This window comes from Lampetra planeri, chromosome 7, assembly GCF_965212315.1.
Source record: "Lampetra planeri chromosome 7, kcLamPlan1.2.h2, whole genome shotgun sequence".
Classification (NCBI taxonomy): Eukaryota; Metazoa; Chordata; class Hyperoartia; order Petromyzontiformes; family Petromyzontidae; genus Lampetra; species Lampetra planeri.
The window spans coordinates 17,145,533-17,390,229 of NC_136113.1; the positions used below are offsets into that span (position 1 = coordinate 17,145,533).

Genomic DNA, 244,697 nt, shown 5'->3' on the forward strand with positions numbered 1-244,697 from the left:
CGAGGAGGCTTTCTCGGGAAACTCCTCGGTGTAAATGAATGCGTTCCCACCCATTCCTTGCCCGGCGAAACCAGCGTACAGGTGCATACACACCCCCTACTAAGGTGGGGGTACACCTTTTATCCACCCCCTGGAGGTGGGATGATAGGTTGAGTCGAACCCATGGCTTTTACACTATCCGGAGTACTTGAACCACCCTCGTGAATAGAAATTAAACCGGCGCGTTGCTTTGCGACGGAGGCAGCCCAACCGAGTGGCATGCCTCCGAGCGGGCAGGCGTTGTGCAGACAGTCGATGGGCACCGTCGTTGCACAGGGAGAGTGCACTCGCCTTTATTTTCACTTGGACAAAATATTTTAAAACATCGTACAAATCTCACGAGAAGTGCCGTAGAAAAGTGTTGTGTGTTCAAAATACACGCGATTGTGGAAATCGAGCAAAAGTAACACTACTCTCTAATGTAACAATTTTGTAATGATGATATTTCCCAGAATTTAACGCCCCACCTTGAAACAACTCGCATATAAATCCTCTGTGCAAATGCAGCCGTGCAACTCGCAATTAGAAGGCTGCAAATCTGGGTTTTGGGGTCACCCTGTCGCAAGCGGTGGCTGACGGAATGAGTCCCCATCAGTGGAGGTGGGGGAGGAGAGCGTGCCCCCCCCCCCCTCTCGCGGCAGTCCTCTTCACCACCGGCTCGGCTCGCCAACGGAGATTTGCGCCACCCCCACGGCACCGACGTTCTGACTCGTGAACGACTGCGGCGTGCTCACAGGAGCGTGTGTGCTGGAGGTGCCCGTCGAAGTGCTTCTGTTTGATTTTAACCGCGCGCGCCCCTGCGCCTCCCGTCCTCGCCGACGTCTCTTCGTGGCTGGGGAGGAAGCCGAGGCCCCTTGTGCCGCCCTTGGTCACTTCCTCTCCCCGTGGAGCTCCGTGGCCGTGGCGTTGGGAAATCTGCGCGAACACAGCGCAAGGGGACTTTTCGTTACCCTCGCGAAGCTGAGCGCCATGAACCCGGCCACCCGAATTCGATTCCCGGCCACAAATAACATCAGTGGCGCGTGGCATTTTTGTGAACTGGTCCTGAGTCCCGCACCAACCTGCACTGATCAGCGCGGTTAAGTTTGGTCAAACAACCCAGATTCCAGACACAGCATGGGGAGGACGTTTTCCAGTAGTCGTGTAGTTGATTTACAATTAAATATAATAATTAATTTAACTTGGTGTTCAGAAAGGACCCATTTCACAAATCGGCAAATGCCTCTCTTGATCCCGTTTTTTGACCACAACAAAAAAATCCATCCCAGCATCTCCCATCACCGACCATTCGACAATGCGATGAGTTTCGTGGCCAAGTCGCGTGAGTCGCACTCTCAATGTGTGCCCAACGAGGGCATCCCCCCGCCCCCCGCCGTGCGTGCGCCACCTGCTGCCCCGACTGAAGAAGCTGCGCAGGGATTCGCGGAGGCTGCCCTTGCGAGCCGGCCCCTCCATCGGGGCAGCCTGGGCAGCCGGTGTCCCCGGGCCCTCGCGGTCCTTGCCGCGTCGCACGCGCCGCCCGGCCGCTTGCGACCGCTTCGTCTTCGCGTCCCCGGAGGAGGCCGGAACGGCGGCGGCGGCCGCCCCGTGGCGCCTCCGTTCCGGGCGGGCGTGAGCCGGGGTGGCGGCGGCGGCGGCGCGGCCCGACGGTCGCGGGAGGCCGCCGGAAGAAGAGGAGGAACGCGGCGGGCCGTGCCACGGGGCCTCCGCGCGAGGGTGGACCTGCAGCGAGCGCCTCCACGCCGTGTGGCGACCCCCCACGCCGCCTGCACGCGCGGCACCGCTGGCGCGTCAGCACGAGCCACGGGGACTCGGGAGCGGTGCCTGGGGCTTCGGTGACCGGGCAGTGACCACCGATGCCAGATTCAAGTCGCCGCGGTATAACCGGTGCTTACCTTGAGCCGGGATTATAATGGACGGCCGCACGTTGTACTCTAGTGGTAGTGCCTTACGCCGAGAATCCCTGCTCCAAACCAGCTTTGGCAGCGTTCCAGAAAACACGGAGTGAGAAATGAATCCCTGGCGGAAGTTCTCACGATGCCCACCACACCGAGCCCTGCGCGATTACTACCCCGGGAGACCCCCTCCACACCCACCGTGCCCCCCCCCCCTCCAGACCCACCATGCCCCCCCCTCCACACCCACCGTGCCCCCCCTTCCACCGTGCCCCTCCTCCCCACCCACCATGCCCTCCCCCTCCACACCCACCGTGCCCCCCCCCTCTAGACCCACCGTGCCCCCCCTCCCACCCTGCCCCCCCTTTCCACCGTGCCCCTCCTCCCCACCCACCATGCCCTCCCCCTCCACACCCACCGTGCCCCCCCCCCTCTAGACCCACCATGCCCCCCCCTCCACACCCACCGTGCCCCCCCACCCACCGTGCCCCTCTCCCCACCCACCGTGCCCCCCCTCCCCACTCTCCCCACCTCCCCACCCACCTTGCCCCTCACCTCTTCCATCCTCCATCTCCACTCCCCCGAGCAGGGACGGGAGCGACCACTTGCGCATGGGCGGGGTGTGCGCGCCCTCCGCGGCGGTGCCCGCGAACGCCACCGGCGTCAGGACGCTGGCGTCCAGGCTGGAGCGCGAGCTGCTGCACGGGGAGGCCCCCGCGGCCTCCTCGGCGGGGCCACCGCCGCCGCCGTCCGCCTCGTCGGCGGCGCAGCGGTCGCAGGCGTGAGGAGGAGGAGGAGGGAAGGGGCGAGCGTCGCTCCCGGTCCCTGCGGGAAGACGGCCGCCACATTCTTATGCCACGACTTGAACACTATGGTGGTTCATCTTCTTGGTTCTTTCGGTAAAGTCACGTAGAATGGAAATAATAAAATAATAATAAAAATAATAAAATAGTATATTATTTTATGATACTATATTATTTTATTATGTTTTATTTTTATTATTTTGTTATTTCCATTCTACGTGACTTTACCGAAAGAACCAAGAAGATGAATCCCTGCAGTCACGAAAGCTTTAAATCGAAACTATGGTGGTTGTTGTTTTTGTTGTGAGGTTTTTGTGGTTAGTTTACCACGCGTGGCCCACTGAGCGACACTGTCTCAGCTCGCTTGCAGAGGCGACCTGGCCACAAGTGATAGGTCGACGAGACTGAAACCCATCGTCGGCGTGTGCCTTCTGTCGTGCAGCAGCCCAAATACTCTGCAAGACGCGAGTTGATCAAAACGAATCGGCCGTGGCCCCACCGTGGTCTTTGTGTGTGTTTGTGTCTTCTGTCGTTGTGCGCCGAGTCACGAAGCCATCCCCAACAGAGGGGGCCCTTCCTCTACACGTCCACACATTGACCAGCATTGGTTGGAGCAAGCCTGGCTCTTCTGATGAATGTCAAAACCCGTCCAGAGTTTGCCTGTCTTAAACCAATGCTGCTGACATTGTATTTGCAACCCCAGAAGGGCCACTGAGTTAATGGGAAGTGTAAACAACCAAACGGCACTGGGATATCGACTTGTTTAGTTAACTCCTGAGCAGCCCCTGGCTGCATCTAAAGGCCTTGGCGAGAACTGTCCTGCTTGGGACGAGCAGACGTCTCCTTCACAAGGGGTGTTGTGTGTGGCTGCACGTGAGTTTGTTTGCCGTTCTGCTCACTACGTGTGTGTGTATGATGTATGTGTATGGTGTGTGTGTGTATATGTTGTATGTATGCATGCTGTGTGGATGCATATGCTGTGTTTGTGAATCATGTGTGTATGCTGCGTGTGTGTGTATGCACTGTGTATGATGTGTGTGTGTGTGCTGTGTGTATGCTGTGTGTGTGTATGCTGTGTGCTGTGTGTGTGCTCTGTGTGTGTGTGCTGTGTACATGCTGTGTGTGTGTGCTGTGTGTGTGTGTGTATGCTGTGTGTATGCTGTGTGTGTGCTGTGTGTGTGTATGTATGCTGTGTGTGTGTGCTGTGTGTGTGTGTGTATGCTGTGTGTGTATGCTGTGTGTGTATGCTGTGTGTGTGTATGCTGTGTGTGTATGTGTGTATGCTGTGTGTGTGGTGTGTATGCTGTGTGTGCTGTGTGTGTATACTGTGTGTATGCTGTGTGTGCTGTGTGTATGCTGCGTGTATGTGTATGCTGTGTGTGTGTTGTGTATGCTGTGTGTGTGTTGTGTATGCTGTGTGTGTGCTGTGTGTATGCTGTGTGTATGCTGTGTGTGTGCTGTGTGTATGCTGTGTGTGTGTGCTGTGTGTGTGCTGTGTGTATGCTGTGTGTGTATGCTGTGTGTATGCTCTGTGTGTGTGTGTGCGCACTAACGCCGTGGCCGCGTGCGTCTCTGCTCGGCTCACAGGCGATGTACTCGGCGACGCACGGACCCAGGCGCCGCGGGGACGAGGGGCTGCCCCCCACGCTGGCCCCGCCCCCCACCCCCTGCTGACTGTGGACAAGCGACTGCGCGCAGAGGGGGCCGAGGCCCCCCCCAGCGAGGGGCGTGGGCCCCGCTGCTCCCTGGACCCACAGCGCCGACGACGGCTGCGTCGCGGGCCGCAGCCTCACCAGCCTCGCCACGGAGAGAGACACATGCGGAGAGATCAAGTTATTCGCAGAAGCTAAGCGGGGTTCAACCTGGTTGGCAAAGACCGTCAAGTGTGTGTCGATTTGGGCCGCGAGTTGGCCGTACAGCCATGGATTCTTGAATCTGTCTGTGTGGAACTTTGCTTGCTCTATCCCCCTACGTGCACCGTGGGTTGTTCAGCGGCCCCCGGGGTTTCTCGCGGAGGACACGCGCTTCTTAGAGGAATTGGAAACGCATCTCGATCCTCCTGAGAGAAAACAAACGTGAGACTCAATGAAGCTTCCCTGGCTGAATAGAGGGCATCACGATGCCATTTATACGAGCAGCACCCGCTGCCGGAGACAAAGGGAGACAGAGAGTTGGCATCAAGATGGAGAGTTGGCATTCGTTCGTTAAATTGATTCTCATACCAGACAACACACACAATTACGTGCTTAAAACTAATCAATTCATCATTTGTACAAAATTATGCCGAAACAAATTCGTCCAAGTGAGATGGACAGCGCAATGTGCGTGCACAGACTAAACGCGCGAGTTTTTATCCTTTAAGTTGATCAAAACAGCAATAAAAGCGCATTGGGCAAGAGGTCGTGAATCACCGCGAGCCCGAGAGGTGGACAGTCCGGGTTGAGCCCTGGACCGGTGCTCGGACCGACAACCGCCCAGCCGGGCCGCCGTCATCACCCCGAGGCCACGCGCGGGCAGCAGAGGGCAGCGCAGACATACTGCTGCACATCGTTGTACTCTACTCCACTATGCGCCCCCCTATAGACGCTCCACACCTCGACCGACCCGCAGTGACCAGTGCGGCAAAGCGCGGTCAGACATCCCACGTGGCCTGCGACGGCGTGGGGCGGCCCTCGTCCAGCGCAGCAGTGGCCCGACACTAGGGGGGGGCCTCTGTGCAACTGCGGCTCGTTCTAGCAGAGGGCGCCAAGTTGAATCCTCTGCAGGGGGCATTTGCAGAGCGCTCCTGGGAAGAGAGCGCTCTGGAGGACGAGGAGCGCGCACTGCAGGGCCCGCGCGGGCCCAGCGGCCCGGTGGTTGCACAGTGGAGACGTTTGGGGGTTTGGCAGGAGAGGGCGTGAAGCCGCGGGTGTTGGGAGTTGGTGCAGCTGCCGACTGGCAAGGAGGGAGGGAGAGTCGATGTCCAGGCAGCAACTGGAATTGGAGCAACTCTAGGAGAGCGAGGGGTCAGCTCTTGAGCAATCGGTTGACGCGACCGGCAGATGAAGGTGCTCGGTTTAGACCCAGAAGGTGTCCCAGCGGAGCAACAAGCGTCCGTCATCATCAGCAGGCCACGCTTTCCCACCTGATGACGGACGCTTGTGTTGCGCCCGAAACGTCGTGATTTATTTTATACCTACGTGACTTTACCGAAAGAACCAAAGAGTATGGATTCCTGCAGTCACGAAAGCTTCAAATCAGTAATATATTCCGTCCTTTGTCAATCCACTTGAATAATATGCCATTTTAATTATCCGGACGCATATTAAGCAAGAAGAAGATTTGCGTGGTCTCTCGTTCAACCCCACTTGCTGATGAGCTGCCTCCACCACTTCATTGACAGAGACCTACTTGCTGTACGTGTGTATGCCCCCACCCCCCGCACCCTTCATGAACTATACCTCCACCTGGGCCAGGGAGGGGATGAGACCCCAGCGGACCCCCGTGCGGTGGGGCCCGGGGCTCCCCCGTCCTGCAGGAGCCGCTGCTCCAGGCGGGCCTGGCGCTCCGCGAGCGCGGCGAGGCCCCGCACGACCCCCGACAGCTCGGCCTGCGGGGGGGCATCACGGGGACACCGCGCGCAAAGACAAAGGTCCCCCGTGTAGCCTCGACACACTTGGCGGGCAAAGTTGGACGTTCGTCAACACCCCTGACGATGGCGGGCACGGCTCACGTGGTTAGGGACCACGCCCGGCCGCCTTTGTCTCCCCCGTGTTGACGTTTACACGCCGCACCAGGCTGAGTCGACCTAGGGGAAGCCCGGGACTGACCAATTCAGACGTTTGTTGCTGATGTTGGCCGTGAGCGGAAATCATACTCTGGGAGCGCACTGCGATGTAAACCCATGTGTTAACATCGCAGTGCGCTAACCACTACGCCACCGTTCCCCGCACACAGCGCCACGTGCGAGCCACCGCGTCCAACCAACCCTTCCCGATGGGAGTCTCTCGTCTTGTAGCTACACGCTTCGGCGGTGTGTCCCGGGCTGTCTGACACGAGTTTGAAACTCTGTTAGGCACATTACTATGTGGGTCGGTGCGTGATGGTGACGGTGGGTATACAGCGCCTCGGACTGGTACGGATATTACTACTGACGTTAGCTCGGTGCGCTAACCAATGCGCCACCGCCCCACCCGATGATGACAATGATGATGTCTTTTTATGTTGTGTGTGGTTTTGATCAATTGCGTCAGTGATGAGTGGGCTGTGAGTGAGTGGGTGAGTTGTGAATGGGCTGTGAGTCGGTGAGCTATGAGTGAATGGGTGAGCTGTGAATGGGTGAGCTGTGAGTGAATGGGTGAGCTGTGAATGGGTGAGCTGTGAGTGAATGGGTGATCTGTGAATGGGTGAGCTGTGAATGGGTGAGCTGTGAATGGGTGAGCTGTGAATGGGTGAGCTGTGAATGGGTGAGCTGTGAATGGGTGAGCTGTGAATGGGTGAGCTGTGAATGGGTGAGCTGTGAGTGACTGGGTGAGCTGTGAGTGACTGGGTGAGCTATGAGTGAGTGGGTGAGCTGTGAATGGGTGAGCTGTGAGCTGTGCTGCACCTTGATGGAGGTCACGATGTCTCTGATCTCCGCCAACTTGAGCATGATCTCGGGTTCCCCGCTCCCTGGCTCCATCTCCATCCTCCCCGAGATGAGATGCTGGGTTCCAGGCAGGTGGATCTCACTCTCGGTGTGAGATCTCCGCTCTTAGTACACCGTGGGGGCACTCGCCTGGGGGCTGGTGGGGGATGTCTCCTTCGCCCAATCTCCCTGCGGTGGCTCCGCGGTTGTCCTCCCGGCGAAGGCCTCGAGCTGCCGAGGTGGTGCCGATGGCTGCAGCTGCCTCCAGCGTCAGACAGGACCTCTCCGTGCGTCGAGGCGGTCACGAGCCCCCCCCGCCTCCCTATCTCGCTCGCTAACAGCACGCAGGACGTACTCCACCGAGCAGAGTGCCCCAGATGAATTAAATATACATGGCCAAGTCTGTCGTGGTTGCTACTCGCTGTGCGCGCGCGCGCGCGAGAGCGCATGCGACTCGCGGCACCTGCTACCCCCCCCCTCTCCTCCAAGCTCCCACCTCGTGTCCCTCGATCATCCACCGCGTGGTTGGTGGTGGTGGTGAGAGAGGGACTTGCTCTCTCTCTATCCTCGCTCTCTCTACCCGTGCTCTCTCTCTCGCGGCTGTGTAGGGTCGTGACCGCACGCTGCAGGAATGGGACGCTGCCGGCTCAGCCCTCCCCCCCCCGTGTTTGTGTTTCGCTGTTCGGGAGCGCTCATGCGTGATGCTCCGCTTCCCTTACTCGCCATCGCATCTGAAAGGACAAAACAATCCGCCTCTTTCCCTCCCGAGTTCCACGCCGCAAACTCACACACAGACACACACGCAGCGCACTCACAAGCGCATACAGACGTACTACAAAGGCAAAGATCGCCCGTATAGACTTAACAGACTGTTGGGCCAAGTGCTGTTAGCGACAACCTATGAATGCCGGGACGGTACACAAAATGGGGTGGGTGGCCAGCACCACGCCCGACCGCCTTTGTCTCCCTAGTGGTGAGGTTTACGCACCAGATACTCATTTGAGGCTGAGTCGACCTAGGGGAGGCCCAGGACCGGGTCAAATAATCGTCACCGGTGTTGGCCGTGAGCGGGAATTGAACTCGGATCGCCGGGTTCGTAGCGCAGTGCGCTAATCACTACCCCACCGCTCCCCACATACTACACTCACACGTGCACAGACAGGTGGGCACACACTCATACACATACACTATAGAATCCTCACACCCTCGTACATGTAGACACGCGCACTCACACGCACGGACACACACGAAGACACACTACACCCACTGACACGCAGACGCGCGCACGCACACAAGACAAAGATCACCCATGTAGCCTTCAACAGACTGGAGGAGCAAGGGAGTTGGTGGCCAGACCCACGCCCGGCCCCCTTTGTCTTCCTAGTGGCGATATTTACACACCGGTACAGTACTCATTTGAGGCTGATTCAACCTAGGGGAGGCCCAGAACTGGTTTCAGATAATCACTGGTGTTGGCCGTGAGCGCACACACACCCAACACACACCGATATACACTCGCACACACACTGAAACATATACACATGCGCAATCGCACACACAACGATACACACTCGCACACACACACGCTCACGCTGTTGGAGCAAGTGCTGTTAGCTAGCACCTATTGAGGCCGAGACAGCGATCGTGTTGGCGTGGCCAGCACCACGCCCGGATGCCTTTATCCCTCCACTGCTGATATTGATACGCAGGCCCAGGTCCTCGATTAAGGCTGAGTAGACCTAGGGTAAGCACGGAATAGGCTAATGAGTTTGGCCGTGGTGGGAACTGAAACCAGGTCGCTGGATTCGTAGCGCGGTCCTCCAACCACAGCACCACTCTTTATGGACCCGTGAAATATAATTTTAAATACAATTTAAATTAGAATGTTAAGATATTATTTCAAACTTCTTGTATTGCTTCGATGTATTTGGCGTTCGTATCACGTGCCTACGTATGCTGCACTGTCTCACCCAGTCTCCCGAGAGAGAGAGACTGTCGGTTTCCTGCGGATTTTTTTTATTTAAAAGTTTCACCTAAATCCAGTAACCCCTTGAGACGGAGCATCTCGTTTCAAAGCGTGCCCAGAATCGAACTCGGATCACCGGCGTCAATAGCGCAATGCGCTAACCACTGCGTCACCGCTACCCAGATGCCGACAAAGATCCCCCGTATAGCCTGTAGCAGACTGTTGGGGCAAGTGCTGTTAGCGATCACCTATGAAAGCCGGGACGGCACGCGAGGGGGTGGGTGGCCAGCACCACGCCCGCCTTTGGGGATGTTTACACACCGCGCCAGGTGCTCTTTTGAGGCTGAGTCGACCTAGGTGAGGCCCTGGACCGGTTCAGATAATCCTCACTGGTTCTAGTCCGTGAGCAGGAATCGAACTCGGTTTGGTATGGTTCGCGGAAACCGCGAACCGCGACGCTTCCCGCTCCCCACGACGCCCAGACGCACGCACGCGGACAAGGCGCTCGTGTTTGCAGTTCCCAGGAGCCGCTCTGAATCGCCCCGTGCCTCTCGCACCGTCCCCAATCTCGCGAGTCGCGGTGGCGCAATGCGGAACATTCATTCTGCGCTGTGTGCGTCTGGCAACCACGCAGCGCCTCGCCGGGCAGGGTGCGGGGGTGGGTGTGAGACGGCGGGCTCTGGGCTCTGTGTGTGGACTAAGAGGGGGGGGGGGCTCACGTCGCTGTTGTTCGCTGGTGTTTGTCTTTCGTGGGGGGCGGTAGGTTGAGCATTTTTTTGTTTGAAATGTTTTAAACGGACAAAGGGGCCTGCAAAAATGTTGTCACCTGGGCCCCCATTTGTATCCAAGGCGCTGCTTCTGGCATTGGCAACAGCGGGGGGTGCGTGGTCGAGCATGGTGATGATATTCGTGGCTGTGTTCAATTAGCTGTGTATGATTTTCGACAATACATTTAAATATCCTTATTTAACATATCGTCAGTAATTATCGACTCGTGCCAGTGGCGCTCACAGCAGCAACTCGGCCGTGCGGTGGCGCCTGCCTCCCCCGGTAAGGGGTCAACCGGTCAGTGGTGCGGCTACGACCCGAGTTCCATTCAGGCTCACGGCCACCAACACCGCTGACGAGTCTCCAAATCGGTCCCAGGCTTCCCCTAAGTGGACTCGGCCTCAAATGAGTCCGCAGTGCGTTGTAGAAACATCGCCGCTAGGGAGACAAAGGCGGTCTGGGGTGGTTGTGGCTACCCCACACCCTTATGTGCCGAGTCGGCCTTCATAGGTGCTACTCGCTGACAGCACTTGCCCCAACAGTCAGTTAAGGCTATACGGGGGATCTTTGCCTTTGGTACGTCATTATCACGCGTTTGCATCATGACATGAATGATCCGGTAATGCTGCTGCTGAGTTGGCAGTGGTGCACAAAGCACAGTTAACAACAACACGACTCACCAATAAAAAAACTATATATAACAGGTGACCTTTCAAGCAATGACCATTCTTCACAACACATAAAACAATAATTATTTTTAAATGTATAAACTTGAATGCCACAGTATTATGGACGAATCAATGATGGGTGTGTAGCTGAAACTTGAATTAAAACCCAGGCTCTCGGCACTGCCAGCTCGGAGCTCCGACAGTCTCAGCAACCCCATCGCCTGACCACCACCTATATTCAGCCATTCACAAATGTCGTCACCCCCATGTCATTAATTGCTGTGGTTGTCTTGTCGAGAGACTGGCCCCCCCACTGGCACAGAACTTCAGGTGGGTGCTGAACCATCTGCCCCTATGAGCAGGCAGAAGACGCCGATACTTTGACCACACAGATTGGTCACATTGATTAATATTTGCCCAGTTGGTACATGGTCATCTGCACGAGACACTGACCCCGGTGGCTTGTGGGACCGAAGTTCAGACACAATGTGTCTGTTGCCCATTACGTATCCCCCACGTCCTACAGGGTTCGTGTATGTGGGCAGCATAGACAATGGCTAACAGTGCATTGCAGGCTTTTGCTGCGCTGCCCTCTGCTGAGAATGAAACCCTAAGCCAAGTCCACAGGAGCGTGCAAGCATCATTAGGGGTTAAAGCATCCGTGAAATGGTGAGGGTTTCTCACGGTCTCGAGAAAATATCCAAGGCGTTCACAAACGAGCCAAGTGTGGCGGGCTCGTCAGCCCAATGGCTATGGGTGCCGGATCCTGTGTGGTGGTCCCTGTGAGATGCGTTTCATTCACATGGAACGGTATTGGAGGAACTGGTAACAGCAGACGTCAGCCCCCCCCCTCACCCCCACCACCTCCGTGAAATTTGCATAAAAACACAGCGAACCTTCATCTAATGTCCAGGTGCAGGCAGAGTGCAGAGTCACGGCCCAGGCTTTGGAGGCAACCAAACGAAACCTTTAACACCGACGAATATGGCACAGTGTTTTTCTTTCTTTTATTGAACCCCCTCCGCTCCCCACTTCTCCATACAAAGAGTACTGTGCATCTCCTACATGACGGACACATCGTCTGCTGTATCAATGTGCTACGCGTGCGTTGAGATCGATGAGATTTGGTTACTGACCACCGATGTGAATGTCCTTTGGGATGGCAGCGTGTACTACACAACGCACTGAAGAGTTTGTTTAGGACTGCTGGACGTTTTCACTCTAGAATCACTCTAGAATCAACCACAGGGGAGAAAAACTGTTTTGTTTGGCCACAATAGTCATGTAATTGTTCACATTAAATTTTACATTAAATCAATTTAGAATTAGTTAGCACTTTGTAACCGGTTAAACAAACAGCACGTTCTAATACCATTGCAACGTTTACAATGAAAGCTTGCATTATGTTTGTATCGATGTTGAGAATGTTCCATATCCCTTTTGCGAGACCAGAAAATGAATCGTTCATTATGGACAGTTATTAATTTTTACACCGTGAAAGTAGTATTTTTTAAAAACTTGTACATCATTGCAGTGCATGGTTCAGTTTCGCACAGCACACCTGTGTATCACACATCTGTGTATCACACATCTGTGTATCACACACTTGTGCGTCGCACACTTGTGCACCCCACACTTGCGCATCATAAAGTTCCACGCACGCCATACGCTTGAAACGTCCAGCTCAGAGCCGTGCGGGCACACACGCTTGGCGCTAGGCGGGGTTGGTCTCAGTATCGCAGCCCTCGGACAGCCGGGCCTGCACCAGGCGGCGCACCCTCTCCAGGATGATCTCGTTGGCGCTGCTGCAGTCGTCGGGGCCGTACGGCGGCGCCACGCTCAGCGCGCCGCCGGCCACGAGCAGCTCATCGCCTCGCTCCTCCACCGGCACGTGGTTCCGCCGGAGCCACACGAGCAGCGCCTGCCGACGCGACGCCACCTCCTCGGCACCCAACGAGGGTAGGTGGCACGCGGCAGGCCGGAAGAGCATCGACGGGCACTCGGACGTCGCCGCCGCCGCGTCGCCCCCCGGAGCCTGAGTCTCAACCACGGAGCGCACGGCGTGGCCCATCACCGTGCACAGGGTCAGCTCGGGGCTCCCCGGCGACGGCCGGGTCACGAGCATGATGCTGCAGGGCAGGAGAGAGGTCGGTTAATCTCGTCCTTCCAGCACCCCTCAATCTGCTTGCACAGCTGAAGTCCTCCGCATTGAGCCCTGTTCACCTCGTGCGTATGGCCCTGTTCCAAGTCTCAACGACAGTCACGTTAATCTCGGCGATGGTATCGGCTGTAAAACACCGTCCAACTCCACTTTCTTGTTGTGGTTCAAGAACCTTGGTATGGAGAGTGGTGCTGTCAGGTGAAGGGTGGGGAGCGGGACTGGTTGGGGTCGAGGGAGCTTGAGCCACGGGCTTTCCCTTGGGCACAGAACTGATTAACAGTTGGTTACTAGCCTCACTTCAGTTCCAACTTAAACAAGCAATTAATCCAAATTGTAGCCACATCGCTACCCCTTAGCACTTAGCAGTACCTCTAACTGCAACATTAATCTTAGCCCGAGTCCTCATCACAATCTTAAACCGAATTAAAAACAGAAATCCAATCACTTACTTGATCTTTCAAATTTAAATCACTCTTAGCTTAACCCTTAACCCCTAATGCTTACCTTAACAAGATCGCTCAAGTCAAGGTCAAGAGTTAATCACAATCAATGCTGTTTATGCCACCACGCCTCACCATCGCTTCCTTCTCAGAGTTGTCAGAAAATCAACAACGGACCTCGATGGCCCACTCGTATGGTTCCCTGCATCTTCCTTTAGGGTTGAACGGTAGCGCACGCAGTGATACGAGTTAAAAGTCCCGGCCATGGGTGTTATTTGAACCAGTCATGGGCCTACCCTTCACCAACCTACGCCAACCAGTGTGATGAAGTATGGTCAAGTAACCCCAATCCAGCAGTGGATGGACAACGTGCACAATCCTGTATATCGTGGCGGTGCCTCACGGAGCGTGTTCACACCACGCTGCAGGGTGGTCGTCGTCCTGCAGTCCTTCGTGTGGCGGGGGGGTGTAGAGGGGTGGTGAGCGGGGCTCACCTGGCCGAGACGGGGTCCACGGTGTAGACCCAGCCCTCTCGCTGCACGCCCTCGTCCGCACACACGCGCACGTGCTTGTGCAGCAGCTCCTGCCAGCGCAGCGGGGACAGCTCGCTCCACGCCTTTGGCTCTCCCACCTCCTTCAGCCCCATCGTCGCTCCAGCCTGGTCGCCTTCTTTCACTTCCCCAACCTCATCGTCCGTCTCCGCCACCACCTCCATTGCATTCCCCTCCGTCTCCCGCACCTCGGCGTCCGTGACCTCGCAGGCATCTTTAGTCTTCGCAGCGTCTCCCATCGTCGGCATGTCTCCCGTCTCTTCAGAGTCTCTCTCCGAGACCGCTGCGCACTCAGACCGCACCGCGGAATTCAGATTGATTAAAACTCTGCTTTGTATCGAGACGGAGAACTGGTCGGATACGCGGCCTCCGCTCACAATCGTTGACGCTTCGCGACCGTGGAATCGCCGTGGCTGACGCCGTCAAGTCGGTAACAAACGTGACATTTCAGTTTCTTGTTCATTTGAGTGGTCCGTTCGTCACTTTGCAATTCAGTTTGTGGATCATTTGGAACGCGTGTTGTCTACCAGAATTTTCAACCGTTGGGACTGTCATTTGGCCAGACGATGGCAGTACACTAAGGAGTTTGCTAACCTGTGAAGCAGCAGCAGCAGCCTTTAGACTTTAGAGTGTTATACTATGACGTGTGTGGACTTTTTTTCTCCAGATTTCCTCCCATAAAAACAATCACTGGACTGTACCAATTGAGGCCATCACAACATCCCAGTTCACAGGTCCCTCCATCACAACTGCGTCTGGAGACCCAGCGATGTCGACAAATCAACCACACGTGACGGTACTGCAATTGCCTCACTGCAATAAGTTAAAACAGACGTGGGGACTTCATCATCAAACAGTGGATAGAACATGACGAACGCCGATGCGCATAACGGAGGCCCCCTATGGGAACGGGGCTTCATCACGGTCACAAGTTGCAAAACTGGGAACGCGGCACACACCACCACGTCACCGACGATCGGTAACAATGAACAATCATCAATGAGCAGCTGATCAACTTTAAACGTACCCAGCCCCCTCAAACCTTGAAGGGGGCCACACCGGAGCGAGTTGCTGGCAGAGACAGACAACGAGAGCGGGGGCAGCTGCCGCTACAGCGCCACTCCAGGGCGAGGCCACACATCCCACCCCCGATGCTGTTGCTGCTACACCTGTATGCAAAGAGCTTGGGAGCTCATCGGATTCCTCCTGCAGTATACACATTCAGATTCTGGCTCCTCTCCGCACACGGGAGGTCGCCCAAACAGACCTCGCCCCCGATATCCGCAATTGTTATCGACTGGGTTTGGGTAGCCGTGTCGCTGTTGTTTACGAGTTAACGCCGAGTTAATGAAGTGGTCTAGAACGCTGCTGGTTGTAAGAGTTTCATTTAACCACAAAACTGTACTACTTGACCACGCGTACTCACCGGCTATCGCCAGAGACGTGACGCCACATAAAGCAGCGTGCGTGACGTCATCACGCACGTCGGTGACGCGACGGAACGGTGTGACGTCACGCTCGAGACGCGTCGTCTAAAATCTATTGCGGCCCACAGGCGGAATGTGACTTGAATGAAAGCACGGGTGTGGAGCACAGGGCGTGAGCTCCGCGCGTAATTTATATATTTAGTTTGTTCCGCATAAGAGGACAGACCACAAACCGTGATGACCACGCCGCTGGCGTTATTACGAAACCACTTTTTTTTAAATGTACCATGGCCATTGTGAACGTCACTTCCGGAGTAGCGTCTTTTACCGGATTGATTTTTTTTTAATAATTGCAAATAAACCTCCCGCGACTGCAACCCCCCATGCGGCAATGATCTCGAGCCACACGCTCGCTGCGGCTCACGTTAAATGTTAAACCAGAGAGAATCGCGCGCCTTTGCCACTGCGGAGTGACGTCACCAACCGGACGGAGGTTTTTTTTGTCCATTTCGAGCTCGCTAATTACAAGTAAATGAAGCGCCAAGGGCAGCCCGCGTGGGATCAAGGCAGTGGGCAGCACCTCTCACGATCACACGCGGGTTTAATTCCACGTGAAACCGATCAAGGGGATGCAATGGGACCGCACTGGTGACGTCACGCGAGAAGTGACGTCACTACGCTTACAAAATTCTGCATCGATTTTAAAAACACAACTTAAAGCAATAATCAGCGCGTCCGCTACGATTGATCTGAGTGTATCAATATTCAAATCCCGCGTTTAAAACAGAGTCGCGAGAAAATGAGCCGATGACCGTGACGGAGGTTGACACACCCATGTGACGTCACCATTATTTTTTACTTCCCCTAGATAAAAAAAAATGTTTCCGATTAACAAAAACTCAACTCTCTCAAAAACTAAACTGCAAAACCGACGTAATCATGACACATTAAAAATATATATACGATTGATATATAATTTTGCACCGGACGTGACGTCAATCCGCGAACGCGCTTGATTCGCGTCGCCGCCCCCGCGTCTCAGGACCCCCAGCGCATGCGCAGTGGCGCGTAACGGCCGTGAAGGGGGAGGTGCCGGAGCGGAAATGGGCGGGGCTATAGCAGGAGGGGGAGGAGTAGACCCAGAAATGGGCGGAGCTAGAGCAAAAAAGGGTGTGGCCGTGGCACGAGGGGAGGGGCTTGCGGGGAAGGGGCGTGGCCGGCGAGGAGGGCGACAGCGTCGGGAGTTGCTCGTCCTTCCCGCTCTTCCCACTCCACGGAGACGGAGGCCGCGACCCCGGCACCGGGCTCAGGGAGCCGCGCTCCGCTCGCACCGCTGGTGAGGCCCACGCCGCTGTTTTGCCGCTCTCCTCCGCTCTGTGTGAGCGACGAGAAGGCGACGCGTCGTCCCCGCTCGGCGGTGCCAAGGGTGGAGGCTCCGCGGCGCTGGCCCTGGCTGTATGGAGGCGGCTGGGCAGGGCAGGGCCGGGGCCCTGTAGTCATCATCATCACCACCACTACCACCTCCATAATCATCGATATTAAGCCCTTTATAACAATGACTTTTAAACTGTTAACGGTGATTGTGAACGTGATTGGCCGGTGAAGACAAGTATTAAGCGATCGTAAAATGTTCCATAATGTTGTAATTGGACCCGATCAGGCGGCGAGGATGTTGAAACCGGCACAATCGTTTGGCAATTCTAATTGCGGCTTACGGTTGTTCAGCGTCATTAATGGGTGATAAGAGAAAGCTTCGCGTCTCAACAATGATACCTCGGTAACAGGAAAAGCATCGTCGGCGATGGGGTTCGCCACGTCTCGGCGTCTTTACGCCGAGCGTACAGAACTGTTATAAATGATGCATCTCATTAACGTCGTCAGATATCGAGGCCAGACCGAGTCATCGCGTATCGACATTAATAATTGCAATTGGACGTTATAATTCGCATCGTCAGAAGGTGAGAAAAGCGTGTGTCACGTTTCGTGGGTTGACACGTGTAATTTATGTTATTATACGTAACGTCATCGGCCCTTGTGGAGAGCCGTAATCGAACTATAATTGTAATTAACCGAGTTAACGTCATTTGTGATGTAGAGATAGAGAGGGCGCTTGCGTTTTGTCAATTAACACTCGTGATTATAAATAACATCAAGGTCATCAGACTGAGAATAGACACTGTCATGAATTTGCACTTGCAATTACACAATTATAAATATCGTGGGGTGGCAAGGGTCTTCTCGTGTCTTCTTAATGTCTTCAGACGGAAAAGACAAGGCAACACGTCTCATTCATACATTCTAAATAAAGACCCTTTATTTAGAATGTATGAATAATTGTTATCATGAAGCATGAGCAATATTAATCAACAGGGTGGTAAGGTGAGGCTCCTTGTAATCACCTCAATTAAAATGTACAATTATATGAATAACATCAGACAGTAAGAATAAGTCCCTGACTTCTCACAAAGAAATATAAAAATTAACATCAACACCGCATTGTACATTAAAAAATCGTTATTGACAATGAACAATGTTACAATGTTATCGATATACTTGTTCGCAGACGGTGACTTCGCCACCATGGGCAAGTTCCTGTCCAAGGTGTTCGGCAATAAGGAGATGCGCATCCTCATGCTGGGGCTGGACGCCGCGGGCAAGACCACGATCCTCTACAAGCTCAAGCTCGGCCAGCCCGTCACCACCATCCCCACCGTGGGCTTCAACGTGGAGACGGTCACCTACAAGAACGTGCGCTTTAACGTGTGGGACGTGGGCGGGCAGGACAAGATCCGCCCGCTCTGGCGGCACTACTACACGGGCACGCAGGGCCTCATCTTCGTGGTGGACTGCGCCGACCGGGACCGCGTCGACGAGGCTCGGCAGGAGCTGCACCGCATCATCAACGACCGCGAGATGCGCGACGCCATCATCCTGGTGTTCGCCAACAAGCAGGACCTGCCCGACGCCATGAAGCCGCACGAGGTGCAGGAGAAGCTGGGCCTCACGAGGGTGCGCGACCGCAACTGGTACGTGCAGCCGGCGTGCGCCTCCACGGGCGACGGCCTCTACGAAGGCCTCACGTGGCTCACGTCCAACTACAAGTCCTAGCCGGTGGCCCCAGTGACGGGGAGGTGGCAGTGGAGGACGGAGGTTACGGAGATGAAGGCTCCTCCCAGCTGGCCATGCCCTCGTGGGGCAAGGGGGACTGTGGTTTGGTGTTGGCACTGCCTGACACGTTCATAGTTATTGGGGGGGGGGTGCGGATGGAGGGGGGGGGGTAGGGGGGCGAAGGTGATGAGGAAGGGGGATTAATGGCACACTGAGCTAGCTAGCTTTTTTATTGGTCAGAGGTGGTTTAGTTTCTTTAAAAGGTTTATATGGTGCGTTCAAGTGAGAGAATGTTGAGTTTGTGTGCGCGTGGCGTGCCGATTGTGCGCGATTACATGTTCAAGCGCCAATTCTACCGTTCTCTGAGGCTACCGGCCATCGGTGAGGCTTCATAACGGTGGGGGACATGGTGGCGTCCAGCCACTGCATGCAGGGGTGGGTATACACTTGCCTCTGTGGTACCACCCACACTGTCGCCACAGCCTGCCGGCGTGGTACCAACCTTCAATTCCACCAGCCGGCCGGTGTGGTGCTACTCTCATCACCTGCTGGCGTGGTGCCACTCGCACTGAAATCACATTCTGCTGGTGTAGTGTCGCCCACACTGAAGCCGATGCCAGCTCATGCGGTGCCTCCCTCGCCAAAGTCACCGGCTGGCGGTGGCGGTGGAATCCAGTTCCGGCCCAGCAGCAGCTGTGCCGTACTGTCTCGATGCTCCCATGAACCAGGAGTCGAGGGAGGGCAGCATGGACTGATTGATAGATGATGACCACTGTTGAGAAGCAGCCGCCTCGAAGTATTAAAAACGCCGTCTAGCCGCATCTGGATGAAGATCAAAAATAAAGAATGGACTAAATTTGTAAAATAGGCTATTTTTCTATATATCTTCTCTGGATTTCGTGTATTTGATCATAAGATGATCGCTTTAGAATGTATTTTACCTGCCCGCCCGCGCACCCCCTCCTTCCCCCCCCAATCCGCCCCACATCATCCTCGCCCTACTTGTAATGCATTGTGAAATGTTTAACCAAAACAATGTAAACGTATTTACGCAGATGTGCTATGATCCATGACACAGGGTTTGGCGATACCGTATTTGGGCATGTCGGACATATTATCAGTTTCGATTCAATTTTATATATCGGTGATGCTCTTATTAAGACACGCGGTCTCATCTCATTCGTTTCTTTTGTTGTACATACATTAACTATGCAGCCTTTTCAGGGTACGGATGTAGTGTTAGCTTTGGGGAATTTAACGCTATTTTATTTCTTCCAGCCATTCCACGTATATAAGTGCACAAAGTATGAACCACATAATGATTTTTTCTCAAATAAATTACTCAGAGCAGTGATATTCCACGGAAACGCTAACTTCTTTGGGAGCCTGTCTTTTAATTGTAGACATTTTAATTCAATTAAATGTGTAGAGTTTATTTTGTGTTTAACATCTGCTTTTTCTTTAAACAATAAATGGAAGTTAGTGTAAAGAAGTTAGTGTTTTTGTGGAGGTTTTCATTGCACTGGAAGCATAATAGCACCTGACATGTGCTGCACCATGGCTGAAATCACACCACGTAGTTTTTTTACAGATGAAGAAGGCATGCTATAAAATTAACATGCAGTTTGCTGCCTGCTGAAAAGACCCAACAAACACCATTGCTTACTGGATAGCACTGATGTCGGTAACATTGGTGCATCAAGAGGTTTTATTATAATCTTAACAACTGAGAAAGTAAACTATTGTTGATTGTAAAATATAAAATTGCATTTTTAATTTCAAGACCAAACATCTAACAATTTATTTTTTTTCCGGCAGAAAATAGCGAGTGACGTAATTTATACTTGCTAGGTTTAATTGTGAGCTATGGGAAGTGGTGCAACCGGTGTGTTGACAACAGAAGACTCTTTGTTTACTTGAAGCTGCCTGAAGCAGCAGTCCCCAACACCAGTCTGCACAACCCGTGCTCCCGTGCCCCCCCCCCCCCGGCAGGCCCCAGGTAGTGTCGCTGACCATGGCAGTGGGCTCGAGTCCGGTCACTGGCAACGTAGGAAGCTGGGCCGTGCCGACTGTAGTTGATGATAGCTGCAGGAGAATAGCATCTTGCGCGCGTGTGGTTTGCTCGGCTCTGGTGGCTTTTTGCTTGCGCGGCACTCGGGCTTGGCGGTGTAGGTGACAGCAGCTGCTCCGGGCATCGAGCCATCTTGCTTTTGCGGTGCCGTTGACAATTTTTGTGTGTGTGTGTGGAGAATAAGTCTTCAAGCTGCACACACACAGTACATGCACTCCTGCTCGATTTGCTGGCGGCGTGGATTTCTTAATTAACTGGTAGCCGCTTTTGCGCCTGCGTTGACGCCGATGGATTATTAGGGTGCACGTGCATGTAGGTCCACCGACAATCTGTCATCGTGCATAATCCTGAAACACAGATGCTTATCGGATGTGAGGCTGAGCAAAGATGCACGCGGATTTAACAGGTAGTGGGGGCTTTGGGATAATTTATACTACTGTTCATTAAAAGCTATTTCAATGTGGTTTGTTTTATTTCAGTAAAAATTTTAACCATGGCTGACAGGTCTCGTGTCCAATATGTGAGGGTGGTGCTACGTGCAACGCGTGTTGTTAGGTGTAAACGTGGCCTCGTGCGCGAGGGGCTTTGAGATGCGTTCAACACGAGGGCCCACTGTCCATGGATGCAGAAGATGGGTGCTGCACATTTGAAAGCCTTTGTTACTGATGGGAGCCCAACTTAAATACTGCCCTTTCATGTCCTCCCTTCTGGATTCAGGGGGTCACAAACAAGACCACCTAATCCATTCTGACGTAGATTCTGGTGCATTATTTACAACAACTTAAATCATATTTTAAGGTGTGGGTCCATTTGTCTGTTAACACAGCCTTTTTTTTGCTCTTCCTAGTTGCTTACAAAAGAGTTTGTTAAGCCAGGGAAAGAATTAACTGCGGCACGCCAACCGTAAATAATTAATTGCATGAGGAAAATGCAGCTGACGTTTTGCTTATTTTGTAGAAGCTGGCTCGGTGGTACGTAACATGTGGACAAACTGGGGTGGCTTTTTAGTTACAAAATTACGGTGATGTGTGTAAATGCATTTGAACAACACTGAAGGGTGTTGGTCATAACAATTGGGAATGAGGTACTCAAACAATTTCACGCATTTGACACGAGCAGTTTAAAAAGTAGAGTCGTGAGTGAGATCCCATGCTCGGCTCAGGTAATGAATGTGAGTGACTGCCATTGATCTATTTGCTTCCAGTGTTAGGTCAGCACAGAATGTCAATGTCTAAACGGTGTTTAATTACAATGTGTACTTGGATCCACATTTCCAGAAAGAGCTCGACTTCCCAAATGCTCGTAAATGTACCACTATTGTACCTGTGTCCCGTATTTGGTCAGCTGCACGTATCATCCCCCTACACTTGTAATGTACACAATATATAAGTGGTGTGTACGTAGAACTCATTGTTTAATTCAGGAAAAGCCTCACCATACATTACACATGTAGTTTATACAGTATGCACAGTATGAATATTACACTACTGTAAAGCGCAAATAGATTTTTTTCACAAAGCAGTTAGCTGGCCAAAATGTTATTTTTTGGTTCTTTTAAATCCATTTCAAGTAACCGTTTTGACGCGATCACAGTTTCGAGTTGCGTCCGTGCTGTAGCATCGCGAAATGGATCTTTTTGCAAAATGGAAATTGCAAAATGGGGAAGACTTGTCGGTCCTGTCATTCTGCTGTGACCCGATCATCGAGTCTTCACGATGACTCTAGGACGTGAAAGTGAAGCTCAGTTAAAAATAGCATCGTGTTTCTGGTGTGCGTGTGTAGCTACGTTTATAGGCGTGCCCTGGTGTCCTGCAGCTCACGGCGACAATTAGGTCGAAAGTGCTGGCGGCAGCTCCGTGTGTGTGTTTCACATTTCAGGGGCACCGCAGTGGAACTTGCGCCACCGTGACACATTTGCATCCTGTGTTTAGTGGCTATTGCATTAACAAATAGGCGTACGTCATTAACCTGCGTCGTGGTGTTATGAGAGGACAACAAAAATAGACCGTGGAATTTTTGTGATTTAAACAAATTGTTGCAGGAGACTTTTATCTCATGATGTGAGATAAATAGGGTTATTGTTGGGTGGTCTGGTTCTTTCCAAGATGTAACATTTGAAGAAGGAATTGGCAAAATATCCAATGAAGCATACTCAAAAGTATCAAGTCGTTGAGGTTTTCTGGATACAAAAAAAGGTCAATCGTTACTGTAAGGCATATTTTCCAATTGAATGACATTTATCTGAAAAGGGACTTCAAATCTTTTTTTTTTACAATTAAACTTTAGCATGGTAAGTCTCCCATTAAATTGTTGTCCTGGTTACCCATGAACGAATGGCTCATGCTAACTAACCTCTATAGTGCACCATTTGTCTATTTGCACGTGAAGGAAAACACTTTAGACTGCATTATTTTTTCACCGCAGTGCCGTGCAGCTGAATCTGCTTGCATGCGCTCTTCAGCGCGTGCCACGTCAACCAAAGGGATGCTGGGCATTGCAAGGGAATGACGAGACAATACAACACATTTACCATGGGGGAATATAATTAAGTAGCACACCAACGGAATATTGCTTGGAAATCCATAGGATAAAATAAATACGTGGTTGGTGCACCGCCTTTTCATACAAATATTGTAACGTCAATTTATATTCCCAAATTTATCTTCAAAAAAGACACTTAGATCTCACCTGGTTATGAATAAATGTTAATGAGCCTTTTTCCACTGCCAGATGAAGGCCTCCTGTGTCACAATCCCAAGTTTTGTGCACGTGAGCTATCATCTCCGCGGTATGCGTCATCTCGGGCACGCGGTCTTCTTTGGCTCACATTCCTTGTCAGTCTCGACCACCGGCCGTCTTCCCTTGTGCGACGTTCCCACTGTTAATCGACCACATGATGCGTGCAGTTCGTGCTCTTTGATCCAAGCCTGCTTTCTGTCCCGGCCGATTGCCAAGCATGCACCTTTCAATACTTATTTGTGCATTTTCCACCTTGGCATTTTCTTTAGCAGTACCCATCTTGTGACATCTAAAGTGAAAGGGCTAAAGATTCTCACAATTGTATTCGCTGTAACAATGTCTCCAGCTGGCAGAGTTGGCGCGCTGCGCCTGCGATGGTTCCGTGTGGTTTCTGCCCACGGCGCAAAGGTGCCGATTAAAAGTCCTGGCCAGGGCGGATCATGTCGGACGCGCTGCGTCGTGATGAGACAACGCGCTGTGTCGTGATGAGACAACGCGCGCGTTCGCTCGCTCGCCAGCGATGCCACTGCGCAACCGGCGGCTGAGCTTACGACACCTCGCATCCCCCCGGGGTGGTGGCGTCGGCGTGATGGACGCGTGGCGTCACGTCGCTGCACTGCGGGGAACTCTCCATCCCGGCCATCCCAGGCAGGCTCTCGACTCGTGCCAATAACGACGGCGCCTGCCTTCTGTGGCGAGCGCAGTGCAATTTGGCTTTGCCGTGCTATGGCAGCAGCGTGTCGCAGATTACTCGGGCTTTTATGAGCGGCCGTGTATACGATGCGTCGTAAATAAAACATGTGGGTGTTTTAACTTTGTCTTAAATGCTTCAGGGTGGATCACGCGAGAGGCAACTTAAGTGACATTTGCAAAACAATGTCACGATTCTCAGACTTAAGTAAGCTGCGGCATCTGCAGCTGAAGAACATCGGTGACTGAGTACCACCGATTCTTGTTTTCTTATCGTTTAGATTGTTCTGATGAGCTCCGCACAATGCTTTCCTGTGAGATAGGCTGTGAATCACCGTGTGTATACAGTGAGTTACAGTGTATGCAGTGAGATTAGGGACATTTACTTGTGAGTCGTTGTAAGATCGCCTACTCTTCTGTTTTGAGTGCAGACAAATAATTAGTGAAGCGGTGTATTGTCCCACGTGCTTATGCTGTTCTAGACAATTCCCAGGGTGTTTGTGGAGGTCATGCAGAGGGATGACGCTAAAGGTATTGCTTGCGGAGTCACAACGGTCAAGGAGAACACATTAAAATGACACCCGTGCTGTGAAGATGACGGGTTAACGTCAATCACTAAAAGTTATTCCTTAAAAAGTGGCCCTATATCCCAAGCAGAAGCCTTCTGAAAAAAGAGACTTGACTTACGTATTTATTTTCATTCGAAGAAAATACATTTGTTGAACGCAAGTGTTCTCGTAAATACGTTTTTTTTTAAAATGTGCCATTCATTGTTTTTTTTTTGCCTGCAATGGCTCACTGGGATGTGTAATGTTTCATCATCGGTGGACCGTTCTGTTTGAACAGTGGGCAACAAATGAGGGTCATCTGGTGAAGGGCGCTTGGGCTGTGGCGAAATATGTCTCAAAGAGGCCAGCAACACCACAGGGCTGCCAGCAGCCACATCCCTGATGGGCCCAACCCAGCTGCCTGTGGTCACGTGGACCCCCCACACACACACTGGCTCAGCACCGAGTGGTGCTCAGTTCCTGGATTTCGGGGCGTTGTTCAGTGAGCTTACTATGCAGACTTATAGGGCGTTGTTCAGTGAGCTTACTACACAGGCTTGCGGGGTGTTGTTCAGTGAGCTTACTACGCAGGCTTGTAGGGTGTTGTTCAGTGAACTTACTACGCAGGCTTGTAGGGTGTTGTTCAGTGAACTTACTACACAGGCTTGCAGGGTGTTGTTCAGTGAGCTTACTACGCAGGCTTGCAGGGTGTTGTTCAGTGAGCTTACTACGCAGGCTTGTAGGGTGTTGTTCAGTGAGCTTACTACGCAGGCTTGTAGGGTGTTGTTCAGTGAACTTACTACACAGACTTGTGGGGCGTTGTTCAGTGGTGAGCTTACTACGCAGACTTGCGGGGTGTTGTTCAGTGAGCTTACTACGCAGGCTTGCAGGGTGTTGTTCAGTGAGCTTACTACACCGACTTGTGGGGCGTTGTTCAGTGGTGAGCTTACTACGCAGACTTGCGGGGTGTTGTTCAGTGAACTTACTACACAGGCTTGCAAGGGGGTTTCCCCACGAAGCTTATTTAATAAATTAGAACAAAATCCGGCACGTAACACCGCCTGAATAAAAACTATAAAAATAGGCGACGTTTCGGGCAATGACTCGTCTTCACAGTCCTCGGAGAGAGGCCGGAGAGGCAGAGTCGCCAAGTAATGAATTCTCGCAACGCTGAGTGCACGCTGGTGACCCTGTGTTGGACGCCTGGGAGACGATGTCACTCGCGCGCGTCATTTGCCTCGTTCACGGCGGGTGTTGCAGCACAAATAACTCACCGCAGAGGTGAATTAAGTATACGCAGGAATAGTTGAACAAGATGGGGGTTTTTTTGTTTGTGCGATTGTTGATTACGTTGAGTCGATCGCGTCATCACGATACTTGAGAACGTGGTTGAACAGGGGGCGCGTGTCTGAAAACTGGACTTAGACCTCCCAGGATCTTGGTGGTACTGGTTCAGTGTTCTGACAGTGCGTTAGCGAGGCATGAAGTCATTTCCCCCCCGCTTGCATCACGGGCTCACTCACGGGTTATATTCAAGCATCAATTCTATTTGTTTCAATTGTGGTGAATGTAGCACCTCCCGTGGCTGCAGGAGTCATGTGAAACTATCATACAACACAAAAACATTGTTACATGCATGAGGCAATGCATGTATCGGAAGTGTAGGAATAGATGTTTTAAAAAATGTATTCATTGTTACGTGGCTGGTATTAGCCACCTGAATCACTGACACGATTCTCAATTGTAACGCATCTCAGTTAAGTCTCTGACCTGTGCTTTCTCTCACCACTGCCTGTGATTGCCAAAGCCATGGTTGTGGAGAGAGTGCAATGGTGAGCAGTTGGCGGTGTGCGAGATAAACCTTTCGCGCGGGAGTCCCTGAAACAATAAGGGAGGGCGACGATTTTTGTTTGGGACGTGATGCGACGAGAGGGCTTGGTGATTTTGTGCATCGCTCGTAAGGTTGAGGGTAGAGACGAGGAAGTTGAATGTCTGGGCGACACAACCTAAAGTGTTTTGTTTCACGAGGACGGACAGAGTGCGGCACGTCACAGGAAGCAAGGGACGGGAAGAGGTGCACATCCAAGACTGTGGATCCCCTGCACTGGGGATGACTCGCGACGGCCGTGCCGCCCAACTTTTCAAGGGGTCGTTGCAGCTTGTGTTCATCCCACCGCGGTCGATTGCAATCGGCACCGCTGTGTGTAACGTCAGCAGTGGTTGTTTTCCTCGGGGGAGACCGCTCGCCACAGCGTGGGAATGTGGCTTTGGGGATGCCAGTGGATAGGAGTGATACCCCCGATTGCTCCTTTGAGCAGTGAGACACGGGGGTCACGGAAGTTCTCAACGCGGACTGGTGAAAGTAGGGGTGCAGAAGTACAGCATAACGGTGGCTTGTTCTCGACTACCATCTGATGTCAACAGGACCTATAGCACCTGCTTTATCCACCAGTGGTTGACCCATGCAAGCGCTATCCAGGCTCAAGCTTGCTTACCCTTCCGAGTCGATTTGATCAAACCCGCAACTGTGGCTATACAGAAGCAGGTGAGATATGTAGCCCTGCGTGCGCCAAACAAAAAATGTAATGTGTATCCCACAAGCAAACCATAACAGTGCTTGTACTTTTAATGCATTATGCATAAAACCATTATGTTTAAACAAACTATCAGTGTTGCCTCTGTGCAACTCCATTTTTAGGACACTAAAATATTAAATTTACATTATTCTGTCCGTATTATTTCCGGGATAAGGAGGCAGAGTGATATCAATCGGTGCATTGATATAGTGTCGGTGATATTCCCTTCAGATGTGTTTTTCATTGGTGTTTTTTCAATGTGGATCAAAGGGTGGAAACTCCTTTGCAGAAGTAAAATTTCTGGAGAACGCGGTGACATTCCTGTCCCGGAATGATTGATTCTAGTTTGTTTTGAATCGGCAGTTTTCATTATAATTTTTCTTTATAATCACAAATACGTGAACAAGTTCCGTGGCTCGGAGGGCTTACAGCTTGGTCGCGAAAGTAGCGTACGAACACACCCAACCTCGAGCTCATTTTTCACGCGTGCAGATAATGCAAAATCGGGCTGATTGCCACAAATTGTCAACAAATTACGTCAAACTGTAATTGCAGGAGAAATAAAACGCAGGCGTGCAGTGAATAAAACATCGGTTAATTATAGCGCAATTACCCAAAGCCAGTTAAGTAGAGAGGACTGTATGCACAGTGTGTCTTCAAGGTCACGTGCATGCGCTGCTCGCTTACAAGAGCGCTTATTTACCGAATACCAGAGCCTCTTCACTCTCTCGTCATGACATTACTATATGTTACTATATATAGTAACGTTACGACGTTACTATATAAATATGTTAACGCGCCCTACGCATTCAAACCGGGACCCGAGGTTGACTTGTCACAGCCGTATACTGTTTATGACATACCAAAGGCGTTCCTGGAATTACATTGAGATAAAGTGGAGCACTTGGGTTGGAGAAAATACGCAGGATATTGACATCGTTCTAACTGTTAGGGAAAGTGGGTACGCTTGGGTAAGAATAGTGACGGAGTGGCAGCCAAGGAGATGGAACGCGTCCGAGAGCACGTCCACAGAGGAGATGGAGCAATGGTATCAAGTGCAGCTGCTGGACGGATTGTTACATCGCAGAAAAAGATATGTAATTGCCCTTAAAAATGTATCAATTCACTCCCTGAATTTCCACAGTTCGAGGTCGCAATTTAATTGAAGACTGAAATATTGCGGCGAATGTTTCCCCTCTTTATTGCTGTTGGATTTCTATGAATCCCCAAAAATGCAGGCGATCCCTTGGGTACGACATTTGCCCGCCCAATGCATGCACGCATATACTTGCCCCGCAGCTTCATGTACGTTGCAATATATGCACGCGAACGTGCTTAAACGCCACGAAATGGCACGACCGCTTCCTTGCATTGGCAAGCGCGCGAGGGACGATGGGACTGTGGGGAGCCTCCGCGACTTCACGCCGACTGCACGCCGCGGTAACAACTCGCGCCGATCCGAGGGGGGCCTCTGGGGACGAATAATGACGCTGCTGCTGCTGCTTCACGGCACGGAGCCTCTGCTGCACACATCGGGGATCGCCACCCCGGGGTCGGTCGCGTCAGACAACCTGCAGAAATTTCGATTTAAAGCTTTCGTGACTGCAGGGATTCATCTTCTTGGTTCTTTCGTGACTTTACCGAAAGAACCAAGAAGATGAACCTGCAGAAACTTGAGCGTCGTCCTGCGGGTGTTTTACGCAAATGGTCACTGAGCTCCAAAACTGGGAATTAAAAGATGCAGGTTCTCCGAGCGAATGTGATGGACCGATGCTGGTCACCAATACCTCGCAAAAAATCCCATTGTGTACATTTGGCTACATTATGTAATACGTTCACACGAATCCCTGAGACGCTACATTCACCACAGTATTTTAAATGATGAGATGTTTTTATTAAATTGTCACCTCCATTTCGATTTAAAGCTTTCGTGACTGCAGGGATTCATCTTCTTGGTTCTTTCGGTAAAGTCACGTGACTTTACCGAAAGAACCAAGAAGTTGTCACCTCCAGTTGTGATGTGGTTATGAAGGAACACTGCCTCAGTAGAACCATCACCATTGGAGATAGAACAGTGGGAGCTGCCAAAATGAGCCTTGGTTTGCAATGTCTAAACTACACTAAAGTATTTTACGAGGTAAAACCCACTGAGCTAGTAGCTCTTTTTCAGAGGCGACCTGGTAACACGTGATGATAGCTCATCGAAGTGGCTGATTTCATGCCTGATAATTTATAGCGGCAGCCAAATAATCTAAAGACATGTTTGTAAATGTTGAGGGCAAAACCAGAGGAACCCCAGGTGGAGATCACGCAGACTCCAAACACAGGTATACAGACTCTTAGGTTTTTTCGGTAAAGTCACGTAGGTAAAAATAAATAATAAAAATAAATAATAGAAATAATAATAGAAATAAAATAACAAATCACGACGTTTCGGAGGCAACACAAGCTTCCGTCTTCAGGTGAAACCGTCACAGCACAATTGCTGTATCAAGTGAAGAGAAGTCCCAAGAGACCCGACCTTATATACTGGTTAAGGGGGGAGGAGCCAGGATGGGCCGCGGGAAAGAAGTTGTTGTGAGATGGTCAGTCCGGCTGCTGGGACTGAGCCTTTGTAATGTAGATGGCAGAAGTAGATAGGCAAGCTAGGATTAAGCCGCCTTTTGTTATGCTGCAGGTATACAGGCTTCAGCATTGGAATCAAACCCATTGTCTGGAGGGCAGTGGCTGTGACTGTGAGCCAGGCTACAAGCCAACTTCAGTGGCGAGTGAGATGCGAACCTCTCCTGGGCTTCCCCCTTCAACCCACAATACCCACGCGATGTGGGGAGGTCTTCATCCAGCAGTGGATTGAAGTAGGCCTATGCATATAAGCCGATGCGTTACCACCCGTGGACGTGTTTAGCAGCTGTTCTCATTCGACGGCCGACCCGTCCCGGCTTCCCTGCTCCGGTTCGCCGCTCGCTTGCGAGCCCTCCCCGCAGTCGCGAATGCGCAAGTAGCGCACGTCGCGCAGCACCCTCGCCCAGTCGCCCTGCTCCGGTGCCGCCTCGCCGGCCCCCTCGCCGTGCCGACCGCAGCCCCAGAGCGGCGGCAACCTCGTCCGCTCCGTGATGCGCTCCCTCCTCCGCCGGGCCCGCTCCGCCTTGCGGGCGCGCGCCGCCTCGTCGCGCCGCGCCCGCACGCCCGTGCGAGGCCCCGACGGCGCGCTGGCGCGGGCGGCGGGTGAGCGGCCGCGACGCTGGCGGCTGCGGTGGCGGCAGGGAAACGCCAACGGGAGCTCCTCTCGTCCATCGGCCGCACGAAGTTCGTCGCCACCCGTGTACGTTGGCACCATTTCCTCAAGGTCTGCTTGGGCGATGCGGCGATAGCCGTGCTGGAGCCGGGCATGGCGGCGGTTACCACAGTGGTGGACACGGTGGTGGTCGTCGCATTGGTGATCGTGTTTCGTGTCACTGTCTTTGCTCCCAGTTGACGTGTGTTTGTCCTCTAAGCAGTCAGACCTTTGAGTTTGTTCATCACCATTGTGATTAACCGTGGAGCCATTCAGGCAAGACAGGCTGGATATTTCCCCGTGAGGCGATTGCAGTGACAACTTAGTGAGTGGCTGGCTCTGGGAGGTCAAACGATGCTGTGGATAATGATGAGGATAACGGTGATTGTGTCGATGAGGAGCTCCGTGATCTGAGCCGAGTGCAGACTCGCACGAAACACCGGGTGCACAAACAGCAGAGCTATTCGTGTCACTCGCTTCTACGACTTCGCCCGGCACGAGCGAGGATCTCTCCGCTCGGCCTCGCGGCACCGGAGACCGCGTGGTGGCGGTGACAGCGGTGGCGGCAGCGGCAACAGCGGCGGCGACGGGACCGGCCAGGGTGGCGGCCGTGCAGCGGCTCTCGGCGATGGCCGCCAGCAGTCGACGTTCGGCGTCCACGCGGCGATCAAGCTCCCGGACGCAGTGGACGCGCTGCCGCTCCAGCTGCCGCAGCAGGCGGTCGCGCGCAACCCGCTGAGCCCGTTGCAGGTGCCCGGCACCCGTGGCACGCACGGTGCCCTGCATGCCAAGCCCCTCGTTTCCCCGTGCCGGGGGTACGGTGCCTGTGAATTGTGGAATGAGTACAAATAAAACACGGGGGCGGTTGTAGGGTTGCAACCTTTTCCCACTGTAGACCAAACCCGGACCTATTTCTCATTCAAGCCTAGGTCTATGAAACCTGTGCAGTATTCTGCAATCACGTTCAAAGCAATACCGGTACCAGGTCTCGGTACAAACCAAATCCTTGCCACCCGTACACAGATGCCAATTCTGGATAGGTGGAAACCCGAGAGGGCAGTTGGGAGTGTGATCGCGGATTCTCAACACTGGGACCGTGGCAGCTGGGCAAGCTCGGAGCGTGCACCACCGTCACGCCGGTTGGCCACGGAGTCGATGCTTCACTCGTTCCAGCTGCCTGATAATTATGCGGGAAATTATAAAATTATGCCGCCTGCTCAAAAATGGATTTTTAAAAATACTGCGCACGGTGACTTCATCGTTCACGACAGTCGGTCACACCGTGTACCCGGTTCATAGCCAGAAAAACAAACTGAAAAAGAAAAAGTACACGTCAGATGGGATTATAACAAATTCATACATTTGCTTACGTAATTGTCACTGCTCAGGTCTCCCGTGAAAGAGGCAGTCTCAAATCGTTGTCAGCTTGGTAAGCGATGGACGTGCCGTGGGTTGCACGAGCCCGTGTGTACATAAGCACTGCGATGCAGCGTCAGCATCAGGTTCGTGACAACACAGACCGTCGTTAATGATAGAGGCATCAGGAACACTGTAATCCGGTGCGTGACACGCAGCTTTCACGCGTTTGAGAATCCCCAAATGTGACTTTTTGGGCACCGAGCCGGACGTGTACTACGCACAGTATTTCTCAAGGTCATTTAAAACCATTCACCTCTACGTGCATTTCCACTTTCTCCTGTAGTCACGAATGTGTGTGTTTACTAGATGCACACTGTTTGCAATGCTATGCGTATAAACACAGGTCAAGCGCATAATATATCATCGATTTGATTAGCAAGGGCAATTAACCTGCAGTGGCTGCATTTACCGCTCTTGCAAGTGCGACGCGCCTGGCCGTGTTGTGTTTATGAATGAGATAGGACGCGAGGCGCAGTCCACTGACCTTGAGAGACGGGTAGATGGTGGTCACAGCACGCCGCTGTCACCACCACTGTACACGTGGAGAACACGGAGCAGTTTCCCTTGCAAGCAGAAGCCACCTTGCGCAGCTTGATTGCTCATAACATATTTATAACTACGCGATATGATGACGGCACAGCCAACACGTGCGTCATCATCATCCCCAATGTCATTTATTTCCTTATGTACATAATAAACCATTGGACACGTCGTAAATAAACAATCGTCATTCCGAACCAAGCGCAAGCCCCCAAATGTGAAGAAGGCCGACCGAGCTGCTGGCTGGAGCCCAGCCCCAGGTGAGGACGGCACCGCGTGACAGCTGCACGTGGTGGTGGTGGTGACCCCGACCCTGCCTCTCTGTGTCCCCCCCCCCATGCCCGCGGCTAGCGAATCGCAGGCTCAGCAGCAACAGCAGCAGCATCCTGCAGGACACGGTGCGCACCTTGGCAGAGGCGTCCCCCCCCGCCTCCCTCCTGTGGTGTCAGGGTCCCAGGCGGTGCGAGTGTCTGTCCGTGGCAGCCAAGTTGGGCCCCCTGCTCGCTTGGTGGCTCACGGCCACCAACAGAGCTGGGGCCACCGCCACACGCTCGTGTGGGCAGGGAGACACTTTTGAGGGTGCGTGCAATTGAAAGGACAATAGCTACGGATATGCTAAAGTGCTGTAATTGTGGCGGTGCCTTTGGCGTTCCCTTGTTACCGTGGTCCTGTCCACAGCTGGCTTCTGTTTGCCACAGCGGATGGACTATGAGTGGCGTGCAATTATTCCCAGTCTCTCTCTCTTTGCCTCGTCCAAACACGCCATGTGGCACACTCTCTGATAAACAATTGGGCCGTTCTCTCCATGTTTCCCTCTCATCAGGTCAGGACGCTCCCCACTCAAACGAGGAGCTTGCAATTATTCAATTTTATGAAGACAATGTGTCTAGCGCTTTATAGTTCGCATTATTTATATATGAGATATCCATACCAAGGCAAGACAGAGAAAGCAACTAATTTCAGATGTGTGCTGCGTGTACTACGAGAACACCTGGGTCTGCCACATTTACCTCCTCCCAGGGAGCCGTTCCGACACTTCACGTGGCCTCACGGGACACCTAGCCTGGCACAAGCGCCTTTGGCCACGTCACCGCCACTCAATGCTAAGCGGAAGTTGTTTAAGTGTAGCAGAAAAGTGGAGCGCCCGGAGAAATCCCTTGCTCTCAAACTACACACAGGACAAGTGGCCAGTTGCGTAGAAACCTTCGATTGATGTGATTCCTCTCAACCTCATCATCGGCCACGTTCTTATCCACCGCTGGATGAAGGCCGCCCCAGAATCGCCCATCTCTCATGGTTCTGCCGCATGGGCAGAGTTTTTGGGGGGGGAGCACGAGGGCAATGCCCCCTCCCCCTCAAAACTGGCCACCTTTATTAATTTATTTTCAGTAGTTTACAAATAAGATTCAAAATTAACTAATTATATGCACCCGCGATTCCTAATGTGAGGGACAAAACGAACCCTTGCCTCCCAAATACAGAAGTCAAACCCCGCATGTCGTCCCGCGATGTAACAATCCATCTCATGCCCGCGCAACAGCGGATTTGATCGCTCCATCTCTGCACGAGATCGGTGTCGTTCCCTCCTTTGACTGCCGCCACTTTAGTCTCGACCACCGGTCATCATCCCCACGAGCCGTGCCTTGTCCTGCCCAATCCTCCTTTTCCTAACAGTCAATCTGATCTCCTCCTTAACTGGCGCGTGTTCTCTTAATACACGTGTTCCTCTGTCTGCCTGGGCACGATCCAGCGATCCTGTTTGAAGTGGATGACAGGCGTACCCCACCCACCAGGTGAGTCATCCATCAGTCTGCTTGGGCCTTCTTCCAGATTCGTGGTCCCCGCCTCCATGTGTTTGATTGATTACAGCTTTCAGTTTTCTGCCAATAATTTCCAATTTTGGGGAGAGCACAGGTGCAGTGGTTATCACACAGCACGACGAACCAGGCGACCCGAGTTTGATTCCCCTCCACGACTAACGTCTGTGGTGAGTGATGACTATAGGGAACGTGGGCCTCCCTTCGCCAACCCACAATGAACATTGTGGTGAAGTATGGTCAAACACTCACCATGGCCGACACAGGGTGGAGGAGCCTGCGTCTATCAATTCATTGACAGGACTGTTATTCTACATTTCCAATTGTGCTATTGGCATAGTTTTAAGAAAGACACAGGCGCAGCCCTGCAACTCCTTGCTCAACGGCACTGCTGTCGGAAGGGCCTCCAGAGGAGTTCCAGAGATCTCCTCTCAAGAGGTATTCCGGCCTTCCTGTCGCACTGGACGGGTATCTAGGAATAAGTGGGAAGTACCCACACAGTAAACCCAGATGTAAACTAGCATAAACAATGTAACCTCGTGCCTACCGAATGCACTTCTGAACTTATACTAACTTACTGCAACAGAGTGACAGAGTAGAGTATGTCTGTGGTGCATGCACGTGGGCAGTATGAGACGTACAATGCTGTATGTGTATCAATGCATTACCTGGGCGTCTTCAGCCTACTAGTGGATGTCTCACTTGCTATGCACCTCAGATATATAACATCGTATATAGAGTAATATAGTAATACATGACTTACCACACAAGTGTAGGGTGGCGTTCTTCTCTGGCGAATGAAGAGATTCAAATGGCAAACATTCTAACAAAATGTTGTGCTTTTTCCCTAATGTTTGTAAATCACTTATCTGTTAAACACATAAAAGTTATGTATTTATAACGAATCCAGTTAATGTCTCCTACCTCTCAGATATATATGTCCATCTGTTCTGTACAAGCGTCTTGCGACGCGGTTACATTTAGAAGACTTGGAAATCCAAGAGCATTGAGCTCCTGGCTCTCATTCACGGAGTCTTGGGCGTCTGTAACATTCTCATACACGCCTCGGTAGTTTCTGAGCAATTCGGAATGCTATATATAACTACCTAGATGAGTTACACGAAGAGCCTTGGCAAACATAAAATAACCCACTCTTTAATAAACACCTCGAGTGCCTCTGGTCTCGCTCGGATGGACCCAGCACCACGTGAAGTGTGAAACCTCTCAATGCCCCTAGTCAATGTGCACCCAATGTTACAGCTGGCCAACATGCCAGACAATTTACAAAGTGTACCCATCGGCTGGGTGTCTTGATAATGCAAAATTCGTGCCAAACCTGCAGGGAATCCAGGGTCGGTTGCAGAGGACTTTTCTGGGCAGTGGAGTTTTCAGGATGGGCCCTCATATTCGTGGGCTATCTTCAGACACTCGATTCATTTCACACTTGATAGAAATCGTAAAACCACATTCACCAGTAACACTGTCACGAAATAAGGATATTGTAGAGAAAATAGGCGCTCTGATGGGCCCCCTTAAGAGCATATTAGTGGGCTGATTATTTGCCCAGAATATGATTATATATATGATAATACAAATATATATGCACGGTTAATGTTTATGATTTGTGCTTATGCACCACTGCAATGCAGTCCTGATACCCAAATATAACTTGCCAAACATTTCAAACAGGAGCATACAAAAACATTCGGTGAGGTTCTAGATTTCGGTGAGGGTTTACTGTGATTTTTTGCCAAAGTTATCCGGGTGTATAAATTCTGGATGAAGTTTTTAATCATTCTCCTTTCCATTAGTTAAATAAATTAACATTTATAAACCAAAGGGAAAACTGCAATGGAGGGTGGGAGGAATGTTTTTGGAAAGGGCATCATTAGTTGTATTGTGACACTGTAAATGGGCACACTTTGTAAATGGTTACACTGTGTGTATACAGTGTTACACATCTACAACATGGTACACGGTGCAAATAGTGACACTGTTCGTGGGCAAACTTTGTAAATGGTTACATGGTATGTGTACACGGTGTAAATGGGTACACTGTGTCGATGTGTACACAGTGTAAATGGGTACACTGTGTCGATGTGTACACGGTGTAAATGGGTACACGGTGTAAATGTGTACATGGTGTAAATGGGTACACTGTGTCGATGTGTACACTGTGTCGATGTGTACAGTGTAAATGGGTACACCGTGTAAATGTGTACACGGTGTAAATGGGTACACTGTGTCGATGTGTACACTGTGTCGATGTGTACAGTGTAAATGGGTACACCGTGTAAATGTGTACACGGTGTAAATGGGTACACTGTGTCGATGTGTACACTGTGTCGATGTGTACGCGGTGTCGATGTGTACACGGTGTCGATGTGTACACGGTGTAAATGGGTACACCGTGTAAATGTGTACACGGTGTAAATGGGTACACTGTGTCGATGTGTACACTGTGTCGATGTGTACACGGTGTCGATGTGTACACGGTGTAAATGGGTACACGGTGTAAATGTGTACACTGTGTAAATGGGTACACTGTGTCGATGTGTACACTGTGTCGATGTGTACACAGTGTAAATGGGTACACCGTGTAAATGTGTACATGGTGTAAATGGGTACACTGTGTCGATGTGTACACTGTGTCGATGTGTACATGGTGTAAATGGGTACACTGTGTCGATGTGTACACGGTGTAAATGGGTACACTGTGTCGAAGGGCGGAGGCCGTTGTCGCGGCTCCTCTTGTCATGGAGGGCCTCCCACTCACCGTGCCCGCTGCTCTGCAGACCTCTGGGGTGAGACGCTCCCCTCCTTTGAGCAAACATCACACAACACCTCCCAATCCACGCAGAGGGCCATTGAGAGCCCGGTGCAAAGTTAGTCGCTGAATTTTAAATATATAATCAACCTTTAAGCGGACATGCGCCATAGCGAACACTTTGCATCCACCGCTATTCAACATTACACAGATGGTTTTGTTATTTTTCGTGCTCACCATTGAGACACAGCGACTTAGGTAGTCATATAACCAGTGTCATTTTCTTACAGCTCATCAACGACCATAATTGATTAAATTGCCAAAGTGTTGTGTACAATACATTTCAAATGACTATGCATTGTGCAATTTATTGGATTTAAGTGTCATTACAGTTGACATGACATGTTTCATGCTCTTGAGATCCGTCAGCAAGGCACAGTCACTTCTTGAATGCTGAAGTGTTCACGCGGTTTATCATTCGTGACTTAAACTACATAAAAGTACAATGCAACCATTGTCCATGCCTTACTATAACATTACATTCAACAGCATATTTATGTTTACTGAAATTAAGTTTTATATGAGTGACATGTAAACTTTACAGAACCTGATTTTAACTATGGTATTTGTTCTGAACAAATCCTCAGTTGATCATAACATATGGTACTAATTTAAGCACTTTTTTCTAATTAATAATAGAAATACTGTACATCCAAGCATGAACATAAACATAAGGAAATCTCTTTTCAAATCCACTGCATCCTAAATGCATTCAATGTAAAATAAACATTTTATATTGTAAATGCTTAGTCTCGTCTTACGTGGGATAGTTTTCAAGGAGGTACAGTTTTGTCTAGTTGATGTTCCATACCTCTTTGCATGAAGGTAATATCAGTGACATACGCAATGTCAAGTTGATTAGGACGTTAATTGTATAACCAATTTAAATGAACACACTTTCCTTCCAAATGGAAGTCAGACACATTACTCAACTTATATGACCATTCTCTCTTACTGCATCCTAAGTGTAAATCTTTAAAAAAGAGATGTCGTTATCTTGGACTTGGGTGGGATACAATTATTTTCTCCTTGGAGATATATTTAAAACATGTAAATACAATAAAAACCTTTTGTATTTATATATACACACATGAGCACAAAATGCAACTGGAAGCTAATCGAGTGAGGTGCTCGTGTGAGTAAGAGGTCAGAGCAGTGACTTAAACCTGGGTTCAAATTCGGACAGCCACCAATGATTAAACTGGGTTCTAACATACGGTGAGTATATAATCGTGTCAGCCCAGTTCACCCATTACTGCATTAAAACATCCATAAAGTTTTGGGTATAACTTGTCTCAATTTTAGGTCTGAGATTGTTTTAAATTTCGATTTAAAGCTTTCGTGACTGCAGGGATTCATATTCTTGGTTCTTTCGATAAAGTCACGTAGAAGGGAAATAAAATAAAAAGGAAACGTCGTGATCATTTTTATGCTTATTTTTATTATTTCCCTTCTACGTGACTTTACCGAAAGAACCAAGAATATTGTTTTAAATGTTAACTGAACTTTCCCACAGTTATCTTCAGCGGTCACACAGGAAGGTCCTGTTCTCAGATATATTTGTTTGAAGGCATCACAGACATGTTTCTGTAACATCTTCTAACCCGAGGGTGATGCAGAAACAGGGCCACCGACTGCCGGGGCAAGTGTTGTTAGCGAGTAGCGCCGAGGGGGGTGGGTGGCCAGCAACACGCCTGCCCGGCCGCCTTTGTCTCCCGAGTGGCGATGTTTACACACCGCACCAGGTACTCATTTGAGGCTGAGTTGACCTAGGGGAGGCCCATGACCGGTTCAGATAATCGTCGTCGGTGTTGGCCGTGAGCTGGAATCCAAATCTGGTCGGCGGGGTAAGGAGCGCGAAGCGTAGCGCCAACCACGACACGACCGATGCTTGGGCAGGGCGGTTGCCACCCGTCCCGGGCTGGTTGCCACCAGTCCCGGGCTGATTGCCACCTGTCCCGCGCTGGTTGCCACCCGTCCCGGGCTGGTTGCCACCCGTCCCAGGCTAGTTGCCACTTATCCCGGGCTGGTTGCCACCCATCCCGGGCTGGTTGCCACCCGTCCTGGGCTGGCTGCCACCCATCCCGGGCTGATTGCCACCCGTCCCGGGCTAGTTGCCACCAGTCCCCGGCTGGTTGCCACCTGTCCCGCGCTGGTTGCCACCCGTCCCGGGCTGCTTGCCACCCGTTCCGGGCTGGTTGCCACTTATCCCGGGCTGGTTGCCACCCATCCCGGGCTGGTTGTCACTTATCCCGGGCTGGTTGCCACCCGTCCCGGGCTGGTTGCCACCAGTCCCGGGCTGGTTGCCACCCGTCCCGCGCTGGTTGCCACCCGTCCCGCGCTGGTTGCCACCCGTCCCGGGCTGGTTTCCACTTATCCCGGGCTGGTTGCCACCCGTCCCGGGCTGGTTGCCACCAGTCCTGGGCTGGTTGCCACCCGTCCAGGGCTGGTTGCCACTTATCCCGGGCTGGTTGCCACCAGTCCCGGGCTGGTTGCCACCCGTCCCGGGCTTGTTGCCACCCGTCCCGGGCTGGTTGACACTTATCCCGGGCTGGTTGCCACCCGTCCCGGGCTGGTTGCCACCAGTCCCGGGCTGGTTGCCACCCGTCCCGGGCTGGTTGCCACCAGTCCCGGGCTGGTTGCCACCCGTCCCGGACTGGTTGCCACCAGTCCCGTGCTGGTTGCCACCCGTCCCGGGCTGGTTGCCACTTATCCCGGGCTGGTTGCCACCCGTCCCAGGCTGGTTGCCACCAGTCCCGGGCTGGTTGTCACCAGTCCCGGGCTGGTTGGCACCCGTCCCGGGCTGGTTGCCACCCGTCCCGGGCTGGTTGCCACTTATCCCGGGCTGGTTGCCACCCGTCGCGGGGTGGTTGCCACCCGTCCCGGGTAGATTGCCAACTGTCCCGGGCTGGCCCGAAGAGTCTGTGCACTGGTGTGTGTTCAGTGGCCGAAATAGATTCGTACATAAGTCTGGACGTTGTTGCCTTGAACGGTGTTGCAGTTTACCGCACAGTTTTGATAAACTCAGGGTGTTATTTTATATTTGTGTGTTATTAAAAAAAAGGATGGTCGATTGAGTGGCAGGCAAAGTGTGAACCAGCCCAGGGGACCGTCCTCTGCGCAGATTATTTTTTGCGTGGCCTTCATCCAGCAGTGGATAGATCACGATTGAAGATGATGATGGTTGATGCTGATGGTCGTGGTGTTACATCTCCCCCATGACAATGGCGACTTTCGCTTACGTCACCGTCCCCTCCGCACGGCCACATCGATTTCGAATCGATGTTACGTTGGAATCGCCCCGCCCCCCGTGCGCCAACACTCGTCGATCCGCGCGCGGTTATTTAGCGGCGAGCGCGAATCGATTTCTCATTCTCCTCTGCCGCCATTTCGTCTCCTCCGCTCCTCGCTACCACCACGACGACGACGATGTCGACCACCTACTACGACGGGCACGCGTCCAAGCGCCTGAGAACCGATGCCGAAGGCAACGACATCCAGGCGGGCGTGATGGTGAGCGTTGGGATTGACGACTTGACGATGTTATAACGAGAAGCCGTTTCTTTCTTCCCCCCGCGTTGTGAGGCCTGGGCGCGAGGCTTCCCTCAGGCGAGGCGGCCATTGTGTGCACTTAGTGGCCGCCGACCTCCCCCCCCCCTCCGTCTTTATTGGTGATTTTTAACTTGATGGTTTAACTTGATGGTTTAACGTTGTTTAGCGACATCGCGGCGTTATAACTCGCAGATTCCAGTGCCGAGTTGTGTAAAAATATATTGCGAAGAGCCTGTTGGGGTTGTACCACGCGGCCATGCGTCCCTCGGCTCTTTGCGACACGTCGCCTGCTCACATTTAGTAAAACGCGTTTTGGTAAACAAAGATTAATGTTCATTAACTTTTGGCTGTTTCCAGTGTAGTTTAAGACGGCGTTTTCTCTTATAAGGGTGGGTATTCTCTGTGCACTGCACGTTAAAATACTAATTAAATTAAAATACCGAGATGTTAAATACCCCGTGTAATGGCGTCGTGGGTAGCGCGCGGCGTTTTCGCGAGAGACAAAAACCCCCCAATGATTGAAAACTTTGCGGAATAATAAAACATGTACAGGGTCTACAAAAGCGCACCTGGCCGTGGAGATGCGAGTTCCAGAGTTTATAACTCCAGGGCCGTTTAGATTTAAAGTTAAACTTGCGAACGTTCTTAGCGATTACTGAAATGATGTCACCGAGCAGTGGCCATTTTTGCCAAACGGATGCATATTTAAAAGCCCTTTAATCCAAGTATCTGCTCCGATCTCACTTGCCGCTGATGTTAGCCGTGGCCCGCAATCGCCCGGTTCATAGTGGAACGCGCGTTAAAAGCACTGCACCACTTAGCCATGTCCGTCTTCTCGGTATAGGAGAAAACAACAGCTTTGCAAAATGGACGTATTGAGTGCTTCCTTGTCGACGTGTACAGGACACGTTTGAGGACCCACACAAGCCTCCACCGTCGGCTGTGGTTCACGTACGGGGACTCTCGGACGCAGCCCTCGAGTCGGACCTCGTGGAGGCCGTGCAGCACTTCGGCCCAATCAGGTAACCAGTCGGCGGCAGTTGCCCGCATGGGGGAGGAAGCTGTATTATTATTTTTCGATTTAAAGCTTTCGTGATTGCAGGGATTAATCTTCTTGGTTCTTTCGGTAAAGTCACGTAGAAGGGAAATAATAAAAATAAAACATAATAAAATACAATTCTCACGACGTTTCGGCCACAACACAAGCAGCCGTCCTCAGGTGAAGAACAGGGCCGTTTTGTTGACGCTGTCTTTCCGACAGACCTGTTCTTCACCTGAGGACGGCTGCTTGCGTTGTGACCGAAACGTCGTGAGAATTGTATTTTATGAAAATGTTTAATTATTTTATTATTTCCCTTCTACGTGACTTTACCGAAAGAACCAAGAAGCTGTATTATTGTTTGCGGACGTGGAGTGAACGTAGACCTTGGAAATTCGAGTAATAGCGATTTTCGGTTTGATAGCTCAATAATTGCATAACACGAAAATACTCGGTGGTTCTTAAGCATGGGGTGGGAGATGCCCTTTCTGGGGGTGCAAGACGTGGCAGATTTTTTTTACAAGGTAAATCATCGAAACCCATTAAGCACGGGCACATAAGTACAACTACTTTGTTTCATCAAACCTATATATGTATTAGCATTGTACGTTTTTAAACGATTGAGAACCAAAGGGGTGCAAGGCTGCAGTTTAAGCTCAGGAACCACTTCTCTAAATAAAAGCCGTGACCACGTGGTGGTGAACGAGAGGGCGGTAGCGTTGCTGTCGTCACTGCATAATCGGCGATGCCCGTGCGTGGCTTGTTCGGGGCTTTCCAGCCTTAAGTAACCAACCAAAAAACTTTGTTTTTCAATTTCCCCAAGTCACGAATTCTCTCAGAATTAAAGTGCTACTGCTGCTTTTGTTGTGCATCTGACAAAAAGCAGCACACATTCCACTGATTAGTAACCATGTAAAAAATAATCTTTTGTATTCAAATGGTGCACACATACCTTGTTTATGTATGTTTGAAAAGGCTTCGTTTATCAGTTGATACATCGACAGAAGAGGACTACATTACCGTCAAGATGTATTTTAAATCAAATTATATTGTTACAGTACATTCAATTCTAATGCACTACACTGCCAAACTGAAATGGGATGTGACATCTACCTCATCCAACCAATCTCTACTCAGTTGTATGCGTTGAAACATTTTTCGAGATCAAATAAGGTGACTTATAGCAGACCAACCTTCACTTTCCCCATTTTTTAGGCCATAATTAAACAATGAACATGGCTAATTTGTTTAAAATTAACAATAATAGTCACGTGTTTTAAAGTCAGCCATACTTTGAATAACCCACTCTTTGAATCACCCCCTGCGTATAGTTACGTGGTGATGATGCCCAAGAAGCGGCAGGCGCTGGTGGAGTTTGAAGACCTGGAGAGCTCCCGCAGCTGCGTCAACTACTCGTCCACGGGCTCCATCTACGTGTGCGGGCAGCCGGCCTATTTTAACTTCTCCACCAGTCAGAAGATTTCGCGCCCTGGCGGCCCGGAGGATAACCGCAACAGCAACCACATCCTGCTCTTCACCATCCTCAACCCCATCTACCCCATCACCACGGTGGGCATAATTACACTTATAGCAGCTGGATATTAACGTGAATAATTTGTCGGGTGTGCCACACGTGTTAATTTATACGAGTGAAATTGTCTGTTTTGGATTACATGAATGGCTTTGCTAAGGAAATTACATTGATCCTGTTTGCTTTAAAGTCTACCAATGGCATTGAATACATTTTTTAAAAATACAATTATATTATAGACCTAATGTTGATTTTGGAAAGCATTGTCCTGTATGGCTCGATCTTAAAAATTCACTTAAAAAAGCTTTTCAAATTTACTTGCAAATATATGCAAAATCACCTCGCTGTGTTTATGGTTATCCAGTCTAAATGTGTGCTCCATGTGGTCTTTTGCAGGATGTGCTTTACACCATTTGCAACCCATGTGGGCCTGTGCAGCGCATTGTGATCTTCAGGAAGAATGGCCTGCAGGCCATGGTGGAATATCCTTTTAACGAGATGCATAACTGTAACAATGACATGTCCACTATGTATTTTACGTATTATTTTGGATATGCTAAATGTATTGTTTTTAAAATTAAATAGTTTTCCTTAATTCTTGGCCACGTTTGATTCGGTTCAAAGCGCCCAGAGAGCGAAGTCGTCTCTGAATGGAGCGGACATCTATTCTGGCTGCTGTACTCTTAAAGTGGAGTATGCAAAGGCAAGTACAACCGATACTTTGTACATTCACAAATGTGTGCACTACACCTGGGTTTTTCACCCACAGACCAAAGATGAATTTAATATTTTGAATTGACCACTTGGTGAGCAATAATGCTGAATACACATACATGCCAATTCATTGCTAGATAAGGGCTTCCGCACTCGATGCCTGCTGTGGGGTTATTTGACTTGTGTGAAGGGTAAAGGTGTGGAGCATATGTGGCAACATAGAAATACAATGCACCCAATGGATTTTACTGCATCGCTCTTTGCTGCCCACCACACAGCCCCACAACCTACAACAAACCATTATTCATGATGGTCATCCTTTCTATTGTCTAAAGTCAAACTTTTCTCAATTGATATTACCGTGAGGGTGGTTCTCATCTGAGCCAGTACCCTTAACCAGTAATGGAAATTTGCATCCAGTGGAAGAGTAGAGTTGGTTTTTAATTCAGTTTTATTTGGTGATCTGTGATTAACATTCAGAATACATAATTTTCATAACGAGGTTTTGCACTTCAACATTTGAAGGTATACGATCAAGGCTAATGCTTTACAGTACATGAGGAACACCACAAATAAATAATACTGAGTTGGGCAGAGCATGCCAAACATATTTGCAAGTAAATAAGTTTGGAATTTAAATAGGCCACTGAGGGAAGTGATTTTATCTGCAAACATGAAGGGAGCTTTTTCCAATAAAGGGGATAATCAACACATGATCTTAAAAAAACTGGTGGCAGATGATGACTGCTTAATATTTATGCTCGTATATTTTAATGGTTTTATAGTTTCTATTTTTCCGAGCATTTATGCCCTATATGTTGGTCATGAATAATGGTTTTTCCCCCTGCTGTGTCCTCTTTACAGCCGACCCGTCTGAATGTGTTTAAAAATGATTCTGAGACCTGGGACTACACCAACCCTGGCCTCAAGCAAGGTAAGACCATAGCTAGATTGATCATATCAGTGCTGCAGTCTCTCGACATCTGTGAGCCCTCGGTGTGGGGTGACGTTTTTTGAACGCAAGGGTGTGCACGGCGTGATGAAACAAGTATTGACTTTCTAGACACAGCCAGCTTTGCTGTGTTATACTTGAAGATCCGTGCCAAGTAGGGGAAGTATGGAGCGTTCTTGAGAGGATAATGTAGCGTCTGCACTTGAGATTTTGGTGCAAAAAAATGGCACACCTGCACACACTTGGCACATTGGTGTACAGTTTACAATCTACAGTACTTGGTCGCTGTCACAGGAAGTTACTTGAAGCGCCACTCCCTCTTTTGTATAAAACATGCAAACACTGCAATTGTGTGAGCTGGTCAAGGTATTTTCGTTTATACCTATGCAACATATAACTAAATCTTAGTTTTTTAGCCCATGCTAAGCTTGCATAGTTTACTCTGGGCAGATTGGTTTTAAACTCCTGCTCGTGTACTTTTTTTTTAGAGCTTTTTCTTCACAACAATTTGGCAATTTAAGTGGATCTTGTGAAAAACAGGATTCACAAGGCATATGGCTGGAGTGTTCAATAATCCATTGGATTATTTTTTTACATTTAAAGCTGGTGCCCTGGTGCTAGAATTGGTCCCCCCAGCGCATGCAATAGACATTGCCATTAAGTTGATGGCATTTTAGACTTTGATCAGCTTTGAAGATTTTCCCAGCGTAAAGTGCATATGGCCCATAAATGGCACTCGTTTGGTCTGGGTGTGGCAAGGCTGGGCATTTTTATATATACGGCGTTACCAAGGTGTCTGTTGATCAGAAGTAGATGCCAACTTTCACTGGCATATTTGAGGTGGACATTGAACGTTGCGTAGACCACGTTTTTATATTTTGTGGTTGCGAAACCTTGACTACATTTTGTGCTCGTGGTGTCTGGTACCAAGTGGAGAAGCTTAGAGGATGTCAGAAAAGCGATATTTACGATTGAAAATATCACTTATAAAAAGTAACCCTTTCAATTTGGTACACTTGAACCTGAATAGGAAAATGGTATTCTTGTCCTGAGTACATTGTGTACACACAGATATTAGTTTCTGAAAAGGTAAGTCTTGCCACTTTATCAAGGGAGCTTTAGGGACATGGTGGTTTTGTTTTATCATCAAATTTTTGTAAGTGCTTCGAAGAGTGTTTTCGTCACTCCAACATCAACACGACAAGGAGCATCTGCGAGCATTGCCGCACACAGAAGCACACGCACGGAGGCAATTTGCAAGCAACATACAAGCAATCAAGCACCCAGCAGCAACAGCATCAACATGAACAGCAACAACAAGAACAGCGACATCAGCACTTGGAGGCACACGCACCGGGGACCAAGCAACCAACACGCTGCTGTCACGCATGCCCAACCTGCGCCCACGCCTGCAGCGCCACGTCACGGAACACGCGGTGCAGCACACGACCCTGCAGCACACTGCATCCGCTGCACTGCAACCACCACGGACGCTTGGCAGAGGCCATTCGATACCTGCATCCAGCCGCAGACACCGGGGGACACACGGTGCTACAGACCAGGAAACCAGCACTGCCATGAAGAAGCCAGGAACACTTTAAGAAAAAGGACAACAAAACCCCGCATTCACCATGAATGGACTTGGAAATAAGCGGAACGGAATGTGTGCCGATGCATTTGGGGCTTAAAATTGCTTAGTTGGAGAATTTACCTTAATACTCGTATGTTTAAACTTTTGGGACGTACTCTTTGGTTCTTTAGGTAAAGTCACGTAGGTATAAAATTTTGGGACATCTTGCTCAAGTTTTGTTTGCGACAAGGCTTTTACTTTGCAGATGCCAGAAACAATGCATTTTACATTGGTTTATAAGCGGTGATCTTTTTAATTTTAAAGGTTTATAAGGCCCTGTTGCCCACGAGTGTCCAATTTTAAGCCCCAAACCAAAAGGGTCGCCGGAGAGTGAGGTATGGTGGCACGGACAACGCGGGGTGCATTTGTAACGAGTGTGGCTGCTGTGACGCAGGAAAGAAGGCACCAGCCTTTCTGTTGCATCCTCTTGCGATGGGTTATAAGCTGACGCCCAACTCTGAGCAACTTTTTGTTCCTGTCGAAGCGTAGACTGGGTAAGAACAAGCAAGCATTGCAGGTGGCAACCACGAACACTTGCTGACGCCGCATCTCGGAACAATTTGTTGTGCATCTGTACACCTCCAATAAATTATATTTTTTCTTCTTGCAATGAGCATTTTTTTATGCACTGTATTTTGTATGGTTCTTGTTATTAATGTTGTGCCATGTGAAATCTGCATTTTAATATACTTCCGATTGTTTTATCAACAGACGCAGCACCCCCCTTATGGAGTGTGCCCAGAATTTCTTAATGTATTGGTAATATGACTGTTCTGGGTGCAGAATGAATATTTGGATTATGATATTTTGTGCAGCAATGAGCGCTTATGTTTCCTCTGGGTAGATTTGGTGATCGTTTGTGCGTTTAGGTTTTGACATTTTTTTTTGTTTTCAGCGGAAAATGCAATGATGCCAGCGAAGCAAACGGCTCTCCTTGGCGACCATCCCAAAGCAAACGCTTACGGTGGTGGTGGCGAATATGGAGGTAATCCCCTTGTTGCAAATGTTATCATTTTGGTTTCTTTCAATTTGCTGTCGGATTGAAAACCTGCCTGTTGAGAACATTTCTTATTTGGAATTGGTATTAAGGTGTATCCTAAAAACCTTTTTGTGATTAACAATCGCAACATATGCTTGTGTTTTAAGAGAAGATATTGCCAACAGTTATCACATGTATTGGGTATAAAAAATATATATGCTGAATAAGAGCTCTAGCTTGGTGGGCCTCAACCTAAAATAATAAATAGTTTAGTCTATTCCCTGGGCCTTTGAGTCTTCTGGACAAATGTTTTCCGGTGTCTCCAAGAAGCAAGGAGTTAGAGTGGTTAATCCTGGGTTACTTGATCTAATTGGAAAGGGCACAAACGTGTGTAGATGATGGCTGTGGTAAATCTGGTTTTCAGACAAGTTTATAGTTTCAGCTGTTCACAACATGTTTCCCCCTCTTATGTTTGCGTGACAGGCTACCAGCAGCCGCCACCACCGGGTGTCAGCTACGGCAACGGATCTGGCGGCGGCCGTATGGGCATGGGTGGGGGAGGAATGGGTGGGGGAGGAATGGGAGGGGGAGGAATGGGCGGTGGAGGAGGAATGGGTGGTGGGGGAGGAATGGGCATGGGAGGAGGAATGGGCATGGGCAACCAGGGTGGGCCTCAGGGCCCCCAGGGCCAGCACATGCAGATGCAGGCCATGATGAACCAGCAGGCCGGCAACAAGGTCCTCATGGTGTACGGCTTCGATGCCGAGCGCATCAACTGCGACCGCGTGTTTAACATCCTCTGCCTCTTCGGCAACGTCGAGAAGGTGCGTTCGCTGGATGTTGTGCACCTGCTTTGAAATTAGTCCCGTTTTTTCCAAAGAGTGAATCGTGGTGCAGTGCTTATAAATGTGTTGCACTTATCGTGTTATATAAAGTGGGAGATTCACATGACTAAATTTGTTAACCGGTTGACAACATACACATTTGCTTTTTTTACAAAAATGGACTCTATGCTAAGTGTCTTTTGTGCATGTTTTATAATGGTTCTTCGGCCAACACTTCGCGTTTTAACAATGCATTACAACCAACTTCTAGATTTTCGTACAAGCTGCACGATGCTGAACTGTGTTACGGGTTGTATTCTTGTAGGTTAAGTTCCTGAAGAGCAAGCCGGGAGCCGCCATGGTCGAGATGGGAGATCCGTATGCTGTGGACAGGGCGGTTTCTCACCTCAACATGTCTCAGATCTTCGGAAAGAAAATCAACCTCTGGTGAGCCTTTTTGTTACGTGTTAAATTGGTAAATTTAACTCGTAATCCTGTTAATGTAATTGGATACTGCTTTCTCTTTAGAGAAGACACTTAACAAATATTTAGTGCAATCGACTAATTTTAGAATGGTGAAAAAGAGAACTGATAAATACCGTCACTAAACACTTGTCACACAGGTCATGAGGACCAATGACTTGCTGTCCCAGAGCCTTTATTCAAAGTGAAATTTGAACATGATTAAAAAAAAGTGTATTTGCCTATTCCCCTCTTCCACCCTCGTCTCGGCAGTGTGTCGAAGCAGCAGTCGATTGTGCCGGGCCAGGCGTACGAGCTGCCGGACGGCACCAACAGCTACAAGGACTTCACAGGCTCTCGCAACAACCGCTTCGCCAATGCCGAGAAGGCAGCCAAGAACCGCATCCAGCAGCCCACCACGGTGCTGCACTTCTTCAACGCGCCCATGGACATCACGGCTGAGATATTCATGCAGGTTCGTGCCACCGCCCTTCAGCCTGCCAGCAGCTCAAAAGGAGTGCATTCGGTTCTGTTAAGTTTTCCCAGATTAAGTTTATAAATATTTAAGTCCAAAGTTAGTGTGTGAAACAAGTATTGATTTTGTGGTGACTGCCATGGTCCCTATGATGGGCAAAATGTAAAATGGTGTAATGTAGTTTCCTTTCAGCAGTTGAAACATAAAATGTATAAATAATGTAGTTGATGTTCCAAAGGGACTCTTTTTTTACAGACGAGACGAACGCCTCGCATGAATTTGTCCTGTTTAATACATTACTATTCATTCGCATTCAAAAGGTTTACATTTCAGTCTTTGAACATTGTTTCTGCAAATGGTTGCATTCCCCCTGATTCTATGCTTGGTGTTAACAATAATCTGAGCACTTTGAAAGACTGCTCCAAGCTGGTGAATGTAATCTTAAAAATGGACAATGGGATTTGTGCCTGCAATTAAAATAACATCTCCCAAGTGCTTTACCAGTGCATCTTAACTGTTACCAACTATAACGTGAATGCTGCCCGTTCTGTCTTTGCAGCTGTGTGATGAACTGTCGATTGCGAGGCCCCTTTCTTTCAAAGCCTTTTCTGGAAAAAGTAAGTCCCGCAAAGTATATTTGTTTTTTATATGACATGTCATGGCACAAAATAAATCGAACGTGTACTGTATTCTCCATACAATCGTCACTTGTATTACAGCACGACACCAGATTATCTGCAATGTGTGATATGAGTCGATGCTAAAGAAACCTTGTGAGAAATTCTCTCCCAAGAGCAATCCTTGGTATTCGCTCGCGCCCAAGCTGACTGGTGCCTTCCTGCTGTGCAATTCACCCACGACTGACACCACCCTTAAACATGGCAAAAGGGTGTTGCGTTTTATGACCCAAGTGACTACATGAGTGATGGTCTATCCATGTGTCCAGGCGATAAAAGCATGTCCGGCCTGATGGAGTGGGAGAACAAAAACGATGCCATGGAGGCTCTGGCATGCATTAACCATCATTCCCTGAAGAACGCAAGTAAGTTGTGAGATGTAGACATTTGTTTGGTGTGATTAACATTTCAGTGGTGCTGCATTATCGGCAAATATTTGGCCATATGCTCTGTTGAGCACCTAATGTTAAGCTTTGGGTGTGCTTGTTACCATAGCACAATCTGTACACTGGGTGCATAGCAGCCTTGGGTGAAATTGCAGAAAGTCAAAGCAGTTTTAGATTGTTGTATTATATTAACAGGTTGTTATTTATGGTCTTTTGGAATTCGTTTTTTTTGTGCATGTACAGAATGGAATTGAAAATTGACATAGAAAGCACTTGCACTTGTCAACTAAATGTTATCTTAGCTCCCTGAACAGTTTGTCAACATTGACAAAGGCCTTCCTAAGAATCGTTTAATTGTTTTACGTTTTTGTGCTCCAGTGAAAACGTAATGTGGATGCCTTGTTTTTGTCTTCTCAGATGGACCATACCCCTACACCCTCAAACTGTGCTTCTCCACTGCCCAGCATTCATAGAAGACAACTCAACATGTTCATGCTGTATTGAACATTGGTGTCATCATTATTGTCACTTTGTATAATTTGTTAATGTCCATCACTCTTAAAAGTTAACCGTGATAGATTGAAAGTGCAAATTTACTCATTTACATTTTAGTTGTCATTTTTGGAGGATGAATGCAGATTTTTATACTGACTGCACCGAAAGGTTTAAAAGGTTGCAGTAAAACATGCATTTGCTGTCTGGAAATGAAGAATGTTGAAATAAAAATAATAAAAACGTTTTTTTATGATTTATCTCCTTAACCTGCCGAGTTTGTCTATAGTGTGCATTGCTATTTTGTCCATGAGCCCAGACCAGATTTCACTTGGCAGTACTCGGGTGCCATAACTTTAGCGGCTCCAATTGTGGCCAAAAACAGTTGTGTGATGATCATTTACAATTCGAGTGTTATCAACTTGCTCATAGCCAAAGTTTTGCTCCCACGAGTATTACTCTCTGCTGTCGCCCATGCACTAATATTGCCCATTTAATTTCATAATGGGGAGCTCTGAAATAAATGCCAAAGACCTTTTGGGGCTCGTAAAAATACGTCAACTCATTTAAAATCCCATTGAAAACATGGGTTGCCATTTTGTACAGTACATGTCTTTAGCAGGTAGTACACTTGAAAACATAAACCCCAAGAGAAAATAGAACGGTGTTTGGAAAAAAAAGCATGGAGAGAGATGCATGTTTAAAATCGAACTGAAATAGATTGAACATGAGCTTGAATACATTAAGGAAGTGGGCATAGGACACCACAATGGCCTATGTTTGAAATGGCCAAAGGAGAAGGCCTCCGTAAATGACCAAAGATCCGAGGATCGCTCGTGCGTTCGCTAGATGGATTGCGGGATATGGTGATATCCTGGGGAATGTCAAAACCTGCTTTAAAATGGGTTTGGGGCAAGATTTAGATTTGGTTACATTCTCAATTTCATTCTGATTATGTTATCCGTGTCGGGTCATGAGCCAATCGAATTCAGAACTCGCAAAACGACATTGCACTGCAAGAGGTTCATGGCAGGACAGCGGCACATTTTGAAATTTAAGTGACCTACACACCAGGTGGCAGTATTTTGCCACCTGCTTTGCTACGGATACATATTTCCCTCCTGAAGCGTTGATCTCAAAGCTGAAATATAATTGAATGCAAACCCAACTTAATGTTTGAGCAGTCATTTGTGACCAGGCTGAGATCCTCAACTCTACTTAAAATCTCCCAATATTTAAGTACATGTCAGCAATGACAGAGCACCTCCGTTGCATCTGGAGCGGTTTAACAAACTGATAAACGTGAAAGTCAATCGAATCCTCTGGTGGAAAGTGACTCCCCTTTGCTGACCTCCAGCCGGCGTCGCTTGGAAACCAGGTCTTCATTCCATCTCGCTTGAGCGTCTCACAAAGCTGCACACTGCCACAAAAAGCGCTGTGCTCTGTTGGTTTTAACTCGGGCCCCGCTTCCATTCTCCTACCCTCCCATTTTTCCAGCCACGTGTTTGTGAAGACCACCAATGTGGAACTCCGTGCGTGGGGTGGGGGGTAGTGCTTAATTGAGCGCGCCTGTACTTTGACAGATTACATTCCCTTCAATGTTTAAACCCACCTTACATTTTTCCAGGGCAAGGCTGCTCCTTAAACATTTCATACAGTATAACAAATCTCACTCAACCTGTATTAATGAACAGTGTTGTACTTTGTGGCCTTCACCGATGCCCGTGGACGGCACTCCTTCGGATCTATAAAGTGTAGACCTCGTGGTGCTCGAGAATGGATGTTGGCTTGGAGAGAGTACCTGGCTCACAAGATGGACCCAGGAGGGTTGACGTTCAGCCGCAGCCCACCGTGCTGCTGTCGCCCGCATCGCTGAGACCCCCTGGCCAGGCTCCGGCTCACGGTGCTCCACCGCACCGCACCACCTCGCTGTTGCTGCTGCTGCCACCCGCTTTGGTGCTGCTGGCTGAGCGACCGGCGTCCGGCCCGGTGGGTCGGGGTCCCACCGCTGCTGCCGCACAGGACCCTGCGACCGCCACGCCAGCTGGTAACCCACAACCCGGAGTCCTTCTCATCGGCGGCGGCGGTGGCGGTGCTGGTGGAATGAAGGCAGCCATCCCTGCCATGAGCGTGCCGCTCGCGATTCTGTGCCTGCTGCTGAACATTATCCTCCCAGGATCGGGTATTTGCATCTCCGTCAACTTCGCGTACACGGCGTGCACAGGGCGTGGGACGTGACGGCACGGCTGTATTACACCTGCAGACTTTTATACAACTTGAAGTCATGCAGGAATTTGTCAGTTGTCTATTCACATTTCAGTGAATTAAGCTAGATGTAAACATGAACATGGGTTTAGCCCTGTGCAATGTTGGACTCCCTGTATATTGTTCTTTTAGCGAGGTGGTAAAGTTTAGAGATGACATGGACGACACAGTCGTCAATTTCGTGGTAATACGATTCCCATTGCCAGAGAGTGGTCCATGTTCAATGTTTTTTAGGAACCTGAATGGCAGAAGGAATCCTCAAAAAGTAATTTCTCCAATGTTTTTTTTACTCGCTAAATTTACATTGAACTGCTTCACATATTCACGGTGATGTCGTGAACATTTATAAGATGGCTGAAGCCCTCGTGTTCCTTGCGAATATCTCACCACAACCAGGCCACGCAGGATCCAGAGAATACCAGATGATTTCGCTCAGTTCAGTAAGACTGCTGTTACATTGCAGATATCGCACCCTCCGATTTTAATCTGTTGGGTCGTTTGAAGAATTTTTTTTTATTTTACCAGGTAAGGCCCACTGAGCTATATTGCTCTTTTTTTCAAAAGCGATCTGGCCACAAATTATTATTCGCCCAATAAAGTGGCTTATCATGTGAAAATGTATAGCAGCCAAATACTGGAAACGCATGTTTCTAAATATGGAGGGAAAAACTGGAGCACCCAGATAAAGATCCGCACGACCACGGGGAGAACATTTAAACTCCAAATATTCAGGCGCCAGGCGATATGGAACCCACGACCTCCTGCATACCAGGCGAAGGAGTTGACATCTCGCCACTGCGGTGCCCCATGGCTCCTTGAGAGTTGTAACATTTTGCTGATGAAACCGATGCAATTGAAAATGCGTACGAATTAATATATTGTCTTAAAAAGCAGGTAATTGGATGTTTCCGTAAAATATATTAAATAGGCATTGCAACAATTTGATTAATTGTCATGAATCAGTCGTAATTCGATTCAAGGATCAATGGCTTTTCGTTTTGTTTGTATTTTTTCCAATGTTTTCTCATTCGTGCAGCTTTATCTCCTCCAGTAAGCCTCGATGTAATTTGTACACATTGTAAATAATAGATTCCTACACGTGATTTTATACCAGCACTAGAATCAATATTAATTGATGTATTATTAAATCACTAGTGTTCAGTACACGTACACATTTTGCATCGTCAGTAAATGAATGACGTCGGCGTTTCACTGATACTGTCAGGGGTAAACCCGCAGTGTACAAAACAAGGTGACTTACACAACGCACGCTTGTCTAACCACAATGTCCCCGTGTCGTGCTGGGTGGTGCAGGCACCGTGCTCTCAGCCATCAGCCTCTGCGGCGGTGGCAGCGACGCCGCGTCCCTCGCCTGCCTCAATCTGTGGGTGGGCGTCTCGCAGCTGCTGACCGTCACCTTCCTGCTTGTGGGCTGGCTCTGGAGTGTCACCTGGGGGGTGGCCATGGTGGTCCTGGCAGGTGACTGGAGCCTGAGTCGCACGGCAGAGGTTGTGGCCTCGTCTCTCAAAGCAGCTCATGACTTTGACAATTGGCTTCTTAGTTTCGAACTCGGGTGAGCCGTCTTGTGAATACAATGAGCAGTGGGACTGGAATGTGTCAGAGTTAACTGAATTAGCTCTTAGCCCTGGCATAATAACACGATTGCCGCCCCATTCAAAGTGGAAAGAATGAGTGTCGTTGTGTCAAGGAGTCGCTTGTTTCTCGTTGCAGCCGAGCGTCGACGCAAACGCTTGGAAAGCAAGCCGACGGCTGGGCCCAGCCTCAGTCGCCCCTCTCCACCCCGCATCGTCACCTTGGTGTGAGACGACTTCACCCCCCACGCGTGAAGACGTCGCCTCGAACCCAGGAGACATCATTCATCTCCGAGATGACAAAATCCTGGAAATAGGTCCATGGAATGAGATACACGAGATGACGTCGTGAGCTCCCCGGGGCAAGAGGACACCGCCTTCGAATGAGCTGATGAGATGATTGCGCAATGAGAATACATCAGTGGTATCACTCGTCTGTAACCAAATCACCGTGAAAGTGGCTGACATCATTAGAACTCAGAAGAAAGAGTTGAGTTTGGTTCATACTTGGATGAGAGACTACCTGGGAATACCAGGTTGGCTTGGGCTCCAAGATTGTCGGGATATGTATGGCAGACCACCATTGCCTTCTCAGATACAGTTTTTCTGTGCAGATCTTTAAGCTTTACCCACTTAGATGCCTGGGGTTTCCCTGCGTTCTCCCAGATGACAAAACACACGTACGTGGAACTGGCCAAACATCCCAATGCATGATTTTCATGAAAAAGTCTTGAGACATCGGATTTCTTGAGTCCGCCAACGAGCATTAATCGTTGTTAATTCTCATTAGCTTTGCACTGGTTTCGCTGTCAATTGGCAATATAATGCCCCCTGCTGGGCACTCTCATAGGACCCTTATTTTAACTTGAGAAGTGTGTGTGTCCTCACCATCACCACTGTATGCGACATTACTCCAATATATGTGAAGTGGTGTATTCATGAGTTCCATATGCCTTTTTAATTTGCATTCATTCGACACATATTCTTCTTTTGAAATGGTAAGATTGTACGTACAACGTTACTCGAGGTTGATTGAAGCTGATCAACTTCTGGGCAGCACTGCAATTTTTGGGGGCCCACATTTGAATATTTTGGGTATCAGATTTTTTAAAAGTTCTAAGGCTCCAATATGATTCATAATTGGTTTATTTTGGGTTAAGTCATCGCGTAAAAATGTGAGTCGTCTGTTGAGGCTCACGGCACCGGTCCGCTGAAGCAGTGACAAATGTGGCATTTTTTATTCACGTGGCAATTTTATGAATTGGCTGTGTCGAGTGGAAGATGGTTTACGACGCACATTTTTACACGATGACCTAATCCAAAATAAACCAATTATGAATCATAATATTGGTCGTGAAAGAAAGCCTCCCTATATAATTAAGCTTAACTATATTTGTGCCAATATAACAATATTTAGCCTCTCACCCTTCTAGAGCATCATTCTAATTTACTTCTGTCACTGAGGCATGATTAAACATAAATAACATGCAGCCTTTTGTCAAACCAATTATGGATGAAGGCCTCCTCATGTTGTTTTAAGTATTGGAGGTTGACCATATTTCACGTTAGACAGTGCGGGTTCGTAAAAGGGCTGCCCAGGACATGATCAGACATGACAATATAGGACCACAGAGCTTGGGAAATGTTGACGCCTTTCCCGTGCATGCTTGTGAAAAAACTGTTACAATTTCTACCACTTTTAATATGCATTAATGACGCTTTATAAAACTAAAACATTATTACAATTATCACTTACCACTGATGCTATGTTAGCCATGGATGGGAATCAAGCCCAGATAAACGGGTTAATGTAGCAGTGCACTAATCACTGTGCCGCTATTAGCCCCAGAACACGATTGTCCATGTGTATGAGATGTATCGGTCACAATACGTGCCAACTACTGTACTATAATTACAGTACTTAAAACATTACAAATAATTATCTTAAATGAGCTTCAGAATTGTGCTTGTGTGTTTGTTAAATGGAAGGTGTTTACTCTGTTATGGCATTGACATGCAAACTGCAGCATAATACTGGTTCTCTTTCATCAGAGGATGGAAAGTACATCCTGTACTATTACTCAGTAAGCACAATTTACTTTCACAGGGCTTGCATGATAGCTTCATGCTTCAGGGCTCAACTCAAAATAAACTACATATCACTCAGCGAGTTACATTCTTGATGTGCACTCCTGTACACACACCAACCCATACACCTTAAATTGCTATGTTGGTGTGGCTTGCTTTTTGTACAATTTGACTTTCGGGTTCATATTTAAGAATCATTGTAATTTACAAGATGCAGATGAAATGACTGTAGCTGATTGGCATAATTAATTAACACATTGCTGTATAAGTGATACATCTGCTGAAAAACAACAGAAGTCATTGCCTATTAGAAGCATTTACAAGCCCATCCCAGCATTGCAGAATCACATTACAATGAGCTGCACGCGAATTTTGCACTTATCATATATTGTAGCAGAGATGAATTCACTTGACATGAATTCTTAAGCCATTTTTGTCTTGGGTGTGGTGACAGTGGTATGAAACCAACATTTAGTTTTACTGCGCTGTTTGTTTTGGCCACAGGAAAACACCCAATATGTGCATGCACATTGTCGATGGCGAATTGGTTACACAACAGACAATGGTGACCCCAAGAAATGTAATCGAACAATAGAAAGACAATTGTACATGGTCAAGTACGGGATGGCAAGGTGGTGGGCAAATGTTGACGGGTGGCAGTGGCCCACGGGGTCCTGAGAGGTGAGGAACCATAGATCTAACTCTATATAGAGATATATATATAGATAGATCTAACTCTATATAGAGATATATCTATCTATATAGAGATAGATCTATCTCTATATAGATAGATTTATCTCACGCTGGTAAGTAAAGTATTTACATTCTCACAAGCTAATCTGAGTTGTGTTCCTTCTGATCTGGGTTTGACATTATGATGATGTCAGCTGCTTCCAAATGTTTCCAGTTTGCACTGAGGCGTGACATTTTGTCAAATTCATCCACAGTAATTCTAGATTTGAAGCTTTCGTGACTGCAAAGATTCATACTCTTAGGTTTTTTCGGTAAAGTCACGTAGGTAATTTGCTAAGTTGTAGTTGGCTAAGTTATTTTGGGTTTTAACTTTCATTTGAAGTTACAGTATTCAGAATGCATCGCCCTATTAAATATTTACGCATTTTCACACAAAATCATGTAATTGCACACATGACATGGCCAGCATTAATGTACCGTTACGATTATTATGGTTTAATATTCAAAGGCACCTTTTTGATGTTTCCTTAGGGTTATGATGAAGGATCTTTAGTTGTCTTAGGATTTAGTTAAATGCCCTGTGGTCAGGCAAACTCAGGTACTGTTTGCCTTAGGTACCTTAAGTAATCTTATTATATATATTCAAAGGCACCTTAATTGATTGATAATGAGTCAAACTAAGGCACGTTGATGATTCAGAGTCAAACGGTAATTCCTTTAATTCAGACGAACCAGTGTAGAAGTGTTTAGAGCAGCGTTGTGTAAATCTACATTTCCTTGGCAATCTGACCAAAAAGCTATAGATGTAGGCATGGTTATTGCTAAAGCGCGACTAAAGTTTCGTCAGTCATTGTTTAATGGGTCTTGTGGTGTTCGTAAAACCACGTCAAGTGTGACCACGTCAAGTGTGACCGTACGGACGTAACAGGAGCACGAAGCCGAACGCCTCCCGCAATTTGTTATTTTCCAAAACTCCCGCCAAAAAGCAACGGCGCGCGGTGACGTCACCCAACGTGCCGGACCCGCGGCCACGCTCGCGCGAGATGACGCAATCGCGTCGGGCCGCGCGACGTCATCGCGCACGACGCGTTGGCGTCATCGCGCACGACGCGGTGGCGTCACGCGCACTGTCGGACGAGCAGCAGCAGGAGGAGGAACAGCGGCGCGATGGCGGAGGCGCCGAGCGTGAGGCACCGTAAACACGCGTCCGAGAGCTCGGGTAAGGACGCGCGCGGAGCCGCCCGCGCTCGCTCCCTCGCACCGCCGCCCTCCCCTCGCTCGGGCGCTCGCGGACGGATTTGGGTGTTGCTGCTGGGCTTGTCGGCCCGCGCTGCGGGGGCGAGGGGGGGGAGCGTGCGGTGCCGGCCCTCGGTCTTTCGTGGAGGTGGTGGGGGGCCTAGGGTGGAGCTGGGCGCGCTGGGGTGGAGGTGGAGGCCCTAGGGTGGAGGTCGAGGCCCTGGGGTGGAGCTGGGCATCCTGAGGTGGAGGCCCTGGGATGGATGTAGAGGCCCTGGGGTTGAGGTAAGGCCCTGAGGTGGAGGTGGGGATCCTGGGTTGGACGTGAGGGCTGGGACCCTGGGGTGGAGGTGGGGGGCCCTGGGGTGGAGGTGGGGGGGGCCCTGGGGTGGAGGTGGGGGGGGCCCTGGGGTGGAGGTGGGGTACCCTGGGGTGGAGGTGGTGTGATCCTGGGGTGGAGGTGGGGGGCCTTGGGGTGGAGGTGGGGGGCCCTGGGGTGGAGGTTGGGGACCCTGGGGTGGAGGTGGGGGACCCTGGGGTGGAGGTGGTGTGACCCTGGGGTGGAGGTGGGGTGACCCTGGGGTGGAGGTGGGGGACCCTGGGGTGGAGGTGGGGTGACCCTGGGGTGGAGGTGGGGGACCCTGGGGTGGAGGTGGGGGACCCTGGGGTGGAGGTGGGGGGCGCGCTGGAGTGGAGGTGGGGGGCCCTGGGGTGGAGGTGGGGGGCGCGCTGGGGTGGAGGTGGGGGGCCCTGGGGTGGAGGTGGGGAGCCCTGGGGTGGAGGTGGGGGGCCCTGGGGTGGAGGTGGGGGGCCCTGGGGTGGAGGTGGGGGGCCCTGAGGTGGAGGTAGGGGGCCCTGGGGTGGAGGTGGGGGACCCTGGGGTGGAGGTGGGGGCCCCTGGGGTGGAGGTGGGTGACCCTGGGGTGGAGGTGGGGGACCCTGGGGTGGAGGTGGGGGGCCCTGGGGTGGAGGTGGGGGGCCCTGGGGTGGAGGTGGGGGGCCCTGGGGTGGAGGTGGGGGGCCCTGGGGTGGAGGTGGGGGGCCCTGGGGTGGAGGTGGGGGGCCCTGGGGTGGAGGTGGGGGACCCTGGGGTGGAGGTGGGGGGCGCGCTGGAGTGGAGGTGGGGGGCCCTGGGGTGGAGGTGGGGGGCGCGCTGGGGTGGAGGTGGGGGGCCCTGGGGTGGAGGTGGGGAGCCCTGGGGTGGAGGTGGGGGGCCCTGGGGTGGAGGTGGGGGGCCCTGGGGTGGAGGTGGGGGGCCCTGGGGTGGAGGTGGGGGGCCCTGAGGTGGAGGTAGGGGGCCCTGGGGTGGAGGTGGGGGACCCTGGGGTGGAGGTGGGGGCCCCTGGGGTGGAGGTGGGTGACCCTGGGGTGGAGGTGGGGGACCCTGGGGTGGAGGTGGGGGACCCTGGGGTGGAGGTGGGGGACCCTGGGGTGGAGGTGGGGGGCCCTGGGGTGGAGGTCCCCAGACTCGGGCACTGCACGGTGTTTATTGTTGTACAGTAACTGTAAACTCCGGTCGATTCGGTTCTCATTTGCCTGATCGCCATTGACACACACGCAGACGTGTATTGTCTCCCTGATTTCAGCCTCATTAATTACAGAATGCTCCTATTCATGTATACACGTTCAGAGAGCAAGTCTCTCTTCTATAATGAGCCCCGCGCTAAAAATTGTCTACATGGCTAAGGGTATATTTGAGAGATTGACAGTCAAGGCAAGTGTACCGACAGTAGGACCATTGTTGCTTGGCGAAAACCACACTCTGATCTCTTTTTGCATGTACATAATGCTTACTGTACTTTGTGGAATGTCGGTTGTCAAAGCCGTATTGTTTAGTGAAAAATGTAGATGATTTAACCATGGTCAAGTGACATGCAGTGAGTGTACTAACATGCTTAGCACCAGTCATAAAGTGCTGTTAGATGTACTGTGCTTTAATGAATTATCCCGCGTGTATATACCTGCGGCGTCCTGCACCTGGCAGAGGAACGGAATTAACCCAATGCTTCAATAAGCACATGCAGAGAGTCCGTACTCTACGGGAGCTTTGCCTTTTAACGCCGCCACCACCACCACCACCCATCCTGTAGATCCACGTCTTCGGGATTACGTCGTCGAGGTCAATGCCCCACGCATCTACCACTCATATTAGGTAAAAGAGGAGCATTTCAAGATGCAACGTGGCTTGTTTAATACCTAACATGGGAGAGAGAGAGAGGGGGGGGCAGCTTTAATAAAAAAAATCACATAATAATTCAAAGACTGGCCTTATATAGTGGCGTGCGTGGTATGCGGCCGGCACGAGCGAGCGACGTTGTGACTTGTAAGGCAATCGCCGATTGCCCGCGCTTGGCGGACTCCGTTGGTAACAACATTCTTTTGATAAACGAAGCAAGCTGCTGCAATAGCAGAGGCGAGTTGGCTGCCCATGTGTGTGTGTCCCGTCGTGTTGCTGCTGCTTAGAATGCTGTGGCTTGCGGGCAAACGAGAAGGAAGGGGGACAATCATCATCACCTCTGGACATGGCCACTTAAAATCCTGCGCTTCGGCCTTCTTTTACACGGTCCGCGTTTGCCGGCAGCACTGCTGATCGAGTTTAAATGTAATTTGTACGGTAACTGGTTACGTACATTGTAGGTACCACTTTAATAGATTAATTGCTTCTGATGCAGTGAACAACAACAACAACATCACAACAATCATTTCCGGGCGTAATGGTGTAATTGGAGAAATGAGTCCTTGGCGTGGTTACTGTACGTTACGTGGATCTCTTTGTAAAATACTTTTCGTCCGAGGGGTATATGGAGATACAATTAGACATGCCGGGACTGGTTTTAATTTTATAATGAGGAGTGTTCAGTGAAACCGCATACACCAAAGATGTTTCTACAGTGCTCCAGCCTGATTTTAGTAAATGAATGAACTTACAATGGTGCAATGTTTCCTCTTACTGGGTAGCTGCCAGTACACAACAACGGGGGGCGTCTGTTCTTTGATGACATTTGAGATGTCTTGAACAATGATTTTCATACGCGGTGATTTTTTTCACTTGTCTAAGCTAATGTTTGTGACGTAACATTAATTTCCGAATTGAATTTCAATAGCACTCAGAATGTTAGTGTTATGTTTCTCCGTTCACCCTAGTTGAGTGTTAGGTGTGGCATGTTTTAGATTTATGAAATGAGATAAACATGAGACCACAATTGACTCAGTAGTGAGTCAATTGCCAAGCGGTCAACAGTTCAGTTCCCTCACCCGCTTGGTGATTTACATGAAGTTTTACCATCGTGTGACGTCTGCCCTAGAGAGATGAACACCCTCCCCCCCACATGGGGTGCAGAGGCCTTCATCCAGCAGTGGATTGCCAAAGTGGTTTAACTCAATTGGTCAAAACTGCCAATTGGAAGTACAGTATTAAGTTGCATATGTTTATTGTCAATGTCCAGTCACCAAAGCCCTATCATTGCATTTTGTTTGTCACTTAAGGCTCTATATATTCCCACGTTGAGGATTACACATTTGAGTAAATTATTGTGCAGTGAATGTCTTGGCAGAGCATGTAACTAGGTACACCGCCTAGCGTGTATAAGAGGCTATTGGAGCGACTAATGAAGCAGTTCTGTGACGTCGTCTTCCGTGGTCGTTATCCACTGTCAGGTGGTACTCTGGACCATCAGAGAGCTCTGAATGCAGATGCATTCACCACTTAACATGATGCCAGTATATTATTATTGAAAATAATGGTGAGAAAGAAATGGAAATATTGCTGTATGAATAATTTTAAATTGATGGATAAATGTAGCCAATGTCTGCCATGTCCTGCAGATCTTGTGGTAGTGTAGTATTATCCCTCATTGGCTTATTAAATACAGCTGCTAATTTTCTGTTAGCTGCTCAAATATGCTTAATATGCGTCCGGATAATTAAAATGGCATTATTCAAGTGGATTGACAAAGGACGGAATATATTATTGATTTGAAGCTTTCGTGACTGCAGGAATCCATACTCTGTGGTTCTTTCGGTAAAGTCACGTAGGTATAAAATAAAATAGATCACGACGTTTCGGGCGCAACACAAGCGTCCGTCATGCACTCCCACCTGATGACGGACGCTTGTGTTGTGCCCGAAACGTCGTGATCTATTTTATTTTATTTTATATTGACCCCTGCCTGGGATCTGAGCTTGCAAATTTCCCACTGTGATGGACTGTCACCATCGAACATGAGAACTTTGCTCAGCAGTGAAAACAGCCATAAGTTAAATGTCTGTCTTCAAGGAGGGGACCTATATTTCCTTTTTTGGCCAATGTGGAAGAGTAGACTGTGGCCTTCAAAGGGAGCAAACACTTCATGTGATCATGTTATGGTGTAAAAACAGCAGTGCTTAACTGTTGAAGTTATGGCTGCTCAACGAGATCGTTGCTTGTTTATGTTATGATGCCATATCAGTCGAGGTGAGTCGTATATCCTTTAGTCTGTCTGCCTTAAGAAGTGTAGTCAGTGCTTGTTGGTGAGTGGCTCTTTAATGTGCAATATGGACAGCTCCCTTCTTCTTCGACCGAACCCACAAGCTGCAGTAAACAGACGAATAAACATTCACTCTGATTCTTTAAGCTTAGTTCGAAGCTCATCTTTCTGTGCTAAGAAATTCACAATTCAGTCCCATCACAATAAAGAAATATAAGATGTTTTAAGCTGTGCATACTTTGAATATGTCATTCCTAAAGACGTTATCTCTGGTTAAAATTACAGAATTCTATTGCAAGATTTTGACTGGTCAACCGTTGCTGCAACACATATTTAGTAACAGTCTATTCCAGTGGAGCGTGGTATATACTGTGTACAGGGTAAACTTGTCATTTCCTATTTAAATGTATAAGTTATGTCGGTTGTCATCAGTCTCTATTCTTATGTAAAAAGAAGCGTCTCCCAGCGCAAACAAGTGTGGGGCATATTCTTGGGTTTTTCGGTAAAGTCAAGTAGATAGGTTCAAAGAAAATAATAATAAAAAATACCAAGAAAACTACTTATAAACAGTTTCCCTTGATGCTAACCCCCCTTTTCCTGAAGAAGACCGCTTGCGATCGAAACGTCGTAGTTTTCTGTGATTTTTGATTATTTTTTTTCAACCTATCTACGTGACTTTACCTAAAGACCCAATAATATGAATTCCTGCAGTCACGAAAGCTTTAAGTCAAGATTTTACGTGTGGGGCAGTGCTTGACTTGTTTCCAAAACAAATCATTTTCTTGTTTCCAAAACAAATGAAGTCAGAAAGAAAGTGGCCTCTGCTAAAATGTGCAGTGGGTGGGTGCTCATCTCTGTCCGTGGTCCTGAGCCAGTAGTGGAATTAATGCAATGCCCTAGTGGGGTAAAGTCTCTCCATTCTAGACTACTTTTAACTTCCCACAAAGTGTTACTTGTGTTATCAGCCCAGTATGGATTATCGGCGATATTTACTGCCATACAGAATTTAATCTCAATTGCCATTCATGCTTTCTGAGCACAGCGACTACCCAGCCAAATTGTGCATGTAAATAAACACGTATTATCATCATTACCATCATAATCACCCTTTATCACGTGTTATATTTGTTTTTTTTCCCTTTAAGCATAAACGTTCACAAGCGCATATTTTATTTGTTATCCTATCGGAGCTGCAGAGGAGTTAACCACATACCGTCAAATAATGCTCTTTAATGAACAAAAACGAAGAACACATTTGCGTAGCTGCACAATACTGGCAAGAACCACGTGTCCATGCTTGTTAAAACAATTCTCTCCAAAAACTTCCTCATGGCTTAACTACCCATGCACCGTAGTCTGGCAGAATTCATTATTCCAACAAGAAGTTAGTCTTTAGGAGAGTGCGGGGTGCACATTCAAGTGAAAAACATATCACTGCTTATAGGAGAGACGTTTCGGGTTGCTCTTTCGGCTCTAGCTACTGCAATTGCATCGCATGTAAAGCATTTCCCTATTTTATAAATGTGGAGTTGGGGAAGTATTTTGCTGAGCTGTAGTGAAAATAAAAATATTAATGCTTCCCAGTGTATCTATGGAAATAAATACATTGTAAGTAGGTGTTGAATATCAGAGTGAACTACTTTGGTTATTTACGCAAACTAACTGGCTATACTCTGACAAAATCAGCGAGGACAGCAGAAGATCAATATAATAATTTATTTGTAAGCCGCCTTCCACTAATGACCGGAGAAAATTAAAAGTTAAAAACACTGGTGTTAGAAACATCCATATTTGATCTCACAACATAGGTAGTGCAGCAGTCACCATTACCGAATAAAACGTTGATGTTTCAAATGTTATGTTTGACTATCCCCTTTGTGTCTCTGGGGTGACGATCGAGGAATAGGTGACTGAGCACAGATACATCTTGCCTCTACACTTTTGGATGTGCCATGCCATGCATCATCCCCCCATTCACTGTGCTGCTGGTGATTACGGTGCTGCGGCGCTTGGCCTGGTGACAAATTGGCCCCCGTTTCTTCCCCCAATTGTTTTACATCGCTGGCTCAAAAAATATGACAGATGTCATGAATATCTAAATAAAACCTAAACTTGACGATGTATATCTTTGTGCTGTCACATGAAGAGGTTTATTTTTAAAGCTTTTAAAATATTTGTGTATTTCTGTATATTTTAACATGCTAAGTTATGGGCAGCATATTGCAGTGCAGAAACATGAATTACTGTCCTTTGCACCTACCACGTCGATATGCTCCTCACCTGTACCATTGGGCACTGACCAGCATGGTCAAATCGTGCCCACAACTCACATGGCATGGGGGAGGCCCTCATCCAGCAGTAGATTTAGCAAAGAGCTGTTACGGGTATACGTACTAATTTACATCCGAGGTTGATCAGAATCTCATTTATGCTTGATGTTAGTTTTAAGCTTTAGCTGACAATAGCAAGTGAATCATATGCTTGTTTGTTGGGGAGCCATGTGATGGTCAGATCTGGACTCCGAGCTTTTTATGATTGGAGGCGAGAATGACATTCGGGCACGTGAGGGGTGATGTGCGAGTGCACGTGGCCATTTGAAACGCAACCAGGATTGAATAGGTCTCTTGAATTGGGGCAGTGGCGTGAGAGGATACTCCTTATCACTAAACGGCAAAGTAACCGGGGCTTGTTTGTGCGTGTGTGTGTGTGTGCCTGCTACAGTGGTTTGTGAAAATCGTATTTGTAGTCTTTTTCACCTTGTGATTTCATGAAGCTCGGCACATTTGGACCATAAGTGGAATTTTGCGAATGTTTTGTGTTTAATGGATCTTAAATACATCTTTAAGAATCAGTTTTGAAATAAAACACAGTCATCGAATTACATTGTGCAATTTCTGCATAACTGACATCCTATTGGCTCAATGCACCAATTGTTCTGCAACTCTGGGAACCTGGCCTAAACCCCTCTTGCAATCTGGAGGCAAAGGTATGCGATTTTCAACTGATTTGGAATCATGACTGGTCCAAAATAATTTGTCTCTAAACCAGTTATTCAGTCCAGAATGTAAAATGCATCCTCAACAATCACTTCCCGTTGCGCTTTAATTTGGCAAGAGTTTCTGCTGCAAGGCCACAGGCTCCGCAAGGTATGCAGCGTGGTGGCGGGTCAAGTATTGTTCACCTGTGCTACAGTCGACTAATTTATTTAGCGCCAGGTGAGAGCTGTTTGGCGTGAACATCACCTGCTCTCCAAGGACGGCGTGCGTAACTGACGGAAGTCATTGGCTGCTTTGCATTTACCTAAGGGTGTAATAGTTCATTGATTTAAATAAATGTTTATTACACTTATGATAACATGCATCAAATACAATTTAAATGATTTGTATAATTTTTTTCCCCAACTATTGTGTTGAAGAAACATTTGTAATAATGTCCCAGATATCTTTAAGAAATTAAACTATTGCTACAATTGAGCATTTTTATTCTCTTGTCCCCCATTAACTAGAACTCTTTGCTCCTATCCTGCAGCTGGTGATGATTGCTGCCCTTGCCATTTAATTAATCACCATGATTCAGGATCACGATTTGATTCAAGAATCAATACCTTATTGCAGTGACGGATGGTAGCGCCTCTAGTGACTGCAAAGGACATGTCAACAGTGGCACAGCATATAAAGAAAATCTAAAGCAATTAAGCAAATTTTTACTCTTGGTTTGGTCCCATTACCGCCACCTGTCATTCACAATCATGTGGCTTCAGCTGCTGGTTGGTGACAGCAGCTCCACGTCTTGCGGGCAGTGCGGCGTTGTCAGACTTATTTTTCGGACATTTTAACTGCGCGGGTAATCATTAGTAATCATGATGAAGTGGCTTTTTACATAGGCATAGTAGGTCAGTCAATTATGACTGTAATTCATATCTAAATATTTTCCCCATCTGTATTGATAAGGGAGATATGTTCATAAAATACCAGTGTCGACGAAATGAGACTGACTTCACGTTGGGATGGTGAAGGTGCATTTATTTTTGTGTACGTGTTAAACCCATTAACTTCATAAATATTTTTTTCTCAAAACTGTAGATACCCAAATGCATTGTTGGGTTTATTTTGACATTTTGACTGGAGTTGTCTAATTTGTGTAACCACTGGCGGAGCCAGTGGGGGGTGGGGTGGCACGTGCCCCCCCAATGATCCGATCGAAATCCCTAATTTTGATCGGATCATTGAGGTTTATTAGTAATAAATCGTAATTTTGCGACCTCCACTGCCACTGTGTAGCATATTATGTGCCAGGGATTCTATGAGATGATAAGACAATAGTCTGAGTCCATAATTGGCAATAAGTAACGGCAAAGCAGTTATAAGTGACTTACAGAATTGTGCGCAGTTGCGTATACAGTACACGACTTCCCTGAAGGCATACCTTAAGCGAGCGCAATGCCGATCACACAACGCGGTTCGAATTCGACCCTCGATCGATGACTGCGCCATTGCCGCACACGCGTCGAATAAAAAGCAAGGGACAAGTCCTTACTTACTAACAACTCCTATCATTTTTCATTGCTGGAGGGGTTGCCCCCCCTACCTGAAAATCCTGGCTCCGCCATTGTGTGTAACTGCCCTTGAACTTCTCCTGTTGTGCATGGAAGATAAATGTATCCCCATTGAGTTGAGTGAAAATATTTAGCACCAATATATCTTGCTCTGAGAATAGAGGCTTGTTCAAAACACATTTAGGTGTAAACATACAAGGTTCCGCTTCCAGATATTCATCACGATAGGGAGGTAATATGAGGCACATTCAATAAATACTGTGCCTTAGCATGACCCTAAAAAGGCAATGACACAGTTGTTCAGCTTAATATGTCTGGCGATGATTCTTGTCATTGTGGTGAAGCTTAAATGTTCCGTCTCCTATCACCAGCAACGAGGAAAATTGCTATGAAGATATCTTCCAGTGATTTCATTAAGATGTGAATGTGGCTCAGCACCTTTGTGTATGGTGCTTTTATTTTTCATCATATGGCCATCTGAGCGTAACACCTTCGTTTGAATGATCAATGCATGTTCATGACCTTGGCTATTGTTGAGGACACTTAGGTCCTCTTGCTAGTGTTGTCAGAATGAGGGTCCCTGTTGGCAGTGCTGCTGAGGCACGTTGTAGATTTTATTGTTGGCACTGGGACCCTGTGAAGAAACTGGGGCCCTTGAAGGCATAAGGGCCTTTAAGGGAGCAGTGACTGGCCGGTTGTGGTCAAATGCGTGACGTTTTTCGGTTGCACACCACATGATCACTCGTGGATGCAAGCCTAAGTATGATCTTTATCCCAGTGGCGTGTTAGGCTGATGTAGTCATCCTGCACAGCATGGGGTGGTTGCTTCAAGTGCAATTGTTGTGAAAATGTGAAGCTCTTAGAATGGTTTCAGAGGTTGAAATGTTGTTCTTGGACATTTTTTGTGTGTTGGTTAATTTGGTTTTGTAGTACACTTTGCTGCATTCCAGTGGTCGTGACACGTATAATGAATGAACACTTGCGTGTTGCAGCTGATGTACAGTAACTAGAAATGCCACATACAGGCAGGACGCTGCTGCTGTTCGTGTTGACGCAGGGCGCAGAGTGGCGCGCTTGCGTGTGCTGCCACGATAGCTACGGGGTTTGGTCAGCTGATGGCTCGTTAATCTCGAGTGTTGTGCTCCACGGCTCTTGGTTTTTTATTTTGAGCGCATTCCTCTCGGAAAGTAACCGTGCTCGCTGTGAGCTGGCTTGGATTTCAAAACAAAATACGATCTGCCTTTAAACATAAACTTGCTTTGTGAGTAAAGTCTGAAGGCATATTATCTACCTGTTCTACCTGTGGCAACCAAGTAGTGTCGTTGTCATGAAGCCGTGAAGCCTCAATCGTACGTTCTGCAGGAAACCGAATCCATTAGATTCTGGAAATCTTCAGGCTAGGGAACACAGATCCTGCCATAAGCAGTATGTGTTTAATGCTGTTTGTTTCTCCTACTCTGCTGTTTGCCCTTCAAGGACATGGCCTCTCCGATACCGCGTCTCACTTCAAAGCTTCTCACTCCATATCTCACTCGTGCACGTGTTTGCTTTTCTCTCCATATAACTCGATACAGTGTCTCCGCTTCGCTTGCTTCATTTGTCTCCCATGCATGGTCTCTCTCTGCTTCTCTCACTCCAAACATCTCCATACCATGTAACGTTCAGCTATTTTCACTCCATATATCTCCACGTTCTTTCTGTCTGCTTTTGTTTGTTCATGCATCTCCACATGGCCCCGATGCTCACCAACGATGCGTGATAGTGTCCACATCATTCTTGAGTGCCTATCTATATGGAGAGAAATTTAGAAAGGCACAGCGTGGGAACGTGCGGATCAAGAGGCCTGAGATGTTTTGGCGTGCGAGGTGGAGACGGGTGCGGTGCGAGAGATGCAGACGCAGCACGGACATGTTACGTGAGAGAAGTGGCGGCGTATAATTAGTGAGCATTGGGGAGGTGGAGACAGACATGCCGGTCATCTGTCCAAGCACCTGTTTTGCTGATCTGCCTCTGCACACCTCTGACCATCTGCTCATTTGTCAATCCACAAACGTCCGCGCGTCCACCCTTTGCCTGATGCACGCGCGCACTTGCCGCTCTCCGTCCCGTTGGCAGACGATGCGTCGAGCCCCAGCACGCCGGATGGCTCGGACATGGAGGTGGTGCAGGAGGCGCGGCCCGTGCAAGTCGTGGTGGCGCAGGGCGACCACACCTTCGAGTTGGACGAGGCGGCGCTCGAGCGCATCCTGCTGCGGCCTGAGGTGCGCAACAAAGAGGTGGTGGTCGTGTCGGTGGCCGGCGCCTTCCGAAAGGGCAAGTCCTTCCTGCTCGACTTCTTGCTGCGCTACATGTACAGACAGGTGCGTTTCCAGCCTCTCCCCGCCCCCCGGTCCCCCACGAGATTTACCCGCAGCAAGATCCATCTATATGGAACGGCATCTGCGCATTTTGTGTTGTCGGCAATTTTGTGTGGATCGGTAGGTCAAAGCGAACGTTTCGTTAAAGCTGCAGTCGAGGCCCGTGGTCAAGCGTTCCATTGTGCCACCCCAGTGACTTCACCGTGATGTCACTCTCGTACAACGGCGGTGTATTTTAATATAGCGGCAATGTCGTTATAGCGCCAGCGCCGCATGGCGGTGTGCTTGATGGTAACTTAAAACATTTTTTCACCGTCACAAAGAATCAACCTCGTGTGTGTGACGGCTCGGGTCACGGCACAGGTGCGTGCATCGACAAGGTAGGAGCTGTTTGTTTTATGGGTTGCGTCTTCCCTTTAATTTGTGCTGTGGTTAACCTTGGACGGGCATCGTGCAGAGCATGGGCGGGAGCTGGCTGGGCGGGGAGGCGGAGCCCCTCACGGGGTTCAGCTGGCGCGGGGGCTCCGAGCGCGAGACGACGGGCATCCAGGTGTGGAACGAGGTGTTCCTCGTCGACAAGCCCGACGGCAGCCAGGTGCGTCCGGCACGAACGCACGTCATGGACCCGTGGGACTCCCTCTTCCGGCAGTATCAGCCAGTATTGAAGCGTGCCCACTGTGGGATCGGTTTCAACTTCAGTAAAGCTCGTCAGCAATCCGTGGCCGCAAACTGTTGTGTTCTCTTGATCTTATGGGGAGGCATAGGATATCCACGACCGATGTAGTAGGCCGCACAGGGTACTGTCTTGTAAGATTGTAGGCCTGAACTCAGGCGTGTGTGTGAATTTTTGATTGAATGCCACAATGAATAAAAAGTCTACAGACGAGGAGAGACTGTGCTACGTTACATGTAATGTAACTGTTTTCACATTAAGCTTTTGCTTCGTGATTATTAAAAGGTCAACGTTGGGACAGGTGTACCGTGTCAAATGCGATGCATTTTAAGGGGTTAATTTTTTTCTAAGAGTCAAATGCCTAAGGTTCTTTTACAAGACCAAATTGAGGTGAAATGAGGTGTTGCCAATGATTGGATTGTATTTTGAAATCGTTGAGTGCTTGGAGCGTTGATTTAACGTTTGTATGAACTGTTGACAGCCTGCTTTGAGTGGGACTGTGCATGTACACGGGGGTCTGGAAAATAGGTCACCGTGCACCTGCTAAGCCAAACGGGGCAAAAATGTACGTTCTTAATCCTGGTATCAGTTGTCAATGTTACAGTTTCCCAAGAAAGGCTTGATGCCTGTGCAGCTGTTAAACATTAGGATCAGTGAGGCTCCCACGCATGTTATTAATGCAAGCGATCATTTCCCATTTTGCGTGTAAACATGTTATTATCCCGTGTCATTGTCTCTTGAAAACCCGTTTGGAGTACACAGCGTGCTTGCGTGGCCAAGTAGCATAGTGGTCAGCGTGCGTGAGCACTCAGCCGGTTCACACGTGGCTAGCAGATTATTGCCCACAGTTTCAGGAACTTCGCTCGCCTTCTACAAAGGGCAAGTCTTACTCGTCAATAAATCTAATGGCCTCTTTACTTAGAGCCTCGTAAAGAATGAACGGCAGTTTCAGATAATGAATGAGATAATTGTAAGGATGATTATCAGCATAAGTTATAATGGGTGAACAATTTCTGCAGGCATGGACAGTGGGTTTGATAGCTATCCTGTGCAGTGCTTATCTCGTGATTGTCAGGCTGTGCGGTGACCTCGTGTTTAGTGTCGCCACAAACTTACGTCTCTGCACCTACCCACAGGGTCATTATCACCATTACTAAGGTCGCCGTGTCTTTTATCGTTGTTTTCATTCAGCTTCATAATTCCATTGATATTGTTTATAAATAGTTGTTGGTACGATCGTTATATTATTATTATTGGTTTTGCTGCCTTGGGTTTTTGGCATTCATCTTGTCATTGTGCGCGACTGTAGTGTCGGTTTATCATCGCTGCATTCACCATCATTGCCTTCGGTTGCCTGCCCCCGCCCGCCTGGCTGTGCCGTTGCAGGTGGCCGTGCTACTGATGGACACTCAGGGAACATTCGACAGCCAGTCGACCATCCGCGACTCTGCCACCGTCTTCGCCCTCAGCACCATGACGAGCTCCGTGCAGGTAGCGCACGCCTACAGGCACGCCGACACGCACGCCGACACGCACTCGCACGGCCCCCTTGTTCATCCACTCAGCAGCCCACCGGTGGCGTCTGGTCGACCCACATTGGTGATTTGTGGGTGCCGAGTGTTCCGGTTTTTTTCTGATGCTTCCATGCTTCTAATTATAATTCTTCTTTCAGAGCATGATGGGACTAAAAACTGGCTGTGAGTTTAACAAAATAGCATTAAACATATTCTCAACCTTGATTATGGCCCTACGATTTCAGGGTTTAATGTTAATGCCAAATCTTTTGTTTATATTCTTTTTTCCCTGCTCAATATATGCCCGTTTTTTTTTTACAATTGTAAAATCAAATCGTTTTGTTTTTTTGAACGTCAAAATTGGCACCCATGCTACTGGCCACAAAATAAATTATGAAGCATCTTCACCGTCATCTCCTTCGTCACCCACAAACTTCGATCGTACATGATGAACTTGCAGTAGATTCTCGATTATCCGTACTCATGACGAGGATGACGACCGTGGATAATTGAAAATCCCGGGTTAATAAAAAAATATCAATTTTCCATGGATCTCTTTGCCACAAAACACATATAGGTATACATTAAGTTTAAGTTAAGACAATGTAGTTTGTTAATTAACAAAACAACATTTTTTAGTAAAGAATCGACTGATCGATGCGAGTGCTCATTGTCTTGCTCCTACGCAGAAGTCTCGGCCTACTAAGTGGATGATAGCAGAGCCACGCCAATCAACATCAATCAAACTCCACCCACTGTTGTAAAGATATGCAACTACTGTACTGTAGTGGCGATTATGTGGATTTCAGATTAACCTGAGCAACATATTTGTTCGGTTTAAGCACGTGACTTGTAATAAACATTTCCAAGAATGACAGTGTATAACTGTTTTTTGATTATTAATGTGGGTTTAAGGGAAAATCCATGAGTTATTAATTTATGCCAAAATTTTAGGTGTGCAGTAAATCTGTTAATCGGATAAACCGCACGTGGATAATTGAGAGTCTATTCTATTTATTTGGAACGTTTGATTTGCGATGGAGCATCGCTTTGCAGAAGTTCTTCAGCAACAATCAGTGCTGCTTGAGCCTGGAGTCATGGGCGTTCTGTTTTCAGGCATTTGCTGTCAGTTACTACTCAATGAATGCCCTCCAGGGCGTATATGAGAAATATGCACGTGCTCCGTTGCTGTAACGGGAAGTATATAGACACCAAAACATACATGCCCTCTCAGTTTTGCCCTGACATGCACGCAACACAAGCCGTGCTTGTGTTGAACACGAGTGAGTAGAGCACGTGGACACGACCTCTTCTTGACTCGGGCTTCCACCGTCTGACCTTAAGTATACGGGGCATTTGCTGCTGTGATTGAAACTTTGTTGAGCACAGTCTTCGCAGGGATGCACAATCGAAACATGCCCTGCCTTTAAAATGCTTTTGCATATCAGCCTTTGTTGTTTTTCTTTGTTTCGCCGTGCGTTCTCATACGTAGGACCGATTAAAAGTAACTTTTAATAGGCAGATTAGATATAAAAGGCTGTACTTCCCTCCGTGTTATTCCGATGTTTGCCCTTTATTCGTGTTGCTGGAGCTTTCAGTGACGCTAATCATCGCAGCAAAGAGACTGCAGAATCCCACGGGTAGCTGTTGTAACACCGCCTCCCTGCAGCGGGTTTCTCACCGTACTGATGTCAGCACAGCCGGAGTCCTTTAGGTTATTTTACCAAGCGTGGCGGTAATGGTGGAAAACGTCTACAATTTGAGCTTACAAGGCTTTTTTTATTTGTTGTCGATTTTGAAAATGTGTCCGAGTGCTGTTGCACCTCCTTAAACCGTAAATGGTGAGCATGCATGACTGGTGATTATGAAGTCAAGGTGGCTGCGTGGGTAAGGGGACTGATAGCCGTGCAAGAGCGTAGATCCAGCGTTTTGCGATGACCTGGGTTCAAGCCTTTTACTGCCGTTGATGCTGAAATACTGCTCGTGTTGATGGTCTCAGCATGGATAACTGTTAACTTGCACAAAAACACTGTCATATTCACAACGGGTAGATGATGGTGCAACACCTGCAGTAAGGATATGGCAACAGTGAAAACAATTCTTTGGTAAAGAAATGCATTTTAAAATCTCTTCCACATTTCTACGGATCTTTGTGCTGCCTGCATTGGGTTCCCATTGGATGGAAGCTTCGCCCTGTAGCTATTGGTAAACTGTAAGTTTACGTTGGAGAGTAACATGACACCACCGGTCAGGGTAATGACGATGTGTCTATTTGTCTACAGGTCTATAACCTGTCCCAGAACATCCAGGAGGATGACTTGCAACACCTGCAGGTAACTTATGCTGGCGCACACAACACATGTCACACCTGGGGCCAATTACAATTTATATTTGGGTCATAGGTAATGAATTGCGATCGTCGCGTAATTATAATTGTAGCTAACAATACTGATAGAATTATAATTGACCCCAGGTCTGCCACACACACATTCGCAATGCTTCCCCCTCTATCCAGTTTCATCTGTGTTATGCAACGGAGAGCTCTCCCCGCCGTGGAGCTCATTCACATTGCTCTAACGAGTCTCTGTGGCGCGTTGGTAAATCAATGGAGTGTGGTTTATATGCGTTGCACCTGTGATTGATTGCAGTACTTAATGGAACTCAACTTACCGCAGTACACAGAGGCCACAAAAAAACAATGACAACAATTCACTTATTTCTACAAGGTTCAAGCTTGGAGATGTGAAGGGAGGCTTGAGTTTGTTTGTGCTCAAGCCAGAGCTATAGGCACCTTTAAAAGTGAGTCTGCGTTCACAAAGAAAGAAGAAAACAAAGCAAGTTGGTTGTGAATCGTTTGTGTTGCTATTGTGCTTAGATTCGCGGGAAAAAAATTAAGTAGTTTCTGATAATTTGTTTGTGTGCTCCCAGCGCTCGGCTGATTTCTCACTCCCTTTGCTCACAACAGAGCAATCTAAAGTGACATAATTCACCTTATTCAATGCAAATGTCAGGGGGGAAATTGGACGTTGGGTGGACAAGGTTTTGCAGATTTCCATTTGCTTGGCCCATGCTGTTCTAATGTCACGGCAATGTATTATTAGGAGGGCCACATTCAATGATTGAATCTGACTTACGAAGGTTCATGGGGTTTAGCTCATATTGTGAGCCCATGTGTAGCACGTCTGTTCATAATTACCCACGTGTCTGAAAATTACCTGATATTACAATTTCCCTTTTTCAATTTTTTATTAGTACAGGTTTCCTCCCAGATAAAATATCGCACAAATAATCTCACTAATGAAATTTTCATATAGTGCTATGTTTAGTGATTTTTTCTTTTAATGATCACTAAACGTCGTGTTAAAACACTTTTGGCCTGCAGGTTGCTAAAATAGGAATTCATATGGCCTGGAATAAAAAAGTTTGTCTTCATACTAAGTGCTAACCAGTTTTAGTTGACACGACCACACATACCAACATAATCTTAACGTAACCACAAAGGGTGGTTTTGCTCCACTCGTGGTTCTTGCTAATCACTTGCAAGCAAACTTTAATTCATAGAAATGTATTCATTGCTAGCAGATGATTGTTAATTTTACATTCATCGTTACACTAAAATAACGGTCTAGCATTATCTAAATTTAGTGAAAGACTTAAGTATGCTGTTCCATTTATATTTACCACAATTGGACTTTCCCAGAGTGCGTCACACTTCTATTTGGCATAACCCCTTACTCTATTGGGATGGATAATTGTGGGTACACACTGATGTCATTGGAACCGCTGAACACAATTAACACGCACGGCACAATCAGTTCAAGGAGCTGCTGCCAGACAGCAGCTCCTTGAACTGATTGTGTGAAGCCTTCTGGCCACTGGGCTGTAAAGGGACAATGGGTGAGAGGCGATTATATCGCCCAAATATAGTGAAATGGTTATTGTTGGAGCTGCCAACAATAACCATATTTCCGTTTCAGCAAAAGAAAATGTTTTGCTTGCTGGCTGACTGTGATTATTCAGTTTTTTTTTCACTACATCTTTAATGTTTGATCTATTTTTTTTAGCTCTTCACAGAATATGGAAAACTTGCCATGGAGGAAATCTTTCTGAAGCCCTTTCAGGTGAATTGCATTTCACTACTAACGACTTATGTCTTGGAATTCATTACTTTAATGGAAAGCCAGCTGACATAAAACACCTCTTGCAAGGGGAGACCCAGGAAATGTTAATTTGCAAGAAAGGAAATAAATGGAATGGTTATGTACATATGTGTAGAAATGCCTTTGTGTATAAGTATGCACACGCGCAGGCAGTCATGTAATTTTATGAATCTGATGCTGTAAAAAAGTTGCAGTGGCATCACAATGTCGGCGTTGTTTTGAATCGCCATATGTGTTAACTAAAAGGATTCTATCACACGTTGCTCAAAAGCTTATGATTTGAATGGCAACGATTTAACCCCTCCACGATGCAGTGGTTTGTCAGGATTTGAGGTCATAATTCCACTCGCAAAGCAATTACAGGCTGTTCCCAGGTTACGGAAGGGTTAGGTTCCCGAGAGGGATCCGAAACACAAATTTTCCATTTGTTGGAAACTGAACAATTTCCCCAAAATATCAAGATAAAATCCTATTGCCAGAAATAGTTGTGAATGACGAAGGGCTTAATTGTTAGATGAGGAAGGAGAGGAGACAGGCATTACATCGGGGTCAACATGGGCAGTCGTAGATTATAAAGGCATGGATGCAGCTTCCTCTGCACCCCTGCCTTTATGACTCGCTCCGCGGTATTCATCCACAATATCACCACGCTGCAATATTTACGCTTACGGAACTAACGCAAAAATATCCGCATATTGATTTTTAAAAAATGATTTATGGGAGCATTTCCGTGAAGTCGGATTTCCGTAAGTCGGGTCTTCCGTAACCCGGGGATTGCCTGTCATCATTTCCAGTGCTTGTAGCGCACATGCAGTCTGCCGTAGCTGCAGGGTCTCCATAAACCAATGGTATACTATTGCCAATGGATTGGCGATAATAGATTCTCATGGGATTGAATACATGTATTGTGAGAATAATATAATTAATGAAACATTACATCTTGACTTGTGGCTGGGCGAACTTTTTTTACTTTGAACTTTACCAAAAAATGTTTCATGGTTATGTTTTATGAGTGCTTACACTGCATTCTTAGTTATGTCATCACATTGGCATTATATTTAAGAGGTGTGGCGATGGCTTGGGGAGTAATTCATCCAGATCCTGGCTGATAATGACCCTGATGATGTCATAGGCGCGTCATCGCTTGAGTGCTCTGACAAGATGCTTTAACGTAACTTTCAAGTATTTTTTTCCCTTTATAACAAGCTTCAAATTGACATTGACAAACCTCTGGTGCAAACGGCGTAGGCATGAATCTGCAAGATTACAGCTGGTTGTGTTTTTTTGCTTTGCGTTTTTCTTGAACTTGAAAAACCTGGCGCGTTGCTGCACAGTCACTGGTGCTGCTGGTGCGAGACTGGAGCTTCCCCTACGAGTTCGAGTACGGAAGCGTGGGCGGCACCAAGCTCCTGGAGAAGCGTCTCAAGGTGACTCGTTCAGAATCAGAATTGTTATTTAGACTGGAGGAGGAATCCGATGAGCTATCAAGTTTTTTTCGCAAATGTCTAGTAGCATTGGGTCAGAAAGTTACAACAACAACAAACAATAAAAAAACACGACAGGAATACAAAGTACGTATGTGCGTATGTTGAACTTCTTTCGCGCTGTACGTAGCCAACTGTGCTAATCGGAGGTGTAGGAAAGATAAACAAATCTCTCGCCCCGCCCTCTGCTGCCGCCATCCTCGGTATCGATGACAGATCTCGGAGAAGCAGCACGAGGAGCTGCAGAGCGTGAGGAAGCACATCCACAGCTGCTTCACGCACATGGGATGCTTCCTCATGCCCCACCCCGGCCTCAACGTGGCCACCAACCCTCACTTTGATGGGCGTCTTGCCGGTGAGCCACGCGGTGCCCAGTCAGCATTCTGCACACGGCACACACACACTTGTCTGTTCATTTGTCTGTGTTCCAGTCTGTCTGCCTGTCTGTCTGCTGCCCATATGCCTGTTTACTCATCTGCCTGCCTGCCTCCGTGCCTGTCTCTGTGGGACTGCCTACAAGCCTGCCTGCCAGTCTGCCTGCCAGTCATAACGATCATCCGTGCGTTTGGTCTGCTTGACCATCTACTTAAAATATTTTCCTCAATGCACAGTTCGGCTACAAATACAACATTTTTGTTGCAGTCTCTGTGGTAGCGTAATCCCACATCTTCTTTAGTTTTTCACTTACAGCACAATTTATGTTGCAAATCCCAAGGTATAAATAAAAAAAACCACATAGATATTGTTTACCCCAGGTAAGGTACTTTTTAGCTATGGGAAGACGACCGTGAAAAGTTCCATCATTCATGAGGGTCATTTTTTAACCTCCATTCAAGAGGGGCCACTCGCCAGTTCATCGCTGTCCTTGCCAGGTCGGTGTAGGTGGGACACGCAGCATGGACTCGGTGACCCACATAATAGAGCAAAACAATTCCCAGCCAGACCCAACCGTAATAATTCTGAGGATCCAAGACACAACTGGATTGAGGGCATCTCCTCTGTGATGCAGGGCCTGCCACCAGCCCTTGCGTTTGCTTCACGCTTCCCATTCATCTCAGCATGGTGCTTTGTGCGGTCATTGCTTGCAGGAAGCGACCCACGCTGTTGCACCAGGTACGGGTTTAGTGGCGAAGGGCTCGGGGGATGTGAGAGATCACGGCATAAGCCAACGTTTCGGAATTAATTAGCCGTGCGCGCTCATTGAAGTGTGCATACCCATGGCTCGAATGTGAATAGAAACGTCGCTAAATTCACATACGTCATCGATGTTGGCTTTTTTGCGATTGTTTTGTAAGCATTGTTTGTTGTTGTTTTTTTTCTTCCTTTTAATTTCTTCTTTGTTTTGTTACATTACAGGTGGTTTATTGACGTAGTAGTCGATATTATCCCTTGGGTGGAAATGGTTAAAAAAAACGGGGTGTCTCCAGCATTGACTGCCAAGTGAGTGAGTGGCGTGTGTGGCTCAGCGACGCAACGTGTGTGACTCAGCGTGTGTGGCTTCGGGTGCGTGGCTCAGCGTGCGTGGCTCAGCGTGCGTGGCTAAGCGTGTGTGACTCAGCGTGCGTGTGTGTGACGGCTTCCCCTTGCCGGCTGTGCCGACCATTGCCGAGTGCCGATGCGTGTTGCGAGATCTGCAGCCGATATCTGAAACTTATGGCGTGTGTATTTTATTTGTGAGTTTTCTCTACCCCCTTTGTTCTTGAAAAACAAAAATCCTTTCAGTCTGTTCTCGAGCATCGGCAACAGCCTTGTTTTACACGAAAAAAAACTCAACACATCCGTCAATAACGCCGCCTTAATTTTTTTGTTTTTTGTATGTGTTGGGTTTTTTTTGCATAAAACTCCTGAGATATTAGTAATTGTAATGTTTACAAGGACACAGTCGATATCTGTGTCATGGAACAGACCACATATACCAAACATCGTGATCCTTTACTCGCCATGATGCCCGTAGCCTACGACGTATGCACGGCTGCGGTGGTTTTGTAGCCATTTGAGGGGGAGCGTGAGAGGGATGGCTCCTGGTGCTGGTGGCTCACCAGCGTTGATAACGAGGCACGTGTGGAGCCCGGAGCTGGTGCGCCGCAGCGAGAGCGCGGAATCCCTCGTGGGCCCTGGGGAGGAGGTCTGACGACGGCATCGCTGCGCCTGCAGCACGAGTTGTGAGCGCAAGCTCCGAGTGGCTTATTTATTTAGTGCATGTGTGAACGTGTGCGTGTGTTTAACATGGCGGTTCTCAACTTGAGGGTACAAGTATCCTCTGGAAATGTTATAATGATTTTTAGATACAGGCAGGAAACTTCAAGAGCCTCTCAGCCAAAGCAATATCTGTGGAAAGAGCTCTGCTGCAGTGTTATTCACATGTGCATTCTTTGTTTGCGTTTGCCAGTTAATACAATGAGATACGAGGTTGAGAACCGCCGCACTAGCACTTTTGCTGTCAAGCTTGCCTGCAGAATAATAATAAGGTTCTAAAATATCCTACAGAGAACCACAGTTCAACAGATAATAACCACAGTAAATGGGCACAATCATAATGCTGTGGTTTCTGACTCCATTTTTCTCGGAGGATGTATGGCTTTTGTGTTTTGTCTGGCTGGGAAATAGATTTTAATGCTTAAGTACGTGTTTATGTTATTTACCGTAAAATCTGCCGGTATTGAATAACTAAGAGACACAAGCCCTTTGCGGACGCAGTAAGTTAGCTTCACGTGTGAGAGCTTGTTTGGCAGGTACTTTCAGTGGAGGAGAACATGCAGATAAAATGAACGAGGAAGGGGCTGTTCTGTGGCACCAATGGAGTTTGAATTAATTGGCCAGGTATTTTAATCACATTACAGGCGCTTGGTCATCGAGGCGCCCGCGGCCGTGTTGCGCGATGCGTGTAGACCTGTGCAGTTGAACGGGCACCACGTGCTGTTGTCGTCATGCTCACGAACCCCCGCTCAAGAAAATTGCCCACTGCTTCGCGCTTACTCGGGTGACCCCGTACTGAGTTTGTATCAATGCGCATCTCCTCGGACCTCTGGAGTTTGGTGCATGCCACGTGTACCCATTGCTCTCACGGCAACGGTGCCTACTTCGCGCATTCCACGTGCGTGTCAACGGATCAGGAGGTACCACCGTACTTGTGATGCGGCGCACTCGGCGATTTCTTCTTCACTCCCCCTGCTGGCCGGTCTCATGTTGCCACGAGTCGGTCAATCTCGCGCCACCCTCGGGCCCAACTCACACATTGCTCGTCTTCCAGCTTGAGAGGTCTGCGGTTTATGAATTTCTCCTGGAAAGGCTTAGCAGTCAAACAGCGATAGAGACTCAAGAACCGGGCAATGTTAAGTCACCCTTTTAATTACAATCGGACGATACCCTTGGGTTTTATTTGGTGAAGAAATACACAGGAATCCGTGGAAGCTGTGTGGCCTTTACAGGAAAAAAATATGAAGTCGAGGTATTGTATTTAATGAACAGGTTCAGTATTAACATGCAAATTCAAATTAGATGTACTTTGTGGATATATATAAAACTGGCACACATCAGTTAATGAAGGTTTAAATCAGCTAAAATTGACCGTACTGTATTTTTTATAGTAAAGTTATACATTTAAACAGAGGAGAAATAGTTGAATATATGGGCAGCTGAGTGATAGCCACGTTCTGTCATGTGGAGATTTACTCGAGACTGAAGGGGAATTCGTAGGAGGACGGGTCAGGGGACACAAGTTGGGACTGGGAAGTGGGTGCAGGGCTGTGAAGTGCAGGGATGTGAAGCGTAGTCCAGCTTAGCAGGGGTCTGTCAGACGCTGGCGGAGGGGATGGACGCCAGTGAAGGGATTTTGATAGCTGGTGCAGCGTGGATCTGCCGACGGGTCTGAGAGTGGAGCCGATCAGCAGTGTTGCATAAAAGCTGTACGTCGCTTGTCTTTCCGAGAGGATTTCATTGGATCTAGAGATGATTTGCGCAGGGTAGTGTTTGGTAGTTCACTAATTCCTTCCTTGCAGTGTACTTATCTACATGGGAGGAAACCAGAATATTCTGAGACGTAGGTGTGGTTTATAATTATGATGATGATGACGACGATGATGAAAATCAATTCTCAAATGAATGGGTGACACCTACCTGCTGTACTATCATCTCCTGGCCACTTTGTCGCTCGGCAGACGATCGCCGCGTTTCCTTCGCTCACCACCATGCGTCGTCTGGGCGTTGTCACCGGAGGTGGTGCAGCTGTGCCGAGTCGTGTGGCCCCAAATTCCCTGCCCCCCGCCCCCCCTGTCTGTTCCTCACCACCCACGTGTCTTGCATTGAACATCAAAAGAGACATCCCATGAACGGCCCAGCATTTAACGTTATCCCTGGCGCTCCCCCGACAGTGGGGCATTGTTCGCCGGTGTTCTGGCTAAGCTTAACCAGCAATATGTATTTTAAAGAACAGCGCCTTCCTTGTTAGTGGTCTGCATGAAGGTAAATAGATCTGCCTTGTGCATTGATTTTTATTCAACATAAGTAACTTCGCAAAAACAAAGTGTGCGTGCGTGCTGTAGAGGGAGCTGCTGTTCACAGAAAGGTTCGGCGCGCGTGATCCCCGAGTGGACGGCGCTCGTGAACCCCGAGTGAACGGTGGCTGCAGGAGCCCCCGCCACATGTGGCTGGGTTCCACCCATCTCCCAGTGCGAGGGGTTCAGCTCACTAAACTTTTTTTGCTTGTGTGTCTTTCCGCTTGTTTGAAGATTTGGTTAAATAACCTAAAAAAAATCCATGTTCGCTTATTAAAAAATAACAAAGCCTGAGGTGCAGTGACCGGGTGGCTGAGAGGTCAGTGCACTGAGCTGGCACCGCTGTGATCCCGTGTTTGAATCCTGGCAGCCGCCCGTGAGTAAGCGGAGTTCTCAAGTCTAGAGAGTTGGTGACCTCAGCCCCCAGGTACCAGTGACTAATAAACCATGACTTTAGATTCGTTTTTCCACATAATTTAGCTCAATTACATTTGCTCAGAATTAAATAAATATTGGTTTCACTGTCGTGCAATGAACAATTCTCTCTGTAGCAGACATCACGGGAAACTTTGCTCCTTAATTGGTGGACAAAGAGAGTCGCTCGAGATCAATTTTTAGAAGTTAGTTTTGCGATATCTCATTCCACAGACCGTTCTCTAACACGGTGTGGGGTGCACTGCCTTGCGAGAGGTGTAAACGGATTGTTCGTCACGCGACGTTGCGCCCATTGGCATGCAATAGAGGAAAATGATGAAGAGACTTTCGAGCGAAGTGAAACCGGATGGAGGCGGCGTGGTGTAACTTGGGGGACGTGGTCGTGCTGTGGCGTCGGGGTGCAGACATTGATCCCGAGTTCAAGAAGCATCTGCAGGAGCTCGTGCCCATGCTGCTGTCACCGACCAATCTCGTCGTCAAGGAGATTAACGGCTCCAAGATCACCTGCCGAGGCCTCGTTGAGTACTTCAAGGTGAGTGAAACCCACGAACGCCACGTGTCGCCGACCGGCAGCTGTAAACTGAGAAAAGCGGTGGCCGACGCGCTGCACGATGAGTCTGGCGACCTGGGATAGATTCTTGACCGCGGCTAACGTCCGTGGCGATTGAGATTCGAACCAATCCTCGGCCCTTCCCCCCCCCGTCTTCACCAACCCGCACTCACCAACGTGGTGAAGTATGGTTAAGCAGCCCCCGTAAACTGGCACAGCGTGAGGAGGTCTTTGTCCGGCAGTGGATTAGTAAAGACTGAAAGCGATTACTTACCAAGTGAAGAAAGCTTCGCCACGTTACAAACACTTTATCAGTTGGATCCTGCATTGGAATGTTCGGCCTGTCTACTTCACGTGACAGGAAACCAGAGCAGCTGGAATAACAGCACACGTGCGACAGGATAACGGTTAAGGTCCACAACCTGCCACGTAGGTATTCGCGGTTGTGCCATGTAGCTCAAGTGTGTTTTCGGGTTGTACCATAGAAACGTTCGATGAGCTTGTGAGGAGACAGGCTGCTGAAAAACATACTCGCAAACACACTGGGGGACCTATTTTCTGTACTGAACGATGCTGGCCTGTCAGTGGCTAGCTTATCCTTCTGACAACTTTTTTTATATACACTGCAATTGTTCAACTATGATTACATATAATTATTAATCATGGTCTTGGAATATGTAATGCTGGTCTGGAAATGTATGTATGTATGTATGTTGAACGTCTTTCACACCGTTTGTAGCCAATCGTGCTAAGCGGAGGTGCGATGGCATGAACGTGTTAAAGTCCTGGAGTACATCTGTGCATCTCAGTCCTAGTAATTAAATCCTTTAAGCAAACTCTTAAACTATCAACGTGATTGTATACATTGGCCCTGGCATGCGTATTAAAAGTCTGCCAATGCTATAGTTCTGACGTAAAGCAAGCAGCGGTCAGTCACTAAGCTTACGCATTGGCGTTGTCTCCTGGCTGCATCCTGCCCTGGCTGTGTTTTGGCTGACGACGCAGGCGTACATGAAAATCTACCAGGGTGAGGAGCTGCCCCATCCCAAGTCAATGCTGCAGGTGAGGCGCGTCGCTCCCGCCCTGCCCTCCGACCGCTTCACCCGTGCATCCTGCACGCTCCGTGCTGCCGCTCGTCGGCGCCGTGCGTCCATACGTTTGCCCGCCTCGGGTCTTTTGTCGCGTTCGGTATCGCCGTAGCCCGCCGGCCGCTTGGGGCGAGCGTGCATCATGGTCGAGTCGGTCTCTCGTGTGGCGCGCGCGGTGACGTGTTGCTCGCTCGGGAGCGACACGTCATGCTGGTGTGTGCGTGCGCGCAAAACCCGATGACCCTCTGACGTGGGTCGTGTGGGTCTTCACGCACGTGCATGTTAATAACTTTTTACTCAGACGTCGTATCGTTAAATTAGCCTTCCGTAAGTAACAAATATACATAAAAACACGTGGTGGGGCCGTTTATTGTACTGTATGGCCTTTGGTGGGGGTTGGATCCCGAGACCCATCATCCACAGCGGCGCTCCGCCACTTGGCGGCTCGCACTCTGACGGCCCCCTGTCTGTATAAAACCTCGCGATAAATTACTTCTATTGAAGAAACGTGTTGGGCCTCGCACAGTGTGCGGCCCGTCTAGGATTGTGTATTGTGGTCTGCAGTCAGTGCAACAACCTTCAGGGGCAACTATTGCCCCAACACGTTCTCACGACTCGCCACTCAGCGTTCATAGTTGCTGCATATTTTATTTATTTGCTCAAATCCCATCGCGACGAGCGAGCAGCTGTGTTTTTTTCTCCGCCGCCGTGGGCCTCCGTCGCCACGGTGCGGTGCTTCGTTACTACGACATCTCCTCTTGTCGTGCTCTTTTGGCAGCCTCACTTCACGATTGCCATCGATTGCTGATCGTTGTCGTGCGCATGTTTTGTCGGTCGGTAACCGAGCTTGTTGGGTCTCATTTCAGGCCACGGCCGAAGCCAATAACCTGGCTGCAGTGGCGCTGTCCAAGGACAGCTACGTGAAGGCGATGGAACAGGTGAGGACATCGCGGTCGCTGCCGCTGCTGTCTTGATGGGGCTAAATTCACGTGCGCCAGAGACGATGGCCTGAATAAGGAATGGGAACTTTGGATAAGAATCGCCTGATATAAGTTTTAACAAGCTCGCTGTAATGAAATGTTGCCAGCCAGTCTGCACGAGCCTGTCGTTTCATATCTCACCCCCATTTGATAATGCAGCAGAACATTAATAAATACCCTACCGATCATATCTGGATTTCCATTAACGACATCCATTTAGCCGAGATGATGGCATTCGTTGTGTTTAAGGACTCACGAGAAAACACCTCTTAGGTGGGCTGCGAAAAGACTACCGTTTCTCACCCTGAAAAAGACAAGCCACAGTGCCATTGTGGCCATGCACGCTGAGCTGTGGAACACACAGTGACCCACTATAGTCTGCACTTAGTTAATGGAGGAGGAACAGCAAAACTACACACTCTCCTGAAGCCGTCTCATCGTAGCTAGCAGACATCAACATTGGCATTTAGCTCCTTAACATATTGCTGCTATAAGCAATGCAAAAATAATATTCAAAACACCCTGTATCACCATGTGCAAGAGTTTGCCTTGGTGTTACCCAAATCGCAAATATGAAAATTACTTAGAATGAAGTATGAATTCAATAACAATCATTCCCTTATATTGGCACTTGCCTTGTGAAAAACGTCCTGTGTTTCAGCAGGCCATCATAGTTTTAAATAATGTAATTTATCAATGACCGATAGTCAAATATTGATGGAATGGTAGCCTAGAAATATAACGCATCTGAGAGCATGTCAACAAAGGAGTTGGAGCGATAAAATCGGCTTGTGTGCAGGTGAGAGGTGAATTATCACATTGCAGGATCGGGATATACGTGGCAATAGCTTTGGAAGCTCTTCATCCAGCAGAAATTTGATCGTCGCTGATAATGTTGGATTTATTATTGGACAGATACAGATGAGTAAACCCCTCTAAACTTTTTATAATTTTCAGTTCAACTGCATACTAACGATTAAACTTCCCTTGCACCTACATCTGTTCACAAGTCATTTTCCAATGAACATTTCTGTAATTATTCATAATAAAAAAACACCCGGTGGGAAAAACACCATTAAGCAATGTAGTGTTGCCTCTGGAGACAGATTTGACCGCCCTATCCATATTCTCTGTGTCCCTGCGCTCTTTTGAAAACCTCAAGCTCTGTCATATTGCTGGCTTTGTAGGTTTTTGAAAGGCATGTATAAGTTGAAAGGTGAAACATCGGTCAGATGTGTTTTTTTCCTCTTTTCAATCTCTTTTGATATTTTTATTTTTATTTCTAGTTGGGTGCAAGGGGGTGTGTTGATCAGAGGGCTGCTTTCAGACGAACAGTGGACGATTTTGTAGTCCGCCTACTAAAGAACGTTGGCGTTTTGAGCCTTGCCTTTTCTGAGTAATTCGGAGCCTTTGCCTGCAGACAACCAAGCCACTGCAAAACATGACCATCCCTGCTCGCCGAGTCGTTTGCATGAATGTTTATTTATGCATTTTTTTAATAGCTATGCAAGAATGTGCAGCACAGCTGAGTCATCTGCTTTGCAGTACAGCTAAACGCCTCCATCTTCGTCCAGCTGAAATAGCGTTCTGGACACACTTAAGGTTTTAGTAAATTTGAGCCAGACCGGTGGCACACACGCAGTGTGCAACCATTCCTTGCATGTTGTTGAACTATTTTTATTAGTTTACAATGTTGAATAACTCCACAGAAGTAAGCCTCGTAAATCTTCTTGGTTCTTTCGGTAAAGTCACGTAGAAGGGAAATAATGAAATAATAAAAATAAAACATCAAATACAAAGTTTATTATTTATTATTATTCTTTTATTATTATTTCCCTTCTACGTGACTTTACCGAAAGAACCAAGAAGATGAATCCCTGCAGTCACGAAAGCTTTAAATCGAAATTTAAGCCTCATAAAATTGTGACTTAATGTGCTCACAGGTGGAAAACGGTCATCGTTTCCAAAAGGATGGAGGCATGTTGTTGGTGTGAGTTGTTGCCCTTGCAGATTGATGCCAACCGTTCTATCATTTACGCCAGACTTTCTGATGGGGCGCTCTTTCGAATGTGACTTGGAGTTTCTCATTCAGGTTTTTATTTTTGTTGCAGAGCTCTGGGCTCACGAATGCTGCAAGCATTTTACCCCCCTTTGAGACACAGCCTCGGCGTGTCTCGCGGAATACGCTTTAAAGTATATTGCTTTAAAAAAATACTTTTCTATTTAAGCATCCCCAAAGGGAATGCAGTCACTGTCTGAGCCTCCAGAGACCCATCGCACAATGACATCCATTCAATATTCCCTGGCTCTGTATCCGATGCCCCTCGAAGCGTTTCCTTTGGGCCACCGAGCCAAAGAAAACAACCCGACACCACCACTGTCGCCACATAGCGGTGATTATTCAATGCTGGGTGTGGTGGCACATGCACACATGCGTGCGTGCCGCGTTTTAGAGGTGGAGTTGGTGGGTCACAGACATCTCCGTTTGGCCACGACTGAACCTGTAGGGCTGCAATGTGGCCTGCAGAAGACGGTACAGCAAGTAGGTTGCTGGATTTTTGAGCGTTGGTCACAGTCGCGCATCCTCCCCTGCTCACAAAAACCGCGTTGCAGTTCAACTCGGCCTGAAAATGGGTTGAAGAGTCGGGTAGGGGGGAGGGGTAGCTTCTGGGAGTGAGCGGCCGCCCACTCGTGCTCCTGGCCGTATCGTGCCGACGCAACGGAGTGTGCGGGAGATTGAACGCGACGCGTGTACCCGAACCAGACCCCGTGACGCACGTTCCTCCCGCCGGCCCTCGTTAGATGGGACCGGATTGTTCGACTTCCCGGTCCAAACAATCTGAGGTCCATTAGAGATCCCGCAAAGGGGTTTTTTGCACAAAAACGGCTCTTGTGCAGTTTTGCCAAAATGCGTTTGCCGAAGCGTGTGCCTTGCGTAGCGTGGTATTAAAGTAGTGACGTAAAGAGAAATAAGTAGAAGCAGATGTTATTGGTCGGTGTAGTTATTTATTTATATCTCAATACACGCCGTGGCCTGGTTTTATTTTGCGTGTGTGCGATTTCGCCAGGGCGCGCTGGTGCCTGTGGGGACTTTGCGTCCTCCTTGCAGGGAGATACAACCCAAAGATCCAATGGCTCTTATCTTGTGGAAATGCTCCTCGGCTGAGCATCTGGGGTGGCCCCAAAATGAGTTTAAAGCTTCATGAACGAGAACAAAAAACCTTGATATCGGTCATGTGGTCTTTGCAGCGCTCTCGTGAGGTCACCGCGAGGTCACCGGCGTGATATAATGGTACCCCTGACTGTAACTTTTAGCTTTTCTTTCTCATTAACAGAGCCACAAGCTCACGTGTGTAAGTCTAGAAACCCTCAGCCTAGGAATGTATCTATAAGCTAAGACCCAGGTTGCAATGCGTCTTGGGCTATCGATGCAGAAGGAACGATGAAGCCAATTCTTCTTACTCAATTAGAGAAGTGTGCACCTGAATTGAAGCAAAGTGCCTCGTCATATAACTACAATTGGCTTAAATCTGCTTTTAAGCAAATCCTCTAACCTGCACTGATTAGCATGGAGGTGTATGGTTAAACATCCACCATGTCATGGTAGGGAGCCCTCTATCCAGCAATGGATTAGATAAGTCTGGCTATGTTAGACGTCTGCTGGTGGCCTTGTGCGCAAGGTTTTGTAGGTTTTTTTTTCTCATTACACCTTGTGTCATATATATTTTAGTTTGTCATGTATTCTGGATTTAGTATTACATACAGTGTGAAATAAGTTCAACATATATACATTTCTTAACGCGTTTTTTTAAACTTCAACCGATGATGATTTTCAGATGCTGATAACGTGACCTTGGATAGACAATTCAATAAATGAATGCACGTGCTTGACGTTGATGCCGATGATGACCATTCTTACCGATGTAATCGCGACGGAGGTGACCTTGTTGATGCTGCTGTAGCTGGTGAACTGTGTGGTGATGTTGGCAGTAGCTGAGATGTAATCGATGACAGCGATACTTTGGCCGTCACTGCCCGACAGTGCCGACGCAAACGATGCAAATATCGCTAACGACGACATTGACGGGCTTGCAGATCTGCGGCGGCGACCGCCCGTTCCTGGCACCGGCCGACCTGGAGCGCAAGCACCAGGAGTACCGGTATACGGCCGTGGCGCAATTCACGTCCACCAAGAAGATGGGCGGCGAGGAGTTCAGCCGCCGCTACCTGGAGCAGCTGGAGGCCGAGCTGGACGAGCTGTTCGCCAACTTCGTCAAGCACAACGACGGCAAGAACATCTTCCACTCGGCGCGCACGCCCGCCACGCTCTTCGTGGTCATGCTCGTGTTCTACGTGGTGTCGGGCCTCACGGGCTTCGTGGGCCTCGACCTCGTCGCGTCGCTCTGCAACATGGCGGTGGGCGCCGCGCTGATGGCGCTCTGCGTCTGGGCCTACGTGCGCTACTCGGGCGCCTTCCGTGACGTGGGCGTCTGGATAGACCGCATCGCCGAGACCATCTGGAACCAGGTGGGTGCGTGCGTGCGGGAGTATCGCCGCCATTTGCCAAGGTTCGGTCAAGGTGACTGTTGGTCGCTACCTTCGGGAGTGATGGCGGCGGTGGCGGCAGCGGCGTTATTGGCGGGAGCGGTGTTATTACCGTCGGTGAAAGTCAGTGTCCTACTGCTCAGATGACCATTGAGCATTGGTACCACTAAGCCACCGGTGGAAATTCCACATTACTTTAGTGGGGGGGGGGGGCATTGTCTGCATTAGAGAATCACTTTTGACTGCCCACAATGTGGTTCTTGTTTTATGGTGCCGGAGGGTCAGGCGTTCTGCCAGTGCAGCCCAACCTGGAGTTTTATTTTAGAGATAAAATACTTCCAATCAAAGCCCCAGGAGGTCCTAGGACCTATTTATAATAATAATGTCCTATTTGGCGTAATAACAACAACAACCGCCATTCGCCACTAAGTGGCGGTGACTTCACCACGACGCGTAATGATCACATAATCACAAACGTATAGGGAACACGCTCAAAGTACTGGTCTTCAAATTCCAGAATTTCACATTGACATTGACACAAAAGTCTCCACGCCCCTCCCCCCCCCCCGTTGTCCCTTGCACTCCTCCGTCTCACGTCGCCGCACACTACAAGGAAGTGGGGGGGGATGCTCCTCACCTCTCCCTCGTGCTTCGCCTATCAGGAGCCGTTCACTTATAGACGCGCGCCCATCGTTCAGCAGCGGCAATTGGGGTGTCGAACCACCCGTGTATCGCCGTGTAATTGAGAAGCGGGCCATGCATCTGTGTGGCTGCTTCATTAATTGTGGTCGTGGGTTCACAGTAGGTTTCGACGTCTGCATTACTCTGAGTGTGTTGCACAGCATGACCCCAGGCACTGCGGATTACCGTCCATTCATGGGCACGTGAATTCATCATCGCATCTTTGTAGAATCCATTGTGGGTTAATAGATGTGAGTTTTATCAAATCATAATCAGTCCCTTGACCATGGGGATCGTGGGGGTGCCTGTGATGTATGTGCAATCAACCCTCTCCACCTCTTGCTGTCTTTTACGATCCGGATAGCATCTGCCACTATTATCCCTTTGGAAGTCGCTGCGTTCATTGTCATCATCATCATTGTGCAGCTGCTCCTTGGCCAACCTCCGCACCTGCCATTAGCGCGATCAGCACGGTTGACTACGTATAGTGCGAAAGAAGTTCAACATAGCTGCATAGACCCTGTCTTCCTCCTCTCTTCCACTGGGCCCTACATGACAGTGTTGGGAAGTTCCTCTGGGTTTCGAGTGGCATGGCTAACCCCCAAGGCAGCTTCCTCCCTCTTTGCTCTGGCCAGTCGTGGTTCGTTTACCCCGATCTTTTTCGTCGCCTCCTCATTGATTGACTCATTTGCACGATGAGCAGCGTGTGGAGTTGGAATTGTGTTTTGGAAGTACCCCATCTCACGAGCTGCCATTCTATTATTGGTGTCGCTTGTTCGTCTCCATATTCATAGCCATGTCGGGCTATAGACAGTACACTTATTTGTAGCAGAATGTTCTCTTGTTCTTCGTAGCGTTTTACAAAATCAGATTTTAGTTTTTCCTGCACGTTAACTTGAAGTAGGGCAGAAATAGTAAAAGTGGGTCAATGGATTAATGAGTGACCAATTACGCGGATCATTTTTTTTAAGTTTTAATTTCAACGATACACTTGGGTTCACAAGACTACACACAGCAACATCAGCAATTGCATTTATATTTAAATGTGCGGTAGTGACTAAAAAAATATTATCGATTCAGCAGACGCAGTCACATATATGCATCTGATTAGGATGACACAAAAAAAAACAACCTGGAGTCCGTAATGAATCCACGAGTGGATGGGATGATAAAGGGCTCTCGTACGATGGGGTGACAGAAAAAAATGCCAAATAAAAACGAGGCCATTCAGCTTTGTCCTCGCAGACATCTCGGAAACGCAAGTCGCCAATGGGAGGGCACAGGCGCATCTCCACACATGGGAGCGGTGACTCATTCCGTGCTGCCGGTGCCGCTAATTGCTCCTGGGTGCGTGCGCCGTTCGTGCGTGCAACGTGCCGAGCAATAATTGCCGCGGAAGGCAACGTCTTAACGGTTTATTTTTTTCCCCTCCCCACTCTGAACAAGCCTCCTTCAGATGGCGCTTAAACGGCACGCTTTGTCATGATTGTCGGTCGGTTTCCGAAGTGCTGGATGACGATGAAAGGGACGCGACCGCCTGCTGTGGTGTCGCTCATCAGACCACGGCCCCTTGTACACTGGTAGCCTCTCCGTTTGATCATTTTGTCAGCGGAGCTCAAACCAGAGCTCTCGTTGCTTTTTCGTGATGATGGCCTCCGCTCTGAGGCCCCCCGGGCGATTCGTGCGTACACCAATAATGGCAGCGCTTTATATTTGCAGGAAGGTCTTTGTTAAGTCCCCAAACTCGTTTTCCGGATGTTCCCATAAAGGATTTGTGCCAGATTCCTTTATTGAGAGGTTTCTTGGCAGTAGATTAAAACTAAAGTGTCTATCAAAAGAAGCTGCACATGTACATAAGAAGAAACATTAAAACTCCAAACTATATGGCTTGTCTGTAACCTACTTACTGCACTGCATGAGGGTATCCCGCTCACTTGAAGGGCTCCATCGTTGAGCCACAAACCGTGGCTCCAAGTGTGCACGACTGTGCCAACCAACTCGAACTTTAAACATGCAGCAGTAATGTGTCTTAGTATTTTAGTGTTTAATGAGTTTCTGAATTAAAATTTTGGCCTTTGAAGGCACTGAGGTTGATGAGTAGTTTAACGGAGAGCTCGCCCGAGCGTCGCTGGTGCAGCGTCTGAATGAACGAGACCGGGGAAGATGCACACGCATAAAATCCTGCTTGGGCATGATGCACTTGAGCGAATTCATTAAAAAGCGTATAAATTTCACTTTGATCACCCTAATGGCTCGGATTACTTTAAAAAAATCAATCCCGTTGCCGCACCCTCGATGTTGTAGGTTTTTTGGTTCATTCACCAGGTGCTTGCGCTGCGGCTCCGGCAGAGGTTTTTCCCTTCGTCCGCCAATGTCTTGCGGTGAAGCCGAGTAAAGCCCGAGCCTCCGCTCGCGCATCCCGTCACCGGGTTCCTGGAGCCATCAAGTCCTGCGGCATAATGTCTGGGAAAGGAATCGTTGGGCCCATCCATGCATGCAAATCACTGGGATGGTGGCCAAATCCATGGCATTTGTCTTTGAATTTGTCGTTTTCCCACTGGAATTGCCAGAAACTGCATTTTCGTCCGACAGTTGAATTGTGCGCGATTCACGTGGTCACCCGCCCCGCTGATGTTGGTTGAAAGCCTCCCTGAGAGGAATGCGCAGGCCTAGGCCGTGCTTCCCTGGCTATTCAACGCGGGCTTGAAGCTTTGTTCATGAGCGAGAAGACTCAAAAACTACGGTCAGGCGTGTGCCACTTTAGCGCTCCGGTGACGTCACAATTGACGTTGACAACTTATGTCACGGTGACTTCACCAGAGCGCCAAAGCTGTGTGGCTAAAATAACCTTGAAGTGAATTTCTCATGTAAGGCGTTGAAAACATGCGTTGAAGAGCCTGGGATAGTCTAAAGTCCACTGAAAAATGCCATGGAAAGAGACTTCTCCAGGATTAAATGGCCCTGTGCCAAACAGAGAGAGAGGGAGACCCTCTGTCATTCGGGGACAGAAGGCGTCAGAGGTTTTACTGACACTGCACTTCTTGTTGCTCGTTAATGTGTATTTTGTTGCGTTTTGTTAACGGTAGCAAGTGCAGAACTGCCACATTAATCCGCATTCACCGCAGCATTTACTGTGAGACCATGGCAAAATACAGGTGCCACCCGTGCACCACTTTGCTGCGTGTCTGTCGTGTGTCTCTTAGCGATTGGTTTGTCGGCTCCTGCCTGGCTCCAGGGTTTGCATGCGTGCATCCGCTCTGGGAAAATCAACAAACACGCAAGTTCAGGCAAGATGCCGTGAAATTGTTCTTAAAATTTGGACATTGTGGACCAGTGTCGTTGCCAGATTTGGAGAATCGTAAGCATTTAGTATGTCATTCCGTGAATACCAGGCCAAGGCCACATAGCCCCATGCTGAGCCATGTGTCTTGCTGGCACTGTGGGCGTTTAATTATGGTTATGAGTGGTTGATTTAGTTGTCGGAGAGTGACAACGTTTTAACCCAGGCCTTTGCTTCGACCCCCTCCACCTGTCATGTGCTTTGCTCGCTGTGTGCATGCGTGCGGCGCTTTGCTAACTGCCCTAACACCGCGTGCGTGCGTGCTGACCCCCCCCCCTCCAACAGGTGTTGTGTTCGCTCTACAGCATGGCCCTGCAGTGCACGGGCTCCAGCCACGCGCTCTCGTCGCTCGCTCACGGCGGAGTCAAGCGTGCCGCCGCCAAGAAGAGAAATTAACCCTGGCCCTGGCCCCAACCCTCCTGACTCTAACCGCCGTGACATTTACAGCGCCGCCCCTTCTCGCTCTGCAGTCGCAGCGTTCGGCCCATTTCCATCTCATTCCGCTTGTTTGTTTTTTATATTATATTATAAAAAAATTGGTGAACATTTTCGCTGCATAAGACACCGAGCTCAGAAAGGCTGCCCGCTTATTTTTCCTGCCAGGTGCCTAGAAAGACTGCCAAACGTCCAATCTTGACGTCACGCGACCCCAGTGGGCACCGCTGCGTCGAGTGTTTTCACTACGGAGGCTGTCAAGCTCTCGATGGGACTGGCGTGTGGCCGTCTAACGTTGGGGGCAGTGTTGGATGGCACGGTCTTCCTCCGCGGGGAGCGTTGTCGATCCAGAGCAGAGGCTGCGTCGGGAGAGGTCTTTTCTCTTACAAGGCTGAACACTACGACCTCGCTGAGAGGGTGAACACTACATATTATGCTCCTGAATGCTGAATGGGTGCTGTTGATCGCACTGTCTTTACCCAGAGGAATTAATGCCGTCTCGTCGCGACCCTGTACGTTTTTTTTGAGGCTTTGATTCTTAAAATGACCGCTGTGTTGTCATCACACAGGTGGCTGTGAGTGATTTTTTTCATATCATTGTTGACGTTCAACACAAAGTGGAGCACGAGCAGATCTTTAACATTGGGCTGCCTCTAGAAGTAATTTTGTTTTTTGGGCAAGGTTCGGAGGAGGGCAGCAACTTCCACAAACAACGCGGGGGTCATTTTAATGAAAGTGCAAAGTGTTGTGAAACTGACAGAATGTCATATAGATGTGGTAATACATTGTAACATCGATCATATTTTTTTGCTTAGGCTTGGTGGACACAATTAAGGCTCGGGGAGCTGTACTGCTCCAAATCTGAACTACAAGTCAGCCTTAATTTATCCAAAGTATGTACCATTGTTATTAAGTATAATGTACATATAGCCAGGTACAAATCGTGCGAAGATTGAACACTAAATTCAGACTCTGGGACACCGCTACGACGGCCGCCCACGTGATGGTGAACTCTCTCGTGGGTTTGTTTACACCCCAGCTGCTTTGCTGCTCATTACCATAATGGTGCCAGGACTGCGTTTGGTGGTGTCCAACCAGCGGCAGTTCGCCTGGCCCTTCGGTATTAACTTCGAGGCAGTGTGCAAGCGAAGCATCGGTCTTTGGCCGGTTAGCCAGTCGTGCAACGTGATGTTGAGACTGAAACGTGCACAGGAGGAACCGGCGATGGCATTCATCAACGGGCTGGCGCTGGTTTAGCTCAGGCACTGGCTATGTCGCGTTTTGGGAGCTGCTGCTCGGCGTGCCCTCGGGCCGTGCATGCGGTCCCTGAAGCAGCGGCATGGATTTGGCTCACGCGGGCTCGACTCTCACTCCACTCACGCGGACTCGACTCACGCGGACTGGGCTCACACACACTCGACTCACGGGGACTCGACTCACACTCGACTCACGCGGACTCGGCTCAAGCTGACTCGACTCACGTGGACTCGGCTCATGTGGACTCGGCTCATGTGGACTCGGCTCACGCGGATTCGACTCGTATGGACTCGCAAGCTGCTCGCGCTCAGTTCCAAGCCCGTAGCCAATTGTCAAGCGGGTGGACGTCTGATCGGCGATGCACTCCGGTCCGCACGCATGGTGTCCGAGCCTGTGGTTATTATTCGTGCGGTAGAACTGGCTTCATAGCATTCGGGGAGTGTCGTCTTTTACTGTCGCTGTGACCACTGTAGAATTGGCGGGCGGGGGGGGGGCTTCGCCAAGCGTAGCCGCACCCCCTCGCTGCTTCAGTGTTACTTGGTAACGTCCGACTGTTGTCTTCAATATTAGCTGATCACTTTTTTAAGTCAAACTTTGCCGCATGTTATTACGTAAATGTTTGGCGATATAAGCCTAGGTATGTCTATCATGGTTTCTTGGTCAAAGCCAGCTCTGTTTGAGAAACGGATGTCTCGTCGGTGTTCTGCATTGCACCTGATCAAATGTTGGCACTGCCTGGTCTTTGAAATAATATCATCTGCCTTGCGAGATCATGTCTGTTGGAATAATTATTATGTTTCTTCTTTTCTCGCATCCTCTTCCTGCTGGCGCCGATTGAGAGAACGTTTTAAACATATCGGAGAGTGCGGTTCCACTGAAGCTGTACAATGTTTAGTGGTGGAGGGTTGTGGGGGGTGAGACGGACAGTCTGAAGAGTGTGACTGTGCGGATGTGCTGATGTGTGCAATGCCGTGTTTGACCTCGTGGCTTCTGCAGGTTTCTCTTGCCAAAAAACGCTCTGTCGGCTCTTGCCCGATGGTGAAAATAAAAGAATGTATAATAAATCACGAGCAAGCCGAGCACAGCTCTTGCTGGTTTCACTCCACTGATGCTCTCGCATGCCTGTCTCTCTCTCTGTCTGTCTTTCCGTCTCCTTCCCACCGCCTTTCCCTTTCCTACCATCGCCACGCTCCGGCTTGCACTCCCCCGTGGCTTTGCTGGCCCCGTGTAAACGCGCCCTCCCCGCCGCCCGCATACTCTGCCTCGCCCTCCGTGCCCTTCTGAAACTCCGTACCGTGCGACCTGCGTTCATCTCCGCATGCCCGCATGCCCGCATGCCCCCCCCCCCCCCGCTTGGATACTCATCGTGCACCCCCCCCCCTCACAACGCGCGGACATCCTGCTAACACATCTGGTTCCTCACCACCTGAACACTGCCTCCCCACCTGCCCGTCCCACGTCCCATCTGCCGCCCCCGAAACCTGACCCCGTGAGCCGTGACCCCGTCGCTGTGCCGCGTGCCGCTCGTCCCGTGACCCCTCCCGCACCACCCGCATCGTCGCCCCCTCCCCTCCCCGCCCGTGCGGCCTCCCAGGGCCTGGAACCGGTGGGCGGCCGAATCCTGTGGGGTAAGATGAAGCGCTCCATCTCGGACTCGGTGCGCCGGGGAAAGAACGGAGGCGACAACGGTGGCGGCGCAGAACACAACCCCGCCGTGCAACCCAGGGGCAGAGGCAAGGCCAAGATGAACTGAGCCCGAGGAAGGGGACGGCGGTGAGGGCGAGTTAAGGGTAAGGGAGAGGCGGCACGGTGGACGTGCGGGGTCGGGGTGGGTGGAGGGTCGATGACCGACCGAGTGGACACGCACAGGCCGCTGGCCACCGGCCCAACACGTTCGCTCGTCTCGCTGGATGGACGGCTACTGCATCGTCGACGTCGGGTTCGTTAGAAATCCGCGGAAGCACCAGCCTGCTTGTATTTACAAAGTATATGCATCGCCATCATTTGTTTCGCACGAGAGTGATCTTTGGCAGATTTTAATCCAGCTGAATGATCCTGCATAATCCCTGTGGCTTCACTCATGCACTCGCTCCAGTGTTGAACAAACCGCCGTTTAAATAAAGTTCCGTGCTTCCGTGTATTCCTGCTGGACCACAAACGTCGGCGATGGCCTCCCTGCTGGCGGTGGTGTGGTGGGGCTCGTTGATCTCCGGGCCGGAGCAGTCACCAGATCAGATCTGGTTCTCCCCGGAATCGCGATGTGAACATTCATTCAGGTAAAGCTGCAGGGATCTTCAGGTTTTGGTATTTGATTTCAACAACTAAACAAAAAAATAATTATTGGGCCAAAGTGTCGCTTGATAGAAGGGGCATCCTTCGTGTTTGCGGGGCACCAAATGATTAATCAATTATTCAAAAATGCTCCATCGCATTTGTTGGGCATGTGTATGAATTGTAGCCAAATGTTCAAAAATACCCCTCGGATGTGTATAGGAAATGTGAGTAGCTCCTAATTTACCCTTTTTTTTAAATCTCCGATCGTAGTGACATTGTTTTACGAATATCGGGCATGCATGCGTTTCAAAGTCTCGACGTGTTTGCTCCCATAATGGGTGGTAGGCGGTGTTGTCATCCTGACCTGGCAACACTGAGACCACAGCCGCGCTTCCCGGCTGTCAGAATCGGTATATATATACTGCAGGAGGAATCCGATGAGCTATACAGCTCTTTTTCACAGGCGTCCAGTAGGGGCACGGGGTAAGAACCTTAAAAACAAACAAATTATCGCGTGCAGACAAACATTTTAATGACAACATCCAAACAAATGCAACTTTAATTTTGGTGCTAATTTCTCAAAAGTCTTAACTTTCACTCCCAACTCGTCGGTTGCACAGCTTTCCCGAAATTGAGGAACACTGGGGAAACGGCGATGGGTCGCTGCGCTGTGTTCCGTCCGGTTTTGCCGACGCTTGCCAGGACAGAGACGCGGAGGGCAGCCTCGTGCCATTGGGCAGCACGTGGGGGCAGCACTCGTGCCGTCGGGTCATTGAGTCTCCATCGTGGTGTCGGTTCTCTCCGTGCGAGCGTGTTGCGTTGGCACAGTCGGCTTCACGAATGATTTGCATGTTTATTTTTATTGTGATTTGTTGTTTTGTTTGTTTGTTGTTCTCCGAGTGCTCGATTGTTATGCCACACCAGATTGGTTCCTAACATATTTATGGAATATGTTTGGAATCTGACAACTAGAATATCTAGAGCTGATCTGGCCGTGACATCAGTCAACGTGCAGCATTGGGGCCCATCGATAGCCAACGTCCACCCAATTTTGGGCGACGTTCAGCCAATGTCAATATCTAACCTGTTGCCACTGTTTTTGCGTGCCATTGTCGACTATTGCAAAAAAAAAATATAGATTATCTGTACATTTACTGCGCTGTTTTGCATTTGTATTGTTAATTTGGCCTTTGCTGAACCTTATGTCAATCTCTTCATTCAACAGAATCCGTGTTACCCGGCAAGGTGACAGTCACATTATTTAAAAGCATTTAATTATGTTCTTGCCGCTGTTATTTGTATACTGTCATGGCGGTTCTATCAGTCAAACAGATTATTTATGATATATAATATATTCAAGTCCTCTACAAGGAGTCTTGGCTACTTTATCTTTTCAAGGTTGTTCAGGCCACGCTGTTTTCTTCCCATATTACTGTTACAAATGCAAGTGGATTTCTATAGGTACGTAGTCTTTATTCGCATCCGTGTATGAAAATACTCCAAATATCACGATGAGTGTACATAAACCTGTACAATGCATTTTTCTATCTTAAAACAAAAAAATCAATACGTGGCAATTGTTTTGCAGATGGCAAATCCGTGGGTGTATTTATAAGCCTTGCCATCACTTCTGTACGTAATCGTGTAGGGAAAACCATGTATTTTTTAAAACAAGTGTATTTAAATATCGCGCACAATGTCGTAACCCCCCTCTCCATCTCCTCTCCCCCACCGCCGTCCGCTGAGCGGCGCTCCCTCCCGCGATTGTTTACAGCCACGCCGGCTCCTTTCTGTTCGCCCCGCGGGGGTTGTTCGCATGCGCTTGTGGCCGTGGTCACGCTCCGTGGACTGTCGTCGTAGTCGTTCATTAAAAGTGCGGTCATTGCCTGCCCGACCACCGCATGTGTGCGCAACGTCGGAGTTCGACGGCGAGGTTCGAGTCCCCGTTCGGTTCGAGCTGCCGCCGCCGCCGCGGGTAACGAGGCCCGCGCTCGCGGCTGGCGCAGACGGATGGCCCCGCCAGATCGAGGAATCGCTGGCGCGGCTTCGCTTGTCGCGGCTTGAGAACGCTCCACCGACAAGGGCCGCCGCCCCCTACACATTTCACACGTTCTGTTGCGAGGCTTTAACTCGTGAAGTCGGTGGTGATGTTTTTTGATTTTTAGAATTGATTTGTACATTTTAATGTTTTCTCTGTTGATGCTTATTGAGCACTCCGTGTTCTTTTTTCAGGAGGGTTCTACGTGGTTTATGTTTTCCCTTTTTGGTGGGTTGGGTTTGCACGTGGGCGAAAACTAAACAGTCTGGAGGAAATCCTGGTATACAAGCCGAGAGCACTCAAGCTGAGAACAAAAAGGTGACACGCCTACTTGCCGTGCTGCTCCGTACGGGTAATGACTCGTACAGCGTCGGGTACATCACCGCAACCACAGGAATGGGTTCTGCCACGCCTTCTAAAGAACACAATGGGATGGTGGTGGGAGGAGAGGCGCAGTGGTTGCGAGCTGTGCCATGAACCTGGCGACCCAAGTTTCATTCCTGCCCGCGGCTCGCATCAGTGGCGAGTCATATCTGAACGAGTCCTGGGATAATCCACAAAACCCGCGCACTTCACCAACCTGCGCTGACCTACGCCATGAAGTCTCGTCGATAACCCCATGACCAAATGCGGCGTGGGGGAGGCCTTCGTCCAGCAGTGGACTGCCCAAGGGCTGCGCAGTGGCGAGTGGTGTAATACGGCACGTGGCTGTAGGCGGACGGCCAAGTATGCGAGCGTCGGTTTAACGTTTGTCGTGCCATGGAGCCAGTTTGTCAGATTTACACAGCATGAGAATCATTAATTCTCGGTCTTTTACATTATTCCTTTTTCATTGGCCAATGCGCGTGATGATTGGCCGGGTCACGGCTCCACGATGAGCCTCTTGGGTAGCGACGGAGCCCTCGGCCTCGCCGTCTTTCCCCGTGCGTCTCGGGGCTCGTGCGCCTCCTCCGTAGCGGCGTGGCCCAGGGCACCGTGCTTCACCGAGGAACGAGAGACGCAGCTTGGGCCATTCAAGCGCCTCGCTGTTTTCTGTCGTTTTGCCGTTACAATGAAAATGACGGACGGGGTCGCAGAGACCCCCCCCCCCCCCGAGCGACGAGACTCTGCGTAGTCGCGGTCAACGGAGCCGCTCTCATCCCCTAGTCGGGCGCGTTCTCATCCGCTGCCTCCCACGGCTCGCGCGAGCTCGCTCCCCCTGCAAGCGCAGTCACGCACACGGGCGCACTGCTGCCCCCATCATGGGGGGGGGGGGGGGGTCGCGTTTATGGACGTTCCCACGTGGTCGCGAAAGCCCTCGTGTCAAGTCGATAAATAGACGTTCTGGCTTCAGCAGTTCTCTCAGCTCCGCGGCTCGTGCACGTTCACTCAAAATACATTTGCATTGAGAATGTAATAGCCTCGGGGCAGGCGATTGATTTAATTAAATGTTAACAGTTATGGCTCTATTGTTGACTCGATCAGGCCAATAATTTTAATTGTCTACTACGAAAAATATAATTGACACGTTAACAACGTGCAGATATATAAAGTTAATGCAATGGTGAAACGGCAGAGTAACACTATCATTGCCATAATTGGATGCTGTTTGTATGGTTACACGATGTGGCGTTAAGTCGCTCGCTTCCTTCCCCCATCACCTGCGGTAGTTTTGGTCAATTTTACTGTCGTGGACGAATGATTTATACAAGCATCAGGGTCTATACAGGCAGCAGGGGTTATACAGGCAGCAGGGTCTATACAGGCAGCAGGGGTTATACAGGCAGCAGGGTCTATACAGGCAGCAGGGGTTTATACAGGCAGCAGGGTCTATACAGGCAGCAGGGTCTATACAGGCAGCAGGGGTTATACAGGCAGCAGGGTCTATACAGGCAGCATGGTTTATACATGCAGCAGGGTTTATACAGGCAGCAGGGTTCATACAGGCAGCAGAGTTATACAGGCAGCAGGGTTTATACAGGCAGCAGGGATCACGCTTCGAAGGAGCGGGTCTCCTCTGTAAGTCCAGCCCCTGATTGGTCATCCTTTAGAGGTCCCAGTGCAATGTCCATGGGTAGAAGACGAACAGCGTCTTTAAGACGGCAGCACGCGAAGACGTCTCAATTCATTTATTGTTTTATTTTATTTTGTAGAGCTTGTCATACATTACAAAAAACTGTCTTTAAAAATATATGAATATTAGAATGCACTTAGTCCTATAAACTGTACAAAGTGTCGCACAATATTTTCTTCATCATCATTATCAACATTGTCCTTAGAAGCCATCCGCGTGGCAAGCAACTGGAGGAGGGCCTCTGCCGAGCCGAAATCGGTGGAAACGAAAGCGAAACCGCTTCCTTGAGGAGTCGGGCAGAGACGGGCCCCGTGGGCTCCAGGAGGTGCCCGGCGCGTGCAGACGGTGCACAGCTGTGCGGAGGGAGACGGCCCTGGTGCGCCGTGCCTGTGAAGCTCACAGCCGCCCCCGACATCGTAATGTGAAGTTTCCATCAGCGGCTTGAGAGCAGTGCCGACGGTGGTGGTGGTGGTGGTCACAACGCCTTGCTCCAGAGAGCGTGGGGACATTTGATTCGGGATGTTTTGGTTAAAATACAAATCTAAATAGGTATATTGCATTTCTCCCAGGAAAACGGGCATGGAATGCGTAACACAATGTGTACATGGGATGCCAAGTGACAGACTGGCCGGCGGGATCGATTTCAAACCACTCCTCGTGAGAAGCACGTTCTGACAAGACGAGAGTTAAGTCGTATATCGCTTGGCGAAATCGTTCACCTCTGCGCGAGCGCTCGACACGGTGAAGACGGCCCGCACGGCAATTCGACAAAATGCGTCGTTGAGCTCGGACAACACCCCCCGTGCTTCCACAGGTTAAGGCAACGCCGAGCTAAGAGCGCAGTCGCTTCGTTTTTGTCAACGTTGCGGCTGTTTAGCAGCATTCAACACAAACATTTAACACGAACATTTATAACAAGTCACGTAGCTAGACTGTACTCTACTTTGTCACGCAAAAACATGGATTAAATTTAAAGTGCTTCTGAGAAAGGAAAAAAAAGCAAGTTAATACTGCACGGACAACTCAAAAATGTTTGCGGTGGTGCCATGCCCCCTTTGCGATCGCGTCGACAGCCCCGTTCAACGTCAGGCCCGGGTTCGACTCCTGCGCTGGGACGCGCGCCGTCTCCCGCTCACGCCGATGGATCGAGGCGTCACGCAGCCGCCGCCTCTGCTGCTCGCGAGTCACCGTGTGGGGTCACAGCGCGGGGTCACTGCGTGAGGTCACCGTGTGAGGTCACCACGTGGTGTCATCGTGTGGGGTCACTGCGTGAGGTCACAGCGTGGGGTCACCGCGTGGGGTCACCATGTGGGGTCACCACGTGGGGTCACCGTGTGAGGTCACCACGTGGGGTCACCGTGTGGGGTCACAGTGTGGGGTCACCACGTGGGGTCACAGTGTGGGGTCACCACGTGGGGTCACCCTGTGGGGTCACCGCGTGGCGTCACCGGGCCACGCACCACCGCGTAGCGCGGGACTCGGGAGTGTTGAAACGTCGCGGTCCGGCATCCACAACCGCGAGTTGAAGCCGTTTACCGAGGCAGTCCGATGCCCTGGGGGAACTACAACGAAGGCCAACGGTGTACGGCAAGCCGCGGGGTGTGTGAAGTAGCAACGCTGCAGTCGTGGTGTTTAGGAGACCGTGCCGGCCAGCGGTTGGACTCCGTCGATGCTGTTTGCTGCTGTTCCTCTAACAACGTGAATCACAAGCTGCAGCCCGCGTTGCCACCCCGTGGTGCACATCTTGGATAGCCATATCATTCATGATGTGCGTGTAGTATTATACACTACGCGCCCTTATGTCATGTGACGCGCGTCCCGCTCTCCTGCCCTGCGTCGTGAGATGCGGTGGTAGTTGGGTGCTCTGTGAAGGGGCGCTGTTGGCTTGGTGAGGATGGCGAAACGTGGAACAGACGGACGGACGTAGGAAAGTGGGAGAGCTGTCAGTTGTTTCCTCTGCCCTTCCACCCTGGGGTGCAGAGAACTTTCCACACTCTGTGCTCGATGCTCTGTCATCATCTTCTGTGGAAAGCTGTGTCTTTCCTCGGAACGGCTTTGTTTGTGCCGGCTGGGTTTATTTTCTTTTCCCAGTTGGCTTCTGGGAGTGTGGCTCACGAGGGGTAGCTGCACCGCCGCTGAACGCAACCCCGGCTCTGTCCCACGCGACGTGGCGAAGCGTCTCTGAAATTAACCGATAGACAGTTGACGTGTATACCACCATAAATCCCGAGGGCGAATAGCTGCGTCATTTAATCTACAGACCAGAGAGGTGCTGGCATTTATTCTTGTCGCAAAATTTTCACTCCGCCCTGTGACGGCTCTTGTGCTCAAGAGCCGTTACAGTACTCCCTGAAGGACTTCGTCTGCCAAAGTTGTTAGGGCTGCGTTTTATTGCAATCCGATCACCGGAGCCGCCTGCCAAGTGGAGGAGAGTCGTGAACGACACACACGGAACGAGGCTGCGCTGCTGAGCCATCTGCTCCCCCGCGCTCAGTCGCGTCGACCGCCCAGGCCCGCTTCGTGTTGCCACTACGCCTTCGGCTCGCGCGCCACACCGAGCTAAAGCAGCGCCGCTTCGCTGCCCAAGCGCCGCTCCGCACGTTGCTCATAGCCGAGGGGAAGAGTTTGAAGCAGACGTTGCTTCCGTGTCAAAGAGTCGGACATCTGGTGCCGTATCACTGTGGTGCAGCAGCGACTTCCCACGTGAAGAGACGATGCTGTCCGTTTAATTGACATCGCCAGTTGCATCGGATGCAGGTTGATGAAACCCGATGAAGACTTTGTGGTCTGATTCATATGTTGGTGACGATGCCAAAATCTACTGAAAACAATGGACACGACGCAGGCATTTTCTCCCCAAACATTTGGCCCTTTTGACTTCCATGCACTCGTGGACGTTGCACCCAGGTGGGAGCCGCTTGAGACAAACGTCTCGATTGGCCAAAGGCGACCTTCCACAAGCGCCCTTTCTGCCAAGTGGAATTAGGCCCATATTCACATTTTTTGTCACAGAATAAAGATTTTTTGTGTTGCTTGTTTTTGACTGAAAATTAATTAAATCCTAGGACCACTTTACTCTGTTTGAACATTCCACATTCTCTGTGACACGGAAGCTGCAGTATTTTTTGTTGATGAAGTGAAAGGTAATATTTTATATATTATACAAATTTAGCTTTTGGCTGTGTACGGTGAGAAAGAAGTTCAACATACATACGGTACATACCAATATGAGTGGCAATTAATGATGTAATGCAATATATTGTCAATTAATGGGGCCTGGCCAAACCCCTCCATGCCTCTGGCTGTAGGCCTGGGCTGTCCTAGCACTGACATTACAAACAATGCACTCGACCTACGGTCAAGTCATCACCAACCCCACCGGCTGCTAATGACACTCGTTTCACTTTGAGCGGCAGTCCTCGTGTTTTGCAGCGGCCACCGTCATTTCTTCATTTCCGCCACTCTCCGTCACGATAGTGATGATGATGATGCCGCCGTCGCCACCGAGAGCTCTCGGGGGGCCGACCGCGCTCTGCGCCGCGTCGCTCCGAAAGGCAATACAGCGCCGTGTTCGAGGGCTCATTCCTCCTGCTCCGTATTCGACGTCCGATCCACCTCTCCCGAAATGCAGCTGCGGGAACGCCCTCTTTGAAGTAGTCCCCCGTGTGGACAGTAGCGGGAAGAAGAAGAGCCCATGGGGGGTTTTTTCACGCTTGGACGACCTTTGTGGAGAGAAAAGCAACCCTTTTGTATTTTTATAACTTTTTTGTTGTTATCATTCTCTGGACACTGGCCAGGGATCGCAGCCAAAACAGAGCGCTATCCTTTCCGTGGACGCCTTTCCACGCAGCCGCTCCACGCGTCTGCGCAAGAAGCAGCGACCTCCTCGCGGAGCCGTCTCATGGCGCGCGTGACTCACCACGGCTGTGCTCTGTCATTAATAAAAAACAGCGCGCTGCCCATCTGATACGCGTGCAGATGCGGCCGGCCAAGGGGATGTGTGTTCACGCAGACGTTTTATTGGAACATCGTCTGAGCAGCCTCTGGCTCCGAGAACCCCGACGTTCCTTTGAGATTAAACGACACTTTGTGAACATTTCGCTGATGTAAAAAAATAAATGTGGACAGCAGTGACGCGCCTCGTTCACGGCGATAGCCTCGTGCGCTCCGAGCCAGCAGACGGCTGAGGCCCCCGTGGGGGACGGCTCCGTCTGGGCCGGGCCTCGCGAGGGGCCTCGCTGCGGGGCACGGCCGTTCGTCGTCTGTAGAGCCGCGCTCCCCAAGCCTCGCGCGACTCAAAAGTGCCGTCGCTCGTTCGTAACGGGTTTTTTTCCCCTCTTCAACCAATTCTCCTGCTGCCGTCGATCAACAGCAGCCACGCGGCTCTCTGGCTTGTGTGTGCACTGGCGCAGCTTCGCGTGTGCACCTAGCGTGGCACAAGCGCCGTTGTGACGTCAACGCCACTTCGTGGTGACCGATAGTTGTTGTTGTTTGCGTGTTGTGTCTCGCACTTCTTCTGCACTTTCCAATCCTTGCGTGGGAACACGCGGCTCTAAGTAGAGAGAGAGAGGGAGCAGCGTTCTCGCGCCAAGCACGGGCCTCAGGAACTCGTCCGTCCGTCGAGTGGACGCAAACTTTCCTCTCAACCCCCAACGCCGCCGCCGAGCTCCCCCTCACCCCCCCGGGGTTCCGCCGTCTTCAGGGGTCACGGCCGCCCTCCCGCGGTTTCCAGGCCCCGGCGCCTGCGGGGCCGCAGCCCTTGCTGGCCATCGCCGGCGTGCGCAGGCGGTTGAGCAGCGCCTGGCGGTAGCGCTCGTAGCGCCGCACCACCACCTCCAGCTCCTTCATGAAGAGCAGCTTGAGCATGGCCTGGAAGTCCTCCAGGTCGTCCGGCAGGAACAGCTCCCACTTGAGGATGTGGTCGTACCTGGCGGAGAGCGGGGGGGGGGGCGTTAACCCGGTAATTGTCGTCGTCTTAATTTGTATCGCATTGTGTTCATGGATTTGTATCGCATTTTGTTCACGGAAATGTAATTATCTGGCTACCGAGCATACTGTAAACCCATTATAATGGGTTACACGATTTTTGTTCATGGGTAGTAAGTGTTATTTTCTAATTGCATATGCCTCAAAAGTATAGACTATAGAAAATGGCTATTATTCCCCACAAACTTTGCTTTTGTGACCAGGACTTTACGTGAAGGAATGACACAAATGCACACCACGTTTTCTCATTGAAAATAGGTAAATTTCAAAATATCACTGTCCTGGTCACAAAAGCAAAGTTTGTGGGGAATAATAGCCATTTTCTGTACTTTTGAGGCATAAGCAATTAGGAAATAACACTTACTACCCAGGAACAAAAACAACATATTTTTTTGTTACACAGTGAATTATCATTCACGTGAGCATAATCTCAATTCTCAACATCATCATCGTCAGCATTCCAATGACCATGTTTTTCCAAATATCACCCCACCTCTTCTTCCCCTAAAACGTTCAAGTCTTCCCCACGTTACGTCCGAGGCACCGTAACAACAAAGCCCCCTTCTCCGCTGCATATATCCTCCGTGTATCCTTTGTTTTCAGCAATGTGATTTCAAGGTTGGGAGGTCCCAAAAGACTGACACGTAAAACGAAACACATTTGTGCATACGGACAGATCCCACTCTTGAACTTCAGCGGACCGAACCAGGAAAACTCGAGCGATTGATGAGCAGTGGTAAAACAGCGGTCGGTGTCTGAGCACGCGCAGCTGGGCGCTCTTCTACTGTCACGTGCTGCTGCCAACACCACAGCGCAGTCCCGTGGCTTTCTCTCACTTGTCTTTCGCACGGCTTGTTTTTACGTTCGGCTCGTTAAACTGTAAATCCCAGGCATCCTATAATCCTGAAGCCCAACGAGGAGGTTCTTTGCCACGTGACGGTCGCCAACAACAACCTTCAAGCGAAACAACGGCAAATCGACGCCCGTCGCTGGACGGAGCGCAGCGTTGGGGACGCACGTCGGCGAGCGAGATTCACGGTTTTTTGTTGTTATTTTTTTACTCCGCCGAAATGGCATCACGTCTGTTCACAGAGTTGGCCATCTGGGGTACGATTCGGAGATTCCTAATCCGTATGGGCCTAGCCAAGGAGCGGGGTCACTGCCGCGTTGTGCTCGGGTTGAGGCCGTGGCTGGAGGAGCGGAGAAGGCGGTGGGAGGGTGAACGGGTGGGTCTGGGTGCGGCCAGCGGGGCTGGCCGGCGTCCAGCGACCGAGAACCCCGTGGCGTCGGGAGTTCAACTCGAGCCGCGCGGCCCGGCGACCCGAGCCCACGCGCTTCCTGCCATTGACGGCTACGGGAGGACAATGTGCCGAGCGAGCTTGCTTTCCCACCGGACATCGCTCCATTGTGCCGCCTAATCGCTGCCCTGCGTTTGCTTCCCCGCTTACGGAACCTCTCCCTATCTCCCTACCCCCCCTCCACTCTCGATAAAGCCCTCGTGGGAGGTTTGCAGAGGGACCGTGGCGTGCGCTCCAAACGCCACCGCCGCGCTTTGAGAACTTTCCCAGATGGCACGGCTCAGCGTAGCAGCAGCCCACTGGGTGAACAGGAACACTGAGCAACACGTGAACCCAGCCCTCTATCGTTTTATTTAAAGAATGACGGTTCCTTTGTGATCCAATGAGGACGAATACCTCTCCAAATCACTCCACTGCGTCCACGAGTTATCCGTGGCCAGGAATTGACCTCACTTCTGGCGCCGTGACGGCCACAGCGCGCGCTCGCACCACCCCCTTCACTACCATTCCCGCCTTAATAGGCGCTCGCAAACAGAACTTGCACCAAGAGTCGGTACGCCCACGCAGGGGGTGTTGTCTGTGTGTGTGTGTTTAAGGCGAGTTCCTCTGTGCTGCCTGTACCTTGCAAGGAATAATAATAAGTAGGTCAATATTTGGCGAGGAAGGAAAGGACAATGGAGAGAGGTGCTAAAGGTCGCCAAGCGGGGACATTCTTGGCGTGCTCACGACGGGGTGGGGGGGGGGGTCATCCGCGAGGCCTCGCCGCGTGTCCCGATCGCGCGGGGCTCCGCTGCGCCGTGCGAGAGTTCGCGAGCGTTTTACGAGAGCAGCTTCCACGCCCCCCCCCCTCAATCTGTTGCTTCACGCGCCCCCTAACTCAACTTGGCCAACGTCTCTTCCATCCAATTCAGGGTGATGAAACGAATGCTTATTTGTGGAATTCGTCACGATCCAGAGATTGGCACAGATTTCAAACCACGTGAACCCTTCCCCGGTGGAGGTTTGCGTAGTGGGCTGGCAGTCTTTCACGAGCGTCGTTTAAAACAACCAAATGTCAACCAGTGGGTGGCTTTCAGGGAGAGAAGCTTGGGAGGAGCGTGGGAACCAGACAAAGACCAAGGTCCCACAGGTAGCCTTACAACGACTGTTGGGGCAAGTGCTGAGTGAGCACTTATTGAAATGGCGCATGAGGGGGGTGGTGCGTCCATCGCCGTGGTCTCCCAGGTGCTGAGGTTATACACCACAGCAAGAACTCACTTAAGGCTGCATCAACCTCTGACAGGTTCGTAACCAGTTCAGACATTCGTCACTGATGTTTGCCATGGCCAGAAATTAAATTCAGGTCGCTGGGTTCATAGCGCAGTGGGCTAAGCAGCACGATGCCACCGCTCCACGCACACACATTCGTTGTTCAGTTATAGCAACGGTGGCTGTTCCGTGGACAGATTGGGCCCTGCCAAAATGCTCGTTTGAGCATGGGGCCACTGTGGTTCACTTCAGCACTTGTAGTACGTATACTGCCCATGGCCCAGCACTCGTACACACGCGCGCTGTATCCCATACATCTATTGCTAAGTAGATCATCTATAACACTAATAATAATAATGCCATGTACTTATGCCGGAAAACCTCAATGAGTCTCGAGACCTTACCAGGATGGTCCTAAATTGCGACGTTCGGCCAACTCCATTAATAAGCAGAGCATTTGGGAGAAAACCGGTTGTCACGGAAAACACCCGTGCGTGCGGGGAGGCGACACTCAGATCTCCGCAAAAACGAATCAAGAAGCCATCTCTGTGCCGCCATCTCCTCGGCACCTCACTGCCCAAGCCTCTGACACCCTCGTATCCCCAGACAGTCGCCAGGCACTAACCAGGCTAAGCGCTTTTTGGTTGTCAAGATCAGACGGGCACTGGGCACGATCGAGGGCCACAAGGCTGGAGGATAATTATTCCCCGTCTCCACGTGCCTCGTACGCGCCAGTGGCCGGCGGTTCCACGCTCGGCGCGATCGGCGATGCCAGGCGAGCGTAGGACGCGCGACTCTGGGCGCTGATCTAAAAGGGGGCAGCCGAAGGCGACTCGCTGCGGCCGGCTTCCTCCTGGTGGCCCCGCGACTCCTCTTTGCCCCGCGCTCAAAGGGGTCGATTGTCCCACGCCTCGCGCGGTTTGCTTTAGCGACGTTCGGGAACACCCACGCCTTGGCGTGGAGAGAAACCACAAACCCGCTCGCCTTCCAGCAAACGATGCTACGGAACACGGCGGGGGGGGGGGGGGGGTTGGCTCTGCGTCCACACGGTGTTTTTGTTCACGTTAAGTACAATCAAATGTTTAAGTTAAGTATTTACTTAAAACATGGTACTCTCAACGAAGTATGATTTGAAGAGTATCCATTTGGAATTCTCGCAGAGCAGTGCATCTCCACATCTTTGAGAATGGCCTGCTGAAGGCGATATCGCAGAACTACTTTTGAGATGTTCACGCCCTGCTATGCAGATGCTCAGGTCAAGATATTATAGTTATCAGACATTAAAGTTGACCAATTTAAGTAAAATACGGAATTCGATACTCTAGGAGTGTGTTTGTGCCATCGCTGGTGACCAGGCTGAGATCATAAATCGACGACAATTTGAGAGCCCAATGTTACCATGGACGCTGAAACCTGGATGCACACCCCGGGTCTCTGTGACGCTAGCTCAGTGCTGAGCTCTGAGCCACCCGGCCACCTCTTTTAAGATTTTTTTTTACAGATGAGGTCAAGGCAGGATTAGTCGGAGTTTGCGGAGTCCCCGTTCGGAACGAGAGTAGAGCCTCAACAAAAGCGTTGTTCTTACACGGATTTCATCCAAGACGTTCTTCAGGGTTTGAAGTGAGGCCATGTTCTACTCAACCGTTCACAGCCACGCGGTTAACAGAAGAATTTGAAAAGAAAAGTTTCCAATTTCAAGAGCTGCTCCTTTTTCAGTTTGTAAAAATGAGAGGATGTTTATGGGAATTGATCATGTTTTTGTTCCCATTAGTGTCGATGTTTATTTGTTTCTGATCTGGCAACACGGATGCCACGGAAAGCACGTGGTGTCTCAGCCCATTACCCACTATAGTTAGTTCTGGACCTTGCTCGTGAAACGTCAGGGTTTAATCCCACTCACAGCTCCACCCTCCCATCTCCACAACACCCAACAGGAAGCTGTTTGCGACCTTAATCTTTGGTACCACAGTGACATCATTTCCTTGCTTTTCCGTTTTCCCAATGATGCTACCTTTCCGGCAGTAACCTTTTAGTTCGTTTAGGATCGGATAAGCAAGGGAACGTGACCGAGAGGTTCTCCACCGTGGAGATGGAGCGAGGAAATCCGCTTGCGTGCAGGTGCCGGATACACTCTCACATCGAGGAGGCAGAAGGAGATATGGTGATGGCATGGGGAGGCCTTTATCTGGCAGAGGATTGCTCATGACCAATGACGATGGTCTAAGATTATTACTCTTGCAGATAACCGCTACATGGAATTGTAGCGTTTGCAGAGACTGCCTCGCCACGCAAGCGCTGCCGCGTCACGGCCTCAGGCTCTGCCAGAGGGGACGGCGTCCCGAGGGCACCGACGACAGCCGCCGTCTGAGACGACTCGGCCTGGACGCTGACGCTGGACAGCGCGGGGCGGGGCCCTGCGGCTTTGCCAGGGAGAAGCCCCCCACGGCTCCCCACGGCCCCCCCCCCTCGCCCCCCCCACGGCCCCCCCCCTCGCCCCCCCCCCGGCCCCCCCCACCCCGCGGGATTGCGCTCGGTCTGCGGAGGGGGCCTGCCGTGTGAAGCGGCCCGGCCCGGCCCACGTCTCTGATTTATTCACCTCGAATAAAGGAGGCGGAAGTTTTGTCCGCTGATGGCACGGCGCAAATTACAGCCTCGTCAATGTGCGCGCGGGCCCCCCGCTCCACAGTGGCCGATTTACATGCAGCTCCATGCAGCGCCTGTAGTAACGTGGGACCTGATAATTCACTATGTAACACGATTTTTGTCTCTGGGTAGTAAGTGTTATTTTTTTATTGCTTATGCCTAAACAGTACAGAAAATGGCTAATATTCCCCACAAACTTTGCTTTTGTGACCAGGACTTTATGTGAAGGAATGACACAAATGCACGACGTTTTCTCATTGAAAATAGGTACATTTCGAAATATCACTGTCCTGGTCACAAAAGCAAAGTTTGTGGAGAATAATAACCATTTTCTGTACTTTTGAGGCATAAGCAATTAGGAAATAACACTACCCAGGAACACATTTTTGTTTTGTTACACAGTGTTATGTATGTGCGTGTGTTGAACTTCCTTCGCACCGTACGTAGCCAACCGTGCTAACCGGAGATGCGGGGGAAGAAGAACAAACTAAACAGAAAAAAATAGTTCTGAAGAAATGAGTTTTCAATCTAGAAAATACAATCGCTGGTTCGTCACGTACTGCGTGCCGTGAGAGCGAGGTGATGCGCGCACCACACAGTGACGATGGTGACGATGGTGATGATGGTGGCGATGGTGATGATGGTGGCGATGGTGATGATGGTGATGATGGTGGCGATGGTGATGATGGTGGCGATGGTGGCGATGGTGATGATGGTGATGATGGTGGCGATGGTGATGATGGTGATGATGATGGTGTTGTTTTGGGGACCGTGTGGGGTGCCTCGTGCGGTGCGGTGCGTTATGTTGGTGTATAATTTGACGCGGTGCAATGAACTGCAGTGTGGTGTAATGTAGTGCAACCAGCACAATGTTGTATAGCAATGCACTGTGGTGTAGTGCAATGCAGCGTGATGTAGTGCACTGTGGTGTAGTGCACTGTGGTGTAGTGCACTGTGGTGTAGTGCACTGTGGTGTAGTGCAATGCAGCGTGATGTAGTGCATTGTGGTGTAGTGCATTGTGGTGTAGTGCAGTGTGGTGTAGTGCATTGTGGTGTAGTGCACTGTGGTGTAGTGCACTGTGGTGTAGTGCACTGTGGTGTAGTGCAATGCAGCGTGATGTAGTGCATTGTGGTGTAGTGCACTGTGGTGTAGTGCACTGTGGTGTAGTGCAATGCAGCGTGATGTAGTGCATTGTGGTGTAGTGCATTGTGGTGTAGTGCAGTGTGGTGTAGTGCACTGTGGTGTAGTGCAATGCAGCGTGATGTAGTGCATTGTGGTGTAGTGCATTGTGGTGTAGTGCACTGTGGTGTAGTGCACTGTGGTGTAGTGCAATGCAGTGTGGTGTAGTGCAACGAGTGCCGTGCAATGCGCTGCGTGTGGCTCAGCTCGTACTTGCTGGGGGCGCGTGCGTACGCGCGCAGCCACTCGGGCACGCTGGCCTCGCGGTACGGGTTGGCGGGGACGAGCGCGGCGGCACGCCGCTCGGCGGGGCGCGCCCCGCGCGACGTCGCGCCGGGGCCGGAGGTCGCGGGGGGCGGAGACGAGAGCGGGGGCGCCGGCGGGGGCTCCTCGTAGTGGGGCTCACTGTGGGGGGGCAGGGGTGGGTGGGGGGGCGCACGCGGTCACCGACGTGGACAGACGCCGAGGCCACAGTGGGGGGCGTTTTGTTGTGCTAAGTCACGTGGTGTTCAGTGAGAGCCACTGCACCGTGGATGGACTCACCTGGGCAAGCTCACCTGGGCAAGCTCACCTGGGCGGGCCCACGCACAGACTCACTTGGGCAGAGCCGCGCAAGACCTCACACGATTAGCTCACCTGGGTGTGGTCACGTGGGTGAAGCTACAGAAGAGATCACCTGGGCAACGCTGACGAGCTGACACGAATAGTGCCCCAACCCTAACCCCTAATTCCAACCCTGTCCACCGCTTCGTACCCAAACATTATGGGGCAGCCATGAATGTGTCCATTAACACGCCTATCACTGGGTCATGGGTTCACTTGTGTAGGTCCGCACGCAAGCTCACCTGGGCGCCCGCGGGTGGCGGTACTGTGCGCGGCGGTTGGCGTGGTCCAGGTAGTAGGTGCCGCACTCGGGCGACTGCACGCGCTCCCAGCCGGGGGGCAGGCCGTGGCGCTCGCGTGGGTGGCTCCAGTGCGTCGTGCCCGTGTTGTGGTCGATGTAGAAGCGGCGCCCGTGCGCCGTGCGCTCCGCCGACCAGCCGATGGGCAGCGGCGGCTCCTCCGCCATGGGCCGACGGTCCTCTCCGCTCGGCGCTGCGCGCGGCACCCGCCAGGGCAGGGTGGGGAAGGGGGCAGGGTGGGGCAGGGGGCAGGGTGGGGCAGGATGGAGCAGGGCGCACGGAGCTCGGATTTTTTGCGGAACGACCGCGTCACTGGTTGTCCGCTTCGTAAACGTCAAAAGGTAATCGTCGCTGCACGTTGTGTTCGTCGCACTGCAGGCAGAGGACCCTCGCTGCCAAGGGCAATTATTCTCAGGTTCAAAGAGGCAGCTTACAAACCCCACAGTTCTTGAGTACTCACACTTTATCCCACCACCAGCAACTCATCAACTATAACCAATAGACCTATGACGAATACTGTACACCCTGAATGTGCCCAGTCTCGTCAGGAGCTAAGCGTGCCAACAGCCTCGTGAGGAAGCGTATGGGAGACTGCCTGTGAATTCTGAGTGTTGTCGACTTGGGCTGTGGGGTGGCGAGGAGATGTGGAACAACAACGGACCCTTTAACCTGTGTGCGGGCTTTGTGTGATTTTCTCCAGGTACTCTGGTTTGATTACACCTGCCACATACTCCTGAATAGAATTGGCCAAACATCCCAGGGCAGCACCCTAATGGAAACAAAGAGAGACTCGCCGAGGCTCTGCTGGATATATCAAAGGGAACGATCATTGAGAAAGTCGCCCAAGGCCGCCACTGACGTTTGTTATTGAATCACGCTCGCTGCAGGCTCCAGTAGCGGTCGTTGTGAAGTGGTTTTTATAAAATCACGAAAGGAGCTTGGAATTGTTTCTGAAGCTGGTGTTATGAGCTTAACGCTGCCAAGGAAAATGAAGCAAATTTGGCAGATGCTAAATCTCGACGGCTGTAGCCTTTGGGTGGCGCTGGCTTCGTGCGCCAACTGCGCTCGCCGTTGGCGCACAATCACACCTCGAGTTCAGCTCTCGAGTTCACGCGGGCGTGGGGGGGAGGGGGCAGTGCTTGGGTTTTACCTTTGCTCACACGCACTGTGTTCATACAAATGGCAGATGTCACACTTCCATACAGCGTCTGACGACGCGCTCAGATTTCGATGTCACGTAAGTCCAGAATCTCCGCCACGAGGAGGATTGTGCTCGAACGTTTCACCCGTGGCCACTTGACCGCTAAAATGACCCACAAAGCTGCGAGCCGTTACATATGCTTCGTGGGATAATTGTGTTAACGAGACGCAACGCGGCGGGGAGACTTTAAACTTTAAACAGGCTTGTGCCCGATCGACGTCGCAGCAGGTAGCAGGAGCCCTTTCCTGCGCTACGGATTGTGCCAAGTGTCTTGAGTTACCTCTCCCCTGGCTCTCGCGAGAGCCTCAGTTACCTCTCCCCGGCACGGGCCACTCAGCCACCTCTTGCCACCACCCCTCTGCCGCCCGGCCCCCCTGGTGAACCACAATGTGGTTTTGAACGCCACAAAGAAGTGCAAAATTCAAATGGGCATTGTCAGGCAATGCCCATTTGTTAAATTTAAAATACAAATGCGTATTCAAAGTGATCTGTCATCCCATGATTATAAGAATGGAAGCCATTTTCATATGATGCCTCGGCTGCAAAGAGATCAGAGTTTATAACGTTTACAAATTTGACACGTGCAAATGACATTGTTTTTTTATCACACGCTACAACAACAAATGATATCCCAATATTATTACAAGGGAGATCTGGGAAATTATAGAGAAGCAGCAATACCATCATCATCAGCAGCAGTTATTATTTCTGCAGTTATTTTAGTTACAAAGTGCTGTATTATACAATTAGAGTATATCACTGATTGTAAAATCTGAACACTCAGAGGTTTGACCATCTCATTGTGCTTTCTCTTATTTTTGTTTGTCTAATTTGTACCATTTTGTCCTCAATAGCCTAAATGGAACATTAGCATATCATCTTCATACAATCTGCATGAATCGCGTAAATCTGCATGAAAAGCGTAAAAAACACACGATGTTAATAATGCGTTGTTAATCCCTTGGTAGGTGGGGCAACGATAATATTTGCATAACGCGACAACAAAAGTGTACTTGGTGAAGGTTGTTTGAGAGGCTCGCTGTGGACAACTTCTACCTGGCGCTGCCGCGGGGCCTCCAGTAAATCCTGGGGTCTACCCCCCCACCCAGCCCCCTGTCCGGGGCAGGGAGCTTCGCAGCACTGCGGGACCGTGACTCAACCGCTTGCCCAGCTGCTCCAGCGATTAAGCAACGATTTAATCGCTTGCAGCCGCCGTTTAAATTAAAGCAGCGTGCTGCGGCCAGCACGCCCGGACGATCGGACCCAGCCCGTCCGCCCGGCCCATCGGCGGCCCTGCCCGGCCTGCCTGAGGCGGGTTGGGGCCGGAGATGGGCGTGGTGTCCACGACAATTGCAGCGGCGCGGTCAACGACTTCGCGTACGGTGTCCACAGGGCCGTGCCCACGCGGGCTGCTGCCATTTGCGGCCGCCACGCGTGCCGCGGGCAAGTTGGACGCGAGTCTAAGGGAGCGAATTCTTGAGCGGACGATGAACGTTGGGTGAAGCTACAGCAAAGGGACGCGACAAAGACACGGACGCGCAGACGGATGCGGGCAGCCACGCGATGTCGTTGCGTTGGCTCGACACGGCGAGGACATTTGCGCCGCACACTTCCACGGATGTATAACTCTCGAGGCATTCCCAGCCTTTGTCAATATTACAATGTCCACCGGTGGAGCTGTTTTGGAGGTACGCCATCTCTCTCTCTTTGAAACGATGAAAGTGGGAGTTACCCCACCGGTCCCCAGATTCCTAGAGCCGATCGCAGTTTGCATTCTTTCCAGTCGAGGTGCAGCGCTGACGCCACGCGGTGCCCCCCTCCCCCGATTGTCTTCAGTCAAGAGCCCCGCCGCGAACCCGGCCGCTCGTGCGGCTCCAGCCAGCCGGTTGTTCTCACCGCGCAGGATTGGGAACGTCGTCGCCACGGCGAACGCACAATGCGCAATGATCACACGGCGAGTAGCCGTCGGCCTTGGGACTTACATCATAATGATGACGATGGAGAGAAAAAAAAGAGTGACATTGGCATGGCCTGACGATGACCTTGTTTTTGTGTTGATGTAGACGCGGTGGACGGACGTGGCCGTACCCCGGTGGGGTTGAAGGGGGTGCTAAGAGGGGCTAATGAGAAGCGGGGGTGAAGGGGCCACGGGGCTGTCGACCGGGCCGCGTTTCCATGTGCACGACTCCGCTCGCTCAAAACCTCCAACTATTTCCAGCTCCTGCCGAACAGCGCTCTGTGCTCTAGGACCACGGTGAACACGGTGCCAGGGCGAACGCTCTGTCGGCTGGGGTATTCGTCAAACACAACTTTCTGTTTTGTCAACAGTGTAAGGTCAGGATTCTGGTTTTGTTTCTCCACGGTCCTGGAATTTGGTCCCGTAATGTTATCGGTAACGAGAGAAGACTGCGTGTGGAAGAACAGTCAACTTGTTGTCATTATGGGACGAATGGCCCTGCCAACACAATGTGTACATTGCACCACTGGGCCAGCACCTCGAATGGATAGGAGCATGGGGACGCGTTGCTTTGTAAAAGTTTATTTTCCCAGGCTTAACTGGAATGTGGTTGTACCATTTCAAAATGAAACGAGAGTAACAATGAAGAGGAAATCGGCACCACAATTTGAGGAAGCAAGGTGTTAACGCGCACATTTGCTGGATCGTATCGGGGAACGTTCTCGCCGGAGCGTAACGCGCCACGACACGAACAATACAGCGCGCCTGCCAAGCCACGCGGCACGTGACGCGAAGCATATATCGCAGACGACTGACAAAATGTTACGTCAAAAGTTAGACGGAGTTTCGTGAGAAATCCAAAGGCAACAAAGGAAACGTTGTGAATGTAAAACAAACCTGTAAAACGTGACCGCTTGGCACGAGTCCAGCAGCTTTACGATATTTATGGATTGCTTTGCTCGATACGAATAAATGCATTTATAATAATGCAAAATAGACTTTTATTTTAAAGGTATGTGACTTTTTTTTAAATAAGTTAATTGCATGTACTCTTAAGTGTATGATGGAGGAGTAGTGCTGCAGTAGTTAGCTCACTGTGCTACTATTTTTGCAAACTCAGTTTGATTTCTGGCTGTGGCTCCGTTCACACAGATAATGGACAGCCCATATGAGGGGATACCGCTCAGAGGTCCGCAGCGCCACGGGTCACCAACCCATCTACTGCCCTGCCATCGTGTGGCCACCTGGCCAAGATTAAGAAATATCCTGACTCGTGGTGCCTGGTACTCACGGGAGCCGTGCAGCAAGCCCTGGTTGTGGGGAGGCCCCGGCAGGCGCTGCTGCTGCTGCTGCCGCCTCTCCCTCGGTGCCAGCGCGCCTCTCCTCCCCTGGCCGGGCCCGTGCGCCGTGGCCACCGCGCCGTTAGCCAGCGGCACACGAGGGCCCACGGGCAGCGTTCCATTCCCAAGGCCCTGGCTCCGGCTCCGGGCGTCGCTCCCGGCGTCGGCGCGGCCGAGACGCGGTGACGACGACGGCCTCCCGTGACCCAGTGGAGCCATGAGGCCTGGCGGGCGGCCACACACGCGCGCGTGTCCCATCAGCGACCGTCAGGCGAGCCAAGTGACGTCTCGCTGCACTTTCGGCCCGGATTACCCGGGCCCTCCCTGCCTACACGGCTCAGCATGTGTGCATTGTGAGCGTCCGCTGGGAATTCTGCTGCAGACATGCTGGCCACTGTAGTAATTGTTCAGAATTATGCAAATGTAGCTATGACTCTGGTAAAAATTGCTTATTCATTTAGGTCGACAAATATTAGTTTACCACGAAAATAATAACGTGCTTTTTCTATCTCTGTAAACTAACTTTTCGGCCCATGTCTGTTCTTAAATAATGAATGGATTTGCTGTTCGTAACTTTCAGATCACACTGGTGTTGGATGGAAACTGCTGATTCCAAGAACCAGAAGCCACAGGACTCGTGGCTATATTTTTTATAGGGGCAGTCTATACGTTTTGACAGATTAATTCACAATGTTACGGTAAGTTGATGCTGAACATCCATAGCTGTCGCGTACTTTAACTCAGAAATAAATAACCGGCATTGCTTGCTAATTCCGAAGGAGAGCAGTAGCCAAAATAATTTTTTACCATTTTCCGAAATGTATTTTTGGCACTTCAATTAACACATATAATGCTGATCGTAATACAATACATTACAAGAGTACATCTGTCAGCACAGCTTATTAAACTCTGGCATCATTCTACACAATGTCGTATTCAGCACAATGATGGTGTTGCGTATGGGTGCGTTGGGACGGCTGCTGACAATCTGCGGAACCTGTGCAGGCTTCGTGAAATCCTGTGCTCTGAACACTGCCAATGTCCCGTGTAAACGAAGTGCATTTCAAAACAGCTACCATGTGCAGGAGAACTCACCCCTCTTGTCCACAGCGACGCGGGGGACCAACATCACGGCTCGTATTCGCGGGGCGATCCGCGAATTCACTCCACTTAGTGGATAATTATTTTTGCTGATAATTGGACGCCGTTCTGCAATTAACTTTGCAGATGACGGTGGATAACAGGACGAATATATCGCGGATAATAGGGATTATGGGTAATACGTTCGCGGATAAGAGGAGTTCTGTATAAGGACACTTTAAAAAACATATTTAGACAGATATGATCCTGTCATTAATTATGTCTGCATATAATGAATGAACGCTAACTACTTAATGCTATAGTATTCGTCATACCAGTAGTTCAAAATGACACATTCATTCCGTTGATCAATGCAACACAAACTGCACATCAATTAAAAACTCTCCGGTGTGCGACATTGATCACCCAGCACCGACTATGGAACATACAGCGACTCAATGCCCGACTCACGAACACGAAGGATTTTTAGCACACCGCTGCTCATGTGGCCCATCAACCACTTCAAAGTAAAATCACAATTGTTGCTTGACTTCGACATCAGCAGCCGTACGAAGCGCACCACGGCCTCAACGACGACGCCACCGTTATTTAACATCGCTCGCCGTGTCGCGGGCTATTTCGGTATGACCACGACGACCCGTTTACCTGTCGGCATAGCGGTGGCTGCAATCGCTGCGCGCGTCCTGCTGGAGAACTCGGAGTGGCACCGCGGACCAAAACCGCTGGGGGGGGGGGGGTCCCCCTACTTTTCCCGCAGTTTTGCGAAACTTTGCCGTGAGAAGGCAGAAGAAGCCGTCCCTGTCACACCTTCTGAGCTGTCACCTCCATTGGGGCGCACTAGAACTCTGGCAGCGGCTCGCGTGACGGGTCGTAGAGCAATGGGGCGGTCACTTTCCTGCCTCGCACACAATGACTATTGACTCCCTCCTGGGTGAAGCAGCAAGCCCAGCGACACAATCGCGCCGCGTGAGTGGTGTCACGCGAGGGGGGGGAGCCCTGCCCCTGTTAAACTCCCCACCACCCCGGGCCCGGCCCTCCTCCTTGTTGAGCGACGCGGGGCTCTGAGCCTTCAGAGAGTTTAGAAAGCCTGGAAAGAGGAAGCCGCCGATAAACCCATCTTGTAAAGTCTCGCAAATTCTGTCTGCAATGGATTTTCAAGGCGAATAATGATAGCTGTTTTTTGTTGTCGATACAATAACAAATGGGCTCTGCTGTAACACCACAATACCTGTTAAATTCACACTTTTTTGAATTTCCTTATGTTTAATTAAAATGTATTACGTACTTAAGCGGCTTTCTATATTTAAATCTGCACCAATGGTGAGAGGAGACATTCATAATTGAATACTCTTCACTCATTCCCTTCATTTAACCTGTCAATGATCAAATCAACGTCAATGCACTCCATTTCACTCAATCTCAGGAGCCGAGCAGAATGGAGCCCGCATAGCGCTTGGACGTTGAGTGACCACCACGCACTAAACGGCGGCTGTCTGCTGCTGCTGTGAGCAGGTGGCAGCGCAACAAAATACACTGTTGTACTGTACTATGCTCCAACATCTATGCTTCCCGCATTGACCAGCGCACCAGTGGCCAGTGTGAAGAATGGTCGAATGACCAACATGGCGTGGGGATGCCTCTATCCAGCAGAGGATGTTTGAGGGTTGTAATTCATATTATAATGTTATTCATTCATCAGCGGTGTAACTGAGAGGTCAGTCTATTAAGTTAGTCAAAGTGTGTCCTCATACATGCCCGCTGTATTGAGTTGCGAGACAAACAATGTTGGTTGTTTTCGTAGCCAATACAATGATCAATATTTGTTTACGTGGCCTAACCCAAGAACAAATATGGATAAGTTAAGAGACACACTAACACATGCGTTATTCGGTGTTTGCTGTGTATGCGGCAATTCACACCCTAGACACCCTTGCAGACGAGTTGTTCCATCCTAAGGGATATTCCCGGTGAGATATTTCAACATAAAAGGTATTGGTCCTGTAGTTGCATTCGTGGGACACTCAATGAGGGATGGTTTCTCTTTACGAATGCAATGTCTTTGCACCTAATCTTCTGATGCAGTCTCCCCTCTTCCATCGCATGCGTGTAAATTGTTTTTTTATAAATTCTAAAACAACAACAAGTCCACTCCCTGCGATGCGGCTGAAGAGAATGCGCCGAGAAATCACGTGGTCGAGTCGTAATATTACAATCATTTCTTACGTGGGTGGGCCAGATTCCGCGCATATAAAAGTCCCAAACTTTAACGAATGTAACTGAAAGAATAGCCACGCGTGGAGCTCCCGGAATGAATGAAACCTGCTTTGATGACTCAGATCGCGTCAACACGTCGTGGACGTGGGAGGAGGAATGTCTCGCCCCAGACAAGCTGGGACGAGACGCCTGTTTCCCAAGTGTGTGTGACTTCGCATCGGTCTGTCTCATGTCGTATAATGAATGCTCCAGTTACACTGCTGAAGGTTTAACTACAAATTATGTAAGAACGACACAATCAAACAACAGAATAATCTGGATCATTATGTACTCGAATTGCAGGCAGTTGACCCCAATCGGAAAGCCACCCCTGTAAACACAGCTGTCCCGCCTCCCGGCCCCCCTCTACCCCGGGTGCTCCCATTTCGTCCCCCTTCCTGCCCTCCTCTGTCCCGTCGTGTGTCCTCGTATCTCTCCCTTTGTTTTGCTGTCTTCCTTCCCATTCTCGCTGCGCTGTTCCATCACGCCTCCCCGTGCCTCGTTCTGACCCTCCTTGTCTGCTCCCCAATCGATTCCAGCCTCTGTCCCATTGCGTTTCCCCCCCCCTGCCCTATCCTGCTCTCGCATGTCCAGTTCTTATCTTCTCTCCCTTAATGCCTCCTCTTGTCTTCTTAATCCGCCTGTCCTACCCTCCCTCACATTCGTCTCTAGCCACAGCATCAACTCTAGCTCATTATTGTGTCACCTGCCATTGTGTCATCCTCCCTCCCATCCCAGTCGTCGGCAGTCCTGCGCCACCATATCCCACCCTCGCTCCGTTCCCGTTCTTCTCCGCTTTATTCCCCACCGCCTCTTTCTGTCTCCGGTCTGCCCCTATGCTGAGCCCACGTCTGCATCTCGTCCCCGGGACTCACCGCTCGGGATGGGGCCGGGCTCCCCTCGCTTCACGTAGCGGCCCCTCACCACCTCGCTCGGCGGGCAGATCGCGTCGTGAGCGCAGCGCGCCGCGCTGCGGGACAGCATGGGGCCGCCACGCGACCCCGGGGCAGTCGGAGGGCAGGTGGCCGAGACTCGGGCTGGCGACGCTGGCACGAAGACTGGGTTCGGTTTCCCGACGTATGGTGGAGAACGTGGGTTCCCGGACTCTTGGAGGAACTGATGGATGTGTTGGGGGTGGGGGGTTCAGGAGTAATGGGGGTGGCTAGGTTAATGTCCTCTGGAGTGATGGAGGGAATGTTGGGCAGGTCTATGTCCTGACCTGATGATGGTCTAAGCAGGTGGCTGGGTCATGGTCCCGGCGGTGAGTTCGGTCCCCAGGTCCGGGAACCGGAGGTAGTGGACTGTGCAGAATCGCCAGGCTGGAGGCACGAGCCGCAGGAATGGGCTGCTGCCCGTGTCGCAGTCCGGGTTTGGGTGTGGTGGTGTTGTTGTGGTGGTGTTGTGGTGTTGTTGTGATGGTGGTGGTGTTGTGGTGTTGTGGTGTTGTCCGGAGCTGCTGCCCGGTCCAGGGCTGGATGTCCGAGCTGGCTCGAGGGAGGGTCGGAGTCCGGCGTGTGTAGTCGGTGCTGATGATGGTTGTTGTGGTGACCCCTCCTGGTGGAGCTGGCGAACACTCGGAGAGCAGGCGGCGGCGGCTGCTGCTGCTGGTAAACAAGGGCTCAATGACGCCTCTGACTCAAAGACTGCGTAGTGACCGCGCTCCTCCCAAGTCCCCGTTATAAGCCCCATGAATTAAACCAAAACAACCGCTTCACCCCCGGCGTCTCGTTTATCGCCTCCATCGCCCTCTCCTCGCCCCCCTCCTCTCGTTCACATCTCCTCGTCTGGGGTGTCCCGAACTCGGCGGCTGTCAGGTCCACGCGCAGCCGCGCCTCGCTCCCAACGCCGCCAACTCCTCCAGTTGGATTCCTCCTCCCTCCTCCCCCACCCCTACTCCTCCTCCCTCCCCCCCTCCTCCCTCTCCTCCTACCCCCCCTCCCTCTCCCCTCCTTCCCCCCCCTCCTTCCCCCCCCCCTCCTCCATCCCTCTCCTCCCCCCCCTCCTCCTCCTCCCTCCTCCCCCACCCCTACTCCTCCTCCCTCCCCCCCCTCCTCCCTCTCCTCCTACCCCCCCTCCCTCTCCCCTCCTCCCCCCCCCTCCTTCCCCCCCTCCTCCATCCCTCTCCTCCCCCCCCCTCCTCCTCCTCCCCTCCTCCCCCTCCCCCCTCCTCCTCCCCCCTCCCCCTCCTCTTCTTTTCCCCGTCCGCACCGCGCGCGGCTCGCGGTGCCGGGTCCCGCCAGGGGGCGCCACCACGCGGCCGCGTCACGCGGGGCGGGGGGGCGCCCTTTAAACGTGACGTCACCCCCCTACCCCCCGCCGCAAGTCAAGTTGAAGTTTCAAGTTTATTTATTTGGTATAGCCCTGTGAGCCAATCGGCTCTTGAATCTGGTGCAACCGCAACAAACAAAAAACAAAAACATGAACAAGAAAACATCTTAAAGTGAATATGTGACTAAGTGCAAACAGAAAATCCAAGAAAAGACAGCAAAATATTGCAGAAAAAAACACTGTGCGCAACAATCCCAGTGGGATGCAAGTCAAACAACAACCACAAGACAACTTAGATTAAGGCCATCAGTCTAACTCCGTACTACAACAAACAAACATGGCCAAACCAAAAAACTTTTCGAAAATCACCAAAATAAAGCCATAAAAGCAATGAAACAGTGATCATAGGAACTGTGACCGAATTTTCACAAACAACATGAACAACATGTACTACCAAAACCCTGCAGCCACAGCTGGCTGCATGAGTCACTCCACAACAGTAGGAGCATCAGTCGGAGTATCAACATTTCTCAATGCACCTTTAAGATCAGCGCACTAAATCAAAACACAGATCTTACTTTGCAGCGATCATCCGGAGCGTCAACATCGCGTCAAAGGGATTTGTTGTTGTTGTTGGTCAGATCACGTATGGACAATGAGTGTGCGTTGTCACGCAAACAGCACGTGGCTAGTTGCCGACTGCGTCAGCACGCCCGCAACAACGCTGACCATTTGAGCTGTGACGCGTCGCTGGTGATGACAACCAGCTTCATCAGGCCAATTGCCATCATTGTCCTTATTATTGATAATAAAGACAATACGTGGATAATGAAGCTTGTTATGGATAATAAACACCTTTATTATGGATAATATTGGTCGCGAAAGCCTTATTTGGTAAGATAAAGATATTTCGATGTAAAGCTTTCGTGACTGCAGGGATTCATAGTCTTGGTTCTTTCGGTAAAGTCACTCCCTTCTACGTGACTTTACCGAAAGAACCAAGAATAAGATAAAGATAGTTTAGTTTTATTTGTGTATATATTTGTAAGTGCTTTGTTTACCTTTCCTATACTTTGCACTCCTATCGTGTTTGTTGTACTGTTTGTTATCGCTGTAACGTCCCGACCCCGTGCCCATCCTGGGTCACGTGCGACTAAAGCGCTTCTTAGCTCATCGGATTCCCCGTCGACCACAGACAACCATGCTGACGTCATCCACCGCACGCGCGCCGCAGCCAATCGCGGCGCTCGACGACGGCCCCGCGCCTATCCGCGCTGGGAAATGTGAACGCGGCCGCGCCGGTCGCCTGGCAACGGCGTCCCAGCGGCGGCGGCTCTCGAGGAGGAGGTTTCGGCGACTCTCGTCACCACAAAACTCCGTCCCCCGCGGAGCCGCGTGGAGCTTTGGTGGAGGCTTTGTGGAGGCTTTGAGGAGGCTTTGGGTTCGTCACCGTCTCCGCACGATCGGCGCGGGGCACCATGGACGCGAGCGCGGCGGAGGGAGCGGCTGCGGGCACGGCGAGGCGCGGCGAGGCGGAGGAGAGCGCCAAGGCGTTCCTGCTCAAGGCGGGAGGCGACGGCGCGCAGACCTCGCTGTGAGTGGGCACAGGGGCTGCTCCATCGCCACCACCGCCACCACGGTTACCATCATCAGCACAAACATCACCTGCATCGATGAGATTACCCGCCATGTTCTATCCACTGCTGCGTGAAGCGCCCCCCTCCCCTCCCCTGTGGTGCCGCGGTTCATCTAATCGCGTCTCCTCTGGGCGCGTTCCATCCTTTGGCTGCGATTCTCTCACCAGCCTTGTCCACCGATCGTCATTCCCTGCTGGCGACGTGTCCTGCCCAATCCCGCTTGTCCGAACAGTTCACGTGATCGCTGTCATTGGTGTTTGTTTTCCTGTCCTGCAACGTGTTCCTCTCGGTGCCTGTGAAGTCATTTCGTTGCAGGACCATCGACATTTTCAGCAGGAATATTTACAAAATTACCTTAATCATAATCAGTGTCGACATTATCATCAAAATTGCCAGTGGCATAAAAATCAGTATCATGAACAAGAGAATATTTGTCATGGTTACGAGCGTTGCTCGTGTCAATGCGTGCCTTATGCCACTAACCACCCCCCTTGCACTCACCAGTCACATCACCACCCACCACTCACATCACCACCCACATCACCACCCACTAGACGTACCACCCACCGACACAACCCCCCTTGGACTCACCACCCACATCACCACCCACCACTCACATCACCACTCACATCACCACCCACCAGACGTACCACCCACCGATACAACTCACCTTACACTCACCACTCACATCACCACTCACCAGACATACCACCCCACCAGATATCACCCCCCTTGCACTCACCATTCACATCACCACTCACCAGACGTACCACCCACCCGATACAACACTCACAACTCGCACTCACCAAACAATGACACTGACAAGACGCTACCCATCACTCACCATGCATCACACACTCACTGGTCTGACACTGGCGACCCTTATAATTGGTGGTGCACGGACACTGGGTGTAGAGTAGCATTTTAATACAGTATTTAGATACTTTCAGCATAATAACATTGGCAGCGCTATCAATGTCAACAAATTTAATGCATTGTATTATTAACAACGGTTTTTTAAAATCTACGTCATTAACACAACTTTGATGTGCTGATAAACTGCCAATACGTTGGAGGTAGATTTGCTGTCTGCTTCGGTTTGTGATATATCATTGCAAATGCAGCTAAACGAGACGAGGTGAAAACCACAGCCATAGCCACTTCAACGGTCTCAATTAACCACACCTGGTAATAGTGATTGTTTAGTCATGATGTAGACGGCACTCTCTGGCCATGCCACTAAAGGTTCCCCATTCCGCACGAAGGTCTGTTCTAAAGGCTAGGTAGGATGTTAATCGTCTAGATTACGTAACTAAATAGGCGTTTCGTTTCTTTAGAACTGCTTTTTGTGTTTAGTTCGTTGTCCTTCCCCGCACCTCCGATTAGCACGCTTGAATACGTACGGTAGGAAAGACGTTGAACAGACATACATACTCCACAGGAGTCGCTTGTATTGCTCTCTGGAAGGATACAGCCAACGCACACATTCCTGCTTGTGATTGATAAGTACTGCAGCTTGACATGTATGCATTTGACCAAACACTCCCACCAATCAGGTTCGATTTTAACAAAATTACAGTTCTGGAATTTCTCCCTGGTTCAAAGAAATAAAACACAAGCCCGCTGATTTGCTGACATGCTGGAGTAATAACACGAATCATTATCGGGCATGTCCCAGGAAGAGTGCAGTACAGTATAATTGTACAAACAACTTCGGATGCCAACAGTTTCTGCAAAGTTGGATCATCATAGCAAGCGCTACCACGTGCAGACATCATTTCCTGTAATGCCTGAGTTGTAGGAAAGTTTGTACTGTTTATAGCTCACATTAGTGCTCTGCTTTAACTCTCTGTTAGGTATGAATATTTCATGTAAAAATGCGGTGTGTTTGACCAGCACAGCGAACAGTGCCTGTAAATATAGTTAAAAGCAAACTCTACCTACCATAATAGCTTGTGTAGGAAATAACTCACGTATGCATGATGTTGTTCATATGCCATAGTATGAAAGTATGCGGAGAAAAGTGATAAATATAAATACGTTAACGTGGATGCAGCCATACCCCATAGTTTCCATCGCCACTGATTGCACCTTGATGCAGGTACGATCACCTGGCGAGCCTCATATCGCGTCTGCTGGACGAGAGGCCGAATGGAGCACTGGGCATGTTCGAGGAGCTGAGCCGTGAAGTGAAGCGCTCGCGCACGGCAGGCGTGGCCACCACGTTCCGGGACGAGCGAGCAACCAATGCTCGGGATGAACTCGCAAAGCTGCAGAGAGGCCTCTTTCCAGCCACTAATGACAAGACAGACGACGACCCTGACGACGAGATGGTACTCAGGCTAATCACTCATTCATACATACATCCATCTGTAATCACATTGGGGACTCACCTGGTTATGTGGCAGCTGTAGGATATAATTTGTAAAGAGTTGCGACAAGCCGGTTGCAGTGAATATGGTGTTGGTTGTGCCATGCAGGTGGAGTCTCCGCTGCCAAACCTCCTGGAGCAAGCCTTTTACTGGGAACAAGCCGGCGTAGGGCTGGGCCGGGAGGAGACCTTCCGCATCCTGCTCGCTCTCAAGCAGCTGGTGGACGAGCAGCCACTGCAGCGCTGCCGCTTTTGGGGCAAGGTGCTGGCCACGCAAGGTGCCTACCTGGTGGCCGAGGTGGAGTTCCGCGAGGGGGAAGGTGAGGATGAAGAGGAGGAAGGGGAGGAGGCTGACGCCGAGAACAAAGAAGTGGGGGAGGAGACGGACAGGACGTCGCGGGGCAGGGGGGAGAGCACGAGCGGGCAGAGCGAAGGCGAAGGGAACGGGGCAGCCGAAGATGACGATTACCCCAAGTCCGAGTACAAGCCGCCTCCCGTCACCCCCCGAGAGGCTACGCGTTTCGGTGCTAACAGGTGGGCGTGTAGAGGGTGCACACCTGCAGGGTTGAGGTCGAGTTGGAGAGCACTGTTATTACTCAGTTGCACTGCCCTTGAGTGAATAATTGCTTTTAAAATCATAAAAAAACATTTCAGTATATGCAATAAATGCTATATAAGGGACTTATTCTAATCCATAAATTGATTTGTTTTTGGTGGAGAACACAAGCTCATGAGTATTTAATTCCTCTTCCCATTAAACAGCCATCACACGTTAGTCCTAAGCATTGAGCACGTCTAATAAAACTTCGCAATTATCCCCTACTGCTTTAATTTCCAATATACTACTTGACAGGGAAGGTGTAACTTGATCGCAACCCACACAGGTACACATACTTTGTGACCAACGAGCCGGGGAAGCCATGGGAGAAGCTGCCGTGGGTCACTCCGGCTCAAATCGTGACGGCACGTCGCATTCGCCGCCTCTTCACGGGGCACCTGGACGCACCCGTGATTTCCTACCCACCCTTCCCGGGCAACGAGGCCAACCTGCTGCGGGCACAAATCGCCCGCATCTCGGCGGGCACGCAGGTCAGCCCGCTGGGGTTCTACCAGTTTGAAGAAGATGAGGAGGAGGGAGAGGAGGATGCAGCAGGCGGACGCGAGACCTGCATAGAGAACCCCGACTTTGAAGGCATTCCGGTGCGGGAGCTGGTGGATAACCCGGCTAACTGGGTGCACCACACCCAGCACATCTTGCCACAGGTACGAATGGCACTCGCCTAGGGAAGATATCGGCAACCTGCAGCTCCGTGACATTGACATGCAATGTGGCTCTTGAAATATTTAGTTTTTGTTTTCTCGAATTCGAACAAAAATTCTACTTCTGGTTATATTTGTTCCCAACCCCTGGCCTAGGGGATGCCGTAAAAGGGTGTAACCATTAGAGTATTTTTAAGATTGATGTGATAATTCAATCTCTTTTTATTTAATATAGTGTCAATGTTATTTTGCAAGTAAATGAGGAGTGATATATGAAAATAAATTACCTTGTTGACTGACAGATGTAATAATTTATTTTACGAAACGCATCGAAATTAGTGCAACTAAAATTGTGTGATGTTCAGAGTAGCCACGTTGCAAGCTCGTAATTATTTGCTCTGTAGCTGTCATTGTATTACTGGCTGTAGAGGCACACACCTGCTCTGTAGTGCTTTGGAGGCTAGGACATCATGCAAATTAGTGAAACTCCAAAAACCTACTGATCTGCAAAGTAGCAGGAGATTGCAACACAACACATTACATTGTTAATAGTGTGTAGCCATATTCATTACGAGAAGAGAGCAGCATTGTTCATTGAGTACTCGATTGGTCAGGTGTTCACTTGGCTTAGAATACGTTAACGGAGAGACCTTCTGGTTCGGGGTTGAGAGCCACCCGACAAGGTTAATATAAAGTGTGGTGTGGTTGGTGCGTCCAGGGCCGTTGCGTTTGGATCAACCCAAAGCAACGCAGTGAGGAATCAGAGGAGGAGGAACAGGAGGAGGAGGAGGAAGAAGATAAGGAAGACCCAGATGAGCCAGAGCCGGAGGTGGGACCACCCCTCCTTACACCGCTTTCAGAGGATGCGGGTAAGTGCCAGTTCTCACTTCTGTTTCATCATCACTGTCGTCATAGTAATTTATATAATACACTGAATTCCTGACACATTGTACAGCAGGGTTTTTTAATTAGCGGCCCACAGGCCACATGTGACCCTCAACGGCTCTTGGAGTGGCCTGCCAAGCTCTGGCTCACCGAGACATAAAGAGATCCATTAGTGAGATTAGTGAGATGAAAGACTGGTTATTTTTTATTGTTACCTCTGTATGTGTCCAGTAATTTATTTCTCCGCTAGATGTCGCCATTAGATGTAGAATGAATATAAAAACGAGAGATTGAGCGTGAGACTTCCCGGTTTACCCGAGTTTGGCTTCGTGAGGTTTTACTGAATATTGTGCCTCCTTGCACAATGCTATTACTATAAAAATAGATATGCATTTGTATTCCCCAGACTGCGTCTTTGTTTTAAAGTATCGTGTTTGGGCCCTATAACAATAAAGGAAGGCAATTCTCGAGCTATCCACCGTCTTGACTATGCCCCTGCACTGAGACCATGATTCGTGACAGTCGTACAGGTGATTATATTGCGAGCATGAATCGTTGTTGCATATGTTAACACCGCTGTCTGCTGTGTACAGAGATTGAAGGAACATCACCATGGACAGCCAGGCTGTCAAGCACCACTGTGCCCCAGCATGCCTTTGCTGTACTTCGCTCCAATCTTTGGCCTGGCTCATACGCCTACTGCAAGGGGAAGTGAGTGTCAGCCTCTGCAACATGTGCTCTTGTGCTGCAGAGTTCGTTTATAAAACATATTACAACGTTTTGCAATTCTATACATCCATAGTTTTCCTTTGGTTATATGTCTCATCTCCAATAATACATGTATTTATATCGTTATAGATTGTCCCTATGTTCAGTTTCCCATTTGTTTGAGTTAAATCATTTGTCTATACCAATTATTACAACTTGTCACATAAATGTCATATCTCCTGAAGAATGAAGAAACATGGTAAATGTGCAAATCTCAGTCACAATGTACTGGTCTAGGAAATGCACTTCTGAGCATGATCCCCATGGTCTAATCAATGTGCTTGCGTGTACACTGTGCGTACAGAATCTTCGAGAACCTGTACATGGGTTGGGGTGTGAAATACGTGGCGGGCGGCTTCAGCCCTGCCCTGGTGCCAATGCCCTGTTCGGAGTACGCGGGCGGGCCGGAGGTGGCAGAAGAAAAGGACCCAAGTGTGGAGGAGGAGCAGGCTTACCATGACGAGGAGGCCCGCCGCGCTGCCGAGAAGGAGGATGGGGAAGAAGAGGAGGAGGAGGAAGATGAGCCAGAGGAAGAGGATGACGATTGAGGCAGCAGCAGGGAGCTCGGCTCCTCTGTGAAAACAATCGCAGTCATTGTTTTCACAATGGTGATGTTCCCAGTAAAACAACAAAATAACAGCCAACAAGAGGAAACATAAATCAGCATAGAAGCAATGAAACACTTAACTTTTTGTATCACTCATGTTCATTCTGAAAGTCACTGATGTAGCAGGAAATTTTGACCAAACTAAACCACTTATGCTGCATTTTAAAACATTTCATTTGAAATATACCAATCTGGAAATGGCAAAAGCAGTTTGTGAAAACAAGTTCTATCAGAATTTTGGGGGTTTTAATGTAAATGAATAAAACAATATTTCCCGTTTAGTTCTCATATGCCCTCTTATAAATAAAAACATCGTAATTTGTGTTGAACATTCATTGCTATGTATTTTGATGTTTTGTTAAATAAGGGAAGGATATGTAATGGCATTTAAATATCGCATGAAAGATAAAAACCTGCATTTGCAGGACTGTCACGTGAGACGTTGCCATGAGACATATTTTAATTTTCTGAAACAATTCAACAGCTTATATTTGTTATGAGAAACCTCGCTGTGCATTCCTGGGTGCAAATTACCAGCTGGCCTGGCAGCATGGGACAGGTGTGATCATTGGGTGTTTGTTGTGCTGACTGCTGAGAAATGCAAATTTAATTGGCTTTGATCTAACAAATTAAACATTTAATCAGACATTCTTTTTGAAAATGCAGAAATAGCATCTGGTACTTTTTCGTAATTCTGGAAACCCGTATCTCTAGTTATTGTATTCTGTGGAATTAGCACAATTAACGGTGTAATGCGCAGTTTAAAAGTAAATGTTTGCTCTGCATTTAGTGACTTGATATTACAGACTGAAAGCCTCCCACGGTGGATAAGAGTTTGGTATTTTTTTTCACAGTAAATGTTTATAAATTATTCAGCATTACCATAATACATCTTTTGAAGAGCATTTGATATCATTTATTTCTTAAGTTATCACCAGCAGTCAATGGATGCGCACACTACATGAATAACGTTTACATTGCATGATTAATATCAACACAGAGCGAGTTCGGCTGTCATAATAATTAAAATAAGATAATCATCCGCAAACTTTGTTGACATAAAATCCCATAAAGTGCAGCCAATAAGAGGTTCAAAAACCTCTGAGCTGGCACCACGGGTGCAGGCCTCGCGGTTCGTCATCAGCCCACGCCTCGCCCCACGACCATACCACAGCAGCAACATCGAGCAGCGTAACAAACAAACATCAAGAACCGGAGCATCGTGGCAATTCACAAACAGCGACGTCTGCGGAAGACGTTCACTCATCGTCCTCCTGCACAGGCAAAGGCGGGCAGCAGCTGCTGCTGCTCGTCGTGCGGTGAGAGCTTTCGGTGCGCCACGCATTGCGCTCTTCGCTGCGGGTTAACGCGACATTTACTGCACGCAGCGCGAGTTGGGCCGCTTGCACACACACAACATGCAGGGTGGTTCAAAACGATGGACCCGAGTTGAAATCGCTACATCTCTAAAATTGGGTCCATCTTTTTGAAACACCCTACGTTTGCGTGTGCGCGTGTATGAAAGCATATCGAGCAAACACAGGTGGAACAATTCGTGAGCGGGCGTTGTTTTCACGAGCCCGTTGATGGAACCTCACTCCGTGTTGATGGTGTTGATACTGGTCACCAATTCAGAACGACACCTTATTTTATCGCAGACTTTGGAGTCAGTCGCGAATCCCCACGCCGTGATTGTGGATGCTGAACATGCAGCAGCTTCCACTCGGCCACTTGCACAGATGGAACTCGGGGTCGGCGTGGAGATCTCGCTCCAATGCCTTGTGAGGCTTAAGCGTTTGTCATTTTGGGCAAAGTCTGTTGTGTTTATATTGTACTGTGCGCGTGAAATGTGCATAGAAGTTGTGGTTGAATCCACAGACACGTCGTTATTGTGCAGTCGTGATACTAATCCACTATCGTCAGCCAACTCACTCAATATGTTCTACGGTACTATATACTGTTTGGTTCTTTCGGTAAAGTCACGTAGGTAGAGACAAAACCGGGACTAGTAGGGTATCTATAAATGGATCGTCCTGTGCTGTCCCTCTGCGTCAATGGCAGAACTTGGCCAGCGTCAATGTCCTTTACAAACTCTGTCGTTGTGGCTGTTGAAATGAACTCAATGCCTTGAATGTTGTGAGGTAGGAGAGCACGGCACCTGGGTAAACAGAGCTGTGTGCTGCTTAGTGGACATGGCGATATTGAGGAACGGCCCCCTATGGTCTATCAATGTGTGTCTGTCGGCGTGTGCAGTGCATGTGGGGAGCGGTGGTGCAGCGGTGAGCGCACTGCGCTACGAACCTGGCCACCCGAGTTCGATTCCCACTCACGGCCAACCGGTCCTGGGCCTCCCCTAGGGGAGACAAAGGCGGCCGGGATTTTTGCTGGCCACCCACCCCCTCGTGTGCCGTGCCGTGCCGGCCTTCATAGGGGCTATTCGCTAACAGCACTTGCCCCAACAGTCTGTTACAGGCTATACGGGTGGTCTTTGTCTTTGTATGCAGTACATCCCAAGTGCGAACACTACAATGGGGTCACGAACACAACCAAAAAACACCGCGGATAAAATAACAAGTGGAAACAATTCAGTACAGACGTGACAGAGCACCCAAAATAGCGAAAGCGGTGCAAGAAAACCCACAACTGGGAAACCATAAAACGTACCTATAACAGCTCCCTTCATCTGAAGCTAACAAAAATACAGCTAAAAGACGACCGAGAGGGCTCATTTGCAGTGTCGATTTATTTCTGGCACAGCTGCCGCGATGATGGAGGTGGAGGAGCTGGGCACGGAGCAGAAGTTCCAAGCGGAAGAGTATGCGGCGGAGGCGATGGCAGCCGACATGGATCCGTGGGAGACGTTCAACTCGCTCAAGAGGCCACTCGGCACGCTGGACGCCTGGCTTGACACGAACCGCCCCTCGGTTGTCAACCGCCACGGAGATGCCAGCAAGGGCTTGGAGCCCGTGGGCTGGATCTGCGTACAGGGCCCCAGCTGCTTCCCATCGAGCGAGGACATGGACGTGTGCGGGCTGCAGGAGGCCTGGGAGCAGCTGACCAGCTGCAGCGAGCACATCACATTCGGCATGGTGCGCAGGCTGGCCCTCGACCACTGCTGCCTCGTTGGGAAGTGGCTCATCCACATGGAGTCTGGCTTTAAGGTGGATTGTGAGCTCTCTTATTCATATATTTTCATCGGTTTTAGGTTTTAATTTTCAAACTATGTGAGAGCCCATCAAGAACATATGTAGTTACTGCTGATGAGCAATTAAATAAAATATCACTTAACATTTGTATTCTTTTCTACGTAAAAATAACATTTTAGTAAGCCTATCAGATGCATAGACTTTTCAGACCAATATTAAACAGCCGTATGTGTTGCTGCATAATAAATTTAACTTTTTAAAACAAATGCTGCTTGATAATGCTGGCATAGAAAGTAAAACAATTATGTAAATGTGAGACGAATCTTAAGTGTATCTGTTCACCCACGATGCTCCGCACCTCTGTTTAGCAAAGTTCATTACAGATATCTATCAACCCATACGGTTTACCCATATTCTTGTACAGGGAAATTTTATTTTCAGGTCCATATGGCGTAAAGCCATTTCAATACGGACAACATTTGTTTTCTGTGTTTCTCCCTTGTAATGGGACTTTATAGGATGAACGTTAAGATTTATAAGAGTACGGGGTGACCAATAAGGTCTGAATTGGTCTGTAATAAGGTAGGGGCACTGATAAGGGGTTGACAGGTATGGTTACGTATGGTGCGAAAGAAGTTATACATACATAACGGTGCATACAAAGTTTTTTTATTTAGTCATAATTTCTTTAAAGTCAATTATGATTATTTTTACAACCACTACTGCTGAAGATATACGACGAGTTTGGCTTCTGTTGGTATTAACATTACGTCTCTCCTACTTTACCTACCTATGTGTGTATTAAATCCCAGGTATCTTGTAACAAACATCACCATACCGTGTACAGGTGGACCACGCCTGGCGGGGCCTGGCCAAGGCGGTAGCCGAGGGATTAATTCCGATGGCCAAGGTGAGCCCGCACGACCCCAGCGGCAAGGAGAGCAAGCACGTGATCTGCGTCTACAGCTGCGACTTCACGCGCGAGGACGACGTTTACGCACTGGACACCGCCATCCGTGCCACGGGCGTCAAGGCACGGATGACGTACAAGCCGGATGTGTATACCTACCTGGGCATCTACCGCAACAACCGCTGGGGTCTCTGCCCAACCATCTACGACAGCAAATTTGACCTGGAGAGCACGCCGCGCCGTTCGCGCATCACGTGCAAGTTCAGCGACGAGTGAGGTGGCTCCTGCGGAATTTGTAAGACGATTTGAGGAAGTGAAATGGAGGCTAAAACTTTTTCCTTGTAACTTTGTATCATGAGCCTGGTTTTTACGACATGCTTCCTGGCGATATGGGAGGGTGGAACGACGCTTTGTCACTTTGAGTTGCCCCAACGTTTGTTCTGAGGCCCCACTCTTTTGAGTTTGTGGGGTTTTCAACCCTCAAATACAGTTTTGTGCAGTTTTGAGAAGACTATTAAATGTCTGAGCTGGTAATTTAATAGTAAAATGCTCACCAGCATTGAGGCTGTGGCTTCAGATGTAGGTAATGAAGTTCAGCACCAAAGCGCTATTTATTTTTGCATATTAAGCTATTAGTTCTATGTACTGAGAAACTTAAATGCCATGGATTAATTACAATGTTTCTGTTTTCATCGTGGCTTTATCCACAAGGTGGGGCTACATTGCTGCCACTGCTCGCCAATAAGCGGACTGAAACCTTCCATCACCAACATGATACAATTTTGAAATTGTCATCTTTTGAGTAATTTTATTTAAGGATTACTACTTTGAGATACTTTCCCACACATTACTACAGTAAACGAATCGCAGTGGCTGATGTATGTTGCACGGCGATGTGTGTAATTAAAAGTTTGCATTATAATTTTGTGTTCAAGTCATTTTTGATGCAATAAAAATGGGTAATGAATTTGACAAATTGCCTCTATCGTAACGCAAGAACGTCATTCTATAGCCGAGGGAGAGGGGCGCGTGTGACAGCTGGAAAATAACAAAACATCGTTTAAAAAAAATACACGCGGGGGCTACTCGCCATGTGCTGGGAAACCAAAGAAACCGAGGCACGGCCGTTTACATTTCCTACAACGCATTAGGCCCCCCGCGCATGCTGGGGGGAGGGGGCGGCTCCTCATTGGTCGGAGCGGCGTTCGCCAAAGCCGGGGCCCACCAATAGCGGCGAGGGTCATTGGGGGTGGCGGGCGCGTGCGTGCTGGGAAATCTAACAGGTGGTGCCGCGAGAGTCGCTGCTGTGCTGAGCGTGCCGGCGAGGCGAGGCCGCTTTGGTGTCGGAGTTGTTTTGGTGTCGGAGTTGTTTTGGTGTCGGAGTTGTTTTGGTGTCGGAGTTGTTTTGGTGTCGGAGTTGTTTTGGTGTCGGAGTTGAGACGTTAAAGCGACAGAAACGTCGAGAAACCCCCCCCCCCCCACCCGCCTGCAGCAGAGTGCCAGGTACCCGATTGGGACGCGCGGTGTCTCCTGCTGCTGCCGCATGTGTCGAGGCAACGGCGTCTCTGTGCGTGCCGCGGTGTTCACGCAGCAGCAGCAGCGGCAGCTTTGTCACTCTACTGCTGGATGACGAAGGACGCCGTCCCCACGGCGTGCGGGTCGTGGGGGTTGTTTGACCGTCACCATCGCCACGGCTGCTCGGTGCGGCTTGTTGACGGCAATCCGCCCCCGTGGGCCCGAGCTCGGAAGCCAAGTCGGCTTGAGCCCCCTGCTGGACACGGGCACTTGGTTCGCGCAGCAGGGGGCAGTGCGGCAGGGGGCAGTGCAGCGGGGGGGGCAGTGCAGCGGGGGGGGGCAGTGCAGCGGGGGGGGCAGTGCAGCGGGGGGGGGGCAGTGCAGCGGGGGGGGCAGTGCAGCGGGGGGGGCAGTGCAGCGGGGGGGGGGGGCAGTGCAGCGGGGGGGGCAGTGCAGCGGGGGGGGCAGTGCAGCGGGGGGGGGCAGTGCAGCGGGGGGGGGCAGTGCAGCGGGGGGGGGCAGTGCAGCGGGGGGGGGCAGTGCAGCGGGGGGGGGGCAGTGCAGCGGGGGGGGGGGCAGTGCAGCGGGGGGGGCAGTGCAGCGGGGGGGGGCAGTGCAGCGGGGGGGGGCAGTGCAGCGGGGGGGGGGCAGTGCAGCGGGGGGGGCAGTGCAGCGGGGGGGGGGCAGTGCAGCGGGGGGGGCAGTGCAGCGGGGGGGGCAGTGCAGCGGGGGGGGGGGCAGTGCAGCGGGGGGGGCAGTGCAGCGGGGGGGGCAGCGGCGTTGTTTAAAAAGCCGTCCCGGGGTGGGGTGCGAACTGAGCCTTGAACAGAGTTCGCCGTGCCCCCCCCCGCCCCCCCCCGGTTCGTGGTCTTCTGTGGGCCACGTGCACGGGGTGCCCTGCGCGTGGCACGGATCCGTTTTTGTGAATCCACTGCTGGGTGAATGCCTGTCCCCACCACCTGCCCCTACCCCCCCAAGTCGTTTCCATCCCGCGATGTCACAATCCACATCGCACCTTCACAATATCGGATTGCATCGCTCCATCTCCTCACTGTAGCGTCTCTCGGGCCATTCCTTGAGCAGCCAACTCGGTCATTGACCATCGCCCACCATCAAGCGACAGTCGTATCATTTTACTACAGCATTGGCAAGTAATTCAATTTAACGTCGCTAGAATCGATTACATTGTTATGGATTCTACCCATCATGAGACATCGGTTAATACGACCCTAGGAGGCCGCTGAGATTCATGATCAATTCTTGTGTTGACCTAAATAGGCGAGGTTCTTGATTTTAGAAGGTCAAGGCTTTGGTGAAACCAGTTTAATTCGTTGAGTCTGGTCATATTTTCAATTTTCTCGGTCAGATACATTATTTCAAACTAGATCGATTTAGGTTTTTGAGTTAAAGTATTTGATCAAATCCGGTCCTTGATTTAATAAGGTGTGCTACGTTAGATTTGGCCAAGTCCTTTGGATTAACGAACGAATTAATGAGGCAATACATAATTTATATTTTTATTTCGCCAGGTCAGGTCTTGGGATTTAATCAAGATGAGCCCGTGTCGGATTTCTCCAGGATAAATCAAGATTCTGAATATACCAAAGTTGTCGTTGGTTGAAGCAGCGATATCATAAGCTAAAAACACACACACGGCAACCTAATTTACAAGTACGATGAAGAAGGCCCAGTGTCCAAACAGTTGTCTGTAATACTTTTTTAAAGGTGGTATTGAATCTTTCCAGTTATTTGTTAATTAAATTGCAGGCAGCCAGCTGAAATTATGTCTCTTTTTGCATTGATGTATGTGTTGAGTTTGTTCATTTAATCAGGTCAAACCCTTATTACAGCACCGTTTGCTGTAAACAGACGTTGCAAACCCGGGGCATGATCAGCTGTGTGAGAGCAATGTGTGCAAGAGTCATAGCTTCTACGTAGTTAAATCTGAAAAAAGACTTAATCACTCGTTCACACTTGCACGTTGGAACAATTATAAACTGCAGGTGCTTCAATGAGAGGCCTTGAAGTTAAATTCGAAGGCGAGCTCAGGTTGCAATCCTTATTCTCGACACTGATCCAGTGCAGTTCTAAAAAACCCCGATATCAGCCTTTGTCCTCCTGCCCCCTTGTACGTTAATGTCTGGACTTGGTGTGAATCTTGAAGCGTGAGGGCACAGGACGGAGGTGCTGGAGCGAGGTGTGCAACGAGGGGCATGGCCCTGCAGCAGTTGCCTGGCAAGCGCTGGGCGCCCGTGGTGAGCATGCTGCTGAAGGGGGGCTGCTGTCCCCGCTGCGTGCTGCGCCTCTGCAGGGTGGCCGCTCCCGCCGTCTATCAGCAACCCGAGATGGTAGGACGCCGGCCGCCGCGGCCCTCTTGATACCTTGACTCGGGACACGTCTGTGGTCTGTCACGGCACATTATTATATGTGGAAAAGATTTAGCTGTGTCTTGCGCTGAACAGCCCCCAATGTATTTCTATGATTGGCGGTATATATCATTGTTGATAACAGCAGAATTTTCTTAACAGGGCCTGAATGCCAAAGAGACTCAGAATATTGAAACTGGTCCAGAGTTTTTCCTGTTTGAACAAATGCTGCTGGCAAATATTGGTGCCGAAGGCCCACATAGCAATGGACCACAAATACATTTTATGTTATGAAGGGAGGCATATTTTGTTGGGCGGAGTAAACAGTCAACTTCTGCTTCATCCTGGCTTAGATGTAATTGTGGGCTGAGTGAGAAGGAGGAGGAAGTGGCTGCGCTGGAAACTACTGCAGTTGATGGAATATAAATTTGACGTTGGTAGCTACGTCATTGCCTGCTAGCCGGTGGCATGCTATTGGCAGTGGATTGTAGCCACACTGAGGAGTCTGCGAATCACCCTGTCACCGGCGGGTGGCGTGACGTGCGTGACCGCTTGTCACCAGGAGTAGGAGGAAGCTGTTCGTGCAGCTGTGGTGCTGACGTAAAAGGCATGATATTTAGCAATTCGTTTTTGTCGGAAGTTCAACCCACCTATCCCACTCAACTCAAGCACCTTTAACCAGTTCTCCCCCATGCCCTGACACCACCACAAACCAACATTCTGTGGACTCACTGTGCTTTTTCTCTTTGATTCACCCTCGTTCCACGCAGGAGCTGCTGGGGCAGCTGGAGAAGCTTGCTTCCAGCACGGCATTAGAAGGGAGCCCACACGAGACCTCGGATGGTGGCGATGTGGACGAGCGGCCAAGGAAAAAAATGAAAACTGACAACCTGCAAATGGGCATGGAGCCCGACGATGTGCAGTGCCCTTTGGAGAGTGAGGAGAGGAGAGAAAGGAATGGCTCGGCCGAGTCTGAGAAACAGGAGACGGCAGATGTGAACAGAGCTGCGACCAAAGTGCCCGTTTGCTCTGTGTGCCTGGGGGTCATGCAGCGCTTGTGCGAGGATCCCTTCATTGAAGAGGTTCAATATCAATAGTTTTATCAACATTTTACCCCGTCATTCCCATATACTGGACTAAATGTTGCATTGTCTGCTATCCACATGGCCAGATGAAATGTTTGAACCCTTCTCATGAACCACTACATTTATTCCAAAGAGCAGTAGTAAATTCAAATAATATTTATAATAAAACATACTGAATGTGCAGACATACTTTACATACTCTTGATACATGCCGTGATGACTTGTGTTTTGTAAAATTTTACATCCAAGTTTATTGTAAATTCATTCAGAAGCGAATACTCATTTACATGTTAGGATTGTTTGCGTACATTACCTAATCTTATAATCAGTGTGGTCTATGCAGAGCCATATTTGACTAATGTGCCTGTTATTACTCACATCTTTTGAGTGAAATTTACAATCGGGTTCATTTTACATCAATGAAAGTGTGAAATATACAAAGTCACTTTTATTATCCACCCCGTGTAGTATTATTGTATATTTTAGTCTTAAGAGTGAAACCTGGATCCAGCGAAGGTGTGCGTGCATTGAGTGCACTGTGACCTTTTTTCGAGGGCGACCTGAGCCGTGTCGCCAGGTGTGTGCATTTCCCTCTTATGAAAAAGCTATCCAATTTTTTTAATGCATTCGGTCATCTTCTTCAGATGTGCAACAAGGTGAGAGACTCCGACTACCAATTCAGCAGCATGCTGGTGTCCGCCTCCTTCCCACCGCAGCTTGCCGTGCGGGAGGTGAGTGTGTGTCTGTGTATTGCATTGTCATTGAATAGAAGTGTGTATATCAAAGGTAGCTTGTGGGTGTTAGCTTGCTCGGTTACATTATATATATTTCAATTTACATTTTCGAGTAAACATTTTAGAAGAAAAAAGGGCTCTAACCTTTGGTACAGTAGTTTTGAATTCTAACTTTCATATTCTAAGTGTGTACTCGAAAAGTGTTCTTTTGTTGAATGAGACTTCAAAGAAAATATGTGTGAGTGGGTGGTCTTTGAATATTGTGCACGGTATGTGGAGCTGTGGTTAGCGCACTGCATGACGAACCTGGTAACTCAAGTTCGTTTCCCGCTCATCATTATCTGAACCAGTCATTTGTCGACTTGGCCTCCAATGAGTACCTAGTGCGATGTGTAAAAATCGCCACGAGGGAGACAAAGACGTGGTGTCGGCCACTTGCCCTACCCCCTCGTGTGCTGTGGCAGCCTTTATAGGTGCTCGCTAACAGCATTTACCCTAACAGTCTTTGAAGGCTATATGGGGGCATCTTTGTCTTGTATGGATTATATACAGCATAACCCTTGTCTATGCCACCTTTATGAATATCCTCACCCCAAATAGATCTGTCAAAAATCATCTTAGCCATGTATCGATTTTTCTTGTTGTATTTGCTTACCCAAAGACATAAAGCAGTCATCTGAAAGTGATGGAAAATTCACCCATTAACGTTTTTGCATAGATTAAATATATATAAATGGAAAGTTTCAGAACATTCATATTGTCCACATTTATTCGTGCAAACGTTTTAATGATACGCACAAATGAAATGATCCACCTAGCACCCCCCACATTCATACGGATACCATAACGTTATAATCTTTGACCTGAGCCAATTCTACGCATTGTTTTTAAATGCCCAACATGCACCGTAATGCTTTCCTTGTGCGGAAAAACTTCTGTGGTTAAGGCCCTTGGGTTTTGAATGCCAACGTGTCATTAACAGCCTTTTATCAATAATACTGTGGTCATGGTGTTTTTGCAGCATGCTGCCTGGCTGGCTATAAAGGAAAACGAAAGGTAAATAATTCACTCCTATTTTTTTTTATTGAGAATAAAAGTAACTGCACCGCATTTCAGAATTTCAGTGGTGCCGTACAAACGAAACATTCATAGTTTGAGTTGTGTGAACTTTCTGCGGGATGTTTCACTCTGGAATAAAAAAAAGTGACGTGGCGATTTGTATACCTGTATAGTTGTGCCCTGAATTGTAGATATGTGTAAAATTTTTACATTCGAATATTCCAGGTGATATTTTCCAGCTGTTGCATGTATATTCTCAAATCAGAGTCGGTTCAATATTGACATACGGGTTACTCTTCTGTCAATGGTGTAAACTCTGAAATATTTTGCAGTATCCTGTGTTCACTGATGGTTGAGTTGAATGCATGTGCACAGATGCATAGTAATGTGAGACATTCGTGAATAACATTCTGTGCTAAGTGGAACGTGGTAAAAGAAATCTCCAAATGTGAATATATACCTTTTTTGTGCATGTACTTGCTGTATGGTTGGAGCGGTGGTGTATACTGGTTTGCACACTGCACTATGGACGTGGTGACCTGAGTTTGATTTCCGGCCACGGATAAAATCAGTGACGAGTGATTTCTGAATCATTCGTGCATACCTCCCATGGTCGATTCAGGCCGGTGGTGTCCAGAAAGTATGGTCATACAACCCCCATGACCGACATGGAATGGGAATGCCTTCATTGAGCAGTTTGTTGACTGTTTTATTTATATTTTAATAATTTTTTTCTAGTGATGAAATTTTCACTGTGGCCCACTCTAATTTTCTTTGTGCATATATACTTGAGTTTCCGTTGCAAGCTGGCGTTTGGCTCATTAACCTGCTTAATCTCCGCTGTCCTCCCTCTTCATCCTCCCTGGAGCCCAGCGCGCGCGGGGCCTGCTTGGAACGCGGTGATGGTAGCGGCGGCGGCACGGGGGTGCTGCTCAAGGAGGCGTACAAGTGGGTCGTGTACCCGGCGCTAGCTAAGCGCTTCAGGGTGCCCGTGGAGGGCAAGGTGCCAGTGACGTGGGGTGCGGGGTGGTGGGGTGATCGTTCAGCTGTGCCACGTTATTGTTTCTCCCGGTGCTTGAGAAATTCCACGTTTAAGTTCACAAATTGGGCGTGGAATGATTCATTGCCGACTGATTCGATGAATTGTCACCGTTTAGGGTCACAATTCATCAATGGATTTTTATATTTTTTCCATGTCGTTTGAATGTTTATGTTTTTTTCTGCCTTCCCTCCACTGGTTTGTTCAGTAAGCCTAATTTTATTCTTAGAATGTCATCTGCATTAACTGTAAAAAAACTAATAATCCCGCGCATGATTCATCATGAGTCTAAGATTCAAGTAGAATAGAAAATCATAATATTCCCCTTTCGTATATATTTGGCTTCTGGGTTTTATGTTTACTCTTAATGGGATATTTTACAAAAAAAAGTGCCCAGTTGTGGCCACATGAACCTCCCATACATTCCCTCTTTTCACCTTCATGCTTTAAGGTTTAGAGTAAAGTCGGTAACATTTTGAAGTCTTGTTTAGTGACACCCAGTGCGTGCGCGAGTGTGGATATTGTGCTGTTTGTTTTGTGCTGACCGGGCGTATAACAGCAACCTTGTGTGCATCTTTGCAGAGTCCTTTTGAAGTGAGCTTAAATCTGACGCACAAGGAAACCGACAGCGAATGCCGATTTTTGTAAGTCAACCATCTCTTGGATTCAATTGGCAGTTGAAGTAACATTGGGGTTGTTAATTTTCATGCACAATTTTATTGTTTTGCTATTTTTAATTTTTTTTTTCTGTATTTTTTTTATGCAGGGCATCTGCTTGTCCAGACTGTTTCAAACCATCCAAAAACAAACAAGTGAGACATTTTGTTAATTTCTTCATTTAATTTAAATTACTTTTTTGTTGAACTTGCCTGTTCTTTTACCCTTTTATCTGTGGCTGGCTGCTATATTTGCATGTCTATTTTATTACATTTGCGGTATGGTGGTTCCTCTTTGGATCTAAAATTAACAGGCTCAAAACAAAACTGTGATAAAGTTGTGCGCATTGGACAATTAACATATTCATACGGAGACATCGACATCTTCCACCCACTCATTCAGACACTGTTGGGCTTTCCCTGTTGCAGTCTCTGTTCTCTAGAGCAGCTGTTTCAAAGGCGTTGGAAAAAATCCCCGACAACCAGTTCAGAAGGCAAGTGTTGTGTGTGTGTGCACTGGCCTCAAGCCAATGCCAATCTATTGGCGGGACATTAAGGGGCACTCCTTGTAATTTCTCTTCTTGGTTCTTTCGGTAAAGTCACGTAGAAGGGAAGTAATAAAATAATAAAAATAAAACATAAAATTATTCTCACGACGTTTCGGCCACAACGCAAGTAGCCGTCCTCAGGTGAAAACCAGGTCTGTCGAGGCGACAGCGTCTGAATGAAACAGCACACGCGCTTGGAGCAGACGCTGTCGCCTCGACAGACCTGGTTTTCACCTGAGGACGGCTACTTGCGTTGTGGCCGAAACGTCGTGAGAATAGTTTTATTATGTTTTATTTTTATTATTTTATTACTTCACTTCTACGTGACTTTACCGAAAGAACCAGTCACGAAAGCTTTAAATCGAAATCCTTGTAATTTGTTCGTAAAATTACTTCTTTCCTTCGTGTTTTTGTTGGTTTGTAAAGTACAGCAGCGACAGTAATAATTATGATTGGTTTTCAAACATTTCGGCAGTGTGGCCATGGCATTTCTGAGCTTGACCTTTTTTGCCCTCACACTCCCATATCCATAATAGAGGTTTTTTTGGGTTAGATCACGTAAATATGAATGTGTCGTTAAACCCGCCACCATCCGACACAGCCAATTAGTAAGGTTTGTCACGTAAACAGAACGTGCCAATTCATTACTGGTACACCACACCGGTGTGTCGTTGTAATTACTGGCAAAACGTCGTACTCAGATTGTAAATGTTGTGGATTTATTCTCCTAAACACCGGTGTGCTGTACTAGTAACGAATTGGCATGTTATGTTTACGTGACAAACTTACTAATTGGCTGTGTTGGGTGGTGCCGGGTTTAACGACACATTTACATTTATGCGATCTAACCCAAAAATCTGCATTATGGATAATATTGGTCGCGAAAGCCTATGTGTTAAACTGACACTCCCATTTCTTGAAAGTATTTTTTGTTGTAATTGGGGCACTTGCTGAGATTACATTTCTCCACAAATCATGCATTCACTTTCAAGCGGTAACTAAACATTACATAAGATATATATGTGTCACTACAATTCTTCGGGGCGATATTTATTCTGGCAAAATAAAAATGTGGTAACCATAAGGAATACCCAGACAAGTGTGATTGTAAGGTGGTGGTTATTTAGCAGTTTAGTTGCAGATATTTAAAAAAATTCAGATAATTTCTGGGACACTTAACTGTCAGATAATTACTTTCCTCTGGAAGTGAAACAAACAAATGCAGATGGAATGCATTTAGTGCCTGATTTCGTAATGGTCATGCGTTAAATATAGAACTCTGACATTCAGGTTTGTCAGTGTGGTGCATACAGACGTGTCTTCATTTGCCCGTAGAGTGCTGAGCGAGCCTGCGGGCTGTTGTAGACCTAAAGCGGTTGTTTAAAAATGCCCTCAATGGAATTTCCCTTTCTCATTTATATAACCTAAGGGGAGAAGATGTTGCTGATGGCGTGTTCTTCAATTGGTAGAGAACGTGGGGGAAGGGCATGTTGTACTGCTGGACGTCATTGTGGTTGCAAACTGGGGAACCGGTGCAGTTGCTGCGTTTTGTTTACGTGCCATCGAATGCCCTCGCGACCGAGGGACACGCACATAACACGTGTGTGCTGAAGGCGTTGTCTCGGGCTTCGGCAATTGGGCTGACGCTGCGGGGTTGGGAGAATCCCTGGGTACGGCGAGCGAGATGTTCGTGGTGCAGCGGCGGCGGTGTCAATGAAGTTGTTCTCCCTTCCCACTTCTGTTTCAAAATCAGGAACTTTCCATGGCCCCTTCCGCCGCCAAGCCGCACGTGCTTGTGCAGCGACATTGCGTGCACTCACGGGCCCGTCTTTGTCGCAGGTGTGGTGGACGTTTCGCCTGGAATTAGTGAAACAATATTCAAGCACGGATGTGCTAATTAGTTGTTGGATTTATGGTCATTTATTCACACGCACATTGCAAAATGGTGGAGTTTTCTGAATATACATACTAAACCGAAGTTATTTGCCACTTCAGTCATTTGGGATTAATTGTTTCCTCATTCTCATGTCAGAGTGATTGGAAAGGTGCGGTCTATTGAAACCGTGCTCTTGGATACACTGATGTCATTGTACAGGAGCCATTCTTGGGTCACGTAAGACATAAAGCGCTACGCTGCATGAGCGTAATCCAGTCGTAAGATAAGACGTGAGAATATTTGCACATTCCTCATTGAATGCGCACTCCCCACAGTCCCAAACTTTACAAGGCAGTGACCACATTACGGAGAAGCTGCCCGTTGTCCTCCGCCCCCGACCGTTAGGACGTTACAACAAGTACTCGCGCACGCTGCCGCAGACGCCGTGGGTGATCGACGGCGAGCGGAAAATGGAGTCGTCCGTTGAGGAGCTCATCGCAAACATCCTGGTCCTCGCGTTTCACGCGAGCGGTACGAGCGCACGCCAGCCTCCCTCCTGTCTCCCTCCTCGCTTCCCGTCGGAGGCGGTGTCAGCGTCACAGATGTGTGTCCTGCTGTTTTCGTAACCCGCATTCGCTTGCACGAGCAGTCGCAACAAGCGGAGCCGTCTCATTGGACGCCGTGCTCGCGTGTGCACGACCGCGCACAATTGAAACGTGAAGCGGAATCGTAACAATTTTATGCCTTTGTCTTTTACCCCCTCCCTGTCGTTTCTGATATTAGCTGGTTTTTCTCGAGCCCTATAAATCTCATCAGAGCTGCTGAGTTGAGCCCATTTGATTATCTTCCTCGTATCTCACCAGGTTTCAACTTTTCCTCGTCTGGAAGAGAGGACGTGGATGTGCGGACCCTTGGAAAAGGTATTGTTTAAAGCGTTATGCTTTTTTCACAAATGTTCCAAAACAAAACAATCGCCAGCACGCGGGTTTTACTCTGGAACTGACATCCTCGTGCTCTCGGTACAAGCGAGCTGTCAGGCGCGAGCTGATTTCCTCGCACTTTGGTGTGCACCAGGCCGGCCCTTCGCAGTGGAGCTGATAAACCCACGCAGAGCCGCTCTCTCCCAGTCCCAGCTTAGGCAGCTGCAGAAAGTAAGTGGCATCTGCTTAAACATGTTTTTTTTATAAAAAAATAAAATAACAAAAACTTTGTGTTATAATGATGTGTCGTATGCTCTTGTCATGCATGTTAATGATTATTTGCGAGGCTGAGACTAACCCAATGTAAAATTATTTTTAATCTGTCACTTTGCAGGAGATCAATTCGTCGGACAAAATAGCAGTGCGGGACCTGCAGATTGTCAGTCGGTGAGGCTTTATGCTGTAATTTTTCTTCACAGACGTTTTGTTTTGGAATGGAACGATTATCCATCAAACAAACAATGATGCCTTCTTGATCGACCCATTGGTGCCCTTCTATCAAATTTGCACCTGAGTTTTGATACCAGCTGTCTGTGATGAGCGCCTCCTGGAGGGAAGCTCGGCATGAAAATAATATTCGGAGAGGGCCTCGTAGGTTTGATGAGCCCAAAATTACAGCCCTGTTTGTGCTTCTGATGGCGCCCCATCTTCTTAGGCTTGGTGTAGCGCTTCTCCATTTATTAGCACCGTCAGTTGCTTAGCTGCTGGGTAGCCCCGTGGTTGGTGTGTTTGCCGTACTTCTGATTAGTGCGTAAGCAAGGCAGCTGTTATTAAGTGGGCAGCCTGACCTCCTTGTACACTCGGCAATTATCACATGGCGAACTCCAAAAACACACTGCCTGCTGCTGAGCAGCAGACAGTGTGTGACAATGTCACCCCATATCTAGAGTGTGAACATTGCAGATTAAAGTAGTAAATCGTCCGGACACAACAGTGAGGAGGAAGGTCATGGGGAGCTTGGTGTGCAGGCGTGGGGTGGAGTAGAGAGTGACCGATGGTGCCTGTGTGGCCACAGGGAAGCGATGGCCCACATGAAGGAGGGCGAGGAAGAGAAGACCAAGTCGTACAGCGCACTCGTGTGGAGCGAGAAGGCCTTGGTCCCTGGCGACCTGGACTTCCTGCGGGACATTAAGGTGAGTGGAGCCGCCTCCTGGCCACAGGCCTGAACAGTCAGACTGCGACTGTGTTCTAATGAATGTTTGCGTTTTAATACGGTTCATGTTATACTTACAAACATGGGGTGGAGTGGTGAGCGACCCTGCACGATGAACCACTTGATCTGAATAAAGTTCCCAGCCATGGCTAACATTCCTTGCGTGTGATATCACCAACCCGCACTGCGTGGGGACGTACTGTCAAACAACCCCTTTGACCAACACGGCGTGAAGAGGTCTCCATCCAGCAGTGGATGGACAAAGGGCCGTAAATTAAAGTACATTACAAACATACGCGTGTAAGGGGGTCACTCATAAATAATCACACTTCTGTATGATGCCATATTCTTTGAGAAGGACGGTAGGTGAGATGCTTCCTTTGCACTTGTTTAACACCAGACAATAAACATCAGACTAAAACGTGATCTTGTGATTTTCTATATTTAAACTGGAGCGGGATAAATGAAAGACGACTGAAAAGCCATGACAATACTCCCACGCACATCAATGGAGGTCTTGCAAGGTGGCTTCTCTTTGCTTATTGTTGCTTTCGTGGCCATCATGGAGAGCGTCACGGAGGCATCGTGCAGAGCTGCGTTTGCCTTTCCCCACGCTGCCGGATTTAGTGATTCATAAAAAAAAATGATTGAGTTTTCCGAGTAGTGATTGAGCCATCACTGCCAAGTTCCTGGTTTTGAATCTGGTACTCATCTGCAGTGAGTTGATGGTCTCGGCCTGGTTATCAATATTTATTTAGGTTTTTCGCTTACCTCCAGTTTGGCATATAATGATGCCCAAAGTGTAGAGCAAGGCTATTGCGGTTACTTCACAGTATTCCGTGACGCACTGCTCAGTGTGGAGTCCAACTGGAAGCGTTCACGAAACATTCCGCAGTCAGCGCCGTTCATTATAATTTGTATTGCAAAAAGCAAAAAAAAAAGTCTTTCCTGCATGACCGCAAAACTCAGGATCTGCGCTTGGAGCAGACGACGCCCCTGCGAGTCCTGCACCGGCGCCCTCTGGCCATGCGGCCGCGACTCATCCACACGATGCGCGCCGAGCTGTGCAACGCGCACCACTTCCGCCTCGACCTGCGCACGCAGGCTGGGACGTATCCTTGCGCCCAAGCCGCCGCCGCCGATGCAGTTGCGACCGCACGCACCTCTCCTGCGGTTCCCTCCGCCTCTGTTTGTCTTTTGCACCCATCGTGGTCTAAACTGCATCTAAATGTCAAGGATTAACCGTATATAATATGATGTATTGTCGATCAACATGTATTGATGTATTAGGTCTGACCCATGTATCGTATGTGCATGTATGTTCCCTTTTATCAGTCCACTGCTGTAAGAGGTCCTCCCCCACGTTGTCTGGGTCATTGGACCATACCTCACTTCATGCTGATAGAGTCGGCTGGTGAAGACGGGAAGGATAGACGTGGGAGCATAGTTGTAGCATACAACAATGGATCTTTATTCACTTCCCCTTTCTGCTCGGAATATTGCACAGCACCGCAACAGCCTACGACAGCCGGCTTACACGGTGGTCACCTATCCAAGCACCATGCTGGCTTCACGCTGCGTTGCTTCTGATGTCTGACAAGGCCTGGCATAGAACAATGCAGTTCGGCTGTGCCGACTTGAAAAACATCCAACCTGAACATTCGTGGATTATTCCGCTCGGAGGTTTACTATCACAACTGTCAGAGTGTACAAGTCGGTGACAAGCCGAGAGCCTTCGGGGAGCGCTGAACTTGTTCGCGCGACCTTTGGAGTGTCTGCACCTTGCCGTGCCACCGGCGTAGTCGTGCAAACGTTGGCAAAATAAAAGCTACATTCGGCCACGGTGACATCATACAAGCATGATGCAACGGAGCAAAGTTGACAGAGCATGCTTGATTATTACATGAACCAAATGACTGTTATTCATTTACATGACACAATGTTTGGAGGGTTTCTTTTCCACCGAGTACAAGCCCATTTTGGGGCCATCCATTCGGTACTTACGCATGGAGGGGGGGGGGGGGTGAAGCATTGATAATTTGTCATTTGGCCTTCAAATGAGTTAGTCCGGCGGTGGACTGTTTGCTTAAACATGTTAATATTATTAATCCTTGATCGTTTCTGCGTGGATTAAATATCGGTCGTTCTATAGGATTCGGGGGGGGGGGGGGTGTAAAAAGTACGCGTGCGTACAGGGAGGGAGGGAGGGGTCAAGTTTTGACAGATTTTTGCGTCTTTACTAAATGGATGTCCCCTAAGTGGATGGCTAAAGAGGTCGATTATAATGAGGACATTGAGGTTCTGCAGTCTTTCTCAAGAGTTCTCTCGAGACACACCGAGTATCTGCTCTCTGCAGAATGCTTGCATTTGGAGTAAACGCAGTTCTCTTCAAAATTCGCTGACCGTGGAGAAATGGGCCATCCGTTGAGTCGGGACGCAAAAATCTGTCGACACTTGACCCCTTCCACCCTCCCTGTACGCACGCGGACTTTTTACACCCCCCCCCCCCCCGAATCCTATAGAACGGCCGATATTTAATCCACGCAGAAACGATCAAGGATTAATAATATTAACGTGTTTAAGCAAACAGTCCACCGCCGGACTAACCCGTTTCCTATTCGCACATTGTCAGTAGACCCCCCCATACGCAAGCAAACGCATTTGGATTAACCCCCCCTCCCCCTCCATGCGTACGTACTAAATGTATGGCCCCTTGAAAGTGCGCTCTTGAGGTCGGTTTGTTTTTTTCTGTGGCTGCTTAATTTTTTTCCAGGGTTGGCATCTTCGAAAATAATATTGGATCGATAATGCTTTACCTGAGCTGTGTTTTCAGAGGCCATAGAGGTTATATTATTTTTTCGCACTGTACGTAGCCAACCGTGCTAATCGGAGGTGTGGGCGAAGGACAACATTCGAAGTTGCTCCCCGTTTGATTGTCGCAAGACTGGGCTGGAATTGAGGATCACAGGGGATGACGGTCATGCGCTCTGGTAAACGGCCCGGCCTCGCAGACAACCTCCGTCGCTCGCGATGTTCAGCAACCCTGGCGGGGGCAGGAGTCTCGTTGTGTCGAATGTGCGGCGGATACGACTCTTGTGGCTTACGGCCTTTAACTGGGGCGGCGCTGCCTCGCGCAGATACATCAAGGAGTTTGTGCACGGCGACTTTGGGCGCACCGTGCCCAACCTGGGCTTGCTGCTGGGCACGCAGACCGACATCTTGGAGCTCGACGTGGAGGTGAGGGGGGGCCGGCACGAACACGACGACCCCGCGAGCACAGGCGCATCTGTCCCGCACGCTGTCGGCACGAGGCAGGATGTGGCAATGTGTGATGCGAATTCCAACAAAAGGAAGTTATTGAGCGCGAGTTGAAAAACGTCAAATTCATTCAAAGTTAAGAATACTTAACACACTCGTTTTAGCTCAAACTGGTTATGTTGTAAAATATCTGTGAACTGTGCAGGCCAACATAGATTTTTTTGTTACGGTGAAATCACTTGGTTACACGTGGATGGTATTTGTTTTAGGCTGGTCTCGGCACAACATTTTGCACGACCTGTGCGTGATTTGACGCCGTTGTCACCACGGCGTGAGGAGGACACGTGAATGTGAAGGACAGCACTTGTCTTGCGCCATCTTTGCCACGTTTTGTTGATTTGGGTGAGAACCCTGCGTGGTGGACGAGCACTGCCTTGTGATGTCCCCTGCGACTGGTTGTGGCCGCCGTTCGCTGGGCGAGCTGACCCCACGGGGCACGGTCACCCTCGCTGTGCGCTGTCTTCCAGTCGGTGGACGTGGCCTGGCCGCCCCCGCTGGATGACGAGGACAGTCCGGAGCAAGCGGAGGGGGTGTAGGGGGCGCGGGGGGTTCTGGGCGTGAGGCTGCTGCTGTTGCTGCTGCCCACCTGCCCCGCCCGCCTGCAACATCATCCCCAACGTCTCTTGTGAAACTTGACCTTTTCGGTCGACTTGAATTAGCGTTTCCTTCCTGTTTAAAATCTCGTTCAATATTTATTGCTACGATTTGCTAAACACGTTGTGAGGTGGAGCAGGATCGGCGTGTGTTTGGTTTTTTTGTATCATTTTTACGAGCGAAACGGCGAACAGAATACACGGCGATTTACGATTCGCCTTGTGTGTTTTTGAGTTATGTAAATGACGATGTTAATCAGGAAAGGGCAAGTGGAACATTTGAATGAAAACATCCGATACGAGTTCGTTGACTCGTGCCAAACACGGTGTAGACCCGGCACGAGTCGCCCTCGATGACACAATCGCAAACGTCAACAATGAAACTGCGCCTGCACACTTCAAAGCGCTTCATTTGCGCCCGAGCCTCGCGGACGTAAATACTTCGTGGGGGAATTCCCCGCCGCGCTGGAGCAAGTCCGCCCAGGCAGCCGCGGGCCCGGCCCACGCGGTGGCCTGCTGTGACGTCGGTAGGTGGTGGGGGAAATACGACGAAACCGCGCCTCATTATTCACGGTGGCGTCCCACCACTCCTCCCACGCCGCGCGTGACACCTGCCGCCGACCGGGGCTGCTGGGTGGGCTCGGCATGTCCGCTGCGTGTGGGTGGACATCTTGAGCCTTGGGACTGCGTATCAACGACTCGGGTTTTTTTTTCCCTTTCTGACCAAAGCCTCGTTGAATGCAATTTGGACAAAAAAAAACCGACACCCTTGTTGCTCTCCATCGCCCGAGAAGCGCAGCGTCCCAACTGCACAATCACGTTGGCATCTTATCGGGGCTCTTGGCACCTCTTTTGAGATGGCTCTGTTTGTTCACGACGGATTAAACGGAGGGCTCTCTCGCGACGCGTCGCATCTTCTAAGCCACGCGTCGCAAAGCCACCGGCTGCCGTCTGCCAAGCGTTTCCATTGTCACTGAAACGCTTGCGGCAAATGACTCTCGGGACGACTTGATTGGCATAATTGCATGCAGGTAGTCGGAGAATGGCTTCCATGGACGGCGATACACTTCTGTGAAGTGCCGGTCACGTGTCGGGTTGAGGCGTTGCGTCGCGGAGTGAGATGAGGTCACTTTCACCAGCCCACGCACAACCGGTTTCGTGCAGCGTTTATCAGACGGCGAGAGCTGCCTGGCGCCCGTAAGGCCAGAGGCAACGTCGCTGCGCAGGTGCTCATTAGAGACATTTATAGCCACATGCCTCTTAAGTGGCGGATATTAGAACATTTAAGTTGCACTGGCTCAAAAAAACTGCATTGTCAGCGTGTAAAGTCCAAAACAGTTGTGTTGAAGAGTATACAATAATACTGGCAAGGGTAAATGTTTTCCTGTTGTAGATAACATCTCAAGATGGGCTGATGAAAATAACCTGCGATCTCGAGAAATGTGTTCACGAGTTGCAAGGCTAGCGCCTGTGTTACTGAAAGCAGCTTCACAACACGTGTTCATAGTTGGAGCCTTAAGTCTTGACGCGTGGAGGAATGGCATGTCCGTGGTGAAGCTGACAAGCTACAGGTGATACAAATCATTTATATGGGAGCCTATTACCTGCAAGTGGTGATGAAGTCAGCTTGCGAATTCAAATTGAAGCGCTGAGTGAAGGGCAATGTCGGAACTGGAATTGGCGACACGAGGTCCGTGTGACGATGTTAGGGAAAGAAGAGCAACGCGTCGCATCGATGTGAAGGGGCAATACTCCTGCATTGATGTCTCGGCAACAGTGAATACTTTAACGCGCCTGTGTTGGCCATGTACCAAAATGTAAACTATGCCTTGTGAGTACTGTATTGCAACCCGTGATTTAATTAAAAACATTTAGTTAAATAATGCGCATTATGTCATTGCATTCCCGTGGCTGAACATTCGCAATCGTACCGTAGAACTTTCATTGTTACGGCAACGCTGTCAGGTTTGCTGTGCGATCGCATCGTGTCGTCAGATTTGAAAGTGCCAAACATAGTTAGGGAAAACGAACCCCGGCGATGTGGACGAGTGTGCTCGAGCCAGCGACTGTAACATAAACGGCGTCGACGTTTCTTATAACTCTGCTCCGGGTGCGACATCCCGGCGTGAAGACTCCCATCGCGGCCACACCATTCGCTCTGAGCGGTCACAGCTGGGACCACACTCGAGTAAATGAGCGACGTAAATAATTTCACCAGGTAAGGGGCCCACGGAGCTAGGCAGCTCGTTTTCAGACGCGACCTGGCCACAAATAACTCTGCCAAGTGGCTTCTCACGTGGACATGTATAGCAGCCAAATACTCAAAACGCGTGGCGATTCTAAATGTGGAGGGAAAACTCAGAAGACCCGGAGAAAAAGACACGAGCACGGCGAGAGATACGCAAACTCCAAATGTATAGGCGTCAGGGTCGGGATTGAACCCACGACACCTCTCGTATACCAAGCGAAGTAGTTAACATCTCACCACCGTGGCGCCCCGATCCAGACATTACCCCACACACCCCACACGGATTCCTGGCAGACGAACAGATTACACTTTGTCGAAACACTTCCCGTACACACGTCTTTCAGAATGCTTATTTTTCAAAGTGCCATGCGCTGCCGAGCATGGCAGCAACCGGTCTGCCGTTTCTGAGCGAACGCTGCAGGCGCAGGTGACGAGGGCTGCGTTCGCAAACACGGCGCGTTGCTCGTGCGTGCCTGGGCCCAGTGGCCGCGTGGGCGGGCACCCGCTTCCTACCCATGGTCAAAGGTTTCCGTGTTCACGGTTTGGGCACGGTGACTTCATGCACCAAAATGCGAGCCGTGTGCGTATGCTGGTTGGATTTTCCCCCCTCCGAGTCGTACGTATGCAGGTAGCGTGGGCAGGATCAGGTATGGCGGTGGTGACTTGTCGCCGAATCCGCGATTATCGTGCGGTTTCAGGTAGATAGCGATGGCATTCGGGAACTCGCGTGATGACAGTTTGACGATGATGTATTAAATAGTACGAACACTGCCGATCCCACAACGCGTAACGGCGTGTCTCAGAGCGCAGTTTAATAACGATAACAATCACTTTGTCAAATATCCTGCACAAAGCCCTCCTCCTGACACGTGTGGACACTCAGTTGAGGCCCTCCCGGCCAACACTTCAGGTATTGACGTTAATACAATTAATGCTCAGACTCTACATTAATGGCAAATGGATTTAGAGGCCGTGATAAGAAATTCAATTAATGTTTTCCATAAAACCCTGCACCTGCTGCTGCAGGTTCGACATCTCGACTCGCGTCGCGTGTTCAGGGCTCCCAATCGAGCGCCACCCCCTGGGATTGCCACCCCAATGCCCACCTCAGGCCCATGCACACAACGTTTCTCATCCATCACGACGACCCCCATCACCCTCCGCATGGTCGACATCATGGGTAGCCAACCTGTACCAGACAAAGAGTCAAAAAGGACCCTGGAGTTCTGCAAGAGGCAAGTGTATATTTATATACACAGTTTTCGTCAGACCGCGGGACACATTAGTCTTTGCTACCGTGATAGTTCTACGTTACACCCCTTCGATAATAATAATTCAAATGTAGAATGCGCATTCCATCATAGGATCCCAATGCGCAATGCATGTAAAGCCAAAAAACTAAAACAGAACCAGCAGGGCAACCGAACAAACGAAAGAGGGAAGGACACTTTAAAGAGATGGGATTTCAAATCAGACTTAAATATATCTACCGACTGATTTCCAGCCGCTTGTGGTGGATTAAAGAGCCAGATGTGGCTCAGGAGACACCAGCTGGCCACTGCTGGACTACATTCTCTTCGAATGGCTTGATGAAATGGCAAGATCTCCCACCTGTAGTGATATATATAAAACGTTACTCCTACCGCAACCCGATTCTCTCACGTTAAATTCGGACCTCTCCTCTAAGCGGTTTAAATGGTTTACGTCAAGAAAACAGTCGCCCTACAAACGCAGCAGCCGTCCGTTACGAAACCTCCTTCCTGCCTTGCGCACATTCAAACACGCGGGGGGGGGGGGGTCCTCTTCCCTCCTCCCTCGTCTCGCGCTCTGTGTCTGGGCGCACGCGACGAAGCGCCTCGCGCCGAGCGCACGGCGCCTGGAGGCGGCTCTCCGCACGCGAGCCCCCCCCCCCCCCACTGGGGACGGCCGCTCCGGCAGCACCAGCCTCGTCCACCGCTCAGGTCACTGAGACTCAAAGCCACACAGCTGCGCACAGTCGCAAAGATTACAACAACAACATAACCCCCCCCCCCCCAACAAGTTACGAACGATGCTCGTTTGGGCCAGTTTCCCATCACTTTTGCTAACAAGTGAAAATGGATAATAAAGGGGTTTGGGTGTGATCGCGTAAGTATAAATGTGTCGTAACCCTCCAGCATTTTCTACAGTTGCAGAGCATGCTTGCCAACAAGGTCATTCAATTGATTTTGATAAGGTTGAAGTGTTGTGCAAGACTAATAATTAATTACTGGCCGAGACTAATTCGAGAATCTATTGAAATTGAGAGAAATATAAACAATTTTAACCGCTCCGACAGCTCCAGGCTTATTGCGGCCTGGAAGCGTATTATTAATACACCTTACAATTGTATTCCTTGTAAATGCAACGCATGCTAATCAACTGTCATTAACAATCTATGGTTGTATATCCATAATACACGTTTTTTTAGTTGAATCACGTAAATATATAAATGTGTCGTTAAACTCGCCACCACCCGACACAGCCAACTAGTAAGGTTTGTCACGTAAATATAACACGCCAATGTGTTACTAGTACAGCACGCCGGTGTGTTGGAGAGCAAATACACAACATTTACAATGATTCACATGAAACCTTTACAAATGTTGTGGATTTACTCTCCAACACACCGGTGTGCTGTACTCGTAACGAATTGCCATGTTCTGTTTACGTTTCAAACCTTACTAATTGGCTGTGTCGAGTGGTGGCAAGTTTAATGACGCATTTATTTTTAGGCGATTTAACCCCAAAAAACCCCTACATTATGGATGACAGTGGTCATCCATAATGTAGGTTTACAATAAACACCCCTCTGCTTTCCGCCGCTGATTGTCTCACAGCGATGACGGTCACCTTGCTGCTGCTGCCGCTCTCTTTAAGACCGGAAGCAGCAGGTGGAAGGCTTCACTCTTCTGGCAAATCGCCCGATGGTGCTGGCTGATGGACTTACCAGCGAACCGTCACGGTACATCTCGAATTGTAAATGTTGTGGATTTAGTCTCCAACACACCGGTGGGCTGAAGTAGTAAACTACACTATACACTACGCACCACTCTATATACGACTATACACTACACTAGTAATTGGCGCTATCTGTTTACGTGACAAACCTTACTGGCTGTGTAGGGTGGTGAAGGGTTACGACACACTAATACTTACGCGATCTAACCCAAAAACCTTAATAAATAATATTGGTCGTGGAAGCCTGCTGCGTGTTAGAGTGAAAATGGAGCCATTCGTGCAAAAATGCATGGTGAAAATATAAAATAAACACGTAAAACAGCTGTTGTGAAAAAACGTGTGTTGTTTTTTGTCCGAGCATTTCCAAAACGCACCGCATTCGTGATAAAACCAGCGAATAAAAACAATTGACCAACGAGCTAAATGTTGTATCGTGAATAAAAACTACCTGACTCACTGCATATGTTTCGCTTTGATTTTGATGAAAGCGTATAAATTGTCTGTGAGTGTAGCTTCAGCTCCTCGGACTGAAATTTGCACCAAACGCAGGCATTTCTCAGAGGGATAGAGCTCGCAGTCGAAATGTTAAACATTTGTATTATTAGGGAAAACAATAACAACAACTTTTTACTCAGTACAATATGTACATCTTTAAAATTCAGTTTCAGAGTAAAACATTAGTTCAACATCAGGCTCAGGAAACAGAAACGCTTTCAAAGTTAAAGTTCCAAAATGAGAAGTAACCCAACCCCCAGCCGCCCCCCCCCCCCTGAAAGCCCCACCCGCCCGTGCAGCAATGGACGTTTCCACGACGTCACAGAGACCGCGAGCGCGTGACTCGTGACTCAGAGGGCGCTTACGAGCGCCCCCTCCCCTTCCCTCTCCCCGGCACCCCACCGCCACCGCCGTGAACACACAACTGTTCAATAGAGCTTCATCGCACAAGGATGTCACATTACACAATTCAGTAACTGAATAACGGTAAATCAGGATTGCTTTGGAAGCAACGGGTAAAAATACACGTACATTTTTAAAAATCCACTTATGGTAATCATAATGAAAACACGAACATATATTACTCTTGTAATTGCAGCAAGGGTTCTTTTTAAAACCCTCAACCGGACGGCTTGGTAAGAACCTCGCACCAGTAACCAATATGCACCAGTGGAATTCGCGCGGATACCAAAATCCCATCGACATCTCAGAAACGAGTAAAAATGCCCCCTCAACGTTCTACGCAGAAATCGTGCAGCCAACGGTAAAAACTTCTACAAAAGCTAATTACATTCAAGCCGCATACGAGGAAGTAAAAAACTCATAAAGTTGAAAAATAATACGTTTGTGTACACAGAGCGCACAGCCAAGTCGAACGCCCAGACGCCGGTGGTGGCACCCAGCGCCGTCAGCCACTGTGCTCCACGTCCACGCCGCCGCCGACGCACAGCCCATAGGGCATGTCGAGCGGCGCCGAGCTCGGCTCCTGGAAGGCGAAGCCCCCTCGCACTTGCCCCGTGAGCAGCTCCGTGTACGTCTGGGGCCTCGCGTGGAACACGCCGCCGCCCCCACCGAGGAACGCCTCTCCCACGTGGTGCTGCTGCGCGTGGTGCTGGAGGTGCTGATGGTGCTCGTGCGGTCGCTGCTGGCGATGGTGAAGCTGTCGGAAGACGTGCGGCGTCTCCGTGCCGGCGCTCTGCGGACGCTCGGGCGTCCCGCGCGCGAGGCTGGCGCCGGGCCCCTCCTCTCCGAGCGCGCACGACGAGAGCGGCGGGCGCGGCGGCACGCAGGCGACGGCGTACGTCGGCGTCGCCGCGCCAGCGTGCCAGCCGTACTGCTCGGCGGGCTGCGTGCGCTTGAGCGCCGCGTCGATGGTCGCGAGCGCCCGGTCAAGGACGTTGATTCCCTCGTCGCCGTCGCCGTCGCCGCCACCGCCGCCGCCGTGGCCGCCGGGAACCCCTCCCCGCGTGGCGTCCGGCCCAAAGAGGGAGAGGCTGCCCCGGTAGGTGGGCGCGGCGAGCGGCGGCTCGGGCTCGCCGGCCGGGCAGCAGCCCGTGGGCGCCGCGCCGTAGCCGGCTGGCGACGCCGGGTAGAAGTAGGGCACGAACGCCGGAATGGCTTCCGGCTTCACCGGCATCGGCGGCGACGTCGCGAGCTCCGCCGGCTTCCGTGGCTCTGCAGGACGAAGCGAACGTTTCTTTTAACGCTTTTGAAAAAGCGACGTCGAGGTCGCGTAAAAAAACACACAACGTCGTGAAAGCGGCACGTCGCCTGGCGTGCGTCGCTAGACTTGGTTCGCGTTCGGCGCTCTACCTTTGTGCTGCTGCAGCTTCACTTTGAGCCGGCGTCTCGTCTCGTTGCACGTGGCCACCGACGACTCTCCTGGGTTCGACAGCAAAGCAGAGGCGAATTTAAGTTTAAATGTTCGTGAGATAAGAATCGCGTCTGACGGGGCGTTTGAGAAAACTTTTCAAAAGTTGGCGTTTCGGCTCGGCGACATATTGACGACCCGTGGGGCTCGCGATCAGAGTGGAGAGTCGAGTGATTGCCGGGGGAACTCACCGTTCTGCTCACACCAGCTTCCCTGGGAGGCCTCTGCAGCGCAGCTCTGAAAGGCCGAATGCTTCTTCTTGCGCTTCTGCTGCAGGTGGTGAGGATCTGCGATTTGAAATTTTGAGGTGTTTTAAGTGATTGATATGCGATTTCAGCAAATTAAGAGGCACATGAAAAATCCCAAATAAAAAAAAAAATATAAGACACGTTTTAAAAAGAAGTCCTAGGTATGGGTATATATGGCACCGCGGCCGTCACGACGCAGAACAATGGTGCCGCCTGTAGTGCAGGAGGCAACCTCATTTCTGCAAAGCGTCTGTATGCACTTTGCACGTACGGCAATTATTTCTTTGTTACTAAATCAGCAATGGTATTTAGAGCTGTGAAGAGATAATGAAATTTGCTGGCATTAGCAGAACCATTTATACACCCTGGCGAATTCCTCATCGCCGGTCACTTCCCCTTTTGCTTGCCGTGAAAAGAACAAACGCCCAATTGTTTCCACATCGGCCTCCTCAAATGCGGTCTAGTTGCCCTCCTCTCCGACGTCCACACGAAAGACGAGGCCAACGCGTGTGCAGGGGGCGACGACCGGCTAGACGCACGATGACCGGCCCCCCACCCCCCACCCCCCGCCTCTCCCCCCCTCCCCCCACCGTACCGGCAGCTGGGGAAAGTCGGGACAGAACCGATGGGCCCAGAAATTTTATGGAATTCAGAATTTTTGACTAAATTCTATTTTAACAGGGCCCACGCAGAAATGCAATTCTCAACCTATATAGTCAAGCGAGTCGAAAATCTGTACGGATTATATGGCTGGGATTCTCGCCACACGACTGGGATTTTCCCGTCCGATATGGATACTTTATTCACAGGTAAGAGCAATACGCGCATTTCTCGATTTCGGTTGCGCAATCACGGTCACCCACAGCTGTATTTCCCAACCTCACGACTACTCCCACGGGAAACAGGTTTCTATGATGACCACCTTCGGATGCATTCAGTGGCTGAATGTGCATACTAGTGTGGTGGGTCACATGGAGTGGAGTTTATAAACAATGACATACGGAGGGAGCTGCCCCACTGGCACAGGGCCAACTGAAAGAGATGGCCGCCACTGCCGCCACAGGGCTTGCCCGGGGCTCCGTGACGGATTGCCGAGTCTAGCACCTGGCTCGCGAAATTCCTCGGCGTGCTGCAGGCCGGGGACTTTCCCAAAAACCAGTGCTCGTGACCCATCGAGGTTCGCGACTTCACGTTTACCAATCGTCTCCAGCCAAATTCGAATGAGGCCGCCACGCACGACACGTGTCTCAAGACCATTAGACGGCAGCCTCGCGTGACGTGGACAGCACCGGTACAAATTACGAGCGCCGTCAAAGTCGAGCGAGACGCACTCGAGGCCTCCACCTTAACGTGTACGTCAAACGTGAGACGCCTTTGGTAATCATCGAGCGCGCGTGCAGCGTGTTAAAAAAACTTAAGTTTGCAATCGAAGGGAGATAATTGGTCGGAACGGAGAAGCAGGCTTGTCAACGCGAAGTAATTCGGCCTCCGGCGCAGCAAACATCGGCGTCGGGTCCTCGCACGACCCTCGGCCTTCGTGTCGATGCCGCCCCCCCGCCCCCCTCACCCCCCTCACCCCCCTCACCGGTGTCGACGGGGGTGTAGTGGAACTCCAAGGGCTCGCTGGTCTCCCCGTCCGAGGGCCGCAGCAGCTGCACGCGCACGCACACAGGCGCGGCCGTGTGCCCGTCGCGGTACGGCGGCGTGCGGAACACAATGGCCACCTGCCGGTGCACGTCGGTCTGCGAGAAGACGCCCCGCGCCTCCCAGGCGTCCTCGTCGAAGAAGCGCACAGCGATGTCCTCTGCGTTACGGGAGGGAGCCAACGACGCGCGCATGCACACGCCACAGACCATGCACACACACCGCACACACACCACACACACACCACACACACACACACAACACACACACACCACACACACACAACACACACACACCACACAACGTGCACACACACAGCACAGACACACCACGCACAAACAAGGGTGGAAATAAGATGAGAGGGATGCATAAGTGGATACATAAACTAGAATTTCATGTAAATTATAGCTCTACGTCAATGCACTGTTGGATGAAGGCTTCCCCATGCCGCGTCAGTTATGGGGGTAGTTTGACCGTATTTGCCTACACTGATAAGTATTTGGGGTTGGTCAACGGGGGGCCTGGGACCGGCTCAGATGTCACTCGCTGATATCTCAACAAATCCTGGGCCCCACTTCCCTCTGCCAACCCACACTGACCAGTGCGGTGCAGTACGGTCAAACAACTCCACGGTTGCCATGGCGCAGGCCTCGGCTAGCAGACGCCTGACAAAGAGGCTGTAAATCATAACTCGTAACTCTTATGATATGTTCCTATTGTAGATCAGCTATAAGCATCTGTAGGATTCGAGGTGATCATTGTTAATGCTCGACATTCACTAACAGAGTTGAAACATAGCATAGCTGCAGGCCGCTCGGTAGCAAATGAATCAAGATAAGGGTTTCACCGGAAAACTGCGGTAAATGTTTTTACAGTGTAAATAAAAACACATTCATAGCAGCGCTTCTAAGAACTCGTCATTTCTGCGACGTTATACGCGTGCAGCAACTCGACTTTGTTTGACATGCATTTTTGGAACGAGTTATCTGGCTGACCCGTAGCTCGGCTGTGCAGAGAGATTCACGCGAGCGGCTGAGTGGCTGAGCGAGCGATGGTCTCACCTTTTTGGACCTTGTCACACAGGATGTAGCGCTCGTCCCCCCCCGCCGCGCAGCCCGAGTGCTCGTTCAGACGGATGATCTTGAGCTCCGAGGTGTTGCACCCCTCTGCACACGGACGCCACACGGCAAGTTGACGTCCCCGTTCGCGCGCCCGTTCACGCGCCCGTTCACGCGCGGTGCGGCGTTTGCTCCCGCCGGCGACCGGCTCCTGCGGCTGCCCGTCCCTCCTATAGAGCGTTCCATCTGCACTTTCTGCCGTAACGTGGCCTCGACTCCATCTCTGGCCTGTAGCATTCTACCCGCGCTTCGGATCAGGGACAGCAACCTACGGTTCTTTGACCCGAGGTCTGCGGCCGCACGAAGCCAACGAGAGCACCTCGAAATCACCCAACGAGAGCACCTCGCCTGCACTACCCAGGTTTCAAAACACGATGTGACATTTTCCTCCATGGCTGTTTATAGACGTTTTATAAATTCAAATTATAGCCTTCTAACACATTCCTACTGCTACAGGTCACTAGCACTGACACGCTGCGAGCAGTAACTCACCGCTAGAACACAACAACCACCTGCACGAAAACACCACTCCTCTTTTTATGGCCGTGTTTGCCAACGGTAGCGTTTGTGATTTCTTTTGCAGCCTGTACTGTGCAAAAATGTAATATAATTATTAATATAAAAGCTTTCAAAAGCCCCTCCTAAACTGTTGGAAGAGCGACACTCCTTGAGCCCAAACTCCAAACTGAACGCACAATTGCTTACAGGCCCCACACACGAGCACGGCACGCTCCTCGCCTCCCATCCACACGAACATTTCCGACGGCGATAAAAGCGCATGGAGATGCACGCCGCGACACGCCTCCGCCTCGTTCCCGTGTTGTTATTGGTGTCGGTCTCGCCACCTTTTCAGAAATTTCATTTGTATGCCGAGATATACCCACACAGTGGAATTCCGGCAAGTGACTAAATGGGGCCATGAGCGCTTTCGAAGTTATCAAGATTGCACGGCAACAAATCACACATTTCAGACGGACATTTCCGCGCGGTGCCGCCACACGACGTGCACAGCGGCGCTCCGGCGTTCAAGCAGGCGCTCGCGCGCAGCTGAGAAGCAAAGCCGCGGCGTGTGCGGACAGCGGCAGTCGCCCCGCAGGCCCGGCGATGGTGCGTGCCGGGCCCGGTGGATGATGCGGCGATCGGCAATAACGACGCCCACGGGCGCCCTCCTCGACGCCGGTAAATATCGCTAAGTGCGTGGGCACTTCCAGGTTTGTAATTTTTTCTCTGTAATCGGACATCACGATACATAACCGCGTGTTCGGTTTTGGCCGCAATTATCGAGAATCCGGTCATATCGAAGAACAGCCGACTTATTGTAATCGTACAGCACGTATACCGAGTGCGATGAAAAATAGATGTCAATAATTCCTATTATTGAAAGTCACCCCCACCTTCTGGGGGTTGATCATCAAATGCATCATGCAATAGTAATCCAATTTATAATGTGTGCAATATTTCACACACACACACAAGTGATCGTGACGCACGGCTAAAAATTATACGTTGTGATAAGTTGACAATGCCTGTCCGAAATACAGCCTTCTCCTTGCCATGTGAATGTGGAATTTCCACCAGTGGCTCAGGGATGCTAATGGAGAGGAGTATCGTCCTTGCCCGTTTGACAAGGCAAATGCCCCCCGGGTGCCTTCCGCACAAGAGCCGAGCATCTCAAAGTGCTCTTGTTCCAAGTGATGAATCAGAGATGGAGCCTTGAACCTCGCTCAAGGCAACACCACTTCAACAGATTTAAGCCTGGCTCATGCTCGGCCAGAGGAGCCACCCAGCAGCACCAGGGGCCGCAGACAGCCTCCAGGGAGACGCCGAGCGGGCGTGAGGGGGAGGAGCGGCCGTGAGCGACTCACTCTTGTCGTAGATCGGGTTGGAGACCACGGGCGGCAGGGCCTTCACGATGGAGCCGTGCGAGTTGATGAGGAAGGCCTCGAAGCAAAACCGCACGGCGTTGAGGTCCAGGCCCTCCATCTCAAATGCCAGCCCGCCCACTGTGAGCACAGGGGGTACATGCAGGGGGGGTACACACACAGGGGGTACACGGGGGGGTAAACACACAGGGGGCACATGTCAGGTCAATCGGAATCAGCATCGGTGGATTGATATTCACGGAACATAACAGACGGACTCGGCAAATCAACCTTCATTGGAAATGGGCGCGATGCCACAGGTCTGGAAATGTCCCCGCTCCGGTCGGAAACGCCAACCCTGGTCTGGTTTAATAAATCACCAGGGTATTATGCCTGTGGTCATGACGATGCCATTTATGATAAAAAAAAAACATAAATGAATACCACTACAAAGTATTATTACTCAGTATGCACTCCAGACATGATCAAAACCGTTTAATAAAATCTGCAATTGAGCGGCTGTGACGTACGTAGACAATCCCACCTCATTGGAATTTTATGATTTCATGGGATTTCTTGAGAGCCCAGACGTGAAAAAACGTAATTAAGGCAACGCAATACGAATTTGGACAACGTGTGCATCAGGATGCATCTGCAGAACTGTTGTTTCAGAAGCCGCTGGCGAAAACCGCAAAGGCAATTCCCGTCGTGTCGTCATCGCTCCACTCGCGCTCGGCAGGCTCACCGTTGAAAGGGTCGATCTTTTGTTTGGTGACCCTCATTCGGATGGCGCTCATGATGTCTTTCCGCTTGGCGCACTGGATGCCCAGGTTCTGGAATCTGGCGTCACAAAGCGTGGGCGGACGAGAGCACAGGCCCGTCAAGGAGCGCGACGATCGCAGCACTTCAGACGAATGAAACGCGGAAGATCGCCGAGATAACGACGCCGCGTACTTAAAATAAAACGATAAAAGTGGCGCCGCCGCCTTCACGTTCTCAGTTGAATGTGTCCCAGTCCCTCGATAAATACGGGTGGCTGGGACGGGCAATCGGACAACCGCAATGCCACGGCGCCCAGGCCCCTCCTTTGTGTAACCGAGCCGACGGCCCGGTTGGCTCGATCTCGCGGTCCGGTCCCGCCCTTGAGCCCCTGCCCTCGCCACCACTTTGCTCTGCTGCACGTGCCCAGCGTCTGCTCTCTAGCAGTTTGAGGTGGAATTGGGCAGCGAGAGCAATTTTTTTTGTTGCTAAAAGCATTTTTTGTGCAAAGTGCCATGGTACGTGTGTGTGCGTGCGTGCGCTTACACCGCTGCCTACGAAGCGGCGATTGTGGTATTTATTGTAAACGTGCCCCTCACTCAAAACTGTTTATTTTAATCTATGGACATTCCCCGTGAGATGCAGTGACGGTAATAACAAAGACGATCACAGTCAGACAAGCGGCGCTACACCAACAGAAGTAACGCAGTGGCAACACGGTGCGCACGCGCGCTCCAGGACTCTTTCGAGGGACGTCACCTTGCTTGTTCTCGATGGAAGAGATAGATGTGTACCCACGCTTTACCCCACCATCATTGACCTATCAACTCGCTGCAGTGCAATCCATTTGTTGCTAAGTGGTCGGCCGATAAACGCGCCGCTGCTGCAAGTTGGCCTTGAGAGCGGCGTTGTGACGTTGTCGGTGCCGATAGATCCCATCGTCAACAAAGGGGGCAACAAATGCGAGGCCGCTCCATCAAGGATAAACGTGTTATCTGGTAACCGTGAGCAGTGGTAACGCTAGACTCTCGTTCCCGATGGAGCTGATGCCGCAAAATAAGCGACGAACATTAATAAGGCAAAGTTTCTACTGTGGTCCGGGAGGCTTACGAGATTTTACGCGTTGGTTTTGATTTTATTTAACCTTTAAAAGTAAGATGTAAAAGTACTTATTTATGCTTCTTTTCTCTCTCCAAACTTCTTCTACCGTCCGGAGTGCCCGAGTGCGGCTCGCGTTGCTCAATTGTCACTGCCGGGCTTGCTGCCAGCCATCGCCAACTTCCGAATTCAGTTGAAGGCCCTAGGCCGTGCCGTGGTACTGCCCTCCCCTCCCCAGCAAGTCTCTGCCCCCATCTCCCCCTCTGCCCTCACGTCGTTTTTTCGCTTATGCAGAGCGTCGTGAGATGCTGTTGCATTCGACAATACGTAAACAGAAGCTGTTATTCTTGCAATGAAGCTTCTCTGTTTGTGGCACGGCTCGTCGTTTGTGTGGACGAGCACGGTGCTTGTGGTGGCGCTTGTGGTCGTGTAGTATCAGAACACATTCACAGTATGCCATCTACAAACAGAAGTATTTCTAGAGAGCCACATCAATAATATTGACTGCTTGCAGAGTATAGATATCAAAGCTTTATTATTTAGGCCACTTTCATGCGTAGCTGCACTCGGGCAATCCATCACGGAGAGGTCGTGTTTCTGCGAGTTCAGCAAAAACTCGCTTGTGTTGGGCTGCACAGAGCTGATGCCGCTTCTGCTGCACGACCTCGTGTTTCCGAACAAGGGCCGTGGGGGTGTTTGAGCACGAGGCGCCCCCCAGCCCCGAACTCAAGTCAGCGCCACGCAGATGCGTTGGGCAGCGCTGCCAAAAAATCCATGTCGAGAGCCCACGACCGTAAAACTGCACCGAAGCCCACAGCTGTTCCATCATTCGGCCTTTCCCAGCAAGAATCCCATTTTGCTGAAACGCCGCAAAGAGTCGAGGGAGAAGGAAGGCGGGGGAGTGAACACTCCACATCGACGGACGTCCTGTCTGAAAGCAATACCTGGAATTCTTCCAGAGGAGCACTTAACAGGAAATGATGAATTCCCACAATTAAAGAGCCGTTTCCCATATTTACCCACAAAACTCTGCTTGTGGATGGAAGCCTCTGCCAGCAGCGTGTTGAGCACTAAAGCCACTCGTGCACCACTTTAGTGGAGAACGGCCAAAATGTCAAAGAATATTGTATTTGACAAGTTGGGAGAAAATCTGAGTGCCCAGAGAAATCACACAAATACGCGAGGGGCAATACTCAAGAATGTGCACAGCCATCGCAGAAATATTCCACTTTCTGTGCTGCCATTTTGCATCTCACATCTCAGCAGGAGTTTTGGTCTCTCAACACAAAGTCACTTTTGCAAATGAGACTAGTCTGCTCTCTTATTTATCACATAGTTAAACAAATTAAACTTGAAACAGACTATTTGCAGGGTCCAGGGACAACAAATACAAAGGCACGCATTACAGGCGGAAACCAACGTTGTCCGCCAACACGCAACTCAGACCCTGCATCCTTGAATCTTCCCCTCCATGCTGCCGGCCCGTGCGCACGCCGTGCATCGGCGTGTGTGCCCGTGACGGCTCACGATGAGGGAGATGAGCCGTGATGGTGGTGATGGGCATTGCCATGATGGGCAGCGACGAGGTGCGATGGGGGTGCGATGGGGGTGCGATGGGGGTGCGATGGGGGTGCGATGGGGGTGCGATGGGGGTGCGATGGGGGTGCGATGGGGGTGCGATGGGGGTGCGATGGGGGTGCGATGGGGGTGCGATGGGGGTGCGATGGGGGTGCGATGGGGGTGCGATGGGGGTGCGATGGGGGTGCGATGGGGGTGCGATGGGGGTGCGATGGGGGTGCGATGGGGGTGCGATGGGGGTGCGATGGGGGTGCGATGGGGGTGCGATGGGGGTGCGATGAGGAGCGAGTCCTTACTGAACACGGAGGTCGGGTGGCTCGAGCGTCGCCTGGAAGATGCCGTCGTTGCAGTCGGTTCCGACGAGTGCGTGCGGGTGAGGCCGGTAGGGCTCCTCCTTGCTGACGAGCGACACGCGCAGGAGAACGCGCTCGCTGTAGTTCTGCACCTGCAGTGCGCACGCGCGGCGGGAACAAATGGACATTTGGATCTTTTGTGGAGAGCAGCGCATCGCTTTGAGAGCAGCCGTGGAATATAACGGTCACGGAACTACCGCTAAAGTGGCTTCAGTCGTCCTCTCTATCCACACAAGGGGCACATGCTGCACTTGCCCTGCAGTGTTCGTCACGTGTCTATTGCAGTATTACTCAGAGCTGGAATACCAAATCAGAAAAGGTAAATGAATGCGATGGTGTTTTATTTTGCGCAGTGATTGGTGACCGAGCTGAGATCACCAACTTGAACCCCGTTTAATCACGGGCAGCCAAAACCTGGATTTTAACCCAGGAACTTCGAGGCGCTGTTTCGGTGACTGATCAGCGGGACACCAGGCCACCTCGGCGCATTTACCTCTGACTCAACGACAGACATGTACATTACAGTTTAACACGTAGGCTTTCGCGACCAATGTCATCCATAATGTATTCTGGACATACATTACAATTGTGTTATTGACATCACCTCATGAGAGGCAGACATTCGAATAATGAGACAATGAATTATAAAATAAGAATTTTAATATTTTCGCAGAAAATGGTCCTGGAAGGGGACTTAAAATACACGATAGATGACAATTTGGATTTGCACAGCTTCTGAATGCGAGTGCATTTCAATGCACCGTGCATGTTTGTTTTTATCGAAAGCGAGAGCCGTACGCAGAGGCAGAAAGAGTAAGATCTTGGAGCCTGGACGTGATCAGGGACAGACAGGCAGTCGACAGCTAGGACTGCTGGGGGAACGGAGTTGCAGACTTAAAGGGCAGCAGAGGAGGATGGGCGCTCCGGTGTTAGTTTTCAAGAGGGAGCCCTCGTCCACCAATAGACGATGTTCTGCCACGCCCGGTGGAGTACGTTCATCACCAGCAAGACTTTACTTGGCATCCACATTTAAACACACGCGCACGCGCAGGGCTAAACCGCACGCTTACTACAGAGGTGAACACAGGTGCATTACACGCGTGAGTACATGGCACGCAAAGCACACACACACGCACAGTTGATATATACACACACAGCTTTATACACTTGCATGCGTGTGTGCGTACGTGTATACATAGATGTCTTTGTTTTTACTAGAACCAGCATGATGTAAAAATTGAGTGCCATTCCACAGATAAGAAACTCCTTTTAATGGTCTATAAAAAGTCCCTCTGTAAACGAGAGCCCTCACTGATATGACAATGATGATGACCGATGAACCACGGCCGGATTAAATGTCTCTCTTTGACGGTGCCAGATTCACGGCGCTGTCGGTTCCAACGGGGCGCCCGCCGCACAATGAGACTTCACAGCCACCGCTCACATCTCCTCCCCACGGGTTGCACCACGCGACGCGGCGCGGGAGACGGGGGCCTTCCTCCAGCAACGGAGTTGACCACCAAGGGCAGCGAGAAGCTTTGCCCAGAGCAGCGGGGGAGGCCGCGCGCACGCACCCGCACACCCGCACACCCACACTCCCGCACACCCGCGGCGCTGTGTAGCGATGTTCACCAATGGGCACGGGTGTCTTGGGACTGGCACCCGAGCGGCAATCGGCTTTGGCACCCCAATGGTTGCGGTCATTCAAGTAAAGCGATCGTCTCTGCCATTCAGAACAACATACAAATAAATAGCGTACAGCCCCATTGTCGATCCACTGCTGGATGAAAGCCTCCCCCCCGCAACGGCGTAGGTCATGGGGGTTGTTTGTCTGTACTTCACCATGCTGGTCAGTGTGGGTTGGCGTAGGGGCGGGGGGTACGGATCCGAGATCGATTGCGATATTACTCGCCACCGATGTTAGCCGTGGCCGTGAGTCAGGCTCGGTTGGCTGGGTTCATCGTGCAGTGTGCCAAACGCCGCGTCACTGCTAGATTCACGTCGACGCAGAGTGCAGAGTAGGGGGAGGGGGTCCGTGGGTGGATGTCTTGTGACGTCTACTGTGGAAGAGGACAATCGGTAAGTTTGCATGAATTTTTTAGAGAACTCCTCCGAGACCCGCTCCACCAAATTCAATGAATGACGAGTCATTGGAAAGCCTGCGATGTGTAGTTTATCCAGCGGATGACAACGTACAAAAAAATTCCCTTTGACCAGACAATTTCGCTTATCGGCCCCGGCGCTGCCCATCTGCTCGATACCAATTACAAAAGCCCGGTGCGTGAAGCAGCTCCATTTCAAAATCACACATGGGATAGGCGTTGTGGCGTTAATGTGGGGAGTGTGTGGGGGTTGGCGGAGCTGTCGATGTTAATGGGCTTCCCCCTCCATCGTATAAATGGCGGGCGGCGAGTATCAGCCAAGCCGATGAACGGCGAGGGTCGCGCGAGCGCCGCGTCGCTCTGCCCGCCGTGTTATATTCGTGAGAGGGCGCCCGCCCGCGGTGTCGCTGGAGGCGAGAGAAGGGACGCGGACGGGGAGAGGTGGGCACTGGCGAATCACCTGCACGGTAGGGTAGGTCTTGGTGCTGGTGTCGCTGCGCTCGCCGAAGATGCTGCCCGTGGCGCGGCCCTCGCACTGGTAGCGGAAGCGCATGCCCCGTTGCTTGGGCTCCTCCACGATCACCAGGGCCGGATCTGGGAGACGCGGCGAGAGGAGAGCGGCACGGCCGCGATCACCACACGCAACACAACGCCCCGTGACAGTGATGCATCGACGTCGCTCGACATCGGAGACCTGACAACAGATTTTTTAATCGGTGGCTGGGAGATGTTAACTACCTCGCCTGGTATTCAGGAGGTCGTGGGTTCAATCCCCACCCTGATGCCTGCTGCTGTGTATTTGGACTTTGAATGTCTCTCTCCCCATGATTGCGGGGATTTTCTCGGGGTTCTCCAGTTGTTCGCTCCACATTTAGAATCAACGTGATGCGTTTAGAGCATTTGGCTGCTTTACATTTCTACATCAGCCACTTCGTCGAGCTATTTCGTACAGTGGGCCTTATATGTTAAGTAAACAATAGTTTAGTTTAAATGGAATTAGATGTTGTTTGTGGTTGAACACCAGCCTGACTTACTCAATGGCGATTGTGCCGTCACTAAGCAGGCAATGTCACAATTCATCCCCCAGGCAAGTAAATTAATTGTCACAAATAGACTCAATTCCAGAAGACTCTTTGTTGTCTTGTCTTTTGTGCCCCGTTATTTGTAAATCGAAGCTAAATGTTCCCCTCAATATATCGTTTACAAATGAGATGCAAAAATAGTTATCAATTCTCACTCGAGTCGGACAGCCGCAGTAGGCCCTTGCGTGGCACACTCACACACACTCGCACCTTACAATCCATCACCGTCCTTCTATGCTCCCACACCTATGCTGCCCGCCATCACCAACCCGCTCGGGCCAGCGTGGTGAGGCACGGTCAAATAACCTGCACGACCAGCACACGGCTTGGGGAAGCCATCATCCAGCAGTGGATTGACGAATTAAAGCTCAGCAGCTGCTGCTTCTGCACTTTAGGACTCCGCGAGCCGCGAGGTTACTGCATCTCAAAGCGCCTCGACATTGGGCGGAAGAGAAGGTGCGAGAGGTTCCTCCTTCCCCTTCTTCGCAGGAGGAAGCTGCGGTGGAGTCGCATCGTGCGGCCCCAGCGTGGTTTACGAGCCGGTTTATCGCTCCAGGCGCCGTGCGAGCGGTCGTTAATCGCGTGTCAAGCGCCCCGGTGGTACGCGCCGGCGTGAACGGCGCTCTACCAGAAACAATTCATATTCTCATTATTGTGGTTGTTGTCAAGCGGCGACGAGGAGATGCGTACACTTTGCGCGCAGCACGCACACAGCCGTGCGTCTTCCGCTCTGGGTAAACACGCATCGCCACCAGCAAGAGAGTTCGTGTCGTCGGTATAGTCAACATTTGGTCTCACTAATGTGGTTACGCGTGTACTGTACTGTCGTGCAGACGCAAAACCAACACGGAACATTTTCCTATAAATTACACCCTTTGAAATGAAGAGCAGTTATTGCAGCCATCCATTGTGCACTATTTTAAACGTCATGTATTGAAGATGTTTTCACCAAGCGACTCTGGATGTGGGGTTGGTGGGTCGCGCTGATATCATCCCGATGTTTTCAGCGCTCGTATCAACACTTGCCAAGTTAGACCCAGTGAACAAATGCAGCGGGAAAAACCGCAGCTAAACCACTCGTGCAGCAAATCAGTTGAACCGATCGGCTCCCTAAGCAAGCTCTGTCCCCTCTCTCGCCGACCTCCACGCTCACTACCGCATCCCACTTGGTTTGTGGCTGCGGGGGTGTTTTTCAGATCAGCGGTGGTTTTCACTTCCAAGTGAAAAAAGTGCCATCTTCACGAACTCCACATTCTCAAGTCAGATGCCCGTCTTATATGGCTCCATCACCATTGACTTGTCACAATGCATTTATTTTATCGACACCAAAGTGATGGTGGGGTGAGTAGATCCCCGCCTCCCTCTTCTCATCAGTTAGGCGCGATGCCAAATCTGAAGCGCCGTCTGGACAAATATATTGCGAGCTCATTACGCTGGCCAGATCGTCTCCCGCAGTGACAACAGGCCCCCCTGTTAGAGCGGCAGTAGCGTACGTGCACCAAGAAGGCTGCAGGAAAGTACAGAGAGACTCATTTCCTAACCATCACGCAGGGCTTCCCGGAGGAGACTGCGAGCCGGACGTCACGGGCCCCGCGGTGCCCGGGGCACGCGAGGCCGCGTGGGCGCTGCTTGGGCCGCCGCCCCCGCCACACAAACACGGGCTGCTCAAGAGGAACTTGAGATGAGTTTCTTTCTCGGAAAATGTGTTCCAGGTATTCGTCGGCGTATCTCAGCCCTCGCTGACGCTGCATCTGTATGCGCGCCAACCGTTCTGTCTGCACCTAATCCTGACCCTACACCGGTGCCTACCGCTTGCTTAAGAGCGAGCCGTATGTTTTCTTGGAATCAAAATACTGAATTGTGCTTTGCTTGGGATTGAATTAAGGTTAGGATTGTAATTAAGCACGTGCGAGGGTTTATAATTTGAATATTTTTTTGTTTAAATTGCTCATTCATTAATTCACTGTTGTGGGTCAGCTGAGACGCTGATTCAAAAGACGATGTAAATTTACGCCCCCTTACTACCGACTGGTCAAACAATAAGCCGAGCCGATGCTCAAACACACAGTTCATCTTGAGTCCCGACCCACACGAGACCCACGTCTACCCAGCTCACCTCTTCCGCTCGAGTCCATAGTCGACAATAAAACGCCCTCTACGCGGAATCGTTCCTTCTCAGAAAACGCTCTTCACAGGAAGCGCTCAGAGGTGGGGAGTGCGCAGAGGGGCCACCCATCACTTCCTAGCTCGCCGCTCGGCCATCTCACACGGGAATACCCTGAGGTCAAAGTCGACACCGTGAGAACGGCTTCTCGTAGCTCCTTACAACAACCGGCGGCGCTTCCGCTGCCCTTACGGGATGCGGGGGGACGCCGAAAGGGGAAGGAGAGGGCACGCGCTGGCTCACCCGGGGCGAAACCCACGCCGCCTCGTCAGGATGGGGAAGAGAAGTGAGGAGCGCGGCGCCGAGACACCCGAGCACAGCGTCCAATGCCAGCGGCCGCATTGAAGCCTTCCCGGAGTGGCGCGCCGAGATTAAGTTCCCAGCAGAGAGAGAGGAAGCAGAACTCTCCATGCGCTCGAGGGGTTCCAGAGACCCACAACCGCCGCGGCGTCGCTCTACCCAACGTGCAAACGGCGCGACAGCCCGCGGGTCGCGGCGGTCAAGGCGCTGGGTTAGGCAGAGGGATACGGACATTTCCAGGGCCCATTCCAACCACTGCGACCAACACTGTTTTCCTGGCACGGATTTTCCAACACTGAACAACAACAACAGATGCACCTGCTCCCTGTGGGGGGAGTGATGACTCGCACCACAAGTAGACTGCCACACAGACAATGATGAATACCGAGTCGGTAGCCATCAGCTCGTGTGTGGCACTTGATGGATCGCTGCATCATTTGGCTGCGAGAGATGGTCATGGCCTTGGCATACCTTCATGGCCGATGATGACCATGATTATTATCCTGTCACCACTGGGGAGCCGGATCCAATCCTGAACTCGAACCCACTGGCATTACGCAACGCCTCCGCAGATGCTGCCAGCATCTTTGCACATTGGTTGCGGGATTCTGCTCAGGCACAACGAGCAACACGTAAGGGGGCTGCTCTTGCCCAAGACGTGGTGCTCGGCTCTGTCAGCGACGCGCCATCAAAGCTGCGTGCCAAGCGCTGTCCTCAGAGCACATGGTGAATAGTGAGGTCAAGGCTGTCCAGGTCAAGACCCTCCCCACTCAAACACTGCCGCCGCTGCCGCACTCTGTACGTCTTGTGCACAAAGACAAAGATCCCCCATATAATCTTAACAGACTGTTGAGGCAAGTGCTGTTAGCAAGTAGCAGCTATGAAGGCCGGCACGGTACACGAGGGGGTGGTTGGCCAGCACCACGCCCGACCGCCTTTGTCTCCCCAGTGGCGATGTTTTTACACACTGCCCCAGATACTCATTTGAGGCCGAGTCGAGCTAGGGGAGGTCCAGGTCCGATTCAGATAATGGTCACTGGTGTTGGCCGCGAGCTGGAATCGAACTCGGGTCACCAGGTTCGTAACGCAGCGGAGCGCTAACCGCTACGCTACCGCACAAGACACTAACAACACACATTTATACACAAAACGCACATTTATACACAAAACACATTCCCATTGGCACCCATACACACGCGACTCCTGAGTGCACACCATTCTACCACATCTTACATTCTTCGATACCGCCCTTCCTTTACAGGCACACGACTTCTCCTCCTCTATCACATGGACACCGGTGAAAAAGAGCTTCATAGCTCATCGGATTCCTCCAGTCTAAGTAAAGATGCTCATTCTGATCTCACACACATACACGCGCGCGCTGTTCGCATCTAATACTCCTCGCCTCACACATCCATACAACCTCCGCGAAGAACAAGGACGCGTGTGTGTGCTGCACAGGTACACACACGCACGCTACCTGTGCTGCACAGGTAGCCGAACCGGGTGAGCACCCGGCGGCCTGCTACCACCTGGAGCCCCAACCACAGTCCCGCACGACGGAGGCCACGGTGGGGGGTGTGGGGGGGGCACAGCCCCGCCGCCAACGCGGAACAAACGGAGCAACAACTTCGGTCAGAAAGCACGGCGCTCGCTCACTCGCTCGGCACGCACGGACACACCGTGCGTGCCACATGCTCCAGGCAGCCTCACAACCTGGCCACGTGCTCCAAACAGCATCACAACCTGGCCACGTGCTCCAAGCAGCCTCACAACGTGGCCACGTGCTCCAAGCAGCATCACAACCTGGCCACGTGCTCCAAGCAGCCTCACAACCTGGTGCCCCTATAGACACTTGGCATCAGCAGGCAGCTCACAAGCTGGCCACGTGCACCACAGCCCTTTCACCTGCAGTCCGCTCATGCACGACGGCCTCATCGTGACGGTTGTTCGGCCATACTTCACCACGCTCGCTCAGGGAGGGTTGGTGAAGGAGGGTAGGGAGCGTTTGAGGTGCAGTACAACACCGACTTTGTGCTTGCGCTGTCGCATCCACTCATTGGCAACAGCAAGCAGCCTATAACACCTGCTATTCGCAGGGCCTTGCCGTGCCAAGTGCTGTCCAGGCTGGCTCGCTCTTGATTGAGCTTCCGAGATCGCACCGGTGATGTCGGCTTAGTACGTTAACGGGACAGATATAGTTGCGTTCAACATAGCAACTGTGGTAACAACATTTGCAATAATAATTATAATCACTTCAAACAAATATACAGTGCCAGAAACAAACACTTAAACAATGAAAACATAGTACACTACAGTATATATTTTTAACATTAACGCACCTATACGTTTACAATTTCCGATGTAAGTCTGCACAGCAATTAGTACACAACTTATATTGATCAAAGTCAACTTAATCTATACAATGTAACTAAAACAACAGCATTATCAGCAATGCATCCGCGTTCCTCGAACAACGCAGCACCGTATCGAAGACTCACCGAAGCGGCGATATTCCATTGTGATGGACAAAACCCCTAAGCACAACTATCTTAGCTACGTAAAGGCGACAGCACGCGGAGTGCAGCAGCAGCTGCCGACGAACACCACAACAACAACAGCAACAGCCTCCTCCTTCCAGCCGCCTCTTATAAACCACGCGCGCTCGCGGCCCTTTTATAGACTGCGTGACGTCACTGAGGTTCCCGCACCCCCCCCCCCCGCCTCTAGACACTCCGTCAACCAATCAACAGCGACAACGCGAGATCTACCCGATCGTCGATTGGTCGATGCCGGCGTGGCAGGGCGGGGCATTCGGCCGTGGGCGGGCGGACGTCACAAGGCGCGTGAGGTCACGCTTGTTTCGGGGGGAGGGGGCGTGGGTGGAATAGACCACCCCCTCCCCCTCTCTCCCAGGGGGGGTGGGGGCGCAACAATAAATGAATCAATCACTTTGACATTTCAGTGGTTTTAAGGGGGAATTTTCGCTCGTTACGAGTTACGTGATGAAAACACCACCAATAAAAACATGTTAAAAGAAGAACTCGGCGATATCATTTTTGTTAAACTACACTGGCTGTTTAAAGTGAACGCAATGAAGCACGTGACCAGGTGCGGGTTGCCCCCCGACGCTGCCGTGCCAGTTGGTTGCGCTCACGGGGGGGGGGGGGGGGGCGCATGGCGCCGGAAGGGGGACCCGATTGATTGTGAGTGAATCAGAATGTTTATTGATGCTGGAGGAATCAGATGAGCTATAAAGCTCTTTGTCACGAATGACCAGCAAGAGAGGGGGGGGGGGGAAGAAAGTTACAACAATAAACACAACGAAAACACGATAGGAGTGCAAAGTATAGGTGAAGGTAAGAAACTCACTAAAACGAACGTTTATTTAACCAGGTAAAGTCCACGATTGGCTTCTTTTCCAGAAGCCATCTGGCCACAAATGGTAGCTCGACGAATTGTCTTATCACGTGGAGATGTCGAGCTCTGCCCAGGTTCACACAGACACGCGGGGCTGGGACATCACCAACACGATGTCGATGATGAAGGGATTCTGGACGCCGGTCAAGCAAAATAAGGGAGTGGAAGCCCACGGAGTGGAACGCGCGTGCGGGGTTATCGTTACATCGCAGAATCGTGACGGATGGCGGCGGCTAGAGGAGGCATTCATCCAGCAGTAGATTGACCATGGCTGATGAGGATGAACACCTCTACAGTGAGCTAAGAATGATAACGTTTTGGTGATTGATGGATCACAGTAATGATGATGATGATGACGGCGATGGCAACGGGCGACGTCTCCCGAGGAGATGGAGCAAAGAGATCCTGGTCCAGCCGAGTGTGTTTGTGTGAGCAGGGTCACGAGACCACGCTAAGTCTCTTTCGCAAGGAAGACCTGGGTCAACAAAACTGCAAAATGCAAAACAAATAGAGCGGAGGAACGCAGTGAAGAGAAATGCAACAACTGTCGCACTTGTGTGGATGGATGGGTGATGTATTGCAGGATTGTGAAAGGTGGCGGCGTCTTGGGGGAGGCCTTCATCCAGCAGTGGATCGACCATAGGTGACGGTGGCTGATGATGAGCCGCGTGTTCAGGAGGCTCGAGTGGTGCCCTGCTCCAGTTAACATTGAGCTGCTCATCGCCTGCCTCACAGTCCTACGCCGTGGTGACAATGCAACGTCCCCACTGGACGCGCGTGACTGTGATGGGTGTGTGGCAGTGCAAGTTCTCAACTCTTGTTGGTTAAACGTCCCCCCACCAACCAAGCCCACGGGCCCCCCGCGCCCCCCACACTCCAGCCGCGGCACCCCCTCGCCCGGGTTACTCGTGCCACAAGACACTCATCAAGTGTCCACGACTCTCGTCGGACACGCCGGCAAGTAGGCGATGCGTGTCATGCCGTGCATTGGTGTGTCTGTTGGCGTGAGCACGACATCGACGTCTTGATTGTGGACGGTGTTCGTGTTGATATCGCCGAAGGTGCGGCGCAGACGTTTCCTGTGCGTTGGAAATGTCTCCTGCACGGTATCCACGCCGCAGCCCCGCACCGCCCTTGCTAGGAGGCTGTCGCGCCGGACAGGTAGACAAGTGCTGGTGTCGAGGCGACGGTGAAACAGGTCACGCAGAGCGCGCTGACACGTAAAGTTCCGCGAATGCTTGACGAGGGAAAATACCAACCGACTTAGCAAACTAAATCATTACTGCACGCGAGCACTCCGCCCCCCCACCCCCCACGCACACTCGCTCCAGCGAGACCGCGGGGCCGCGCTCGGTAAGGAGAAACCGACCGTCGTGCCGTGGTAGTGATGATAATTTCCCAACAATGCCCGATTTACAGCGTGCATATTTGCTACGTTAAATGAAGGACATTGAGCAAAATGTTGTTTCTCGGATCGTCTTGTGCCAACGCGATGCTGCTGCACGCATCGCCTCGACCAGTGCATGGAAGGCTCCACAGCTGTTCACAAAGCACGTGTTATTGTGTCTCTATCTGATGGCAGAGGTCTCGTTGTGTTGTGAGTGAACGCCTGTTGGAATGTACGACTAAAACGAACGTGCAGGAGGAGTCTCTGTTCACGGACCGATGTCTTCAGACAGTATATAGAGTACTGCGACCCCTGGAGTTATTTCGCATTGCAGAGTTCGTCAATAGGATCCGATGCAATAGAGTGGCAGAGACCAGAGCTCCGTAGCTATTATCAATCTAAACGGGCGTTTGATTCGGTGGAAAATGAAGCTGTCATCCAAACTCTCGATCCAAAGACACGTAAATGGAGAGATACAATTAAATTTAAACAACCATCCAACCCGTGTTGAAAGAAGGGATCACTGCGACGATATGGCACGGAGGATAGCTATATATTTCCTAAGATTAATAGGACAAAGAGATACACTGTTACCAAGGTTGTTGGTGTTCGAAAATAGTTCTCGGAAAGATTAAGTTGTAGATATATAAAAGGCATACCTTGAGAAATTATCAGCCAAAACAGTTTTGCTGATGACAATCGTTGTAATGTGGCCCAAGAAACTCAGATAAAATAATTTCACACTTCCTAATTCGATATTTGAAATTGAAACGTAGACGCGGACAAAGGCGATGGAGCAGTGAATCCAAACAAATGCGCAAAGATGCACAGAGAGGTACACGTTTGAAATGATACCGAGCGATACAAAAGAGGAAAACGTGGATTATGAAGCAAACGCACATTGGGAAGATCATAATGACTTAAGAAAAGTGGGCTTCGGTAGATGATATATCGAGAAGGAATGCTGGCTGCTCAGAATTAGAATATGTATCTTTCCTGGCGAAATCCGATGAGCTATGAAGCTCTTTCTCACCTGATGTCCAGTCGGAGCGGTGAAGTAATGACGACCAAAAAATGAGACCAGGTCACGTGCAGGAGCAAGAAGGTTTGTGGCATCGCAGTGGATAGTCCATGGCTCACAAATGACATGTATTTAGAGCGTAATAGGTTCACGTGACATTCTGAAGTCACGTTTAACATTAACCGCAATGTTAATAAATAATAAACACTTGAGTTGAATCGTGACCCACAATCACGATCTGAAATTGAATCGCAGTAGGGGGCCGGGCGGGCTTTGGGACAGAGTCTGTAAATTGTTTCACCTCTACAGTTGAAGAAAGCATTTTAATTCCAGAAAACCTCACCGCTGTATTGCTGGAACCCGGGGGCAGATCGAAATTACGACATGATGATACACTTTCCCAAGTTGCCCATGTCAGGTCGGTTTGATAAGGGAAACGCAACCGCTGGTTGGATACCAAATCATTTGCATTGATCATTTGCATAAGATTGTACCTGCCACGGTCTTGTAAACACCTGGATGAGACTACTTGGAGGACACAATTAGGAGGATATTTTGTGGAGCGAGGCTGCACGTGGTGAACACAGTTAAATCGCTTGTTGACGGAACGTCCGTTGGGCCTCTGGTGCACTTGCGTTAAGATCCTGGGAACACTATTTATTCTTCTTATTTTATTATCATGCCATATTCATTATTCTGGGCACAGTAACATTCTCGACACATTTGTTAAGGTCCTCGGCAAAACACGGCAACACACAGCAGTCATTTAAAAAATACTCGTGTTACTGGCGATGCAGATGCTGTTGTTATCATGTTTATCGAGTATTTGCATGAATTAGGAGTTTCAAGGGAACAATCGTAGAACTTAGTCCACACATCGGTTACTGGGATGAGATTAGCAGCATTATCATCATCTCACTCGACTTAAGAATCCGGTTTACCCACGCCTGACTGAAACCAGAATTCAAAGCCAGGAAGTCCGAAGTGCCATCTCACTCGGCGTATGTGACCCGTCTACTTTGTATTGAAACAACACGCGTTGACATTTCAAATCGTGGGTTGATGAGCACTACAGGAGTGAGGTTTTACCGGCGTTAAGTTGCACACACATCAAGAGAAACATTACAGCGATTGCCTTGAAGTGAGCACGGGGTTAACCACCTCATCGGATTCGGGGTTTTCCACTGCTCGGGCATTCGTGACCCAGATTACCGCAAAGCAAATAACCTGGCTTTTTACTTCAACAATTCGGCACTTTGCGCTCAGCCCAACGATAAACCCGAGTGTCAGTAAACCCTCGCTCGTTCAACTGTGTTAACTGCAGCTTGTCTGAGTGAACTCTTTTTGGGAAATCTGGGCTTCACTGAACACTGTGGGGTTTCCAGAAAACCAATCGCACTCACCGTTTCTGAAGGCGTACAGCTGATGAAGCTTCACCCTCTCCGCTGGCCATATCTGGTGTAGAGAATCAAAAAACCCTATGCCAGCCAGATCAGGATGCCATCCAAACATTGTCAACTCTTGACTTTGGCCATTGCTGCGTCCATCCGATGTTGCTGGGTATTTTAATGTAACTTAGCATCCTTCCTCCAGCAATTTTGAGAATATTTTAGGCGAAATTGACAAATCGCAGGAAAGATTATGCAAGTGGGGAAAAGTGACCTTTTATATTTCGCGACACATTCGGCATCGACATTTAGGTATATGGATGCTCCGAGCGAATTCTCCTCTTGAACACTTCACGCAGAAGTCACGTCAGGCTGACGACAGAGTTAGCCTGATAACTTTCATATAAATTGTCTCAAGGTTGTTATTGTTTGACTTGCATCCCACTCGGATGTTTGCACGCAGCGTTGAAATACGGTGTTTTTTCTGGAAGACTTCTGTTTTTTCCAGGATTTTTCTGTTGCGTGCAGTCACTTTAAGATGTTTCTTGTTCATGTTTTTGTTTTGTTGCGGTTGCACCCGAGTCAAGAGCCGCATGGCTCACAGGGTTTTCCCTAATAAATTGACTGAACCTACAGGAGTTACTCTGCGTGTGTGCGTGGGCCCACCAGGAGCGGTGCAATGTTGCACTCGCCGCACAGCCAGCCTGAGGGTTTAGCACGTGTAACACGTGCCACGAGGAACACGTGGATTAGGGAAATACACACAGGTTAAAGATGTCATTCAATTGCTTTCCATATCCACAACGCCAGCATTCTGAGAGGCAGTATTGAAGCGTGGAAGCAGGTCCAACTTTTTTTGTCGCTCACAGCCGCGCTTCCCATCTGCAGTAAAGCTAAGTCGGTTCTGCGCCCATCGCCTGTCCCGCCCCACAACGACCAGCGTGCTGCAGTACGTTCAAACTATCATCACAACCGACATGGTGCAGAAATAACTTCATTCTGCAGATGATTATGTTCCTATTATTGATTTTGTAAAGTTGACCTTTGCTTCTGGGCCCATTCCCTTCAGCAACCCTCAGCGCGGTGAGCAGTTGTGGTCCAACGAACCTGTCCTTCCACGCCAAAAAGCAAGCGCACGTTTTACACATCCCGTCAGGTACACGGCCCTTCTTTTTGGGTGTGCAGAGTTGAACCGATGTTGATGAAATCGCGCACTCGCAGATATCCGTGTCGCCGATGGGATGCGTCAAAGAAACTCTGATGTGACGTATGGAGGGACAAGAAGGGTGTCGATATGGTATTGCCAGCCGTGTTTATATTGTCGTTACACGTGAAGGACAGGGCGTGGGGGAAAGCCTTCAGCCAGCAGGGGATTGACAAAGGGGTGCAAATTGCAGGGTTTAAAAAAAATATTCTTTGAAAAATTACTTTCGCATTAGCAGCGACCGACCCGACGCCCTTATTTTGGTTGTACGCGTGCGAATGAGCATGCATGCGTTTGTGAGAGAGGCATGCGTGTGTGAGAGAGGCATGCGTGTGTGAGAGAGGCAGTGTGTGAGAGAGGCGTGCGTGTGTGAGAGAGGCATGCGTGTGTGAGAGAGGCATGCGTGTGTGAGAGAGGCATGCGTTTGTGAGAGAGGCATGCGTGTGTGAGAGAGGCATGCGTGTGTGAGAGAGGCATGCGTGTGTGAGAGAGGCATGCGTGTGTGAGAGAGGCATGCGTGTGTGAGAGAGGCATGCGTGTGTTAGAGAGGCATGCGTGTGTGAGAGAGGCATGCGTGTGTGAGAGAGGCATGCGTGTGTGAGAGAGGCATGCGTGTGTGAGAGAGGCATGCGTGTGTGAGAGAGGCATGCGTGTGTTAGAGAGGCATGCGTGTGTGAGAGAGGCATGCGTGTGTGAGAGAGGCATGCGTGTGAGAGAGGCATGCGTGTGAGAGAGGCAGTGGGGGGTGGGAGTTGCAACGGTGAGCGCGCTGCGAAACCGGCGACCCGAATTCGATTCCCGCTCACGGCCGAAACCAGCGACAATTATCTGAATCGGTGCTGGGCCTCCTCTAGGTCGACTCAGCCACAAATGAGTACCTGGTACGATGTGTAAACATCGCCACCGGGGAGACAAAGGCGTCCGGGCGTGGTGCTGGCCACCCACCCCCTCGTGTGCCGTATCGGCCTTTATAGGCACTGCTCGCGAACAGCGCTTGCCCCGACAGTCTGTTCCATCTCTACTACGGGGGGCATCTTTATGTTTTGTTGTGAGAGCGGCAATTGCCGCTTGACTCTCTCACACACAGAGAGAGAGGGCGAGCAGGGGAACTCCCTGGCCCTGACGCCTCTTGTCGCATGCGGCTCTCTCGCTCGCTCGCATCACTCAGCCTCACCATGTCATCACAAGCGTTGCGGCCATGGAAATACCGCAGAGTAAAATGTGTCATCGCCTCGAAAGGCGATGTTAGCACCCAACGTGCCCAGCGCCCTTTTGCTTTCACTCGACTCTCAGGCGGAGGTCCCATCGTCACGACGGGACGAGGCATCGACACGCTCACAGATTATCTCTCTCTCTGTGACAGCGCAGGCATTTCCCCTTCGTTTAAATTTGGACCGAAGCCTTTTTAAAATTAATTTCAGTGTTGGACATCTGTGCTCGATCTCTCCATTTCTGCCCTGCTGTAAACAGTGCGGGTATTTCCTCAAACGTCTTTGATATTTGTTATCTGTCGTTGCGTCTGCTCATGGCTTTCCATCGCTCTTTATAAGAAGTCCACTTATAGCGGACTGACTTAGAATTCTGCATTAAAATGCTGTAGTTCTGTCATCTGATTCTATTCCAATAAAGTACAGCGTTGTCTACATAATGGGATCATCAATTCTTGCATCTCCACTTAACACAAGTTAATGTGGAGGTGTTGTGTTAACAACCCTGTAACAGTGGTCACAACCCATTGTTGTAGTGCGCAGTTCACTTTTGTTTGACGCGTAGCGAACAAGACGACGACGTGACACGCGCGACTCTGGGTATGGCGGCGCTTGCTGGATGTGTTCGCGCTGGGGAGAGACCCTGACGCCTCAGCCCAAGTGTTCAGTCTGACGAGGACATTGCTGGCGGCACGGAGGGGTCAGGGCAGGGAGACACGGGAGGGAGGAGACAGAGCCAGGGCTGCTAGAAGCCGCCCGCCTCCACTTGGGAGGCAAGCTGTTTGGTGCTGGGGTTTGATGAGGGTGCAGGGAGAACACGTGAACTCCACATGTGATGTGCTCGTTGAGAAACACCGTTGCCAATGTTGATATATTGAGATAAATGCCGTAGTGTGACACACACACACAGAGAGCGCGCTCACGTTCAGGATACGTTGGACTCAACCGATGATGCAGGTTACACTTTAAAGGGCATCGGGTTGTGATGAACGGCAATTTGAGTGCCACCGAGCGTGAAACTGCATCGTTGTAATAATCATCGGTGGGCAACATTTGAAAATGACCAAAGAGCGTGAAGATAACGGTAATGATAGTATTTGAAATGCATCGGTGTGGCATGACATCTCTGCTGCGACGCGACAGCTGTTTGTTTGATTGTGCACCCATCGCTGCTGCACGTCTCCCGGCATGACGATGTCGCGACAACGCGCTCGAGGCGACGGGTGTTGTTGGCACGGCGGGGCGCGTGCCAGAGCCGCCAGGCAATTACGACAGAGACACGGAAAACCAGAAGTTATACCAGAAACACGCAACCCTTCCCGACAGTTTTACTTTAAAAGCAATCGTCATGAAAGACGAGTGCGACCTTTCACTTTCAGTCGCCTGGCAAAGCACTCCGCCCGCACGGCTGCGTGGCAAGCGGCGGGGAATTTCCCCATGCACAAGGAGCCTGCCACGCCGAGCCCCATCCCGTGAAGCGGCGCCCACGAAATCGGCGGCGGCTTCCCCCATGCTGCTGCTGATGCTGCTGCTGCTGACACCGTGCGTGGGCAGCTCATAGGGCAGCGAGGGGCTCCCTTGCGGTTGAGTGGGTGGCGGGCGGGCGGCCGCGCAGGGCGTCACAAAAAAACAAGGCTGACATTTTGTGGTACAACGTAGTCGACAGATTTAAAGAAACTTGTGCACGATTCTTATTTCCTGCAGGGAGCCGGTGGCGAAATTGCTCGCACGTTGCGCAAAGAAGCCGAGTTCAATTCCCGGTCACGGATAACATCCGTGGGTGGAATTTGATGTCTTAATCCATCCTGGTCTACACCCCCTCACCCACCTGCACTGACCGGTGTGGTGAAGTATGGTTAAATCACCACCATTACCTACACGACACAATGGCTGTAATTACACTGTGCAACATTTGTTTTTGTTCCTGGGTAGTAAGTGTTATTTTCTAATTGCTTATGCCTCAAAAGTACAGAAAATGGCTATTATTGCCCACAAACTTTGCTTTTGTGACCAGGACAGTGATAATTTAAAATTTACCTATTTTCCAGAACATTCCAGATAGATTCAGTGCTCAGTAAACTTGGAGTAACTTCTAGAACATTCTAGAACTTTCCAGTAATATAAATAGTAGTATAAATACAGGGGACTTAAGCCTACCAGTTCAGTTTAGTTCGAGCTGCCTAAGTGGATACATATCTGCATTTTCTGAAATGGCCTCAAGAGGTTGCAAGCATCCGGCAGACGCATTTTGCAATGTCTGCGGCCAATTTATCAAGACAAGAGCGAAAAAGTCCTCTGTGGAAGCATCTGCTAAGATGTGTGAGGCCGACAAGGCATATTTCGACATGCCTGTCAGGAATCAAGTCAAACCCTGGACACCTCATTTCACCTGCGAGCATTGCAAAAAAACTCTGGAAGGTAAGATGGACAATTGTTGCTCGGAATTTTATGTTATAAAATGTGTTAAATTGTTTAAAATTGTGAAGTTTTTAATTTTAAAATGTTTAACAATTTTCAATGTTATTGAAAAAATATATCATATGTGAAAAAATTTGCGAGAATCTCTTACAGATTAGTCATGGGTGAAATAAATTTATTTTTGTAGGTTGGTACAGAGGGGAAAAGAGAGCCATGAAGTTCGTTATCCCAAGAATTTGGTGGGAATCCACTGACCACTCAAGCAACTGCTACTTCTGCAAGGACAGTATAACGAGAACATGATGGGAGACTAAATTTGGGGGCTGTTTCGTGAAAGTGATTTCCAGTATAATCGTAAATCTCGAAAAACTAGTAACATCTAAATATTTTGTAGTAATTTTTGTATTACTTTAGTATAAATACATGTACATTTTTATTCATGGTTTTTTTTGACTTTATATGAACGAAAATATAAAAATTCGCTCGTTTTCTCATTGAAAATAGGTAAATTTCAAAATATCACTGTCCTGGTCACAAAAGCAAAGTTTGTGGGGAATAGCATTTTCTATACTTTTTAGGCGTAAGCAATCAGGAAATAACACTTCCTAACCAGGAACAAAAATTGTGTGACATCGTGTTATTTATAGGCATTGCTGTAATTGGTTGACAGATCCCAGCAGTGAAGATGCTCCCCCTTCCACACACACGCTTTCTTGTGAAAGAGCCAACGCAGAAGATCGCTGGGTTCATTCTTTCACGAAGCTCGCGGTCCACCCTACATCGCATCCACTGCACAAACCATGCCAGATGCGGACATCCGATGCACAAATGGAACATTTAAAACGGTCCGGTGTGCGACTGCGGTCATCCAGAACAGAACTGCGCAACGCGTAACGACGCAATTCCCGATCCACAAATACGAAGGAGACATCGCAGCGGCGACGATGTCGATACACTTCTACTTTTCACCGCTCCCGATGCGGTGACCTGGGCTTGATCACCTGGACGTGAGATCGAAGTCGTTGCTCTCATCGACATCAGCAGCCGTGCGACAGAAGAAGCAGAATGCCAACAAGGGAGTGGATACAGAAACAAATGGAAGACCCCAAAGCGGGACGATCCAATGAATATCAAGGGGAGCGATTGGTTGGACTGTCATCCCAGACACTGCACTTTCCTGTCGAGGTGTCAAAGACAGAACAAATACAAAAAACATTCCCACGAGCACACTTCTACTGATGTGTACCAATTTTAATTCCCCAAAGTGCAAACGACCATGCATCCAGTCAACAGTTACAAACTTGCTGGATCAGATGAAATCCGAGTTGGTATTTAACGAGGCAAGGCTTCCCCGTGGCGAGCCGCTCATCGTTACTGCCGCAAAAACTTTGCCAGCAACTCCTTCCAAAGTGCAAATTGTATCGAGGCGTGTACACACGTTTGTTGTCCAGCGTTTAAGCCATTTATTAGACTTCATTTGAGAACGACTTAAAGTTGAACAATGTTGTCTTATAGTACAAGATGTGATGGCGCGGATATAGTGACCAGCACGGCGATGCGGATAACGGGGGCGTCACTCACGCGGCAGTGTTGCAGAGGTGAGCTTAGAAGGATAGGACGGGACAAGCTATTTGGTTGCTCTGTTGGGCATAATTAGCAATTCAAGGGCCGTTCCATCCCCAAACCCTCTGCGACAACACAGCAGTACATCACGGCCAGAACCTGCCCTCACCTTGTGACTTACGAGTCACTGATAGTTTATTGGTTGCAAAGAAAACGATGTTTTTTTTCATTCATACCACCAGTTCAACCTAAAGCCCAATACACGAAGACTGTTTTTTACGTGAGGTGGTAAAGAAGGAAATATATGATACCACATGTGAGTTATGGGAAATATCTGGGAGCACCAGGTTCTCCTCGGTGCTGTCAAAGCATCTTGGGGGGAAACGGAGCCACTGAAACTACCCAGCCACCTCCTGCTGCTGCTGCTTCACAAGGTGTCCAAGTGTTGACGCTGCCTCAGACCCACGTGGTCTCTTGTTACAGTACATCGGGTAACATTTTTGCTTCATGAATTGGAATTGTATCCAAGAGCGCAGTAGAAGTTTAACAAAGAAAACAAAAAGTGGTACATTGAGATATCCCAGAGATGTAATAAAAAGACATCCGTTGCACCTTGTCAGGTTAAAACAGCTTGCGCAGTCTTGCTGTGAGCTTGGCTGTGTGGAAGCACTGGAGTGGCTTGCATATTATACCGAGGGATTTCGCTAATTTAACCGAATGCATGGTAAACTAAGTGGAGACAGTGCAAAATAAAGTTGATTATTTTGCACTGAGGTTAAGGTATTTAAAAAAACACATTCCTGAATGTTTCACCATGACATCGCACACACGCACACACGCACACACACACTCTGCCCTCGATGGCCTGTCAATCCGGACTAGCCACAGGGTCCACTCAAGGTAAATAAAATAAGTTACTTTCATTATTTAAACATTTTACAAAATATATACTTACAAACGACTCTATACAAAAAAAAAAACTCAAGTAAATACTGTATTTCTACATTTTAAAGTGAAACTAATATTTTTTTTTCATTTTTAGATTTTTTTTTCTCTACCCCCCCCCTACCCAACCCCTTAAACCCTCACACATCGAGGCCTTTTGCTTTGTGTGCCAAACGCCTGGGGTAGTAACACAGGGGGGCTGTGGTGGTCAGGGGGGTCACCGTTTGTCTTCCTGTAGGCAGTGAGCGCCAGATGCCTGCAGCGACACGGATCACTAAAACACTTGCTGCCACCCCGTGGCGTAAAAAGTCATCGCGTGACGTTCGAGACCGCACCGACCGCGGAAGCGAGCGGCTCCAACCCGCGAAGACCGCGTACACCCCACCGTTCCGTGCGATGCCATCAAACCAACAAGCATGGCAGCTCTCGTCATCCAATTTTTGAATGCGGGACGACCGAGAGCTGGCCCGTGTGTGTTTGGCTTTCTAATTCCCGGTTTTATATTCCTGCTTTCGGGAGTTATTAGATGTTGGCAAGTGACGGTGCGCCGGCTGGAATGAATCCGAGGTCTCCCGCGACATCCCGTCATCGTCGCACCGCTCGATTCCGTCAGGTCTCCGTCAATCCCCGCGACGGGCGGCGCTTGTGATCCGGGTGGCTCGGCGCGGCGCAGGCCGCGTGGGGAGCGAGGGCGGCGTTCCCAGGGAGGCGTCATGGCCGCGGGTGCCGGCGGAGCGGCGCGGGACGACGGCACTAGCGGTTGAGGCGCAGGCGGATGGGGTTCCGCACAAACTTCATCTGCCGCGCCGGCAGCGGGGACACGAACTCGGGGAGCTCGTTGCTCGCAAGCTGCTGGTGGTGGTGGGAAGAAGAAGAGGGATCCGTAGTTGGGCCGGAACATCTCGCTGGCTTTTCCTCTTTCTATGAACAACTCCGTGGATTACTGCACGTACGGAAGCAATATTCGAATAGCGCAAGATGCTTTCAGTTTCATCCAAGAGGTGGAGACCTAAAGCCATTAGGCTCTTGACTCGGGTGCAACCGCAACAAACCAAACATGAACAAAGAACATCTGTCGAACGTTCGATTAAAACATTGTTAATGGTTAAGAGATTACAATATGCGTGCTATAAGGGAGTGTGTGAACATGCTGCATCTGAATAGATTCCAGAGCGTGAAGAACTTCAAAAACATAAAAGGTGAAGACAATTTAAACATTTCTGTACCCATAGTACACTTTACAAATGCACACCGAGTTTTAATCGAGGACTGATTTTGCGTCCCGTCTTGTAGACTGGGTACTCTCACCAATAACATCTGGCAGCCCAGCGGTATTTTAATCAATCATCAGGCTTGCTAAAATACTGGAAAGGTTGAAATCGATCGAGAATTTGTTTAAACAAATTCACGTATTTATACAACTTAAAAAATGTACAAAAAAGTACGTCCTCTCTTTTGTTTTGCATAGAGTAGTTTGTAAGTGTTTTTTTATTTAAAACACATTCTTCTGTTTAATATTGGTCTGGAAATTCCACAGGTAGATGGGCTTAACATATATTTATATTTTTACGTTGAAAAACAGTATTATGATGCATCTCCCATAATAATCCAGTGAAAATTTAATTCTCTATACATTGCACAATGGATTGGTGCTAAGTGTATAAAAGACGTTCATACACTCTTCCCTTCGACGTATATTGCTTGCAAGCATACAATTAGCAGAAGCAATAATATGGTTGAAGAAAGTCCACAAAGTCTCGGGGGAAGATGGTCTAGACATCACTTTTTAAATACCAAAAACTCAGTGCAGTGGCGCATGGCGAGTTTTAATCAATCCGAATATCAACGGTCAAGGTGGTGGTGGGTGGTGATGGGTGGTGGTGGGTGGTGGGTGGTGGTGATGGGTGGTGGTGGTGGGTGGTGGTGGGTGGTGGTGATGGGTGGTGGTGGGTGGTGGTGGGTGGTGGGTGGTGGCATTGCTGCACTGCGACATTCACGAACCTCGCATCGCGTGGCCTTCGTGGCAGGAGACGATGGCGGGGTGACCTCCTTGCCTGGGCTTTTCTGAAATGTAAAGTGCAAAGTTTTACGTTCAACACGCGTGATAAAAAGCCATTGGCTTTGACTAATAAAGATTTAAAACTGCACAACTTGTTCTGGGTAACAGCCCACAAGCTTTTTATGGCATGTATAAAACATCTTGCAGTTTTGTTTAACCGGCGATAAAGTACAGAGGGGGGGGGGGGGGATTTCCTGCGACGGCTGCAGGTAAAGTGTACCCCGCATTTAATTGTGCTTGTCCGTGTCGTCGATATATCACAGACAATATGCGATTCTACTTGTTCGGACATCTCGAGTAAGGCCACGAAGCATACATTTGAAGTTTGTGTGTCTCTCTCCCCGTGGTCGTGTGGATTTTTCTCTGGGTGCTCCGGGTTTTCCCTCCATATTTAGAAACATGTGTTTAGAGTATTTGGCTGCTAGAAATGTCCACATGATAAGGCACTTTGTTCAGCTATCATTTGTGGCCAGGTCACTTCTGAGAAATAACTATATAGCTCAGTGGGCCTTACTTGGGAAAATTAAAAAAGTTTTTTTTTTGTAAATAAAAAAGTGACACTTTACGTGCTGCCCAGGAAGCTTGAAGTATTATAAATAAACTTGGGCGAATGTGCGATTGCGAAAGTGGAAGGGTATTAATAGTGGGGAATCTCCGCGCGCGAGGGGGTGGCCGTTCCCGTGAGAGCCAATCTGTCACCGTGGCAGCGATTGCGCAACACGCGGCATCCCGATTGTGCGCTCATCTCAACAAACGTGAACAGATGACAATGGCCTCATCTTCTCCGGCGGTCCTGAGCCAGGATCGAACATTGCACGGTTACATGGCAGGGACCAGAGTCTCGGCGCAAAAATCGACGTCTGACAAAGTGACACCTATTTCATCGGGGGAACGATGGAGTCAAGGTCACGACGAGATGTTCGCAAACCTTCCGGCCGTGCGGAACGCTCTTTCAAGGGCGCCGTGCCCAGCCGAACTCGACGTGCCGCGCCGCATCCACCCCCCCCCCCCCCCCCGAAGCTACCGCGCCCAGCCCCCTGCGACCGCTCAGGCGCAAGGCGAACCTGCGGGGTGGGGGAGTCCTGCTGCTTGGGCCTCTTGAAGGGGCTCCGGGGCTCGCCCTCGGGCACGGCGCTGCACGGCCGCTTGAGCGGGGAGCTCGTGCTGACGACAGACGCCAGCGCCGACGGCAGCGCCGACGGCAACGCCGACGGCGGCGGCGGTGGCGCCGACGGAGAGTGGCTCGCCCGGTCCGGGGAGGCGGTGGCGGCGGCGGGGCCGGGCCGCCCTTCGCGCTGGGCAGGGGGCTCCGGCAGGGACCCCGCGAGGGGCGATCTGCGCCCGGACGCAGTCGCGGGGGGCCCCTCGCGCAGCGCTGCCACCGCCAATTCGGCGCACGGGAAGTCTGACGGGGGGGGGGGGGGTGTGTGGGAGCACAGTGCAAACAACGGCGATGCAGGGGGGGGGGGGGCAGCTCCATGGAATCCGTCGCTTCACAGATCTCTCGTGAGGGGGGCTCTCGTACAGGACTGCTCGTTAAGCCGTTTTAAAATAATGATGCCTACAGTTTGCATTTTGGAAATGTTTAGAAAAATCCTTCAGGTGTTATCGTCTCTTTCTATAAACTCTCCATGCCGAGGTCTCTACTGTTGTAAGAGGTGTCACAATGGCGATCGTAAGATTCTCATACATATTGGCCATCGAAAAGGATTCTTGAGAAATATTCTCAGATCGTTGGGATATCTTCACTCGAGATCTTTTCTTTTCGAATCGTCTGTCAGAGTTTGGTCATCAGCCAAACATGCAATAGAAAGGTAAAATTCAAAACAAGGTTAACATTTTAATTATGGTGTCTGGAATGTGTTTTCAAATAAACTAAGGCATGCATGAGCTATAAATATTGATGATGAAATCTAAAATACATTCTACAAAATTTAATCCAGTCAGATAGCTGAGCAAAAGTGTGAGTAACTCAGCAGAAGAGTCAGCCCATCATCTCTCCGGGGTTAATACAATTAGTACCATTTTGTGGGGAAGTCAGTGGTTGTTCTCTGGATATGTCACCTCCTCTACAGCAATGTGGTATTTCAACCACCAGCACACATGTCTGCGAATATGTGATTAGCACCCCATTAATACTCATTTGAGAAATTACTCACTGACGTTTAATCGCAAGGCACAGTAGGCGCGTCGTGTCGCAGGGTGAGTGTGAGCGGCGAGCGGTCGGCTCACCCTCGAGGTCGGCGGCGCACTGCGGCAACGTCGCGGCCGCCTGCGGGAGGCCGGCGGGCCGCTGCTGGGCGCCTTGGACCTTCGCGCGGCGCTCCTTGTCGGCACGGCGCAGCTGCTGCTTGGAGACGGACTTGGGCGCTCCACGCACGCCCTCGCTCAAACCCTACACACGGCCAGCACCGGCAGCACCCACAAAGCGGAGCCAGTCGGCAGCTGCGCTCCTCTCTCCATCTCCGGTCGCTATGTGGCGTCTGGAACGGCGTCTGTCCCCTTTGCTTCCTGTGCCCGTGGCTCCCTCCCACTGCGGGCGTCTGAACACCGATGCCGTGTTTGTAAGCAGGCAGGGGGATTCTTGTTCAACCGCCGACAGAAATTAACATTGAATCGATCGGTCTGTGGGAATTCTAGTTAACGTGTACCTGTTTTACAGTTCACCAAGGCTTCACATCTTTCTTCGAGCCGAGTGCCAACTTACCGCTACCTCTCCTCTGTCTGCCTACGCGTGTACACGTGCAACCGCTGCGTCGTAAACCTCATGAGCACTCACAGCGGCCGACACGGCCCGGTACGAGAATACCAGCCGCACCTCCTTCTGCAGGATGTGCGCGGGGAGGAAGGGGAACAGCTGCTTCCTCTTGAGGTGAGCGGCTTCGATCTTCATGTCCCCCTTGGACACGTTCATGGTCGCCGCCTGTTTGTACACTGAGACGCGGCACGCGACGCGTGGCTCCTTCGACGCGGGTCGCGGCCCGAGCACGACGGGACAAGGTGTGGCCCATTGCATGGAATGCCTCGCAAGGAGACGACCCACGCAGAATAAACGATGCGACTTGGAGATACACTCAATGCCATGGGTCCCGGTGGAATTAATATCGGTTCCCTCCACCGTGTATTCCCACCTCCTTAGTTATACCCCGGGGTGAGAGGTGCAGGTTAGGCGCTAGGTTGGTTATGATAAATGTATAGATTTCGTATGAAAGACAAGATTGGAAATTGTTTTTGTTGAAAACGCATGTATAGACTTTTGTGCAAAGAAAATTTTTCATGACAAAAACAAGTGGCGTAAATACATACAGAACGGGAACCAACATTTCTGAGAATTGGTTTCTGGGAAAATGGATTTAATTAATGGGAGAAGAGGGGAGCGTGGATTCTGTCACCGAGCTGTCCGCACTGAGCTGAAGCTTCGTTACCGAGATAAACAAGAGACTTTAAAAGCACCGCCGAGTGCTCGCCAGTCACATTATTAAAACGAAACAATTTGTTATTTTACCAGGTAAGGCTGCCTGAGCTCTATAGCACTATTTCAGAACCGAACTGGCCACAAATGATAGCCCAATGAAGTGACTTATCACGTGGAAATTTATAGAAACCGAATACTCTAAACGCATGTTGATTCTAAATGAGGGGAAACACCGGAGCACCCGGAGAAAAATCCATGCCACCACAGAGGGAGAGAGACACGCAAAATCCAAATATACAGGCATCAGGATGGAACCCACGACCTCCTGTAAAAATATATAAAAGCATGGCACAGTGGCGCGAACATTTAATCCTCCAGCGTAGGGCAGTCGAGCACTGTCGTTCGAGAAGGGTGCAGACGAGCGCCGCAACGGCGAGAATCCGCGGGGCGGTGCGGCCGTGCGACCAACCAGTGTCCATGAAGCTGTGGATGTCCTGCGTCAGGTCCACGCTGATATTGGGCGAGCTCTCGCTCTTCTTGAACACGATCCCGATGAACCAGCGCTGCACATACTCGCCACCCCTGCGGGTCACGGAAAACATTGATAGTGTTATCCACTACTGGATGAAGAGGCATCCCCCCCAAATTTTTTTTAAAATGAGAAATCAAACGAGAAAACACTGGATTGCGACGTAATTATTGCTTTATTTGTTTATTCAAATGTTTACCGAAAGACCCAAAGGATATGTTTAAGCAACGTTACAGAGATGACGTTGGGAAGGGATACACGTGTGGGAAGTGATGCAAATCATGGTGCTAGGCCTGGCCTTTGGCTTGCCTGAATAAATGTTCTGCAAAGAGAAAGGCAGTAATCTCATGATGAAGTACAACCATTTGGGTTTTATGGAGTAAAAAAAAAAAGAGTCCCTGCGCAGAGAGTGGAGTAAAACTAATAAATCATGGCCGGATTTAAATCAAGCGGAGGGCAATTGCGATTGTAATGGAGAATATTATTTAATCGTAACGATTACATTTCAGTGTAATGGTCCCCAAACAGGAGATCTAAATCAGGCCCCGCACGAACCTGTGCTCTCGCCCAAGGCTACTCTCCGGCTAGGAAACGTCGCGTTCCACTCTCCGTCTCATTGCGGCATGCCCAGCCCTTCCATCTCGCTGGCTCCTTGGGGGCACTTGTGGAGTCTCAGCTCTGCAAGCCGATATTATATTCATCGTGGGGAGATCACTCATCTCCCCACAGTGGCGAAAAACTGCACTTGGGACTTGTAATTGCCGCAAAATTCTGATTGCCAGATCTGGTAACGATGCCTGAGTGAGAGAGTTTATTTGACCAGGTAGGATTTCTCGCTGACGTGGGCCATGTGCCACCGAGCTGGTGAGCCTCGCATCTCGCCCTGCACTCAGACTGGCACCGTCGCCTCTGCTGGTTCAAGTATGAATTATCGATTTACCATTGTACACAGATCACCTTTTCACCATTTTGTATTTTCCCAAAATTTGACCGTCATTGCACTCTAGGCAGAATGAGACAAAGAATCCATTTGCAATGCTCGCAGAGCAGCGCCTCTGAAGGAACGGTCCCGTGGAAGGAGATGTCGCACAATTACCGAGACAATATTTTTTTTATTCATCTCTTAACCCCCCCTCGAGTCCTGCTAAAGAGCTGAATACTGGGTGCTTCAGAAAAGACGTTAATACTGGGATCCATACGATCGTTTGGGACTATTGTGTTTAATGGAAAAAGAACGTATAATACAATGTAACATGATAATAAATGTATGTTAGTAGCTTCAAAAAGTTAAAGTCTGCACTTGTTCGCCATCTTGTCAACACATTGCCTGGAATCTTCTCCAGGTGGCCTCTAGAGCTCGGAGGCAGCACACTTCTTGTGGTTTTGTTGCAAATTCTCAGAAGTGCTAAAACATTTTGAAGCACCCTGTATTTACTGGAATGAACGAAATTTTTTTCATGAAAAACTAAACTGATTTATGGGGTTTTTTGTGTAGCAATTTCTGAATGGACTTAAAAAAAACCTGATTAAAAAAAAATCTCACGACACTTGAGAACTCGGTTTAAATCACCAAACCCTGGATTCAAACCCCGGGTTCTCAGCAGTGCCAGCTTGGCGCGGACCTCCAAAGCCGCCGCACACCACCACGTGAGCACAAACGCAAGGACGGCACTCACGCTTCGTTCTTGACAGGGTCAGGGAAGGCTTTGGGGTTGATGTGAACGAGCGAGATGAAGTCGTTCCTCTCCAGGTTGGCCAACAGGATGCGGATTTTTGACTCGACGAGGCCGATCCTGGGGTCAACGGCAAGCGACGAGGGCGGCGGTCGTTTAAAACGACGGCGAGCTCAGCGATAGTGTTCAACGCGCCCCCTGGCCATAGCACGGACCACGAACGTTCTCGAGACGAGGGGTCATTTGAGGCCAAGAATCAAAAGCGCGCGAGGCACAACGTGAAATTGTTTGCGACGGTGAATGTTTTGCCGAATTAAGAATTTGTGCACCCGCTACGTAAACAATGCAATCGCTTCTCTTCGGATACAATAACCGATGTGGCGGGCATCGTGGGACCGCACGGCATGTCACCACTGTCGGATGATGAGAAATGGATTCCGTTCGTGTATATTTATTCATTTGTTTTAAATCAGGCGGTGAGAACTCAAGAGACCAGGATGGGAATCTCATTTGCAAGGCTGACGACCCGGGTCACCACAATGACTTGGGCTAAACAAAGTCAAGCCACGGCAACGAATGAGAGAAATCAGACCTAAAAAAACAATGCGAAATCAAATGCTAAATCAAAGCCAAACATTAAATATTCCCCGCAGCGCAAATTTGCTCGGGGATGGATTGACAGCGGCACCATGTATTTACCATTCCAAGTGCTGTTTTTGTTTTGCAGCATGCGAGGTGAGCACGATGAAATGTCTACAAGAGCAAAACAAAAACCACAGACGATGGAAAGGCAATCAGAGATCGCACATGCCACCGAAACAACGACTGGAGATGTAAAAGCAACCCGCTCGCATTCCAACGGACACGCGCCGTCGCTTTCTTACTTGTATTTCTGGAAAAAGTTGGGGATTTCGAACAGCTTGTCCCAGCCTGCTTGTCCTAGAAGGATTTGGTGAGTGACCACCAAGCCTGGCCCACACAAGAGAGTCAGTCTCAGTGCAACGACATGGAGTGACACACACACACACAACCCCTGCAGTAACACACGCACATACACACACACCCCTCCAATGACACACACACACACCCCTCCAGTGACACACACGCACAGACAGCACCAGCCAAGGCCATCTTTGTCTCTCCAATGAGAATGTTCACATTGTCCCAGGTTCTCATTTTTAGGGGCGGTTTAGGCCAGGATCTAATTGTAATGAAGTAAAATATTTATCCAGCAGAGCCTCAAAGAGTCCAGAGATTCTCGTTCAGGAGGGCCCAGCACAGGGAGTTTGTCAAACTCTCCGCTGTTTGTGCGTGCTAGCAAACTGGGTTGCCTTGACAAGTCCCACGCCTACGATCCAAACAAATCGGTTCACCACCACACTGCTTTGCTCCTCTCCCCTGGCCACATCGCAGTCAGTTTTCCCATCGACACGATCAATCAACCCCAGTGACCGCAGAGTGCTGGAGAAAAAGACGACATGCACCACCGCCACCACCGCCACCACCGCCGCCACCGCCGCCACCGCCGCCACCGCCGCCCTCCGCACCGAGAGCTCGACTTGCTAACCACGCACGGCGCCCTGCGTAACGACCTTCCCGCAACGCCGCGGTGACGATGGCGCGGGAGGAGACGGTGACGTTGTAGGTGGAGTTCTGCTGGGGGTACGACGGCGTGATGATTGGCATCAGGTGGCAGCGGTCCGTGGGGTTCACCTGGGGGGGGGGGTGGGGGATCGGGGGGGGGGACGCGGCGACACGGTTCGGGCGGCGGCCACGGCAAGCCGGCGGCCGGCCCTCGGTCGCTCGGCTCCCCGGCTACTGCGAGTTCCCCGGCTCCCACCCCCCGGCCCGCAGTAGCCCCCCGGCCCCCACGAGCCGGGGGGTGGTGGGCGACCCCGGTCCCCTCGGACCGTCCGCCGGCTCTGGTGTTCACGCGCAGGCCACGCCGCAAAACATCTCTCGAGCCGGACTCGGCGTGTGACAGCGGCGTGTGACAGCGACGTCGCCTCGACGCGTCCAACGTATTAAACTAGAGAAATATATAAAATATACATGTGTTTTACACGGCACAAAAATACATTTCAGCCGGTCCAAAGAACATTTTTACTTTCTGTCAACGTGCCTGCCATGGGAAGGGCGGCACTCGCTGCCCGGAGGCTGCCCCGGGGCAGCGGCGCGCGGCTCCCTCCTGCCGCCCCCTGGCGCCGACTCGGAGGAGGCACAGCTGCTCTCCGCTCCTCCCCGAGCACGCACGGGGCGTGCATAAAGCTCGCACCCAAGTGGCTGCTTTGTGAGCAAAAGACACATTCTACATTGCTCTTCTAGCCATCAATTACAGCCCTGCACATCTATACCGACTCCATAAGCACTGTTGTGATTCACACTAGAGTGACAAGATTATGGGTTTGTAATCATTTACGGGTTGTTTTGTCACACAGCTGATGAGACTCAAAGTCGAAAACTGGTCCAGGATGTGCCCGTGTAAACGAGTTGATGCCGAAACACGTTGGTTCAGACGGCTCAGAGGCTGGTGGATCTAAACGCGATTTAGTTTCACGTGGTTCGTATGTTACGTTATTAACTTCATATTCAAATCGGTACGCGGTGCGAGGGGGTTTCCACGCGTCACATGACCGCAATGTCGCTGCAGCGCACGGGGGACGCGGGAGGCCCTGCGGTGTGGAGCAGCGACGCTCACCCGGGGGTCCCACACCGGCAGGTTGAGGCGGCTGAACTCCGGCTGCTTCAGCAGCACGGGTTTCGGCCACTCCCTGAGAACCGACACAACACCGACACAACAACAGCAACACCGACACAACACCGACACAACACCGAAAAAACGAATCAACAACGACGCAACAACGAATCAACAACAGCAACACCGACACAACACCGAATCAACACCGAATCAACAACGACACAATAACGAATCCACAACGCGACGTCTCTCTCCCGCTTTTGAGGCCTCTAAAAATATCCAAAGACCGGTGCTGCCAATCGGTCGCGAGTCGCGCAAACACACACTCGACGGAATCAGCTGGTGCGGAGGAGCCGGATGGTCTGGTGCATTGCGAGATCGCGAGGGATGGCGCAGGCTCGAGGAGCCCTTCATCCAGCAGCGGATAGATTATAGCCGAGGACGATGATGACAACGAATTGAAGCTGAAACCGTGACCCAAAACAGAGCGGTGCTGAGCGAACGGCGTCGTCACTGAGAGGGGGGTGGGTGGCGCACCACTGGGAGAAGACAAGGAAGAACTTGTGTAGGAGCGTGGACGCCGTGGCACAGGGGTAGAGCTGGCAGATCCGGGCCACGAGCATGGACCACGAGACGCCGCCCAGGAAGCCCAGGATGTTCGAGTACAGGCCGTGGTCTGCCGGAGCACGGGCACACAGACCGCGACCCCACACGTCCACACGCTGCCACGCGCCGTGACACGCTGACGCACGCCGCGACGTGCACGGCAGCGGCTGCTGAGCGAGCAGGGGGCACGACCGATATTAGGAAGCCACTGGAGCTATGCGCTTTTAAATCATCGCGATTGAAAACTCATTTCTTTAGAACATTTAACTGGTGACTCAAAATACCCTTGAAATGATATCAGAGTTACTGGCTGGGGAAGGACACCAATGTGATCCGGTGACTGGCCGCCGGTGAGCGCGTGAGCGGATTGAATCGGCGAGTGCCAGCATCACCGATCGTCCCGACCGCTCGACGTGGATTTCTCTCACCGGTGCAACGGTGAGGAAGGAATCAAGTGCTCGACTCCAGATGGTGGCGAGATGTTACGACCTTGCCTGGTATACAGGAGGTCGTGGGTTCGATCCCGACACAGGCGCCTGTATATTTTGGAATTTGCTTGTTCTCCCTGTGGTCGCGTGGATTTGTCTCCGGGTTCTCCGGTTTTCCCCTCCACATTTAGAAACAACGTGCATTTAGAGTATTTGGCTGCGATACATTTCCACATGGCAAGCCACTTCATTGGGCTACCGTTTGTGGCCAGGTCGCTTCTGAAAAAGAGCTACGTAGCTCAGCGGGCCTTACCTGGTAAAATAAAATAGTACAGTTTAGATTTAGACGCGACAGCAGCAGGACTCCAGCTTAGGGCGAGCAGAGTCGGGAGCGCGCCCGGCACGACTTACGCTTCGCCCACAGCTTGACGGCGTGCAGGGCGAGGCGGAACGTTTCCACGTTGGGCACCAGGTGCAGGATCTCGTCCGTCACGCGGCAACCTGCGCACACATTTCCACGTTTCCACAGCAGCTCGGGGCGGGGCCCACAATCACGGCTCTCGCCAACTCTCATAACCGACTCAGCATTGGGGGAGGCCTCCATCCAGCAGTGGGTTGACAGAGGGATGAACATTTACTTTATTATGTTATTTGTGGGGAAGACCGGGAAAAGTGATGTCTTTCATGAAGCTGTGCAGGGGTGGTAAAGTTGTTTGCTACAGAAAGAGTTGCCTCCCCTCGTTTCTTTTCAGACCCCAATGCAAGAACGACTCCACCGCGTGGCCATGCTTGCATGGCCCTGCCGTGCAAATGATTTGTACGTTTGCATGAATGAATGAATGAAACGAGGAATGAATTGCGAATTAAACGACAGGGGCGGCTCAGCGCTCACCGTTGAGGCTCCGGATGCAGCGGATGTCGAGGTTTCTCAGGATGTTGTCGTTTCGCAAGTCAAGTTTCTTGGGAATGCTCTGCATGTTCAGTCTCGCGAAGAGGAGGTCGATCTGCACAACGAAAGGGCGAAGTCACGCAGTGAAGCGTCTCGAGAACGCCCCTTGTGCGTGGAAACGTTCGCGTCGATTTGGACCACTGTGAACTGTCAACATTTTAGAATAAAGACAACATTATCGTATTGTTGACAATATGGCACCACGGTGGCTAGGAGATGTTAACTCCCTCGCCTGGTATACAGGAGGTCGTGGGTTCGATCCCGACCATGACGCCTGCTGCTGTATATTGGAGTCTTCACGTCTCTCTCCCCGTGGTGTGGATTTGTCTCCGGGTCTTCCGGTTTTCCCTCCACATTTGAAATCAATGTCACGCGTTTAGAGTATTTGGCGGCTATACATTTCTACATACGCCACTTCGTTGAGCTATCATTTGTGGCCAGGTCACTTCTGAAAAAGAGCTACATAGCTCGGCGGACCTTGCCTGGTAAAATAAAAAATAAAGTTTATTTTAAGTTTACTGTAAGTTTAGTATGCCATGACATTGTCATTGTATTTGCACAAGATATGTTTCGATTTATTTTAATCATTTGCACTATAAAAATAACTTTGGAATTTAATGGCAACAACAGAAATCCAACTGATTTGGGCTAACTGGTGCTCCCTGCCTAACAAACTCGGTCTGACGCAGTAGATGTATCGCAGCCGTAATTCATGGAGGTTCAAGGAGGAACGGGGAGTTACAAACACCGGGGTGCCTTTGTGTGCCAAAGACAAAGATCCCCCATATAGCCTTAACCAGACCATAGGAGCAAGTGCTGTTCGCGAGCGCCTATGAAGGCTGGCACGGCACACAAGGGGGTGCCACAAAGACACGCGCTCACCTCAATGCCATCAAACTGAAATCTGATGAGAGGCACAAAGGCATCTTCCACCGCCTGCAAAAGACAACAAAGTACATCAGAATACGTCGTGAATGTCCGTACGCACGTGCGGGAGAGACTGCCAATATATGGAGGCAACGGAAATCCAGAATTAGTTTTTCTATCAAAAGCAAACGCAGGACAGGAGAGCGCCCCTCCTCCTTTTGAGCAGAGGCCCACGCCACTTCCTTTAAGTCCAATAACCATTTTTATTCACTCACGATACATATACATACGCACACATATACATACACACACATATACATACACACACATATACATACACACACATATACATACACACACATATAGCGACATGCAGACACAGATGCCACGTATATAATTATAATTAAAAACGGGCAGGGGGGGGGGGGGAATGAGATCCATCGGTGAGCCCAAGACTGGAGCAGCACAAGAATGGCCGCCAAGCCCGCAGCCCGCAGGCCGAGCCACCCTCCAAGCGCCTTCTCACCGAGGGTGTTGATACACGTGTTGCAGCAAGTATTGCTTTTAGGCTGAGCCAACCTAGGAGAGACCCGAGGCACAATTATATAATAATTTATCGATTTATCCAGGAAAGGCACAACGAGTCGTGGGAGTCGTTTCCAGGAGGACCCTGCCGCTCTCTCGTTGGGCTTTTATTTGAAGATTATTCAGCCAATGGACGGTGACGAGTGTTTAGGATACACGTGTGGGAGGGAACCAGAGCCTGGAGAAGACCAAAGAGCGCGAGCGGGCAATGAGGGTGCAACACTCCAACTCCGTACAGATGAAAACCGATGGCGATTCGTCCGCTCGCTGCCTTCCTTCTGGCGAGTCAGGGTATGGCACCTCGACGTCAACATTTATGCGATTCACCAACCCTCGCTGCCTCCACAGTGCTGGCTAACAGGCCATGTGCGTAGCCACCGGCGCCCGGTCCGACGGCTCGGGACTCGATCCAGACGACCGGGATCATCGCTCGGCGCGTGAACCACCGCACCGCCGACGGAGCGCGACGCGAGGAGAGGCGCGTTACCCGTATGCTCGTCACGCCATTCGTCTCCTTCAGCAGCTCGCAGAAGGAAGTGAAGAAGTCGGTTCGATCGACGTGCTGCGGAGCGACGCACAGCGCGTCGATATCTGCGTCTGCAGACGGTACGAGGGACGCTTAGAGAGAGGCATGCGGGGAACGGAGCGATGCGGGGAAGGTAACGACGCGATGGCGGAGTGTGCGACACGCGTGGTGAAGCACATGAGAGAGGCCACGGTGTGGAAACGCCGCCATCTCAAGCTCCGCTTTGAGTCCACCGGTCGTTACTTACGAACGCGAACTCTTTAGCGACATACACAGACCCTCCGCGGTTTAACGTCATGTAGTGTAGGGCAAGCGTCGCTCGCATTCATCAGCCAAGGAAGGTACCACAGGACGATTACAACGGGCGGCACACGGGTCACAAGTACGACAAAATTAAACAATAGAGGACTACCTATTTATAGTGGATTAAGAGAGCTTCATGGCACAAGTAACTGAAACCTAAATGCACGAGTGTGTGCAACTGTGGCTACCAACTCCTCACCACGGACCACACAAACTTCGCACGCCCCCCAAATGTAAATTCCAGGGCAGTGGATGGGTGGGTCTGCAATTCCCCAACTCTCAGACCGAGCAATGGATTGGCTAGATCACTTACGACTGAACGTCCCGGAAGGGGGAGGTAACAGCGACATCTACTTTTGCCTACGCTGGGCATCGCGGCTTTTCGAGCAGGGCACCACCGTAACATCTCGCACTCTCACGAGATCCTGGGGAGGGCCTCGTGTGACGCTTGCCTTTATTGTGGACGCCCAGCCGGAACGAGCCGAACGTACAGATCTTTGCGGAAATGTTCTCAATGATGCTCGGCGAGAGCTCCTGTGGAACACGGAACAGGGACGTGGCAAATCAAAACGACGGGAACTTAAACTGTGGTCGAGCACTTTGAATAACAACAACAACAACACCTCCACCACCTCGTCCACAACAAACTGGACACTGTCCCACGTGACAGAGACAGCACCAACTCTGTGAATGATGGCGAGGCCACGGGAGCTGTGCGAATAGACCACAGCGGGGGACTGGAGACGGGCTTGGCGACGAACAAAAACAAAGATCCCCCTCATAGCTTTAACAGACTGTTGGGCCAAGTGCTCTTAGCGAGCACCTATGAAGGCCGGCACGCCACATGAGGTGGTAGGTGGCCAGCACCACACCCGGTCGCCTTTGTCTCCCCAGTGGCGATGTTTGCACACCCCTCCAGGTACTCATTTGAGACCGAGTCGACTTAGGGGAGGCCCAGGACCGGTTCAGATAATCATCACCGGTGTTGGCCATGAGCAGGAATAAAACTTGGGTCGCCGGGTTTGTAGCACAGTGCGCTAATCCGCTGCACCACCACTCCCCACAAACACGCGATGGACAAACGGGCTGCGACTTCGAGTGGGGGCCCATTTCTGTCGTCACGCACGGCGAGCGAGAGCCGACACCACCACCACCACCAGCGTACCTTGGCTTCAGCGAAGTCTTGGACCCACCGGTTCACCATGTGGTTCAGCTTGCCCAAGACGGCCAGCCTAAACATTGAGAAGCCATCACAACAAAAAAAGAAGCTGCTCACAAACAGACTGACGCAGCAACATTATACCCCCGGGCCCTGCCACGAACACTGCACTTATCCATTGCAAAGGTCAAAGGAAAAAAAATTACACGGAACTTTTATCCAAATAAAATCACTTTCTTGTTGTCCTGCATTACCTTCTACCCCACAGCATGCGTCTGAAATTGCCTGTGTTCTTATTGATCCGGTGTGACAAGCTTGCATCAGCATAAATAAAAATGAAAGCTGCTTCAGTGATTTCATCAGGCATTGAGGAGTTTGTCGAGATTTTCAAATGTTTGGCAGCCATGGCTGGCAGGAGTTTGACGTTTTCTTTCATCGAAATCCTCCCGTTGAAAGATTGAGCAAAAAGAAAAAAGTTACCTAAAAAAGATTACAAAAGTAAGTGGTGAAAAGTCCCCTCAAAGGCAAAACGGAGATTAAAATAGATTATTCAACCTGCAAACCAACGAGACGTTTGCTAACGAAATACTAATTCCATCACGACCATCGTGATAGAATTAATGGCGGTAGTATAAATGGACGCGGCGGTGATTGTAGGGCACGTTAATAACGAGGTAGATACAAAAACAATTGAATCTATCACGACAACGCGTACAGCCTTGGATTTCCTATGATCTATAATTTCATACGATCCATCGACCGGGATTAATACTTGCAGAAGACAAAAATAATCGGTGACCAATGGCAATCGAGAAGCTTGACACGAAGTAGGGGCTTACGCGACCAATGTCATCCATAAGAGGGGTTGGGGTTAGATCGCGTAAATATACAAATGTGTCGTGAAACCGGCCACCACCCGACAAAGCCAATTAGAAAGGTTTGTCACGTACAAAGAACATGCCAATTTGCAATTAATATAGCGTACCTGGCGGTCAAATCTGGCTGTCGCCTGATGATGCTAGCTGTAATTACTGATGAAATGTCGTACTCTAATTGTAAATGTGATGGGTGTGCTCTCCAACACACCGGCGTGCTGTACTCGCAACACATTGTCACGTTTTGTTTACGTGACAACCCTTACTAGTTGGCTGCATCGGGTGGTGGCGGGTTTAACGACACAGAAGCTTGGTGTTTACTTCACACGTCAGGGGGAGGCGATGACGATGAGGAGGAGAGTGAATCTCATGATATGCACGCTTGTTGATGGCTAATGCCTCACCGAATTAGCCCAGCGACCAAATCGCTCAAACTTTAGGGAGAATTGTGCAACGGGGAGCGACATCGCTGGGCAGCGCACAGGGCGGAGCAAAATCGTGAAGACGGCTGCATTTATTTTCCTGCAGATTATTAACTGCACTCGTGCTGATAATCTCATTAAAGCGCTGTCTCTCCATGATTAAAATATTCCGGCGATACGATTTTTTTTCCTTCCCTCTAATTTATCCAAATGTTATTTTTATTAAATCTATCAATGTTAAAAAAATTGAAGTGCACGTTAAAAGGGGGAAAAAATAAAAAACCTCGCCATAATTTAAGTAGCGAGCGTCACAAATGAGTCTAACGGTGGTTCATTACGATAGCGCCAGAGCGATCAGCGTGTCGGAGACAGGCACGCGCGCACGTGCCTCGTAATGGGTGGAATAAAGTGTTGCTTTAAAGCAGTTTTCACTTTAATTACGACAGTCACTTGAACATCGAGAGTTGAAGTTTTTTAACGAGCTCATCATCCAAGTTCGATTCCAGCCACTGTGCATGGCAGTCACCGAACACCACACAGCCATATCGCAGCAAGCCTCTTCCACGGACACTACAGTCGGTGAACAAGCCAATTATCCATTGCAATACGCATTATGAAAGCTCTGAATGTCGTGAATATGTTAATAATGCACTACCGTGTTACAATTGTGTCCTAGACATCAGATCGCGGAAGCTAAACTGGGTTCAGCCTGGAGAAGACTCGGATCTGAAGCCACCATGCACCTCAGGTTGCTGTAGGCTGCAGGTTATGCGGTTGACAGCAGAGGGCAGGGCAGGGCAGGGCAGCAAAATTCACAGCCGTGCAGCATCTCGTACATCCCACACCGATGCTCCACGCGCTCGGCGAAACCCACACCGACCAGCGCGGTGAAGCGCGGTCAAATAACCGCCACGACTTACGCGGCGCGGGATGCCCTCATCCAGTAGCGGATTGATACAAGGCCCGTCGTACGAGTGCGCATGAAGAACGCGGTGGCGGTGGCGACAGTGGGGAGCGGCAGTGTAGCGGTTAGCGCGCTGCCCTCAGAATCCGGCGACCCGAGTTCGATTCCCAAAGGCGGCCGGGCGTGGTGCTGTCCACCTACGGGGTGAGTTATTGGTTGTAACTGTGGTGGCGGTGGTGGCAAGGGGTGACATTGGCGAAGGGAGGGAGGGTCACGACACGAACCTTTGCTCCAGCTCCACGACTTCCTCGAACACATTCAGCTGCTGCAGGGCCTCCTGCAGGAGGTCGCTGGAGCGCACCTCCTCCTCGGTGGGCGTCGTGAGGCTGATGGGCGACGTGATGCCCAGGTAGATTTGCCACAAGTGCGGCTGCGACTGACCGCTCCCGTACCTGCACAGGTGACGCAGCACGGAATGTCAAGGATCATCCCCCCGCCTCTTCCCCCCGCCACCGTGTGGCCGACATGGGCTCTAGGGGCAAGTGCCGTTAGCGAGCGCCTGTTAAGGTCTGGCACGGCACATTAGTCGGGTGGTGTGGTGACAACCCCCACCGCTGGCTTTTGCCGCCCCAGTGCGGATGTTGTGCACGCCATGTCGGGTACTCATTTAAGGCCGAGTCCATCTAGGGGAGGGCCCAGAACTGGTTCAGATATCACTCACAAAGTGGCTGGGAATTCACTCGCGTGGATGGGTTCCTTGCGTAGTGAACCAACCACGAAGGCCACTGCTCCCACAGTTACACGCAAAGACAAGGACCGGTTCAGTTATAATCGTCACAGATGTTGGCCGTGAGCGGGAATCGAACCCGGGTCGCCGGGTTCATAGCGCTAACCACTACACTACCGCTCCCCACAGTTATACACACACACATAAGCCCACATACACAAGAGAATAATTACCACGAGATAAACTTCAACGAAATTGAAAATCTTACATTCTATCCATTTCTGTACGCCACGATATGCCAGTATAGGGTTGAAACTCGTTTGTTTTCTCCCTGCAAATATCTGTGGAAAGAGTCAATTTTTACTTTTTCACTCACTATGGTTCGTCTTTGCTGGAGCGAATGTTCCGAATTAAATGCGAAGTTGCTACTTCCATGGACAGCGCCAACAACAGCGTTCACCTTGGACAAGTCCGTACAACAGGGCCATCTTCCTCCCAAAATCCCCTGTGCTTTGGTGACCCGCGAGTCTCCATCCCGGGCCACCTGTTGCTCTTGCCGAGATAGATTTTCCCTCTTGGCAAAATCATCTCCAGATTTAAATGTTGACCATCATAACAATGCTGATGACACATCCAGCTCTGCGTTACTACTGACCCCCTTGAACACCACCTCACTGCCCCACTCTCACACCCTGCCTTCACCTGGTCTCCTTTTGAATGGCTTCTAACTTTGTCTTGCCTCACGGCAGATGGGGAGCGTACGTTCACAGGAAGTTCCTGTTTTTTTTATGCTAATGTTGGTCACGTGACCAGGAAGTGACGATGTTAGATTTCCACTGTACCACGCGGGCGTCAGCCATTACACAGATAAGTCAAGATGGCGGCACGCATCGCATCTCAGTGAGACCACAGCCGCACTTGTCCATTGTGGGAGCTTAAGAAGCATTATCTGTAAGTTGTTTATATTCCTATAATATTGGAAATGCTGTTGTGATGTTGGAATGACCGTTATAGCAATGTAAATGCCTTTATGGTGCCGTTAAGTTGTTGTAGTAAATACGAGGCTTAGTTAGTAACGAAGCCTGTGACTTTCCTTATTGTGGATGTTACTTGTGATTTAGTAGGTCGAGTCAGACTTGTGCCTATGTTGCGATCCTGAGAGTGATGACGAAGTATCTCATCCACAGTTTAGTGTTAAGTGTAATGCTGTACATTTGGGGTGCAGTGGGATGAATACACTATGTGCCTGTATGCAACGCACCAGCTTGTGCCTTTGTCTAGTTGTTCAGGGGTAATGTGGGGGCCTGGTCCTTCCAGGATCTATTGTTATCCGAGACAATGTTCTGATGCTGTGGTGTTCATTGTGTGGGTGTTTCCGAATTATAACAGATGCTGTATCTGTGTTTTCTCACCAGTTTTACCTGTTACAATCAATAAATGACGATCGGAGTTGGACGGTCATCCTGGCTCCGAGGGTTTATTGAACACATGGTTATCTACTCGACTAGCGGTGCAACGCAGCGCACAGCGAGGCCGAGATAGTAAAAAGATACTCTTCTTAAAGCTCCCAAGAAGTCCTGCAGCCAGCTCTGCAGCCAACCCTGCAGTCAGCTCTGCAGTCAGCTCTGCAGCCAGCCCTGCAGCCAGCTCTGCAGCCAGCCCTGCAGTCAACTCTGCAGCCAGCTCTGCAGCCAGCCTGCAACAAGCAAGGAGCTCTGCAACGAGTCTACATTAAAATTGTGCTGCAAGCATCGCAGCATGGAAAGCCACAGTTCAGCAGGGAGAGATGCTGAAGAAGGTGAATCAAGCAATCCAGGATCTCCCATCCTGCCTCAAGAGGACCAAGGGAATTCAAGGCCCCAGAGGGAGGTCAGGTTGACGCAACGGGCCTTGGAAAGCTATGAGGCTGAGAAACAGGACCTTGATGCCAGGATACAACGGGCATGGAACCGGGTTGAAGCAGATTCATCTGAAGCTTCAAATGCCTCAGACAGTGGCCTCAATTCAGCGGGCCATCCAGCGAGTGAATGTGAGCAGCTCAAGCTACAAACTCCTGGCAAATAGATACATCTCCCTCCTGATGAAGGTGAAAACAGAAGAGGGCATTGAGGGAGTGCGCAGACAAGAGTACTTCCTCGAACTGCTCGATGATAATGTGCAGGCAGTGATACAAGATGCAATGGACCGTGTGGAGGGCTTAAGAGAGACACGATCTCAGCACTCTGTCTCATCCAGGTCCACCTCAAAATCTAAAGCCTCAGCACACTCAAAGACATCATCTACTAGTATGGCAGCAGCTCAGGCACGCACAGCAGCAGAAGCAGCAAACGCCCGCATTGCCTACATGGCTGAAGAGGAAGCCATGCTAATTGAAAAGGCCCACATACAAGAAGAAGCAAGCATAGCAACTGCTGCCGCACGGAGGAAAGCAGAGCTCGCAGAGCAAGAAAGTATATTAGCAACTGCTGCCGCACGAGAGCAAGAGAGTATATTAGCGGCTACTGCTGCACGGAAGAAAGCAGAGCTTGAAGAGCAAGAGAGTATATTAGTGGCTACCGCCACGCGGAAGAACATTGAGCTGGATGCTAAGTTAAGCACCCTACAACTCAAAAGGGAAGCAGCTGCTGCAATGGCCCAGGCAGAGGTGCTCGAGGCAGCAGCCAACCTGGATAAGGAAGAGAATTGGAGTGAGTTTGGCACTCAGATACCTGTCAAGGACCGCGATCAACTCACCAGAAAAAATATTTTGGACTGGTCTGAACAATGCATCAATGCTCCTCCACCAAACCATACTGAACAAAGGGTGGACGTTCAGGCATCGCCATCTCCACTCCGAATGAACATGAATGCTGTCTACAGGAATGGTGGAAATGCATATCCTGCCCTGGCAGTTAGTCGCCAACTCAGCGTCGCGCACGTGGGGTCAGACGTGGATGCACCAAGTCAGACCCACATTCCAGACAGTCACATAAAGGGATCCAGCCAACGTGATCGAAACCCTTTGGGCCCACAGTCCAACGCCATCGCAAATGACGGCATGCTAGGCAATACAGCCAATAATGCTGCCTCACAAGTGCCAGTATGGACACACCCTGGATCAGCAGGACTAGGAGACTTTGCAAGGTACCTGGCTCACCGCGAACTAATCAACACAGGACTCGTTAAGTTTGATGACCACTCTGAGAACTATCGAGCCTGGAGATCTACCTTCAGGAATGCAATCCGAAATGCAGACATCTCTGCAAGTGAAGAACTCGACCTGTTGGTGAAATGGTTAGGAAATGAATCTGCAGAGTACGCAAAGAGGATCCGGTCAGCAAACATTGACGACCCCGCCTCAAGCCTGCATGCGGTGTGGGAGAGGCTCGAGGAGTGCTATGGTAGCCCAGAAACCATTGAGAAGGCTCTCTTCAAGAAGTTGCAGAACTTTCCAAAAATCTCTGGTCGAGACAATAAAAGGTTACAGGAGCTTGGAGATCTTTTGATGGAGCTTGAATCAGCCCAGGCTGATCCCTACTTACCAGGTCTCATTTTCTTGAATACCTACCATGGCGTGAACTCCATCGTAGAGAAATTGCCATTTGACGTGCAGGAAAAATGGAGAACAGCGGGTTCAAGATACAAGTCAGAGCATCAAGTTGCATTCCCCCCATTCTCTTTTTTCTCATAGTTTATCCGCAACCTGGCTAAGACTAGAAAGGACCCGAGTTTCATGTTTGGCACCACGGGGATTTCCAGTCCAGATCTCCCAAAAATGGAAAGAGCAATGGCGAAACGAGGAACAGCGAGAGTGCCAATTTCTGTACACAAGACTGAGGTCTCTCCGACGACATTCGCAAACTCTGTCCAGGCAACCACCACAAAGAAAAAGATAGAGGATCCAGAGAAGCAATGCCCATTGCATGATAAACCTCACTCCCTCCAGAAATGCCGTGAGTTCAGGAGGAAGCCATTGGAAGAGCGGAAGAACATGCTGAAAGAATTTGGAGTGTGCTTCAAATGCTGTGCTTCTACTAACCACCTTGCAAGGAATTGCAAGGCAGATATCAAGTGCGAGGAATGTGGCAGCGACAAACACGCAACTGCTCTGCACACATTTTACTCGAAACCCAGTAGCACTAAGGCTTCCGATCCCGAAGCAGAGCACGGCGGGGAGCAAGGCGAGACCGCCGCACTTACTTCGTCAATCACAACCAAATGCACAGAAGTCTGTGGAGAAGGCTTCAAAGGAAGATCTTGCTCAAAGATATGCCTCGTCCGAGTCTATCCCAAAGGACATCCTGAATGGGCAGTAAGGATGTACGCCATAATGGACGACCAGAGCAACAGGTCTTTGGCAAGGTCAGAGTTCTTTGATCAGCTGAGTGTAGGTGGGAATTCCTTTCCATACACGCTCAGAACATGCTCAGGACTGATGGAGACAGCGGGAAGAAGAGCGAGCGGCCTCATGGTGGAAACCATAGATAGCACCATGAAGCTAGCCCTTCCTACGGTGACAGAGTGCAATGAGATACCGGACGACAGGAGTGAGATTCCCACGCCCGAAGTTGCACGTCACCACCCACACCTGAAACCCATAGCAGAGTTCATCCCGCCATTGGATCACGCGGCACAGATTTTACTTCTGCTCGGCAGGGACATGCTGAGAGTCCACAAGGTTCGCGACCAACGCAATGGACCTCACGACGCTCCCTACGCCCAGAGACTCGATCTAGGATGGGTCATCGTGGGTGACGTTTGTCTCGATGGAACCCACAAACCAGACCACATTAGCACATTCAGAACGAGTGTGCTCGTGAATGGATGCACGTCGCTCTTCAAACTGTGCCCCAACCACCTCACGCTGAAAGAGAAACTCGGCGAGAGAAGTCAAGGCTGTACCATGCAGACTTACGAAGAAACCACCACGACTTCGCTTGTACATCCACCGTCTTCGCTGGATTTTGTTCCTCCACGTTTCTCCAAGCCAGCCCTGACTGACGGGAAGAAGACTAAGACGAAGTCGCTGATCGTCGCTCTGCTGGTGGTCGTGGCGGTGGTTGCTGCCGCCGTGGCCTCTCCGTTCCTCGACTCGGAGCTGTCGTCTGAGTGGGAATCCTGGAAGGAGTTCCACGGCAAGGCCCCACAACCAGAACATACCATCCCAAGGCTCGAGCTGTGTGGAGCCGTTCTTGCTACAGAGGTGGCGGAACTGATCTTAGACGAATTTGACGTCAAACTGGACGCGGTCAAGTTCTACATGGACAGTAAGGTCGTACTAGGCTACATAAACAACCAAACCAGAAGGTTCTACACCTACATCAGCAACCGGGTGGAGCGCATCAGGAGATCGACGCAGCCGGAGCAATGGAATTACGTTCCAACTGACCAGAATCCAGCAGATCTCGCAACTAGGTCTGTCCCTGCATCTCTGCTGAATCAAACCATCTGGCTGACGGGTCCAGCGTTCCTGTTACGACGTGACGTTGGCCCATGTACTACCAAGGAGACCTTTGGACTCTTAGAGCCGGAGTCCGACAAGGAGATTCGTCCTCTAGTGACAACTTTCGTAACAAATGTGCGACCAAGAAGTCCACTGAGTCCACACCATTTTGAACATTTCTCGAAATGGACGACGCTCGTGCGAGCGATAGCACATTTAACGCATATCGCAGACTGCTTCCATCGCCCGATGAGAGGCACCACTGGTAGCTGCAATGGATGGCATTACTGCACAGTGCCACGCACTGAAGACGAGCTTTCCAGAGCAAGGAAATCAATCTTCCGCTGTGTGCAACAGGCAGCTTATGCAAGTGAGATCAAGGCCATCAACAAGGGAGAAGACCTTCCTAGGGTCAGCACCCTCAGGAAGCTAAACCCCGGGATGGACAAAGACGACTTGCTCAGGATCGCTGGTCGGCTAGGGAATGCAAAATTAGATGAGAATGAACGAAACCCCCTCATAATCCCAAGCCAGAGCCACATCGCAATCTTACTCGTGCGCCACTACCACGAGAAGGTCAAGCACCAAGGTCGGCACTTCACAAAAGGAGCAATCCGATCTGCAGGGCTGTGGATCGTTGGAGCAAAGAGGTGCATCGCCAGCACAATCCACAAGTGTATCCGGTGTCGCAAGCTACGTGGAAAACAGGAAGAACAGAAAATGGCAGACCTCCCAGCCGATCGACTCAGTGTGGAACCTCCCTTCACCTCTGTAGGGATTGACGTGTTCGGACCGTGGACAGTCATCTCCCGCCGCACCAGAGGAGGGCTCGCGAACAGCAAACGTTGGGCAGTGCTGTTCACCTGTATGAGTACACGAGCAGTGCACATCGAAGTCATCGAGTCCATGGATTTTTCGAGCTTTATAAATGCACTCCGGAGGTTCTTCGCCATCAGAGGGCCAGCCAAGCAACTCCGTTCTGATTGTGGAGTCAATTTCATAGGAGCATGTAAAGAGCTTAAGATCAATACGGAGAATGTCGAAGATTATTCTGTCAGGAAATACCTTAGTGACCAAGGCTGCTCATGGATCTTCAATCCTCCCCACTCTTCGCACATGGGTGGAGCCTGGGAACGCATGATCGGGATTGCTCGACGCATTCTCGACTCCATGCTATGTGATGTCGGGTCCACACGGCTCTCTCACGAGGTCTTGACCACTCTCATGGCCGAGGTCTCAGCCATAATTAACTCAAGACCCCTGATCCCCGTCTCAACCGACCCGGAGTCACCATTCATCTTGACTCCTGCTACACTTCTTACCCAGAAGACAGATGTGCTCACAGCACCTACCGAGGAGGCCAGCACTGCAGACCTCTACAGACGTCAATGGAGACAAGTGCAGAGCTTCGCGAACACGTTCTGGCGTCGCTGGAAAAACGAGTACCTTACGACACTCCAAGTGCGCAACAAGTGGCAGTCTAATAGACCAGACATCCAAGAAGGCGACCTCGTCCTACTGAAGGACAACCAAGCCAAACGGAATGAGTGGCCAATGGGCCGCATCCTCAAGTCGATTCCAAGTGCCGATGGAAAAGTTCGAAAGGTCGAGGTTATGATTGCGAAGCAAGGTGTCGCAAGAACTTTCATCAGGCCCATAGTCGAGATAGTACTACTTCTCTCTCGCAAAGATATGGACAAATAAGTCGACCCGTTGAAGTTGTTATACACTTGTTTATGAGATAGGAAATAAATGCTGGTATCTCCTAGATACCAGACGGGGAGTGTCTTGCCTCACGGCAGATGGGGAGCGTACGTTCACAGGAAGTTCCTGTTTTTTGATGCTAATGTTGGTCACGTGACCAGTAAGTGACGATGTTAGATTTCCACTGTACCACGCGGGCGTCAGCCATTACACAGATAAGTCAAGATGGTGGCACGCATCGCATCTCAGTGAGACCACAGCCGCATTTGTCCATTGTGGGAGCTTAAGAAGCATTATCTGTAAGTTGTTTATATTCCTATAATATTGGAAATGCTGTTGTGATGTTGGAATGACCGTTATAGAAATGTAAATGCCTTTATGGTGCCGTTAAGTTGTTGTAGTAAATACGAGGCCTAGTTAGTAACGAAGCCTGTGACTTTCCTTATTGTGGATGTTACTTGTGATTTAGTAGGTCGAGTCAGACTTGTGCCTATGTTGCGATCCTGAGAGTGATGACGAAGTATCTCATCCACAGTTTAGTGTTAAGTGTAATGCTGTACATTTGGGGTGCAGTGGGATGAATACACTATGTGCCTGTATGCAACGCACCAGCTTGTGCCTTTGTCTAGTTGTTCAGGGGTAATGTGGAGGCCTGGTCCTTCCAGGATCTATTGTTATCCGAGACAATGTTCTGATGCTGTGGTGTTCATTGTGTGGGTGTTTCCGAATTATAACAGATGCTGTATCTGTGTTTTCTCACCAGTTTTACCTGTTACAATCAATAAATGACGATCGGAGTTGGACGGTCATCCTGGCTCCGAGGGTTTATTGAACACATGGTTATCTACTCGACTAGCGGTGCAACGCAGCGCACCGCGAGGCCGAGATAAACTTACTCCACCTACTACACACCTCGCTCTAGATTACTGTTGCCAAAACAACATTCATCTGCTCAAAAGTTCTCAGTCGACTCCGGCGACGCAGGAAAGAAAGTATTTATCCAGCAGTGGATAGACGAGATTTGAACACGTGTACAATCTCTTAAGGCGAGAGCCACGCACGCAACAGCATGATACTTCAATGGCACTTATTTATCCAGGAAGCTCACGCCGTTTCATCCAACTCATGCGTGTTTGTACAAGTGGGAGGAAACCGAAGCAATGGGAGAAAACCCACGCGCGCGAGGGGGTAACACTCAATCCCGTACAGACGGAAACAGATGGCGATCAGTCCACACTTGTGTGTAATGCGAGCCAGGGTGTGGCACCTCCTCGACGACCATCGACCAACCCTCGCCGCCTCCACAGCGCTGGACTACAGGCCACGTGCATAGCCACCACCCCCGCCCCGCTCACACATTGTACATTGCGTGGCCTAACAGAGCACGGTGTTTATATACTCTATGTGCAAAGACACCATAAACAAATATGCGACATGTGTGCGCCTTACCGCAGCAACAGAGGGCCGAGGACGGACACTCACAACAACGGACAGAGTTCCAGGCTGATAAAACGCAGCAAGTTGGCACAATGGGGGCACAGGTGGTTCATCTATCGACCAGTCGTCTGTCAATCCATGAACGTGGGTCTGTCCCGTGACTCCCTGCCAGTGATGAGCCTTCGACAACTACACGTGGGCTAAAAGTGCATGACGTATATTTATGTTTAACTTCTTTCGCACCGGACGTAGCCAAGCGTGGTACAAACCCAGTGGTGGCGTCACCGCCGCTGAGTGGGCGAACAAAGCAGCCACACAAGAGTTGTAAATAAATCCGTGGCTCATTGATGCGATTTCACTTTTTTTAAAACACATTTTTTTTGCGCTGCAAACAACAACACTCTGGGTATAACGTTCACCCGAATAGAGCACCTCGGGTTAGCACGGTTGGCTACGTACGGCGCGAAAAAAGTTCAACATACATACCCTGGTAAACAGACACACACGGGAACCCAGGAGTCGATCCAACATCTCCCTCTGTGCGTGCCATTCAGGCGGACGCACAGCATCGGCAACACTGAATTGTGAGTGTATAAACATGATGCACATTACACACGGACACGAAGGTGAAACAACTCGCGCGCGCCTCTGCCTGCGCGCGAGTTGCGGTGTTTCAGAGAGCGCGTGCGGGCTCGGGGAAGCCCAAAGTCTCGCTCGCGGGGCCACTCACTTCGCCATTCGGCCAGAAAACAGCACCGACAACCACTCTCCCCCCTCTCGTCGCCTCCCTGGGGGAAGAGCCGATGATGAGCTCCGAGAGCGAGAAGCCGTGACCGCTCGTCGTGGGATCTCTTTGTCCCAAGCCAATATAGACGCCACGACGTCAAATAGGAAACGTTGTGGGGGGGTGGGGGGATCTAGGGATGCGGGGGTTGAATGGAGAGGGGATCGGTGGGGAGAGGGGGTGAGCTGGGTGCGAGTGAATCTGGGTGGAGCTGGATCGGCGAGTCAGTGATGGAGGTTGGACCTCTCCGTGTATGCGCAGCAGCGCAACGCAGCAGTGCCACGCCGCGCTGAGCAGCGGTACACGCAGCCCGGCACATGCGCCCCAGACGTTGGCATCGCATTGTTCCGAGTCTCTGCGAAGCGAGGGCTGGCGCACACCCCGCGCACCGCCGCGCACGCGTGGAAGGGGGTGGAATCGCTCGGCTTCCACCATCCCGCGGTGATCTCCGCATTCTTCGAAACGCTGCTGCGGTTGCTGCTCGGCTTGTCCCGATTCGGGATTACCAGCGCGAGGCACTAGAGTATAAGGTACGCCGATCGATCAAAATCCTGCATCGTTGTTCCCGATATTCCTAGAATCCCTAAGAACAGGTTTAGGGCAACACTAAGCACCGCTTCTCGTGATACCTGAAGGGCGGTGTTCACACGGCTCACGCGCGCAGCACCAGGAACGTGCCATGGCATTCTTACAAACACTGCCACGCCGACGGTGTGGCGAAGCACGCGGTGTAACCTGTGCAGCAGATCACTCACTTCGGCATATGAGCAGCGGTCAAAACACACAAAGTGTCTCTCTCTCGCGCGGGCGCGCTCTTCCGACGGCGGGACACAGCTGATGATCTCGGGGCGCGAGAAGTCGCGTGCGGGATAGGACGCGGTGGAGTTTTGTGCGAAGTTGCCTTCAACCCATCGCCGATATACGCCTGGATGACGTCACAGGGATGGCCACGGCGCTGCGAGGGGAGGGGGGGAGTTCTCCGGGCCTCGGGTCGAGGCCTGGCGGGAGAGCAGTTGGCGGATGGAGGTTGGGGCGATGTGAGCTCTGCGTGGGCGATGAGTGAATGGAGAAGCTGGTTTGGTGGGTGAGTGTGGGTGAGGCTTGGTGGGTGAGTGTGGGTGGGGCTTGGTGGGTGAGTGTGGGTGGGGCTTGGTGGGTGAGTGTGGGTGGGGCTTGGTGGGTGAGTGTGGGTGAGGGTGAGTGTGGGTGGGGCATGGTGGGTGAGTGTGGGTGTGGCTTGGTGGGTGAGTGTGAGTGTGGGTGAGGGTGAGTGTGGGTGGGGCTTGGTGGGTGAGTGTGGGTGGGGCTTGGTGGGTGAGTGTGGGTGGGGCTTGGTGGGTGAGTGTGGGCGGGGCTTGGTGGGTGAGTGTGGGCGGGGCTTGGTGGGTGAGTGTGGGCGGGGCTTGGTGGATGAGTCTGGGTGGGGCTTGGTGGGTGAGTCTGGGCGAAGTTTGTTGGGTGAGTGTGGGTGGGGCTTGGTGGGTGAGTCTGGGTGTCTGTGGAGCCACACGTGATGTGTCGCCAGTTGCCACCTCGTGCCGTATTGCGGAACGCGCTCGCCATTGCAAACCTCGCACATCGGAGCCATGATGACGTAGGTGGGACGAAGCTTGCAACGAGCAGTAGATGGTGACGGACGATCATTTAAACACCAGTTTATTATGTTGCCACGGGGTGGTAGACCAACTCCTGCTCGAGGCCGTGGCTGACTGTGCGAGAACGTGGAGGTGATGGGGGAGGTGATGGTGGAGGTGATGGTGGAGGCGATAGGAGGGTGGAGATGAAGCTGCATCACGTATTTCGGGGCCTCTGGGTGAGTGACCTCACTCTGTTCGCCACCACCCCCCACTCGTTCTCCTCATCCCTGCCGTCAGAATTATGGAGGATACGAGTAAAGCAGGCCTGAGTTAGTTGCTTCATCAAATTGGATGACGTTACAAAGCCCCACCCCGTAACCTCCCGTCCAGCGGCACACGTGGAAACGGGTGAGACGTTTGCTATTTTCGAGTTACTAGATTAGTCGAGCAAGTGGTCCGGTAAATCGGTGGAATCGTCTCTTCGATGATTGGATAGCCCAGATCCAGGTGCGAGGCCGCTGCGTGCCCCCTTCACCCGCTCTTGTGCAAAGACAAAGGTCCCCCGTGTTGCCGACCCAGACTCTTGGGGCAAGTGCTGTGTATACCCGGCGGATGGACGGCTCTCTCGAGCCCGCGATGTGAGCGTTGGGTGTTTCTTGCGTCATTGCGGGTCTCGAGTTTGTATATTATTTGCTTATTTGTTTTGTTTGACCCAGGGTCACTCTTGCGAATGAGATCGACCATCCTCTTGGCCTCTTGAGTTCTCGCCTCGTTCGCTAAAACAAAATAACCTCGGAGCTTGAGCGGAGCAGGAATCCTGGCATGGCCCGCGAGCGACGATGTCCAATCTCCACTTCCGAGGGTGCTTGCCCGGCGCGACGGACAACACCACGGGGACCCTCGCATCAGCATTCGACCACGCGTGGCTCGGCCGCGGTGGTGACAGAATGGTTCATTTCCGCAAACGCTTTTGTTCGTTTCGCATCAAAAATGTTATCTCGCTCCCAAGCCCAGGCACATCTTTATTTGAAAAATAAAAGCACGTGATTGCTCTAACTTTTTTTTTACCCGCTTGCAAACGACGAGCCAATTCGTATTTAACAAGTAGTTAGCGGAATCTCTAAACAAATTACTGGTCGAGAAAAACCAAGCAAATGATGTGTGCAGGGGAGCGTGCAAGGTGCGGGTGAGTGGGCGTGCGGGGAGAGACGATATCTTTACCAATCGGTAATTATTTTCGTTTGGTGCGAACTCCCATTACGGGCTTCGCTTTCAATCGAGCGGCGGACCTCTGCTCGTTCTCATCACACCCAGTGGCCAGGATTACGTGCGCCGCGCTAATTGCTTGAACGTACGCGCCGTTAATGAGCCCCTAAGCGTGCCAAAAATCACCTTCCCACGTGCGCCCACTTCCCCCCCCCCCTGCACCGCACACCCCACACCCCCCTCACACACCCCCCCCTACACCCCCCCCACACACCCCCCCACCCCCACTTCCCCACCCGTTGCTCACCCCCCAGGGTCCCCAACCCTTGCCTTAATCCTTAATGGCTCCAAATCAAACTCATTCGTTTCCAACCGCCCTTTATCACGGCAGGGGGTTTATTTGCAGCCTCCGACAGATCCACGTTTGAAATAAAACCGAGCAGAGCCATTTTCGCGAGTTTTGAGCCGAGTTCCCATTTTAACGCATTTGGCAAAAGCTGATGCTTTCCATAATTGATCACAAAGACGTTCCGCTCCCAGCGGAGTGGTTCGCGCGGAGATGGGTCTCGTGGAACCCGCGTGACCACACCCGTGGCGTCTCATCGGCCTGCATCCAGCAGTGGATTGACAGACTACTTACTGCAGACGATTATTGTTATTATCGGTTACATTGTTTCGATTGTCGTCTAAATGTAAAGACGCAAAGCTACACGCGTTTCGAAATGAATCGTGACATTGTGAAGGATGGCGATGAGGTGGGGAGGCCATCTTGCAGTGGATAAAACTCGGCTGATGATGACATTTCTTCAAACCGAATTGGCCGAACATTACAATGCAGGACCCACCTGAGCGATGAGACTCTCAGATAAACAAGTTAATTATTCCAAGCAAATATTTGGTATGAGCACCCATAACAGTTATTTCATTTAGCAGCTGTTAATGCATAGAATGTAACAGTGAACCACAGCGCTCAGAGCTGATCTCAAACCAATTTCTGCACTTAATGGAATTGTCGATGTCTAATTTTAATTATTGAATATGTATGTTGAACTTCTTTTGCACCGTACGTAGTCAACCGTGCTAATTGGATGTGTGACATGTATCCATAGTTTAAAAAAAATATATATAAACGTAGCGTAAAAAAACACAGCAAACATATAGTCGTGCTATATTTGTGTCTGTATGTCCCCCACTTGGTGGATGTGTGGGGATAGTACGCGTTTGCCGGACACGTGCATATTGTTGTGTATTTGCTGAATTCAAAAACAACAAAGAGCCATTCAGTGAGCATGCCTCTTCAAGGTCAACACAATCAACTGGCAATTGTGCAATGGAATGCACCTGGGCCACTTATCGCGCTGTCTTTTGAATGTGTTCTTTATCAAACGTTATTCCGATTGTGCCTTTGGTAAATGTCATGAGACAAGGGATCCATCGGAAGAGTCGCAGCAAGGGGATTCGATCATGTTGTGCATTAGAGAACGGCGCGTGCAAGAATATATCACAGAACTGCATTTCAGAGTCCGTGAAGTCACATTGTTGTCTCGAAAGGTAGCACACTTTTCGACATGCCCTGCTGTCGAGAAAATGTCCTCGTAATACAGATGAACCAATCATTTAGAAATCTCCGATCAATTGAAAATCCATTTTAATATTCTGGTTTTTATCTTGATTTGAAGCTTTCTTGACTGCAGGAATTCATACTCTCTTGTTCTTTCTTCACGTAGATATAAAATAATGATAAAAGAAAACACGACGTTTCGGTCGCAACACAAGCGTCCGTCTTCAGGTGAGGTTTTCTTACAAAAGTACCCCCAGCATCTCAGCAGTCCTGGCTTAGTGCTGTGATATTATGAAACTACACAGTCGTCAATTGACTTGCCGTACTCGCATCTCTTGGCCATCTCACAGCCCAGCGGGTTTGGGAGTTTCGCACTTTTGCGCAATCCACCAACCCTCCGGATCGAGGCACGCGCGCCACTGCACCCGCTCACGGCTTCACAACAGCTCAAAGTGTGCATGCGACACGGCTTCGGCGATTGCACTGATAGGACATACGCTGTCTGGGCGCTGAGCAGCAGGGATGTTCTTTATCTGCTTGAACTACTTTTTTTCTTTACCAGGAAATGTGTCTCCTGGCATTGGTAAAAAAATATATCCACGACGATAAGATAAACATTTTTTTTTTATCCCCGGACAAAATAAAACCGTGTCAAGCACTCAAACACACTTCACTGGAAACCTTCACATCCCATGGGTGCACAACGCCAGATACCAAGAACCAAGATTAGCATAAGGCACTGAAAAAATATTGAAGGCTGAGTGATTGTCTTTTACGTTACGACTCTCTACCAGGTCTGCGTTGGGCATTGTACCAAGGGAACCCATGCCAACAGGGGTACCCACAAACAGCACAACCTTTCATGGCCATTGATGAGGATACCGAAGGTACTCAATCTGGGCCAGGAGCCAATGAACGTTGTGCAGTGCTCGTCTTTGAATAGTGATCCTGAGGCAGTGTTGAACATTCCACATTTCTATGGCAGAGGCCAGTCACTCTCTCGAGAATTCACTGCTGATATTCCTTGGGTTTGTCGGTAAAGCCACGTATATAGAAACATAATAAAATAAATAAAATAATAACAATATAAAGTTTCATATTTTTTCCTGCCTCAGCAGCTCTCCCGCTATATTTTTCACCTGATGACGATTGCTTGTGTTGCGATCGAAACGTCGTGATATTGTTATAATTTTATTATTTTGCTATCTACGTGGATTTACCGAAAGACCCAACGAATATGAATTCCAGCAGTCACGAAAGCTTTAAGTCAAGATTCACTGTTGACTTCCCACGTTGCGGTGATCATTTCATGGGCCCCAGAGGGACAATGGCCTGAGTCAACCGTTTCCTCGATTGGGTCAAATTTCCCAAAAGCGAAAGCTCATTTATTTCAATGGATTCACAGGCTCATGGTGGTGAACCCCAAGAAACCGGATATGGGCCCGGGGCAATGCAAACGTCTCGGGGTGCTCTTTATATGCCGATCCGCATCTGTCTACAAGACTCCGGCTCGTTACGTGACGACACACTCACATAATAAAGGTGGCGAATACGTCCAGTGAGTTGTTTTATTCTCAAGCCAACGGCGGCACGGCGCCTGCTCTCCGTTGGGCCACGCTGCGCAGGGCACTACCTGCGGCACCGATGAGCGGCGTGAGGTGGGCAGCCCGAGCGAAATGCCTGGCCGTGGCTAACGTCAGCGCTAACAATTATATTAGCCAGTGTGGTGAAGTATGGCTAAACAACCCCGGTGTGCAAGAGGACATGGGCAGGCTTTCATCCGGCAGTTGATTGACGGTGGGCTGTAACTGGTGGCGACGAGGGTTGGTGGATCGCACGAATGTTGTGAAACCCCATTCCCGTGTGAGCCGAGCTTGCCATACCCTCGCTCGCCAGGAGAAGGGGGTCTCCAGCAAATGTTTAATCCACCCGTATGGGAGAGCGTGTTGTCCCCTGTGCACGCGTGGGGTTTCTCCAGCCGCTTCGGTTTCCTCCTCACACGTATGCACACGGAGGGATTGACTGAAACATCTTGATACATAAAGGACCACTGAGCTTGGGCAATTAGCACTACCTCACCGTCTGGCTGCCTTCCAGCTTGTCTGCGGTTCCTCCTCGCGCCTCCGAGTTGTTCTCTCTCTCTCTCCGCGAGAGCGAGCGACGCGGTGACATTCTCACAACTTGTATGTGGCGATTTCTCACAGGAAGCCATTGCGCAGAGAGGGACTGTGGGACATCGCCACGAGGTTTGCGAGGAGCCAACACAACGTCGCTCGACGACGGCTTCGCGGCGAGTCGTCGCGCAAAAACAGTTGCCGGCAGAATGACAGCGGCGCGCTCACCTGCGATGCCGAACTTCACCGTTTAATTAAGCGAAAGAAAATCGGGCGGGGGGGGGGATGGAAGAAGTGGAAAAACACGGAGATGATGACAATGCCTTGTGGCAAACACACACTCGCGCTTATAATTTGCACACCGAAACCGTGGCGCGTTAAACTGGTGGTGTAATTTTCCCAATTAGATCTGCTAACAGTTCGTTACGTTTCGAGGAGACAGGAATAACACGTAGGCCCGGAGGCAGGGGGGGGGGGCGCATGGGGACGCGAGCGCATGTACGCCGCTCTCCAAACCTGAACGTTTGTTAAAAAGTTTATTCCGTTGTATTTACCGCCTCTTGCCTGACACGTCGCACGCCATGGCAGTGGAGCAAGTGGCTGTGGCTTGCCGAGGAACATTGAGAATGCCGAACCCAAGGCCGAATCGCCCTGAATGTGTCCGGTCAGATTCTCAAACACAAGATGGAGTCGGGGGGGGGGGGGGTTCTGGTTCATGTATGGATGGATGAGCGAGCAGGGCTTGCCAGGTGCTATAGGCGTGGGGCTGCGAGGCGGCCAGGCGCTGGCAGCTCTTGAGTGTCACTCCCTCGCATTTGTGGATCTTCTCCGGGTACTCCGCCGCTTTCATCGCCGCATGCCACTCATCGATGGAAATGGTCAAACATCCCAGTACAGGGCCCTACCTAAAAATGACCTTGAATCTCAGGGAAACTTTCCAGGATAAACCACGGGCATCATTTATATATATATTTCAGACTCTAAGGACATAAATGATGTTTTTCACCGGGTTGGTGAGGTTTGTATGGTATTATTCATGCTTGTAGTTGCACTGAGGGAGGGAGAGTCACACATACATGAATTAGAGAACATCTGCGTGCTGAGGACACTCAGTCAAACTGTGAAGAAAATAAAGCGGGCTTGGGCATAACTCGTCAGGGGAAGGGGGTGATGGTCAAGACTAATGAGAGAGGCAGCTAGGGGATGGAACGCGTGTGACGGCACGTCCAGCGGGGAGATGGAGCGATTAAGAGCTCACGTTCAGGAGGGAGGTGGATTGTTACCTCGCATGATCATGAGAGAGCGCAACCCATTTTGGAAGCCTTTGTCCAGCAGTGGATTGACCATGGCTTCAGATCACGTGTGTTGTATAGGTTGACTCCCGGCTCAAATAAGCATGGGGCAGCACTTGTATCTATTTGTGGCCCGTAGCCAGCGGTGGAAATTCCTCATTCTTATGGCGGGGATCAGTATATCTATAGGACAATTACTCGATTTCTGACAAAGTGGTAGGTTTTGTCAGGACCCTGGAGAGATGATTGGCTGAATTGACTCCTGATCAGGATTGTCTCTCCCAGAGGTGACGAAAGCACTCAACATTTGACAGCGCGATAATATTTCGACCCACGTTTCATGTCGTCACATGTTGAGGCGACTGCAAATCGCATCGTTGGTCAATGCATAGGGCGATTGGTGTGCCTCAAATCATCAGCAGCGTGAAGCGGCCTCGACTCACACATCGCCGATCCGCATTTCACAGTTTACCGATCAATACACCGCACGTGTGTGATGCGCGCTGTCTTACTTCATATCCGAACCGTGGTGATTGATAAAACACGACAACGGGGGGGGGGGGGGGGGCACGGTGATTCTAATCAATAAGAATAATTATTATTGGGTGCTGTTCGCCGCCGTCTCTCGGGCGATGTTCTCAGGGCGACGCCACGCGCCTGCCCCCTGCAGAGGGCGCCAGAGGCCCGCCTCGCTGCGTGCTGCGAACCCTTCGCGGTCGCCGCTCACGCCGACGACAAGACCGCGCGTGGAGTGGGACACCCATGGCAGATCCCACACAGGCTGTTGTGCCGCGCACTGATGCTGTAATGGATGGGCGACAGCTTGGGGAGGCCTCCGTCCAGCAGGGGATAGATCATGGCTGATGATAATGTTAACCGAGGCTTGAGGTGTGTTAGGTCTACGATGATGTGTGTGCGAGGCTGGATGCGATGCGCAAGTGCAATGTTGCACAGTGGAGCAATTGCATCAAGCACACGTTTCATTTTCTCCCGGTTATGTAGCAACAGTGCTATCGGTGTCGTTCGAGAGCGTGGAGAATGCCACAAAAGTGCAGTCCCTGTCCAGTATTTGTGACGTCTCCGACTCTCTGTGATTACCGGCAAGGCGGTGCAGCGCCGAGTTTGTCCCGCGACAGAAGTGTGGGGCCTTGCACGCCAGTGGGGCCCAAAGGCTCCCCCTGCCCTCACAGCTGCCGTGACCCACATTTATATGAACGAGCCACGCGTCGTTTTTGCCGACATCACGCCTTTACGCGTGAGACACCTCACTTTATCGAGGGCGACTGGAACCTGGATTCGAACTCAGGTGCTCGGCGGTGCCAGGCTCCGTGCCGTGTGGCGTTCGATCCCCTGAGCCGCTTGGCCACCTCCTCCGCGTCAACAAGTTCGGGCTGGCGCCGTGCATTTGAATCGCAGCTGTGTCAAAATGTGCGGCCGTAAATATCCGAGGAGCTATTTGATTCCAATAATTTGAAATCACGAGGAGCCGGAGTGGAAATTAATGGCTGATTGATTAGTTCGGCGCTGGCTGGGCAACGCGTTCTTTTGCGCCACGAGACGCTCGTGGAATTTAATTGCATCGGCGTACGGTCCATATGCTGCCCCCGTGGTTTACGTTTTCTTAGCTACTTAAAAAAAAATTCAAGTGAATTCTCATACCCTAAGAGTGGGTGGGATGTGCATGTGTCACCGACGGCATTTCTAATAGAATGCAGCGTTGTTATTGTGTCACGCAATACACAAAACGGTGTGCGCAAGATTACGTGCGGTTAGAATTGATTAACTGGACAAACATCAGGGGATTAATTTAACTTGGGTCTGATCAGAAAAATGAAATTACCAGCACTTTTTCCCGGCACGCGCATTGTGTGCGGACATTTGATTTGCATTTGAATGCGTTTGCGCATAAAGCCACAGTGCGTGCGGGCACGATTTTGTTATCTTGCCTAGATGCTCAGGATCAGTTTTGGGCGAAAATAAATGAATAAAATCGGATGTTTAAAGACAAATTCAGAATTCTTCCAGATCGTTTCCATCACACGTACTCGTGTCAACAACAACAACCCACACGCGTACTTGGCTCGAGAGCCCGTTGGAAACTCCAATCGGCTCGGCGAGGAGCCTCCAGTCCAGGTTTTCTCCCGATCCCTCAGGTGTGGCCATTGCCGCTAATTGAGTAATTGATGGCTTGCCGCGCGATTCCCCTCCGCTCTGTTGGCACTCCGAGCGACGAGCAAACCGTGCTCGCCATGCTCCACGGGCTCCCTGTGCTCATCGGGTTCAGCGCGGGGGGGGGGGGGGGGAACCGTGCTGGGTGGTTTAGGCGGAGAGCGTTTCGCTGCTGTGCCGCTCACGGCCCGGCTGGCTGGGCCACTGCGTGGAAACCAGCATCGGCACACGTTTCGCGAGTACTTTTTTCGTGACAAAGTCACGCTTCTTATCGGCCTTTGCATTGTTTTTCCATCCAAGTTGTTTTTCAACGTTCCTATCGAGTGATATAGCCAGAGGTGTGCGGTGTTGGAACAATTGGGGCATTGCGAGCGCCACGGGCTCGCGCCACTCAATTACCAAGGTCGAATGCAGCAGACTACCGAGTCCCAACTACCGAGTCCCAACCTTTCTGCACCTGCAGACCACAGCCAGCCCTCCGCGACTATAATTGCAGAGCAGCGTGCACCGACAGCACGTGTCCGCAACAGCTCCCCGCACGGCTTACCCGCGGCCTTGCGGTGCACCAGTGGGCCGCAGGGCTTGGAATTCACTGCACAGGGCTCGACGAAACTAAACCATTTTTATTTCACCAGGTACGGCCCACTGAGCTGGAAAGCTCTTTTCTTCAGAAGCGACCTGGCTATCACAAATGATTGCTCAATGAAGTGGCTCATCGTCACGTGGACATTTATAGCAGATAAATATTCTACAAACACACATTTATAAATGTGGAGAGGAAAAAACCAGAGGACCGCAGAGAAAAATCCACGCGACCACGGGGAGAACATGCAACCTACAAATATACAGACATCATGGTCGATATTGCACCCACGACCTCCTATATACCAGGCGAGGTAGTTAACATCTCTGGCACCCCAGACTACAAATAATGTTTTACAGCCCTTTGTCAATCCACTGCTGGATGAAGGCCTTCCCATGCTGTGTCGGTCAGTGCGGGTTTGTGAAGGGGAGCAGGACCAGCTGAGATGTCGCAAACAGTGGTCGAGAATGTAACTGTCTTCCTCAGGGTCCGCAGTGTAAGCGTGCAAACCGCTGCGTTATCACTCCACCCCCCTGTTTGGCTTGTGTCTACGATCTGTCATCGTAGGCCGAACACAAATTGGCATTGGAATTGGGAAATGTGTTCAAACAAGTGAAACGTGGAAGGCAAATGGCCTACCGCATTCACCTGCAATTGTATGTGGAATGTCAGCGACAGCACGCATACAACTCCCATTGATCAGCGAAGGAAATCCTGCACACAAGTGGTGACCCGCTATTGAAATCTGAGTGAGGAGGGAATGAAGCAGTTTTTTTGCTGTTGCTGTGTTACTGAGAAAATGATTTTTTTTGCTTTAGAAAATGATGATTGGAATGTGCAGGATGTGCAGTTTCATGAATACACAACCTCGGTTTAGCTCCGTGCATTTTCTATTCCGCGTTGCCGTGCGCCCACCTGTCCCCACACTCCGTGCAGGGTACAGATTCCCAACGCAACATCTCAATAAATACGTGCAGGGCTATATTTGTTGGTAATTTAATGCAATGCACATGGAGGTTGTTAGTAACTAGATTATAACAATAATATTTATATTTACATAGTACCTTTCATCAAAGACCTCAAACAGTTGTACAAGAAACAACAGCAGACAACTTAGCACTCTAATAACTCAAGGAACTCGTAAATAACCTCTTGTTGTAACAGCTCTCTCGCTGCTTCAGCAGTTCCACTGCTGGATCATTTGTTCCGCCTGAGGACGACCGCTTGTGTTGCGATCGAAACGTCGTGATATATTCTTTTTATTTAGTTTTGTTGTTCTACCTACGTGACGTTACCGAAAGAACCAAAGAGTATGGACTAAAAGCTATAAAATGGCAAAATAATGAAATAAAAACGGTATGCCATTTGCTGAGTGAACTAAAATTTGTACTTCATAAACATTTCAGACAAGTAAAAAAAATGTCCGCAGACTCAGAGATCCTGATATCTCGTGCAAGAGAGTTCCGGAGGCTGGAGGCTACGCAGGAAACAGCTCGGCAGCCCGACGACCAGAGCCTTGGCCTGGGAACGCAGAGTATCTCCATCCTTACATCTCCGAGGCCTTGAGGGGTCTATGGGTGCAGCGCATTTCTCTGATGAACAGCAGGTGACGTGCAAACCCAGACCGCGCGGGTAAGCCACCAAAACAAAAAAGAATTTGCGAATCCTCGGTGGATTGGGGCAAATCATTGGGCACCCTCTTCCAGCGCGCTCATGGGCACGGCGCACGAATGCCTCAGCCTTTTGTTCATGGCACCGACTGCAGACGTGTGGGCACACGAGGCGTCTCTCCCAGGTCGGTCCTGCAAGGGGCCCCCTCTAATTACCAGACATTGATTTTTGCTGCGGGTCGATAGCTTCCAAAACAGCGCGGCGCTGTGTGGCCATCAATACCGGCCGTGGAGTTGGTGTGGGCACATGCGAGTCTGCCATTAAAAGTAACCTCATTGGTCAAAGGCAAATTTTTATACTGGCTGTGCAAAAATTCAATTAAATATATTTTGTTCCCCAAATAAGTTTGCTTTATTTTCTTACGTATTTTTGTGTGCAACCTCCAATTGACCTTTTATTATTAAATAGTATTCTTGATTTTAAGAAAAAAAAGGAATTGATTTTCTTGCAAGAAAATCAAAACACTTCCTCATGGAGCTTTTCTGTTGTTGTAAAAAGTCGTATTCATTTGATTTAGTTTGTGTTTGGCACGCCTTATTGTTCTATTGTGGCAAAAGTAACACGCTTCAACACATATAGGAATAATAATAAGTCCAATTTAGCATGTGAAAATTTGAATCTGAATTGATCAACAGTTTATACACATTAGGAGTTGTGGTGAGAAGTGGCAGTACAGACGCAACCCATGGATGCATACTGAGGCTTCAGTCTTATATATTGGGAGGCTCCCATCTGCCACATGTTCTATTAACATCGTCAGATATGGTTTGTAGAGTTCAAGTAAAAAACGATTTACGTCTGCCGACGCTCGGCACATTGGTTAGAGATAGCAGGCAGGGGTAAATGAACAGCGAGCAGACGGCGCTGCCTCCACCAAAATTCAACTCTGCGCCGCTGCTCACGGCGCTGGCGTCGTCGTCGTCGTAACTCCATCGGCTCCCCGCCGCCCCCCCCCTCGTCCCATGGCAAGGCCGGGCGCCCATCCTCGCGGCGTGCGCTCAAACACGACCCATTACTGCCTACAAAATGGACCCGTAATCTGCGCGAGGCTAATTCCGCAGAGCGATGCGCGGGGCATTTATGGAGGCCGCGGTCCTAACGCGGCTTCGCCTCCCCTCCGCATTAGGGGATGCGCGGGCCCGTGTCGGCTGAATTCGTATTTAGATTATGCCCAGCAGGGTAATCTATCGTGAAGGCTGCAGGCTTTGGTGGGTCATTATACTTGGGGGTCTTTAATATCTTTCATTTATTCTACTGATAGGCTTGGCAGGGGGAAATGGCCCTTACTTTATTAATTTCACAGTGCATTGAAACAGTGTAAAAATGTAATCGGCAAAATCTTTGTCTCACGCTGTGATGCTCATTACAATGAAATTGCGTCGAAATTTGATGAGTTTTTTTCATATCCTGCCTTTTGTATACCACTTAATTGACCTTCTTATTATTAATGGGATGCTTTAAAGTCCTGAAAATGTTTGTGGGAGGAAGCTCGTAATTCCCTTGCTAAAGTTGCCACCTTTAGGTGGCCTAACAGCCATTAAGCCCCACTCGGCATAAATTGACTCAAATGGAGGCGCTCGGGGGAGCGATATCGCGGCGCGAGTCGTTTGTGAAACGCCCGGGTTTCTCCTCAAAGAAACGTGACAAATATTTTATGGAAAAATTGAGGGTTCCCCCCCCCACCCCCCCCCCTACTTTTATCACGAGGCGGTTTTGTATAATGCGCTATCCGTTCGAATCCCGGCCATGGCTAACATCAGTGGGGAGTGATATCAGAACCGGTCTTGTGCCACAAGATGACCAACACGGACCACAATGGTGCAGTCCGGTCAATCGACCCCCATGACTGCACTGATAGGGCGTCGTTATTCAGCAGCGGATTCACCAACTCGCTAAAATATGTCGTTCGTGTAATGTGTGACATTAAACTAGTATTCACTTACTTAATTTGCCCAAATAAATGCTCTTGTTTTTATTTATGAGACATTTTTTTTTGTAATTATTAAAATACATCTTCCGCAAATATATTTAAATATGATTACTATTATTTCCACATAATTCATTAATGGTAGGAATAATAGTTTATGCTTGATTGTATTACGTCAGGGCGTTCAGTCACTTATAAATAGCACATTATAAATAGCACATTATAAATAGTACGTTATAAATAGTACATTAAGGTTGACAACATTTGCTCTGTGCAAGGCAGTGGGCCGAGGCTTGCCGTACAGTGGGCTGTCCGTTCGCTGTGGCCTGGAGATGCGTCCCGCGCTGCGTGGGTCACGACACTCGTGCTCCTGCAGGTGTCCTGTCATCTAGCAGCGGATCGCTTTGCAGCAGCCCGGGATTGGTGAAGAGGGGAGCCCAGGCCGGTTTCGGATGTCACTCGCCACTCAAGCTAACCATGGCTGGGAATTGAACTCGGGCCAACGGGTTTGTGGCGCAGTATCCCCGCTCCTCCCTTACCAACCCGCAGTAGCCAGTGTGGTCAGGGCATTCGTCCATTGGTGAAGTGACATGTAGTGATGGCTGTAGACGATTACATTAAGTTGAATACGCATCGCCTTACTATTGGCTGTACCAAATTGATTCTGCATATTGGTTGTGCCTGTTTCCAATACGTTTCCCCCTGAAAGTATGTCACGTTCTGACCTACCCCTACTCGACATCTTCATAGCTCATCGGATTCCTCCAGTAAAAATACATATTATGTCCGGGTTGCACCCCGGTGTTTGCTGGCATCATGATTCTTGCTGCTGCTACTGCCTGCTGCGTGGCCTTATCGCGTGAGTTCACGTGGCCGCCGCTGCCACTGCAGCAGCTGCACGGGGTGGCCGGCCCACGACCCGGCCCACGACCCAGTCCACGACCCGGCCCACAACCCAGTCCACGACCCGGCCCACGACCCGGCCCACGACCCAGTCCACGACCCGGCCCACGACCCGGCCCACGACCCAGTCCACGACCCAGTCCACGACCCGGCCCACGACCCAGTCCACGACCCGGCCCACGACCCAGTCCACGACCCGGCCCACGACCCGGCCCATGACCCAGTCCACGACCCGGCCCACAACCCAGTCCACGACCCGGCCCACGACCCGGCCCACGACCCAGTCCACGACCCGGCCCACGACCCAATCCACGACCCGGCCCACGACCCGGCCCATGACCCGGCCCACGACCCGGCCCACGACCCGGCCCACGACCCAGCCCACGACCCGGCCCATGACCCGGTCCACGACCCGGGCCGGTTGTGGGGCCCTCGCTCTCCGCCTCGTGACTCCGCGGCCCGCGGCCGAGTCAAGCGGAGGGCGCGTTGCGAGCGTGCAGGGCTCGGCGCGCTCGCCTCGTCCTCCCAAGGGAGCGGGGCCTGATGACCCGGCAGGCCTGGCAGCTGGGGGGAGCCACGCTTCTCAATTCTTATTTTTGTCATTCGAGTTGTAGCCTGTCGGAAGGAGTAAAACAAGATGTAACATTAAAATATTAAAGCTGAAATGAGCATTTTCCAGATCAGGAAATGCTTTTCTCCTGTTTTACAACTCTGAGCGAGTGGTGGAAATTCTACATTCCCATGGTAGGTGAAGTGAATCCGTTGGACAACCACTTGAATTCCCCAGAAAGTGGAACCAATTTTACCGACCACGAAACGATGATGGGCTGAGTCAACCCCCAACCAGGCTTTAGATTCGTAACCTTCTGATTTCAATCAACCGCTGAGCTAGCTGGCCGGTTATCTATTGAAGGTATACTATCATGAAAGTATTATAAGGATCTTTATATTTTGTGGAAGCGTGTCAGGCATATACAGTACTATAATTAGGAAATGTCGTGAAGAGGTTCATTGAATTAAAAGTACAAAATATGCACTAATTTAATTAGAAGACACGAGTGATTAATTTGAACACGTGACAGTGGATCTCAGTACGTGGGAGGCACTGCTCTCCGCTGCGTGTGTGTCCGCCGCTCGGAGTCTCTACGCGCGAGGGCTCCGCGGCACGGATAACGCGGCAGTGGCGCTCGGATTTATTGCAGCAAGCAAGCAAGAGGTAGCCGGGCGGCTTGGTGGGGGGTCTTGGTTCTAATCCAGACAACGTGCCGGTGATTTTACCTGCTTCTTAAGTGTAGTGAGGTGATGGACCCAGTTCAGTCACCAAAAGCTTGCATGAAAAAAAGACTGCCAAATAAAATTTTATTCTGCACTTAATTTGACTAAATTCCAGCGTTGTGAATTAGAAATATTGGGTTTGGTTTTACCGTCACGCGACGAACGTTACCCACACAGGATTTAATGAGAAGCCACACAATTGCACGGAGTTAAGTGGGCACTGTGTCTACGTGAGTCTGGGTCACCGGACGATGTAAAGAATTTAAATGATCGCATTACGGATTGGGCCCAAAATATGAGGTCCTTTAACGGAATTCAAAGTCAAGTTTCAAACTCGACACGCGAAAATTGCGCGTGATCGCAACGGGGGAGGGAGACCTGCGCTGAACGAACGACCGTGGGGACGAGGCCAGAACGTGCAGGGAGGGCAGTGACGGGACCCGACTGCCGTGGCCGTGACGGCTGCAGCAGCCGCGGTCTCGAGCGTTGCCCTGCGGGGCACGGAGCGCTGCCTCCGCCGCGCGAGCCAAGCGTGCGCTCCGGTGTGTTCGTGAGCATTGGCGCACAAACGGCATCATGAGCGTCTTGCATCGGGATATATACGTACGGTACAGTTTAATAGGGAGGTCCACGCGAATAGGAGCCACACGACAAGTGGAGCCTTGCAATATTTTCTACTTTCGCAGGAGATTCCCATCATGTAAACTGACGCAATCGGCTCAATTTTGACGGACAACGTATAACACTTTAAGTCTGCATTATTGATTATCCTGAAAAATAAATGCACTTTTCTCTCTCGCTGTGTCACGGGGCGTGCACGGCATGCGATGGAGTCGCTCGCGGCACGGAACGCGGCGCAGAAGCGCTAATCGCAAGAGGGAAATAAGAAGATGAAAACTGCACGTGGCAGATAAGCTGATGATGTTGATGTGAGGATGGCGGAGGTGGCGGGGTGCGGCGGATCGGCGTGGGTGAGCACACGGCGGATGAGCCGAGAGAGAGAGAGAGAGCGCGCGCCTGGAGAGCGAGCGAGGAGGTTGCGCTTTGTAATGCGGGCGGCGTCGCTGGAGCCGCGCGCAGGATGGATGTCCTCGTGTTTAAATTACCGCCTGTGCCCGAGCACTACTCAAGTGTGACAGTCTTCTTCTTCTTGGGGGTGTTTTTCAGCTTCAAAGTGGAAGTCCGACTTATTAAATCTCTCCCTCCTGCCCGCGGGCAAGCTGAGATCAATATCGCCGTAAGTTGCTACTTAATTCATCCTGGAGTAGCAATTAATTTGATTTCGTGTAATGAAACCGGCCGCTCTGATAGTTTTGATTCTCCCCGGTGATGGCTGTTATCGCGTTTCGCTGCGGAGAGCCGCTTTGTTTAATGTCGCGCCGCCGCCTGCGTACGCACGCACGCACGCGCACACACACGCACGCATACACACGCACACACGCATACACACACACACGCACACACACATACGCACACGCATACATACACACACACGCATACACACACGCACACACGCATACACACACACTCACGCACACACACACGCACACACACACACACTCACGCACGCTCGCACGCGCACACACACACGCATACACACGCACGCACACACACGCACACACATACGCACACGCTCGCACACACACGTACACACACACTCACGCACGCTCGCACACACACACGCACACACACGGACACACACACGCACGCTCGCACACACGCTCGCACACACGCACACACGCTCGCACACACACGTACACACACACTCTCGAACACGCACGCTCGCACACGCACGCACACGCACGCACACACACACACACTCACGCACGCTCGCACGCGCACACACACACGCATACACACGCACGCACACACACGCACACACATACGCACACGCTCGCACACACACGTACACACACACTCACGCACGCTCGCACACACACACGCACACACACGGACACACACACGCACGCTCGCACACACGCTCGCACACACGCACACACGCTCGCACACACACGTACACACACACTCTCGAACACGCACGCTCGCACACGCACGCACACGCACGCACACACACACGCACACACACACGCACGCTCGCGCGGTCGCGCCCAGGTGTGGTGTGTGCACCGTGTGCGTGCGCCTGGACATTGGAGCCGCGTGCGCGTTGACGAGCCACGCGGAGCGAGCGATGTTCATGAATCGCAGCGGAGTCGAGACTTTAATCCCGAGATGCGACTGAGAAGCAACATTTTCTTAACATTTGGTTCCCCCCAAAGAAATTGCGATTGCTTTTACTCGTGAACACAGGATCACCACTCTAGTTCTAAATTACTTTTATGGTCCAGCTCAACATCAGTGAACCAAGTAATCTGCCTCCCGTGGAGTGTGAAGCTGGAGCCAATAGAAAGCGGGTGAAGCCGGCTACTCGTTACTCATACTGTACGTGTCTGTGTGTCGATGGTTGCGTGCCTCCAGCTCTACCCAGCAGGCCGCACATATTATCCTATAGAGCTGTATTATATCAACAAATGTAAACGCGTGCGGGCGGGCGTGCGTGCGTTTGTGTGCGTGCGCTGCGTATATTTTTGGTTCTTCGGCATGACGCTATGATAATTATGACCTGGGGTCAACTCCTGCCCATGCACAATATTGGTGGAAATAAGCATCTGAATCTAGCGTGGCCTCGTGGAGACAAAGGTGGCAGGGATGCACGATCCCCTCGTGAACCCATCAGCCCTAATAGGTGTTTGCTCCATCGGGTTCCACGGCTAAATACGGGGTCTTGGTCTTTGTAGGAAACACACAATTATATGCGCGTTATCGTTTTAAAAGGGATTTTTTCCCCAACGAATAAAAGCCGTTTTATACAAAGCTTTGCAAGTCCTGCATATAAAATAGAGAATTATCGACGTGTCCCCAGAAACAACAGGGACAAACCCGCGTGACTGTCCACCACAAGGTTGCAATACGATTGGGAGCCGGATGTCCGTTAGTGTCAAGCCTACCAAAAGTGGACATGTCATAAGGCACCATCAGTCAGTGATAATTAGCGTGGAGCGATGGGTTTTTGTTCAACAAGATGTGCGGTTATTATCGTCGCCCGTGTTTATGTTGCGTCATCATGCGGCACAATTTCGAGAGAAAGAGGACTGGGCGGCGACTCCGGGATGGTGGCGTGGCCGTGGTGTTTCCGTGGTGTGTGGCCGTGGTGTGTGGCCGTGGTGTGTGGCCGTGGTGTGTGGCCGTGGTGTGTGGCCGTGGTGTGTGGCCGTGGTGTGTGGCCGTGGTGTTTCCGTGGTGTGTGGCCGTGGTGTGTGGCCGTGGTGTGTGGCCGTGGTGTGTGGCCGTGGTGTGTGGCCGTGGTGTTTCCGTGGTGTGTGGCCGTGGTGTGTGGCCGTGGTGTGTGGCCGTGGTGTGTGGCCGTGGTGTGTGGCCGTGGTGTGTGGCCGTGGTGTGTGGTCGTGGTGTGTGGCCGTGGTGTGTGGCCGTGGTGTGTGGCCGTGGTGTGTGACCGTGGTGTGTGACCGTGGTGTGTGGCCGTGGTGTGTGGCCGTGGTGTGTGGCCGTGGTGTGTGACCGTGGTGTGTGGCCGTGGTGTGTGGCCGTGGTGTGTGGCCGTGGTGTTTCCGTGGTGTGTGGCCGTGGTGTGTGGCCGTGGTGTGTGGCCGTGGTGTGTGGCCGTGGTGTGTGGCCGTGGTGTGTGGCCGTGGTGTTTCCGTGGTGTGTGGCCGTGGTGTGTGGCCGTGGTGTGTGGTCGTGGTGTTTCCGTGGTGTGTGGCCGTGGTGTGTGGCCGTGGTGTTTCCGTGGTGTGTGGCCGTGGTGTGTGGCCGTGGTGTGTGGTCGTGGTGTTTCCGTGGTGTGTGACCGTGGTGTGTGACCGTGGTGTGTGGCCGTGGTGTGTGGTCGTGGTGTTTCCGTGGTGTGTGGCCGTGGTGTGTGGCCGTGGTGTGTGGCCGTGGTGTGTGGTCGTGGTGTTTCCGTGGTGTGTGGCCGTGGTGTGTGGCCGTGGTGTGTGGCCGTGGTGTGTGGTCGTGGTGTGTGGCCGTGGTGTGTGGCCGTGGTGTGTGGCCGTGGTGTGTGGTCGTGGTGTTTCCGTGGTGTGTGGCCGTGGTGTGTGGCCGTGGTGTGTGGCCGTGGTGTGTGGTCGTGGTGTTTCCGTGGTGTGTGGCCGTGGTGTGTGGCCGTGGTGTGTGGCCGTGGTGTGTGGCCGTGGTGTGTGGCCGTGGTGTGTGGTCGTGGTGTTTCCGTGGTGTGTGGCCGTGGTGTGTGGCCGTGGTGTGTGGCCGTGGTGTGTGACCGTGGTGTGTGGCCGTGGTGTGTGGCCGTAGAGTGTGGCCGTGGTGTGTGGCCGTGGTTTGTGGCCGTGGTGTTTCTGTGGTGTGTGGCCGTGGTGTGTGGCCGTGGTGTGTGGCCGTGGTGTGTGGCCGTGGTGTGTGGCCGTGGTGTGTGGCCGTAGAGTGTGGCCGTGGTGTGTGGCCGTGGTTTGTGGCCGTGGTGTTTCTGTGGTGTGTGGCCGTGGTGTGTGGCCGTGGTGTGTGGCCGTGGTGTGTGGCCGTGGTGTGTGACCGTGGTGTGTGGCCGTGGTGTGTGGCCGTAGAGTGTGGCCGTGGTGTGTGGCCGTGGTTTGTGGCCGTGGTGTTTCTGTGGTGTGTGGCCGTGGTGTGTGGCCGTGGTTTGTGGCCGTGGTGTTTCTATGGTGCGTGGCCTCGGCTCTTTGGAAACGCTATTGGCTGCGTTTGAAGGCGAGATTTTATCGCCGCCAGGTTTGAATGTTGCACGGCCTGTACGTATGTATGTTGAACTTCTTTTGCACCGTACGTAGCCAACCGTGCTAATCAGAGGTGCCTGACAGCAGATCTTCGGTGAAGCTCGCTTACAAAACCACAACGTGGCTCCGCATTTGCCTGTCTTGAGGTTCTCGCGGAGTCTACAAAAGCCAGAAGCCATCTCTTCCTGTGCTCCTGTACCACTGCTCACGGACAGAACTTAATCCTTCCCTCTGTGAATGTTAAATAGTTTACACTGATTATATTACGTGTCGAGTCGTAATTTTGTTTTGCAAGACCACGCATTTTTTTCTCTTGAGTTGCCAGTAATGAGCAATTATCATAATTAGTACAGAATTTCCACCACCGGCCTTTATCGAAGTAAAAAACCGAAGACGATACAACCAGGCCTTATTCTGCGAGCGAGCGCGCAGCGTTCCACCTGTAATTTGTTTTTTACCCCACTTAAAAACGCAAGCTCCTACCCCAAACTTTTGCCGTGCCAAAGCTTTCCACAGCAGGGGGTGTGGCTAGCAGGCATCGCAATAATTGCGCGGCGGTGAACGATTATTTATTTATTTGCGTGTACACCGCGAGCTGTAAAAAGAGCGGTCCCTGTACGTGCGTCCGCGGCCTCGGTATCGCAGCGGAGCCCGAGAAGAGCGGGATGAGCTGCGGCTGCTGCTGTTGTTGTTGCTGCTGTTGCTGCTGTTGCTGCTGTTGCTGGTGTTGCTGGTGCTGCTGGTGCTGCTGGTGTTGCTGTTGCTGCTGTTGCTGTTGTTGCTGGTGCTGCTGGTGCTGCTGCTGTTGCTGTTGGTGCTGCTGGTGCTGCTGCTGTTGCTGTTGGTGCTGCTGTTGCTGTTGCTGGTGCTGCTGGTGCTGTTGCTGTTGCTGCTGTTGCTGTTGCTGCTGTTGTTGCTGTTGTTGCTGCTGCTGTTGCTGCCGCTGTTGCTGCCGCTGCTGTTGCTGCTGTTGCTGCTGCTGTTGCTGCCGCTGCTGCTGCTGTTGTTGCTGCTGCTGCGAGGGGAGTGGCGCCACTGCCTTGGCACCTGCGTGGCTCCGCGGCGGCTCCGAGGGCGCGCGATGCAGGGGCGGGGGGGGTGCCGCGCGCGCCGGGGATGAGCCCAGCTGGCGGCGGAGGTGGTGCGGTTTAATTACAGAGCGATAACTCGGGTGGGGGGCTGGGGGTGGTGTCGCGGGGGGGGGGGGGCAAGCGGGTAAGGGGAGAGGTGCGTGTGCGTCCGTGCGTGCGTGTGTTTGTGCGTGTGGGCGGACAGACGTGTGTTCTTTTCAAAAGTGCTTCTAATCAAGACGAGACGCTAGTCCGTTGCAAGGCGTTCACGCCGACTCTCGTTAGAGAGGAACCGTTGGGTTGAGCAACTTTGAAATTTCCGTAATGAGACTCGGATTGGCTTTGGTTCTCTGACAGACCCAGATTCCGCTACATGTAACAATACCTAATTATATTTCGATATCCTTCCCATTTGTTTCTTATTATTCACCGACATCGTAATATCTTTAAATCTATTGTATAACTTGCGTGTAAAGATGGGGGTGGAGCGATGGGACGGTTGTTCGCTTGCCGCGCTGTGAACCCGGCTACCCGAGATCGATTCCCGAACCACGGCGAACTTAGGTGGCGAGTGGCATCTCGAGCTCATCCTGCACCCCCCACCCCCTTCACCTGCACCCCCCCCCCACCCCCTTCACCTGCACCCCCCACCCCCTTCACCTGCACCCCCCACCCCCTTCACCTGCACCCCCCCCACCCCCTTCACCTGCACCCCCCCACCCCCTTCACCTGCACCCCCCCACCCCCTTCACCTGCACCCCCCACCCCCTTCACCTGCACCCCACACTCCCTTCACCTGCACCCCCCCCCACCCCCTTCACCTGCACCCCCCCCCACCCCCTTCACCTGCACCCCCCCCACCCCCTTCACCTGCACCCCCCCCCACCCCCTTCACCCCCCCCCCACCCCCTTCACCTGCACCCCCCCCCACCCCCTTCACCCCCCCCCCCCACCCCCTTCACCAAGCTGCACTTGCCATTGGGGCAAAGTCAACCTTCGTCCGGCAGTGGATCGACGTGACTGACGTGCCCGTTGTTGGTGCCACTTGGTGAAAACTCTGTCTCATTCTCAAAAAATGTCATGACCTATCTTATGGCATTTATATTCTAGTGCAGCACACTTAAACATATATGCAACACACACACGTCACACTTTCTGCATTCTTAATTTGCCCGGCTGCGAATCCCGGCCCTTGCCGTGTGATTTTCCTTGCACGCCGGCGCTTCCGTTGACCCACCAGCAACTTGGGAACGCCGATCCTCGCCCTCGGCCTCACCTCCCAACAGCCCCTGATTGTGCGCCGCACGGCTCGCCACGGCGACCGTGTTAATACATGTCAACAAACAGGTACGCGGAAAGTGTTTTGGCGGCATCCTAATGAGGCGCGTCGCTGCCGGTGTCTGCGGCGAGGCGTCTTCCTCCGAAAATCCACAATCTGCTTTCCCGTCGTGGCGCACGCGCGGTGACGATTTGGCGTCAGGCTCGCCGGCGCGTGGAGTGGACGTGGCTCTGCCACGCCGCTTGATCATCCAGTCACGAGAGATTGTTCGCCCCTCCCCGGTTTTTGCTGCGTGCACAAGTTGCTAGGAATTTTCACGGGAGAGGAGCGGATCAGTGGGCTGCAGGGCTGGAGGATGTGATGAATGTGTAATTAATGCCCTCGATGTGAGCGGCATCTGTTCATTATTATTATGATTATTATTAAAGGCTCTGAAAGGGCTGGGGCGCCCAGTGGGTCGTGCGCTTCTGACTTTGTGGTGCCAGAGTTGGGGAGTGCAGAACGCTTCCTTTGTCTCTCTCTGGGCAAGGTGATGGCGGCAGAGGAGGAGGAGGTGGTGGTGGAGGAGGAGGAGGAGGTGGTGGTGGAGGAGGAGGTGGTGGTGTTGGGGTGCCACACTGGAGTTAGAGGTGTGAGGAGCTGTGCTATGTTTGGGAGGGTGGCAGCTGGATCAGAACATATGGCAATAATTAGAGGCGACATGTGCCGTTTGAACGCCTCCCCTCGCCGTGTCGGTCATGGGGTTTGTTGGACCGTACTTCACGTCGGGCCAGTGCGGGTTGAAGGAGGAGCCCAGCGCTGGTTCAGGTATCGCTCGCCGCTGACGTTGTAGCCGCGGCCGAGGCCAGCCTCTGCGGCGTTGACCCACAAAGAGTGACGCCCCGCTTAGAGAAGCGACGTGCAGGCCCCAGTTCCTCAGACCGTGGACGCGGCAATGGCTCTAGCGCGCGTCAGTGATGATGATGGGACATGCGTCGCATCAGGAAATGTGCGCGTGGAGCGCACGTCTCGGTGTGTCGTGAGGTCGGTCACCCACGGCACGGGAATCTCGGCTCGCACTCGACGTGTAGCGGTGAATCGATGACTTGATTATTAACGAGTCGCAAGCTCAAGATGCGTACTTCGAATTGTTAGTCTGGGAACCGGTGTTTTATCGTTTGCGTAATTGTTACGCGCAATGTGCTCGTGTGACTCCTGCAGTGGCTCGATAGAGGCTGGTACATCCACCGCAATGTAAAAAAAACAACAACAAACATCCATTCTTGAATCGTATCGTGGGACTACCAACAGCAACCGGGGAGAGAACTGCTACACCCGTGGCTTATACAGATGCTCCGAGCTGCCTGCGAATTTCGTGTGACGCCACTTGCAACCACCCAACTCAAGCTGGCGCTTTGATCGGCATTAGCAGCCATGCATGGCGACTGGTGCTCGTAACGGACGCTAGATGGAGCCAGAATCTGAGAAATGAGAGACTTGTGCTTTGTGTTCCAGAGAGTATCCACCGCGTTTCCTTTTAAGGCTCTCCCTGCAGCTGGTATGCGTTTCATGTCCAAGCAGCCTTTTACTCGCTTCTGCCTCGGCTTCTTCTGCGTTGGCACCACTCTGCAAATGTGCTTCCTGAAGGCCGCACGCATCGCCAAACTCGCACCATGCTCATGACTTGAGAAAGAAAAGAATGGGCCACGTGGAGAATGAAATTGAGGCCATCGAATGACTGTCCCCTGTCACAAGAGGTGGAGGGCGTCCATGCAAGAGGTTGGTCTTGACGACGGCATCAAGGAGAAGGGACCTGACGGGGGAGAGCGTGGGTCTGCAGGAGCCGATTGCCACGGCCTTCTCGTGAGCCGCCAGGTGACGAGTGACGGAGGAGGGACAGGAAGAGATGCCGTGTGCATGAGCGCTGCACTTTCCTGAGATTACTGCTGATGGGTGAATTTGCCCGGCGCAGCGTTTAACATAGCACAAATTCAGATGTGCAATGTATATTCATTTGCAGACCAAGCTTAATTGGACAGTTTTGCTACTACTACTATTTTTATTATTTTCAACGAGACAAATGCACGCACACAAGAACACGAGGTCACGCGTTTCATGACTGTCAGCGCACTGCAGGCACGTGTCTGTGTGTGTGTGTGCGCATTATCCACATTGTTTTGTCGTGGACATCATGACAATGCCATTTGTTTACCTGGGAAAGCTTCATCGAGCCATAAGATAATTTTTCATGAGGGTATAACTTTGTGATATTTTGGCCACTTCCATCAAATGAAGTCAAGTCAAGTGTATTTGTTCAAACGGAAAGTGAGCGCTCAGGGGACCGGGATGAGTCTCATGCGCGAGAGTGAACCGGGTTACCGAAATGACAACTTTTAATGATTGCCTTCACACAGAAGGAAACCGCATACAAGGAGGGTGACACTCAGAGCTTCCATCTCCTGGCCACCTCACGATCCCGCGCCAGCAACACCTAGCAAGCCCTTGCGATGATCGCCCTGGGCCGCTTCCGAGATCTGACGAGACGGGGCCTGCGCTGCGGGGCGATTGGTTCGCACGTGCCACAGCGTCGTACAGAGGCACGGTCGCGAAGTGCGTGACCACTCTCGAAGCCTCTCGCGCTCCCTCCAGCACGCTGCGGGTTCGGGGTAAGCGCAGCTCGATCCACGCCGCCCGCGGGAGATGCCCTGGGCGGCGTGGAGTGCGGCCGCCGCCCCACGGTGCCGTGGCGCCTCTCGTCCGTGGGCTCCCCCGAGGTGGCTAGGAGATGTTGACTCCCTCGCCTGGTGTACAGGAGGTTGTGGGTTCGATCCCGACCCTGACGCCTGCTGCTGTCTCTCTCCTCGTGGTCGCGCGGATATTTCTCTGGATCCTCCGGTTTGTTCCCTCCGCGTTTAGAACCAACGTGCGTTCAGAGTGTGTGACTGCTATAAATGTCCACGTGACAAGCCACTTCGTTGGGCTGTCATGTGTGATGGCCAGGTCGCTTCTGAAGAAGAGCTACACAGCCGAGCGGACCTTACCCGGCAAAATAAAAATAGTTTAGTTTCGTTGTGTGTGCTGGCTCGTTACACCGGCCCCCCCGTCACACCGACTCCCTGGCCTGGTGCCCATCTCCATTTGTGGCCCTGAGCCGGTAGGGGAATTTGTACATTTCTATGGCAGGAAATCAGTGGCTCAATGGCACAACAACTGTTGACTTCTCGCAAAGGCCTCCGCGTTAATATTAGTGTTGTAATTTAAAAGTGTCGTAACGTGCACGGCCCCTTTGTCAACACATTGCCAGGCGAGGGCCTTCCGGCGCCTGTGCGGGTTGGTGAAGGTGTGGAGCGTGGGCCATGGAAGCATATACGCAGAGTACACCAATGTACTTTCCTGCACGGCCCTCTGCTGATCACCACACAGCCCCGAGGGCTGCGTGAGAGTCCGTTTGTGCCTGGTGGGCACCCATCCCGCTTGTGTGCCACAAACAGCCCACGGTGCTTTTGTTTCGCCCAGGAAGGCCTCGGCGGGCCTCTCAAAGACTGCTCTGAGCAGGGTCGCACTTGAGCTTTTTATCGAATTAATATTCACGTATTACTGCGCCGGTGAGAAAACCCACACTGGTGACCGGACAACTCTCACAGGTCAGCAGCCCACTTGCTGTACTGCCCGTGCGTCTCATCGTGTCTGCGTGTCTTAGGCAGGCCTTCATCTCAGGGCCTTTGTAGTGAAACAAAGCACTGAAGTGAACATGCATTTTAAGTTCTCGCTTGAAGCAGGCGAACCCACGCAGGGGCAGGTTTCTCTTCTATGCAAATAATCTTACACGTGCTCATTTTATACGCGAGCGGTCTTTGGGGCCCCGTTTTTAAATGTTGACGTGCAAATGACACATTTCGGTACACGATGTTTATCCAAATGCAGGCAATGTGCGTGTAAAGCTGGCTAGTAAATGTTTTTGACGGAATCGCTGATTGGCCATGTAAATGTTTTAGGAGCAGATAATGTTGCAGGC

At 50.5% G+C, this 244,697-nt stretch overlaps 12 protein-coding genes and 1 long non-coding RNA gene across 21 annotated transcripts; 7 read left to right on the forward strand and 6 right to left on the reverse strand.

The window, feature by feature from the left end:
• Positions 1-4,623: 4,623 nt before the first annotated feature.
• Positions 4,624-8,723, reverse strand: LOC144720110 (uncharacterized). The gene is made up of 2 exons (XR_013585709.1): positions 7,323-8,723; positions 4,624-6,326 (listed from the first exon to the last, which is right to left on the reverse strand). It is a non-coding gene; the product is annotated as an uncharacterized LOC144720110 (long non-coding RNA).
• Positions 8,724-11,733: 3,010 nt separating this feature from the next.
• Positions 11,734-16,150, reverse strand: GEMIN6 (gem nuclear organelle associated protein 6). 3 transcript variants are annotated; one of them, XM_078596598.1, is made up of 3 exons: positions 15,324-16,150; positions 13,841-14,180; positions 11,734-12,874 (listed from the first exon to the last, which is right to left on the reverse strand). In XM_078596598.1, the coding sequence occupies exons 2-3, from the start codon at positions 14,143-14,145 to the stop codon at positions 12,460-12,462; spliced, it is 720 nt and encodes a 239-aa protein (XP_078452724.1). In that variant the 5' UTR covers positions 14,146-14,180; positions 15,324-16,150; the 3' UTR covers positions 11,734-12,459. The 3 variants fall into 3 exon arrangements, with proteins under 3 accessions (XP_078452724.1, XP_078452726.1, XP_078452725.1); XM_078596600.1 differs by lacking the exon at positions 15,324-16,150 and adding an exon at positions 14,940-15,317; XM_078596599.1 differs by lacking the exon at positions 15,324-16,150 and adding an exon at positions 14,925-15,317.
• Positions 16,151-16,533: 383 nt separating this feature from the next.
• On the forward strand, positions 16,534-18,584 carry LOC144720115 (ADP-ribosylation factor 6). Its single transcript, XM_078596607.1, has 2 exons — positions 16,534-16,660; positions 17,888-18,584. The coding sequence occupies exon 2, from the start codon at positions 17,905-17,907 to the stop codon at positions 18,430-18,432; it is 528 nt and encodes a 175-aa protein (XP_078452733.1). The 5' UTR covers positions 16,534-16,660; positions 17,888-17,904; the 3' UTR covers positions 18,433-18,584.
• An 8,835-nt stretch (positions 18,585-27,419) lies between these two features.
• On the reverse strand, positions 27,420-36,903 carry LOC144720113 (uncharacterized). Of its 3 annotated transcripts, none has more exons than XM_078596604.1 (2): positions 35,443-36,903; positions 27,420-34,169 (listed from the first exon to the last, which is right to left on the reverse strand). In XM_078596604.1, exon 2 carries the CDS (start codon positions 31,114-31,116, stop codon positions 29,971-29,973), a length of 1,146 nt encoding a protein of 381 aa, XP_078452730.1. In that variant the 5' UTR covers positions 31,117-34,169; positions 35,443-36,903; the 3' UTR covers positions 27,420-29,970. The 3 variants fall into 3 exon arrangements, with proteins under 3 accessions (XP_078452730.1, XP_078452728.1, XP_078452731.1); XM_078596602.1 differs by having other exon boundaries at positions 34,870-36,903; XM_078596605.1 differs by having other exon boundaries at positions 27,420-31,154; positions 32,234-36,903.
• Positions 36,904-40,313: 3,410 nt separating this feature from the next.
• LOC144720112 (heterogeneous nuclear ribonucleoprotein L-like) lies at positions 40,314-50,893 on the forward strand. The gene is made up of 13 exons (XM_078596601.1): positions 40,314-40,446; positions 41,389-41,507; positions 42,856-43,093; positions 43,452-43,537; positions 43,662-43,758; positions 44,634-44,703; positions 47,247-47,336; positions 47,814-48,154; positions 48,480-48,601; positions 48,890-49,091; positions 49,651-49,708; positions 50,038-50,133; positions 50,572-50,893. The coding sequence occupies exons 1-13, from the start codon at positions 40,363-40,365 to the stop codon at positions 50,625-50,627; spliced, it is 1,659 nt and encodes a 552-aa protein (XP_078452727.1). The 5' UTR covers positions 40,314-40,362; the 3' UTR covers positions 50,628-50,893.
• A 384-nt stretch (positions 50,894-51,277) lies between these two features.
• Positions 51,278-57,254, forward strand: LOC144720114 (uncharacterized). Its single transcript, XM_078596606.1, has 3 exons — positions 51,278-52,828; positions 54,226-54,390; positions 54,643-57,254. Exons 1-3 carry the CDS (start codon positions 52,423-52,425, stop codon positions 54,732-54,734), a joined length of 663 nt encoding a protein of 220 aa, XP_078452732.1. The 5' UTR covers positions 51,278-52,422; the 3' UTR covers positions 54,735-57,254.
• A 1,115-nt stretch (positions 57,255-58,369) lies between these two features.
• Positions 58,370-99,692, forward strand: LOC144720116 (atlastin-1-like). Of its 2 annotated transcripts, none has more exons than XM_078596609.1 (13): positions 58,370-58,503; positions 69,657-69,901; positions 70,356-70,493; positions 71,958-72,062; positions 74,368-74,418; positions 76,150-76,206; positions 77,580-77,672; positions 77,946-78,084; positions 83,062-83,189; positions 84,213-84,269; positions 85,162-85,233; positions 89,371-89,802; positions 97,128-99,692. In XM_078596609.1, exons 1-13 carry the CDS (start codon positions 58,452-58,454, stop codon positions 97,284-97,286), a joined length of 1,728 nt encoding a protein of 575 aa, XP_078452735.1. In that variant the 5' UTR covers positions 58,370-58,451; the 3' UTR covers positions 97,287-99,692. The 2 variants fall into 2 exon arrangements, with proteins under 2 accessions (XP_078452735.1, XP_078452734.1); XM_078596608.1 differs by lacking the exon at positions 97,128-99,692 and adding an exon at positions 94,127-96,638 and having other exon boundaries at positions 58,372-58,503.
• A 2,256-nt stretch (positions 99,693-101,948) lies between these two features.
• Positions 101,949-123,851, reverse strand: LOC144720117 (uncharacterized). The gene is made up of 5 exons (XM_078596610.1): positions 122,883-123,851; positions 118,605-118,877; positions 114,099-114,348; positions 113,467-113,658; positions 101,949-106,825 (listed from the first exon to the last, which is right to left on the reverse strand). Exons 1-5 carry the CDS (start codon positions 122,989-122,991, stop codon positions 106,597-106,599), a joined length of 1,053 nt encoding a protein of 350 aa, XP_078452736.1. The 5' UTR covers positions 122,992-123,851; the 3' UTR covers positions 101,949-106,596.
• A 1,762-nt stretch (positions 123,852-125,613) lies between these two features.
• Positions 125,614-132,708, forward strand: LOC144720118 (radial spoke head protein 6 homolog A-like). The gene is made up of 7 exons (XM_078596611.1): positions 125,614-125,869; positions 128,014-128,245; positions 128,393-128,817; positions 129,168-129,546; positions 130,262-130,412; positions 131,022-131,139; positions 131,501-132,708. The coding sequence occupies exons 1-7, from the start codon at positions 125,754-125,756 to the stop codon at positions 131,742-131,744; spliced, it is 1,665 nt and encodes a 554-aa protein (XP_078452737.1). The 5' UTR covers positions 125,614-125,753; the 3' UTR covers positions 131,745-132,708.
• Positions 132,709-132,899: 191 nt separating this feature from the next.
• Positions 132,900-136,781, forward strand: C7H11orf68 (chromosome 7 C11orf68 homolog). 2 transcript variants are annotated; one of them, XM_078596613.1, is made up of 3 exons: positions 132,900-133,135; positions 134,561-134,964; positions 135,797-136,781. In XM_078596613.1, exons 2-3 carry the CDS (start codon positions 134,569-134,571, stop codon positions 136,133-136,135), a joined length of 735 nt encoding a protein of 244 aa, XP_078452739.1. In that variant the 5' UTR covers positions 132,900-133,135; positions 134,561-134,568; the 3' UTR covers positions 136,136-136,781. The 2 variants fall into 2 exon arrangements, with proteins under 2 accessions (XP_078452739.1, XP_078452738.1); XM_078596612.1 differs by having other exon boundaries at positions 132,946-133,122.
• A 331-nt stretch (positions 136,782-137,112) lies between these two features.
• PUS10 (pseudouridine synthase 10) lies at positions 137,113-154,664 on the forward strand. The gene is made up of 18 exons (XM_078596614.1): positions 137,113-137,362; positions 139,539-139,722; positions 140,511-140,822; positions 141,470-141,556; positions 142,581-142,615; positions 143,492-143,621; positions 144,240-144,301; positions 144,424-144,469; positions 144,743-144,807; positions 146,615-146,700; positions 147,143-147,268; positions 147,601-147,657; positions 147,812-147,888; positions 148,052-148,104; positions 148,733-148,850; positions 149,840-149,982; positions 152,008-152,107; positions 152,656-154,664. The coding sequence occupies exons 2-18, from the start codon at positions 139,588-139,590 to the stop codon at positions 152,722-152,724; spliced, it is 1,701 nt and encodes a 566-aa protein (XP_078452740.1). The 5' UTR covers positions 137,113-137,362; positions 139,539-139,587; the 3' UTR covers positions 152,725-154,664.
• Positions 154,665-158,798: 4,134 nt separating this feature from the next.
• On the reverse strand, positions 158,799-177,317 carry REL (REL proto-oncogene, NF-kB subunit). The gene is made up of 10 exons (XM_078596616.1): positions 177,183-177,317; positions 171,596-171,729; positions 168,977-169,125; positions 165,991-166,085; positions 165,249-165,386; positions 163,327-163,431; positions 162,207-162,425; positions 160,565-160,660; positions 160,316-160,384; positions 158,799-160,177 (listed from the first exon to the last, which is right to left on the reverse strand). The coding sequence occupies exons 1-10, from the start codon at positions 177,199-177,201 to the stop codon at positions 159,411-159,413; spliced, it is 1,791 nt and encodes a 596-aa protein (XP_078452742.1). The 5' UTR covers positions 177,202-177,317; the 3' UTR covers positions 158,799-159,410.
• A 10,845-nt stretch (positions 177,318-188,162) lies between these two features.
• PAPOLG (poly(A) polymerase gamma) lies at positions 188,163-218,371 on the reverse strand. Of its 3 annotated transcripts, none has more exons than XM_078596618.1 (20): positions 218,063-218,371; positions 207,518-207,685; positions 205,039-205,105; positions 204,326-204,407; positions 203,532-203,641; positions 202,475-202,528; positions 201,536-201,647; positions 201,055-201,144; positions 200,147-200,285; positions 199,610-199,682; positions 198,504-198,624; positions 197,796-197,880; positions 197,611-197,664; positions 196,915-197,031; positions 195,179-195,291; positions 194,113-194,228; positions 193,527-193,689; positions 192,359-192,699; positions 191,237-191,299; positions 188,163-190,084 (listed from the first exon to the last, which is right to left on the reverse strand). In XM_078596618.1, exons 1-20 carry the CDS (start codon positions 218,068-218,070, stop codon positions 189,989-189,991), a joined length of 2,172 nt encoding a protein of 723 aa, XP_078452744.1. In that variant the 5' UTR covers positions 218,071-218,371; the 3' UTR covers positions 188,163-189,988. The 3 variants fall into 3 exon arrangements, with proteins under 3 accessions (XP_078452744.1, XP_078452743.1, XP_078452745.1); XM_078596617.1 differs by having other exon boundaries at positions 188,163-190,087; XM_078596619.1 differs by lacking the exon at positions 218,063-218,371 and adding an exon at positions 217,254-217,445 and having other exon boundaries at positions 188,163-190,087.
• Positions 218,372-244,697: the final 26,326 nt, after the last annotated feature.

Bases quoted from the DNA above. Each gene is read 5' to 3' on its own strand.
- GEMIN6 (XM_078596598.1), bottom strand. From the start codon at position 14,145: ATGCCGACGATGGGAGACGCTGCGAAGACTAAAGATGCCTGCGAGGTC. The intron at 12,875-13,840 runs GTGAGCCCCGCT...CCTGCCCTGCAG, and splicing joins GTGGACCCCGTCTCGGCCAG to CATCATGCTCGTGACCCGGC.
- LOC144720115 (XM_078596607.1), top strand. From the start codon at position 17,905: ATGGGCAAGTTCCTGTCCAAGGTGTTCGGCAATAAGGAGATGCGCATC.
- LOC144720113 (XM_078596604.1), bottom strand. From the start codon at position 31,116: ATGCAGGGCACCGTGCGTGCCACGGGTGCCGGGCACCTGCAACGGGCT.
- LOC144720112 (XM_078596601.1), top strand. From the start codon at position 40,363: ATGTCGACCACCTACTACGACGGGCACGCGTCCAAGCGCCTGAGAACC. The intron at 41,508-42,855 runs GTAACCAGTCGG...CCCTGCGTATAG, and splicing joins CAGCACTTCGGCCCAATCAG to TTACGTGGTGATGATGCCCA. The intron at 49,709-50,037 runs GTAAGTCCCGCA...CCATGTGTCCAG, and splicing joins CAAAGCCTTTTCTGGAAAAA to GCGATAAAAGCATGTCCGGC.
- LOC144720114 (XM_078596606.1), top strand. From the start codon at position 52,423: ATGGATGTTGGCTTGGAGAGAGTACCTGGCTCACAAGATGGACCCAGG. The intron at 52,829-54,225 runs GTATTTGCATCT...TGGGTGGTGCAG, and splicing joins CATTATCCTCCCAGGATCGG to GCACCGTGCTCTCAGCCATC. The intron at 54,391-54,642 runs GTGACTGGAGCC...TTCTCGTTGCAG, and splicing joins GGCCATGGTGGTCCTGGCAG to CCGAGCGTCGACGCAAACGC.
- LOC144720116 (XM_078596609.1), top strand. From the start codon at position 58,452: ATGGCGGAGGCGCCGAGCGTGAGGCACCGTAAACACGCGTCCGAGAGC. The intron at 84,270-85,161 runs GTGAGGCGCGTC...GTCTCATTTCAG, and splicing joins ATCCCAAGTCAATGCTGCAG to GCCACGGCCGAAGCCAATAA. The intron at 89,803-97,127 runs GTGGGTGCGTGC...GCGGCCTCCCAG, and splicing joins CCGAGACCATCTGGAACCAG to GGCCTGGAACCGGTGGGCGG.
- LOC144720117 (XM_078596610.1), bottom strand. From the start codon at position 122,991: ATGCTGTCCCGCAGCGCGGCGCGCTGCGCTCACGACGCGATCTGCCCG. The intron at 118,878-122,882 runs GTGAGTCCCGGG...GCCGCCCGCCAG, and splicing joins GCCCGGCCCCATCCCGAGCG to GCCTCATGGCTCCACTGGGT. The intron at 113,659-114,098 runs GTGAGCTTGCGT...GCCCCCCCACAG, and splicing joins CGCCACCCGCGGGCGCCCAG to TGAGCCCCACTACGAGGAGC.
- LOC144720118 (XM_078596611.1), top strand. From the start codon at position 125,754: ATGGACGCGAGCGCGGCGGAGGGAGCGGCTGCGGGCACGGCGAGGCGC. The intron at 125,870-128,013 runs GTGAGTGGGCAC...ACCTTGATGCAG, and splicing joins GACGGCGCGCAGACCTCGCT to GTACGATCACCTGGCGAGCC. The intron at 128,818-129,167 runs GTGGGCGTGTAG...CAACCCACACAG, and splicing joins ACGCGTTTCGGTGCTAACAG to GTACACATACTTTGTGACCA.
- C7H11orf68 (XM_078596613.1), top strand. From the start codon at position 134,569: ATGATGGAGGTGGAGGAGCTGGGCACGGAGCAGAAGTTCCAAGCGGAA. The intron at 134,965-135,796 runs GTGGATTGTGAG...TACCGTGTACAG, and splicing joins ACATGGAGTCTGGCTTTAAG to GTGGACCACGCCTGGCGGGG.
- PUS10 (XM_078596614.1), top strand. From the start codon at position 139,588: ATGGCCCTGCAGCAGTTGCCTGGCAAGCGCTGGGCGCCCGTGGTGAGC. The intron at 146,701-147,142 runs GTGTGGTGGACG...CCCGACCGTTAG, and splicing joins CGGGCCCGTCTTTGTCGCAG to GACGTTACAACAAGTACTCG. The intron at 147,889-148,051 runs GTAAGTGGCATC...GTCACTTTGCAG, and splicing joins AGCTTAGGCAGCTGCAGAAA to GAGATCAATTCGTCGGACAA.
- REL (XM_078596616.1), bottom strand. The intron at 169,126-171,595 runs GTGATTCGCCAG...TGCGCACTGCAG, and splicing joins AGACCTACCCTACCGTGCAG to GTGCAGAACTACAGCGAGCG. The intron at 163,432-165,248 runs GTGAGTCGCTCA...GTCCGTGTGCAG, and splicing joins CAACCCGATCTACGACAAGA to AGGGGTGCAACACCTCGGAG.
- PAPOLG (XM_078596617.1), bottom strand. The intron at 199,683-200,146 runs GTGCGCCACCCA...GTCGGTTCTCAG, and splicing joins TTCCTTGTCTTCTCCCAGTG to GGAGTGGCCGAAACCCGTGC. The intron at 198,625-199,609 runs GTGAGCGTCGCT...CCCCCCCCCCAG, and splicing joins TGCCGGTGTGGGACCCCCGG to GTGAACCCCACGGACCGCTG.